The 255,335-nt window shown below is 39.9% G+C and overlaps 3 protein-coding genes and 1 long non-coding RNA gene across 13 annotated transcripts; 2 read left to right on the top strand and 2 right to left on the bottom strand.

Annotated features, from left to right (window-relative positions):
* Positions 1-4,879: 4,879 nt before the first annotated feature.
* On the bottom strand, positions 4,880-11,176 carry HINT1 (histidine triad nucleotide binding protein 1). The gene is made up of 3 exons (XM_004042447.4): positions 10,732-11,176; positions 8,202-8,306; positions 4,880-5,203 (listed from the first exon to the last, which is right to left on the bottom strand). The coding sequence occupies exons 1-3, from the start codon at positions 10,840-10,842 to the stop codon at positions 5,039-5,041; spliced, it is 381 nt and encodes a 126-aa protein (XP_004042495.1). The 5' UTR covers positions 10,843-11,176; the 3' UTR covers positions 4,880-5,038.
* A 5,441-nt stretch (positions 11,177-16,617) lies between these two features.
* Positions 16,618-51,139, top strand: LYRM7 (LYR motif containing 7). 3 transcript variants are annotated; one of them, XR_008679687.2, is made up of 6 exons: positions 16,645-16,884; positions 25,962-26,034; positions 27,911-27,981; positions 32,709-32,790; positions 45,223-45,544; positions 49,791-51,139. XR_008679687.2 is itself a non-coding variant. In XM_019028023.3 (5 exons), the coding sequence occupies exons 1-5, from the start codon at positions 16,867-16,869 to the stop codon at positions 45,291-45,293; spliced, it is 315 nt and encodes a 104-aa protein (XP_018883568.1). In that variant the 5' UTR covers positions 16,618-16,866; the 3' UTR covers positions 45,294-51,139. The 3 variants fall into 3 exon arrangements, 1 of the variants encoding a protein (XP_018883568.1); XR_008679686.2 differs by having other exon boundaries at positions 45,223-45,445; XM_019028023.3 differs by having other exon boundaries at positions 16,618-16,884; positions 45,223-51,139.
* A 57,880-nt stretch (positions 51,140-109,019) lies between these two features.
* Positions 109,020-233,104, top strand: CDC42SE2 (CDC42 small effector 2). 7 transcript variants are annotated; one of them, XM_063706750.1, is made up of 6 exons: positions 109,212-109,414; positions 154,429-154,597; positions 197,609-197,947; positions 224,018-224,119; positions 229,457-229,572; positions 230,295-233,104. In XM_063706750.1, the coding sequence occupies exons 3-5, from the start codon at positions 197,894-197,896 to the stop codon at positions 229,553-229,555; spliced, it is 255 nt and encodes an 84-aa protein (XP_063562820.1). In that variant the 5' UTR covers positions 109,212-109,414; positions 154,429-154,597; positions 197,609-197,893; the 3' UTR covers positions 229,556-229,572; positions 230,295-233,104. The 7 variants fall into 7 exon arrangements, with proteins under 7 accessions (XP_063562818.1, XP_063562819.1, XP_063562820.1 ...); XM_004042452.4 differs by lacking the exon at positions 109,212-109,414 and adding an exon at positions 109,528-109,680 and having other exon boundaries at positions 230,384-233,104; XM_004042451.4 differs by lacking the exon at positions 109,212-109,414 and adding an exon at positions 109,531-109,680.
* LOC134758585 (uncharacterized) lies at positions 231,233-237,082 on the bottom strand. 2 transcript variants are annotated; one of them, XR_010133938.1, is made up of 3 exons: positions 235,386-237,082; positions 234,895-234,948; positions 231,233-234,786 (listed from the first exon to the last, which is right to left on the bottom strand). It is a non-coding gene; the product is annotated as an uncharacterized lncRNA (long non-coding RNA). The 2 variants fall into 2 exon arrangements; XR_010133937.1 differs by having other exon boundaries at positions 231,233-234,948.
* Between the last annotated feature and the right edge of the window lie 18,253 nt (positions 237,083-255,335).

Consider the following 255,335-nt stretch of genomic DNA (forward strand, 5'->3'; position numbering starts at 1 on the left):
AAATAAGCCTTATTATCCCATCTAAATCTGTTTTTTGTTTTTGTTTTTGTTATTATGTAGGCTAATTCTAACCTACATAAATGAAAAATACGCTTTTTTTTTTTTTTTTTTTTTTTTTTGGTAGACAGGGTCTCGCTCTACCATGCAGGTTGGAGTGCAGTGGCATGATCTTGGCTCAGCGCAACCTCTGCCTCCCAGGCTAAAGCAATCCTCCCACCTCCGTCTCCCAGCACCTCAGCCTCCCAAGCAGCTGGAACTACAGGTGCACGCCACCATACCAGCTAATTTTTTTTTCTATTTTTTGTAGAGACGAGGTTTAGTCATGTTGCCCAGGCTGGTCTTGAACTCCTGGGCTCAAGTGATCCTCCCACCTTGGTCTCCCAAACTGTTGAGGTTACAGGCGTGAGCCCACACCTGGCAAGAATACACATATTTTAAAATAAAGATTAAAGATCACTCTGATTTTCTCAGTGGCTTACTCAAGGAAATTATTTCAATGATAAACTAAGTTCCTCAAATGACCTGAACTTATCACTTCAGTTCTAAAATATAACATTTAATATTAAAGATGAGTCAATTCTCACATAGCCTCCTCAGATCAGTTCAATCAAGCTGTGGTATTGGCTGGGTGCATGGCCCACACCTGTAATCCCAGCACTTTGGGAGGCCGAGGTGAGCAGATCACCTGAGGTCAGGAGTTTGAGACTAGCCTGGCCAACATGGTGAAACCCTGTCTCTACTAAAAATGAAAAAAAAAAAAAAATTAGCTGGGAGTGGTGGTGCATGCCTGTAACCTCAGCTACTTGGGAAGCTGAGCCACAAGAATCACCTGAACCTGGGAGGCAGAGGTTGCAGTGAGCCAAAATCACATCACTGCACTCCAGCCTGGGCAGCAGAGTGAGACTCTGGCTCAAAAAAAAAAAAAAAAAAAAAAGTGGTGCTATGGTCTCCACAGGAACTGGCTTACACTCTACTTAAAAGCCCAATTGTTATCTCCAAGTTCTAACCCTTCTTTACCCAGGCAATGTCAACCTCTGAGCTATTTCTAAGAGCGGAACAATCAAATAGGCTGCTATGATTGTTAAAATCCCAAGCCACCTCATATAAAAAAGTTTCATCACTCCTGAATCATAGGTCTTGTATTAATTACAATAAATACTCCTAAGTATTATTACCCAAACCCTGAAATCTCAGTGGCTTAACAAATAAAATTCAATGTGGGTCAGGAGTGTGGCAAATACTCCCCCATGCAGTCATTTGGAGACTCAAGCTCATTCCATCAAACATCTCAATCTCCTCTGTTGAATCCTTTCTGCATCTTGTCAACTAAAGAAAAGAAAAAGCAAAGAGTGCATGGGAGATATTTCAGGGTCTTGGAAATGACATACATCAGTTCCTCACACATTTCATTAACCAGACAATAGGTATATGGCCCCACACAGCTGAAAGGATGCAGGGAAATGCAGTCTAGCTGTATGCTAAAACAGAAAGAAAAAAATTAAGACAACAGGGTATTTTGGTTAGCATTGCTGTTACAAATTAACCCCAAAACTTGGTGACTTTATTATCACTCCATTTCTGTGGATAAGGAATTTCGGAGATTCGACAGGTGTTTGTACTGTGGGGTCTTTCTCATGAGGTTGCAGTCAGATGCTAATCAGGACTGCAGTCATCTTGAAGGCTCAACTGGGGCTGGGGAGGGTCTGCTTCCAAGATGGTTTATTTGCATAACTGACATATTGCTGGCTGTTGGCAGGCCTGAGTTCCTCTCAACAAAACGCCTTTCCGGTGGGCTGCTTGAGGGTCCCTGGCCATAGCAGCTGGCTTTCCCAAGTAACTTAGTCTGTTCTGGCTGCTGGAAAAGAATACCATAGCAGCCTGGGCAACATGGTGAAAACCCATCTCTACAAAAAACACAAAAATTACCCAGTGTGATGGTATGAACCTGTAGTTCCAGGTACTCAGGAAGAGAGGTGGGAGGATCACCTGAGCCCAGGGAGGTCGAGGCTGCAGGGAGCCATGATCGTGGCACTGCACTCCAGCCTGGGTGACAGAGTAACAAAAACCCTGTTTCGGGGAGAAAAAAAAGAATACTATAGACTTGGGTGGCTCATAAACAACAGCAATTTATTTCTCACAGTTCTAGAGGATGGGAAGTCTAAGATCAAGGCACTGGCAGATTCAGTATCTGGTGAGCCCACTTCCTGGTTTGTAAGGACTTTATTCTCATTGGGTTCCCACATGGTGAAAGGGGCAGGAGCTCTCCAAAGTCTCTTTCATAAGGGCACTCATCCCACTTATAAAAGCTCTGGCCTCATCATTTAATCACCTAACAAAGACCCCACCTCCTAATACCATCACATTGGAGGTTAGAATTTCAACATACGAATTTTGGGAAACATATTCAGTCAATAGCAGTGAGCAATCCAAGAGACTACAGTGTAAGTCATAATGCCTTTTGTGATGCAGCCTCAGAAATCACACTATCATTTGTACCATACTGTTTATTACGGACCAGTTCAGATTCGATGAGAAACACAAGGGTGCAAATACCAGAAGTGAAGATCCTTGTTGGGGGCTATCCTGGAGACTGGCTACCACATGAGGTTTGGTGAATATATGCCACAAGACAGTTTTGGGCAGAGAGGTCACAGACAGAACCAGCAAGACAACTTGGTGGTTGTCTATCTGATTTATTAACACCAGCTTAACTAAATCAGTGGGAAAGACAATATGCGTGATAAAAGCCCAGCCAACCCTCTTATACACAATACAAATGCATCTTATTATTTCATTCTTTACTGTGGCACAAATCCCTCCAAAACTCCTCCCTAAACCTTCCCTCAACATAAAATAAAAAGTCATAAAAGTACTAGGAAAGGCCGGGCGCAGTGGCTCACGCCTGTAATCCCAACATTTTGGAAGGCCGAAGCGGGTGGATCACCTGAGGTCAGGAATTCGAAACCAGCCTGACGAACAAGGAGAAACCCCATCTCTACTAAAAACACAAAATGGTGGCACATGCCTGTAATCCCAGCTACTCAGGAGGCTGAGGCAGGAGAACTGCTTGAACCTGGGAGGCAGAGGTCACAGTGAGTTGAGACTGCACCATTGCACTCCAGCCTGGGCAACAAGAGCGAGACTCAGTCTCAAAAAAAAAGTACTAGGAAAAAAAAGAATAATATTTTAAAATCCTCTTAGGGTGGGAAAGGCTTACGAAATAAATTTAAGATGGATGTATTAACCATATAAACATTTTAAACACCATAAACAAAGTAAGGAGACAAATGACAAATTGGGAAAAAATTACGTGTTGCACATAAAGAGCCAATTTCCCTCCTCTCCCCACCTCCAAAAAAAAAAAAAAAACTATTTTAAAAAATCACTAACAGGAAATAAAATTTTAAGAAAAACAACTCAATTAAATGTGTCAAAACCCTACAACAATCTTTTTAGAGATTAAAAATGGAAGGATGGGCACAGTGGCTCACACCTGTAATCACACCTGTAATCCCAGAACTTTGGGAGGCCAAGGTGGGTGATCACCTGAGGTCAGGAGTTCGAGACCAGCCTGGCCAACATGGTGAAACCCCATCTCTACTAAAAATACAAAAATTAGCTAGGCATGGTGGTGTGCGCCTGTAGTCCCAGCTACTTGGGAGGCCGAGGCAGGAGAATTGCTTGAACCTGGGAGGCAGAAATTGCAGTGAGCCAAGATCGTGCCACTGTACTCCAGCTTGGATGACAGGATGACTGTCTCACAAAAAAAGAAGGAAAAAACCTGTAAGTATGAAGAGAATGAGAGAAGAAACAAAAAAAAATTATTAAATTTTGGAAGCTGGAAAGTGCCTACACAAAGGAAAGCAAAGAAGCAAAGCTATTAACCTTGTATTAAATAGAACCTTAGAGGCCGGGAGTGGTGGCTCACACCTGTTAATCTCAGCACTTTGGGAGGCCAAGGCAGGCGGATCACCTGAGCTCAGGAGTTCGAGACCAGCCTAGCCAACATAGTGAAACCCCATCTCTACCCAAAATACAAAAATTAGCCGGGCACGGTGGCACACGCCAGTAATCCCAGCTACTCGGGAGGCTGAGTGAGGCAGAATCACTTGAACCCGGGAGGTGGAGGTTGCATTGAGCTGATATCGCACCACTGCACTGCAGCCTGGGCAAAACAGCGAGACACTGTCTCAAAAAAAAAAAATTTAAAAAAACAGAACCTTAGAAAGGCCAGGGTACATGGTGAGACTAAAAATAAAAGGTTGGTTGTCGGTCTACATGAAAACCCAGACCCTGACAAGTTCCCTTTCCTACTCTATATGACGTAGCCAGATTCGTGCACAACTTAAATACGTTTATTAATGTGTGCATACACATTTAGAACAGTGGGGTTTCAATTGGAAAAATGAATTCTAGGTAAAATGTTTTCAAGTCTTTATAATATTCAGATGGAGTTTAAACAGCAAGGAAATACCAATGTATGGCTTCACATGGTCATCAAAGATTGTGTGACAAACCTACTTTCATCCCTTCCAAATTACGCCCAGAGTCCAGGGGCAATGTGGGCTGAACATAAAGCACTGTTTCTAAACCCATAATGGTCAATTTCCTATGTTCTTAGAAAATGTGAGAATTAGCTTAAAAATCTAAGTTGGACCTATTTTAGCCTGGAAAGATATTTCGAAGTTAAAGCTAAATTTATAAACTCTCATTATTTGTCTTCAAAGACTAGTAACACCATTAAAACAATGCAATGTTCATATGTTGAGTCCTCCTTGGGAAGAAAAAGCAAGAAACATCCAAAATTATAAACCCACCTTCACATATTCCAACAAATATATTTTTAAAATAACAAATCAAATGCAACACTCAGAGAGACTATAAGCCACGCAACAATGTCTTTTATTATGTATGCGGTTTTAAAATTATTTCTTGAATCTCTCCATACACAGGCAAAAATAAGTGTGTTACTTAACATACTGGAAATTGCCTAACTTAATCATTGCCTAAAGAAGAGAAAATTATCCCCAAAACATGCTTAACCAGGAGGCCAATGCATTTGCCGACCTCCAAGAACATGGAGATGAACGTGATAGACAGACTGTCCACCATCTGAACCTTCATTCACCACCATTCGATAACCCTTATTCAGGCCCAGATCAGCAGCACATTTCTTGCCAACAATCATTAAGTGTCCAAGAAGCTGGAAAAGGAAAAAAAGTTTCTTAGGCACAGGCAATTTATTACTTCTTGCCATTAAATAACAAACTGTCAAGCTGAAATATCAAATCTTAAAACTCTCATTGAAACACACCCCTTTGAGCAAATATTTGGAAACTCTTAATCCCAACAGAGCATAATCTACAACTGGAGACTCATTAAGATTAGGTATTTATCGTTACTAATTTCAAGAAACAAATTAGAAATAAAATCTGCTGTTCAATGAAACTTTTTTTTTTTAAGAGATGGGGTCTTGCTCTGTCACTCAGGCTGGAGTGCAGTGGCACGATCTCAGCTCACTGCAGCCTCGACCTCCCAGGTTGAAGTGATCCTCCTGCCTCACCCACCCAAGGAGCTGGGACTACAGGCACATGCCACCACACCCAGCTAATTTTTGTATTTTTTTGTTGAGATGGGGCTTCTCCAATGTTGCCCAGGCTGGTCTCAAATTCCTGCGCTCGGGCAATCCGCCCACCTTAACTTCCAAAGTGCTGGGATTACAGGCACAAGGCACTATGCCCAACCAAAAAAAAATTTAATTATATTCCAAGTGGTGTTTAAGTTTTCTTAATAAAGCAAGGCATCTTGCTTTCTTTATGACTTCCTTATGACCATTATGGATTTTCCTTTGAACACTACCAGATCTATTGCATTGTCTGGGGACTTGCAGGATCCTGTGGCAAATACCTAGTCTCGCTCTGTGTCATCCTGTTTGTTTTTTGGTTCTATCTACAGTCAATTTGTCTCTATTTACACGTGGAGTCTATTTGTATGTTGCCAGCTTTCTTCCCTAATAAAAGTTAAAGGGGAGAAGGTTGGCAAGAGAAAAGAACTTTAACTCCCATTTCACTGCTTATGCTTTCCCATTATGAGAGAAAAAAGTTGGGAGGGTTAACTTCAACATTCTAAAAAGCCCTCAGGAAAGGGAACTCCTTTAATTCCTTTGGCAAGAAAAGAGGGAAGGGAGAGAGTCTTACATTTCTATTCCCACTACCTTAGTAAGCCCCAGGACAGTGGACTCTGCTTACCTTATTCATGCAGTAAGGTCCATTGTACAGATGGACAATGGACAAAAATTGTAAGTTGGGGAAATTATGATTTTTCAACTTTACAATGGTGTGGAAGCGATATGCATTCAGGAGAAACCATACTTCGAATTCTGATCCTTTTCCAGACTGGTGATATGCAGTAAAATACTCTTACATGAGATATTCAACACTCTGTTACAGAATAGGCTCTGTATTAGATGATTTTGCCCAACTGTAGGTTAATGTTAAGTGTTCCGAGCAGGCTTAAGTTAGACTAGGCTAGGCTATAATGTTCAGTAAGTTAGGTGTACTACACGCATTTTCAACAGACATACAATATTTTCAACTTATGATGGGTTTATCAGCATGTAACCCCATCTTAAGTTGATGAGCATCTATATAAAATTTTGTACAGCAGATACCTATATTGGTCACAACATTTAATTATGAATTAGCACGGTTTTAAAGCTGGTTCAGTAAACGTTTCCTGGCAAACAACTGTCTTCTAAGTAAAAGAGATGACCTTAAAACACTAATTTAGAATGTTAACTGAGTAAAAATTAACATTTTATTGTCCTTACAGAAAAGAGCTGCATTTGAGTAAGAAGGTCTGACCTTAAAATGCCATGACTGTCTAATTATAGTAAATGTCAAAAATTTGTATTCTGGGGCTGGGCGTGGTGGCTGACACCTGTAATCCCAGGACTTTGGAAGGCTGAGGCGGGCAGATCACCTGAGGTTGGGAGTTCGAGACTAACCTGACCAACATGGAGAAACCCCATCTCTACTAAAAATACAAATAAGCCAGGCGTGATGGCATGCCTGTAATCCCAGCTACTCAAGAGGAAGGGGAATCGCTTGGATTCCCCAGCTACTCAGGAGGGCAGGGGAATCGCTTGTACCCGGGAGGCAGAGGTTGCGGTGAGCCGAGATCGTGCCATTGCACTCCAGCCTGGGCAACAAGAACGAAACTCCGTCTCAAAAAAAAAAAAAAAAGAAAAAAACATATTCTGAGGGTTTAATGTTATTGCATATAAGACGGTATTTTACCATTAAGTACTCGCTCTAATCTTTGAACTCTGTGATTTGTACAAATATACTGAATTAAAAATTAATGCCCTGAAGTTTCTAAGTTTCAGAAATAATGTCTCACTTTAAAAAGGTATCCCCAAGTAAATACAACTGACCCTTGCACAACATGGGTTTGACCCGTGCAGGTCTACTCATATGCAAATTTTCTTCTGCCTCTGCCACCCCTGAGACAGCTACAGCTAGACCAACCCCTCGTCTTCCTCAGCGTACTCAACATGAAGATGACAGGGATGAAGACCTTTATGATTCACTCTACTTAATGAATAGTAAATATATTTTCTCTTCCTTATGATTTTCTTAATAACCTTTTCTCTAGCTTACTTTAAGAACATAATAGGCCAGGAACGGTGGCTCACGCCTGTAATCCCAGCACTTTGGGAGGCCGAGGAGGGCAGATCACGAGGTCAGGAGATCGAGACCATCCTGACTAACACGGTGAAAGCCGTCTCTACTAAAAATACAAAAAATTAGCCAGCCATGGTGGCGGGCGCCTGTAGTCCCAGCTACTCGGGAGGCTGAGGCAGGAGAATGGTGTGAACCAGAGAGGTGGAGCTTGCAGTGAGCCGAGTACCACTGCACTGCAGCCTGGGCAACAGAGCAAGACTCTTGTCTCAAAAAAAAAAACGTAATAGCAAGTGTTGATAAGGATACGGAGAAGCTGGAACGCTCATTCATTGCTGGTGGGATACAAAATGATGCAGTAACTTTGGAAAACAGCTGGGCAATTGAAGTCCTAATGGTTTTTCTGGTTTTTCCTTAGTAATGACCTTAGGAAGATGAAAATGTGACAGCACTTTAAGGACAAAATTAATCTCACAATTTAAAAAGCAAGAAAATAAATAATGTTAGAAATGTACTTACACTTTCATCATCATCTTCTGCCACAGAAATCTGGGATATATGTTTCTTGGGTATCACCAGAAAATGTGTTGGTGCTTGAGGGGAAATGTCATGGAAAGCAAGGCACTAGGGAAAAGAGAAATAAATAAATCAATCAAACTTTTAGTACATTGGTAGGATAAAACTTATTTCAACAAGTATTTACTGAGCAGTAACTACATGGAGGGCACTAGATGCTAAGAAAACAGAAGTGTACACATTACGAATGGTGCCGTGGTCCTTTCCATGGAAGTCTTTTTTTTTTTTCGAGATGGAATCTCACTCTGTCACCCAGGCTGCAGTGCAATGGCACGATCTCAGCTCACTGCAACCTCCGCCTCCTGGGTTCAAGTGATTCTCTTGCCTCAGCCTCCCAAGTAGCTGGGATTACAGGCACGTGCCATCATGCCCAGCTAATTTTTGTGTTTTTGTAGAGACGGGGTTTCACCATGTTGTCCAGGCTGGTCTCGAACTCCTGACCTCAGGTGATCCACCTGCCTTGGCCTCCCAAAGTGCTGGGATTACAGGCGTGAGCTACTGCACCTGGACTCCATGGAAGTCTTATGGGAAGACCAACTTTAAAAGTATAATCACCAAAGGTCATACATGTTACAAAGGAAAAATATGAATGATCATTACAGGAAAAGCCTGATTTAGATTAAGTGTTAAGGACAACAACTCTGAGGCAGTGACATTTAAACTGGGAGCCAATGAATGCATAAAAATTGGCCATGCTAATCCTTGTCTGCCTCTCCAGATCTCCTGCAGGTCTTCACATGGAACTGGCCTTCTGAGCTCTCTGCCCTCAGAGCTTTTTCAATGATCCTCTCCCCCTCCAAACCCCAACTTCCGTCTAATTTAAACTGCTAGTCATTCCGCCATTCCATTCCCAGCACATACATGATTTCTGGGAGAAAAAAGAAAAAACAGAAAAAAACCTCTGATTGCCCTCCCCGTCCCATTACTCCCAGGTCAGAGTCCTAGTTGTGCAATTTCCTGTTTTTTTTTTTTTCTTTATGATAGCAATCAGTTTTGTAACTACATATTTGTCTGATATTTGATTAATATCTATTCTCACTTTACTCAACTATTTAAGAAATATACCTATCCTTTTGTGTAAAGTTGAAGAGGATATATATGATATTCTTTAGCATTTAGACTAATTATTTAAAACAGTGTCTGTAAATACACATATGACATGAATATTTTCGAATCTCTTGCTCACTGCTGAAGTGAAAGCTGTTTTAATAAAACCCATCCACACTTATTTGTCTCAGGAGTAATTCTACTGGGTACTCCCTACAAAATGCTGATTCATTTAGAATGCTTCCTGCTGTTCTACAGTTGGACTTCGGTGGTTCAAATGTAAATTTTTCAAGAACCCTTTCTCAAAGGCAACTGCAAACTTTAAAAAGAAATATTTTTTCTAAAACCAAAGAATTTCCCCTGAGTAGAGACAAAGTATTTTTTTTTAAATTCACCTAGAGGAACCTAATTAAATTTTTGATAACGTTTTGAATCTAACGAAACGACATTAGTAGAATAAATGTTTTTCTTAGATTTTATATTTCCTAAATTTAACAAAACTGTTTACAAAATTTGTTCTATCTAAATCAGCCAATCTGCCCACCTTTATCTGAGATCCAATCCCAAAAATACAACTGGCCACTAAATAATTTACACAAGATATCTCAAAGTCACATCAACTGGGATTTCACCTACAAGAAGTCAACAAAAACTACAGTCTTAGTCTCTTGGCATAAAATTACTTCCTGTTGAGTACAAAAAGAATCATTCAGCTGTTTGTAAGTCCAAAATGTTCAGCGGGAGAGGTCAACGGAAAGCAAATCCCAGACGCGGGCCCACTTCTTATCTCAGGAGATCGCCTCGCTAGCCCAGGGTAGGCCTTGGGGTGGAGATAGGGATAGGGGTAGGGTTGAGGGTGGCAAGCCGCACCCCGCGGAGGAAGCCGGCAGGCCCAGACGGCCCGCGCACCTCCCAGCGCCCCTGGGGCCCTCGAGCACAATGCCTTGCTGAGCAACGCCCAGGAACGCCGGGCCCTGGCAGGCCGGCTGTGCGCGGGAGATCGCGGAGATTGGGCCTGAGTCAGGGCGCGATCGGGTTTCTCTCTGTCAGGCAGAGCGCTGGCGAGATTTCGAGATTCCTGATACAGGCAAGGTCCGAGGCAGCCGGGGAGCCGGCGGGCTTCCACGCGGGGGCCCCAGTGCGCCCCGACACGCGCCCAGGCCCCGCGGTGCAGCACTCAGGGCGCCCGGCGGCCTGGCCCGCGCCCGGGGCAGATAACGAGTAACCGGAGCGCCGGCACGCGCCGGCAGGCCGCCTCGGAGTGCCCGGGCCCTGTCCGCTGGCTGGGGGCCCGCTGGACCAGGGCGGCCAGGTCCCCTCCCGTCGCCGCTACACTCGCGACCCCTCCTCTGCCTCCGCGAGAAACCCGAGGATCCGCGGACGATACGCCCCTCAGCAGGCGAGAGAGGTGGTTCCCAGTACCTACCCGGTCATCCTCAAAAATGATTTTGGCTGGTATTTCCTTGCGGATGATCTTCCCGAAGATCGTGTCGCCACCAGGCCGAGCGACCTGAGCCTTGGCAATCTCATCTGCCATCTCGTCCTCTCTCCCGCGCGGCGGCCAGAGAAGCTCGGAAGAAGGGAGGAACCCGCAGAGCGTGCGGCGCGAGAGGGCGCAGCCAAGCCTGCGCAGGTGCCCCGGCTCTGGCGCCCCACCTAATCTTGCGCGTGCGCACTGGCGACCTGGGCTGCGAGTGCGACCAGCGCGCCAGAGCGCCGCAGGGACCTCCGGCTTGGGGAAGTTCCTGGTCTTGAGCTCCAAGGAGATTCCTAAGTCGTTTTTCTATCCTCCTTTCTTGTCTCCTGGGGAATGCAGTTACTGGTATAAACCCTTCGTCTGCCTATGGATGCTTGTAGGGAAAGTTGGATACTGTAACTGACAAGATTTGATAATTTAAGTGGTGCTGGCTGCAACTTAGCACTTAGATTATTTAAGGTCTTGCTGCTGCAGCAGATTTTAAGTCCTCTTCAACAGAGTTTTTTTCTCTCTCTACCAGTGGTTCTCAATCTTGACTACACATTAAGATCACTTGGGGAGCTTTTAAAAATCCCCGTGAACCTGGCTGCACCCCAGATCCATTAAATAAGAATCTTTGGAGATGAGCTCCAGGCATCAGTAGTTTGTAAACCTCCCTAGACTGCTCTGCAAAGAATTTTTCCCAGCGGCAATCAACATAATGTATTAATAAAATGACCCACTTTAAAAAAAAAAACCTTCCTTAATCCCACATCCCCCTCCGTATCTTTGCTCGTTTTATAAAGAAGTTTTCTACATACCATGTCTGCTTTCTTATCTTTCATTTTTGAGTCCATTTCCCTCTTGTCAAGGTCACTAAGGACATCCATTTATAAAATCCTATAGACAATTACAGTTATCATACTAGACCTCTAAGTGTACGTATTAAGAAAAAGTATACCTCCTCAATGCCTTTTTTCTTTAGATAGATTCTTGCTCTGTCGCCCAGGCTCGACTGCAGTGGCACAATCTCGGCTCATTGCAACCTCTGCCTCCCGAGTTCAAGCGATTCTCATGCCTCAGCCTCCCAAGTAGCTAGGACTACAGGCGCGCACCACCACACCTGGCTAATTTTTGTATTTTTAGTAGAGACAGGGTTTCCCCATGCTGGCCAGGCTGTTCTCAAACTTCTGACCTCAGGTGTTCCACCCGCCTCAGCCTCCCAAAGTGCTGGGATTACAGATGTGAGCTCAGCTGCCTTTTATGATTACATTACTACTCTTGTCTTGGCAAAATTATTGAATGTGGTTGCCTTTAATCTCAAAAGTGTCCATTTGGTACTTTTGCTATCAAAGACATTACTGGGACAATTCGTAAAATCTAAATAATGCCTATAAATTAGATAATAGTTTTGAAGTCATGTTAATTTCCTTTCATAACCACAGAAAAATTGTCAAAATCAGTTGATCTGGGGTGGGGCCCTACAAGTTAGGTTTCTAATTTTCCAGGTTGATACAGTTGCTGCTGGCCCGGGAACCATACTTTAAGAACTACTGACACAAGGGAATGTCTTTGTAGGAAAAACCCACTGAAGTATTTAAGGCTATGGGTATCATGTCTACAACTTACTCTCAAATAGTTCAGAGAAAAAGTGTCTGTCTATAGGTAAGTAGAGAAATAGAACAGGATAAAGCAATTACAATAAAATGTTAACATTTGGAGAATCTGACTGAAAGGCATATGCAAATTCTATGTATTATTCTTGCAACTTTTATGTGTCTGAAATTGTCAAAATAAAAAAATGTGTGCTGGTTTGGATAATAAAGAACATGGTCAGCTTTCATTCCATCTGAAGGCTTTACCATCTATAGAGTAGTGACTCTCAAGTATTTGTCTCTTGACCTACCTCTTCCCTTAATTCCAGACTGGTCTGTGATATACATTACAGCCTATTGACCACCTCCGCTTAGATGGCTACCAGGCACTGCAATTTTATTTTGACTCCCTCCACAACAAACAAACCAAAACCTCCTTTTGCAGGATTCTGTATCTGCTGTACCACCATTCACCCAGTCACTCCAGCCAAAAAGCCTTGAAATCATCCTTAAACCTTCTCTCTGTACTTTCAACACACATCACCAAGGATCTAATCACTTATCTCCTCTATCTCCACTACTCTAATCCAAGCTACTAACATCTCTTTCCTGGAGTACTTTGAAAGGCTCCTAGTTGGATAACCTATCTGCTTCCATTGTAGTTAATTTGCCACACAGCACCCAAAATGATCTTTATAAAATATAAATCATAATGTCACTCTCCTGCTGGTAATATGCTAGTGTATAACATCACAGAATAAAATCCAACATCCTTACCTTGGCTTATAGAGCCCTGTGTGATCAGGCCCATTGCTGCTGCTTCTACCTCATTTCTTTCCATTTCAACCTTATTGACTGGCATCACGCAAACTCAGTGTGCTAGGCAGAAGATGCCCATGTCCTAATCCCTGGAGCCTGTGACTATGTTACTTTACATGGTAAGTGGGATTTTGTAGATGTGATTAAGTTAAGGATCTTGGAATAGGGAGGTTCCTGCATTATCTAGGTGGGCCCAAAGTAATCACAACAGCCCTTGTAATTGAAAGAGAGACACAGAAGAGTGAGAGTAAGAGAAGGAGATGTGACCACAGAGGCAGAGGTGAGAGTCTGAGATTTGAAAATGCTCGGCCGGGTGTGGTGACTCACGACTGTAATCCCAGCACTTTGGGAGGCCGAGGTGGGCGATCATGAGGTCAGGCGTTTGAGACCAGCCTGGCCAACATGGTGAAACCCTGTCTCTACTAAAAATACCAAAAATAGCTGGGCATGGTGGCAGGCGCCTGTAATCCCAGCTACTGGGGAGGCTGAGGCAGGAGAATCGTTTGAACCTGTGAGGCGGAGGTTGCAGTGAGCCGAGATCGTGCCATTGCAGCCTTGGCAACAGGGTAAGACTCTGTCTCGAAAAAAAAAAAAAAAAAGCTCCATTATTGGCTTTGAAAATGGAAGGAGTTGGGCCAGGTGTGGTGGCTCACGCCTGTAATCCCAGCACTTTGGGAGGCCAAGGCAGGCGGATCACGAGGTCAGGAGATTGAGACCATCCTGGCTAACATGGTCAAACCCCGTCTTTACTAAAAATATAAAAAATTCGCTGGGCGTGGTGGCAGGCGCCCGTAGTCCCAGATAATCAGGAGGCTGAGGCAGGAGAACGGCGTGAACACGGGAGGCGGAGCTTGCAGTGAGCTGAGATCAGGGAGGCGGAGCTTGCAGTGAGCTGAGATCAGGGAGGCGGAGCTTGCAGTGAGCTGAGATCATGCCACTGCACTCCAGCCTGGGCGACAGTAGGAGACTCCTTCTCAAAAAAAAAAAAAAAGGAAAAGAAAATGGAAGGAGCCAAAAACAGGTAGCATTTTTTAAGTCAGAAGTCCAAATTGAGTTTCACTGAGCTAAAATCAAGTGTTGGCAAGGGTGCATTCCTTCTGGATGTTCTAGGGAAGAAATCATTTCCTCACCGTTTCCAATTTCTAAAGGAGGCTTGCTTGGTTTGTGGCCCCTTCCTCCATCTTCCTCCATCTTCAAAGCCAGCAGCAGAACATCTTCAAACTTCTCCCTGACTCTGCTTCCTTCTTTCACTTATAAGGATCCTTGTGATTACACTGAGTCCAGCACACAATCCAGGATAATCTTCCCATCTCAAAATACTTAATTTAATGACATCTTCAAAGCATCTTGTCATATATAACATAGTCAAAGGTTCGGGAATCTGAACACAGCCATCTTCTGGAGGCCATTATTCTGCCTACTACATAGCTCTGTGAACTTGCATTGTGCTTTCTGAATGCTGAACATTATTTGGAAAATGTTGTAATTCTGTTCGGCATCTCCATTTTGTCTTATATAAACCATCTTCAATTTTCCTTACGCTGGAAGCACTGATCAGCATTCTTTGGTGTCTACATGTTCCCATATGACTGCCCTCACACTTTACAGTTGAATAAACCTTTTTAACTGGATCCTTAGCCTTTTGATGAACATGCTGGAATTTCCTGTTCAGTTCTGCAACTTATACTTTGAGATGCAAACTTTAAAAAGACAATGAAATTTCAGAACCTTCCAAATTTATTAAGCCAAGGGGGCAAAGTTAAGCCTTGAAAACTGAGTCATGTAATACAGCTGTTTTTCTTCTCTGGTGCATGACTATTGTTGCTTCCCGACCTTTGTGTTGAGATGTTATACATTAATCAGACTCCCTATTCTTCGTTTCAAACCTGGACTACATAATATTAGAGCTGTAGACCCTTGTGATTGTTACTTTTTTACGATAGAATATTAAGCAACCACCTTAGAGTGTAATCAATACTAGCCAATCAGATCTTAAATCTGGATGTTATCCATTATTTGGAAAATGTTGTAATTCTGTTCGGCATCTCCATTTTGTCTTATATAAACCATCTTCAATTTTCCTTACGCTGGAAGCACTGATCAGCATTCTTTGGTGTCTACATGTTCCCATATGACTGCCCTCACACTTTACAGTTGAATAAACCTTTTTAACTGGATCCTTAGTCTTTTGATTATTTCGGGGTGACAAGACAAACCAGGCCATGTTCCCAGAACAACTAGAGTAGTGAAGAGCCCACCTCATATGTGGAACAGTTAAAGGAGACATGCAGATTTATTTAAGAAAAGAGGAGCCACAGAACTGAACAGATTCTGTCATTATAGAACTGTTTTAAAATATCAGCAGATGAGGGACTTTGGTTAACTGAATGCAGGACAGTAGCTAGCAAGAAATCATCACAATAAGTTATGAATTTTCAGGAAGCTGCACTATGAGTCTACACTGAAAATGGGGGAGCGGGGACGGGGTATCTTTTAAATCACTGTCAGCATTCAGAAAGCACAATGCAAGGTCCAAGATCATCTAGTTTATTGTTTCTCAGATAAAAGACAATATCCAGTATACTTGGTTTAATCGCTTCATTACGTTAAATGTTCTGCAAATGGAATGCATCTTAATTTAAAAAAATCGATTATCTTGTTATTCTCAGAATGCCTTGCAATAATTCCTTAGAATAACATAGATCACAGAGAAAGAAAAGGGCCTTGGAAATCCATTGGTCCAGATCTTTCATTTTTAATAAGAAGTCAATTTTACCTAAAAGTTAACCTGAAAGGCTATACGGGTAGGGAAGAACAATTATGCAATAGGAACAATAGGAAAAGGTCGTGGCGCGTTAGTAACGTGACTACAGAGTTTTTTCCTGATGCTTGCAAGGTCATAAGTTGAAACGCACTTAAATACTTATGATTGTTTCTAATTATGATGCTGCTGATTAATTACCCATTTCTGACCTCTTTATCGCAAAACCAAGGAGTAGAGAGAGCTGAATAGGCAAAATGTAAAGGGTAAAACTAGGCTTTACGGTCAGGCATAGCGGATTTGCATCCCAGATCTCCATTTACTAAATGTGCGAACTTCAGCGAGTAATTTAACCTCACCTTCTGAGGAAATAAGAGAATATACGCATAAAATTTTTAGGAGTCAGTGTTCCAATCAATGCCCGCGGCGGTTGTTAGGACTTGGCTTTTATTTATGCACATTTCCAAAGAGATAGTCGCAACTGGGAAATGTTAAAATAAAGGTTCTTTTACAGACGATCCTATACCCTAAACAAGAGGTAACAAAACGTGGATGCCGACGCCATCCACTAAATACAAACCTAGTCCGCCTAGCAGAGGATCCCTGCGCCGGAAGTGACTGTGCCCCTAACTAACATGGCGTCCAGGTAATTTCCGTTCTCTTCTGGCCAGTAATTGGGCTCTGCGGCTCCTCGCGATTTTACCAGTTCCCATCCGTTTAGCAAACGCCTTTAGCAAACGCCCGTTTAGCAAACGCCTCCTCCGTCATTTGGAGGAGGGCGGGGCTAAAAGGGAGATGCTGCCTAGTGATTCGTTGTGGCGCATTAGTAACGCGACTACAGGGAGCTGGAAACAGTTCAGTCTTTGATTGGTTGCTGAGAGGCGGGGCTACTCGACTGCTCTGGAGGTAGCGGCCGCGGTGAGGAGAGCCATGGGACGGGCAGTCAAGGTGACAGGGCCCGGGAAGGGGTGGGTACAATGCCTTCGGGGAGGGTATGTTCACGTCCTTGAGAAAACTGTCTGGAGTCTCTGGAGGCTGGGGCTCCTGACCCTTTATGGAGGATGTGGCTGTTTCCCCAGAGAAGCCAGATGACCAACTCCGAGGGGCAGTTGAGAGTTTGTGCAGGTGCGGAGGAGAGCGGGAGGCACCAGTGTGGTTCCTACTTCTTGGTACTAACTTGGTACTCAGTGTTTATCCATGATACAAATCTGCGACTTGAGTTCTGCCCTCGTTTCATCTTCAGACCGAGTATTTGTCTGAGGGACCCATTTCATATCCCTGGGAAGTATAGGAGACGCCAAAGGCTGACCTGAGCAACAGCAGTTCAATGAGGTGAAAGTTTATTCACATAAACAGAAGGTGCACAGAAGTCTAGCAGCCAAGGAAACCGAACCCCAGCAAAGTTACTTGTCAAAAGTAACATAGCAAGACAGAGCAGGGACTGGTGAGACCTGAGCTCACTGAATGAGCTTGGGATGTGATGGCTGTGCTCGGATCATCTCTCTGAGTACCTACCTGGTCTCAGATTCATTTCTCACGCCCAAGCATGATGCACGTTCCTGCCCGGCGCACAATTCTCATTGGCAGCCATCCTTTAACATTTAACATCAGCATGGCCAATTGGGATCTGTAGTTGTCACTGGCTGAAACATAAACATGGGGAAATGGCCTGCTATAATATGGTGAAGAAAAGCAGTGTTTATGTCTAGTCAATAATAGGGAACCACCAAGCAGCCTTCATGTACTTTTGTACATAATGTCACAACACCAATAGAAACAGAATTGCTCAGGGTTATTCATTCAAAAATTTCTTTGAATGTCCATAATAGCTATTATTATAGCCAACAACCAACATTTAGCCTATATTGTCTAAGCATAGTGGATGCAACAATAAGCTGAACATCCTTGCCTTCATAAAGAAATCTAGCAGGTGGGGAGACCTTAAACAGTTATTTAATTACAGTTGTAATAAATGCTTCGATTTGAAACTGCAGTGTTTTGTGAGCATATAACTAGGATTTCACATACGATCTCTCAAGGGGCTGGGTGCAGAGGCTTACACCTGTAATCCCAGCACTTTGGGAGACCGAGGCGAGAGGATCACATGAGGTCGAGAGTTCGAGACCAGCCTGGGCAACATGGTGAAACCCTATCTCTACTAAAGATACAAAAATTAGCTGGGCATAGGGGCGGGTGCCTGTAATCCCGCTACTCGGGAGGCTGAGGCACAAGAGTTTCTCGAACCTGGGAGGTGGAGGTTGCAGTGAGCCGAGACTGCGCCACTACACTCTAGCCTGGGTGACAGAGCAAGACTTCATCTCAAAAAATAAGTACATAAATAAATAATCTCTCAAGGAAGTTCAGACCTGACGTTTGATTAGAAATAAGCTAAAGAAGAGAAAAAAGCATTCTAGAAAAGGCAACTAGCACATGGAAAGTCCTTGAAGTGGGGATTTGGTTGGAAAACTTGGATACAAATGGAATTAAGTGGGATTCATTCCAAAAACACTTTTGGTAGAGCCTACAATGTATAGAAGGCACTTATGCTACATGTGGGAAGATACAAAGGTGACCAGTCCAACAAGGGTGACAACAAGATCCTACGTCCAAAAAAAAATAGGAAAGTGAAATCTAGCACAGAAATTATAAACCTTAAAATTAATCCATTATTCAAGAAAATTGAGGCAAAAAGGCTGTTACTTGTCCAAGCTTACATTAAGTGACAATCTCAGATTCAAACTCATCTGACTATAAAGAATCCACTTTTCATCTACACTGCCTGAATTGTCCAATCAGTATAAGTAAATGAGGAAGAGAATACAGTCTGTGACCTGGCTTTCTGCATTTTAATAAAAGTTTATCTGCTCCAAGGTAATGTTAACTCCAATAGTGCTATGGCAATAATGATAACATTTTCTTACACTAGTCCTCTTAAATTAGGGATGCTAATTTGTTGTACTAATGTTGTACTTTAAATAGCATGTAAAACCATTATGTTTACTTACTTCTCATTTTTTTAATCCCATGCAACATGTCTTCTCTGCTCTTGCAATATTAAAATCCCTGGGATTCTACGATGCTTGCAAAGCCCGTATTTTTACCAAGGCAATCCAGGCTTTTACTATCAAGCACCTCAGAATTATTCCAGCCTCTACACATTACTCAATTCCAAAGCCACTTCCACATTTTTAGAGACAGGTATACCTAGGTGATGCTGCAGGTTTGGTTCAAGCCCACGGCGACAAAGTGTATATTGCAGTAAAGCGAGTAATACAAGTTTTTTGGTCCCAGTGCATATAAAAGTTATGTTTACACTATAATGTAGTCTATTAAGTGTGCAGTAGCATTATGTCTTTAGAAAGTACATACGTTGGCTGAGAAAGGTGGCTCACGCCTGTAATCCCAGCACTTTGGGAGGCCCAGGTGGGCGGATCACAAGGTCAAGAGTTCGAGACCCATCTGGCCAACGCGGTGAAACCCCGTCTCTACTAAAAATACAAAAATTAGCTAGGCGTGGTGGCACGTGTCTGTAATCCCAGCGACGCTACTCAGGAGGCTGAGGCAGCAGAATCCCTTGAACCCAGGAGGCAGAGGCTGCAGTGAGCCGAGATCGCACCATTGCACTCCAGCCTGGGCAACAAGAGCAAAACTCCATCTCAAAAAATAAAAAATAAGGAAGTACATACCTTAAATAAAAAAATACTTTTTTGCTATAAAATGCTAACAATTATTTGAGCTTTCAGAAAGTTGTAATCTTTTTGCTGATGAAAGATCTTGCCTCGATGTTGATGGCTGCTAATTGATCAGATTGGTGGTTGCTAAAGGTTAAGATGACTGTGACAATTTCTTAAAATAGGACTACAGTAAAGTTGACCACATTGATTGACTCTTTCACACACAAAAGATTTATCTGTAGCATGCGATGCTGTTTGATAGCATTTTACCCACAGTAGAGCGTCTTTCAAATTGGATTCAATCCTCTCAACCCCAGCCACTACTTTATCAACTGAGTTCATATAATATTCTAAATCCTTTGTTGTTATTTCAACAGTGTTTACAGCATCTTCACCAGGAGTGAAGTGATGTGAGTGATGATCTTCATAAACTCAAGAATCCACTTTCTTTGCTCATCCATAAGAAGCAACTCCTCATGCATTTAAGTTTTATCGAGATTGCAGCAATTCAGTCACATCTTAAGGCTCCATTTCTTATCCTAGTTTCACTTGCACTTTCCACGCATCTGCAGTTAATTCCTCCACTGAAGTCTTGAACCCCTCAAAGTCATCCATGAGTGTTCAAATAAGTTTCTTCCAAATGCCTGTTATTGTTGCTATTTTGATCTCCTCTCTTGAATTATCTGAATGGCATCTGGAATGGTGAATCCTTCCCAGGAGGTTTTCAGTTTACTTTGCCTAAATTCATCAGAGGAATCACTGTCTATGGCAGCTATAGCCTTATGAGTCTTTAAAATAAGACTTAGAAGTCTGGCTCACACCTCTAATCCCAGCACTATGGGAGGCTGAGATGGGCAGATTGCTTGAGTCAGGAGTTAAAGACCAGCCTGGGCAACATGGCAAAACCTGTCTCTACAAAAAGTACAAAAATTAGCTCAATGTGTGGCATGCACCTGTGCTCCCAGCAACTTTGGAGGCTGAGGTGGGAGGATCGCTTGAGCCCAGAGGATCGAGACTTCAGTAAGCCATGATCGTACCACTGCACTTGAGCCTGGGTGACAGAACAAGGCCCTGTCTCAAAAAAAAAAGGACTTAAAAACCAAAATTACTACTTGACCTTGACCTGTGGGGCTGCAAAATGGATGTTGTATTGGCAGTCATGAAAACAATATTAATTTCCTTTTACATCTCCATCAGAGCTCTTGGGTGATGAGGTGTGTTGTCAGTGAGCAGTAATATTTTGAAAGGAATCTTTTTTTTCTGAGCAGATCTCAACAGTGGGCTTAAAATATCCGCGAACCATGCTTTAAACAGATGCACTTTGTTGATTTGTAGAGCACAGGTAGAGTAGACTTAGCATAATTCTTAAGGGTCCTAGGATTTTGGAATGACAAATTATCATTGGCTTCAACTCAAAGTCACCAGCTTCAATCTCTTTTTTTTTTTTTTTTTTTTGGTGATGGAGTTTCTCTGTTGTTGGCCAGGGCAGAGTGCAGTGGCGCAATCTCGGCTCACCACAACCCCCGCCTCCCAGGTTCAAGCGATTCCCCTGCCTCAGCCTCCCGAGTAGCTGGGATTGCAGGCATGCGCCACCATGCCCGGCTAATTTTGTATTTTTAGTAGAGATGGGGTTTCTCCATGTTGGTCAGGCTGGTCTCAAACTCCCGACCTCAGGTGATCTGCCTGCCTTGACCTCCCAAAGTGCTAGGATTACAGGCATGAGCAACATGAGCAACCACGCTCGGCCTTTTTTGGGTGTGTTTGTTTGTTTTGTTTTGTTTTGTTTTGTTTTGAGACAGGGTCTCACTCTGTCACCCAGCCTGCAGTGCAGTGGTGTCATCTTGGCTCGCCGCAACCTCTGCCTCCCAAGCTCAAGAGATCCTCCCACCTCAGCCTCCCGAGTAGCTAGGACTACAGGCACCCTCCACCATGCCTGGCTAATTTTTTTATTTTTTGTAGATACAGGGTTTGGCCATGTTGCCCAGGCTGGTTTTGTTTTGTTTTGTTTTGTTTTGTTTTGTTTTGTTTTGTTTGAGATGGAATCTCGCTGTCACCCAGGCTGGAGTGCAGTGGCACCATCTTGGCTCACTGCAACCTCCACCTCCCAGGTTCAAGCAATTCTCCTGCCTCAACCTCCCAAGTAGCTGGGATTACAGGTGCCCACCACCACACCAGCTAATTTTTTGTATTTTTTAGCAGAGACAGGGTTTCACCATGTTGGCCAGGCTGGTCTTGAACTCCTGTGCTCAAGCGATCCACCCACCTCAGCTTCCCAAAGGGCTGAGATTACAGGCGTGAGCCACTGCATCAGCCTGCGTTAGCTTATTAAGAGCTAATTAAGCTCTTATTAATAAGGATATTTCACATTTTACTTCCCCGTTCATGAGTTCATGGACATTTAGGTTATTTCTACTTTTTTACTATTATGAATAATATTACCATGAACATTAGCATACATGTTTTTGTGTGAACATGTTTTCATTTGTCTTGAGTATATACCTAGTAGTAGAATTTCTGGGTCATAAGATAACTGTTAGGTTTAACTTTTTTTAGCAACTGCCAAACTGTTTCCCAAAGCAACTGTACCATTTTAAATGCCAAACAATGTATAAGAGTTCCTATTTTTCCATGTCCTTGTCAACTCTTTTTATTGACTGTCTTTTTTACAGTAGCCATTCTACTGGGATGAAATGGTATCTCATTGAGGTTTAGATTTGTGTTTCCAGATGGCACATGACATTGAACATCTTTTTATGGCTTATTGGCCATTTATGGGTTTTTTTTTTTGGAAGAAATATCTATTCAAATCCTTTGACTTTTTATTTTTCTTAATTTTATTTTAGATTCAGAGAGTACATATGCAGGTTTATTACATGGGTAAATTACATAATGATGAGGTTTGGGCTTCTAGCCCATCACCCAAATAATGAATATTGTACCCAATAGGTAATTTTTCCACCCTCAACCCCTTCCTATCCTCCTCCCTTTTGGCGTCTCCCTTTTGGCGTTCTATCCACAAAGGCGTACCCTTTGCTTAGCACCTACTTGTAAGTCAGAATATGCAGTATTTGATTTTCTGTTTCTGAGTTATTTCATTTAGGATAATGGTCTCCAGCAGCTGCTGCAAAGGACATGATTTCATTCTTTTTTAGTATTCTGTGATGTATATATACACCACATTTTCTCATTTGTGTCCTATAAAGCAAACAGCTGCCCTCACAGTTCTACTAGCACCTAGTACTTTAACATCTTTAATGTTATTATTGCTATAAAAATTACCCACGGCTGAGCCCTTTAAGTACATTATATGATTGTCTTTTTTCCCATTTCTTCAACTTTAAATTAATAACTGCCTTTTAAAAATTATTACTTTTTAAAAATATCCTTTAATAGATATCCTAGATATCTATTCCCAAATTCTAGGCAAAACCAGTCTACCAGTTTCATTTTTCCTAGCAATACCTTTCCTGGAGCAATTCAGTCTTTTGCTATAGTCCTGCCTAGTTGCTTTCTAGTCTGGCTGCACAAATGTTGACTAGCATTTGTCCTTCCCCATGGTCTTTGCCTCTCCCATGTTAGACTACCTGTCTCCTGGGTTCCCATGTTAGACTACCTGTCTCCTGGGTTCCCATGTCTTTTCCTTTTGTGGTTCATTTCCTTATTTTGGTGGAGCATATTCTTCTGTAGCTTTCCAATAAAGTGTGTATGACAGATAAGAGACTTTGCATTTCTGAAAATATGTATTTGCCCTTGTCTTTGAGTGATAGTTTGAGTATCTATGGTGTTCTAAAGTAGATATTTTTTCAAAACTTGAATATGTTATTCCATTGTCTTCTTACAGTGGTGCTATTTAGAAATCAGGTACCATTCTGATTTTTTCCATCCTTTACATGTGAAATGTTGATTCTCTGAGATTGTTCTCATTATCAGCATTGCACTGAACTTACATCATGCTGTGCTGTGTTATGAGTTTTATGTTGAGCACTTGGTGGAACCCTTTCTATCTTGTAATTCGTGTGCCTTACTTGGTGAAATTTTTTTTCTTCCCTTTTACCCAAATATTAAGTGAAAATTTTAAAATTTCTTCCGTCCCTTTTCTCTTTTCTCTCTTGTTGGCCCTTCTGCTAATCTAGCTGTTGGGCCTTCTCCCTTAATTTTCTTATCTTTCCTCCCCTCAATTTCTGTTTCTGAACTTTTATTCTACATTCTGGGCAATTTTTCTCAACTTAATCCTTACTTTCACCTGTTTGATAGCCAAGAGCTTTTGGGAGTTTTTGGAATGTTCCTTTTTAAATTTACTGTAGCTTTTCATTGATGTTATTCCATCTCTGTGATAACATGTTTCTGAGGAAGTTTTTTATGGCAGCTTGGTTTTTATTTTTAAGTTTTTTTGCTCTGTTTCTTATTTCTGTTTTCATGTCTGCCTTTGATGTTATAGGTTTTCTAATATATGTAAAACACTTAAAATGGTGTCTAGCACACAGTATGCTTAGTAAATGTTAGACATTATTTGTAGAACAGACTGGAGGACAGGAGGGTGTGGTGGCAAAGTGACAAACCTTTGTAAGTAGTGTAAGAGATGGGGAGTGCCTGAACATAAGTGATTTTGTTGAGAGAGGATAAAAGAAAGATTACAGAGACATTTCTAAAGTTTCCACAACAAGAGTAAGGTAGAATAAAAGGATGACCTACAGATTTCTGGCTTCAGAAACTTGGTAGCCTCCAATAAGTAAAATAGAGAAGAGTGGAGGAAGAGCAATATTGAGAGAACAATATTGAGTACCTTTTTGGACTTGAGAAGTGTGAAGTGACCTCAGCGTATCACTAAAGCCTCTTCACAATCTGTCTTTTACCAAAATGCCAGGCTCTTTTCTCTCTTTTTATTTTTTTCAATACAGACTCAGAATATTCATAAGTCTCAACATTTCACTTATCTTTTATGAAATAGCAATTAAAAGGGCCAGACGTAGTGGCTCACACCTGTAATCCCAGCACTTTGGGAGGCCAAGTCAGCGGACCACGAGGTCAGGAGTTCAAAACCAGCCCAGCCAACATGGTGGAACCCCATGTCTACTAAAGATAACAAAAAATTAGCTGGGCGTGGTGGCACAAGCCTGTAATCTCAGCTACTTGGGAGGCTGAGGCAGGAGAATCGCTGGAACTCGGGAGGTGGAGGTTGCAGTGAGCCAAGATTGTGTCATTGCACTCCAGCCTGGGTGACAAGGTGAGACTCCGTCTCAAAAAAAAAAAGGGGGGGAATAGCAATTAAATTTGTCTAAATTGTTTAAAACATCTTCCTTCTGTGGCCTCTTTTAAGATGCAATAAATTCATAATTTTGTATATGTGTGTGTATGATATTGAGCAGATTAAAACTTCAATAGGTTAAGAAAAATGAGAACAGATACATACCAGACTGGTAAAGTAGCAGACTGGTTTTTAGCATGAGGATTATTAACTTTTTAACCATCCTTATATTGTTTTATTTATTTCAAAGAACTTTGTATTATTTTTGTAAATAAAGCTAAAAATGTTTTTAATGTAGAGACAAATAATCAAAGGAAAGTTATTTTGGCAAGTCCTGGTTTTCACCAACTATTTTTAAAAATAGTCTATGAAACAAACAGAAAAGGAATACTGTTTAATCCTTGTAATATGATTTGTGTGAAATGTGAAATGTTTTCCTTTTGAGGTCTGAATTCTGATTTTCTTTTTCTTTTTCTTTTTTTTTTTTCATTTTTTTTTTGAGACAGGGTCTTGCTCTGTCACCCAGGCTGGAGTGTAGTAGTGCAGTCAGAGCTCATTGTAGCCTCAACTTCCTGGAGTCAAGCAATCCTCCCACTTCAGCCGCCCAAGTAGCTAGGACCACAGGTGCACACCACCATGGCCTGACTAATTTTAAAAAAATATTTTGGCCGGGTGCGGTGGCTCACTCATGTAATCCTAGCACTTTGGGAGGCCAAGGCGGGTGGATCACCTGAGGTCAGGAGCTCAAGACCAGCCTGGACAACATGGTGAAATCTTGTCTCTACTAAAAATACAAAAATTAGCCAGGCTTGGTGGCAGGTGCCTGTAATCCCAGCTACTCGGGAGGCTGAGGCAGGAGAATTGCTTGAACCCAGGAGGCGGAGGTTGTGGTGAGCCAAGATCACGCCACTGCACTCCAGCCTGGGCGACAGAGTGAGACTGCATGTCAAAAAAAATTTTTTTTTTCTAGAGATGGGGATCTCACCATATCGCCCAGGGTCTCGAACTCCTGGGCTAAAGCGATCCTGCTACCTCAACTTCCCAAAGTGCTGGGATTACAGGCATGAGCCACTGTGCCCAACCTTGAATTCTGATTTTCTTAACAGGTTTTACAGCTCTTTAAAACACTGCACAGGACCAGACAACAAGTTTTTAAAAATGATGCCAGAGCATTAGAAGGTAAGTATGTTCTTTATCCCTTTGGAGCCAGTCTACTTTTTAGATGACTACTAGTCTGTCTGAGAAACCCTGTGTGGTCAAGACCCATTTTAGGGAATGACCTTCACTACCTCTCTCTGATATCTTTTATAAAGATTAGCTTATATTACACTTATTTGAGAAATATCTACTTAAAGAAAAATTTTTAAAGATCAAGTCTTCATAAAGAGTTGGTCAAAAAAAAAAGGCGAGGGACCAGAATTTCAGTGTTTATCATTGCTTGCCTTATATTCAAGCCATTGAACTTTCTGTTACATAATCAAATTTTCACACTCTCTAGGACCAGATATTACCATGTTGTTAATGTCTTATGTCAGTCTAAAAGAGCAGCTGTGAAAGAGAATCCATCCCAAATGATTCCAAATTCAGTATCTCCCTGTTTTAAGTAGTTTCTATCTTATCTGGAAGTCACAGGCTCTGAAATTTAGGTTCTGTGTTATTCATGTTCAGTTCCACTCCTCATACATTTCTGAACCTCCTTAAGAGTGCACCTAGGTAAAGTGTCCCCACTGTTTCCAGGGATTTAAGTTTTTGTAACTCATCAAAAATAATTTCTGAACAAATAAGATATATGTATTGTATTATATGTACTTTACATGAATTTCTGATTTAATTCTTGTAACATTTCTGTAAGATAGTTGCTATTATAATTCCTATTTTTACAAATGAGAAAATTGACAAAATGTGAAAATATCTGTCTCACATCATACTGAGTAAAAGGTGGACCTGGGATTTAGTCTAAGCAGTGTGATTCAAAAGTCCAAACTCTAAACCACCTTACGTATTGAAATATATGCAACATAGGCTGGGCTCAGTGGCTCAGAGGTCAGGAGTTAGAGACCAGCCTGGCCAACATGGTGAAACCCCACCTCTACTAAAAATACAAAAATTAGCCGGGCATGGTGGCACACACCTGTAATCCCTTGAGGCAGGAGAATTGCTTGAACCCAGAGGCGGAGGTTGCAGTGAGCCGAGATCACGCCACTGCACTCCAGCCTGGGCGACAAAGCAAGACTCCATCTGAAAAAAAAAAAGTATATATATATATACATATATATATATATATATATAAAACATATATATATAAAACATATATGTATATATACACACACACAACATAGAAGGAAGTTTTTATGGTAATTATCAACATGGAATATTTTTGTTGCTTTAAATTTTTTAAGTGGAATAGTTATAAGAACAGCTAACAATTTGTTGCATATTTGCTAAGCACTTTATACGGATTGTTCCATTAAACGCTCACAGCAGCACAATGAGACCAGTGAGATTCTACCAAAGTATGCTGCTATAATGATATCAAATTCTTAGTGGTATATGTAAACAAAAGTTTTATTTGTCACTCACTTTATGTGTCAGCCAAGACACTTAAAATTTTACATATATGTACACATATATCCTGTTTGCTGCCAATCTCTGTGTATGTGTGTATGTAGTTTAACATACTTGTATGTATTGAATTTTACCATCTTAAAAAAGCATTTTAATAGAAATCCTTAGATTTGTAAAAATAAAACATTAAATTAGATTTATTATAATTCAGTAGCTATAGGTATACAAATGAATTTGAGAGTAAAAATCAGTGGAAGAAAAAATATTAGAGTGCCAAAGGTTTATAGTAGGTTTACCTACAAACTTGTCACCCTGTCAAAAGCTCTCCAAGAGACTTCATTAATAAATTTCTTATTCTTATGCTTTGTTTTTCATGAGGGCAATTTCTGTAGTAGAGAAGTAGCCATTCATAGTGAATAACGTGTCAATTATTGAGATAGGAATTATAGATTACAAAAGCGAATAACTATATGTATTTTTCTCTTTGTAGCAGCCAGAATAAAGATAAATGAAGAATTCAAAAATAATAAAAGTGAAACTTCTTCTAAGAAAATAGAAGAGGTACAGTAATTTTTTCAATTATAGTAAAACTTATACAATTATCTTGTCAAAGAGGAAATGATGAAGATAGAGGGGTTATGTAAGATAAAAACCATTACTTGATAGTTAAGGCCATCACAACTGTAGATAACCTTCACTTATTTGGTATGGCTCACCTCCTCAGGCTCATCTGCCAACACCAAAATACAGCAAGGTACCCCATCAACAGAACATGGAAATAGCCATGATCAAAGCCAGAACAGCTGAACAAACCCAGAAACCTACAGAAATCCTATCTTCACTTAAAGCAAGTGACTGGAACTAAAGAGAATGAGTGTTGTAGTAACTCAGAACTACAGAGGAAACTTCTACTAACTGAACTAAGCGGTTAGATATTTATTTTTAATCCCATCTTGGCAATGACAAACAGCCGCAGTATGAACTATTCTTGCTTTGCTTTCTGTATTTGCATTTTGGTCACTTGCTGTAGTTGAAGACACTATACAGACACTACTTTCTCAGCTCCCTAATACTCCTAGTAGAAGTTTATTGAAAAAAATGCACAATTTTTCTTTTCCTATATATTATGTGTTCTGGCATATACATATTATCTCTGTCCTCAGCTTCCTATGTCTAACTATATAAAGGTAAGGAAAGGACTCTTAGGAAGAAAACAAAACAAAAAAATGGAAAATAATTTGCAAGATAGTTATGGTTCCAAGAATTGATTTGGTTCCAAGAATTGATATGGTTCCAAGAATTGATTCCTTTAAAAAGAATCCTTTTTAAAGGAAGGTACAAACTAGAGAAATTCTTCTATGTTCATAGAATTTCCAGATGTTTAAAAAAAAACTGATAAAAAATGCATTTATATTTAGTGGAGAAAATGCTATTTTTGAAATAGTAAATACCTGTAATAATGGAGCTCATGAGACAAAATGAGATAGCCTAAGTATTCCCTCTCTATAAAATAAACAAAAAGGGAAAGATTTTGCTGAAACATGATAGGGCAAATAGGGAATATGTAATTTTTATTCATGGCAGAAATTAAAATGACAGTATAATCAACTCATGACTTGAAGGGAAGTTAAACGGTATATGAGGAAGTTTGTACTGTTTGCTATTCAGTAGACTAATTCATAAAAATATGATAATTTTTTAATTTTGAAATTATGATTAAACACTTTTAAATTGAGGTCTGTTTATATCAAGTAAACTGGGAAAATGAACTACAATCTCCCAAATTCATTTTACTTACAGAGCATTAATTTAACATTAAGCAATCTAGAAATTCCATATTTGTTATATACAAATGTATATTTTGTACTTTCTGCAACTGAAAAATATTAAGATTTTAGTAATTTTTAAATAATTGCTTTGTTATTAGAGGGTTGATAGAGTCTTGGCACTAAAAGGAATCTCAGGCATCCTCTCTAGACCAGCAGTTCTCAAACGTGGTCATCTCAAAGAACCTTTACACTCTTACAAATTGAGGACCCCAAAAAGCTTTGTTTATATCATTATTTACCATATTAGAAATGTAAACTGAGAATTTTTAAAAATATATATTGATTAATTCATTTTAAAATAACAATTTTATTATATGTTAAAAAGTAACATGATATTTATGAAAAATAACTATTTTAAAAAATTTAGTGAGAAGAGTGGTATTGGTTTTTTTGTTTTTGTTTTGTTTTTGTTTTTGTTTTGAGATGGAGTTTCGCTCTTGTTGCCCAGGCTGGAGTGCAGTGGCATGATCCCAGGTCACTGCAACCTCCACCTCTGGGTTCAAGCAATTCTCATGCCTCATCCTCCTGAGTAGCTGGGATTACAGGTGCATGCTACCACACCCAGCTAATTTTTGTATTTTTAGTAGACGGGTTTCACCATGTTGGCCAGGCTAGTCTTAAACTCCTGACCTCAGGTGATCCACCCACCTCAGCCTCCCAAAGTGCTGGGATTACAGGCGTGAGCCACTGTGCCCAGCCCACTGCAATATGTTTTTTAGGTTGAAGTATACGAAGAAAATTCAGCCTCACACAGATTTGTAGTTGGAAAAGAGTAGAACAATTAGATAATTGTGATTTTTTCTTTTCTTTATTTTTCTGGGTAGAGAGGAGGTCTTGCTTTGTTGCCCAGGCTGGTTTCAAACTCCTGGCTTCAAGCGACCCTCCTGCCTTAGCCTCCCAAAGTTCTGGGATTACAGGCATAAGCCACATAATTGTGAATATTTTTTAATACTACGCCTTGACATGAGGTAATTTCTTTTTTTTTTTGAGACGGAGTCTCACTCTGTCACCCAGTTAAAGGTTAGTTCCAATGTGCAACTCTGTTATCTGTCAGACAAATGGAATTTTTTTTTGGTGGGGGGAGGTTCCAGGATTCATGCAGACCACCTCCTCCTCATCTCCTCTGGACCCGCCTAATCCCTTATTCCTCAACTAGCCTTGTTTCCAGCCTTATATCTAGGACTTGACTCAGTTTATGTACCTCCAATGGCTGAGGAGACCCATTATTTTCTCCTTCTCTGCCCTGCTAAGCCCCTTCCCAGGTGTCAGGAGATGAGGCTTTGCTCTCCCACAGATCTCTCCATGGCAGTTAATTCCAGCTCCCTCCTTTTGATGCTCAGACCAAAAACCTTGGTGCTTTCTTGACTGCTATTCTTCTCTCACACTTATATCCAATCTGATAGCAAATCCTGTTGACTTAAATCTCAAAATATTAATATATACAGAACTCAACTACTTCTTATCCTCCCTGTCATTATCTCCGAGTCCAAGCCACCATCATCTCTCTTGTTATAACAGCCTCTTAATGGGCCTCCTGCTTCCAGCCACACTCCCTACAGCCTATTCTCAGTACTTTCAAAAACAGAATAAACCTTTAAAAAAGGAAAAAAAAAGGCATATCTCAGCACTCTACTACTCACAACCCCATGACTCTTCATCTCATTCAAGAAAAATCTAAAGTGCCTAACATGACCTACAAGACTGTCATCTGACCTTTGTTACCTTGCCATCTCAACTTGAACCACATCCCCCTCACTCTTCCAATCTCAGCCCCTTCTTTGAGGGTCCTTGAATTTACCAAAAAGTTTCCTCACTTAGGGTTTTTATGCTGTTGCCTCTTCTTGGGATATTCTCTCCCATGCCCTCAAAGCTTCGTTTAGGTAGACCAGTGAACTTTAATTGATATTTCCCTGTGAATGGATTTTTTACCCATGCATGATTTTGTAACATCATGCAGTGATGATTTAGAAAATGCAGGTTCATTAAATACTACAGATCTTCCAGATATTGACATAGTTCATTACATATTTTAAAGTTATATCTATCAATACTAATATCCATCTCATCAGAAAAATCTTTAAGGCTGGGCATGGTGGCTCACACCTGTAATCCCAACACTTTTGGAGGCTGAAGTGGGAGGGTCACTTGAGCCCAGGAGTTCAAGGCTGCAGTGAGTTATGATTACACCACTGCACTCCAGCCTGGGTGACAAAGCAAGACCTTGTCTCAAAAACAAAGCAAGAAAAAAATATTTAAGTATTGTGAAGCTATCAAGCTTACCCTGGCAGATACAAGTTCTCCAGAATTCTGATATTTGCTTGAAAGCTTCAGTTTTGTCATTGTCAGCAAATACTGTCAGTTGTTTTCTTTGAAGTGACACACTCTACTTTTCTAAGAAAATAAGAAAATATCTGCCAAATAGCTAAGTCTAAATAATCTTAATTTGTCAGTGGTTCTGTAAAGGTAAAAAATGGTATTTTGATGGAGAAAGCTCTACTGCTGACAACTCAAACCATGCAGAAGGCTGTAGTGTTTTGAAAGCAATTTTGACCTCACAGATCCCTGAAAGGGTCTCAGGGTCTCTCAAGTACATATTATTTGATGAGGTCTGAAACTCGGAGTAGGTGATTAACCCAAGGCCATACACTTAATGACACAGCCAAAGTTGGAGTTCAAGTGTTCTGAACATCTAACTCTATAAAAGAAAGACTCAACTGCCCTCCCAAAAATGTGCATTTTAAACACACTTAAAAATACACATTGTAACAAAAAATACTCTAAATCTGTTTTGGAAGAAAATATAGAATTGATAGATAAAAGTTAAAACTATATGCATATCTGAGCTTTCTATACTAGTTGGAATGGTTATAAAAAGTTAAAAGCAGTACCGTAGTCCCCCTTTATCATTGGGGAATACATTTTAAGATCCTCAGTGGATGCCTCAAATGTCTGATAGTACCAAATCCTATATACTATGTTTTTATTATGTATACTTTCCTATGATAAAGTTTAATTTATAAATTAGACACAGTACTCTTATGCTTTGGAGCCATTATTAAGTAAAATAAGAGTTACTTGAATATAAGCACTGCAGTGTGGCAACAGTCAATCTTGATAACCGAGATGGCTACTAAGTGACCACAGGTGGACAGTGTACACAATATGGATATGCTGGACAAATAAATGATTCACATCCCAGACAGGCTGGAGCAGATGGCATGAGATTTCATCATGCTACTCAGAGTGACATGTGATTAAAAACTTATACATTATTTATTTTGGGAATTTTCTATTTAATATTTTCAGACCACAGTTGACCACGGGTAACTGAAACTGCAGATAAGGAGAAACTACTGTATTACTTGAAAAGAAATTATAGTAAAACTATCGTTTTCAAAAACAGTACATTCATATGAAACACCTAAAGGACTTACTCTATTTGTCTGGTTTTCTTAACAGCTAATGAAAATAGGTTCTGATGTTGAATTATTACTCAGAACATCTGTTATACAAGGTATTCACACAGACCACAATACACTGAGTAAGTAAAATTAAAGAAAAATGGTTTCTAACTGCAATGTGTTTTAAAATATTGAATAATTATAGCACATGTAATGCTGAGTGATAAAACAGCTTGATTTTGCCAGACAATGTGGTATATAGCATATATATTTTACAAGGTTATAGTCTATAAGACTGAATTATGAAACTTTGTTTTGCCACATTTGTTTCCTTTTAATTTTTATTTTTTATTTTTATATTCTTATATTTCAACACTCTAATTACGAAGACAGTACAACTATATATTTTTATCATATTTATTTACAGTTCTTAATTTTTCTGGCATCATTTATCACTTACCTAGACTATTTCTTTACCTTTTACTCTATAATGAGTTTTGTTTTTTGTTTTTTTTTGTTTTGTTTTTTTTTTTGGGTTTTTTGAGATGGAGTCTCACTCTGTTGCCCAGGCTGGAGTGCAGTAGTGCGATCTTGGCTCGCTGCAACCTCTACCTCCTGGGTTCAAGCATTTCTCATGCCTCAACCTCCCAACTAGCTAGGACTACAGGCACACACCACCCATGCCCAGCTAATTTTTGTATTTTTAGTAGAAACAGGGTTTTACTTTGTTGGCCAGGCTGGTCTCAAACTCCTGACCTCAGGTGATCCACCTGCTTCAGCCCCCCAAAGTGCTGGTATTACATGCATGAGCCATTGCACCTAGCCTATAATTAGTTATTTTAATTCAGAAGATTTAGGATTATAGGAAATGGAAATATAGTTGAGGATCCTCCATCATATCTCGAGACTCCAGATGGTGCTTCAGCAAAATCTCATTTCACATAATATTTTGTTTTTATTCTCTAAAGTATCTTTGGGGACAGTAACAACAAAAAGATGACATTCAAAATTGTTGGCCAGGTGCAGTGGCTTATTCCTGTAATCCCAGCACTTTGGGAGGCCAAGGCAGGAGTCTAGATTGAGCCCAGGAGTTCAAGACCAGCCTGGGCAACATGACAAAACCCCGCCTCTACAAAAAATACAAAAGTTATCAGGATGCGGTGGTGCACACCTGTAATTCCAGCTAGTAGGGAGGCTGAGGTGGGAGGATCACTTCAGCCCAGGAGGTTGAGGCCTTAATGAGCTGTGAGTATGCCACTGTACTCCAGCCTGGGCGACAGAGTAAGACCCTGCCTCAAAAAATATATATATTGAAAGGCTTTGTTTTTTAAGCAGACTATGGAAGTATAACATACAAACAAAAAAGTACTCAATTTGTAATTGTATAGCTCAGTGAATTTTCATAAAATGAAGTACCCATGTAACCAACATGTAAAACAAGCCACATGTAAAAAAAAAAAAAAAAATTGGCCTTTCTGATGGATATGTGGTGGTATCACATTGTGATTTTAATTTATATTTCTCTGGTAACTAATGAACTATGAGGACCTTTTCAGTTGTTTAGTGGACATTTGGATATTCTTTTTTATGAAGTGCCTTTTTGAGTCTTTTGTCCATTTTTCTAAGGGGTTGTCTGCCTTTTTATTGTTGATTTAAAGGATTTCTTTGTATGTTCTGAATATAGAAATTTGGTGGGTATATGTATTACAAGAATCTTCTACTTTGTGGCTTTCCTTTTCACTTTGGTAATGTTATCTTTCTGTGAGAAGTTCTTAATGTAGTCATATTTATGGATTTTTTAACAATTAGTGCTTTTTAATTCTATTAAAGAAATCTTTGCCTAGCTCAAGCAAGATCGTGAAGAGATTCTCCCGTGCTTTCTTCCAAAAGCTTTATTGTAGGCTGGGTGCAGTGTCTCACACCTGTAATCCCTGCACCACTTTGGGAGGCTGAGGCGGATGGATCACTTGAGGTCAGGAGTTCAAGACGAGCCTGGGCAACATGGTGAAACCCCATTTTCACTAAAAATACAAAAACTAGCCAGGCATGGTGGCGCATGCCTGTAATTCCAGCTACTCAGGAAGCTAAGGGAGGAGAATCACTTGAACGTGGGAGGCGGAGGCTGCAGTGAGCGAAGATCATGCCACCACACTCCAGCCTGGGCAACAGAGTGAGACTCCATCTCAAAAACAAAAAAAAAGGCCAGGCGTGGTGGCTCAACGCCTGTAATCCCAGCACTTTGGGCGGCTGAGGCGGGCGGATCACGAGGTCAGGAGATCGAGACCATCCTGGCTAACACAGTGAAACCCCATCTCTACTAAAAATACAAAAAATTAGCCAGGCGTGGTGGTGGGCACCTATGGTCCCAGCTATTCTGGAGGCTGAGGCAGGAGAATGGCATGAACCCGGGAGGCGGAGCCTGCAGTGAGTCAAGATCGAGCCACTGCCCTGCAGCCTGGGCAACAGAGCAAGACTCCGTCTCAAAAAAAAAAAAAAAAAAAGCTATATTGTTTGATCTTTTCCATTTGGTTGTTTATATCAACTAGAGTTGGTTTGTATATGGTATGAGATGGGGGAGTCAAGATTTATTTTTTTACATGTGACTATCCAGTTGATCCAGCAACACTTATTGAAAAGACCACTCTTCCCCCTACTACTCTACAGGATCACCTTTGTCATAAAATCTAAGAACTATATATGTGTGCATCTGTTTCTGGACTTTATAATCTCTTCAATCTGTTTTTCTGTCCTGCATCATATACCTTCATGTCTTGATTATTACAGCCTTATTATAGATCTTCCTACCTGGTAGTATAAGTCCAAAGGGCTTTTAAAGTTACTTTTAATTAATGGGGACTTATCAGAAATTATTAGATCTTGGGCTGGGCCCTGTGGTTCACACCTGTAATCCCAGCACTTTGGGAGGCTGAGGTGGGTAAATCACCTGAGCTCAGGAATTTGAGACTAGCCAGGGCAACATAGTAAAACCCTGTCTCTACCAGAAATACGAAAAATTCACCAGGCATGGTAATGTGCACCCATGGCCCCAGCTACTAGGGAGGCTGAGGTGGGAGGATCACTTGAGCCTGAGAGGCGGGTATTGCAATGACCCGAGATCGCACCACTGCACTTCAGCCTGGGTGACAGAGCCAGACCCTGTCTCACAAAAAAAAAAAGAAAAGAAAAAAAAAGAAATTATTAGATCTGAGTTATGGTTTTTTCGTTTTGTTTTGTTTTGTTTAGATGGAGTCTTGCTCTGTCTCCTACGCTGGAGTGCAGTGGTGTGATCTCGTCTCACTGCAACCTCTGCCTCCCGGGTTTAAGCAATTCTCCTGCCTCAGCTTCCTGAGTAGCTTGATATTACAAGCGTGTACCACCACACCCGGCTAATTTTTGTATTTTTAGTAGAGACGGAGTTTCACCATGTTGGTCAGGCTGGTTTCAAACTCTTGACCTCGTGATCCGCCTGCCTTGGCCTCCCAAAGTGCTGGGATTACAGGCGTGAGCCACCGTGCCCATTTTTTTTTTTTTCTTTGAAACGGATTTTCGCTCTTGTCACCCAGGCTGGTGTACAGTGGCATGATTTCCGCTCACTGCAACCTCCACCTCCCAGGTTCAAGTGATTCTCCTGCCTCAGCCCCTCAAGTAGCTGGGATTACAGGAGCTTGCCACCACACCCAGCTAATTTTTGTATTTTTAGTAGAGACAAGGTTTCACCATGTTGGCCAGGCTGGTCTGGAACTCCTGACCTCAGGTGATCCACCTGCCTCGGCCTCCCAAAATGCTGGGTTTACAGGTGTGAGCCACTGCACCTGGCTGATCTAAGTTATGTTTATAAGGGCAGAAAACATAGTTAATCCTAAATTTAAGATGTGTAGTTATCAGCTTTTATCTTAATAATGATCTTTAGAGTTTCTGTGTAGTATAGCCAACATTTTATACAGGTAATCACAGATATATATTATTTTTATCATATGAATAAAGTTTTAGGTTATTTTAAATAACTAAATTTAGTATCTATATTTCAAATGCCTTGTTTTAGATATAACAGTATTGAATATTATTTAGATTTCTTTTTATCCTTTGGTTTTATGTATACTTTAATTTTCCCACAGAATTAAATATTTTGACTCTTTTATGAGTATTAATACATATTGCCTTAATAATAGCCTCATTCTTTCTGTGTGTGTGTATATATGTATACACACATATACATATATATGTATATACACATATATATACATATATATGTATAGGTCCAAAATGTAAGAAATTTGATTCCTTAATCTCTCTTTCTAAAAGTTACTTTAAACAAAATTCGTTCAAATATTTTAGCAGTGTCTATACTGTCACGTAGAAATGACAAGAATAAAAATTCTGCTTCTTGTTTAGAAAATGGAAAGTTGTGATTATGTGTTTCTAAAAAATATCATATAATGTCTCAAAATGAAAAATAATAGAAATTGAAAGTAATAAAATGAAACTTCATTTGGAAGAGTAATCACCTTGTATGCGTGAAGAGTAATCACCTTGTATGCGTGAATTCTAAATCCATCTCTCTTTTTCTTCCATTCAAATAATATCTACAGTGGAAATTAAGTTTTGAATCCCAGCAGGAACTCTTTATCTTAAATAATTTCTCATTTTAAATTTTTTTAAAAAATCACTTCCAGACATCTCTCAAAAGGAGACGCACAAATGGCCAACAAGTATATGAAAAATTACGCAACATCACTTATCAGGGAAATGAAAATTAAAACCACAATGAAATATCATCTCACCCCAGATAGAATGACTATTGTCAAAAGGACAAAAAATAACAAATGCTGACAAGGATGTGGAGAAAGGAGAACTCTTATACACTGTTGGTGGGAACGTAAATTAGGATAGCCATTATAGAAAACAGTATAGAGGTTCCTCAAAAACTAAACATAGAACTATTGCATGATCTAGTAATTCCTCTACTGGGTATGTATCCAAAGGAAAGGAAATCACTGTATCCAAGAAATAGCTGCATTCTCATGTTTATCTTGGCACTATTCACAATAACCAAGATACGGAATCAACCTAAGAATCCATCGACAGTTGATTAAAAAAAATGTGGTATATATATACACACACACACATACACACACACAATACAATATTATTCAGCCATAAAAACAAGGAAATCTTGTCATTTGTGACAACATACATGAACCTGGAAGACATTATGTTAAGTGAAATAAGCCAGGCACAGAACAACAAATATTGCATGTTCTCACTCATGTGGAACCTAAAAAAGTTCAACTTATAGAAACAGAGTGCAGATAGTGGTTATTAGAGGCCAGGAAGGGTCAGAGGGGGATAGCTAGAGGTTGGTTAATGGGTCCAAAATTACAGTTAGCTAGGAGGAATAAGTTCTAGTGTTCTATAGCACTGTAGGGTAACTATAATTAACAATTTATTGTATGTTTTCAAATAGCTAGAAGAGCAAATTTTGAATATTCCTAACACAAAGAAATGATCAATAAGGTCATAGATATGCTAATTACCCTGATTTGATCATCACACATACACATGCATTGAACTATCACTGTACCCCTTAAATATGCATATTTAGTACGTATCAATTAAAAATAATAAAAGGAAAACATTTACTTCCTTTATCCTTGCTGGTGAATTCAAGGTTCTTTATTACAAGCATAATTTTATCATTTGAAATAATTCCTTATTTTTAAAATCTTTAAAAAATATTTTGGAAACTATTTTTCTTTCCAAATATTTTCTACTCTATTTTTTGTATTATCTCAGGTGCCTGAATTTGTACAAATCATAATTTTTTATTCATATCATTCATCATTGGTCTAGCATAGCCTTTATGAGTTAGAAAAATACTCAGGTTATTCATTATTCTATACTTGCTTTCTGTTTGATTATTAACATTTGTCAAAACCCTCTTTCTAATGTGGATATTAGTCGCCTGGTTTCAGTGTTGGCCTTTGACAAACATATATATTTTCATTCGTATAAATTTATGATAAAGATGGTCCCAAGAAAACCCAGGACTTCGGGTCATTATTTTTTATGGTACTTAGTTTTTTAATAGGATCCGTATTTTTTAACTTCCTCTCTGGCATATATGTAAGAAAAAATAGGGATGTACTTCTAAACGAATGATACAGTTAAAAAAACAAAAAGCTCCAAGAAGCTGTTCTTTAGATGTATTTTAAACTTCTGCCTTTTGGTTTATTTAGATTTGTCGTTGTCTAAAACTATGTTGTGGTTTGTGTTCTAAGACATGTTAATGTGACTCAACAAACATTGAATCGCTGTTATGCTAGACGCCAGGGATAGAACAATGGGCAAGACAGATCTGGTTCCTATCCAGTGGAACTTAGAGTGCTGTGTAAAAGACAGGCAATTAAATGTACAGCTACAGTTCTTGGAATGCCAGGATAGGAGGCAGAGATTGCTGAGGCACATAAGCAGAGCTACAGATCCAAACTTGATGAGTTAGGGACAGGTTCTGGGAAGAAAACACTTCTGTGTTACAGTTTCCCTAATTTGAAGTCATCATTTATATAATATACATAATGTGCTTGAAATATTTAGAAGTATTTCTGGAACTTCAGTGTGAAATATTTTGATGTCCTTTAAATTATTTGGATTCCAAATATCTCTGTGATTGTCACACTATTATAAACTATGCTATCCATAATAATTTATTTTAAAATCTTTACCTAAATTTGTACTTTGGTCCAAAATTGAGATAAAGACTTTATTTCAAGGAATTGCTTTTTGGCCGGGTGAGGTGGGTCACGCCTATAATCCCAGCACTTGGTGGGAGGCTGAGGCAGGTGGATCAACTGAGGTCAGAAGTTCAAGACCAGCCTGATCAACATGGAGAAACCTCATCTCTACTAAAAATACAAAATTAGCCGGGCATGGTGGCACATGCCTGTAGTCCCAGCTACTCAGGAGGCTGAGGCAGGAGAATCGCTTGAACCCGGGAGGCGGAGGTTGCAGTGAGCCGAGATTGCGCCATTGCACTCCAGCCTGGGCAACAAGAGCAAAACTCCATCTCAAAAAAAAAAGAAATTGCTTTTTATTGATATATCTAATATGACCAGAGTAGATAAGGCGTTTCAGGGGCCTGAAGTACAGGAAATAAACCATGATCTCAATGCAGTTCCTTTTTAAAGATCTGGCAACATCAACAAACTAAGGCTGTTATAGTACTCAGTATCTAATGTGGAAAGCAAAGTCAGGGATTTTATAATCTATAAGACAAAATTATAATAAAAACAGTATATAGCATATAAATATACTTGGGGTGCATTTGACCTAATTAAAGTGTTAACAGTTAATGAATACAGAAGAATTCAGTTGTAAAATATCTTTTGATGCCAAAGATTATCCAATAAGGTGAATTGGGTAAAGAAGTAGAATAGTGGATATTTGACAGGTTTTCTGGTAATTTACTACTCTTCAAATAACCCTGCTTTGTTTCAAGACTTTCCATCTGCCTGAATTCTAAATCCCTAAGACAGAACCTAGAAAATTTAAGTTCCTCAGTTTCCTTTGTAGCTCAGGCACAGGCGTTTGATTAGGTGAAGCACACTCACTTGTATTCAGCACAGAATCTGTTTTGCTGGCAGGAGTAGCATCAGTGGTTTCAGGATCAAGTTCCTCATGGAGAAGAGAAGTAGCATTGGTATGGTGGCAAGAGCAGACATAGTAAGGTTGAGTTTCTGGCAACATCCGAAATGTAGCATCTTGTGTTCCATGAGGGTAAAAATGGCAGCATTTTTTTCTGGCACCCCACGAGAGAGCAGCAGTTTTTATCATTAGCCTATTTCTGTGGTATGGCTTTGGTCATTGTTTCTGGAAGCTTAGTCTCAAGCCTGCCTGGTTCTGGACAATTTGAAACAACCTGTTTAATGCCTTTCCAGCTTCTAAGCAGCCAGAGGCTGCTTCTGTGACTGGTAACAAAGACCAACAGTTAAAGCTTTTATAGTCCACTTCCTGGTGATATGAGTTAGGCAAAATAAAATTGGCCGGGAGCGGTGGCTCACACCTGTTATCCCAGCACTTTGGGAGGCTGAGGTGGGCAGATCACCTGAGGTCAGGAGTTTGAGACCAGCCCCCTGGCCAACATGGTGAAACCCCATCTCTACTGAAAAATATAAAAATTAGCCGGGCATGGTGGTGGGCGCCTGTAATCCCAGCTACTCAGGAGGCTGAGGCAGGAGAATCGCTTGAACACGGGAGGCGGAGGTTGCAGTGAGCCGAGATCACAGCCACTGCACTGCAGCCTGGGCGACAGACAGAGCAAGGTTCTGTCTCAAAAAAAAAAAATAATAATAAATAAAATTGAAAAAGAGGTTGAATGCAGATTAAGCTAGCCCACAAAGCAGAGATAGAAAAAAGTATTACTTTGCTAAAAGGCACAATTCTGTCTACAGCCTAGAGTCTAATTGATTAAGAGTCCCATAATTTAGAGCCTTGGAGAGTTAAAAATGCTAATTGTTCCTATCCACTAAAACTAAAGCCAATACAAGCAGGGAAATTCTGAGCTGTAACATGAAATAAGATCGATGCGTCAAGACTTTCTCATTCTTCCAGACAAAGATTAGATATATGATTCATTTACTGACTGGAACTTACTATTCTTCATTGCTTTAAGAAGTGGCCCCTAAGGTAAGGGTTAGGGAGATGGGCAGAACGTAGAGGCTGCTACCAAAGGATGACAGTCTTCATCCTTATTTTTCTGTGGCTACTTGTGCATGGAAATGACTGGAAACCAATTTGAAGCTTATAAAGTTTTTGAGTGAATTGTATTGCCAAGAAACTCCAGGCCTGGCTAGCTCTTTTCACCTCTTAAGGCCACCCCTGGGCCCCTAAACTCCTATCACCAGGAAGTGGACTATGAAAGCTTTTAAAGCCCCAAAGAAAGGCGTCTTCCCCAGTATCTCCACCTTAGAACAATGAGGCTCAGCAGGACCTAATGGAAGCACTAGCACTGTAACCAAACATCCTTGATTTCAGTCTGGATGAGACCTGAGGGGACAGGTAGTGAGTGGATGTATGCTACAGATGGAAAGAAGGATGTATATGCATTTTGCATAGCCAAAGGGGTGGTGCTTGTTGCCTCTCCAGTATCTATTCTCCTGTTCTTTTTTTTTTTTTTTTTTTGGAGATAGAGTGTCCTTCTGTCACTCAGGCTGGAGTGCAGTGGCACGATCTTGGCTCACTGCAACCTCAGCCTCCCGGGTTCAAGCGATTCTCATGCCTCACACCTCCTGAATAGCTGGGACTACCGCTCGGGCAATCCAACCGCCTCGGCCTCCTTAAGTACTAGGAGTATAGGTGTGAACCACCGTGCTTGGCTTCTCCTGTTCTTTTTTACTAACTGAAAAATTGTATTCAGGGTGCAATGTACCAAGCAAAAAAAAAGTTATTTTCCAGACCATGTGACACCTTTCTGGTCTATATAAACTGTGTCTATTCGGTGTTACTTCCAAGAAAGTCGTTGTTTTCCTGTTTAAAAGGAACAGGCTGAGCCGGCATTCTCCTTTTGCCCTTTTCTCTCTTCTTCCCATCTGGAGTGCAGATGTGATATGACAGCAGCAGTGAAGACAAAACCACTCATGGAAGGTAGCAGAACAGGAAGAGAGAAAGAGCCTGGGTCCTTAGTGTCACTAAGGACAAGCACTAGCCCAGAACTGCCTTAATCTGTATTTCTTTTTTTTTTTTCCCGAGACGGAGTCTAGCTCTGTCGCCCAGGCTGAAGTACAGTGGCACGATCTCGGCTCACTGCAACCTCTGCCTTTGGGTTCAAGTGATTCTCCTGCCTCAGCCTCCCTAGTAGCTGGTGCCTGCCACCACGCCCAGCTAATTTTTGTATTTTTAGTAGAGACGGGGTTTCACTGTGTTGGCCAGGCTGGTCTCGAACTCCTGACTTTGTGATCTGCCCACCTCGGCCTCCCAAAGTGCTGTGATTACAAGCATGAGCCACCATGCCTGTCCTTTAATCTGTATTTCTTGATAATGTGAGAAAAATTAAATCTCTTACTTATTTAAACCAGCTTTTGGACTTTGGTTATTCAGAACTGAACATACTCTAAAGTGATATGGGTATATTTAACCATTTATTTTTCCATTCTCCCTTAAAAGTCTTGTTCCACTTTTGTAACACATGACACTATACTATAATTTGTTGTTTGTCTAGCTATCTTTTCCATTAGATTGTGAGTTTCTGGAAGCTGAAAAGACTATATATGTGAATATATATTCACCTTCATATCTTAATTTCTTGATGTAATGTCTAGCATGAAATAGGTACATATAGGTTTGATAAGTGAAACAAATTATTGCCATTGTTAACAAGTTAAAACGCACACTACAAGTTATTCTCTGATGAAATCTCCATGGGTTTGGTAAAAGCAAGTGAGATATAAACAATGGTTAAATAATACTTATTTAACTGGTTTTCATTTCAGTAAGCCAAATTTATCATCTGGCTAATAAGAGCACTATTTTTAGTCAGACCAGTTCTTTCTTAATTAAGTGAAATATTCAGTTTGCCTTTTGGGTTGAATTTGTTTTAGTGTTGTCTTCTGTCTTTTTTTTTTTTTTTTTTTTTTTTTGAGAGAGAGTCTGTCTCCCAGGCTGGAGTGCAGTAGCATAATTATTGCTCACTGTAACCTCAAACTCCTGGGCTCAAGCAATCCTCCTGCCTCAGCCTCTTGAGTAGCTAGGAATACAGGTGTGCACCACCATGCCTAGCTAATTTTTAAACAATTTTTTGTAGAGACAGAGTCTCGCTGTGTTTCCCAAGCTGGTCTCAAACTCCTGGCCTCAAGCAATCTTCCCACCTCAGCTTCCCAAAGTGCCAGAATTACAGGCATGAGCCGCTGCACCTGGCCACTGTGTGTGTGTGTGTGTGTGTGTGTAAATATATATATTTTTAAAACCTTTTTATTTTGAAATAATTCAGATTTACAAAAAAAGTGCAAAAGTTGAAGGGTATGAGAATTTCCTTTACCCAGATTCTACAAATGCTAACATTTTACCATATTTGCCTTATTGTGTCTCCCTCATTTTTTTTTCCTGAACTTTCTGAGAGTAAGTTGCAGACATAATGCCTATTTACCCCAAATGAACATTTTTAGAATTATGACAGCCCATTTGGGTCTAGATCTTCTGGAGAAATACCTTAGAGTATAATTTTTTAAGATACTTCAGTGTGTATTTCCTAAATATACAAGGACATTCTCTAATGTAACTGCAATATAATGACCAAAACCAGGGTATTAATATTGATGCAATGCTATCATTTAAATCTTTCCATTTGTCCTAATAATGTATTTTATGGCAAAAGGAAAAAAAAATCCCTGTGGACCAGTATCCTATTGGGGATCACACATTGCATGTAGTCATCATGTCTCTTTAGGTATCCTTAATCTAGAGCAGTCCTTCAGTCTTTCTTCGTCTTTCATGTCCATGATGTTTTGAAAAGTATAGGCAGGTTATTTTATAGAAGGTCGTGCAAGTATTTTTTGATTGATAGCTCATCTAGGTTCAGCTCTTCTGGAGAAAAGAAGAAATCAATGTATCTCCTCAAAAATTTGGGACTTTTTTTTTTTTGAGGTGGACTGTCACTGTGTCCCCCAGGCTGGAGTGCAGTGGCACCATCTCGGCTCACTCACTGCAACCTCCGCCTCCCATGTTCAAGCGATTCTTGTGCCTCATTCTCCTGAGTAGCTGGGATTACAGGCATGCACCACCACACCCAGCTGATTTTTTTTTTTTTTTTCAGTAGAGATGGGGTTTCACCATGTTAGTCAGGCTAGTTTCCAACTCCAGACCTCAAATGATCATCCCTCCTTAGCCTCCCAAAGTTCTAGGATTACAGCCGTGAGTCACCACGCCTGGCCAAAAATCTTAAGAGCTTTATCTTAACTCCAGTAAGATGTCTTACCTAGGACTCAACAGGTTTTTGTTGTTGTTTTATGATATTTCTCAATGTGGGCACTCTTGGCATTTTTGACAGGACAGTTCTTCACTATGCCAGACTGTCCCACACATTACAGAAGGTTTAGCATCCCTGGCTCCTGCCCACTTAATTCCAGTAGCATTCTCCAGTTGATATGACCACACAAAACACCCTCTTTTAAGAACGATTGTTATTTAAAATTTAGAATCTTTAGATTAGGAGACCAGTCTTGCTTTTCATATAGTAGATAGTATAAGCAAAATTTCCAGTTGTTTTCATTATCAGTAATTGGTAATTAAATGACCAATAATAGAAGTTTTAGCTGAATTCTCTTCAGTTATTTGATTTGCTATATTTAATGATAAAGGGTTAAGTGGATCATATGTTTTTATATAATCTGAAATGAGAATGATATTAATTCTAATTAGAGTCAAGGTTGCCACCTTAGATATCAACTGAAATAAAATATCCCTGGAAGATTTATCTTAAAACTAGATATTTTACTATTTTAAATTTTAGGGGGAAATGAGTGTCCTTGCATTTAATTCTAATTTTAGTGATGTTAATTATTCTCTTTTTTTTTTTCTTTCAGAACTGGTCCCTAGGAAAGACCTTCTTGTAGAAAATGTGCCATATTGTGATGCACCAACTCAGAAGCAATGAGTTTTCTAGAATACAACAAGTCTTTGTACTTTTTAACTTTAAAATCTACAACTCTGGCAAAAGTCCTGGAAATGCAGACATTTTCCCTGAACTGGCATATTGAAAATGAATGAATTACAGAATAGCTTCGTATTTAAATTTCATGTTAAAAGGTCATTACTGAGAACTAAAGAACATAATTAAGTATTTCTAAAGGAAATTAGATAAGAAAACATTTCATTTTCATTGAAAATCAAATTTCATAAAGCAAAGTAAGTGCTTAGGGAGATATATTCAATCTTTGACCTTGATGAGTATTTGATCTTACCATAGCTATTTGAGAATGTGGTGCTTTTACAAATTGGTGAGTTTTCCTGCCATGTGAAATGCAATTATTACATTTAAATTGTTAGATTAAAATGATATTTAGTCCTGAAAAATTTTAAATTGGTCAAAAAAATCACAGTGTATGCCAGCTCTCTACAGAAAGTGGCCTTTGTTTTCTAAAGCACTGGGATTATTTCTGTAGCTAATATATAATTGTACAGTTTCTTTTTAGAGATAGAGAGTATCTCTGTGTTCTTATGAAGACATTTTTTATCAGTTTTCTGAAAATAGATGAATAAAATATTATAGTCACCTAGGGTCACTATGGAATAAAGAAATCCTAGTTTAAAGAGGAAATAGTGGCCCTTGATCAAACTATTTAATATGGCCTTAGTAGAATTAGCTGTATTTAGACAAAGTTAGACTTTAGTGTAAAATGTAATAGGTGGCTACATTCTCTTCGTTTTAATTAATGAAATTTAAATGGCTTCTCTTCTTCCACATGTCCTGTCCTTGACAAGATGGGCAGTATCACAAAAGGTCCTGGCATTCTACCATCTAACACTAGGAACTGTAAAATCCTGTTTAATATTCTTCTTGTTTCTCTTTTATCTGTGTATCTTTGCCATTCTATTTTCTCAGTGAATAGTATGTTTTCTCCCATTCACTGATAAAATTCTCTCATTTGATGATGATACAGGGTTTTTAATTTTTGCAAGATTCTCAATGCAAGCATTGTTATGTATCTAGAAATTATACCTAGAGAAAAATGAAAGTCGTTTCAAATTTGAAATTTGCCCTTTTAAGAGAATGCTGAATGTCATCACAGTATATAATCACTATATAAATGTGCTGACTTACAGTTATTTTAGTGTCTATATGACATATTTTGAGGAAAGTTGGCTGACGTTATTTAAATATATATTCTATATTTTAGTGTTATTGAATATTTTATCACTGAGCTTTTTTCTTTAACCTGAATTCCCTGTTCCATTTTTCATTCATGTTAATTTAAATAACTCCAGATTTCTTTCTTATAGTCATTATTAGTAGCAGATGAGATTAATAATTCACATGTTTATTAAAGATAGTAGCTTAGAAATTTTAAGATATATTGATATAGGCCCGGGCGCTGTGGCTCACACCTGTAATCCTGCACTTTGGGAGGCTGAGGCGGGCAGATCACAAGGTCAGGAGTTCGAGACCAGCCTGGCCAATGTGGCGAAACCCCATCTCTACTAAAACCACAAAAAATTAGCCAGGTATGGTGGCGGGCGCCTGTAGTCCCAGCTACTCGGGAGGCTGAGGCAGGAAAATCGCTTGAACCCGGAAGGTGGAGGTTGCAGTGAACCGAGATTGTGCCACTGCACTCCAGCCTGGGGGACAGAGTGAGACTCTGTCTCAAAAAAAAAAAGGAAAAAGGAAAAAAAAAGATATATTGATATAGATAGGTAGATATGATATTGTACTTTCATGCCATAAGACTACACAATAAAGTTCCTGAAAGTTCCTGGCTGGGCGCAGTGGCTCACGCCTGTAATCCCAGCACTTTGGGAGGCCGAGACAGGCAGATCACCTGAGGTCAGGAGTTCTAGACCAGCCTGACCAACATGGGGAAACCCCGTCTCTACTAAAAAAAATACAGAATTAGCCAGGTGTGGTGGCACATGCCTGTAATCCCAGCTACTCGGGAAACTGAGGCAGGAGAATTGCTTGAACCCAGGAGACGGAGGTTGCAGTGAGCCGAGATCGCACCATTGCACTCCAGCCTAGGCAACAAGAGTGAAACTCCGTCTCAAAAATAAATAAATAAATAAAGTTCCTGTGAAGTATATAAACATGTCAACGACAGGCTTGACTGTCACAAAATTCTGAAAGATGTGGCACTCTATTCTTATATAGCATATGCTAATTTATTTATTTATTTTTTGAGATTGAGTTTTGCTGTGTCACCCAGGTTGGAGTGCAGTGGCGTGGTCGTGGTCCACTAAAGCCTTGACCCCTGGGGCTCAGCAGTTCTCCCAACTAAGCCTCCCAAATAGCTGAGACTAGAGATATGTGCCACCACACCTAGCTATTTTTTTTATTTTTAGTAAGGACGAGGTCTCATTATGTTGGCCAGGCTGGTCTCAAATTCCTGAGCTCAGTTGATCCTCCCACCTCAGCCTCCCAAAGTGCTGGGATTACAGGTGTAAGCCACCACACCCTGCCTATTCTTATAATCATATATTTATATTTCAAATGGATTTTAACTGGTTATTTAATAGTTTAATTAGATAAAGTAATTCATGGCTGGGTGTGGTGGCTCACGCCTGTAATCCCAGCACTTTGGCAGGCTGAGGCAGATGGATCACCTGAGGTCGGAAGTTCGAGACCAGCCCAACCAACGTGGAGAAACCCCATCTCTATTAAAAATGCAAAATTAGCAGGACATGGTGGCACACATCTGTAATCCCAGCTAGTCAGGAGGCTGAGGCAGGAGAATTACTTGAGCCAGGGAAGCAGAGGTTGTGGTGAGCTAAGATTGCGCCACTGCACTCCAGGCTGAGAGAACAAGACTCCATCTCAAAAAAAGAAAAAGAAAACTTTTTTACACATGGGTATCTCACCATGTTGCCCAGGCTGGAGTGCAGTGGCTATTCATAGGCACAGTCATAGCACACTGCAGCCTAGAATTTCTGACCTCAAGCAATCATCCTGCCTCTGCCTCCTAAGTAGCTAGGACTACAGGTGCATACCACCATAACCAGCTTTAATTAAATGTTTTTTATTTGGTTATTTTTTTTAAGTTTTCTGTATTCACACAAGGGGTTGCTCAAATATAATTTTGCTTTGACTATTGAGATCTAGTGAAAGTGGGGTATATGAATTCTAATTGCAAATATCCAGGCTCAGAGGCCCAGCAGGACTTTCTAACACAATCTTTTAGTGGAAGTTAAAAATGGTATATAGCAGGAGAGTCAGATTTGAGAAGCATATGTAGATTCGAAGCTGGGGGAAAATGGCAGGTAGTTTGTACAACATCTAATTCAGAACATTAAAATTAAGATTTTAGTCAAACTGTGTTTAAGTTAGTTCTTATTTTCCTGTAGATGCATCTCACAGCATCAGTACAATACCAAAAAAGCACACTAGAATAAGAATATGTGGAATTTCTATACCTATTGACAAAGCACATAATTTAACCATAAACACAAAGCCATAGGTCAACAAAGAAATGAAAATTCCACTTCTGAAGGTGAGTTTTCTGAAGCCAAAGTGGATACATGCAAAATTAATATAGTTTTACTGTATATCAGTTGTCACCAATCAGAAATGGAAAACATCCTATTTATAATTGCAAACAAAACTGTAAAATAGACTTTTTAAAGTCTGGGAATAGACTTTTAAAATAAGCTATAACACTTAAAAAGGAGAGATATACTATGTTCCTAGATAGGACAATTGAAAATTCTGGAGATGACAGTTTTTCAAAAATCTGTTGAGGCCAGGTGCAGTGGCCCATGCCTGTAATTCCAGTACTTTGGGAGGCCGAGGTGGGTGGATCACCTGAGGTTGGGAGTTCGAGACCAGCCTGACCAACATGGGGAAACCCCGACTCTACTAAAAATACAAAATTAGCCAGGCGTGGTGGTGCATGCCTATAATCCCAGCTACTCGGGAGGCTGAGGCGTGAGAATCGCTTGAACCCGGTAGGCGGAGGTTGCAGTGAGCCGAGATCGCACCATTGCACTCCAGCCTGGGCAACAAGAGCAAAACTCCGTCTCAAAAAAAGAAAAAACATTTATCGAAATCCCAACAAGTTGACAAATATATCCACATAAAAATATAAAACTTCTGTATTCTGTGAAAGCTACTATAAATAAAGTTTAGAGAAAGTTATTTGCCACCTATGTCATGATTGAAATAGTTAATTGATCCTGTGAATCAGTTAGCAAAACATAACTCAATGGAAAGATGGGCAAATGATACAAATAAGAAATTCACAAAAGAAGAAATACTAAGTCTCTCTAGTGATGAGAGAAATGTAAATTAAAATGAAACATGTTTGTTCATCAAGTTGTCACAAGTTAGACAATCATATCCAATATTTTTAAAGGTTGTAAGACTGTAAGGAAATAGCCACTGTCATATCATTTTTAAAGGAATATAAATTATAGGGCCTTTTGTTTCTTTGGTTTTTTTTTTTAGAGACAAGATCTCTCCGTGTTGTCTAGGCTGGACTCAAACTTCTGGACTCGAGCAATCCTCGCAACATCATTAATAGCTGAGAGTACAGACTTGAGCCACCACACCTGACTATAGGGCCTTTTTGAAAGGAAAATTGACATCTTCAAAATTTTAAATATATTCAGTCTATTTCTCAAAAACTCAAAGAATACTAATAAATGTGTACTCAGATATATGTACAGAAATTGCTGTAACATTATAATTTTAAACAATTTAAAACAGACTGAGTTTCCAAAGTTAGGGTACAATGAAAGAAAAGGTGGCTTATTTATACTCTGGAATATTTTCCAAGAGTTGAAAAGGATGAGGATACACAGACACACAGACAGACACACACACACACACACACACACACACAGTTTGGCGCACACACACACACACACACACACACACAGTTTGGGTATCCCTAATCCAGAAATTCAAATGCTCCAAAGTCCAAAACTTTCTGACCCACCAACATGACTGATGCTCAAAGGAAATGGCCACTGGAAGATTTCAGATTTTCAGATTTGGAATGCTCAACCAGTAAGTACATAATGCAAATAATCCAAAATACAAAAAAAAAAAAAATGAAATCTGAAACGCTTCTAATCCCAAGCATTTCAGAAAACGGATATTCATTGTGTGTGTGTGTGTGTGTGTGTGTAAGCAGGTGTTGCTGGAAATTCACTTATATACAAGAAAACTATTTTTTGTGTACATATTTGCATATATATGTACAAATGGGTAGAAACGATACGTGATAAATCTTAACCGGGAAGGAAAAGAGATTTAGGGAAGGAAGCAGTAAGTGAGAACTTTTATTCTATTTACTCCTGCACGTTTAAATATTGTTTACAGTGAGTATATCAACAAGTAAGTGTTAAAAGACAATAAGCTACTAGTGATTTTTAATATAAAATTAACTATAAAATATTTTAAATATTAGCAAATAATATAGCACACTCATGAACCTAATTCCCACGTTTGATAGTTGTTACATTTTGCCATATTTGTTTAAAGGTCTAAGTCATAAAATCTTATAAAGCTAAACCCCACCCTTCTCTTTCTCCTCTCTCTCCAGGATAATTACTGTTTTATAGTTTGTGGATATCATTCCCATACTTGTGTTTATACTTTTACCAAGTGTGTATGTATTCAAAAAACAGTTGTTTTGTGATTTTAAAATGTAAATGAATGGCGTTATGCTCCATGTATTCTGCAACTTTTCATCATACATTAGGTTTTGGCGGTTTAGTCATAATTTGGCATGAATTCAGGTCTTTTATGTTTTATTCCATTGTAAGAATAAACAAGTTTGTTTATTCATGTCTCCGTTGATGAGTGATAGTATTGTCTCCAGTTTTTTTATGTTGCAAACCAATTTGCAAAAAACTCTGGCACATAGATTTTTACACCCATGAAAAAGTTTACCTGGACATACACCAAGGAGCAGAACTGTTGAGTCCTAGCGTACGTGCATATTCAGCTTTTCCAGAAATTTCTAAATTGTCCTTTAAAATAGTTGTACGAGTTTACATTCCAATCAACAGTGTGTGAAAGGTCCCATTTCCCCACATCCTCACTGTTATGTATGATTTTTCTCGTTGTCAAACTAATGGATATAAAATGGTATATTGTTTTAATTCGCATTTCTTAATTACTGGGGAGGCAGATCATCTTGTCATATGTTTATTGGCCATTATGGTTTCCCATTATGAATGTGTGTCTCTATCTTTTGTCCTCTTTTCTCTGTTGGGTTGTCTGGCTTTTTCTAACCAATCCTTTATATATTCTGGATACTAGTCCTTTGTTAATTATCTTTTTCCAATATGTGGCTTGTCTTTTAGTTTATGATAAACTTGACTGGGCTAAGGGATGCCCATATAGCTGGTAAATATTATTTCTGTGGTGTCTGTGAGGGTGTTTCTAGAAGAGATTAGCATTTCACTTGGTAGTCTCAGTAAAGAATGTCACTCTCACCAATGTGGGTGGGCATCATCCAAGTTTTTGAAGTCCAGACTAGAATCAAACGTATGAGGAAGGTCAAATTTGCTCTCTCTGCTTGAACTAAGACATCTATCTACTGATATCACTGCCCCTGGTTCTCAGGCTTTCAGGCTAAGACCAGGACTTACACTGTCAGCTCCCAGTTCTCAGGCCTTTGGACTCGAGCTAAATTACGCCACCAGTTTTCCTGGTTCTTCAACTTGCACGTGGAAGACTGTTAAACTTCTTAGCCTCTGTAACTGTGTGAGCCAATAGCTTTAATGGATTTCCTCCATCAGTCAATACATAGGTATAAATATACATATATCCTATTGATTCTCTTTCTCTGGAGACCTTGACTAATAACTATGTTGAAAACAGAGTAGGTTTGTTAAGACAGAGGAGTTCTGGACATGTCTTGATTGAGATGTTTATTAGATATCGAAGTGGAGATGTTAAAAGGACATTGGATATAACATCTGGAGTTCAGTACGTGATCTGAGCTGGAGATATAAATTTCAGATTTATTAGAAATTAGGTCCTGGGGTGCTCTGATGTTAACAGATTAAGGGAACAAGGAGCAACAAACACGAGACAGAAAAGGTAAGGTAAGGATGAATGAAAGATAGGATTAAAACGAGGAGAATATAGAGCAAAAGTTGGCAAACTATAGCTCACAGAGACCAAATCTGACTTGCTGCCTTTTATTTGTTTACATATTGTCTATGGCTGTTTTCCCACTGTAGTCAGTACAGACAGAATTGAGTAATTGCAGAAGAGATTATAAGGTCCTCAAAGTTTAGAGTTGCTATCTGGCCCTTTACAGAAAAAGTTGGCTAATCTCTGGTATAGAGTCCTGGAAACCAAGTTTCATTGAAGAGGAAATGATACCCTTTGCCAAATGCTACTGAGAGGCCAAGTAAGATTTAGATTAAAACTTGCCTGTTGGATTTAGCAACATGGAGGTAACTGATGACTTTGGCAAGACAGTTTCAGTGAAACAACTGGAGAGACTCTGAAGACTCATGTTGATTTTCCCCCAAATTAATCTCTACATTGACTGTAATTGCAATTAAAATTCCAGTAAGATTTAAGGAACTAGTAAAACTCAAAAATGTGTGAGGAATAATAAAGGTCCATAAATAGCTAAATCAGTCATAACAAAGATTAAAATTAGGTCTCCATATCCAAAAAAACTTTGATCCATACCTCATACCATACCCAAAAATTAAATAAAAATCAATATTTAGAACTAAATGTAAAACCTATGTGAACTCCCAAAATTTGAGACAGGTCTCAGTTAATTTAAAAAGTTTATTTTGCCAAGGTTGAGGATGCATGCTCATGACACAGCCTCAGGAAGTCCTGATGCTATGTGCCCAAGGTAGTCAGGACAAAACTTGGTTTTATACATTTTAGGGAGACATGAGACATAAATCCATGAGAGACAAAGGCAGCATTCTTTTGAGTTTCTGATTAGCCTTTCCAAAAGAGGCAATCAGATATGCATTTATCTGAGTGAGCAGAGGGATGACTTTGAATAGGATGGGAGGCAGGTTTGCCCTAAGCAGTTCCCAGCTTGAATTTTCGCTTTAGCTTAGTGATTTTGGGGGCCTAAGATATTTTCCTTTCACACCTAAAACTACAAAACTGCTTGAAGTAAACAAGAAAAATCTTTGTGACCTTTTTTAGGAAAAGATCTTTCAGATACAATGCTAAAAGCATAATATATTTTTAAAAAACTGAACTTCATAAAAATCTTTTGCTCTGTAAAAGTAACTATTAAGAGAATGAAAACACAAGCCACAGACTTTGAGAAAATATTTATAAATTGTGTATCTGATAACTTTTACCCACAATATATAAAGAACTTTCAATAATAAGAAAACAACCCAATTTTAAAAATAGATAAATATTTGAACAGACACTTCCTCCAAAAAGATACTTAAGTGGAAAATAAGCATATGAAAAGTTGTTCAACATCATTAGTCACTGGAAATTAAAAATTACAGTGAAATACTACTATATACCTATTAGAATGGCCAATATTAGAATGGCTGACCATACCAAATGTTGGCAAGTCTTATGCCTCAGCCTCCTTAGTAGCTGGGATTACAGGCATATGTCACCACACCTGGCTAATTTTTGTATTTTTAGTAGAGATGGGTTTCACCATATTGTCCAGACTCATCTCAAACTCCTGACCTCAAGTGATCCATCTGCCTCGGCCTCCCAAAGTGCTCAGATTACACGCATGAGCCACCGCACCCGGCCTGGAATTTTCATAAATTGGTGATGGGAATGTAAAATAGCAGAACAACTTTGGAAAACTGTTCACTTTCTTTCCTTTTTTTTTTTTTTTCTTCTGAGACAGAGTCTTGCTTTGTCACCCAGGCTGCAGTGCAGTGGCACAATCTCAGGTCACTGCAACCTCCACCTCCCGGGTTTAAGCAATTCTCCTGCCTCAACCTCTTGAGTAGCTGGGATTACAGGTGCATGCCACCACACCAGGCTAATTTTTGTTTTTATTTTTATTTTTTGTATTTTTAGTAGAGACAGAGTTTCGCCATGTTGGCCAGGCTGGTCTCGAACTCCTGACCTTATGATCTGCCCACCTTGGCCTCCTAAAGTGCTGGGATTACAGGCGTAAGTCACCATGCCCGGCTGTTCAGTTTCTTAAAAAGTTAAACACATACCTCACATATAATCCAAATTTTCTTCTCCTAGTATTTACCTAAGAAAAATGAAATAATTTTCTATACAAAGATTTATTTATAGTAGCTTTATTTGAAATGGCCAGAAACTGGAAACAACCCAAATATCATCAACAGATGAAGGGATAAATTGTGATATATCCATACAAATCCAAACCATGGAATACTTCTGAGGAATAAAAAGAAACGGCAGTAGCTACATGCAATGTCATGGATGAATCTCAAGATATTTATCCTGAGTGAAAGAAACCAGACCAAAAAAAAAAGGTGTATGTATATTGTATGACTCCCATTTATATGAAATTTTAGAAACTACAAACTAATTCATAGTGTTACTGGCAGGTGCCCTGGATTCTTGCAATCCCCCAGTATAGAAATCAAGAGAGATCACCAAACATAGCAGCAAAGGAAACTTTATTCAGCTTGTGCACAAGGAGCCAGCACCATGAAAGCAAAAGGAATGGGCTGCCTCCTGAGGGTAGCGTGTGGATTAGTTTTAATGAGTCTCTCTCTAGGGAAGGGTTGGGTCAGGGCATGTATGGGAGGGTTTTTTTCTAGCACTTGCACAGTGGCTCTACATGCTTCTTCATACATCCTATGTAGCATTAGCATTTTAAATCTTCATGCCCTGGGTGTGATTGTTAGCACTGAAATGAGGAAGGGGTAACTGTAGGTTGGAGATGAGGTCTAACTGCACATGCAGAGCCCTGGGGAAGTCCCTAGCTCCCTGACGGAGGAAGTTGTTTTTAATAGTTTCTTAGGCGTTTTGTTACTAATTGGCTGAGAGGTAAGCTAGCACTTAAGCAAGGGGCTTTTGTTCTTTTCCTCCAGACCACATTAAAACGGAACCAACCCGCCTACCTGTCTCAACAGTGACAGAAAGCAGAACAGTGGTTTCCAAGAGATGAGGGCAGGGGGACAGGTGGGTGAGAGGAATTAAAAATGAGCATGAGGAAATTTGGAGAGGATGATATAGTTTGGATATTTGCTACCCTCAAATCTCATGTTGAAATGTAATCCCATTGTTGGAGGTGGGGACTGGTAGGAGTTGTTTGGATCACAGGCATGGATCCCTCATGCATGGCTTAGCACCATCACTTTGGTGATGAGTGTGTTCTCGCTCTGGTAGTTCATGAGAGACCTAGTTGTTTAAAACAGCTTGGCACGTCTCCCCATCTCTGTTGCTCCTGCTCTTGCCCTGTGATAAGCCGGCTCCCTCTTCATCTTCTTTCATGAGGCCTCATCAGAAGTGGAGCAGATGCTGGTGTCATGCTTGTACAGCCTGCAGAATGGTGAGCCAATTAAACCTCTTTTCTTTATGAATTACCCAGCCTCAGGTATTCCCTTATAGTAACGCAAACAGACTGATACAGAGGTGCTGGAGGCAATTTATTTTAACATATTTGTCAATCTCCTTAAATTTAGTTCCACTTTGCTTTTAACCACTTCCTTCTATTAGTCGTTAACTTTTCACTTTACACTAAATGCTTACTAAAATATAATTACACATTCAACATTTTCTTTGTTCACCACTGCTTCTTGAATCCTTCTTCCTTTTTGAATTCAATTTCCTCCTTCTTGAAGTACATTCTTAATAGTTCTTTCAGTGAAACTGTCCCTAAAAATATTTATCTTCACCCTTACTCCTGAATAATAGTTTGGTATAGAATTCCACATAGGCTTTATTTTCGTTTAACACTTCACAGATAATATTGCATTATATTTACCCTCTCATTTTGCTGCTGAAAAGTCTATTATCTCTTTGCAAATCTTTTTGGCTAATCCACCTTTTCTTTATGATTGCTTGTAAGATTTTTGTCTTTTCTTTGGTATTCTAGGTAGAGGTTTTATTTTTATTTATCCCACTCAACACTTGGTCTACTTCATCTTACTGAGGATTTATGTTGTGCATCAATTCTAGAAATTTCTCATCCATTTTCAAATACTACCTCACAAAAACTCTCAAGTCTTTTTTTTTTTTTTTTTTTTTTTTTTTGAGATGGATTCTCACTCTGTTGCCCAGGCTGGAGTGCAGAGGCGGGATCTCAGCTCACTGCAACCTCTGCCTCCCAGTTCAAGTGATTCTCCTGCCTCAGCCTCCTGAGTAGCTGGGACTACAGGTGTGCACCATCACGCCCAGCTAATTTGTGTATTTTTAGTAGAGATGAGGTTTTGCCATGTAGGCTAGGCCATCTTGAATTCCTGATCTCAAGTGATCCGCCCTCCTCGGCCTCCCAAAGTGCTGGGATTACAGGTGTGAGCCACCGTGCCCCACCATCTCTATTCTTTCATACAAGAATTCTTGTTAGGCACCTCTCATTGTGCTTCATTCTGGTTAATTTACTTAATTTCACAAATGTGGTACCTGCTGTAATTCACTACTCTCCTCAGTTGTGTCTAATCAGCTGTTTATCCACCCCATGTATTTCTCATTTAATTTCATAAATCTCATTTAATTTTATGTTTTAATTGCTACATTATTAGAAATAAGTTGTTAGGAAAATTCATTGTTCCTTTTTCACAGTGATTTGTTTAATTTTGGTTCCTCATTTATTTCACCATTTAAAGATTCTAATTTTATACTTTCTTTCAGAATGTCCTAACCTATCAAGTACTACATGGTCAATACTCCTCTTTGTTCACCTCACATTCTTTCCTCATGTGTCTTGTCATTTTTTATTGTGGGTACATCTTGAATGGCAATTGTTAATTCTATGAAGATACATTGAGTTGTGGATTGTGGGAACGTCCCTCCAAATAGATTTTGTGCATGCCTTTGCTAGGCACCCTGAGGGTATCTTGGAGATTTCCATACCACACAAATCATTTAAAATTAAATTGCCTGGTGCATTGGCTCATGCCTGTAATCCCAGAACTTTTGGAGGACGAGGCAGGAGGATTGCTTGAGCCCAGGATTTCAAGACCAGCCTGGGCAACATGGCAAAACCCCATGTCTACAAAAAAAATTTAAAAATGAGCCGGGCTCGGTGGCACGTGACTGTAATCTCCGCTACTGGGGGGCTGAGGTGGGAGGATCATTTGAGCCCAGGGAGGTGGAGGCTGCAGTGAGCCATGATGGCACCACTGGACTTCAGCCTGGGTGACAGAGTGAGACCCTATCTCAAAAAAATAAATAAAAAGTAAAGTAAAATAAATTTATTTAATTAAATTTAAATAATTTAAATCACCACATGTGTGGCAGGGTTTTTTTTTTGTTTTTTTTGTTTTGAGACGGAGTGTCACTCTGTCACCCAGGCTGGAGTGCGGTGGCGCGATCTTGGCTCACTGCAACCTCTGCCGCTTGGGTTCAAGCGATTCTCCTGTCTCAGCCTCCTGAGTAGCTGGGACTACAGGAGCCTGCCACCACGCCAAGCTAATTTTTGTATTTTTAGCAGAGATGGGGTTTTACTGTATTGGTCAGGCTGGTCTCGAACTCCTGACCTCAGGTGATCCACCCGCCTTGGCCTCCCAAAGTGCTGGGATTACAGGCGTGAGCTACTGTGCCCGCCATGGTGTGGCAATTTTTATCTCTCACCAGTGATTTTTTTCCCCTACGCAAAGTCCCTGGAACCTTGCTGTCCTTAGGCTTATGGGTAGAGTTTCTCATTCCCCTTTCATGGCACTTACAGGTCCTAGCTTTACACCAAGCCAAAAACTTAGTTCTACTCTCTGCTACACTCACCACTTACGGATATGTGTAGCTGTTAGGGTTTATTTCTAAGTTCCCTAATTACCTCCAGGACTACATCAGTGTCAGTGTACAGTTACACACCACTTTGGCTTTCAGATCTCTTTTCTTTCTGGCATATGGGGATTTCCTTTCTTGTGAGTTCAGCTATGTAGTATGTGCCAGAATACAAAGAAATAACAAAAGATTAGTGGGGTCATGTTAAAAGGACACGGAGGTCAGATTGAAGGAAGACTTGCTGATCAAACATGGGACAATTTATGCATCAAAAATAATAATGACCATGATAGACCAGCACATTGTATAAAAAAAAATAATAATCCGGCTGGGCGTGGTGGCTCACACCTATAATCCTAGCACTTTGGGAGGCCAAGGTGGGTGGATCACCTGAGGTCAGGAGTTCAAGACCAGCCTGACCAATATGGTGAAACCCTGTCTCTACTAAAAATACAAAATTAGCCAGGCATGGTGGTACATGCCTGTAATCCCAGCTACTACTCGGGAGGCTGAGGCAGGAGAATCACTTGAACCCAGGAGGCAGAGGTTGCAGTGAGCCAAGATCGTGCCATTGCACTCCAGCCTGGGCAACGAGCGAAACTCCCATCTCAAAAAAATATATACATAATAATAATAATCCATTAGTTCATAAAGATACTCAAAGAAAGAGAGAGAGGGAAAAGGGGGGGAAAGCTCTTTTTTGTTCTCCAACTTTTAACTTTACTCTAGCTTTGAAGTTTTTCAAAATAAAATATTGGAGGAAATTAAAATTAAATCTCATACATAATTTTGTTGTGGGTAGGGTTCTATTAACTTAGTCTACATGTTGCAAAACTCAGAATTCCAGATACCAATTATTTTTTTCTTTTTATTTTCTTTATTATTGTTATTATTATTTTGAGACAGGGCATTGCTCTGTCACTCAGGGTGGAGTGCAGTGGCACAGTCGTGGCTCACTGCGGCCTCAACCTCCTGGGCTCAAGTGATCCTCCTGCCTCAGCCTCCCAAGTAGCTGGGACTACAGGTGCACACCACCACACCTGGGTAATTTTTCTTTTAGTTTTGTAGAGACAGGGTCTCACTATGTTGCCTAGTCTGGTCTTGAACTCCTGACCTCAAGTGATTCTCCCACTTCAGCCTCCTAAAGTTCTGGGATTACAGGCATGAACCACTGCACCCAGCCTGGATACTGATTCTTTTTGAAGAAAGCAAGTTTCTAATATGTCTTTCTGGCAATTCATTGTTAATATCTCTAGTCTTCTGAGGATAAGAAATCTTACTCAATGAAACGTGATTTGGGCCTTTAGGGCTTCTTTTTCTGCTATAATCTTTTCCCCAATTTTGACTGAATGCAATCTCTCCATTTATTCAACCAAGATTAACTGAATACTTGCCCAGGGTCAGTCTCAAGGATAGGTGCTAGTGATTCAAAGACAAGACAGTCTAGGGTGGAAGACCAGCAAGGAAGTAGGCAATTGCAATGAAACTAGTGCTAATTAGCAACTAAATACAGTGTTTTAAAAATATAAAAATAATGTATTAGAACAAGCTTTGTAAAATATAATAAAAACACAGTATGATGTATTTTTAGTGTCTTAAAGAAATAACCTGGTATGAAATAAGTCACACCTAACACCATTTTTAAAAATGTCAATTGGAGATGAGTGTGGTGACATGTACCTGTAGTCCTAGCTACTCAGGAGGCTGATTCCTTGAGCCCAGGGAGTTCAAGTCCACAGTGAGCTGTGATCACATCTGAGAATAGTCACTGCATTCCAGCCTGGGCAACACAGTGAGACCATATCTTCAGAAGAAAAAAAATTAAAAATATATAAATTGGAAAGAGAAACACAGGATTTTGTTTGTGAGGGAGGAGTACTTTGAGGGATGTTAGGCTTCCTGCCACAAACTGCTCTATGTAGCCTTTTTTTTTTCCCTCTTATCTTTTACTCTGGCAATGGAACAGTAAAAAATCTACTGTTTTAGATAGGATTCCCAGAGAAACAGACTGATGTAGAGATTTATACACAGGAGCTTTAAATTAGGGAGTCCTCTCAGGAAGGGAGGGAAGCAAGATTGGAGGGAGTAGCTGAATTTCAATGCAGCTGCAGAGGGGGCCTGGAGCTGAAATAGCCTTCAGAATTGTTCTGAATTGAGGCAAGGGGACCAGGCTTTTGTTCCCTGGCATTGAGGGCAGGCCTGCCCCAGGGAAGAGACGTAACCTTGGTGAGGCCATTCCCATCAGTGGGGCGACTCTTAGAAAGAGCCATAGCTGTCAGCTTCTGCAGCCAACACTCTCAGGAGCTATGGAAATAAATGCCTGTTTCTGAAGGGGACATCTGGATAGTGCACAGAATTCACTATACCAAATAAGGCTTTTCCATAATTAGCTCAAATTGCTGAAGCAGGAGAAGCAAAACTGTAAAGCTGAGTGTTTCTCTTCTGGTCAGTAAGGACCTCAGGGACAGTCTGTTACCTACTCAAACCAAAAGAAAAATGACAAATCCATTCAAAAAGAACTAATTCCAAGCTGAGATTCAAGGTGAGTTCATTAAATAAATGTCAGTCTAGCATCACCCGGAGAAAAGTCCACCAAAGAGGGAGAAGGAGACTGAATTCTAGTCACAGCTGTGTCGCTGAAAATAGGTCTCTGAACAAAGCATTGATCATTCCTGGGCTTCTGTTTCTTTTCCTGTAAAATGAGAAGTCTGGACTAGATGATGCATTAGTTAGAATTATTTTAATTGCAAGTAACAGATACTCGTTTTAGCTAGCCTTAAAAAGAAAAGAGAGAGAGAAAAGAATGGAGGAATTGGTTTAAAGAATAAATCTGTGTCTTGTAGACCTATGTGTTGGAGCTGGGCTGACAGAACCATCTGGAATGCTATGAGCAGTCCAGGGATGCCCTTCACCCCCTAACTCTGCTCTTTTGTCATTCTTCACTATTGCTGCAGTCCACCTTAGTCTGTTTTTTAGTTTACATGATGAAAACAGCTACTGACAGTCGCTCCTGAGTTTTCAACTCCTCTGCTCAGTAGAGCAGCCACACTCAAGCTAAAATCTCTTTATCTGAATTCTGTGTTGTCTGAGAACAGAGTTCATTGGCCTTGTTTAAATCAAGAGAACGACCTCTCATTCAAAAACCTGTATCTAGAAAAGGAACTCAGTGGAGAAGTTTCCAGAAAAGATTTAGAGGAATGTTTGGCAACCAAGATGTTCACTGTGTTATCTATACAATCCTCTATTTTATTAAAGAATTAACTACTTAAGTAATAAGATTTAATTACTTTCTCACTGCTCTTGAAGTGATGCTTTAAACTGTCTTTTAAAAATTATGATGGTTAATTAAGATATATAAATTGCTATTGGAAATGTGACAATAAATGAAGGAAGCTGAAGTAGAAAACTCAGCAAAATTCATTTATAAATTTGCTTTTCTGTTTAGACCCGTAACAAAACTGATAGTGTTCACCTGGTAATAACAGATCAAGAAGTACACAAAGAACATTTTCAGAGGAGGAAAATGCTCAGTGTTTAAACCACTTGGTAGTTTTTCCTGACTCCTTATTGGTTTATGGCTTAGGCCAATTTCTGACATTCCCTTAAAATAAAAGTCATAGTCTAGGCCCAGCACAGTAGCTCACGCCTGTAATCCCAGCACTTTGGGAGGCCGAGGTGAGTGGACCACTTGAGCTCAGGAGTTTGAGACCAGCCTGGGCAGTATAGAGAGACCTGTCTCTACAAAACAAAATACAAAAAATATTAGCCGGGCATGGTGGTGTGTGCCTATAGTCCCAGATACTTGGGAGGCTGAGATGGAAGGATTGCCTGAGCCCAGGAGGTCCAGGCTGCAATGAGCTGTGGTCACACCACTGAACTCTAGCCTGGACAACAGAATGAGAACCCGTCTCAAAAAAAAAAAAAAAAAATTATTGTCTATAACTAAAAGTGTAGCTGTCATAAGGGTTTGTGAAAAGATTGACAGAAAGAGGCCATTGACACAGGGTGAGGATACAGGGATACAGTCTCCTTTAATTTAGCTAGAGGACACAGCTCATCTACACACAGAGCAATGGGTGTCACAGTTTTTCCAATCCTGGGTGCAAACATCCCTAACCTTCAGGTCCCCACAAAGACGTCAAGCTGCCAATAAAATGACCTGGGTGTGGGGGATTGTCCAGTCAACTCCTTCAAGAAATCTATTCCCTTCCATCCATAAAGGGAAGTTTATACTACATTAATCCTTCCAAACCATCCTGAAGACTCTCACCACACGACTACCTGAGGAAGGCTTCACTGGAGAAGTTGATATTGATTCACTCAGTCTTACCATAGATACTTAAAAAAGGCCAAGGTAGCTTAGACTGGGTGAATCAATATCAATTCCATTGAATAATCATCAAGCAGGATCAGGCCAGGGAGCTGCCTGAGATCTATTCTTGTACCAGATTTTCACTGATGCAAGGAAATAGACAAATGCATAATTATTTGATAATTTTGGTGGCAGACTACAGCAGGACTTTGACCAAATCTAGTCTTCCACCTGTTTTTGTAAATAAAGTTTGATTGGAATATAAGTATGCCCATTATTTTCAAATTGTCTATGGCTACTTTCTTTGGCTACTTTCTTGCTACAGCAACACAGTTGAGTAGTTGTGACAGAGACTATATGGCCCACAAAGCCTAAATTATTTACTATCTATCTCTTTACATAAAAAGTCTGCTGATCCCTGGTCTAGAAACAAAGAAATTAATTTTCCTATGCTATCTGTATTGGCAATTTAGAGCATTCCAAATTTGGCACATAATTATACATAATTCTGCTTTTAAAGGCTTATGTTTTCTGAAAGTGCCTCTCATATAGGCTTGTCTCAAAAGCATGATTTATAAAAGATGTCTTTTCAACAAACAGTACTGAGTGAATAGGACATCAACATGGGAAAAAATATTGGACCATGTCTCACAAAAATCCATTTTGAATGGTATGTAGATCTAAACATAAAAGAGAAAACAATAAAACTTTTAAAGGAAAACATGGGAAAATATCTTCATGACTTTGGGGTAGGCAAAGAGTTCCCATCTATGACACAAAAAAGCATTAACTATAAGGGAAAAAATTGATCAGTTGAACTACATTAAACTTAATAACCTCTGTTTGCCAAAGACACCAATAAGAAAATGAATAGGCAAGCTCTAGAATGGAAAAAGATATTTGTGATACATATATCTGATTTGTGTCCAGAATATATAAATACTTCCAACAAATAACATACAAAGACATACATTAGAAAAATGAGGCTGGGCACAGTGGCTTACACCTGTAATCTCAGCACTTTGAGAGGCCGAGGCGGGTGGATTGCTTAAGCTGAGGAGTTGGAGACCAGCCTGGGCAACATGGCGAAACCCTGTCCCTACAAAAATTGCAAAAATTAGCCAAGGCAGGGTGGTGCATGCCTGTAGTCCCAGCTACTTGGGAGGCTGAGGTAGGAGGATCACTTGAGTCGGGGAGGTCAAGGCTGCAATGAGACATGAATCATGCCACTGCACTCCAGGCTGGGCGAAAGGAAGACCCTGTCTCAAAAAAAAAAAAAAAAAAGAGGAAGAAGAAGGAAAGAAAAAGAAAAATGAGCATAAGACTTGAGTAGACACCTCACAGAAGGGGATATCTAATTGGCCAATAAACCCATGAGAAGGTGTTCAATCATATTAATCATCATGAGAATGGAAAATAAAACTACAATGCAATATCATTACATGCCCCCCAAAATGACTAAAATAACAAATAATACCAAGGGTTAGCAAGGATATGGAGCACTTGGAATTTTCACATGCTGCTGATAGGAATACAAATTGGTACAACTTTGGAACTATACTTGGTAGTATATACTAAAGCTGGACATATACATATTCTACGACTCAGCGCTTGCACTCTGAGGTATGGAATGATGTCCACTGAAAGACATGCACAAAAACGTTCACAACGTTACTATTTGTATTAGCCCAAACGAAACAACTCACATGACTAATACAGTAGAAAGAGTAAATGATATATTCATACCATGAGATACTATACAGCAATGAGAATGAAAGTTTGAAAACAGGTAAAATTGATATATAATGTTATAAATCAAGATAGCGGTTATCCTTGTTGTGGGGGAGGAAATCACCTGATGGGGACAGGAGGGGGATCCCCTTCTGGGATGCTGATAATGTTCTGGTTTTTCATCTGGGTGCTGGTTAGATATAGATGTTCAGTTTATGAAAATTTGTTGGTTGTGTGCTTATGATTTGTGTGCTTTTTGTATATTTGTTACACTTTAATTAAAATGATTATATTTTTAAAAGGCTAAAGCCAATCTATGTCTTAGAAGCCAAGATAGTGGATAACTTTTGAAAAAAGACAGATAACGATTACGAAAAAGAACAAGGAATTACTAGGGTGCTAGCAATAGTCTATATTTTGATCTAAGTGGAGGTTATGCAATTGTGAGCATTCACTGAGCTCATACACTTGTGATTTGTCTGCTTTTATTTGTTATAAGAAAATGTTGTACTAAAAATGTTATGCTATGAGAAAAATTTTTATTTTAAAATAAAATGTAATTTATGTTAGGTTGTTATACCTTGTGATCTTGACATAGTGACTTCAACATATTACATAGTTGGGGAAAAGCATTTTTGTTATTGATAATGGTATAGATTGCACAAGTAAGTGATAAGCCTACAATCCTGTAATATTTAAAGATTTAAAAATCATCAATAACCATTTAAGTCATGGCAGCTTATATATAAGCCCACATTTGTGGCTTATTCTCAATGTACCTCAATATCCTTTTCAGAATAATAAAATTCTGACCCTTTAAACTCAAAATAAAGTCTGGCCATTTTTTCTAGGAACTGTAAGGCTTTAATACTTCCCTCTATGATAGTGAACAAGTAATATTGAAAAACACAATTCAATGAGATGAGTCATTATTGTACTCAGAACTTGGGCTGCTATAACATCACTTACAAAAACATCATGTTGTGGCTTTGATACACAATGCAGAAAAAGAGGCGAGGCATGGTGGCCCATTCCTATAATCCCAGCGCTTTGGGAGGAAGAGGCAGCCAAATCACTTGAGCTCAGGAGTTCAAGACCAGCCTGAGAAACATGGCAAAACCCCATCTTTACTACAAATTTAAAAATTAGCTGGGTGTGGTGGAATGTGCCTGTAGTCCTGGCTAGTTAGGAGGCTAAGATGGGAGAATCACTTGAGCCCAGGGGGCAGAGGTTGCAGTGAGCCATGATTACACCACTGCACTCCAGCCTGGGCAACAGAGCAAGAACCTGTCTCAAACAAACAAACAAAAAAAGTTGTGGCTTGCCACAGCAACTGTAATATAGATATCTTTTGGAATAAGATTTTTATTACTTCTGCTTGTAATCACTCTAATTCCTCTATATTTCATGCCAATATGTTTGATCAGGGATTACTGAGAAACACTGAATTTTTATACATGTAAGTTGTCAGCGCGTAATGCTGTGGTCATATGCTTACATTTAATTATGCCATTGTTTTAAGAATAACCCTGTTTTAAAAATACTTTTGACCTTTATCTCAGATTTTTGTTTGTTTGTTTGTTTTTGAGATGGAGGCTCTGTCACCCAGGCTAGAGTGCCGTGGCGCCATCTTGGCTCACTGCAACCTCCGTCTCCCGGTTCAAGCGATTCTCCTGCCTCAGCCTCCCGAGTAGCTGGGACTACAGGCGTCTGCCACCAGGCCCGGCTAATTTTTTGTGTTTTTAGTAGAGAAGGGGTTTCACCGTGTTAGCCAGGATGGTCTCGATCTCCTGACCTCGTGATCCGCCCACCTCAGCTTCCCAAAGTGCTAGGATTACAGGCATGAGCCACCGCGCCTGGCCAGAAAATATTTCTAAGCAAGCAGCATATAACACTTATTTTCATCTTCAGCATCATAGTTAGCTAAGTGACTAGGGTACCTTGATAGAATATTCCATTATAGATGTAGAAAACAAGCTAGAATGACAGAAGATAGTACATTATTTGCGATCACAAAATAAATCAAGGCAGAACTGTTACTGGAATTGTACTCAGGATGAGCCATTCACCAGGTATTGTTTTCCTGACAAGTATGCTATGATGCTATGGCCTGATTACTAGAGCACAGTTCAGTAGAATGTGCGTGTGTCTATGCACATTTGACCACATTTCCAAGTCCTACATACTCATCTGTGTGTCTGCCAAACCAAAATGTCTATAGGAGTACCTCACCAGAAACATTTTTTTTTTTTTTTTTGAGATGGAGTTTCACCCTGCCGCCTAGGCTAAAGTGCGGTGGCGCGATCTTGGCTCACTGCAGCCTCCACCTCCTGGGTTCAAGCGATTATCCTGCCTCAGCCTCTCAAGTAGCTGGGACTACAGGCACCCACCACCACACTCGGCTAATATTTTGTATTATTAATAGAGATGGGGTTTCACCATGTTGACCAGGCTGGTCTCAAACTCCTGACCTCATGTGAGCCACCTGCCTTGGCCTTCCAGAGTGCTAAGATTACAGACGCCCAGCCTCACCAGAGACTTTAAATCAAACTTGTCCAACCCGCAGCCCACGGCCACATGCAGCACAGGATGACTTTGAATACCGCCCAACACAAATTCGTAAACTTTCATAAAACATTATGATATTTTTTTGTGATTTTTTTTTTTTTTTTAGCTCATCAGCTATCATTAGTGTTAGCGTATTTTACATGTGGCTCAAGATAATTCTTATTCTTCCAATGTGGCCCGGGGAAGCCAAAAGATTGGACACCCCTGCTTTAAATGTTCTGCTCATCTATTCTGTCTCCCAGTCAAATCAAAATTCATCAACACCCTCCTGTATGCAAAGCAGCACAGCATTAGCTACTATACAAAATACCAAAAAAAAAGTGAGAAATGTGACCCCACCCTCAGAATTCACAATGTAATATTCTCTTGTGTGAGCACATTATCAGTGGAAAAAAAACAAAACAAAATAAGTGGCTCTAGAATACCCATTCTTTTTTTTCCAAAAAGTTAAGCTTTCTCACACTACTTCTATTTCAGGATGGAGAAGCTTCATGCCTAGCAGAGTATCTGACTTATTTGTTTCATTTTTTTCTCCTCAACAAACGATTTCTAACACTTACTTACAAAATTGAATTCTTCTTTCTCATTTTTTCACCTTCGTTTACATACAGCAGTTTTTCCTCTCCCTTTTCCCACTTCCCATTAGCTCTTTTCCATAGGTGAATTGCACAAATTTAATATTTTGTTAATTGAGAAGAATATAGCAAGTTACTATTGATTCATACGTATACCTGAAGTCAGAAATCATTTAAATAATATATGAATAATATTTAGTCAATATAATTTTAGCATAATTAAACAATTAGCAATGTGAATAAGAAATCACTCCCAAACCTTTCAGACAGCTCTGACTCATCATTACATAATGCTCACATGGGTGAGTGTTTCAGAAATTGTTTGAATTCATAAGAAAGAGTAGCTAAGTGTTTCTACTTTAATATATCTGTGATGACAAGAAATTTTCACTCAAATTTTACTAATTTGGGATGGAATCTCATAATGCAAAGATGAAATGGATTTTTCACAAGCACACAGGAAGTCAGTAAGAAGTTCTTGGCCATCCAGAAGTCTCTAAGTCCTGAGATAGATTTTTATATACTGGTTAAAAGCATAGGCTTTTGCTACAAGACTGCCTGGGCTGACCCCCAGCTTCCTCTGTCCCTCAGTTTCCTCATCTATAAAGGGAGAATGAATAATAGTCCCTACCTGAAATTAATTAATATATTTGAACTACTTAGAACAGTACCTGGCACATTATAAGCACTGAACATGTTAGCTATTCTTTGCATTATTTGATAATGACATTGAACCAAAGAAACTAAGACTTTACTAAATGAAATTTTAAACAAACATAAAATGAATGGAGGTGGAGACTCTCCCATGTTGCTGCACTTGCTTTTGTATTTCTACTGCCTGTATGTTGTCAGCTGAGTTCCCTGCAATCTTGTTTTGGCCTCAGATGGCACACTATCTGCTCCTTATCCAGTTGTTTTATCTCAGCGTCTTCTTTAACAGTGAGATATGCATTGGTGTGGACACAGAAGAGGATGTGAGTGGAGGGCATGGCACCCTTCGCTTCTCAATACCATTCCCAGTGATTCCCATAGAAAGACAGATACAATGACAATATCATTTGCTACCTTAATCCTGCCACTTACTCCAGCCTTTGCTTCTGACTCTGCTCCTGCTGCCAAGCTTTCAGCTTTGTCCTAGATTCAAGTCTCCAGCCCTCTCACCCTGAAATGTATAATAAATGCTGACTGGCTTCTTAGCTAATGTAATTAAATCATTGGCACCCCATCCATTTTCTTAAAATAGCAGATTACTTTCTCCCCTACTTCCAAGCACTGTTTCTTAGCTAATTTGACTCATCATCATCCTATCCATTTACTTAAAAATAGAAAATTGTTTTCTGCCCTTTTTTCACTTCCTTTCCAATCCTATATGGAACTCAAGTGACTATAAAACATAATTGTTTCTTTCTTTCCTCTAGTCCCACCAGACATTTTAATCTAATATGGAGCATCTTCAGACCATCAGGAATGCCCCTTCTCTGGCTTTCCCCTAAAAATACCTGGAGCATGTTTTCAGTCGTCTGGCCCTTGACCTTCGCTTTTGGGATAAGGCATGTTTCTGCAGGATGAGTACTGGGAAGATGTCTGGGGGGGCAGAGCTGCCAAGTTTGAAGCTGTCTTATCATTGATTCGACAAACACTGTTGCTTTCTTGTGATCAATATCACAACTCAGATCAAGAAATGCGATTTTCTACATAAAATAAAAACTCCACCCAAATTGCTTGTTACCATATATGAACTATTTCTGTTCTGTTTTAAAGCCTATTTCAGTTCTGTTTATTTACTAGATCCTAATTCCTCTCACCCAGTAAAGGACATTGCTCCAATAGTTACTGCTCCCTAGCCCAATTTTTCACCCTTCACTAAATCATTTCCATCAGCCTACTACAATGCCATTATTTGTAGCATCTTTAATAAAATGAACAAAAAACCCTTTTTGACTACTTTCCCCTCTGTCTACTGCCCAATTTTTTAATAGCTAAACTTCTTAATAGCCATCTGTAAATTCTGTCCTCAACTTTTCCTTTACCACTCTGTCTTGAACTGGCCCCAATAAGGCTTTTGCCCACATGACTCCACCAAAACTATTATCAAAGCCAACAAGTGTCCTCCATGTTGATCATTCCAAGGGTCAATCCTGAGTCCTCATCTTACCTGACCAGCAGCATTTTATGACACTGATCATTCCCTCCTCCTGGTTTCACCCTCTACACTTGGTTGCCAGGACAGCATACCCTCTTGGTTTTCATCTGTTTCTTCTCAGTATCTGGCTGATTTGGCCTTTACTGTCTAACCTCTCAGTGTTGGAATGCCCAGGCTCTGTCCTGAGCCTGTTTTTCTTCTCTCTCCACACTCACTTTCTTAAAAATCTCATCTGTTTCCTGGGCCATAAATGCCACCTCTAATCTGACAACTCATAAATGTATTTCTCCAACTCAAGCCTCTCTCTTGAACTCCTGACTCACATATCTAACTATCTAGTCAACATCTCCACTCGAATATCTACTGGGTATCTCAAACTGAATAGATCTCATAGACAATTCCAGATCTTACTTTTCTAACCTACCTCATCTGCAGCCTTCATGGTAACTGCATCCTTTCATCTGCTCAGGTCAAAAGTCTTAGAGTTAGCTATGAATCTTCTCTCTCTGCCACATCTCACATCCAGTCTGTCAAGAGTTCCTGTTGGGTTCTCCCTTCAAATATATGCAGTATCTGACCACCCACCACTTCCTTGGTTACTGCCCTGTTCTGAACCGCCATCCTTTCTCACCTGGCCTAACCCAATAACCTCCTCCCTATCTCTCTTCCTCTAACTTAAACTCCATAGTCCATTCTCAAAACAGCAGCCAGAGTGAACTTTATAAATGTAAGACAGCTGCTATCATTCATCTGTTCAAAGTCCTGCAATAACTTCCCATTTTACTCAGAACGAAAGTCAAAATTCTTACAAGAGGCTCAACATTGCCTCTTTTAAGAGTGAAGCGTGCTGAATGGCCACAGAGAAAAGGGTGACCGCAGCAGATGCAGGAGCCAAAGCAGAAGGTCAGGCAAGGGAGTAGGACAAGGCAGCAGGACAAGCAGAAGCAGCATCTGGGTAGAGTGAAGGCATCAGGCCAGCAGCAGCCCATGTGGGGGTGCCCAGCAGGGGACCTAGAGGCAGAAGCAGCAGACTGGAGGACAGGAAATGGGGGGTCCACATGAAGCAGCTATGGTGGGCATGGCAGGCAGAGAGGGTAAGCAGTGGCCGCCATGTGAACAGTGGCTTAGGTGGAGCCCTGAGCCAAGCTCAGAGGAGAGCAGCAGCCTGGTTGAAATCGAAGTGGTGGCCCAGAGCCAGGGGAAGCCCAGAGCAAAGCAAAGGAACATTACACACAGTGGCTTCTCTTGATTCATGACACTATGTAACAACCTCTAAAAACCCTGGAGAGGTGTCCATAGGAGAGAACCTTGAAAGAAGTCTAGAGTTGTACAGTTATTTGTGTGAGAGCTTTCAAACTAACAGGATTTCAGGCCTAAATATTAAGGTGATTTTATGCGTACCTACAAGCCAGGGAGTTATAGGGACATTCAGAACTACATACTTGTTTATGACTGTCCTAAAAGAAACTGTCTCATACAGTAGCAAGGTCAAGATTTCTGAAAAACAAACACAGAGGCTAATCCTGTGGGTGATTGAATTACAAGGCAATTTGAATTTACAACCCCACAGGATCACTTTTGTTCAAGTACAACATTGATTCGGAAGAAGTGGGACTTTGGAAATTGGTATGAGGAGTCTATAGAAAGATTTGAATGAAGCTTGGTCATTGACCTCTATGTTCCGCCAAGGCTCCTTTGCTTGCCCTACTTCCCTGCCTGAGAAAGTCAGTCTCCCCTTGCATGAAGAACCTGGAAGAGTGACTTTGTAAGAGACAAATCCTCCTCAGGACCTATCCCTACCATCTCTCATTGTTTCTAGACCTACAACCAGATTTAAATCACAGCAGGCCTCAGGAGGTCAGTTACCAAGTGTGACCTATGAGAAGGAACTAAACACACCAAAAAAAAGGTAAGATCTTACCAATTGTGATTGATAAAAATGTGTGGAGCATGTTTGGCATCCCAAGAGTGTTGGATCAGGGTGGAAGGAATTTAAAATAGGATCAGGCCAAATTTATTGATATGGGTACATGAAGCAGAGATTCTTGATTTGATGTGTTAGCTCAAGAAACTGTGTGGCTTTAACCATTTCCATGGCTGTTCACTGAAACCTGGAACCGAAGGATAATTGGTCCTGGGGTAGCAAGGATCAACTGGCCCTGTTTAATTGCCAAAGACAGGATGGGTATGGTTGACACAATTGGTGGCGAAGTGAAGTAGTAACCAGAAACGATTGTCTTGCAGAGATCTTTGGTGTTAGCTAATTGCTCATGGTTGTCTCAAGTCTGAATTAGGTGGACAGTCTACTGAAGTCTCACTTTAGTATAGCAATTTAGTATCATTTGTATGTAGTATGATTTGAATAAGCAGGAAAGCTCTAGGTTTGATAAGCAGAAGTCTGCCTTTAATTACACAATAGTCTTGGCCCCTTAACAAATTCCTACACTTGAACCAATTCACAAATTTAAAGACCCTTGAATAAAGAGGAGGCCAAGTTCCTGAAGGAATAATCCTGATACATAGCCAAAAGTTTATGTCATAAATCTCCCTCCTCACCTTCCCTAAAGGGGCCTGCAGTCATTCATTTACCAGGGTGATATGCATTGGGGAAGGTGGAATAGCCAAACTTTGTAGAGATTACAGAACACTGGCTTTAAACTGGCACTAATTCCTAGAGGACCAAAGCACCGCTATGGTCCACCAGCCAGAGTAGAGGCTTATGAATGAAGATCAGGTGATTATTGAAGTTTTGGCTGTGATCGGCTTCACAGCAAGTTCAGTAGGTTGTTGAACTCACCCTGTGGTTATTTATCCAATTCTGGCATGTTTAGTTGGAATAGACTTACTCAGCAGCTACCAGTAAGTACCCCTGCATTGGTTTCCTTACTCTTGGAGTGAAGGTTATTATAGTAGAAAGGCCAAATGAAAGCTACCACAACTGCCTCTACTTACCAAATAAATGCTCTCACTGGTTTGCTTCCCTGATCAGACCCTAACTCATACAATTACTAAGTAAGACTATTTTAGAGCTTATCTGAGTTACTAATATGATTCTAGCTACATATAGTTAGGCATAAATATAAAATAAGGAAGACCAATGACCTGGTCAGTTCAGCAGCTGGCCAGTCCAGAGGGAACACCATCACATCATTAATATTCATGACATTTTAAAAGAAATTACAAGGCTGGGTGATGACTCACGCCTGTAATCTTAGCACTTTGGGAGGCCAAAGTGGGAGGATCGCTTGAACCCAGGAGTTCAAGTTTACAGTGAGCTATGATTATGCCAATGTACTTCAGCAGCCTGGGAGACAGAGTAAAACCCTGTCTCTAAAATAATAATATAATAATTACAAGATGCAGTCTTATAAGGAAGAAAGACTTTACATCTGTTAAATTTAAATTATGTATTTGGTTGGCGAGGTACAGTGGCTCATGCCTGTAATCTCAGCACTTTGGGAGACTGAGGCAGGTGGATCACTTGAGGTCAGGAGTTCTAGATCACCCTGGCCAACATGGTGAAACCCCGTCTCTACTAAAATACAAACTAATAAATAAATAAATTCTGTGTTTGGTAGATCATGATTCAATGTCAGATTGAGTGGATTTGTTTTATAAAACTAAAATTGAACATTAATTTATAGAATTTTATTTTATTTTTGACACATTTAATCATCCTTTGGCAACATTTCTTACCAAGTATAAAAATGAAAAGTTCTGTTTATTTGCATTATTGAAATCCAGTGGCTTTCAAATATGGGATAGTTCAATAACTTCCAGAATTCTAGAATTGGAGGTGATAAAAAGAAGTTTGAAAAAGGAAATTTGGCCGGCTGCAGTGGCTCACGCCTGTAATCCGAGCACTTTGGGAGGCCAAGGTGGGCAGATCTCTTGAGTGCAGGAGTTCGAGACCTGTCTGGGCAACATGGCAAAATCCTGTCTCTACAAAAAAATACAAAAATCATCCGGAGGCTGGGCGTAGTGGCTCATGCCTGTAATCCCAGCACTTTGGGAGGCCAAGGCAGGCAGATCACTTGAGATTAGGAGTTAGAGACCAGCGTGGCCCTGTCCACGGTTAGTAGAGACCTTGGCGAAACTCCATCTCTACTAAAAATACAAAAAATAGCCAGGCATGGTGGTGTGCACCTGTAATCCCAGCTACTTGGGAGGCTGAGACATGAGAATCGCTTGAACCTGGGAGGTGGAGGTTGCAGTGAGCTGAGATTGCACCACTGCACTCCAGCCTGGGAGACAGAGCAAGACCCTGTTTAAAAAAAAAAATTATCCAGGTGTGGTGGTAGGTACCTGTAGTCCCAGCTACTCAGGAGGCTGTGGTAGGAGAATAGCTTGAGCCCAGGAAGTTGAGGCTACAATGAGCTGTGATTGTGCCACTGCACTCCAGCCTGAACAACAGAGCAAGACCTTGTCTCAAGAAAGAAAGAGAGACAGAGAGAGAGAGAAAATGAAGAGTAAACACAGAGCAACTCTGGTCCTGATGGCTTTCAATTTCCCATGAAGTCCATTGGAATTCTGGCTTCAGTCTTTGACTTCTGTGAGATTTGTATCCTTTATATGAGTTACTCAAGGCTCTGTTCCCTGCAATAAAAGACACATGACTCTAAAAGTAATTAAAATTACATTATTTTTTCCTATAGTGCAAATACCAGCAGCTTTAGCTCCTTACTGTCTTTTAGGGTGTATATCCTCATCATGGACAGAATGTTTGTGTCCCCCTCAAATTCACATGTTGAGGCTCTAATTCCCAGTGTGGCTCTATTTGGTAAGGGGCCGCTGAGGAAGTGATTGAGGTTATGTGACCATAAGGATGGGTTTATAAGAAGAAACAACAGAGAGTTTGCTAACTTGCTCCCTTGAGCACATGCACCAAGGAAGGCCATGTGAGGACACAGCAAGAAGGCAGCTGTCTGCAAGCCAGGAAGACAGCTCTCACCAGAAACTAAATTGGCTAGAATCTTGATCTTGGACTTCTAGCTTCTAGAACTCTGAGAAAATTAATTTCTGCTGTTTAAGCCATCCAGTGTGTGGTATTTTGTTGTGGCAGCTGGAGCAGACTAATACAATCCTGAGGTTCTTTCAGAAGTATATCCTGAAGTTTCTGAAGTCCCAGAATGCTACTATGTGGAGCAAAATCAACTCATTCTCATGGAGAGAACCAGGCTCTCATTCGTAGAAATTTAAAAAACTACATAGACTTATAATTACCTTATGGGGGGGGTGTGTGTGTGTGTGTGTGTGTGTGTGTGTGTGTGTGTGTGTGTGTGTATGTGTGTTTTTAGAGACCGGGTTCTTGCTATGTTGTCCAGACTGATCTCAAACTCATGGACTTAAGTGATCCTCCCATCCCGGCCTCCCAAAGTTCTAGGATTACAGGCATGAGCCGCTGCACCCAGCCTATTTTTCTTTTATTTAATATAAACTGAACATTAATTAACCCTATACAATTTCTTCCTATAGCCTGTAATTTAATTTACTATGTAATTTTATTTTTGTTGTTATTATTATTATTATTATTTTAATTGAGAAGGGAGTCTCACTGTGTTGCCTGAGATGGTCTTGAGCTCTTGGGCTCAAGCATTTCTCCTGCCTCAGCCTCCCAAGTAGCTGAGACTATGGGCAGGTGCCACTGCACCTGGCTAATTTACTCTGTAATTGTTTTTTTAGCAATTTAAGAAAACTTGGAGCTCTGACCTAAAGTAGGTTGTTTGTTTGTTTGTTTTTAAATAAAGAAGAGAGAAAGGCCGGGCATAGTGGTTCATGCCTATAATCCCAGCACTTTGGGAGGCCAAGGTGGGTGGATCTCCTGAGCCCAGGAGTTTGAGACCAGCCTAGGCAACATGGGGAAACCCCATCTCTATTAAGAATACAAAAATTAGCCAGGCATGGTGGCACGAGCCTGTAGTCCCAGCTACTCAGGGAGCTCAGGTGGGAAGATCACTTGAGCCTGGCAGATAGAGGTTGCAGTGAGTCAAGATTACACCACTGCACTCCAGCCTGGGTGAGAGAGCAAGACCTTGTCTCAAAAAAAGAAGAAAGAAAACTGTAACAGGTATCTATCTATGTACACAGAGCCAAGATTTAACACTATCATTTTACCATGTTTTCTTTGAATATCCTTTCTTTTCATTTAAGAAATAAAACCTTTCCAATATCATTTATAAGCATGGTGTTGATTTTATTTAATGATCTAGTACCCAGAAGCACTAGAAGGTTGCTGAGCATCCTACTTGTTCTAATGACAATTCTGTCGCCTCCTTTTAATTTCGCGTAATTTCCTTTGGGCTTATCCTATTGCTGAATCTAAGGCTTCCAGTACAATGTTCACTGGAAAGCATTAAGGGCAGGCATCTTAGTCCTGTACTTGTCTTCAAAGGAAATTTTTCTACTGTTTCACCACTCATAATGATGTTTGTTGCAGTTTACTGGATACCTATTTCAATTATTCACCAATTTTTGAAAATGTAAGCCACTTAAGTATTTCAAACAGGAAAGTTAGCTCGGGGAATTAATTACAAAATTATTGAAAAGGCGAAGGGGCAAAAAAGTGAAAAATGGTGTCACTCCAAGCCCAGGAAGTCTGTGCTTCTAAGCAGCTGCAGCACAGCTATTTCTGCTGCTAGAGGCTGCTGCAGAAGAAAACAAATGGATTCTCTCCCTTTGCCACCTTTTAAATCCCTACCATTGTCTCCTACTGACAGAATTGAACCAAACCACAGCAAGGGAACATGGGAGATGTAGTTGTCAGCCTTCCAGCCCTCCAGTGATAGAGAAGAGAAAATGCAAATGCAGGAAAGAAACCGAAAACTAAAAGTCAAATAAATTTCACAGTATTCTCCTTCACATTAGGGAGTTTCTGTCTATTCGTAGTCTTCCAAGGGGTTTATCGTTTACGTTTTCTGCACCTATTGAGACGTTAATATAGCTTTGCTTTTTAAATCTCTTAACGAGAATAATGAATTATATTACAGATTTTCTCATTGTTAAACCTGTTTTGCATTTCTGCTATAAAGCCCACTTGATCATGATACATCTATAAACATATATACACACACACGTATGTATATGTTTTCTATATGTGTATTTACATGCTTGATTTTATTTCCTAACATTTTGTTTAGGGATTTTACGTAAATGTTTATCAGCAGTATTGACCTTTAGTTTTTCTTTCTCCTTGCTGTCTTTGTGTAATTTTGTATCAAAGTTATACCAGTTATACCAGTTTGTGTCTTCTCCCTCCTTCTTAATTCTCTGGAAGATTAATTGTTATTTGAAGTTTGGCTTTTTAAAAATCTCCTATAAAACATGAAACCTAGTACTTTAAATGAGGACTTGTTTTAGATTAATGATTGTATTTTCATTCATATTTTTCTTTTTGAATCTGTTTCTGGAATTAATATTTTTCTAGAACATTATCTTTTTTTAAGATTTTCAAATTTAGTGGCATAAAACTATTAAAAGTATTTTAAAATAAATTTTAATATCCCAACTCTATCAGATCATTTTTGTTGCATAACAAATCATGCAAAAGCGACCAAAAAAACATGTATTGTTTGTTATGATTCTGTGAGTTGGCTGAATGGTTTCTTTCGGTCTGGGCCAGTTTGGTTGGGACTGAATGGTCTAATCTAACACGACCTTTCTCATATCTCTGGTGTTTGGCTGGCTGGTTAATCTAAAGAGGCCTATTTGAAATTATCTTGTCTTTTACTTGTGAGTTTAATCAGTTCACATTAATTGTAATTTCTGATGTATTTTAATTTATTACTACCAGTCTTACCTTTGCTTTTTGTTTCTTCCTTTTTGCCTTCTGTTGAAATCATTAACTTTTCTTTACCCTTTCTCTATTTTAGAATTGTTATACTTTTTCTTTCCTTTTTTTTTTTTTTTGGAAATGGAGTCTCACTCTGTCGCCCAGGCTGGAGTGTGGTGGCACGATCTCCACTCACTGCAACCTCCACCTCCCAGGTTCAAGCGATTCTCCTGCCTCAGCCTCCCAAGCAGCTGGGATTACAGGTGCGCACCATGACCCCTGGCTAACTTGTATTTTTAGTAGAGACAGGGTTTCACCACGTTGGCCAGGCTGGTCTCAAACTCCTGACTTCAAGTGATCCACCCACCTTGGCCTCCCAAAGTGCTGGGATTGCAGACGTGAGCCACCACGCCCACCCTAGAATTACTATACATTTGTTACCTATTTTTTTTTCTTTTGAGACAGGGTCTTACTCCAGTAGCCCAGGCTGGAGGGCAGTGGCTTGATCTCGGCTTACTGCAGCCTTGACTTCCCGAACTCAGGTGATCCTCCCACCTCAGCCTCCCTAGCAGCTGGGACTACAGGCGTTCACCACTGTGTCCTGCTAATTTTTGTGTTTTTTGTGGAGACGGGGTTTCTCCATGTTGCTCATGCTGGTCTTGCACTCCTGAGCTCAAGTGATCTGCCCATGTCGGCCTCCCCAAAGTGCTAGGATTACAGGTTTGAACCACCACACCCTGCCTATACCTATTCTTTTAGTGGTTACCTTAAAATGTTATCCTGGGCGCAGTGGCTCACGCCTGTAATCCTAGCACTTTGGGAGGCTGAGGCGGGTGGATTACCTAAGATCAGGGGTTTGAGACCAGCCTGACCAACATGATGAAACACCGTCTCTACTAAAAATACCAAACATTAGCCAGGTGTGTTGACGGGCGCCTGTAATCCCAGGTACTTGGGAGGCTGAGGCAGGAGAATTGCTTAAACACAGGAGGCAGAGGTTGCAGTGAGCCGAGATCATGCCACTGCACTCCAGCCTGGGAAACAAAAGCAAGACTCGGTCTCAAAAAAAAAAAAAAAAAAAAGAAATATTATCCTGTCTTTAAAATAGCTCAAGTTTAAAATGTGTTTACCCTCTTTTTGACTAATCCTCATCATGCTTTTTCTGCCTAATTCCCATCATCTTCCATATTATTGTTCTCTGATATTTTAATTTATTTTTAATTATTTTATGTTTTGACTAGGCTGCACACAGTATTAAAAAAAAGGAAAAAATTTTTTTGAAGGCTACAAAAAGGTGTACAGTGGAAAGGCTTCTTCCCATCTCTGTCCCTTGCTTCCAAGATCACCTTCTCAGAGGCAACCATTAGTACCAGCTCCTTGAATATCCCACCAAAGGTAATATGTGCATATACAAACACATACGGGTCTGTATATATTTTTTCCTTTCTCGTGTAAGGGATAGCATAAGACCCACACTGTTCTACATGTTGTTTTTCCATCTAAAAATATTTCTTGGAGATTATTTCCTATCAGTACATATATAACTATAATTCTTTATAATTTATATATTTATGATAATACAATAGTTTTTAAATTCTTAAAATGGCCATTGTATGCATGTAGCATAATATATTTAATCAATCACCTACTACGGATATTTATGTTGTTTAATGTCTTTGCCACTAAAAACAATTTTTTTTGTTGTCGTTTTGGGACAGAGTCTCACTGTCACCCAGGCAGGAGTGCAGTGATGCGATCTTGGCTCACCGCAACCTCCGCCTCCTGGGTTCAAGTGATTCTCCTGCCTCAGTCTCCCAAGTAGCTGGGATTATAGGCATGTGCCACCACACCCAGCTAATTTTTGTATTTTTAGTAGAGACGGGGTTTCACCATGTTGGCCAAGCTGGTCTCGAACTGACCTCAGGTGATCCTCCCTGCCCCTGGCCTCCCAAAGTGCTGGGATTACAGGTGTAAGCTGCCATGCCGGCCTAAAAGCAATATTTGAGTGAATATATTTGTATAGACCTCATTCTGCACACTATATGTATATTTGTAGTATAAATTCCTTAAAGGGCCTGCATCAAAGAGCATGTATGTTTTAATTTCAATCAATTCTCCAAATTTCTTTCATTATCGTCTTATAGTCTGCCTCATTAAAACTTCCCATGTACCCCTCTCCATACTTTTTCTGCTTTTATTGGTGGATGTTGATACTCAGGGCAACCTTGAAAGCCACATGTTGAAGAGGACAAAGTCACCATCAACCTATAGGTCCCTAAATGACTTCATGGATCAGACCTCCATCCCTACCTTTTCCTCTTTCCTTACCTGCTCTTACCACTAGGAAATCCGGCACTAGATTACTATATGTGCAAGAAAAAAAAATTCTGTTGTATTAAGTAAATGAAATGATAAAGTTTATTTGACGCAGCAACTAGCATTTCCCTATCTAGTCACCTTACAAACTCACTGAATAAATTTTTACAAGTAATTGTTTTAAAAAAGATTTCTCTATATCCTTGCCAATGATTAGAAACATTTGTTGTTTGCAAATCAGATAGGTAAAGAATTCATCTTATTGAAGTTTTAAGTTGCATTTCTCTTATGTTATTAGGGTTTTCTGGATAAACAGAATCAATAGGAGATAGATAGATAGATAGATAGATAGATAGATAGATAGATAGATAGATAGATAGATAGATAGGCCGGGCGCGGTGGCTCACTCCTGTAATCCCAGCACTTTGGGAGGCCCAGGCAGGTGGATCACAAGGTCAGGAGTTCAAGATCAGCCTGGCCAAGATGGTGAAACCCTGTCTGTATTAAAAATACAAAAATTAGCTGGGTGCAGTGGCGGGCGCCTGTAATCCCAGCTACTCGGGAGGCTGAGGCAGGAGAATTGCTTGAACCTGGGCGGCAGAGGTTGCAGTGTGCCAAGATCGTGCCACTGCACTCCAGCCTGGGTGACAGAGTGAGACTCTGTCTCAAAAAAAAAAAAAAAAAAGAAAAATAGATAAATAGATAAAGAGAAGATTTGTTATGGGAATTGGCTCATGCAATAATTATGGAGGCCAAAAAGTTCTTGCCATCTGGAAGCTAAAGAACCAGAAAAGCTGGTGATCCAATGTCCAAGGGCAGCAGAAGATGGATATTGTAGTTTAGAAGAAATAATTTGTCTTTTCTCTACCTTTTCGTTCCAATGGGCCCCTCAGCAGATTGCATGCTTGGTGAGGGCAAATTTTTTTTTTTTTTTTTGAGACAGTCTCACTCTGTCGCCCGGCTATAGTGCAGTGGCGCGACCTGGACTCACTGCAACCTCTGCCACCCAGGTTCAAGTGATTCTCCTGCCTCAGCCTCCTGAGCAGCTGGGATTACAGGCACCCGCCACCACACCTGGCTAAATTTTTTGTAGTTTTAGTAGAGAAGCGGTTTCACCTTGTTGGCCATGCTGTTCTCAAACTCCTGACCTTGTGATCTGCCCGCCTCAGCCTCCCAAAGTGCTGGGATTACAGGCATGAGCCACCGCGCCTGGCCAGTGAGGGCAAATAGTCTTTACTCAGTTTACTGATTCAAATGCTCAGTTTACTGATTCAAATGCTAATCTCTTCCAGAAATACTCTCACAGACACATCCAGACATTTTTTTTTTTTTTTTTGAGATAGAGTCTCACTCTTTTGCCAGGCTGGAGTGCAGTGGCATGATCTCGGCTTACTGCAACCTCTGCCTCCTGGGTTCAAGTGATTCTCCTTCCTCAGCCTCCCGAGTAGCTGAGACTACAGGTGTACACCACCACACCCAGCTAATTTTTGTATTTTTAGTAGAGACGGGGTTTCACCATGTTGGCCAGGATGGTCTCGATCTCTTGACCTCGTGATCCGCCCACCTCAGCCTCCAAAAGTGCTGGGATTACAGGTGTGAGCCACTGTGCCTGGCCTATTTTTGTTTGTTTGTTTTTGTTTTTTTTAGACAGAGTCTCACTGTGTCACTCAGGTGGAGTGCAATGGCATGGTCTCGGCTCACTGCAATCTCCACCTCCTGAGTTCAAGCAATTCTCCTGCCTCAACCTGCCGAGTAGCTGGGACTACAGGCGCGTGCCACCACACCCGGCTAATTTTTGTATATTCAGTAGAAATGGGGTTTCACTATGTTGGCCGGGCTGCTCTCGAACTCCTGACCTGGTGGATCCGCCTGCCTCAGCGTCCCAAAGTGCTGGGATTACAGGTGTGAGCCACCGCACCCGGCCCCATCCAGAAATAATTTTACCAGCTATCTGGTGTCCCTTAGGCCAGTCATGTTAACACATATAACTAACCATCACACTTATTATGACTTAAGTTAAAAACCATTTTTCATATGTGTTCATATATTAAGAACCATTGTTATTTCCTTCTTTGTGAACTGTCACTTCACATCATATGTCCTTTCCTTTATAGAATTGTTAGCTTTTTTTCTTGTGTTTATCATATTAATTGCAAGTATTTTTTCTCAGATTGTCATTTGTCTTTTAACTTTGTTTATGGGTCTGTTTGGCTTTTTTCCCTGCAGGAATTTTTGCATAATTTGATGTGCAATAAGTTTAGCAATAGCTTCTTTTATAGTTTCTGCATTTTTTGTCAGATTTAGAAGGGCCTTCATCACTTCACGATTTTTAATCAATATTCTTCCATATTTTCTTGAAGTATTTTCATAGTTTAATTTTTTACATTTAAATCTTCAATCCACTTAGGTTTTATTTTAGTGTGGGGTTTGAGGTAGATAGAGGTTAAGTTTACTTTTTTTTTTTTTTTTTTTTTTTTGAGACGGAGTCTCGCTCTGTCGCCCAGGCTGGAGTGCAGAGGCATGATCTTGGCTCACTGCCGTCTCCGCTTCCTAGGTTGAAGTTGATTCTCATGCCTCAGCCTCCCGAGTAGCTGGGACTACAGGAGTGCACCACCAAGGCCAGCTAAGTTTGTATTTTTAGTAGAGATGGGGTTTCACCATGTTGCCCAGGCTGGTCTTGAACTCCTGACTTCAAGTGATCTGCCCACCTCAGCCTCTCAAAGTGCTGAGATTACAGGCGTGAACCATCACACTCAGCCGATTAAATTTACTTCTTTCCCTAATAGCTACCAGTTGTTCTAATGTACTAATTGCTTAATCTGTCTTTTCCACAAGACTTAAGTCTGACCTTTATTATAAACTAAATTTCAATATATATTACAACAATTTCTGTACTTTCTATTATTTCACTTATTTGTCTGTTTTTCTACCTGCCCAAACCACATTACCCTAATTATCTTTATAAAATGTTTTAATAGCTTATAGACAGAGTTCCCATTCATTACTCCTCTATTTCATATTTTTTCCCAACTATTCTGGCTTATTTTTCCACATAAACTTTAAAATAAGCTCATCTAGTTCTCAAAAAATAAAATTGTTTGTGGGAGACAGCAGGGATCACCTTATTTTAAACCAAATTTAGTCATTTTATTGTTGTTTAATTAAGTCAATATTTAAAAATCCTTTGATCATCATTGTTTTTTGCATCCCACTCTTCCTTAATTCATTTCTCTTTCTATTAAGAAAGTTCTTTCTGAAAAAGTCTAAGACGCAGACTGCCTCAATCAGCTTGTCTGAAATCTTTTTACTTCTCTTTCACTCTTGAATGATAGATTCACTTGATACAGAATTCTATGCTGATGTTTGTTTTCCCCCTTCGGCAACTTGAAATAATTATTCTTTGTTTTCTGATTTCTGTAGTTGCTACTGATGTATCTGTTGTCAATGAAATTGTTCTTCTGGGTTGCCTTTCTGATTTTTCTTTATATCTGAGGTATTTTGCAACGTCCATATTTTCTCAAGGTTTCCTTAAGAGTTTCTTTCTTTTTTAGGAATTTTGTAGTATCACTGTGATGTGTTTGGACATACATACATCACATTTTTTTTGCTTTCATTTTATTTTTATTTATTTTTGAGACAGGGTTTCACACTGTCACCAGGCTGGAGTGCAGTGGCACGAGCATAGCTTACTGCAGCCTCAAATTCCTGGGCTCAGGCAATCCTCCTGCTCAGCCTCTTGAATAGCTAGGACTATGTAGGATTGTAGGCGCTCACCACCACGGCCCAGCTAATATTTTTCTTTTTTGTAGACACAGAATCTCGCTATATTGCCCAGGCTTCGTCCAAACTCCTAGCCTCAAGCGATGATCCTCCTGCCTTGGCCCCCCAAAGCACTGGAATTACAGGTGTGAGCCATTGCACATTGCCTTATTTTATTTGCATTTATTCTTTTCTATTCTCAGCGTGTTCCTCTATTTGGGAATTTACTTCTTTCATAATCTTTGGAAAATTATCAGCCGTTATGTTTTATATATAGGCTGTCTTGCATTCTTACTATTCTTTGTGAACCCACTATCAGACATATATTGGGCCTATCAGTTTATTCTTCATGTTTCAGAACCTCTCAATAGTATTTTTCATCCTTTTCCCACTGCATGATGCATTCTAAATAATTTTCTCGGGGGTGAGGGCAAGGGGAGGGAGAGCATTAGGACGAATACCTAATGCATGTGGGGCTTAAAACCTAGATGACGGGGGCGGGGCACCGTGGCTCATGCCTGTAATCCCAGCACTTTGGGAGACCGAGGCGGATGGATCGCGAGGTCAGGAGATCGAGACCATCCCAGCTAACACGGTGAAAACCCGCCTCTACTAAAACTACAAAAACAAAAAATTAGCCGGGCGTGGTGGCGGGCGCCTGTAGTACCAGCTACTCAGGAGGCTGAGGCAGGAGAATGGTGTGAACCCGGGAGGCGGAGCTTACAGCGAGCCAAGATCGTGCCACTGCACTCCAGCCTGAGCGACAAAGCCAGACTCGTCTAAAAAACAAACAAAAAAAAAGTGATGGGTTGTTGAGTGCAGCAAAGCCCATGGCACATATATACCTATATGACAAACCTGCATAATCTGCACATGTATCCCGGAACTTAAAGTAAAAACATAATAATAAAAAAGAAAAGAAAAGAAAACCTTAAAAAATAATTTTTTTCTCTAGCTTCCGTTTTACTATTTTTTTCTTCAGGTGTGTATAATCTGTACTCTAATAAGTAGCTCATTGAATTTTTCAATTCAAATAACAGTTTTTAATTTCTAGACATTTTATGTTTTTCAAAATCAAAATTGTCTGTTGTCTTTCATACGCATTATCCTATAATTTTGATTCTTGTCTTTTCTTTAATCTTTTTATCTTTAAAAATTATTATTACACTGGGCACGGCTGTAATCCCAGCACTTTGGGAGGCCGAGGCGGGTGGATCACGAGGTCAGGAGTTTGAGACCAGCCTGACCAACATGGTGAAACCCCGTCTCTACTTAAAATACAAAAATTAGCTGGGCATGGTGGCGCTCGCCTGTAATCCCAGCTACTCAGGAGGCTGAGGCAGGAGAACCGCTTCGACCCAGGAGACGGAGGTTGAAGTGAGCCGAGATTGCACCACTGCACTCCAGTCTGGGCGACAGAGACAGACTCTGTCTCAAAAAAAAAATAAAATAAAAATAAGAAAGAAAGAAAGAAATATATATATATATAATTATTTTTTCAACATTTTTAAAATCTTTTTAATAACTTGAAAGATAATTATTTTTCAGAAACATTTTCTGACTGGGCGTGGCAGCTTATGCATGTAATTCCAACTACTCAGGAGGCTAAGATGGGAGTATCACTTGAGCCCAGGATGTCGAGGCTGCAGGGAGCCATGATCACACCACTGCACTCCAGCCTGGGCAACAGAGCGAGACCTTGTATCAAAAAAGAAAAAAAGAAATATTTTTCTATAACTCAAGGCCTTAAGGTTGCTTATCCTCCTGTTTATTGTGTTTGGAGGGACTGTAATCTAATTTTATATGTTTTGTTGTTTTTTTATTGTGTATTTTGAGTGACTTTGCCATTTTTTATTGTGAACCTAGCTTCAGTGTAAAATTCATGGACCATTGTTGAAAGAACAACCTTATAGAGCAGTTTTGTGTTTGCTTCCGCCAGGCACCCTAGGTATTTTTCACCGGGGTCCTGCATCAGTTTTAATATTAATGTCTCAGCTTGGACTTCCCTCACCATACGGGTAGAATAAATTCAGATTCCTCATCTGAAAGAAGCTTAACTTTAAGTCTGGTTTCTCATTTGGGGAAGGGGATCTCTGTCCCAAACAGAGTCCAGCTTAGAGCAAGCTTCCTTGACTCTGATTTGACAGTTTTTCTATTCCTCTTTCCTAGAGGGGAACTCCTTCATTAGATCACTGCTTTCTTAAGGAAGTATCAGTTTTATATCCCCGCTTTAGAAGGGTCAAGACTATATTTTATGTTCTCCTTTGATTGTTAAACCCCACCCTCTGGCTATTGGGGTGAACATTTGTATCCAGTAATCTATCTTAGTATCAGTTAATACACTTTCCACTCTAGAAATCAGTTATCAGCAATTTCCGGCACCAGGGAATTTTCTGTCTTTCTTATAGGCTCAGTTACAGACTTTAACTATTTCTCCATGTTTTATGCAACAGTTTTCTAAATTTAAAAATTCATGAATTTTTGTTATGTTTAAGAATCTAAACTACATTTCCATTCTAGTCATTCATTCATAAATATAGCAGTATTGGGTTTCTCTCCTAACATTTCTCTGTATGTTTATTTTTGTTTGGTTACCTGTCAAACTACATCTAATATCTACTGTTCATTTGTTTTAGAACCTCATAAAAGATATCAGAAAAGTGCATTTATAATATTAAGGTGAAACCAAACATAACTCTTAGCCTTCTGCTTTGAGCTTCAGGCAGATTTTATTCAGAACTTAAGCAAGTTTCTTTGTTAAACAAACAAACAAAACACAAACGCGTCGGGGTATATTAAGCAAGTTTCTCCAAGAGTAAACATCCTTGTATTGTGAGATCATCACAGAATAAGTGACCTACACCTTTGTTCACCATGATTTGATGTTGCAGCCTCTGGTTTATAAAGTTTTGAGTAGCAATTCCCCAGTTTTAATAAAATCATGGTAAAAATATCTGTTATATTCCCAATTGCTTTTAAACATAAAAGGGCTTATGGTGAATTTGTCCCAAAGCTTAGTTCTGGAAAACAGTGTGCTCATATCAGTGATTTTGGAAACACTCTTTTGTCAGAAAATGAAAAATATATGCCATAATCTAATTCATTTTTGGTTTCATTGCTGGGGACCAGTGTTTATCGATGATACATTTTTGGTGTATGGTGGATAACTTTAGTTTCCTGAATTTCCTTCAGATGGTTTTATGGGTTTTGTTTTTGTTTTTGTTTTTTGAGACGGAGTCTTGCTCTGTCGCCCAGGCTGGAGTGCAGTGGCGCGATCTCGGCTCACTGCAAGCTCCACCTCCTGGGTTCACGCCATTCTCCTGCCTCAGCCTCCTGAGTAGCTGGGACTGCAGGCGTCCACCACCATGCCCGGCTAGTTTTTTGTATTTTTAGTAGAGACGAGGTTTCACCGTGTTAGTCAGGATGGTCTCGATCGCCTGACCTCGGCCTCCCAAAGTGTTGGGATTACAGGCGTGAGCCACCGCGCCCGGCGGTTTTATGTTTTTTTCATGGTTATAAAGTCATGGCCTTATTTTGCTTGGTGCTTTCTTTATAAGCTGTCATAATAATTTATTAAACACTGAACCTATCCGGGCATTATTCTAAAGTAAGCTTGTTTTTCCTTATGCTATACCTCAGGCCTCAAAGTTATATATTTTTACCTTTCTTTTTTCTATTAATTATCATCACTATTTCTTTAGACTTCATCACATCCCACAGGATTTAAGGTTGCTAATATGACCTTAACTTTGTATAAAAGTCAACAAGTTACAATTGCCCTTTTACTCTTAATTCATGTTTAGGTCATTTTCTCTGATCTCAGAAAGTGAATTGTCTTTCCCCTTTATTGAGCACACCCCCTTTGCCTACACCGCTTGATTCACCCCCTTCTCACCTCCCAGACTTTCTTCCATTATTGATTTCTTCTCTTTTATCTTCAATCTCTTCATATTCACAAACACTCAAAGTCTCATAATTCCTGCATCTTCTTCAAGTGTTTCTTCAAATGTCATCTTCTCAGTGAAGTCTACCTTGACCACCACGTTATTTAAAATTTTAACCCCTCTCCACTTCCTAGTCCTTTTGCCTGCCTTTTTCCTCTTTCTATTAATCTCTGGTACTATATATATTATGCAATCTTCTATATAATAGATTATATATATGCAAGATTGTATGTATAAAATCTTTTATTTTTCACTATCTTGCCACTTGACAAATGGTAAAAATTCAATAAGCATTTGTTGAATGAATGAATAATAGTATTGCTATTCATTTGCCCCACCTAATGAAAGCCTGGTATCTTATCAGATATCTGAATTTTAATTTGGCTTGATACTCTTCCAGGCATACATCACACAACTATTATTTACTTGCCGGTATGCATTTGTTTCATCTAAGTTATTATTTCCACAGCGAAATCTAAAGGACGGGTAGTAGTTGTCCTTTACCAAACCAAAACATGAGAAAATGTTCAGAAAACAGAACTGAATTCTGGATTCTCTTTTCCTTCTGCTTCAGTACTACCTTCTTACAAGTGGTGACGTTTGTAGTAAATTGAACAAAAGCGAGTCCTTTAATCTCTGACATTCTGCTTGCTTATTATAATCAGAATAAGTGGCCTTCTGAAGTCAACAGCTGAGAATCATAAGAAGTCATTTGTTTACATATTCTCTCTAGAAAAAGTTTTCGTGTTTGCAAGAAGGTTATCCATTTCTTCTTAAAATTTTATGACTCCTTTTTTCATGCAATCTTTTTATTCATCAAATGGGTCTGGTGTCATTTTAGCTGAATTAAATAGTTCAAAATTATATAATTAAAAAATTCATTTCTATCACATCTGTCCATGAGTTCGGCAGCCACCACCTATACGACAGGAGCTACTTAATATGTATGCTCTTGTTTGATCATTTTTTAACGTAACCAAAAATTTCAGGCAGCCAGGATTCAAAGGTTAGTTGGCTATGTTGGTCTAAGAACCTCTTACTGGATGCTGGCCAACACTCCAAGATTCTTTGTAGTTGCAGTAGTCTTCATTTTTCTAGGGTAAGTAATGGTGCCTGAACTATACACTGAGAAAAGCCTCCCAGAAGGTTCAAGGGAGGTGGTGTATCAGTCATACTGATCATGTCAACATTGTGAACAAAGGGCACAGGGCACTGATTTTTGGTTAGGAAATTATCTAAGCCTAGTTCTTACAATCATGCAAATTACTAGTAAAGGATCCCAGAACTGTTGAGAACTTCCTGGAGCAATAAGCACTTACGCATCCTTAGTCCTTTTAGGGACAGTGGACCTCTAAAATGAAATCTTTGAGTAATCTTACGACTCATTTTTTGTATTTTTCTTTCCTTTTGAATTTCACTGCAGTCCTAATGGAACAAATAAGTCCATTTGTGCAGATGAGTTCAGCAAGCATAGTCCCTCTCACACAGGCAGCCTCATGGGTATGCAATATGTGCAGTTGCACAGGGCTCCGTGATCAGAAGGACCCTGCACTAGGCTTAATGTTTTGCTATTGCCAAGTTGATATTCTTAATAATTTTTGGCCGGGTGCGGTGGCTCACGCCTGTAATCCCAGCACTTTGGGAGGCCAAGGTGGGTGGATCACGAGGTCAGGAGATCGAGACCATCCTGGCTAACACTGTGAAACCCCATCTCTACTAAAAATACAAAAAAATTAGCCGGGCATGGTGGCGGGTGCCTGTAGTCCCAGCTACTCGGGAGGCTAAGGCAGGAGAAAGGCATGAACCCGGGAGGTGGAGGTTGCTGTGAGCCGAGATCGCACCACTGCACTCCAGCCTGGGTGACAGAGCGAGACTCCGTCTCAAAAAAAATAAAATAAAGTCAAATAATTTTTAAACAAGCAGCCCTGCATTTTTCATTTTGCACAGGGCCCTACAAATTATGTAGCCAATCCTGGTCTCAGAATTTGGTCATTCCTAAAACAATGATTATTGGTGAAAATAGAGAAGTTCTGTTTTCAATACAAATTTATAGTTGCTTGTAAATTAACTTCTGATTTAGCCCAGCAGACTCATAATCTCAGTCTGTGAGAAAGCGGATGAATTGTCTGAGCTGAAATTCCTGCTGCCCGGGCTCATATCTGCAGTTTATACCTTTAAGGGAGCCATAGTTAGATCCCAACAACAGCAATGGAACCAAGAAGACAATAGAATGGCTGTCAAATTAGAATTCAGTAAACTCTCACTTTTTTCAGTGAAGATCTTGAAGTTGAAAGCAAAAGAATGGAAAAACTTTGACCATGCAAATACTAATCATAAGAAAGCTGATGTAGCTTTAATAATTTCAGGCTTTAAAACAAAAAGTAGTACTAGAGATAGAAAACCATTCCACAGTGATAAAATACCCAGGTCCAATTCACCAGAAAGACAGAATAATTCTAAATTTGTATGGACTTCATAAAGTGGCCCCAACATCTAAAAAGCTAAAATTAATGTAACTACAAATACGATTAGACAAAATTGTAATCATAGTGGGTGATATGAATCTACTTTTTTCAATACTGATAGAATAAGAAGACCCAAAATACCAGAAAAGATAAAGAAGATTTGAACAATATGGTTAGCAAACTTGACTTAATGGACATATGGGGAACACTGTAACTTCAACTGCAGAAAACATGTTCAATTTTAAGCACACAAAAAACATCTTCAGGCCAGGCACAGTGGCTCACACCTGTAATCCCAGCGCTTTGGGAAGCCAAGGTAGGTGGATCACTTGAGGCCAGGAGTTCGAGACCAGCCTAGCCAACAGGGTGAAACCCTGTCTCTATGAAAAACAGAAAAATTAGCTGGGTGTGGTGGTACATGCCTGTACTCCCAGCTACTCAGGAGGTTGAGGCAAGAGAATCGCTTGAACCCGGGAGGCAGAAGTTGCAGTGAGCTGAGATCATGCCACAGTACTGCAGCCTGGGCAACAGAGTGAGACCCTATCTCAAAATAAAAAAAGAGGGGCTGCTGAGTAATATGCTCCAAGACCTGTTGGGTTAGGTCACAGCAACAAGGCCCACCAGTCCTCAAAAATTAAAAATACGCAGATCACTCTGAAGGGGGGTGGATTCACTGCAAAAACAAACAAACATGAAAATGTGTATTTTTTATGGCTGAAGTTGGGGGACTCACAATTACTGGGGGGAATCATGATAAGGGACAGCAGGAGCTGTTCCTGAAGTATACAAAGAAAATGTAATGGCAAAGCTAAGATAGTGGTTACCAGTGGCTGCTCAGAATTGCAGCTAGCCTTATGGGAGCAAATCCACAAACCAACCAATAGACTGGTGGGAAAACCCAGAATGGAATCAGAAAATAATTATGAAAACAGGAAAGAAAAGACAAAGATAATGTCTGGGAGCTGGTCCCCAACTTCTCCCAAGGAGGAGGCAGCAAACATTCTTGAATTTTCTAGATACCAGCTCTTACAAGTGGTTATTTTCGGGTTTTGGTGTGTGTGCTTTCTAATTTATTTATTTTTAGTCTGTGCTGTGCCTACTGTTCTTTTGTCAGTCACCATAATTGATACTGTTCTGGGTACTGACATACTGATTGGGTTTATTCAATGTTACCCTTGTTGGTGATTGCTATAACAATTGACCAGATTCATATTCAAGAACAGCCTGTTCTTACCAAGATTGTATATTGAAACAATGTGTCATACCAAGAAGAAGAAAAAAAAATACTTAGTCTTCTCACATAATGTTTAACATACCAGTTGTTACACACTGCTGTCCCCTGGTCTAGTTAAAGGGTTCTGAAGGCTGATAGAAGTTAACAGTGTTTGGTGGCTTACCATGGTTCACTGGGACTTAAACAAGTGAGTAATTAATGTTATTCTCATAATGTAATGGTGCCTAAATTCTCCTGCATATTAGAATCACCTGAAGAGCTTCTTTAAAAATCTCAGTGTCAGATGAATTTTCTTAATCATATTACTTGAAGTTACTGGAGCCTTTACCTTCTGTTTTCTTCCTGTTTCTACTTTTATTAAAAGTAACATTCCTTGAACATCAGAATTTATGACATTTATGTTTTATCTTTAACCATAAACTTGACTTTTATTTTAGTCTATTGTTTTAGTCTATATAGTCTATTTTACAGTCTATGACAGCTAAATGAATTCAATACTTCACATTTTGTCCTTTTGCTGCAGTTTCTCCATCTCTCACTTGGCTGAAAGTAAATCCTCAAGTAGTTTGTTCGAGAAGAACTCACAGGGGTTATATTGCCTGAATTCTTTCATATTGAGAATTGTACTTCTATTACTTTTATACCTGAAAAACAATTTAACTGGACATAAAATTGTTGAGTCATGCTTTCTTTCCCTGAGGACTTTGGGTTCCTTGAGGATATTATTTTATTGACTTCTAGTCAGGGCTATACAAAAATCAGGCCGGGTGTGGTGGCTCACACCTGCAATCCCAGCGCTTTGGGAGGCTGCAGCAGGCAGATTACCTGAGGTCAGGAGTTCAAGACCAGCCTGGCCAACATGGTGAAACCCCTTCTCTACTAAAAATATAAAAATTAGCTGGGAGTGGTGGTGGGCACCTGTAATCCCAGCTACTCAGAAGGCTGAGGCAAGAGAATTGCTTGAATCCAGAAGGCAGAGGTTGCAGTGAGCCAAGATCACCATTGCACTCCAGCCTGGGTGACAAGAGTGAAACTCTGTCCCAAAAAAATAAAATAAAATAAAAAGAAGAAATCAGAGACACAATTTTTGTGACTTAAATTTTTGCCAGGTTTTTTTGGTTTCTGACATTCAATAACTTTTTTGCTAGGATATGTTTCATGTACGTTGGTCCATAATAGAGTTAGGTTACCTTTTATCTGGATAAATAATTTTTCTTGATTGACGTCTTTAAATACGTGATGGTTCTTTTTCAGGGTGGATGAGGGTCCATGTTTGTGAGGACACCAATTATGCATATGTTGGATCTCTTTTCTTATCTTCCATACCTATATTTTTCACTCAAATCCTTTTTTTTTTTTTTTTTTTGAGACAGAGTTTGGAGTGCAATGGCGTGATCTCAGCTCACCACAACCTCTGCCTCCGGGGTTCAAGAGATTCTCCTACCTCAGCCTCCTGAGTAGCTGGGACTACAGGCATGTGCCACCATGCCTGGCTAATTTTTGTATTTTTAGTAGAGATAGGGTTTCTCCATGTTGGCCAGGCTGGTCTCAAACTCCCAACCTCAGGTGGTCTGCCTGCCTCAGTCTCCCAAAGTGCTGGGATTACAAGCGTGCGCCCCTGTGCCCAGTGCGCCAATCCTCTTAAATACTTGCTTTAATTCCATTTCATTCTGTAGATTTTCCTCAATCTTTTGTTCTATGTCTCTGGCCAGGTTTTTAGTAGTACCTTTTATTGAGACAAATAGTATTTAGTATTTTTGCAAAAACACTAAACAAAATATTAGCAAATCAAATCCAACAATGTATTTTAAAAAGGTAATATCCTACAACCAATAGTTTAATATTAGAAAATCTATGTATATAATTTGTCACATCAACAGATTAAAATAGAAATGCTGTATGATCATATTAAAAATGTAAAACAACCAGGCGAGGTGGCTCATGCCTGTAATCTTAGCACTTTGGGAGGCCGAGGTGAGTGGATCACGAGGTCAGGAGTTCAAGACCAGTTTGGCCATCATGGGGAAACCCTGTCTCTAGTAAAAATACAAAAAACTTAGCTGGGCATGGTGGTGGACGCCTGAGATCCCAGCTACTTGGGAGGCTGAGGCAAGAGAATCACTTGAACCCGGGAGGTGGAAGTTGCAGTGAGCTGAGAATGCACCACCGCACTCCACCCTTGACGACACAGCAAGACTCCATCTCAGAAAAAAAAAAAAAGTAAAACAATTATTTATTTATTTATTTGTATAGATAGAGTTTCACTCTCACTCAGGCTGGAGTGCAGTGGCGGGATCATAACTCATTGTAACCTGGAACTCCTAGGCTCAAGTGATACTCTCGCCTCAGCCTCATAAGTAGCTGGGATTATAAGCACACCAAGCCCAGCTAATTTTTAATTTTCTTTTTGTAGAGACAGGTCCTTTCTTTGTTTTCCCAGCCTGGTCTTGAAATCCAGGCTCCAAGTGATCTTCCTGCCTTGGCCTCCCAAAGTCTGGGGATTACAGCCATGAGCCACCATGCCCAGCCATAAAACAAGTATTTTACAAAATTTGATAGCTATTCATAATTTTAAAAATTATTTACAATTTTTTAAATAATTAAAAAATTTTAGTACATTAGTAATAGATGGAAACTTCCTTAACTTGATTAAGAGTATCTATACTAGAAAATCTAAAGAAACATCATTCTAAATGGGAAAATATTAAAAGCATTCCTTTTTTTTATTTTTCTATTATTATTTTTTGAGATGGAGTCTCACTCTGTTGCCCAGGTTGGAATACAGTGGCGCGATCCCAGCTGACTACAACCTCTGCCTCCCAGGTTCAAGCGATTCTCCTGCCTCAGCCTCCTGAGTAGCTGGGACTGCAGGCGCATGCCACCATGCTTGGCTAATTTTTGTATTTTTAGTAGAGATGGGGTTTCACCGTGTTGGTCAGGCTGGTCTCGGACTCCTGACCTTGTGATCCACCCATCTGGCCTCCCAAAGTGCTGGGATTATAGGCATGAGCCACCATGCCCGGCAGAAGCATTCCCTTTTAAAACAGGAATGAGATGAAGATTCCCCTGTCATTTTTTCTATTTAATCTTCATTGGTGGTCCTAACAAGAGCAGAGGCATAAGGATTGGCAAGGAGGAAATAAAACTGTATTTGTGGTTGATATGATTCTTTACCTAGAAAACCCCAAATAATCTTCAAATTAACAAGATATATGATGTGAAACAAAAGTCAATTGCATTACTACATATTAGCAACAAACAACTAGAAAACATAAAGAGAATAAACTGTTTACAGTAATATCAGAGAATATCAACTATCTAGGAATAAATCTAACAGAAGTTAGCCAAGACCTCTTTAGGGAAAATTATTATAAAACGTTGTTAAGAAACACGAAAAAGTTCTGAATAAATGGAGAGCTGTACCTGTGTTAATGTGTAGGAAGAGACTTATTATTATGAATGTATCAATTGTCCCCAAATTTATCAAAGTATCCAATGTAATTCCAATTAAAATTCCTACAAGAGCTTTAATGGAACTTGATAAGATTACTCTAAAATATATATTGAAGATTAATAAGTGTCCATGAATAGCCAGGTTACGTCTTTTTTTTTTTTTTTTTTTTGATACAGACTCTTGCTCTGTTGCCCAGGCTGGAGTGCAGTGGTGCAATCTCGGCTCACTGCAACCTCTGCCTCCTGGGTTCAAGTGATTCTCCTGCCTCAGCCTCCCGAGTAGCTGGGACTACAGGCATACACCACCACGCCTGGCTATTTTTTGTATTTTTAGTAGAGATTGGGTTTCACCATGTTAGCCAGGCTGATCACGAACTCCTGACCTCAGGCAATCTGCCCACCTCAGCCTTCCAAAGCGCTGGGATTACAGGCGTGAGCCACACGACCGGCCAGGTTATTTCTAAAGAAGTATCAGGGAGAGAGGATTTGTCCCAGTAACTATTAATATTTATTATGAAACTAAAATTCATAAGATGGTGTGGGATTGGTGCAGCAAAAAATAAATTAACCAATGAAACAGAATGGATATCTTAGAAACTGACCCACACATAAATATTTGATATATGACAAAGATGCCATGTCAGAAAAGTGAGGAAAGGAGGATCTGTTTAATAAATATAGCAGGAAGAAACTGGATTCCTACCTGGCACTATATACAAAATCTCCTCCATTTGATTTGATGACTTTACTGTCAAAAACAAAAGTTAAAAACTGTTTGTAATTAACATCTCCTAGACAATATTAAAATTGAGAACTTTTGTTCAACAGATTTATTGATCAGAAAAATGCAAATAAGGACTGCAGAGATTAGCTGGGTGTGGTGGTGCATGCCTGTAGTCCTAGGTACTCAGGAGGCTGAGGCGGGAGGATCACTTGCATCCAGGAGTTCGAGGTTGCAGTGAGCTATGATTGTACCACTGCACTCCAGTCTGGGCAACAGAGTGAGATGCTGTCTCTAAAAAAAAGAGCATAGGGAGATATCATTTTACGTTTATTCAAAAGGCAACAACTTAAGGAGTCTGTGCTAAGTGTTGGGAAGGCTGTGGATCCATTGCTTATGAAAATGAAAGTTGGTTCTGGGGCATAATGGGTACTAAACAACAACAAAAACAGAAAATGCAAATTGGCAAATTGTGTCATTATCACTCCAAATTGAATATTCATATACCCTATGAGTCAACAATTCTACTGTTAGGTATACATCAAGAGAAACTCTTGCACATATACAACAGGCACCAGGTAAAAGGACAATCATAGCTTCACTTTTTACAAAAGCAAAAACTTGGAAACAACCCAGATGCATGCCCATCTACAGGAGAGTGGATAAATAATCTGTGGTACATTTCAACAGAAAATATTATACAACAATCAAAATAAGTAATTTACAGTGACAGCAACAATGTGAACTTATATTGACACATGTTAGTTGAAAAGAATAGGTTCTACACTACTACATAGAGGAAACAACAATTTCAAAATGAGCTATCAAGCCACAGAAATACATGGAGGAAACTTAAATACATATTGCTAAGTGAAATAAGTAAATCTGAAAATCATATTGTTATTCCAAATATATGACATTCTGGAAAAGGCAAAACTATGGAGAGAGTAAAAAGATCAATGGTTGCCAGGGACTGTGGAGCCAGGGTAGGGGGAGGTGGGAAGGTGAAAAAGAAATGAATAGGTGGAGCATAGGAGATTTTTAGGACTGTGAAACCATTCTGGATGATACTATGTCATTATACATTGTCAAAACCCACAAAACATATAATAAAAAGAGTGAACCCTCATGTAAAAACTATGAACTTTAGTTAACAAAACTATAGTTTGGGCCAGGTGTGGTGGCTCTATCTGTAATCTCAGCACTTTGGGAGGTTGAGGTAGGAGGATTGCTTGAGCTCAGGAGTTAGAGACCAGCCTGGTAAAAAGAGCAAGATCCCACGGTCTCTTAAAAAATACTATGGTAATATTGGCTCAGCAATTACAACAAATATACCACATGAATCCAGCATGTCAACAAAAGGGGGAACTGGAGGGAGGGACAGAGAGGGAAGTAGGGTTATATGAGAACTCTCTGTACTTTCCACTCTGTCAACCTAAAACTGCTTTTAAAAATTTCATTAATTTTAAATTTTTTAAATGTATTTTAAAAGAATATATAGATACAATAAAACTATATAAAAACAAAGCTAAGAAATGATTAGCAATAACGAATAAATGACTTAATATTTTGTGTATCTGTTTTATTCAATTACAATTTATCTGTTAACAGCATATGAAAGTAGAACTGAAATGCTTTTGTAGTGTGCAAAAGAATATGTTGGGCAGGTCTTGACTGGAGTAGAAGGCCATAATAATCCTCTTTGAGTTCTTTCTCTTCTACACCAAGAAATCACTGTGGAGATCATTCTTTTTACTAAAGGTAATCATTTTCAAGAAAACGTTCATCTTTTCCCCATTTAGAAAATTCCCTGATATCAGCTTGTCAAACAGCCAAAATGTTAACATCAAGTAAGTTAATTTCCTTTCTCTTTTAAGTCATCAGCCTCTTCTAACAGGTTCTTATATTTTTATCTTTGCATTTAACATGCTTTTTAGTAAGATAGAATATGCAATTTTATATTGTGAGAGAAAGCAAAACTAAAAAAAGAAAAAAAATTGTCTGGGAGACAGTACATGAATAGCAGACTGCCACATGGAAATAACATTGCCCAGGTTGAATCCCATATGTGTGCAATTACTCTTCTAAGGAGATAACTCCAGCTAGTATAAAACTGTTCCAATTAATAAAAAATAAACCAGGGGCTGGGTATGGTGGCTTGTGCCTGTAATTGTGGCATTTTGGGATTCCGAAGAGGGTGGATCACTTGAGCCCAGGAATTCGGGACCAGCCTAGACACATAGTGAGACCTTGTCTCTACAAAAAAATAAAAATTAACTGAGCATGGTGGCACACGCCTCTGATCCTAGCTACTTGGGAGGCTGAGTTGGCAGGAGGATCGCTTGAGCCTAGGAGGTCAAGGCTGAAGTGAGCCATGATTGTGCCACTGCACTACAGCCTGGGCAACAGAGCAAGACCCTGTCTCAAAAAAGTAAGAAGAAAAAAGAGAGAAAGAGAGAAAAAGAGAATGAGTGGAAGGAAGGAAGGAAGGAAGGAATCATGTAGGTACTATAATTTCAAGTTCTCACATACTATCCTTTATGAATGAAGGTTACAAGGAGCTTATCAAGGATAATTAATTAAAGTAATTAAAGCAAGACTATTTTAAAGTTCAAAGGTTTTGTATGATACATTAAGCATATGTTCATATATTTGAACTTTACTCTTAAAGCAACATCATTAGTACATTTTGTCCTCCTGCCTGGCTCATTATCATATTCTAAATAAAGTCAAACTCCTTATCGGCCAGTTGCGGTGGCTCACGCCTGTAATCCCAGCACTTTGGGAGGCCGAGGCAGGTGGATTGCCTGAGGTCAGGAGTTCAAGACCAGGCTGGCCGACATGGTGAAACCCCGTCTCTACTAAAAATACAAAAAAAATTAGCCAGGCGTGGTGGCGTGTGCCTATAATCCCAGCTACTCGGGAGGCTGAGGCAGGGGAATTGCTTGAATCAGGGAGGTGGAGGTTGCAGTGAGCTGAGATCACGTCACTGCACTCCAGCCTGGGTGACAGAGCGAGACTTCGTCTCAAAAACAACAACAACAGCAAAAAACTCCTTATCATGATCTAGTGCCTCTTTCTGCAGGTCCAGCATCATCTGGGCCCACATGCACCCTTCCTCTAGCCCTGAACTCATTCTCTAGTTCCCTAAAGGCATCAGCCTCTCATATCTTCCTGATTTTATACATGTTATTCTTCCACGCACAGAGAATTTCAACTTTCCCTCCATTCTTGGGTAATTCCTCTCAAGCATCTGCTCTTTTAGGAATCCTTTCTGGACCCACACAGGTTAAGTCAAATTTCCTCCACTAGATCTATCTCTATCATAATACTTCTAAACTGCCCAACTTCCTCTTCGCACAAGGGTAATGCTGGAGCCGGAAGCTGTGGTGGCAGTTTCTTGATTCAGCAGCTTCCTGACTAGAGATAGAGCCAGAGCAGAAGATGGGCAGAGTCTGCATGTGGCTGCAGGACCTCTGTCAGAAAATGAAACACTCATCTCATGGTAAGGCTGGTCTGAGAGCAAGGTCAAGATAAAGAGCCATATCCTTAAAAAAAGAGAAGCAGCAAAAAGCTGTTTGGGTGTACGGGAGATGAGCTTGGGAATACCTCAGTGGCGAAGGGATGTCAGAGGTAGTATGAGGTGAAAAGAGCTGTTGGAATACATAACAGTGCTGAATTGCTGGATTGTCTTCCACCATTCTTCATCACCATCCCAACAGCTTAAGGATAGAGATTTCTATCACGAAATCCCTACTACCTACTATAGCCACTCAATAGGTGGACAGCAAAAATCTGTTGCATTGAATTGATCCTATTAACTCTCCCTTAAAGACCATTCTTTAGAACTTCTTACAGGCCTGGCACAGTGACTCATGCCTGTAATCCCAGCACTTTGGGAGGCCGAGGCGGGTTGATCACCTGAGGTCAGGAGTTTGAGACCAGCCTGACCAACTTGGCGAAACCCCATCTCTATTAAAAATACAAAAATTAGCTGGGCATGGTGGCACATGCCTGTAATCCCAGCTACTCAAGAGGCTGAGGCAGGAGAATCACTTGAACCCAGGAGGCGGAGGTTGTAGTGAGCTGAGATTGCACCATTGCACTCCAGCCTGGGCAACAAGAGCGAAACTCTGTCTAAAAATTAAAAAAAAAAAAAAAAAAAGAACTTCTTACAAAGGATACTTTTCTAGGAAACTTTTCTTCCTCACTATGAAGGATTGTCTTTTGACAAATACTTGCGTTAGGTTTTTTTGGGAATCTCTCATAGTCACTTTCAGTGTTCCACCTTGCATTATGCATGTTCGGATGTGTCCTATATTTTCTGAGTCCACTTTAGGAGAAACACCACTGTCTGAATCATCTCTGAAGATTGCACAGGGCTTTCTGTCCAGTGGAAACACCACAGATTTTTTTTCTTTTTATTATACTTTAAGTTCTAGGGTACATGTGCACAACGTGCGGGTTTGTTACATAGGTATACATGTGCCACGTTGGTTTGCTGCACCCACCAACTCGTCATTTACATTAGGTATTTCTCCTAATGCTATCCCTTCCCCAGCCCCGCACCCCCCAGCAGGCCCTGGGGCACACCACAGATTTTTTCACATGTGTATAGAAATAACAAGTCTTGGTTGGGCACGGTGGCTCACTCTTGTAATCCCAGCACTTTGGGAGCCCGACGCGGGTGGATCACTTGAGGTCAGGAGTTCGAGACCAGCCTGGCCAACATGGCGAAACTCCATCTCTACTAAAAATAAAAAAATTAGCTGGCCCTGGTAGCCGGCGCCTGTAATCCCAGCCACTCGGGAGGCTGAGGCAGGAGAACTGCTTGACCCCAGGAGGCGGAGGTTGCAGTGAGCTGAGATGGCACCACTGCACTCCAGCCTAGGCAACAGAGTGAGACTCCATCTCGAAAAAAAAAAAAGAGAGACAGAAAAAAAAAGAAAGAAAGAAAAGAAAAGAAAAGAAATAGTAAGTCTTTAGGTGGCTGCTGTGCATTGCTCCTATTACCCACCATTTCTGATTTGCTTTAGTCTTCATTCTTGCATAATGGGTAGGTCAACTTAGAAAGAAAAAACAAGCTTATGTAGAACCAAAAGTCTAGTCCAATGTTTTTAAAGGAAAAGAAAATGACATGAATATATAATCATCTACTGAAGTTACTTTAAAAAGCAATGAAGCCAACATGCTTTCTACAGTGCAAGATAGATTTTTGTTTTAACCTAGTTATCATGGTTGCCAAGTATTACTTTAACTGTGTAGCTTCGATTTGTCATATGTTTTGGAAATGAAATTAGAAATCTGTGTACCACTTACACCCTGATCCTCTGATTGAAGTGTGACTCATTATAACTAAGAACTGATGGGTAAAAAAAAAAATCTTCTAAGTTTGCTGTGTGCCAGAATGGGAAATATGTGTATGTGTGTGCTCATATATTTATAATTATCACTTATCATTTATTTATGTTTATTTTAGAATTGACAAAGAGTAAAGGAGAATTTGCTGAAATACTTATTTAAAGTCTAGTACTAAGCTGTCGGGTACCATAGTCACTAGCTACACATTGCTACTGAGCACCTGAAACATGGCTATTCTGAATTGAGATGTGCTGTAAGTATAAAAAATTCTGAATTTGAAGTCTTAGTTTAAAAATGTAAAATATATCATTAATACATTTTATATTAATTGCATGTTGAAATGACAATATTTTAAATAAATTATATTATTAAAATTACATTTTTTAATGTAGTGACTTGAAAATTTAAAATTACATATGTGGCTTGAGTTATATTTCTGTAGGACAGCATTGGTCTATTGTACGCCATAATTTAGTTACTTTTACTATAAAAAGATTGCGAGAGAGCCGGGCGCAGTGGCTCATGCCTGTAATCCCAGCACTTTGGGAGGCCCAGGCCAGATCACGAGGTTAAGAGTTCAAGAGCAGCCTGGCCAACATGATGAAACCCCATCTCTACTAAGAATACAAAAATTAGCAGGGCGTGGTGGCATGTGCCTGTAATCCCAGCTACTTGGGAGGCTGAGGCAAGAGAATTGCTTGAACCCAGGAGGCAGAGGCTGCAGTGAGCCGAGATCATGCCACTGCACTCCAGCCTGGGTGACAGAGCAAGACTCCGTCTCAGAAAAAAAAGATTGCAAGGAAGTTGTGAAAAAAATTCCATTATAATAATGGAGGCAACTTATTGATAGTCTACTATGCTGCAGGCATTGAGATTTTATATGAATTATTAAATTTAATTCTTGCCAAATCTTATTAGGTAATTATGCAGGCATTATTATATTTTATGATGAGTAGACTGGGACTCAAAGATGTTAAGAAAATTGCCCAAAAGCCCAAGATCAGATAATCTGCAAAACAAACCTATATCCGCCTGACACTAGAGACCATTCTCTTTTTACTAAGGGACTTTGTCTTTCCACTGTCTTTCGTCTTCAGAGAATGGCACCATATGCTACCAGAAATTCTATTACCACCCACAAATGAGAGAACTACCAGCTTGTTACTTCAAAATAATGTCACATTTGCTTTTTTGCCCAAGTGGAAATAACACAGTAAGTCCCCATTTGCCAAATTATCAGGAATTCTAGTCTTTCCCCATGGTTTCCCTCCCCTGTATAATCATAAACAAAAATCCCAGGCTTGTTTGCTAATGCCTGAGAATTGATGCCTTTGTCTTTATGGCTTGACAATGGAGTGGAAACTCAGATACACTCTTGAGGCTAGAGGGTCACCTCAAAGCTAGTCTAGAGAAGAGTTGGGTCTGTGACAGTGGCTGTGTTTTCTATTGCTGTGTGACAAATTAATATAAACTTAGTGGGCTGAAACAACATCCGTTTATTAGTTCATACTCTCTGTTGGTCAGAAGTTCAGCACAGCATGGCCAGGTTCTCTGCTCACGGTATCAGGCTGAAATCAAGGTGTTTGCAAGTCTGAGTTCTCATCTGGAGGCCTGGGGGAGAATCTGCTCCCAAGCTCTTTCTGTTGTTGGTAGAATTCAGTTCCTTGAGGGTATAGGACTGAGGTTCTGTTTCCTTACTAGCTGTCAGCCAAGGGCCACTTTCTGCTCCTAGAGCCTACTTGCATTCTTTGCCATGTGGCCCCACCCCTATCTTCAAGTCAGCAACAAGCATCACGTTCTTTTCATTCTTTGAATCTTTCTGACTTCTCTTTCTGCCATCAGCCAGAGAAAACTCTTCACTTTCAAAGGCTCATGTAATTAGACCAGGCCCACTCAGATAATCTCCTTATGTTAAGGTCAACTATGACACACAACCTAACATAATCATAGGAATGCTATCTCATCCTATTCATAGGTTCTGGAGATTAGGACCCAGAGTACTGGGGTAAAGGGGTGGTGCATTTTTAGCAATCTGTCCATCACAGTCCTGGTAATTATGTAGGGCATGTACACCAACACAGTGACAGTGGCAGGGAACATAGCATCAGAACACTCCCAGCTACCCAGCCCAGCTAGTGGTGGGGTCAAAAGCAAGAGCTGAATCACTGTGAGGCAGTAACACTTGCTGGGGGAGGAGTGTAGATGGGTGTGAAGAATCCTGGTTTGCCATCGTCCGACTTTACTTCCAATTTTTACTCACCATGAACTTTCTTTTTTAAAAAAATTATTATTATTTTAGTAGAGAAGTGTTTTCACCATGTTGGCCAGGCCGGTCTCAAACTCCTGATCTCAAGTGATCCGCCTGCCTCGGCCTCCCAAAGTGCTGGGATTAGAGGTATGAGCCACCGTGCCCGGCCTCATGATGAACTTTCTTTATGAAAGCAACATGTATATCTCTGTGGTAGGAGGAAGTGGCAAGATTTCTGTTCCACTTGCTAATTTTTTTTTTTTTTTTTTGAGACAGAGTCTTGCTCTGTCACCCAGGCTGGAGTGCAGTGGCACGATCTTGGCTCACTGCAACCTCTGCCTCCCAGGTTCAAGCGATTCTCCTGCCTCAGCTTCCCAAGTAGCCGGGACTACAGGTGCGCACCACCATGCCTGGCTAATTTTTTGTATTTTAGTAGAGATGAGGTTTCACCATGTTGTCCAGGCTGGTCTCCAAGTCCTGAGCTCAGGCAATCCACCTGCCTTGGTCTCCCAGTGTTCTAGGATTACAGGGGTGAGCCACCGCACCCGGCCCCACCTGCTAAATTTAAGGGCACCAAATCTCCTGGTGCTTTGAGACCATCTAACAAGATATTCCGTTTCTCCTCTTCCTGGATTCCTGGTGAACCAAAGAGATGGGAGACCCCCTGGTCCTTGCTGAATGGCTTCCTAACACACACTGGTGCTAGTTCTGCTGGTTCTTCTGGGCTAAGGAGCTTCCTCAAGATACGGGGAGAAGTATCCTCTCCTCTGCAGCCCTGGTGCTGAGTCTTAATTGCCAGCAGACTCCACTCCCTCTTGTTATCTGCCTTTTGGACTTCATCTTTCCCCACTCTTGTATGCCAGCCTGCCAATACTCAACTCAAGATCCATTGTGGTTCTTGCTTTCCCTGGGAACACACCTTTAAGATGTCAGTTTCTGAACTTTTGCTCACTAAGCTTTGTGCTTCCTAAATTAGTGCCACATCCCCTTTCTCTTTATTGTTTTTTTTTCTGTGTGAAAGCTACCACAAGCTTTATCACCATTATTGTTTACTTGTTAAGTCTCTTTTAGCTGACTCATATTTTTAACTTTAACATATAAAGGAAACTTGTATTGCTACCATATATGTAAAATTAGTATTACTTGCCATATATAGATGTTAGCTGTTTAAAAAAAAGAAAAAGGAGTTCTTAGTTACTTAGTCTGTAACTTGACATAGAGTGACCTCAAAAGGCTCCCTTCCTCTTCTCTTGTTGTCCCCAGAGGCATTTTGTTACAATTCCTAACTTTTTTTTTGAGGTGAGGGGCTGCAATGCAATTGGATCACAGGCTATGTATTGAAGCTAGACAAGCTGCATGTACCTTAATTTACCTCTCTCCATCCTTCCACTTCCCATCCCCAGTGAAGTGTATCACCTAAAATCATCTCCCACACCACCAGAGGTGAGCAATACATAGTTTGGGAAACACCGATCTGACTACCTTCTTCACAGAGACGCGCCTCGAATTCCTTTCCCTTTGAAAAAACTTTTCTAACTAATTCAGACCTCAGTGATCCCCTCAACCACATTCATAAAGCTACTGTGTCTATTTATTCAAATGTTGATGTGTGACATTTCATTAAAGACAAAGACCATGCTTTATACTGAATTTTTCCACAGCACTCGGTATGCTACCAGCAAAGAGCAGGTATTCAATGAATATTTGTGGTTTGATGAGCAGCAAGGGTCAGCCACAGGTAAGAGTGTAAAGCAAAGTTTGCTTGCCTTCCTATCTTTGGCTGCTTCGGTCACAGAAAGGGCCACTGTCCATGGTTATTCTGACAGTTGGTTATTTTCTCCTTTCTCAATAAATTCCACGATTCCTGATTTTTCTCAATCTTCCCAAATCACAGTTCATGTGCCATATGTCTCATTACCTTATTGACTAATTAGCTAAGATATCTGGGGTTTGCCATTAGATTTTATGATGCTTGCCTGTGCCTTATAATTTTTTTGGTGTCTTCTATCACACTAAAAACACACCATGTATACATAATATACACTCAATAGATATACTGTATGTTGTATATATAAACAAATACATGTTGAATAATTTGTTTCTTGGAGTATGCCTGTTATATCTTTAGGAAAAAATACTAAATTCCAAAAGTAATTTATATAACATTGGTCAAGTGGATTTACTAAGTTTGCTATTAGTTAATGTTCACAGCACAAGTATAGAAAGCTTTGTAGTTCTGACTCAGAAAAATAACAATTAAATCTTCCCTCTGCCTTTCCTCTTTCTTTTGATTCACTTGACTCATTCAGATGTTCCTATAAAGAAGCAATTTAAGTCTCTATAGCTTTACACAGAACTGGTGGTTTCTTCTCTTGTATCCCAAGCAGTTAGTACGTACATCTAGTTAGGAATGATCATCTAATTTATCAGCAGACCTAGACACAACTGAGAATGAAAGAAGACACAAATAACTATTAAGCCAGGACAAGAGATTCCTGATAAATCAGGAAATATGGTCATACTACTTTGAATGTAGTTATCTATTAAATGTATGTCTCTTGTCATTCAACTGTAAAGCTGTGTTAAGTTTGAGCCTTATTTCTCTTAGCTTCCTTTGTTGCCTGGAATTGTGTCTGGCACATTGTGGTGGCAGAAGAAATGTTAGTGCCCCTTTAAAAATGTTCATTTATTTAAACATTATACTATATTGATGTAGAACTCATACCAGCCCATTTGGGGCCTTTTATGAGCCATTTTCTCAGTATTACAAATGTAGAACAATGAGCTTAATTATATGCTTGTGTAATGATAATAACTAGCTTTTACCAGCACAGCCTGTGCCAGGCCTAAGGCTAACGATTTTACTTGAGTTCTCTTATATATTTCTCACAACAGACCTCACAGGTAGGTAATATTATTGGTCTTATTAAACTAGAAGAAAAGATAGGTTTAGAAAGAACTTTGTTCAGAGTCACCTAACTAATTATGCAGCAGAATTTGTATTTGAACTCCAGACTCTGACTCCGTACACCATGTCTCCTAAATGTTAGAAAGAACTGCTATAAAATTTTGGAAAAGAGGATTTAAAAAACATTAATAGTGGCCGGGCACGGTGGCTCCCGCCTGTAATCCCAGCGCTTTGGGAGGCTGGGGCAGGCAGATCACCTGAGGTCAGGAGTTCAAGACCAGCCTGGCCGACATGGTGAAACCCTGTCTCTACTAAAAATACAAAAATTAGCCAGGCGTGGTGGTGGGCGCCTGTAATCCCAGCTACTCAGGAGGCTGAAGGAGGAGAATCACTTGAACTCAGGAGAGGAAGATTGCAGTGAGCCAAGATTGCACCACTGCACTCCAGCCTGTGTGACAGAGCGAGACGCTCTCTCAAAAAAAAAAAAAAAATTAATAGGCCGAGTGCAGTGGCTCACACCTGTAATCTCAGTACTTTGGGAGGCTGAGGCAGGCGGATCCCCTGAGGTCAGGAGTTCGAGACCAGCCAAACCCTGTGTCAACTAAAAATAGAAAAATTAGCCGGGCGTGGTGGCAGGTGCCTGTAATCCCAGCTACTTGGGAAGCTGAGGCAGGAGAATCATTTGAACCCGGGAGGCGGAGGTTGCAGTGAGCCAAGATAGTGCTATTGCACTCCAGCCTGGAAAACAAGAGCAAGACTCCATCTCAAAAACAAAAATTAATAGTATACTTTTAGGGAAAATCCATTTGCTTTAAAAATTTTAAGCAAAATTTATTTAAGTAAAAGATTGCAGAATCAGGCCAATGTGGCTGTTATATGAGCTCAAGGCTATTTAGCAGTTGGTTAGAACAACGTGTTCCTTCCTGTTGTTTTTGGTGCAATGTTTCCACTTGTTATGGACTAATAGGAATGCAAAACAGTTTCTTCTGGACTATAATAGTTGCATTTACTTTTATCGGTTATTTTCACTGTATATTATGTGAACAAATTATGAACAGTGTCTATTTTTTACCCTTGTCCTTCTTTTGGAATAAGATTTTACTTGGTAACAATTTTAAGGACAGTGCACAGATACATCATAATGACTCTAGAAAAATTTTATTTGGTATTATTGTAATTACAAACTACAGATTAACATTGATGAAACACATTGTCAATTTTTTTATAAACAAAAGTCTATTTAATTTTATAAAAAAATCAAATTGTAACATGTAATCTCTAGCTTTAAATTGTTTTAAATCATAAAGGATAAATTAAATGTGTAAAGAGACTGCTATGAATATAACATTGAGCAAATAATTATGCACACATACTCTACAAAAAGTATCATCCAGACCAGACGCCATGGCTCACACCTGTAATCCCAGCACTTTGTGAGGTGAGGAGGGCGGATTGTGTGAGCCTGGGAGTTTCAGACCAGCCTGGGCAACATAGTGAGACCCTGTCTACCAAAAACACAAAAATTAGCCAGGTGTAGTAGTGTGCGTTTGTAGTCCTAGCTCCTTGGGAGGCTGAGGTGGGAGGATCACTTGAGCCCGGAAGACAGAGGTTGCAGAGAGCCGAGATAGCACAGATTAGGCCACTGCACTCCAGCCTGGGTGACAAAGTGAGACCCTGTCTCAAAAAAAAAAAAGTGTCATTCAACTGAATGGCATTGTGTCCTTAATTGACTTTTTTTTTTTTTTTTAACTGATGAGAAGGGTGCATGAATAGCTATAGCAACTGAAATTAGATCATGGTATTCAATCACGTAATGTTTTGTTACAAAATATGAAAAATCTGAAAATAAATGTTTACATAATGAATACTATAAATGATAGAAAATTTACTACTTAAGGCATTCACACAAGGTTACTACATTTGTAATTCAAAGGGAGGCTTACAAGCACATATATCAAGTTCGGGAATTTTCTGGTTTTTTTTTTGTTCTAGGAAATTTTTAGAATTAATAGTCTTTATGTAACCTTCCTCTACTCTATCATGTTATTCTCATTCAGTGAAATAGGATTGTAGCGTTATCATTGGTCAAAAAACTGCATTAAATGTCAAGTGAATGGTCATCACTGTACTCAGAGTAACTGGAAAATCAAAATGCTTATGGTATGATGTAGATAAAGATCTTATGGTTAACTGAAACAGAAACCAAGAGAAAATTTAAAATAAAAAAAATTGGTCATTTTTTGTTGCTTTAGTTTTTTTTAATCTCAGGGAATTTTTAAATTTTTCATTTATTCTAGGCACTTGGGATACATCAGTTGAACAAAACAGACAAAAATCCCAGCTTCTACTAGGGAAGGCAGACACTAAAAGCTAAACATATCAGATAAATACAGGCATACCTCAGTATCCGAGGGGGATTGGCTCTAGGACCCCGACCAGTACCAAAATCCTCTCAGGTCTCTAATATAAAATGATACAGTATTTGCACATAACCCACATATATCCTCCTGTAAACTTTAAATTATCTCTAGATTACTTATAATACAATGTAAGTGCTATGTAAATAGCTGTTATATTGTATGGGTTTTTATTTGTATTTTTAAATTGTTGTGTTTTTTTCCCAAATATTTTCCATCTGTGGTTGGTTGAATCCAGAAACGCAGAACCCATGGATGCGGAGGGCTGACTCTGAATTATAAAGATTGTTACAAGGTGGGAAGTGTCATGGGAAGAAAGGAAAAATAGTAAGGTAGGAAAGATTGAGAATTTTTTTTTTTTTTTTGGAACACGTGTCACTCTGTCCAGCCCAAGCTGGAGTGCAGTGGCCTGATGATGGCTCACTGTAATGTAACTCCTGGCCTCAGCCTCCAGAGTACCTGGAACTATAGGTACACGCCACCACACCAGGGTAATTTTTTTTTTTTTTTTTGTAGAGACAGGGTCTCGCTATGTTGCCCACTCTGTTCTATTTTGAAGGTACAACCAACAAGCTTTCTTGACAGACTGAAAGTGAAAATGAGAGTATGAGAGGAGTTATGGATGATATAAAGTTTTTGGCCTGAGTAACTAGAAATCCTCGCCATCAACCTAGAATGGGGAAGACCATACGTTACTTACAGGTTTGAGAGCTTACTTCAGTGGCATTACACTATCCTTTTGAACTTACGATAAAGTTTTGTAGGCATTTTGGTGGACTGCTGGCTGCTAGATAGGGCACTCATGTTTCTGATTTCTGAGATATGTAAAATACACACCCAAAGGAATCACAGAAGTCTAGTACATGTGTAATTTTCACGCATTTCAAACCAGGTGGTTTAACCAGCCTTAAACCAGTTAATGACTGATTGAACGATTCTGACTTTTACATGAAAAAGCAGTGGTCAGAGGATGGGCTCTCAACCGCTACTGAGAGACCCCTCATCCCACAACCGCTCAGCACCCACCCACCGACCCTCGCCTGTGCGCGTCCACCGCCCCACAACGTGCGCAGACGTCGCTCCTCCGCACGGATGTCCGGGGCCCGGGCCGGGGTGGGAAGGGGCTCCCCCACGCTCCTGCCCAGGTTTGGTCGCCATCTTTCGGAGCGTCCTTTCCCGCGAGTGCTGCAGTCCCGGATCTCAGGCGTCCGTTAGCTACAGAGGCCAATTCCTAACCCGCGCGGCTCGAATCCCGGGGGTCCCATCGCCTGCCGGCCGATTCGCCCATGCCGGAGGTACGGCGGGGGCGGGGCCCGGCGGGGGGCGGGGCCGGCACTGCGGTCGCTGCAGCTGCGCAGCGGCTCCCGCCCCTCCAGCCGCTCTAGGGGCGCGCGCCGCCTCTCGCTCCGCCCAACCCGCGCGCGAGCCTGGGCGGGGAGGGGGAGCCAGGAAGCTGCGAGCGCGCTGGGGAGCGCAGCTGCAGGCGTTGGGGCGGCAGGAGCCGCGGAGCCGGCGCTGAGAGGGGCTGCGGCCGGAGCGGGCGGCCGAGACAAAGGCGACGGTGAGTGCAATGCCAGCCCCAGTCGCGCGTCGGCCGCCACGCCTCGCCCTCTCGGTCCCTTGGGCGGGGTCCCGAAGCCCCGAACCCTCGTCCCTGAGGGCTCTGGGGTGAGCGCGGCCCGGCCTTGCCAGCCGCGCGCTGCGGGCTGTGGGCTGAGCCTGTGTCTTCCATTTCAGGTTTGGGCGAGGTCCTCATGCCCTAGGACCCTGCCTTTGGTTTTTCTTCTATTTCCTCTGAGGAATGGTTACACGCTCAGTTCAGAATTCACGGCAGGCGGACGGCTGAGGCAGCCAACTGACCGCCTGATGTAAAATGGAAAGGCAGACCTCCCCTCCCCCCAACTTTTCAGGTCTGGAAGTCGGGAGGGTGGTGCGAGGGGCGGGCGGGGAGGGCCCGGGGTCTCTAGGTGAGGGTTTCGGGGAGCAAAGACACCTGGCTCCGGAGCCCCGACTCTTCGCCTGAGGCGCCCGACGCGTTCAGTCCGCGGGTCCTGCCGCGGTTCGCCCCGGGCCCCGGGCTTGAAAGCCCTTGGCTACCTCGTCGCGGGAGCTGAGCTACTCTTACAGGTTGTTTTACCCAGTGCTTGCAGCTTTAAGTTGCGATTTTAGGCAACGGGTGTGGTAGGTAGCGGCTCCTTGATGCCGCATTAACAGCTGAAAAAGCGCCCCGATCCGCTGACTTCACTATGTGTAAGAAACAACATTGGGGATTCCTCTTTAGCTTGCGATTATTTTAAATGATAAGCTTTTTTAGGGGAATTTTGGGGGGTGATGTACAGTTTACAAAATTTAAATGTTTCGTTGAAGGGCCTGGCTTATAGTACGTGCTCAGTAAAGTATTTGTTGAATGAATGAATCTTGAAATATCAGACAAAGCTTATCTCACATCTAGTAAAATTTAGGCACATACTCCTTGATTATGATTAAGGAAAGAATGTCGGCAAACAATATGTATTTTTGATATACGTTTTTTAGTTTTTGTCCCACATAACATACTGTTGATGAACAGTCCGTTCTTACTCTCAATATTATGAACATAGAAAATATATATGAAATTTGAATTTTCTCTTTTGGTTTGAGAGAAGTTGGTATACATTTTCTGTTTCTTAAAAACAGGCCTTATTTCTAATCTTTAAAAATAATGGAGAAGATAAAGAGGGAGTGGGATTGTATTTTGAAACCCAGCTTTCTGTTTCGTTATGAATAAAGGAGTTTATGTGTTTTTGAGAAGGGACTGTGGTATGGTCTTGCTGCTTTTTGAGCAAGGGAGAACTCTAAATTTAGGGGAGAAAAAGCTAATGTTGCACTAATATAATAAAATGTCACCATTTACTCAACAGATATTCATTAAGCACCTGTTTATGGGCTGAGACCTGTGTTGCATACTGTTTCTCGGCACAAGCAAAATCCGCAATTATCCTTTTCTTAAACTTGAATGCAAAGTTATTTCCTTATTATTGATGTCGCAAGTGGTGACTGTCTTAAACCCCTAGTGGCTATTTCAGTTGGGAAAGATGGCAGGTGAACTGCAGGAAGTGTAAATTCATAACAGCCTTTAAAGGTTAATAAGTAACTTTGTACAGCTAAAATTATTGGGTTAAGGTTTTATATTGTCAGTTTAATAGAATCTGTCTACATTTTAAAATGAAGGGAGGAAGACATTTAATAAGCTAGTGTTTTTATTATCTCCCTGGTCCCTATTAGGAGACTTTGGTACAGTGTATTTATTGAAGGGTAATGTACTTCTGGTCCAGTTTTCTGTAAATAATCTTTGTAATAACATTTTCTATTTTTAAAAATCCCCAAAGATAAACAGTGGATTCCTTTTCTATAAGAAATGTTTTAAAATAAAGCTTCATTTCAGGAATTTTATTTTGTCCTTGTGTTCACCACTTACAAATAAATGCATATAAACTTGATAGTGCTAAAAAGGGAAGGATTATTAGTAATAATTTGTGGTTCCATATGTGGACTTATCTTTTAGTATTGCAACTGTGATAAAACTACTAATTTAAAAGGATGAGATTTGTAGTTTTGCATTTATTCTGAACATAAGGTTGCGTTGCCTATTTTAATCTATTTATATATGTTTAAAAAGCAGTAATATTTTATTTATTTCAGGAATCCAGACTAATGTGATCCAAAGTCTGTCTTGATTATTGTGAAATAATGTAGATATTAATTTTTTTATAGTTAGCTTTTGTATTTAAGTGGGCTGTTTTGACTGTTAATGCTTTAATAATACATTGTTAAAGATAATGTTTACATTCAAATAGAAGTTTCAGATTTTGGACTTACCAGCTATTAGCTTTTTTTTTCTTTTTTTTTTTTTTTGTGAGACAAAGTCTCGCGCTGTCACCCAGGCTAGAGTGCAGCGGTGTGATCTCGGCTGACTGCAACCTCCGCCTTTGGGGCTTGAGCTGTTCTCATGCCTCAGCCTCCCATGTAGCTGGGATTACAGACATGCACCACTATGCCCTATTTTTTTGTATTTTCGAAAAGAGACGGGGTTTCTCTGTGTTGGCCAGGCTGGTCTCGAACTCCTGGTCTCAAGTGATCTGCCCGCCTCGGCCTCCCAAAGTGTGCTGTTAGCTTTTTATTGTTGTTTCTAGAAAAAATAAGGAAAGTAATTCTTCAAATTTTAGTGATAGAGAATTGTGATACTTTTTCTTTAAATGTGTATCTCTCGGAAGAAGAGTTACCTGACAATGTACCACTGATAGTCTAGTGTTGATGACAAACCTACTTGTAAATGGTAATAGTGATGATAAAGAACAAGTAAATAAGGTGTGATGTATTAAGTAAAAGTGTTTGGCTTTTTTTTTTTTTTTTCAGATAAGCACATCATCAGAATTCTTGACAATCAGCAGCTGCGTTAAAATATATTTTTCCAAGAAATCAGAACTCATAATTTTTTTTTTTTTTTTTGAAACGGAGTCTTGGTCTGTTGCCAGGCTGGAGTGCAGTGGCGCGATCTCGGCTCACTGCAACCTCCACCTCCCTGGTTCAAGCAATTCTCCTGCCTCAGCCTCCCAGGTAGCTGGGACTACAGGTGTGTGCCACCACACCCGGCTAATTTTTGTATTTTTAGTAGAGACAGGGTTTCACCATGTTGGCCGTCCATGATGGTCTCGGTCTCTTGACCTCGTGATCTGCCCTCCTTGGCCTCCCAAAGTGCTGGGATTACAGGCGTGAGCCACCACGCCCGGCCATAATTTTTTTTTTGTACCTTAAAAATACTAGTGTTTTCAAAGTATTGTTCCTTCCTTGGAGTAGTTCATTATGTTTTGAGGCTAAATAAATTTCAGAATTATCTTGCGTTATAATTGCTGGAATATTTGAAATGTTGGTGTTTTCTTCATCAGGGTATGTGTGTCTGTTGGGGAGAGGGTAGTTCATTTTTTTGTAAGACCTTTTAGAATGATTTAGAAAGCATTTCTTTTTCCTCAGATGTGATTAATAAAGTGATTAATAATGATACTAACATGGCATATTGCAGCTGTGCTCATATTTGCCTGTGTAGATCATGAGAGTTTTAATTTAAAAAAGTTTATTTAAATACTTCATAACTAATTTCTCACATTATTTTCTGGGATAGGTTGGTGTTACGTTTTAAAGTCCCAGTTGTCTTTTTTAAAATTATGAAAGGGTTTATTTAGGTTCCTCATCTGCTTTAAAATGAGTCTGGGATAGTTTGTTAAGGTTTTATAAGATTTTTGTCAAAATTAAAAATGCGTGTTGGTTTTGATCTGCTGTATTGTTCTTATTCTCAATTTTCATGAAAAATATTTTAACATTTTATTGAATATTTAATGTTAGTAATGTTTTAGTCAGTCTCAGAGGGGGACATCATAGTTTTCCTGTGTCTTCTTGAGAGGAACTTGAGAGAAGTACATGTACATGCTTATTCTTTTTTTTTTTTTTTTTTTTTTTGAGACGGAGTCTTGCTCTGTCCCCCAGGCTGGAGTGCAATGGCGCAATCTCGGCTCACTGCAACCTCTGTCTCCTGGGTTCAAGTGATTCTCCTGCCTCAGCCTCCCGAGTAGCTGGGATTACAGGTGTCTGCCACCATGCCTGACTAATTTCCATATTTTTGGTAAAGACAGGGTTTCTCCATGGTCATCAGGCTGATCTCAAACTCTTGACCTCAGGTGATCCACCTACCTTGGCCTTCCAAAGTGCTAGGATTACAGGCGTGAGCCACCGTGCCCGGTCACACTTATTCTTAATATTTACTTGCTAGTTAGGTGAGGGCATTTTTTTCTGATTTTTTTCATACTACCTGGAAAAACTTGGAATTTCACTTTTCTTTTTTTTTTCTGAGACAGAGTTTCACTCTTGTTGCCCAGGGTGGAGTGAAATAGTACAATCTCGGCTCACTGCAACCTCCACCTCCCCGGTTCAAACGATTCTCCTGCCTCAGCCTCCCGAGTAGCTGGGATTACAGGCATGTGCCACCATGCTCGGCTAATTTTGTATTTTTAGTAGAAACGGGGTTTCTCCATGTTGGTGAGGCTGGTCTCGAACTCCCGACTTCAGGTGATCTGCCTGCCTTAGCCTCCCAAAGTGCTGAGATTAGAAGCATGAGCCACCACACCCGGATTGCTTTTTTTTTTTTTTTTTTTTTTTTTTGAGACAGAGTCTGTCGCCAGGCTGGAGTGCAGTGGTGCCATCTCGGCTTACTGCAACCTCTGTCTCCTGGGTTCAAGCAGCTGTCCTCCCTCAGCCTCTCGAGTAGCAGGGACTACAGGCGTGTGCCACCATGCCTGGCTAATTTTTGTATTTTTAGTAGAGCCGGGGTTTCACCTTGTTGGCCAGGATGGTGTCGATCGCTTGACCTCGTGATCCGCCCACCTTGGCCTTCCAAAGTGCTGGTATTACAAGCGTGAGCCACCGTGCCAGGCTAGGAATTTAGCTTTTAAATTATTAGTTTTATGCATCCTGCTACCTTGGTTCAAAGCTTAAGTATACTTGAATCTTTCTATAATACTAACAAATAATGAGTAGTGCAGGATTTAGCTGAGACTGCTTTGGGCCCTCATCCAAAGGGAGTTCCTGAATTGAAATGCCAAGAAGACTTGGTAATAAGTTGTCTTAATCCTGACACTGTAAAATACCTGTTAATGTATTTTAGTCAAATAGATTATGGTAAAACATACTCCCTCTTTTTCCTAGAAAGTATTAGGTTAAGTTCATATTAAATCTAGGTACCTTTGAAATAACTAAATTGTGAGCCCTGATATATCTGTTTTCTTACTTACCCACTTAGAAACTCATGCTGTGATTTAATATTTAATCTGTATGATCGAATTTTTTTATCTTGTACTAAAACATAAAATTATCGGCCGGGCGTGGTGGCTCACTCCTGTAATCCCAGCACTTTGGGCGGCTGAGGTGGGCAGATCACCTAAGGTCAGGAGTTTGAGACCAGCCTGGCCTATGAAACCTTGTCTTTACTAAAAATACAAAAATTAGCCAAGCATGGTGGCACATGCCTGTATTCCCAGCTACTTGGGAGGCTGAGGCAGGAGAATCATGTGAACCCGGGAGACAGAGGCTGCAGTGAGCCGAGATCGCGCCACTGCACTCCTGCCTGGGCAACAGAGCGAGACTCCATCTCAAAAAAAAACAAAACAGGCAGGGTGCCCTGGCTCACGCCTGTAATCCTAGCACTTTGGGAGGCCGAGGTGGGTGGATCATCTGAGTTCGGGAATTTGAGACCAACCTGGCCAACGTGGTGAAACCCCATCTCTACTAAAAATACAAGAGTTAGCCGGGCGCGGTGGCTCAGGCCTGTAATCCCAGCCACTCGGGAGTCTGAGGCAGGAGAATTGCTTGAACCCAGGAGGCAGAGGTTGCAGTGAGCTGGGATGGCACCACTGCACTCCAGCCTGGGCGATGGAGCAAGAGTATCTCAAAAAAAAAAAAAAAAACAACTGGCCAGGCGTGGTGGCTCATGCCTGTAATCCCAGCACTTTGGGAGGCTGAGGCGGGCAGATCATGAGGTCAGGAGATCGAGACCATCCTGGCTAACACGGTGAAACCCCATCTCTACTAAAAAATACAAAAAATTATCCGGGCGTGGTGGCAGGCACCTGTAGTCCCAGATACTAGGGAGGCTGAGGCAGGAGAATGGCATGAACTCGGGAGGCAGAGCTTGCAGTGAGCTGAGATCATGCCATTGCACTCCAGCCTGGGCGAAAGAGTGAGACTCCGTCTCAAAGAAAAAAATAAAAATAAAAAAATAAAAACAACAACATAAAATTATTTTTGTTTCATTTGACTTAATAAAACTTTCACTTTTTGTTTAGTAAAGCAAAAATGAATTTTGAGTACATTCAACATTGAGTATGTTTTATACCGTATATATAGAGGGAATTTATGGGTATTTGTGGAACTGAAAGGTTTAATGGGTGGAACTTGGTAAGGTTTAAGCAAAATACAACTTTCACTGTGCCTTCAAAACTCTCCCTGTAGACTAAGTCTTTCTCTGCTTCTAGATGAACTTTTAGCGTGATCAGATAGCTTTTTAAGTCACTTTTAGGTAACAAAAAGTCTTCTGGTCACTTGTCAATGATAGTTTTATTTTAGTCATTAGAAGGTACAGTATAGTAGTGTTCAAACTCTTGTAGATTTCAGAACTTTTCTTTGGCTCAAAACTGCTTTGAACCTAGAAGCTTGTTTTGGAGGAAGAGTCGTACTTAGTTGGCTTCTCTTTTTACTTTGCCAGGTCTTCTTCAGTATGGTATTCCTACCACTTCAGGATGCAGTTTAGGATTACAGAGAAAGGATATAGGGGGGAAGGTGGGGGAAGGTATAGTTTTATTGTGGCTCATCTGATTGTGATCTGGCATTTTTGTCTTCTGAGTTGGCCAGGTTGTGCAAAGCTGACTCTTTCTTCAGGAGTGCTGGAAGTGGTTGAGGATTCTATGTCTAGGAAGCTCCAGCTATAATTCCTGTGATACAGTTCTCCAGCTCCAATTTAGCCTGCCAGTTTCCTTTATCTTGCAAGTTCACTTTGCCCAGGGTGAGATTTTTCTTTAGTCTTTAAGGTAGTTCTATAACATTTTAACCAGAACTGCCCATGCTTTATTGAGGATATTTCATAGACACAATTTCATTAATTCCACTGGGGTCTCAGCATCCTGTCTTTCCAACTCCTTCCATAAAATGCAGTAGACCCTCCGAATCATCAGATTTCACATCTGAGGATTTAGCCAGCCAAGGATAAAAAGTATTTAAAAAGAAAAAACAGAACAAAAAGGGTAAAAAGCTACAGTATAACAATTATACATGGCATTTATATTTTATTAGGTATGCATAGTCTAGAGATGATTTAAAGTATACAGGTGGATGTGCCTAGGTTATGTGCAAATACTGTGCCATTTTATGTATGTAAGGGACTTCAGCATCCGGGGATTTGGGCCAGGGTGGGGCAGGGTTCCTGGAACCAATCACCCTTGGATACCGAGGGATGGCTGTAAACGTTTCTTCAGCAGTACTTCTGTATGTCTGCGATCTGTAATCCATTGCTGCTATCACCTCTTTGCTGTCCCAAGACCACCTCCTTCCATGTCCTCACTGGAGTATTTACCCTGCCTTAAATTTGTGGTCCACTATTATAATTTTTCCTTTTGCATACACATTCAACTCCCTTGCGGCATTCTTCTGTTGTAATTCACCTGGCCAAACCCTTACCCCCACACCCTTTGTGTCCAGTTCTCCATCTGTTCCAGCATACATCTGGGAAGTTGAGCATGCTTTGAGGAAAACACACCCAAGCTGACCCGGCTCTCCCTTTAAATTCATGACCACTGACCTAAGGAGGGCCCTTTGTGCTGCTGGTTGTTTTTGTTTTGTTTTGTTTTGTTTTCGTTTTTTGAGATGGAGTCTCACTGTGTCACTCAGGCTAGAGTGCAATGGCGCGATCTTGGCTCACTGCAACTTCTGCCTCCCAGGTTCAAGTGATTCTCCTGCCTCAGCCTCCCGAGTAGCTGGAATTACAGGCGCCCATCACCATGCCCAGCTGATTTTTGTATTTTTTTTTAGTAGAGACAGGGTTTCACCACGTTGGACAGGCTGGTCTCGAACTCTCACTCCTGACCTCAAGTGATCCACCTGCCTTAGCCTCCCAAAATACTGAGATTACAAGCGTGAGCCACTGCACCTGGCCTAATCCTTCTGTAATCCTAGTACGTTTCCTGATTTAATCACCACAGATTACTTTTAACACCTCTCGTCAAACCTCTAGCATCCCTTTTTTCCTCTTCATTTTCAGCTCATGACCTTGTTTCCTGTATGTTAAAAATGAAAGCAATCAGAAGAAAACTTTTATACGTCTCCTTGTATCTTTACCCATACTTTGCCTTTTCTACTATTCTGTCATCATGGTCTCCACTCGTGCTCCTTTCTCCTCTTAAGGACATTGCATTGCTTCAGTATTCATCTCATTCTCCTGCATTCTAATGAGCTGCATCATTTCCCCATTTCTACTGGATTATCCCTATCAGCATATAGATGTATTGAAATATCTCCCATCTTTAAAAAACACCTTTCCAAATGCCACATCTTCCTTTAGTTACTCCTCTCCAGAAAGGTAAATATTTGTTGTCATCAGCGCTCCCTGTCTTGTTTGGATCCACTACAATCTGCTTTTTTTCCCTTTCATTCTACCATAACAGCTCTTTTTGAGATTATTGAGTGACTTTGTTGGTGGTAAATTCCCTAGTTCTCAAGCCTAATCTCAGTGGATGTAGAAGCAATAGCAGCATTTGATGTGGTTGATAACATCATGTTTGAAATCTTCCCTTTGTTTCTGGCATATTACTGCCTGTTTTCAGTTTCTTTTGTTGGTTCCTTTTCATTGCCCCAACTTCTAAAAAATGAGGCAGTGTTTCAGGGACATATGTTTAGACCTCTTCTATATTTATATTTAGTTTTAGTCACCTGTGATCTCATTCTGTCTAGCTAGAATTATATACATATATATATATTTTACATTTTTTTATCATTTTTTTTTTTTTTTTGAGACAGAGTCTTGCTCTGTTGCCCAGGCTGGAGCGCGTGATCTTGGCTCACTGCAACCTCCGCCTCCTGGGTTCAAGTGATTCTCCTGTCTCAGCCTCCCGAGTACCTGGGACTACAGGCGCCCATCACCACGCCCGGCTTATTTTTGTATTTTTAGTAGAGATTGGGTTTCACCGTGATGGCCAGGCTGGTGTCAAACTCTTGACTTCAAGTGATCTGCCCAGCTTGGCCTCCCAAAGTGCTGGGATTATAGGTGTGAGCCACTGCGCCCAGCCTTACTTTTTTTTTTTTAATTAAAAAACTTTTTCTTGGCCAGGCGCGGTGGCTCATGCCTGTAATCCCAGCACTTTGGGAGGCTGAGGCAGGCAGATCACGAGGTCAGGAGATCAAGACCATCCTGGCTAACATGGTGAAACCCCATGTCTACTAAAAATACAAAAAAAAATTAGCCAGGCGTGGCGGCGGGTGCTTGTAGTCCCAGCTACTAGGGAGGCTGAGGCAGGAGAATGGTGTGAACCCAGGAGGCAGAGCTTGCAGTGAGCCGAGATCGCACCACTGCACTCCAGCCTGGCGACAGAGACTCTGTCTCAAAAAAAAAAAAAAAAAAAAAATTTTTTTTTTCTTGAGGCAGGGCCTTGCTCATCCTCCAGGCTGGAGTACAGTGGCGTGATCTTAGCTCACTGCGGCCTTGACCTCCCGGGCCCAGGTGATCCTCCTGCCTTAGCCTTCCAAGTAGCTGGGACCACAGGTATGTGCCACCACATCCGGCTAGTTTTTTGTATTTTTATAGAGATGGGTTTTCATCATGTTGCCCAGGCTGGTCTTGGGCTCGAGTGATCTGCCTGCCTGGGCCCCCCAAAGTGCTGGGACTACAGGCGTGAGCTACTGCGCCCAGCCTAGAATTATATATTTCATACTAAAAATGTTATCTTTAGTCTGGATCTCTTTCCTACCTCCAGACTTCTGTATCCATTTGCGTACTCAGCATTTTTAAGTAGATTTCTAATAGGCATCCCAGATTTAACGTCACAACTGAACTCCTTGTCCTCCCTCTTCTCCATCACCCCTCCACCCCAGTAATTGTCCCCATTCCAGTCTTCCTCACCCTATTAAATGTCAACTCCATCTTTCAGTTTCTTTGGCCAAAAACCTAGTAGACATTCTTGACTTCTTTCTCATACTCCCACATGTGATTCAAATAATTAGCATGAAAACATGTCCCTTATCTATCTTAAAAACTGCCATAAGAATAAATGTAACCACAATTTGCTCTCTTCATCTGCTGCCACCTCTGTAAGCAACCATCGTCTCTTGCATGTATTATTTTAGTAGTCTCTACCTGCTGCTTCTGCTGTTTTCTGTTCTCAAACCAGCAACAAGGGCGATCTTTTGAAAATGAAAGTCTGATTATTTTACTCCTGTGTTCAAACCCTTAGTGGCTTTCCATATCATTTATAAAAACCAGAATACTTAATGCCTAAGTATTCAAGAAGTCTTGACCCTTCATCGTCTGTACGTCCTGCTTGTCTGATTTCATGTCTTACCAGTTTCTCCTTGGCTTCTTCCACTCTGGCCACATATAGACCTCCCTGAGGTCTTGAACTTGCCAAGCATAGTGTTGCTTTAATGCTCGTAGGAATAGAGCTTTGTTTTATTCACTGCAGAATCCCCAGTATTCAGAACAGTGGAGAGCACATAATGGGGACTCAACATTTCCTGAATGAATGACTGTTAATCTTGTCACTCATGTCTTTGGTTACAGCTTATATGAATGTTTCTATAACTAAAAGTATTTGAATTTCATCTAAAACCATGTAGTCCTGTAAGAATTAAGTAGAAACAAATTTAGATGCAAGAGTATGAAGTAAGTTTCTAATCAATTTTTGTGTATGTAAAGTGAAAATATACAGTAAAATGGCAAGGGACAGAGGAGGTAGGAAAGGAAAGAAGAGATAAACCGATGGAATAAAGAAAAGGAAAACCTGATTTGGTAGTAGGGTGACAGCACCTTAAAAAAACCTATTTTGGGCTTGCCCTATTTTTTTTTAAAGTGATGTTTCTTCAATTCTGAGTGTTGGTGATTTACGTGGACTTAGACCCTTCAATTTGAACTATATTGTAATCTTTTTTTTTTTTTTGAGACTGAGTCTCGCTCTTTAGCCCAGGCTAGAGTGCGGTGGTGTGATCTCGGCTCACTGCAAACTCCGTCTCCCGGATTCAAGCAATTCTTGTGCCTCAGCCTCCCAAGTAGCTGGGATTACAGGAGTCCACCACCAGGCCAGGCTAATTTTGTTTTTAGTAGGGACGAGGTTTCACCATATTGGCCAGGCTGGTCTCAAAACTCCTGACCTCAAGTGATCCACCCACCTGGGCCTCCCAAAGTGCTGGGATTACAGGTGTGAGCCACTGCGCCTGGCCTTATAACTTTCTTTTTATCAGGGATGTAGGCTCAAATGAGATTGGGTGCCAAAACTTCATTATTTTTCTTTTCTTTTTTTTTTTTTCTTGCTAGTTTTTGCTAAACTTCTTTTGTTAAAGAAAGGCAGTTACTGTTACTGAGATAGCTCGATGGTATCCTGTGCATTTTTTTTTGAAAGCTCAAATAGAAGTCTCACAGTTTTAGGGAGGGATTTTTTTTTTTTTTTTTTTTGAGACGGAGTCTTGCTTTGTCGCCCAGGCTGGAGTGCAGTGGCGCGATCTCGGCTCACTGCAAGCTCCACCTCCCGGGTTCACGCCATTCTCCTGCCTCAGCCTCCCGAGTAGCTGGGACTACAGGCGCCCACTACCACGCCCGGCTAATTTTTTGTATTTTTAGTAGAGACGGGGTTTCACCGTGTTAGCCAGGATGGTCTCGATCTCCTGACCTCGTGATCCGCCTGCCTCGGCCTCCCAAAGTGCTGGGATTACAGGCGTGAGCCACCGCGCCCGGCAAAGGGAGGGATTTTTTTTAGTCTACAAAAATTTATTAGTATGCCTGTCCTCTTAGTACTGTACTGCCTAGTTACTCTCCTTTCAAAAAAAAAAAAGCGTATATTTATTATATTTCCATGGTAAACTAACAGCTACAATAATGTACACAACTCTATTGAGTAGTATTTATTAAATGCATATACATATTTGTGTTCCTAAAAATGCTTGTACATACTAAAACTGCAATTTTACTGATAGTTGGGAAATGAAAGTGCAGAAGAAATTAATGACTTGTGAAGTTCTGGTATTTCATTATGTCAAGACAAGATTTTTTTTTTCTTTCCTGAGCTGTAGATCTCATTTCCTGTTGGTTGATTAAAAAAAAAATCTTGGCCAGGTGTGATAGGCTAAGTCTGTAGTCCCAGCACTTTGGGAGGCTGAGGTGAGTGGATTGCTTGAGCTCAGGAGTTCGAGACCAGTCTGGGCAACGAGGCAAAACCCCGTCTACAAAAAAAAAAAAAAAAAATAGAAAAATTAGCCAGGCCTGTACACCCATAGTCCCTGCTACTCAGGAGGCTGAGGTGGGCGGACTGCTTGAGCCTAGAAGGTTGAGACTGCAGTGAGCCGAGATCTCACCACTGCAGTCTACCCTGGGTGACAGAATGAGACCCTGTTTCAAAAAAAAAAAAAAATCTTTTAGATAAGTTGTTAAAATAGGTGGCTTAGAAGTTGGTGAATTAAAGAGATAATGTTTGTGTGCAAGTATAAATTATTCTCTATAAACCAGTGTAAACATTTTCCCATTTTTGTATAATATATAATAATTTATGTCTTTATTGACTTGTATTGTGGGACTTTTATGTCGCCACAGTGTGTGTGTGGGTGTGTATATATATCTTTACAGTTTTTGTAATATGCAGATACAATTTAGACTGTCATATAAACATGACCATTATAATTTTTTTTTTTTTTTTTTTTGAGATGGAGACTTGCTCTGTCACCCAGGCTGGAATGTAGTGGTGCAATTTTGGTTCACTGCAACCTCTGCCTCCTGGCTTCAAGCAATTCTCCTGCTTCAGCCTCCCTAATAGCTGGGATTACAGGCGTGCACCATCATGCCCAGCTAATTTTTTTATTTTTTTTGTATTTTTAGTAGAGGTGGGGTTTCATCATGTTGGCCAGGCTGGTCTTGAACTCCTGACCTCAGATGATCCGCCCACCTCGGCCTCCCAAACTGCCTGGATTACAGGCGTGAGCCACCGCACTTGGAGACCATTATAATTTTTAAAAAGCCTGTTTACATACCAAATAAAATCATCATGTTGGATGACACACTAGAAATGTTTCTTTACAATTTTGAAATAATCTATTTTATAGACTAGGTAGTTTTCATTAGAATTTGACATTGACCTAGTTGAATTCATATGTTAGCATTTCACACATAACCGTCTTGGATTAATGAGATTCTTATCTCTGAGCTGGTGTGTAGTCCTACCACTCAATTTATTTCAGCTGTATTCACAGTTTGATGCCTGCCATCCTACTTTAACTTCATAATGTTCTGTATAGATTATTAAGTAATCAAAGTGGTCATATTGAGAAAACTGAATACAATTAATAGGTGTGACCCCAGTCTCATAAGGGGTCATTAAAATAATGCATGACATTATGCCTTCATTTATTCCATTCAGTACATTTGTCAAACTACTATGTGAAGTTGTTTCTCAACCCATTCAGAATAAGATATAAACTGTACTCACCCAGAAAATACAAACTCAACAGTCTGTACATAATTTGGCCCTAACAGCCTATTATCTCACCTTTGCTCACTACACTCTGGCCAAGTTAGTCTGTTCAGTTTCTCAAACATGCCATTCTTGGCCTTGGCTTAGAGCTTTTACACTGGTTGTTTCCTTTGTTTGAAATGGTGTTTTCCCAGATGTTTTTTAGCCTGGCCCTTTACCTTTCCAATCTCAGCGTAAATATCACCTCCTGCTTCCTCACCACTCAGTTAAAAATAGCTCCTCCCCATCACTGTTTTAATTTCTTCATGCCATTTGTGAGTCCTTGAAATTATGTGTTTTTTAAAATTAATTTTTATGACAGTAGGGACTTCCTTTGTCTTATTCCTTGCTGTCTACAATGCCCGAAACAATACTGGCACCAAAAGGTGTTCAGTAAAAAAAAGTGTTGAGAGGATAAAGCCAGGTACCAATTTCATCTATTCCCCCCACTTTTTTTTTTGAAATGGAGTCTTGCTCTGTCTCCTGGGCTGGAGTTCAGTGGCACGATCCCGACTCACTGCAGCCTTTGCTTCCCGGGTCCTATCAATTCTTGTGCCTCAGCCACCCAAGTAGCTGGGATTCCAGGCGTGTGCCACCAGGCTAGCCAATTTTTTATTTTTAGTAGAGATGGGGTTTCTCCTTGTTGGCTAGGCTAGTTGAGAATGTGATCCGCATTTGGGAGATCCCGCCTGGGCCTCCCAAAGTGCTGGGATTACAGATGTGTGCCACTGCGCCCGGCCTATTCTTTCTTGTGAGTGATTTTAGTGTATTAATAATTTAAAATGTCAAAAGCATATTTCTCCTAACCTAGAAAAGAAACTGGATTATTCCAATAAAAGCCTGTTTTAGAAAAGGATGAGAAAATTTAGGAACCATTGTGATGATCCTTAGATCAGAGTAGTTAAGTGGAGCCAGTGTTGTGCTGGAACTGGTTAGCTGATTGTGCCTCTCTCTCCAGCTCCATGTTCAGTGACATCATGTTAGTAGCTTGAAACTGGCCATGGTGGGACATTTACAGCATGGCAGACTGCAGAAGCTACAAATCAGGGGCCCTTTTCTCAAAGAGGTGGTCAAATATTTATCAGCAGACCACTGGGAGTGGGTCCATATGAAATTGTTGTTTTTATAGACAAAAAAATGCTTGAATATTGGCAGTTCCTTTCCTTTCCTCTCCCCTCCCCTCCCCTCTCCCCTCTCCCCTCCCCTCCCCCCTCTCCCCTCCCCTCCCCTCTCCCCTCTCCCCTCCCCTCTCCCCTCCCCTCTCCCCTCCCCTCTCCCCTCCACTCCCCTCTCCCCTCCCCTCTCCCCTCCCCTCCCCTCCCCTCCCCTCCCCTCCCCTCCCCTCCCCTCTCCTCCCCTCCCCTCTCCCCTTTCCCCTCCCCTCCCCTCCCCTCTCCCCTCCCCTTTCCTCTCCCCTCCCCTTTCCTCTCCCCTCCCCTCCCCTCCCCTCTCCCCTCCCCTCCACCCCCTTGCCTCCCCTCCCCTTCCCTCCCCTCCCCTCTCCCCTCCCCTCTCCCCTCCCCTCTCCTCTCCCTTCTTTTTTTTTTTTTTTTTTTTTAAAGACAGAGTCTCTCTTTGTTGCCCAGCCTGGAGTGCAGTGGCTTGGTCTTGGCTCACCTCCTGAGTAGGTGTGCACCACCACGCCCGACTAATTTTTGTATTTTTAGTAGAAACAGGGTTTCATCATGTTGGCCAGACTGGTCTTGAACTCCCAACCTCAAGTGATCCACATGCCTCGATCTCCCAAAGCTCTGGGATTACAGGCGTAAGCCACCACCCCTGGTGAATATTGGCAATTTCTTATGGTTTAGTCTAGTAGAATTACTAATTGTGGTTTAAAGAAATTTCTTTATGGCGGTCAGTGGAGTTATATCAGTGCTTTTACCTTCTTTTTCAAAGTTATGTTCTCTTTACATCTGATGATTACTTCTAGATTCATTTATTGCATAAAATGTGCTATTTATATGTTTGTATATTGTTTAACTGTGTATCTAATAGTTCATTCCAAAGCAGGCACAAAAGATCTTCAGATCCTCTGACAGAGTGTTCTTGGTTTTGCTGCTTATGCTAAATAAGCTTATTGAAAGGCGTTACTTTTCTGGTCAAGAAAGCAGAACTGATTCAGTGTGTTATATAGCATTTTCTCAGCCCTCCCCCCCCCTTTCAGAATAATTTACATAAATACTCCTGAGTTCAATTTTTTTAACTTTTTTTCTGCTTTTACTTATTACCCTTTAAGTGCTTGCTTACTTTCTCTGATAATTTACTTTCTTCTACTCTATGATTTCTTTTACAAATCAATGAAATGGTGTTGTCTTGTTTTCTCAAGTTTTTTCCTGTTACCTTTGCTGTGGTCACCTGGCCATTCCAGTCCATTTTCCACACTCTCCCTCTACCTTCTCCCCCAGTTCTTTAAAGAGACACAAAGTTACAGGCAGCATTTTCTGATTGGAGAATAATTATTGTTTAAAAATTGAACTCTGAGACTGGGCGCAGTGGTTGGCTCACGCTTGTAATCCCGGTACTTTGGGAGGCTGAGGTGGGCGATTGCTTTAGTACAGGAGTTCGAGATCAGCCCAGGCAACATGGTGAAACCCTATCTCTATAAAAAATACAAAAATTAGCTGGGCATGAGTGTGTTTATGACCCCAGCTCCTTAGGGGCTGAGGTGGGAGGTTGCTTGAGCCTGGGATGTCAAGGCTTCAGTGAGCTGAGCTCACACCACTGCACTCCAGCCTGGATGACAGAGCAAGACCCTGTCTCAAAGAAAAATTGAACTTAGTTGGCTCGGGAGTTTATTGGCATTTTTTGGGCAACAGTTGCTTTGTTAATTCTGAATAACTGGATTTGAACTGGTGCTACTGAATTAAAATATGGGGTCTACATTTCTTACCCTTCAACTGAAATTATTCTCTTTTATGCACACACACAAACTGTATTTAATGTAGAACATCAGAAAGTATATACAAGCTAAGGAAAAAGTTTTAATCCTACCACCCTAAAATATAATAACTAGTCAGTGGTCATGTTTTGATGAACATCCTTCCAGATACCTCAATATGAATATATGTTTTTTCACAAAATCTTACACAGACTCTAACATTTCACTTTAACGAATATTATAAAATTATTACTTTTTATTACTTCAGTTTGAAAGGGTCATATTGGAAAGTGAAAATTCTGTTTGACGAGGATACAGCTGTAAGTAAAGTTGTGATTAAAAACAATGGTGTTTATAGAGAGTAGAATGTGGTAAGTCAACTGGAGAAAAGAATTACTTTCAGCAGTAATTTTTTTCTTAAGAGCCCTCTTACCATTGCACAATAGCCTGATTGTTTTATACTAGCTGATGAAAACCATTCAGGATTCTATGTACAGCAGAATTATTTTAATAATAGCCGTAGGTTAAAATATGAGCCTGTAGATAAGTTTATATTTTTTAGTCTGTCCAAGTCCAACTGATCCTTTAATAGTAAAATAATTTTGGAAGAAAACTGTGTTTTATTGAAGGCCTTCATCTATCTGTAGTATGACAATTTTATTAGATATTGCTACCCTTTTTATGTGTCAGAATGAGGAGTGAAATAGTTCTTGGAAAAATTTTAGCATGTAAGAATTCTTATGTTAATGTTTCCTTTGATTTTTGTTTTATGAATGTGAAAAATCCTTGTGGAAGAATTGCTCATATATATTGTTATATTGCATTCTTTGGAAATCACCAGTTCCAAACTTGTCAAGTGGTTGTTTGGGTCGTTAAATAGCAATTGTAAAAGCAAATCAAAGATCCTTTAAGGATTTTTCCTTGATCACAGTGATATCCATTACCTGGGGTAGAGTAGACTGCTGATGTCTTGCCTTCATTTTTATTGTTCTTAACCTCGTCCTTTCTGTGTTGTATCACTGCTTGCTCACAAGCTCCTCCAGTCTTTTTTTCTTCAGTAGCTTTTTCTCTTACCCCCTTGTGCTACTTCCTGAATGGTGTATATGTTGCTGAAAACATTTCTCATGTGGTAAAGAAGAGTAAAGAGCAATGTAGTTGATGTGGCCTTTTCTACTAAGAAATGATGCATTTGTGGTCTACAGAAGAGACTTGACAGCCCCTAAAGAAGTGTTTTTTATCTACATTACATGTTTGTGAGTGGATATGCAAGTGCCTCTGTTGGAAGGTAAAGTGAATCTTGAAACAAATTCTAGAAATGTGTTTAGAATTATTCCATACATTTTGCTGTTGAAAAAACAGTATTTAAAGAAAGTTTCATCTCACAGTGAATTTTTAGCCTCCCCTTTTAAGATTTATTTTGTGAACAGTGACCTTGTTTTTGTAAACTCTACTCTGAAGAAGTTTAGAAATTAGTCACACAGTAAGTGGCAGAACAAGTATTCAAAGTCTTGCCTGATTTTCCATAGTCATTTAGCTTGGAAAGCATTGTAAAGTGGCAGAAAGAATATGGACTTTGAAATTTAGACACACCTCGATTTGATCTCTAACTTTGCTGCATATTTGCTGCGTGGCAAGTTCTTACCGTTGGTGATTTTCATTTTCCTTTTCAGTTAAGTGAGAGTAATACATTTGTTAGGATTAAATGAAGTAATGCACATAAAGCATTTGGCTTGTAGAATAAGATGTTAATAAATGTTTAATTTCCTTTCAACAATACCATATCGTTTTAAAATGTCTTGGGAGCCACTTGGACATTTCACTTGAAAGTTAAGTGCCATCAGGAAACTAGAAACGTGTAACCCAGGTAGTGATCTTTCAGGGAAATTTTAATTTCCCTGTCTAAGGAGGAGAGTAGTTCTTTGGACTGTTTTAAAAATATGTGACTTCAAGGAAAGTTTTAATGTTAAAAGCTGAAATAGAACTGAATTAGGATGAGTTAATTATTGCTGACCAAAATTTTAAGAAAGTCCATTTCTACATTTCCTGAGAAATCGAAACATTTGTGTTATATACATAGAGAAGTCACTTTTAAAGGCTAAGAACTGACCATTTGAAAAGTTTATGATTAAGATATGGGGAGAAAGTGTTCATTTTTAAAGTAATAAACAATAGCAAGTTTCTCTTATCAGATTTAAGGTTTAAGGAATGGTGCTTGTTCAGGCCTGAGTACAGTGATGACATAGGTACTAAATATGTTGTTGGAGGTAGCATAAATCTGGAACCTGTTTCAAAAGCGCTTTGGCATATTTGTGTGTATTTCCACTTCTGAGAGGTTATTCTAAGGAAGTAACCTTTTTTTTTTCTTTTTTGGGGGGAGAGGAGGTTATTTTCTTTCGTTAATGACACCCTAATTGAGATAATTCACATAAAAAAATCACCTTTTTAAAATTATTATTATTGAGATGGAATCTTGCTCTGTCACCTAGGCTGGAGTGCAGTGGCGCGATCTCGGCTCACTGCAAGCTCCCCCTCCCGGGTTCATGCCCTTCTCCTGCCTCAGCCTCCCGAGTAGCTGGGACTACAGGTGCCTGCCACCATGCCTGGCTAATGTTTTTGTATTTTTAGTAGAGACGGGGTTTCACCATGTTAGACAGGATGGTCTTGATCTCCTGACCTCGTGATGCGCCTGCCTTGGCCTCCCAAAGTCCTGGGATTACAAGTGTGAGCCACTGCACCTGGCCCATTTTTTTTTTTTTTTTAAGATGGAGGTTCACTCTTGTTGCCCAGGCTGGAGTGCAGTGGTGCAGTCTCGGCTCACCGCAACCTCCACCTCCCGGGTTCAAGCGATTCTCCTGCCTCAGCCTCCCGAGTAGATGGGATTACAGGCTTGCGCCACCATGCCTGGCTAATTTTGTATTTTTAGTAGAGATGGGGTTTCTCCATGTTGTTCAGGCTGGTCTCGAACTCCTGACCTCAGGTGATCTGCCCGCCTTGGCCTCCCAAAGTGCTGGGATTACAGGCATGAGCCACTGCGCCTGGCCAAAATCACCTTTTTTTTACATAAGTCAGTGTTGTACAACCGTTGCTACTAATTTTATATTTTCATCACCCCAAAACAAAATGAGTAGTCATTTCTGTTCTTCCCTCCCCACATCCTCTGATAGCCGTTTACATATTTTCTCTTTCTAGATTTGCCTCTTTGGACATTTAATGTAAGTGGAATCATGTGATATGTGACCTTTTGTGTGGCTTTTTTCATTTAGCATAATATTTTAAGATTTATTCATATAGCATGTATCAGTACATCATTCTCTTTTTTTTTTTGAGATGGAGTTTTGCTCTTGTTACCCAGGCTGGAGTGCAGTGGTGTGATCTTGGCTCACTGCAACCTCTGCCTCCTGGGTTCAAGTGATTCTCCTGCCTCAGCCTCCCAAGTAACTGGGATTGCATTCCTGTGCCACCATGCCTGGCTAATTTTGTATTTTTAATGGAGACGGGGTTTCTCCATGTTGTTCAGGCTGGTCTTGAACTCCCGACCTCAGGTGATCCGCCCATCTCGGCCTGCCAAAGTGCTGGGATTACAGGTGTGAGCCACTGCGCCAGGCCCATCATTCTCTTTTATGGCTGAATATTATTCTATTGAATGCTTATACAGTATTTTATTTGTCCATTTATCAGTGAATGGACGTTGGGTTGTTTCCACATTTCAGTTATGAATAATGCTGCTATAAATATGAACATTCATGTACAAGTTTTTGCATGGATTTGTTTTAATTTATCTTGGGTATATACACCTAGGAGTAGAGTTGCTGGGTTGTATGGTAACTCTGTGTTTAATATTTTGCAGAATTTTTCTAGTCTGTTTTCTAAAGTGGCTGCACAGTTTTACATTTCTATCAGCCGTGTAGGAAATATGTGGCCTTTTGTAATTGGCTTCTTTCACTTAGCATAATATGTTCAAGGTTTATCCATGTTGTGGTATGTATCAGTACTTCATTCCTTTTAATGGCTGAATAATGTCCCATTGCATGGATATAACACATTTATCCTTCAGAAAGCTTTTTATTCAAAAGTATTCAGTGAGGCATTAGTTATAATTTAAAAAAATTGAAAATTACCTTAATTTTTAACAAAAAAGAGTCGTTAAATTAGGTACATCTGCATATATCTTTTATTAGTAATTCATTATAAAGGATTTCAAAGGAAAACAATTGTTAGAGTGCTAAAGTAGGATACAAAATTGTATGTGTACAACTGTTCAGTGTACCTGGTTTTGGGGGATGGTTATTAATTTCTTTATTTTTAATTTTCTTAGTCTCGTCTGTTGCCCAGGATGGAGTGCAGTAGTGTGATCATACTTGGTGTAACCTCGAACTCCAGGGCTCAAGTAAGCCTCGCACCTCAGCCTCCTGAGTAGTTAGGACTACAGGCACATGTCATCATGCCCAGCTAATTAAAAAATTTTTTTTGGTAGAGATAGGGTCTTGCTCTGTTGCCCAGGTTGGTTGTGAACTCCTGGGCTCAAGCAATCCTGTGCCTTAGCCTCCTAAAGCACTGTGATTACAGATGTGAGCTACTGGGCCCAGCCCCCAATTTAAAAATGTGTCTATATTTTCCACACTTTTTACAATGATCATTTATTTCTTTTATAATCAAAGTAAAAGAATAGTTTTTTTAAATGATAATAGAGGTTGCCTGTGGTGGTGTGTGCTTTAGTCCCAGCTACATGGGAGGCTGAGGTGAGAGGATTGCTTGAGCCAAAGGACTTGAGTCTAGCCTGGACAACATAATGAGACCCTATCTCTAAAAAAACAAAACCCAGACCAGGCACAGTGGCTCATGCCTGTAATCCCAGCACTTTGGGAGGACAAGGTGGGAGGATTGCTTGAGCCTTGGAGTTTGAGACCAGTTTGGACAACATAAAAAAACCCTGTCTCTGAAAAAAAAAAAAAAATTTCCTGGTGAGGTGGTATACACCTTTGTCCCAGCAACTCAGGAGGCTGAGACAGGAAGATCTCTGGAGCCTGGAAGGTTGAGGCTGTAGTGAGCTCGGGTTGTGCTCCAGCCTGGGCGACAGAGTGAGACCCTGTTGCTCCCCCCGCCCCAAAATAAAACCCAAAACCGTAAAACCAACAGTAGCTGTATCTTTGTATGTTACTGATATAAATGTATTCAGCCAAGAAAAGCAGGATCATTCAGTGTAAGGAGTGTTAATATTCTATATTGATTCATGATTAGCATATATTATAAATAAAATAATTTCTGGCTATGGCTAAGAGAACTTTTAATTTTTCACATGGACCTAAACATTTCAATTTATAATAGCAGTGTAGAATAATTCTTGTGTATTTGACTTCTGAAATGAGGGAGAGGAAAAATACAGGCAATGCATATTTTAAGCATAATGAACAGTATTGTATCTTTCAGAGCTCCTTGCAAGAAACAAACTCTATTCTAGGATTTTTAGGCAGAAAGATATTTTATGGTAGGCAATTTGGTACTTACAAAATCATTGCATGGTCTGGAAGAGCTGGAATCAGAGGGTTATCACTAGATTAATACATTCAAGAACATAAGCCCATAGCTGTGGCTGAGAGGTCAGGAAACAAACTGGTAAGTAGTCATAGGAACACTGAATCTGGTACCACAGCTTCTTCTAGTTGCCTTTATATCTGGTGAGTAGAGTTTGGCTATCACAATTGTTTCTAAACCTTCTTTGTGTCATTGCTCACCACTTAAATCAGCAACAGAAAGATAGCTTCCATTATCACTTCTGCTTTACAAATCTCATAAGAGGCTTTCTAACTAGCAGAACCTTGTTTGCATTTCCAATACTAAGTGTAAAGGAAAGTCCGGGAAATGTAGCTTTTTTTTTTTTTTTTTGGTTGGGGGGACAGGGTCTCACTGTGTCACCCATGCTGGAGTGCAGTGACATGATTTTGGCTCACTGCAGCCTCAACCTCCTGGGCTCAAGCAATCCTCCTGGGCCCAAGCAGTCCTCCCCGGCTCAAGAGGTCCTCCTGAGTAGCTGGGACTATAGGTGCTCATCACCACACCCAGCTAATTAAAAAGATTGTTTTTTTGTGGAGATGGGATCTCACTGTATTGCCCAGTCTGGTCTTGAACTCCTGGGCTTAAGTGATCCTACTGCCTTGGCCTCTCAAAATACTGGGATTATAGGCATGAGCAAAGGCACCTGGCCAGTTTTTTTTTTTTTTTTTTAAATAAAGCATTCCTGCCCCTGAGGTACAAGAAGGCATGTATAGGGAGTGGTGAGAGGGAATGAATGCCAACTATTTCATGAGTAGCCTTCAGAAGCCTCTGTTTACCAGGTAATAAGGCTTTATACTCAGCGTACAGTTGACCCTTGAACAACATGGGTTTGAACCGTGCAATTCCACTTACATGTAGGCTTTCTTTAGCCTCTGCCACCCCTGAGACAGCGAGACCAACCCCTCCTTTTCCTCCTTCTCTTCAGTCTACTCAACTTGAAGATGATAAGGATGAAGACTTTTATGATGATCTACTCCACTTAATGAATAGTAATTATATTTTCTCTTCTTTATGATTTTCTTAACATTTTCTTTTCTCTAGCTTACTTTATTGTAATAATACAATATATAATACATATACTAGATACATGTTAATGGACTGTTTCTGTTAATGTAAGGCTCCTGGTCAACAGTAGGCTATTAACTTTTGGGAGTCAAAAGTTACGTGCAGATTTTTGATGGAGTGAGGGGCTGACAGGTTGCCGGGACCATAATCCCTGTGTAGTTCATGGGTCAACTGTATTTTATTTACTATTTTATTCTATTTTATTTTTTTAGATGGAGTTTTACTCTGTCGCCCAGGCTGGAGTGCAGTGGCGCAATCTTGGCTGACTGCAACCTCCGCGTCCTTGGTTCAAGCGATTCTCGTGCCTCAGTCTCCCAAGTAGCTGGGATTATATGGGCCCAACACCACGCCCAGCTAATTTTTGTATTTTTAGTAGAGACTGGGTTTCACCATATTGGCCAGAACTCCGTCTCTACTAAAAATAGAAAAATTAGGCTGGGCGCAGTGGTTCACGCCTGTAGTCCCAGCACTTTGGGAGGCCGAGGTGGGCGGGTCATGAGGTCAGGAGATCAAGACCATCCTGGCTAACATGGTGAAACCCTGTCTATACTAGAAATACAAAAAATTAGCCAGGCGTGGTGGCATGCACCTGTAGTCCCAGCTACTCGGGAGGCTGAAGCAGGAGAATCGCTTGAACCTGGGAGGCGGAGGTTGCAGTGAGCCGAGATCATGCCACTGCACTCCATTCTGGGTGGCAGAGTGAGACTAAGTCTCAAAAAAAAAAAAAATAGGCATGGAGGTGGGCACCTGTAATCCTAGCTACTTGGGAGACTGAGGCATGAGAATCGCTTGAACCCAGGAGGTGGAGGTTGCAGTAAGCTGAGTTGATGCCATTGCACTCCAGCCTGGGCGACAGATTGAGACTTTGAAAAAAAAAAAAAAACCAAAACAAAACAAAAAACCAAAACAACAAAAAAAGATAGCTATTACAGCATCATCGTGATAAAGATAAGTATTGGCAGTGACCTTAATGTCTATCTGTAGAGGATTGGTTAAATATATTATGGTGCATCCATATAATGGAATATTGTACTGCAAATGAAAAACAAATTCTACATATACAGAATGGTCTCCAAGACACATGTGAAGTGGTTAACAAAAGGTTCAGAATGTGTAGAGTATCCTACCATTTAAATGCGTCACATTCATAAGTATATATAGTATTTTAATAAATGCATGGAATCTTACTGGAAAAACATAGAATAAACTAGTAATAATGTTTCTCTCTGGAGCGGGGAACAGGATGATTTGTGGACAGAAGAGTGAGGGTGAAACACTTTTTTTTTTTTTTTTGAGACAGAGTCTCTCTCTGTCGCCCAGGCTGGAGTGCAGTGGCACGATCTCGGCTCACTGCAAGCTCCACCTCCCGGGTTCACGCCATTCTCCTGCCTCAGCCTCCCGAGTAGCTGGGACTACAGGCGCCCGCCACCGTGCCCGGCTAAGTTTTTGTATTTTGTTTAGTAGAGACGGGGTTTCACCGTGTTAGCCAGGGTGGTCTCGACCTCCTGACCTCATGATCTGCCCTCCTCAGCCTCCCAAAGTGCTGGGATTACAGGCGTGAGCCACCGCACCCGGCCAACACATTTCTTTTTATCCAGTTTTACTATGGGTATGTACTATCTGGTCAAAATATGTACAATATAAAATACGAACACGACTGTCCTGTAGCACATGGGAAAACAGACACACTTTTATTAAACTTGGTGGCCTAGATAACTGTCTAGCCTAGATACTGAATAAATGGGATATTTAATAGAAACATGGATTCCGTTTTGATGAGCTGGAGACCATGTAGACAGTGACCACACTGAAGCAAGGCCAAAATCCTGTTTTGATTGGGTAATGGATTATAGTGAACATGATTATAACACTTAGATTTGTGTGACTTTTTTTGCTCTCCTCGTCAAATGGAGGCTGTATTCATTTCCTGTGTTTGCCACAACAAGGTATCACAAACTAGGTGGCTTAAGACAACAGAAATGTGTTGTCTCACAGTTCTGAAGGTTAGAAATCCAAAATCAGGGTGTCAACAGCGCTGTGTTCCCCATGAAACCTGGAGGGGAAACCTTTCTTGCTTTACCTTAGCTTCAGATGGTTTGCTGGCAGTCGTTGGCTTGCAGCTGCTTAACTCCAGTCTCTTGCCTTTGTCATCACATGGCCTTCTCCCTGTGTCTCTGTTTTCATACTGTTGGCTTCTTAAAAGGACAACAATCATATTGGATTAGGGGCCCACTCTACGCCGGTATGATCTCATTTTAACTAGTAACATCTGCAACATAAGGTCACATTCAGAGGTACTGGGGGGGTTAGGATTTCAACATATCTTTTTGGGAGAGGAGCGGGCAAATTCAACCCATAACAGAGGCTTTCCAGTTTGATTATGTTGCTTCTCTATAGTAGTCTTTCATATATGAAAATGTGTTTTGTAAAGTTGTATGGAAACATAATGTTTTGCAAGTTCTTTTTCTTTCTTTCTTTTTTTTTTTTAAGATTATTGTAAAAGATTTCCTTGTGGGGAGAAAAGACCACTCCACCTCTCTTAATAAATCCAACCTAAGATTGCAGCATATTTATTAAAACTAAAATTTTGATGAAAGTAGAATGTTTTCTCTAAGTTGTAAAATAAAAGTATGGAGATATAAATAGTAGTGAGTTAAAGATGACAGTAACTAATTTACACATTTTTTGTGCTTTTTATAAAAGTCGTAGGAAAAGGATGACTTCAGATTAAATACTTTATATTCTTTTTTTTTTGCATTTTTGTTCTCGTGCAAAAATGGCTTCTTTCCAGATCACTTTGACCTGAAGATACAATAAAATATGACAGCAGAGAGAATGAGGCTGTTATTTAGTTCCATTCTTCTCCATCGTTTTTCTTGTACCCATAACTGTTATAATTACATAAGGCGTTAAGAAACCTTTAACTCTTTCTCATCTTTCCCTCTTTCTCATGTATACATGAGAAAACAAATATTTGTTAGTGTACAGAGTCTTTTTAAAAGTTACTGCATCCTGGCCGGGTGCGGTGGCTCACCCCTGTAATCCCAGCACTTTGGGAGGCCGAGGCGGGTGGATCACGAGGTCAGGAGATCGAGACCATCCTGGCTAACACGGTGAAACCTCGTCTCTACTAAAAATACAAAAAAACTAGCTGGGCGTGGTGGCAGGTGCCTGTAGTCCCAGCTACTTGGGAGGCTGAGGCAGGAGAATGGCGTGAACCCGGGAGGCGGAGCTTGCAGTGAGTCAAGACTGTTCCACTGCACTCCAGCCTGGGTGACAGAGCAAGACTCCATCTCAAAAATAAATAAATAAGTAAATAAATAAATAAAAATAAAAAATTATAAAAATTATAAAAGTTACCACATCCTAAAAAAGCCTTTTTGATGTCATTTTACCCTTCGAGAAATAATAGATCGACAAATCAGCATCTTGGTTTCTTTTGGTTTTTCACACAGGGTCAAATAAAAGCTAGGAGACTCTCCCTGTTTCCAATCTTAATGACAGTTTTTCATTTTTTTCTTTAAAAAGTTTATTAATACACGAAAATGTAATGTATTTAGCTATTTTTATGAGTAGTTTCACTGAGTTATTTGTAGAATAGGCAGTTAAATCTAATTTTTTAGGAAGTTATGCTTCCTGTTAGAGTGGGTTAGAGTAATGTGCTTTCATTCAGCTGCTGTCTAGTCATCTTTAAATTTTTTTTTTTTTTTTGAGTTTTACTCTTATTGCCCAGGCTGGAGTGCAATGGAACAATCTCGGCTCAGCGCAACCTCTGCCTCCTGGGTTCAAGCGGTTCTCCTGCCTCAGCCTCCTGAGTAGTTGGGATTACAGGCAGGCACCACCATGCCTGGCTAATTTTTTTTTTTTTAAGTAGAGATGGGGTTTCTCCATGTTGGTGAGGCTGGTCTTGAACTCCCGAACTCAGGTGATCCGATCTCAGGTGATCCACCCGCCTTGGCCTCCCAAAGTACTCGGATTACAGGCATGAGCCACCGCGCCCGGCATCTTTAAAATATTTTATGAATTTAGGTATCATAGAATCTTAGAATTGATTTGAACTGTGGATATTATTTAGTATGACGTCACAAATACAGGAATTCTTTTAGTGTCCCTGATACTTAACCTCTAGTGACCATGAATTCACCACTTTCTAGGCATCCCAGTATCTTTTTGGGGGCAGTTAGACTTGTAGATAGTTCTTTCTTTTTTTAAACCAAAAATTGCCTTCCTGAAACTTCTGCATAGTGGCTTTGTTACCACCATCTTTGGTACCCCGTAACAAGTTGGCTTCCTCTTTCCCATGCTATGCTAAGACCTACAAATCTTTGAAGGCTGTCATATCTTCCCCTTGTGCTTTTTGCTAAGCTAAATCTCACACCCAGAATTAAATGCCATTTTGCCACATTTCTGAATCTGAAATTCTGGGACTAAGTTTCTCCCATTATTTGGAGGTGCAGCCAGGATTAATAACCTCTGTAATATAAATGCCCTGAAAGGAAGGTACAAGGTATGTTGGAAGAGGGCCTGAATAGACTTGGGGGATTGGGGAATGATTCCAGAAGGAAATGATAGCCATATCAAGTTCTGAAGAGTATGCCAGACAGAAAGAAGTGAACAGTAAGTGTGATGTCCTGTAGGCAACAGAAATAATTTGAGAATGGTTGGATGGCACAGTCATGGGCTATCAAATGGAAGAGGTAGTAAATGAGGTTGAAGAGAAATGTGGGGACCAAATAGTAAAGGCCCTGAGAAGTCATACGAAGAGACTTTCCTGAGGATAATAGTCATTAAAGGGGGTTTTACATCAGGAATAACATGATCAGACATTCATTTTAGAAGTATCATTCTAGCCAAAATGGGGAACAAATTGGAGGGACTAAGAGTGGTTACCAGGGGTCAGTTAGCAGCTATTATGGTATTCGTTGAGAGATGATGGTGGTGCCTAGAACTCTACTGGTGACTTAGTGCTGGGGAGAAACAGATTGGACAAATAGAACATGGTCGTTTGGCTGTGGGGGATGAGATGGAAAGGCAAAAGTTAAGGATAACACGCTTGTTTCTGGCTTCGTAAACTGGGTAGATGAGAGGGAATTTAATGAAAATAAATTGAATAGGATTGGGGTGGGTAATCGTAAGAAAGAAGCAGAGTTGAGTTAAGAAGCAGGGTTCAGTAAAGTTTGAAGCAGAGGTAGCACATCCTGTGGAGCTGCACTACATGCAGCTGGGTGTGAGGCTAAATTAAAAGACACTTAGGCTGGAGAGCTTTGGGCTGGAGACAGCTGTGGGCTGGAAATGTAGATTTGGCGATCAGCATTGATGCTAATTGAACTCAGGGGAGTGATTGAAATAACCTAGGGGAGCATTTGTAGAGTGAAAGATGAGGGCATAGGACAAAACCCTTAAGAACTGTTAATGTAATGTTAGTTTTTGAGCCTTTGGTATTTTGACTGGATTATCTGAGAACCAGCAAAAAGGAGGGAATCAGGGCTGTTCTGATATAGGTATTTAGTAGAAACCCACCTAAATTATTTGATTCGAAGAGTAAAGTTCTCAAATGATCTATCCTACCCAGCCTGTCACAGTATCTGACATTTATGCTGTTAGTTTCTCTATTTCAGCTTAAGGTGTTGTCTCTCTTGGAGTTTCCTGTTAAAGTGTTGTTATCCTTAGAGAACTAGAATATTAATCCCATTGTTGGTGATCGTGGTAGTGTTTTTAGGGTCACTATCTTTTATTCTGGAATTCAGTGAAAGGATGGATGGGAATTTGAGAAAAATAAGATTTGAAAAACATGCCATTACTGAGGAGTTTAGGACCACAGAACCTGGACTTGCAGCATTGAGGTTGCCAAGCACCTGGATAAGGGGAGTGAGAACAAGTGAGAGCAAGAGAGAGGTTGGAAAAGGGGGATAGTGCGTTGGATAAGAAAGAGAAAATGTCACTAAAAAGGGAATAAGAGAACAAAGAACTAAGTAAAGGAAAAATCTTGACAGTATTTTAGTTATAAATTAGGGTGACCATATAATTTATCCTCGAAACTGGAACATAATATCAAGATAGAGAATGGCCATTAATAATTATGTTGTAGGCCTGGCGCGGTGGCTCACGCCTGTAATCCCAGCACTTTGGGAGGCCGAGGCGGGCGGATCATGAGGTCAGGAGATTGAGACCATCCTGGCTAACACAGTGAAACCTGTCTCTACTAAAAATACAAAAAATTAGCCAGGCGTGGTGGCGGGCGCCTGTAGTCCCAGCTGCTCGGGAGGCTGAGGCAGGAGAATGGCGTGAACCTGGGAGGTGGAGCTTGCTGTGAGCCGAGATCGCACCACTGCACTCCAGCCTGGGCGACAGAGCGAGACTCTGTCTCAAAAAAAAAAAAAAAAATTATGTTTAAAAATTGGCATAAATTGTGACTATCACAAGCAAAGAAGGATGAATGGTCATTCTAGTTATAATGTACATATTGCATAATAAAATAGTTTCCGTTTTTTAGCTATGATATGTCAAGCATTGTAATAAGTAAACACTTTATACATCTTACTACATTCTTACAATAATTCTCTGAGGTGGCATTGTCTCCGTTTTATAGTTAGTGAAACCAAATCTCAGGGAGGTAACCTCCCAACAATTCTCTGTGGCAGTCAGAATTGGAAACTATATTTATTTGACCATACACAAAATACACATAAACTCTTAAATACTGTATTGTACACTACCGTTGCTGTGGGTGTGTATATGTGTTTTAAAATGTCCTCTGAGACTGGCAAGGGTAGGGGGAAGAAGGAGAGAGGAGAGATGGGGTTAAAGGACACAAAATTACAACTAGATAGGAGGAATACTTTCTAGTGTTCTATGGCCCGGGAGGATGACTATAGTTAATAACATATAGCTTCAAATAGCTAAGAGGAGAATTATTGAATGTTCCCAACACAAAGAAATGATAAATGTTTGAAATGGTGGGTATGCCAATTACCCTGACCACTATACATTTTATTTACTGAAACATCACTATGTACCCCATAAATATGTAGAATTATATTTCAATTAAAAAATTTTAAAAGGGCTGGGTGCGGTGGCTCATGTCTGTAATCCCAGCACTTTGGGAGGCCGAGGCAGGCAGATCACGAGGTCAGGTGTTCGAGACCAGCCTGATCAACATGGTGATACCCTGTCTCTACTAAAAATGTAAAAATTAGCCGGGCGTGGTGGCACGTGCCTGTAATTCCAGCTACTCGGGAGGCTGAGGCAGGAGAATCACTTGAACCTGGGAGGTGGAGGTTGCAGTGAGCCAAGATCACGCCACTGCACTCTAGTTTGGGAGACAGAGCAGGACTCCGTCTCAAAAAAAAAAAAAAAAAAAAATTAAAAAAGTTAAAAGTCCTCTGACTAAAAAACAACTCTGACTTGCTAATTGCTAGCATAATGTATCATCATAATATTAAGCCCCCTTCCCTTTCTGATACCCCTATTTTTTGAGGCATGGAGAGAGGGGAATAACCTGTCTGAAATCAGTACACTTAGTAAGTGGCAGAGCCAGATTTCAAACCCTGAAGACAGTTTGATAGCAGCACCTCCTTTTCCTTTTTTTTTATCTTATTTCATTTTATTTTGTTTTTGAGACAGAGTCTTACTCTCTTGCCCAGACTGCAATGCAGTGGCGAGATCTTGGCTCACTGCAACCTCTGCCTCCCCAGCTCAAGCGATTCTCCTGCCTCAGCCTCCTGAGTAGCTGGGATTACAGGCACGCGCCACTACTGCCTGGCTAATTTTTGGTTGTTTTTTTTTTTTGAGACGGAGTTTTGCTTTTGTTGCCCATGCTGGAGTGCAATGGTGCGATGTCAGCTCACTGCAACCTCCGCCTCCCGGGTTCAAGAGATTCTCCTGCCTCAGCCTCCCCAGTAGCTGGGATTATAGGCATGCACCACCACGCCTGGCTATTTTTGTATTTTTAGTAGAAACAGGGTTTCTCCATGTTGGTGAGGCTGGTCATGAACTCCCGACCTCGGGTGATCCGCCTGCCTCGGCCTCCCAAAGTGCCAGGATTACAGGTGTGAGCCACCGTGCCCAGCCTAATTTTTGTGTTTTTAATAGAGACGGGGGTTTCACCACGTTGGCCGGGCTGGTCTTGAACTCCTGACCTCAAGTGATCCACCCACCTCAGCCTCCCGAAGTTCTGGGATTACAGGCCTGAGCCACCGTGTCCAACCAGCACCTCTTTTCTTAACTGCTATTCTATATTGCCTCCTTCAGCCATATTCTTTGTCTGGACATGTTTTCATTTCTCTTAGGAGTGGGTTTGTTGGGGAGCATGGTAAATGTATATATACCTTTATAAGAAAGTTGTGAAATTATTTACAAAGTTGTTGTATCATTATGACTTACCAGGAGTAGTCCGTTTTTGTTGCCTCATGACTCTTTTTTTTTTCTTAAGACAAGCAGATTCTGAAATTCCAGCAATTAGAAATAGCTTCTTTCCCCTTTAACATTTTTGCCTCATTTACAGCTACCCTCACCTGTACCCACTTCTGTAACTCAACTACATCTTACACTTTTAGGGTCTTGGAATGTTAACAGCACCAGCAAATAATAGCAAGAATCAAACAAAAATGTGTTGAGTCTTAGTGTCGCCACTGGCTACATTATTGCCCAGATGACTTTTCACTTAAACTGTTTAAGTGAATGATTATATGCATTTCTTTACAGTGTATTCACAGAGGAAATAAATGACAGTGATTTATTGCAGTGCTAATAGGCATTGTACTAATTAAGTGATTTTAAGTCAAGTTTCTTTACCTTTCTGGGCCTGTAAAGTGAGGAAATTGAACTAGATTTCTTACAGGTCTATATTTGTCCCTGACAGATCTGTATTTCTTTGAGAAGAAGAAAGGAATTGGTATTTGACATTAAATGATCATGCATAAAAATGGGACATATATTTAAGTACTTATTTTTCATTCAATGTCAGAGTGATTTAATAGGGTCAAGGCCTGATAATTTAAGCTACTGTTTCTTGAGGAAAAGTGGAAAGTACTCAAAATGTTACTGGAAGACCTATGCCTTTGCCTTCTTGTAGTTTATCAGCTGAAATTTAAGACTTTTGAATTGTAGTGGATTGGGCACTTAAAAATCGATTTTATTTTTAACTTATAAGAAGATCTGAGGTTTGGAAGGAATCTTAAATAAAGTTTGTCTAAATCATCTATCAGTAGGACTTTTGAATCATGATCCTAACATCCTGACCTCTGATAAAAGATACCCTAAGGCAGGACATTCCACTTTTAGGCGGCAGTGACAACAGAAAGATGTACTAATAGGTAGAACATACAGCCTGTACTCATTCAATGGAGTTGTGCCATTTGGGATGATGCAAAACTAGCATAATTTTTCTTTGTGACTGCCCTAAAAGTATTTAGACACAGCATGGATAACTTAGTTTCTTTAAAAATGCATTCTTGTCTTCATAGCAATATGATGGAACTGAGACTGATTATCTTGGAGACTAGAAATCTCTGCATAGAGATGGAGTGTACACTTTGGCTTCTGTCTAAAATAATTTTCTTTTTTTTTTGGGACAGTCGTGCTCTGTTGCCCAGGCTGGAGTGCAGTGGCATGATCACAGCTCACTGCAACCTTGACCTTCCCGGCCCAAGCAATCCTTGCACCTCAGCCTCCCAAGTAGCTGGGACCACAGGCATGCACCACCATGCCAGGCTAATTTATTATTATTTTTAATTTTTAAATTTTGTAATTTTTGTAGAGATGGGGTCTCTCTACATTGCCCAGGCTTGTCTTGAACTCCTGGGCCCAAACAATCCTCCCGCCTTGGCCTCCCAAAGTGCTGGCATTACAGGCATGAGACACTGCACCCGGCCTAAAATAAAACTTAATGGTTAAATTCAGCTAAGGAAATAGTTCATTTTTCTCCGTCTCTTCAGTATAAATGACAGGTAGATAGGGAGAGAGGTGGCATTTAATATGATACAAAAAGCACCAAGGCATACCAGTGCTTAGCAGTTAGATTGGATCTGTTTTCATGACTTTTTCATGAATTCTAAGCAGAATATGAAGTCCATTTTAGTAATGGTATCCACATGACACTCATTGAATGATTATAGTAAAATGTCTTTTTGGTCAACAATGAAATGACAGTATTTTAAATCTAATTTCTACCAACTTTAATGGAGGACTGAGGTACTCTGGACTATAATTGAATTAACAATGTTGAAATCCACCACATTTCCTTTTTCCCATGCCAAATTATATTATACTAGGTTGGTTAGAGTACTGTTTTTGGCATATTCTTTCTTTGTGATTAGTAATCGTGTTTCTGATCCTTAGCATTGAGATATTATACTTTTAGAAGAGCTATTTTCTGAAGAGAAAGATTGTGGCCATAATTTTCAAATTTAATGCATTAAAAGGATCTTGCTTTTCATTTTAACCAGGCTTGCTACCAGTTATTAATATTTAAACATTAAATGCATATATTTCACGTGTTCAGCTTGATAAATTTTGGCATGTGTCTATTCCTGTGAAATCATAACCACACTGAAGATACTGGAAATATACCCCAAAAGTTTCTTCTCAGCCCTTTGTAGGCCCTCCTTTTGCCCACCCACCCACACTCCTAGGAGATTAGCTGATCTGCTTTTCCACCACTAGAGATTAGTTTCTATTTTCTAGAATTTTGTATAAATTATACAGTATATACTCTTTGTGTGGCTTCTTTGACTCAGCATAATTATTTTGAGATTAATCCATGTTGATGGGTGTATAAAATCATTCTTTTTTTATTGAGAGTAGTGTATACCACAGGTTTATCCATTCTCCAGTTGATGAATTGTTTCCAGTTTTTGTCTCTATGTTAAAAGAAAAACTTTAGACAATGTAAATGTGGCAGAATTTATTTGAGCAAAGAATGGTACATGAATTGGGCAGCACTCAGAACCAGAAAAGGTTCAGAGAGCTCTGCTGTGCAACCTGGGCAGTAAGTACAGACAGAAAAGAGAAGCAAGTACGTATATAGATTGATTAGTTAACAGTTCCTCCTTTGCCTTATTTGAACATGGTCTGATCAGTTGGCAGCTTGTGATTGGCTGAAGCTTGGCTGCTTGTGATTTGCTGAGATTCATCTGTTTATTGTCTTCTTTTGAGAAATGTCTGTTGGGTCCTTTGCCCGTTTTTTGATTAAGTTGTTTTCTTGCTATTCAGTTTGAGTTCCTTATATATTTTGGATATTAGCCCTTTATCAGATAAATGGTTTTTAAATATTTTCTCTCAATCTGTGGATTGTCTCTTCAATCCATTAATTGTTTCCTTTGCTGTGCAGAAGCTTTTTAGTTGATGCAGTCCTGTTTTATTTTTGCCTTTGTTGCCTGTATATTTGGGGTTATATCTAAAAAAACTAAAAATTGCTCAGACCAATGTCATGTAACTATTTTCCTATGTTTTCTTCTAGTAGTTTGACAGTTTCAGGTCTTACATTTAAGTTTTTAATCCATTCTGAGTTGATTTTTATATATGGTGTGAGATAATGGTCCAATTTTATTCTTTTCCTTGTGGATATCCAGTTTTCCCAGCACCATTTACAGTAGTTTCACCCTATCTGTGGTTTTGCATTCTGCAGTTTGAGTTAACCTTGGTCAACCATGATCTGAAAATAGTGTATGGAAAATTCCAGAAAATAAACAATTCTTACGTTTTAAATTATGTGTCATCCTGAGTAGTGTGATGAAATCTTGTGCCGTCCTGCCTTCTCCTGCCTGGGAAATCATCCTTTGTCCAGCATATCCATGCTGTATATGCTACCTGCTCATTAGTCACTTAATAGCTGTCTACTTTATCAGATTGAATAAACATAGTATATCTAGGGTTCCTATACGCAGGGGGTCTTGGAACGTATCCCTCACAGATAAGGGAAGACTGCTGTATTGAAGAGACTGTCCTTTCTCTGTTTTGTGTTCTTGGTAACTTTGTTGAAAGCCAGTTGACCATAATTTGTAGGTTTATTTCTGGGCTTTCTATCCTGTTCTGTTGGTCAGTGTTTCTGTTTTTATGCCAGTACGTTCTGTATTGATTACTATAGTTTGTAGTAGATTTTGAAGCTAGGTAGTGTGATGCCTCTAGCTTTGTTTTGCTCAAGATTGCTTTGTCTGTTTGACGTCTTTTGTGGTTTTATATGAATTTTAGGATTATTTTTTCTATTTCTGTGAAAAACAGCATTGGAATTTTGATAGAATTGCATTGAATCTGTAAATTGCTTTGGGTATTGTAGGCATTTTAACAACATTAAAGATTCCAATCCCTGAACATGGGATACCATTATATTTATTTGTATTGTCTGCAGTTTCTTTCATCAGTGTTTTATAGTTTTCAGCATACAGATCTTTCACCTCCTTGGTTAAATTTAATCCTAAATATATATACTTTTTGGAGGCTATTGTGAATAGAATTGATTTCTTAATTTTTTTTCCAGATTATTAGTTGTTAGTGTAAAGAAATGCTACTGATTTTTGTCTGTTGATTTTGTACCCTGCAACTTTACTTCGTTTATCAGTTCTAACAGTTTTTGGTGGAGGCTTTAGGATTTTCTACATATAAGATCATGTCATCAGCAAACAGATACAATTTCTCTTCTTCCTTTTTTTTTTTAATTTTTTTTTTTATTATTATACTTTACGTTTTAGGGTGCATGTGCACATTGTGCAGGTTAGTTACATATGTATACATGTGCCATCCTGGTGCGCTGCACCCACTAACTCGTCATCTAGCATTAGGTATATCTTCCAGTGCTATCCCTCCCCCCCCCCACCCCACAACAGTCCCCAGAGTGTGATGTTCCCCTTCCTGTGTCCATGTGATCTCATTGTTCAATTCCCACCTATGAGTGAGAATATGCGGTGTTTGGTTTTTTGTTCTTGCGATAGTTTACTGAGAATGATGATTTCCAATTTCATCCATGTCCCTACAAAGGACATGAACTCATCATTTTTTATGGCTGCATAGTATTCCATGGTGTATATGTGCCACATTTTCTTAATCCAGTCTATCATTGTTGGACATTTGGGTTGGTTCCAAGTCTTTGCTATTGTGAATAATGCCGCAGTAAACATACGTGTGCATGTGTCTTTATAGCAGCATGATTTATAGTCCTTTGGGTATATACCCAGTCATGGGACGGCTGGGTCAAATGGTATTTCTAGTTCTAGATTCCTGAGGAATCACCACACTGACTTCCACAATGGTTGAACTAGTTTACAGTCCCACCTACAGTGTAAAAGTGTTCCTATTTCTCCACATCCTCTCCAGCACCTGTTGTTTCTTGACTTTTTAATGATCACCATTCTAACTGGTGTGAGATGGTATCTCATTGTGGTTTTGATTTGCATTTCTCTGATGGCCAGTGATGATGAGCATTTTTTCATGTGTTTTTTGGCTGCATAAATGTCTTCTTTTGAGAAGTGTCTGTTCATATCCTTTGCCCACTTTTTGATGGAGTTGTTTGTTTTTTTCTTGTAAATTTGTTTGAGTTCATTGTAGATTCTGGATATTAGCCCTTTGTCAGATGAGTAGGTTGTGAAAATTTTCTCCCATTTTGTAGGTTGCCTGTTCACTCTGATGGTGGTTTCTTTTGCTGTGCAGAAGCTCTTTAGTTTAATTAGAGGTCAAATGTTTAAGTCTTTAATCCATCTTGAATTGATTTTTGTATAAGGTGTAAGGAAGGGATCCAGTTTCAGCTTTCTACATATGGCTAGCCAGTTTTCCCAGCACCATTTATTAAATAGGGAATCCTTTCCCCATTGCTTGTTTTTCTCAGGTTTGTCAAAGATCAGATAGTTGTAGATATGTAGTGTTATTTCTGAGGGCTCTGTTGTGTTCCATTGATCTATATCTCTGTGTTGGTACCAGTACCATGCTGTTTTGGTTACTGTAGCCTTGTAGTATAGTTTGAAGTCAGGTAGCGTGATGCCTCCAGCTTTGTTCTTTTGGCTTAGGATTGACTTGGCAATGCAGGCTCTTTTTTGGTTCCATATGAACTTTAAAGTGAAGAAAAGCATTGGTAGCTTGATGGGGATGGCATTGAATCTGTAAATTACCTTGGGCAGTATGGCCATTTTCACGATATTGATTCTTCCTACCCATGAGCATGGAATGTTCTTCCATTTGTTTGTATCCTCTTTTATTTCCTTGAGCAGTGGTTTGTAGTTCTCCTTGAAGAGGTCCTTCACATCCGTTGTAAGTTGGATTCCTAGGTATTTTATTCTCTTTGAAGCAATTGTGAATGGGAGTTCACTCATGATTTGGCTCTCTGTTTGTCTGTTGTTGGCGTATAAGAATGCTTGTGATTTTTGTACATTGATTTTGTATCCTGAGACTTTGCTGAAGTTGCTTATCAGCTTAAGGAGATTTTGGGCTGAGACAATGGGGTTTTCTAGATATACAATCATGTCGTCTGCAAACAGGGACAATTTGACTTCCTCTTTTCCTAATTGAATACCCTTTATTTCCTTCTCCTGCCTGATTGCCCTGGCCAGAACTTCCAACACTATGTTGAATAGGAGTGGTGAGGGAGGGCATCCCTGTCCTGTGCCCGTTTTCAAAGGGAATGCTTCCAGTTTTTGCCCATTCAGTATGATATTGGCTGTGGGTTTGTCATAGATAGTGCTTATTATTTTGAAATACATCCCATCAATACCTAATTTATTGAGAGTTTTTAGCATGAAGTGTTGTTGAATTTTGTCAAAGGCCTTTTCTGCATCTGTTGAGATAATCTTGTGGTTTTTGTATTTGGTTCTGTTTATATGCTGGATTGCATTTATTGATTTGCATATATTGAACCAGCCTTGCATCCCAGGCATGAAGCCCACTTGATCATGGTGGATAAGCTTTTTGATGTGCTGCTGGATTCGGTTTGCCAGTATTTTATTGAGGATTTTTGCATCAATGTTCATCAAGGATATTGGTCTAAAATTCTCTTTTTTCATTGTGTCTCTGCGTGGCTTTGGTATCAGAATGATGCTGGCCTCATAAAATGAGTTAGGGAGGATTCCGTCTTTTTCTATTGATTGGAATAGTTTCAGAAGGAATGGTACCAGTTCCTCCTTGTACCTCTGGTAGAACTCAGCTGTGAATCCATCTGGTCCTGGACTCTTTTTGGTTGGTAAGCTATTGATTATTGCCACAATTTCAGATCCTGTTATTGGTCTATTCAGAGATTCAACTTCTTCCTGGTTTAGTCTTGGGAGAGTGTATGTGTCGAGGAATTTATCCATTTCTTCTAGATTTTCTAGTTTATTTGCATAGAGGTGTTTGTAGTATTCTCTGATGGTAGTTTGTATTTCTGTGGGATCAGTGGTGATATCCCCTTTATCATTTTTTATTGCATCTATTTGATTCTTCTCTTTTTCTCTATTAGTCTTGCTAGCGGTCTATTAATTTTGTTGATCCTTTCAAAAAACCAGCTCCTGGATTCATTAATTTTTTGAAGGGTTTTTTGTGTCTCTATTTCCTTCAGTTCTGCTCTGATCTTAGTTATTTCTTGGTTTCTGCTAGCTTTTGAATGTGTTTGCTCTTGCTTTTCTAGTTCTTTTAATTGTGATGTTAGGGTGTCAATTTTGGATCTTTCCTGCTTTCTCTTGTGGGCATTTAGTGCTATAAATTTCCCTCTACACACTGCTTTGAATGCGTCCCAGAGATTCTGGTATGTTGTGTCTTTGTTCTCGTTGGTTTCAAAGAACATCTTTATTTCTGCCTTCATTTCGTTATGTACCCAGTAGTCATTCAGGAGCAGGTTGTTCAGTTTCCATGTAGTTGAGCAGTTTTGAGTGAGATTCTTAATCCTGAGTTCTAGTTTGATTGCACTATGGTCTGAGAGATAGTTTGTTATAATTTCTGTTCTTTTACATTTGCTGAGGAGAGCTTTACTTCCAAGTATGTGGTCAATTTTGGAATAGGTGTGGTGTGGTGCTGAAAAAAATGTATATTCTGTTGATTTGGGGTGGAGAGTTCTGTAGATGTCTATTAGGTCTGCTTCGTGCAGAGCTGAGTTCAATTCCTGGGTATCCTTGTTGACTTTCTGTCTCGTTGATCTGTCTAATGTTGACAGTGGGGTGTTAAAGTCTCCCATTATTAATGTGTGGGAGTCTAAGTCTCTTTGTAGGTCACTCAGGACTTGCTTTATGAATCTGGGTGCTCCTGTATTGGGTGCATATATATTTAGGATAGTTAGCTCTTCTTGTTGAATTGATCCCTTTACCATTATGTAATGGCCTTGTCTCTTTTGATTTTTGTTGGTTTAAAGTCTGTTTTATCAGAGACTAGGATTGCAACCCCTGCCTTTTTTTGTTTTCCATTTGCTTGGTAGATCTTCCTCCATCCTTTTATTTTGAGCCTATGTTTGTCTCTGCACGTGAGATGGGTTACCTGAATACAGCACAGTGATGGGTCTTGACTATATCCAATTTGCCAGTCTGTGTCTTTTAATTGGAGCATTTATTCCATTTACATTTAAAGTTAATATTGTTATGTGTGAATTTGATCCTGTCATTATGATGTTAGCTGGTTATTTTGCTCGTTAGTTGATGCAGTTTCTTCCTAGTCTCGATGGTCTTTACATTTTGGCATGATTTTGCAGCGGCTGGAACCGGTTGTTCCTTTCCATGTTTAGCGCTTCCTTCAGGAGCTCTTTTAGGGCAGGCCTAGTGGTGACAAAAATCTCTCAGCATTTGCTTGTCTGCGAAGGATTTTATTTCTCCTTCACTTGTGAAGCTTAGTTTGGCTGGATATGAAATTCTGGGTTGAAAATTCTTTTCTTTAAGAATGTTGAATATTGGCCCCCACTCTCTTCTGGCTTGTAGGGTTTCTGCCGAGAGATCCGCTGTTAGTCTGATGGGCTTCCCTTTGTGGGTAACCCGACCTTTCTCTCTGGCTGCCCTTAATATTTTTTCCTTCATTTCAACTTTGGTGAATCTGACAATTATGTGTCTTGGAGTTGCTCTTCTCGAGGAGTATCTTTGTGGTGTTCTCTGTATTTCCTGAATCTGAACATTGGCCTGCCTTGCTAGATTGGGGAAGTTCTCCTGGATAATATCCTGCAGAGTGTTTTCCAACTTGGTTCCATTCTCCCCATCACTTTCAGGTACACCAATCAGACGTAGATTTGGTCTTTTCACATAGTCCCATATTTCTTGGAGGCTTTGCTCATTTCTTTTTATTCTTTTTTCTCTAAACTTCCCTTCTCGCTTCATTTCATTCATCTCATCTTCCATCGCTGATACTCTTTCTTCCAGTTGATCGCATCGGCTCCTGAGGCTTCTGCATTCTTCACGTAGTTCTCGAGCCTTGGTTTTCAGCTCCATCAGCTCCTTTAAGCACTTCTCTGTATTGGTTATTCTAGTTATACATTCTTCTAAATTTTTTTCAAAGTTTTCAACTTCTTTGCCTTTGGTTTGAATGTCCTCCTGTAGCTCAGAGTAATTTGATCGTCTGAAGCCTTCTTCTCTCAGCTTGTCAAAGTCATTCCCCGTCCAGCTTTGTTCTGTTGCTGGTGAGGAGCTGCGTTCCTTTGGAGGAGGAGAGGTGCTCTGCTTTTTAGAGTTTCCAGTTTTTCTGTTCTGTTTTTTCCGCATCTTTGTGGTTTTATCTACTTTTGGTCTTCGATGATGGTGATGTACAGATGGGTTTTTGGTGTGGATGTCCTTTTTGTTTGTTAGTTTTCCTTCTAGCAGACAGGACCCTCAGCTGCCGGTCTGTTGGAGTACCTTGCTGTGTGAGGTGTCAGTGTGCCCCTGCTGGGGGGTGCCTCCCAGTTAGGCTTCTTGAGGGTCAGGGGTCAGGGACCCACTTGAGGAGGCAGTCTGCCGGTTCTCAGGTCTCCAGCTGCGTGCTGGGAGTACCAGTGCTCTCTTCAAAGCTGTCAGACAGGGACATTTAAGTCTGCAGAGGTTACTGCTTTTTGTTTATCTGTGCCCTGCCCCCAGAGGTGGAGCCTACAGAGGCAGGCAGGCCTCCTTGAGCTGTGGTGGGCTCCACCCAGTTTGAGCTTCCGGGCTGCTTTGTTTACCTAAGCAAGCCTGGGCAATGGTGGGTGCCCCTCCCCCAGCCTGGCTGCTGCCTTGCAGTTTGATCTCAGACTGCTATGCTAGCAATCAGCGAGATTCTGTGGGCGTAGGACCCTCCGAGCCAGGTGTGGGATATAATCTCGTGGTGCGCCGTTTTTTAAGCCCCTCGGAAAAGCGCAGTTTTCGGGTGGGAGTGACCCGATTTTCCAGGTGCCGTCCGTCACCCCTTTCTTTGACTAGGAAAGGGAACTCCCTGACCCCTTGCGCTTCCTGAGTGAGGCAATGCCTCGCCCTGCTTTGGCTCGCGCACGGTGCGCACACCCACTGACCTGCGCCCACGGTCTGGCACTCCCTAGGGAGATGAACCCGGTACCTCAGTTGGAAATGCAGAAATCACCCGTCTTCTGCTTTGCTCACGCTGGGATCTGTAGACGCGAGCTGTTCCTATTCGGCCATCTTGGCTCCTCCTCCCTTTTCTTTTTCTTTTCTTTTTTTTTTTTTTTTTGGACGGAGTCTTGCTCTGTCACCCAGGCTATAGTGCAGTGGCGTGATCTTGGCTCACTGAAAGCTCTGCCTCCCGGGTTCACACCATTCTGCTGCCTCAGCCTCCCTTGTAGCTGGGACTACAGGTGCCTGCCACCATGCCCAGCTGATTTTTTGTATTTTTAGTGGAGGCGGGGTTTTACCATGTTAGCCAGGATGGTCTCCATCTCCTGACCTCGTGATCTGCCTTCCCCGGCCTCCCAAAGTGCTGGGATTACAGGCATGAGCCATCGCGCCTGGCCCCTCTCTTCTTCCTTTTCTATTTGGATGCCTTTTATTTCTGAGGCTTATCTTTCATTCTGTTAACAGTGTCTTGCAAATAGCAGAAATTAGTATTTGAATGAAATTATTACTTTTTCTTTTTTAAGTGGATTGTGCTTTTGTGTTTTAGTTTACTAATCTTTGCCCAAGAGAAGGCCACAAAGATTTTATGGAAGTTTTATGGTTTTACCTTTAGGTCTGTGATTGATTTTGAGTTAATTTTGGCATGCGGTATGAATATTCAGTTGTTCCAGCTTCATTTGTTGAGGAAGCTATCCTTTCTCTGCTGGATTGCCTTTGTACTCTTATGGAAAATAAGTTGACCACATGTGTGTAGTTGTATTTCTGGACTCTCAGTTTTGTTTTATTGACCTGTTAAGTCTCTCTGCCTACTAGTACAATGTTTTTGTAGCTTTATAATAAACCTTGAATTCTGGTTGTATAAGGCTTCCAAAATTTTTGCCCTTTTTAAAAGCCGTTTTGATTGATCTAGCTCTTTGCCATTTCCATATGATTTTACTTAATTAATTTATTTTATTTATTTTGAGGCAGAGTCTCACTCTGTCACCCTGGCTGTAGTGCAGTGGCATGATTTTGGCTCACTGCAACCTCTGTCTCCTGGGTTCAAGCGATCCTCCTGCCTCGGCCTTCCGAGTAGCTGGGATTACAGGTGTGCACCACCATGCCCGACTAAACTGTAGGATTTTAGAATAAACATGCCAGTTTATTGTACAAAAAGGTCAGCTGGGATTCTTATTAGAATTGTGTTGACTATATTGATCAAATTGGGGAGAATTGACATGTTAACATCATTGACTTCATTGATCTATGAACATATTATTCTCTGTTTTTGCACATAATTTGATAATTTCTTAATAATTCATATTTTTACACTACAAATGAAATTATTTTTTAAATGATTGTCCTTTTTTTTTTTTTTTTTGGAGACAGGATCTGGCTCTGTTGCCGGGGTTGGAGTTCAGTGGCACAATCATAGCTCACTGTAACCTCTAACTCTTGGGCTCAAGTAATCCTCCCACCACAGCCTCCTGAGTAGCTAGGACTACAGGCATGCTCCACCATGCCTGGTTAACTTAAAACATTTTTTTGTTGTTGTTGAGACAGGGTCTCCCTATGTTTCCCAGGCTGGTCTTAAAATCCTGGCCTCAAGCAATCATCCCACCCTGGCCTCCCAAAGTGCTGGGATTATACATATGAGCCACCGTGCCTGGCTTCTGATTATTCTTTGTACAAGTGTTCTATAGAAATAGAATTGATTTTTGAGTATTAATCTTGATTTTTGAGTATTGATCCTGCAACCTTCCTAAACTTATTTATTCTATTAATAGTAGTCTTGGTTTTCCTAATTTCGTTATCAGAGTTAGCATAGCCTCTTAGTTCACTGTCAGTTTAGAGTTGAAGAAATGTGTAAGTTTATAAAATGTAATATCAATAGCTTGCCAGGAGTGAGATGCAGCAACCCCAATGGTTTTCATTTTTCCTTTAATGAAATTCATTTTTCCTTTAATGAAGTACCAGTATTCTTCATAATATGGAACCTTGACACTTCAAGCTACCATTATTTAAGGTGTTAAATTTATAGGCAATTTCAGCAAAATAATTGATTATAAAGGATGAATTGCTGTTTGTTTTTATGACTGGAATTCTAAGAATCTGTTCAAGTTATGTGTTTTGGAGGGAGAGCCAGTTGCCTTGGTGATGGCTTTGGGAGACAGGGAAGAGTATGTGGGACTTTATGTTTGTGGCTTGAGCGGAATATATGGATTATGGTGTGATTTGTTAAGATGACGAAGACTGAGGAAGCAGTGGATTTAATATTGTCAATTCAGGTTGGACACGTTAGATTTTAGGCGTGTTTTGTCTACTGTGTTAAGGCTTATAGGTTTATTTGGACGCTTTTAGATGAACTATATGTTAGGTTAAAAACAGACCTGAGGTCACACAGCTAGTCATTTGCAGAATTTGAACTTCAGCTTCTGACTCTTAAGTCCATGTTTGTTATCCCCTTATGCTATATTATATCCTCAAGGCAGAGAAACATGCTTGGCTGTGACAATACTAAAATGTTCCCTGGGAGCTATTAGAAATACGTAGCAGAGTTTGCAAGCTCAGATGTCTGCAGGGTACAGACAAGTAATTGTGAGCCAGGTTGTAACATAAAGGAGAGTGGCGACTTCTGTGGAGAACTGCAAAGTCCCATCCACAGGGTTAGTTAGCTGCTATTCAGCTCCAGAAGATTGTTTCCATATGGGAATGTGGGGCCAGTATTGCCAGATATTCTGATTTTTCAAGAGAGGTCCAAAATCTGGATTTTCATGTAAAGTCGTGATTTATAAATGTAGGCAGTTATGCTTTAACCATGCAGACCAACCTAGTGTGGGTCCACCAAAGGTGTCTGCTGGATTCTGCCCGGTGGGTAGATATACTGTGGAAGCAACAATAAATTTATATGGTGGGAAAAGTGTGGTAACTGTGTATAATAAGCACGTTATGGTGTTGAAATGCAGGTTGCTTAGGTTAAACATGGTGCTTAGTGAGCCTAGTGTTTGAGTTCAGTCTTTATATGGATCAGTTAATTATAGATGGGGGAGGGGGAATTGCTCTCTGTAGCTTTTTGCCTCCTAATTGCATGCTTTCATTTGCAGATAGGGCCAGATTTGAGTGTGTGAATTTTTGAGTGAAACCTGGAACCCAAATGAGAAGAAATCTGCAAAGAATAACTACTGACAGTGAATCTGCGGTCATCTGTATGCATAATATGGAATGTTCTTAACCCAGAAGTAGCTGAATGTGTTACTCCATTGCTGAGGAGTGGTAAGTCTGATAATCTCCACTGATAATTAAATAACCTAAACCCTTTCCATAAAAAGAGGATGACTACTTCTACATTCTTAGCATTTGCTGACATTAATTTTTATATTACAGAGGAGGACAGCAGTGCAGTTTAAGGGAATTCTTTATCCCTAACATCATGTTTAATGTCTGATTTCAGAGTTTGGCTTGCTTCTTCCAGTTAGGCACATCCTTTCCTTTGCCTAGGCATTTTTCTCTATTATTTCTTCTTCAGTCCGAGGCCTGAAATACTGTATTTGAAATATTCAGCCAGCGCTGAAATGATGGTCATGATAGTTAGCAGCATCCATTCTAATCTTAGTTGTGGTAGGTCTCATTCTCTTTGGGAGTGATTGTTTTAGGAATGGACATGAGAAACAGTTTTGTCCAATGAGAGACAAAAGGGACATCTGCAAGAGGCTTTTGGGGAAATCTTTCTTGCTTTTGTGAAAAGGAAGAAAATAGATGGTCCCTCTTCTCCGCAGAGCTGATATTACATAGATGTGATGTGTGGAAGTGCTGGAGCCATCTTTTTAGTAGCCTGAAGGTGATGCCTTATGTGAAGGAGGGAGAACCAAGGGAACTGGAGAAAAGTAGAACTAGAGTTCCATTTACCATGCCTATAGCCACTCTACCTGAATTTTCTTATTGTTTAAGCAGTTTTGCCTTGAGATTTCCTGTTATTTGCTATAGAAATTATCTAGATTTATTTGGTTTCTTCCTTTTTTGATTACTCAAAGCCATGTTTTTTAGTGTCGCACACATTTCTACTTGATCATGTTCTTTGTAGCCCCTTACAAGCTTTATGAAGTCAAGGGGTATGTTTATATTCCTATTGTATCTGACTCTAATACTTCTTAATGATGTCATCAATACATGTTTGCTTAACTGAATTACTTGATAAGTATTTGAAAAACCAATCCGTAGAATCTAATAATTACAGAGTTTTTTTTTTTTTTAATTCACATCCTTTTCTTTAACCACACTGCTTCCCTCTAGGATTATGAGTGAAGTTTGTTTTTTCTTTAAGACTTCCAGTATGTAACACATGTTCAAGTGGTTAGTTCTACTCCAGACAATGTTGCCTTTTGTTTTTGTCCAACTTTACCATCAGAACCAGGTTCTCTCCTTTATGTTTGAGTATTGGCTTTCAATCTAATAAATGGAATTTCACTTTCTTCTTCATTATAAAAACAGAATAGTTTGCCTTCTATTTTCTGTGATAATTATAGGAATGAGGGACGTCAGTAGTAAGAAGCATAATTCAGGAATAATTTGTATTTGGCTTTGGAATGCACATTCACAGAAAGATTCCCTAAAGTGTGCATCCCCACTCTGTTCTTAGGACTGTGTGTTTTGGGGGAGGTGGAGGGAAGTTTGGCGGTGATGTAGTAAGAGGGATCTTGGGCCATAGGATGGATGATCTAGTTGCTTATGTTTTAAAGCTCTGTGAAACAAATCATTTTTTTTTTGACCTGGCTCTAGATATAAATGTTTCTTTCTATCTTTTCTTTTAAATCTTGTTAATATAATCTTGAAAAAGTATGGAATGAGAACCTCTTTTTCTTCTTGAAAATCTGTGGTGTTACTTTCAGTTATGGTAAAAGGAAAAAGATAAAACCTGTGTTATGATTTTACCAGGTAATCTGGTAGTATATTTTGAATCCTTCAAAAAGAGATTTACATTCAGGGAAGAATTCACTTTTTTTTTTTTCTTGATGGATTCTGATGAAAATCTGGGAGAATACCTTTTTTTCCTACTTCTTTCTTTGAGACAGGGTCTCACTGTGTTGCCCAGGCTGGAGTGTGATCTTGGCTCTTTGCCTATGACTATGTGTTTGAGCCCAAGATGCCAGGAACCTCTGCCTCCTGGGCTCAAGTGATCCTCCTGTCTCAGCCTCCCAAGTAGCTGGGACTATAGGTGTGCACCACCATGCCCAGCCAATTTATATTTTTTGTAGAGACAGGGTTTCACCATGTTGTCCAGGCTGGTCTTGAACTCCTGGGCTCAAGAGGTCTACCTGTGTTGGCCTCCCAAAATGCGGGAACTGAAGGTGTGAGCCACCATGCCCAACCAGGAGAATAACTTTTTAAGAAGATAGAGAAAGTTGTATGATGCACTTTATCCATAAATTTAAATGCAGTAGTACCATTATTTAGTAATACAGGAAATTTAAATCATTAAGGTCAACTTTAATGTGCTGTATTTCATATATATTTTGTAGGAATGGAACATGTTTCCTACCTAAGACAGTCATGGCAGGCATGCACCTTAAGCTAGATCAAGCAGAGTGAATCTTAGGATATTTGCTAGGAATGCCGAGATGAAGGCACTTATTTTTATGAATTTCAACCTGAAAAGATAGTTATTGAATTCCTGGCAGCTATCTTTTGACCATGAAAGGAAATTTAGTTGATTAAGAAGCCAACACTGAGTGAGTAGAGCAGAGAAAAGCCATGCCCTAGTTACTCCATTTGAGCTGCTGGATCAACCCTTCCCTGAAGCTGCTGTACCTCTAGACTTACAGTTGCATGAGCCACTAAATTTCATGTTTAATCCAATTGGCTTTGGATTTTCTCTTACATTTTTGTGAAAACTTTCTAGCTGATACATCCTTCTCAACCCTCAATTATACACCTGCATAATGAGAACTCAAGGGACTTAATAAAACTTGAATTGTGAGTTAGGTAAGGATGCCTCTGACACAGATGTGCAGGTTGGCAGATAATGCATTCTTTTTTTTTTTTTTTTTTTTTGAGACAGAGTCTCACTCTGTTGCCCAGGCTGGAGTGCAGTGGCACAATCTCGGCTCATTGCAACCTCCACCTCCAGGGTTCAAGCGATTCTCCTGCTTCAGCCTCCTGAGTAGCTGGGATTACAGGTGCCCGCCACCACTCCTGGCCAAGTTTTTTTGTATTTTTAGTAGAGACGGGGTTTCACCATGTTGACCAGGCTGGTTTCGAACTCCAGACCTCAAATGATCCACCTGCTTTAGCCTCCCAAAGTGCTGGGATGAGTTGGGGGTGTAAGGTAGGAGAAAGGTCGATATGACTTTTCCCCCCACCCTCAGTGCCTCACTTCATTCTGGTTTTCCAAGCCTGTAGTTCACCACTAATTTTGAGTTCTTGTATGGAATGGAATTCTAAACCACTTACTTCAGCTGCAGTTGTTTTCTTACCCTAGGGCCATAGAAAGCAGTTTGGAGTGTAGTTTCTGCCTCTGTGAAGAAATTTTCTTGGTCTTCTCAACAAGGATAAATTTATATTGATATCTAATATAGTTAGGCTGTTGTACCCCCGTAGACAGAGCTTGCACTCTGTATACTGGCTTCCTTTGCCCCTTAGCAAGCACCACTACTCTTTCCTTTGACATGCAGTATTGTTTCTCAAAAAGTAGATCTCTTATAGCAGAATCACCCAGGACCCAAAAGAATACTTAGAAACTCACCATCGTAATTCAGTGTCTGAAAAATATTGTTCTCTTCCAGTCTGTAACATCCCGATAAAATTTTTAAAAGGATTTTTAAAGATTAGTTGAATCTAAAATTTATAAGGAAAAAAATAAGGAAGATTATCCAGAAAAATTCTTTAAAAGAATGAACATTTAGGCCAGGCGCGGTGGCTCACGCCTGTAATCCCAGCACTTTGGGAGGCCGAGGCAGGTGGATCACGAGGTCAGGAGATTGAGACCATCCTGGCTAAAGCAGTGAAAACCCCGTCTCTACTAAAAATACAAAAAATTAGCTGGGCGTGGTGGCGGGTGCCTGTAGTTCCAGCTACTCGGGAGGCCAAGGCAGGAGAATGGCGTGAACCCGGGAGGCAGAAGTTGCAGTGAGCCGAGATCGCGCCACTGCACTCTAGCCTGGGCGACAGAGCGAGACTCCGTCTTAAAAAAAAAAAAAGAACATTTAAAAAAAGGAACTAGGCTGGGCGTGGTGGCTAACACCCTGTAACCCGAACACTTTGGGAGGCCAAGGCGGGTGGATCACTTGAGGTTAGGGGTTTGAGACCAGCCTGGCCAACATAATGAAACCCTGTCTCTACTAAAAATAGAAAAAAAAATTAAGTCAGGCGTGGTGGCGCATGCCTGTAATCCCAGCTACTCAGGAGGCTGAGGCAGGAGAATAGCTTGAATCTGGGAGGTGGAGGTTGCATTGAGCTGAGATTGTGCCACTGTACTCCAGCCTGGGTGACAGAGCGAGACTGTGTCTCAAAAAATAAGTAAATAAGATTAAAAAAAAAAAAAAGAACTAGTTCTTGTAGATATTAAAAATGTATTCTGGCCGGGTGGCAGTGGCTTATGCCTGTAATCCCAGCACTTTGGGAGGCCGAGGAGGGTGGATCATTCGAGGTCAGGAGTTTGAGACCAGCCTGGTCAACATGGTGAAACCCCATATCTGCTAAAAATACAAAAATTAGCCAGGCATGGTGGCGCATGCTTGTAATCTCAGCTACTTGGGAGGCTGAGGCAGGAGAATCACTTGAACCCGGAGGCGGAGGATGCAGTGAGCTGAGATTGCGCCACTGCATTCCAGCCTGGGCGACAGAGCGAGACTCTGTCTCAAAAAAAAAAATGTATTCTAAAATTACAGTAATTAATACATTATAATTCTGGTAGATAGATCAGTGGTACAGAATAAAAAGAGTCCCAAATTCATATGGAAATTTAGAATATGATGAAAGCACGTATCGGATCAGTGGAGAAAATTATTTTTTTTCTTTCTGGCAATATTATAGCTGGGTAGCCATCAGAAAAAATCAGATCCTTATCTTCAGAGGAAGAAAATGAATTTTTCCTCTTTATATTCTTGGAATTAGGGAAGCCTTCTTAGAAAACGTGTTTTGAAAGAAGTGTAGGTATTCTAATGCCTTATTAGAGGGAGTATAAGTTGGCATATTCCTTTAGGAGATTGGAAAACATCTGCCAAATTTAAAATGCCTACTGAACATTTAAATGTACATGCTCTTAATACATCAGTTTCACTTCTTGGAATTTATCTTATGGTTAAATTCTGTAGCTTTTGGGTTTAGTTCATCATATTCTCACTTGTGTGAATATACAGGGTTAGTTTTTGCAGTACTGTAATAGTAAAGTATTAGAAACAACTCAACTTCCGTCTGTGAAAGATGACCTATATCAGTATGATACAAATGCAGCCTTTAAAACTTAAAAGAGGCAGTTTTTTAAAAGTTACTGATATTAACTGGGTGTAGTGGCACATGCTGATAGTCCTAGTTATTTGGGAGGCTGATAGGGAAGGATTGTTTGAACTCAGGAGTTCAAATCCAGCCTGGGTAACATAGATCTCATCTCTTTAAAATGTTACTGATATTGCCTGATTTCTAAGATAAAGTGTTAAGTGAAAAAGGTGCCCGTGATGTATAATGCTACATAAAAATATTTTAAAAAAGAATATACATATATGCTGGTATATTCATAAAGTATCTGTGAAAGGCTACACTAGAAGCTAATATTAGGGGCTGTATTGAGGGAAGACAACTGGGTGGGTAGGATAATGGTGGGAAACTTAATTCTATCTTCCCCCCCCCAATATCATCAAGCGTCGTACTGGGTAAAAGGAAAAAAGGGATTCACCTAATTTTCATCTTTTTCAATTTGTTAGAATCTCCAAGGGTGAGGTCACCCCCAATCTACATTAGAAATGTTTTTTTTGTTTTGTTTTTTGTTTTGAGACGGAGTCTTGCTGTGTCGCCCAGGCTGAAGTGCGGTGACGCGATGTCGGCTCACTGCAAGCTCTGCCTCCCGGGTTCATGCCATTCTCCTGCCTCAGCCCCCCAAGTAGCTGGGACTACAGGCACCCGCCACCACGCCTGGCTAATTTTTTGTATTTTTAGTAGAGACGGGGTTTCACCGTGTTAGCCAGGATGGTCTCGATCTCCTGACCTCGTGATTCACCTGCCTCGGGCTCCCAAAGTGCTGGGATTACAGGCATGAGCCACCGCGCCTGGCAGAAAAAAATTTTTTTTTATAGTAGTGGTAAAAGACACATAAAATTTATCATCCTATCCATTTCTGAGTGTACAGTTTAGTAGTGTTAAGTATGTTCACATTGCTGTGCAGCCAATCTCTAGAACTTTTTCACTTTGCAAAACTGAAACTCTGTACCCATTAGATAACAAATTTTCATTTCTCCTTATTGTCATCCCCCAGTACCCACATACTTTATGATTCTATGAATTTGACTACTTTAGATTCCTCATGTAAGTGGAATCATACAGTATTTATGTTTTTGTGACTGGATTATTTCACTTAGTATAGTGTTCGTAAGGCTCATCCATTTTATAGCATGACAGGATTTCGTTCCTTTTTATTTTTATTTTTTATTTTTGAAAAAGATGAGATCTTGCTTTATATCCCAGGCTGGCCTTGAAGTCGTGGGCTCAAGTAGTACTCTGGCATCAGTCTTGTAAGTAGCTGGAAGTACAGGCATGTGCCACTGCCCTTCCGTTTTAAGGCTCAATAATATTCCATTGTATGTTTGTTTATCTGTTCTTCTGTTGGTGGACATTTGGGTTGCTTCTACCTCTTGGCTATTGTGCTACCTCTTGGCTAGTATGAATGTGGGTGGGCAAATATGTCTTCAGGGCTCTGCCTTCAATTTTTCCAAATATATCCGTGAAGTAGATAGTATTTCTATTTTTAATATTTTGGGGACCTGTCATAATGTGTTTTCTATAGCAGTTGCACCATTTTACGGTATCGCCAACAGTGCACAAAGATTTCAATTTCTTCACATCCTTGTCAGCATTTATTTTCTGTGTGTGGTTTTTGTTTTGTTTTGTTTTCTTTCATAGTAGCCATCCTAAGGGGTGTGAGGTGATCCCAAATATTTTTTTTTCTTCTTTCTTTTGAGACAGGCTTTCACTCTGTTGCCCAGGCTCGAGTATAATGAACAATCATGACTCACTGCACCCTCAACCTTCTGGGCTGAAGCAGTCCTTCCACATTAGCCCTTCAGGTAGCTGGGACCACAGGCATGTGCCACCACACCTGGCTTTTTTTTTTTTTTTTTTTTTTTTTTTTAAATAGAGACAGTGTCTCTCTATGTTGCCCAGTGTCATCTCAAACTCCTGGGCTCGAGCAATCCTTCCACCTTGGCATTCAAGTGTTGGGATTACAGGCATGAGCCACTGTGCCCGACCCCCAATCTATATTTTTAACGAGTATTTTAATTATATATTTCTTCTATATTTAAAAAGCTTATGAAGTTATGAAGTACATTTAAGTTAATGATTTCAGTTTTATTACTAAAAAATACAACTAGTAGCCACTTTTTAGAATTGTATCTGAATGTGCTTTGTTTCTGTAACTTGAAGTGCATGTTTTATAATAAGATCCTCAAGGGATTGTACCTCTCTCTCTGTTTTTTTTTTTTGTATTTAAATGTGAGTCACCTAGGGAACAGACTAGGATATGTGTACTTAACCCTAGGTAATTTTGCTAACCTTAATTCTTTTCTCTAACACAGTTAAAATTCTAAGGTTCTGCATGTTAGAATTCCAGTAGTGTACCAACATTTAAAATAATGTGTTTTAATGAAAAACTCTGTGTCATTTTACTTTACATGAGAGGATTTGATCTGTTTGTTTACTTTTAATTGAAAATAGTTTTATCTTTATGGTCTTGACAGTTGTGTGTTAACTTTTCTCACAAGATGAATTTAATCATAAATTGTTCAAGAGCAAGATCAGTTGTTAAGAATTTTATCCAGGACAAAAAGTACATGAGATTCTAGTAAAAAATGGAAAGGAATGTAAATTGTCTTTAAATTTTTTCCTGCTTTTTCAAGAAAATTTTAGGGGTGTGAGTGTTCTACAACAAAATTAATAGCTTATAAAGTATTTTACATTTTGAATAAATTACTTGCAGTTCTTGTTTTTCTGACTTGAAGTTTCTGAAATTATTCTGAAATTGTTATTGCAGAGTACCTATTTTTTCTTGCAAGTATTTATTCTTTAGAAGTATTATTTCTAAAATCACATCACTGTACGAATATCCAGCTGTAGCCTGTGACTACATCATGAGTATTAGAAGTCATTTTTTAATAACTTTTGCCAGACCTGAAGGTTCATTACTGTGCAGCTCTCTCCTTCATGGCTGTTTTTATTTGGATATTTAAGGCTGAGCTGCTGTCTTCATTATATTTGGTGTGTGACTTGGTAGAGAAGGGCACAAGTAGTGGTATGGCTTGGGAAGGGTGGGAGTTTAATCCTCATTGTGAGTTTTGAGAAAAGATAATGAAATCCTTTATATCCCTTTCCATAGACCTGCATTTCAAAGACTTACATTTTAATAAGAATTAGTTGTGCAGCTGCAACCCTGGCAACAAGGCCTAGGAGAAAAGAATTGGGGCAGCATTCCAGAAATCAGGGCAGGCACTGGTCTCATGTGGGGCTGAGCTAATGAAACAGATAAAAATATAAAGCATGTAGTAAAAATAAGACCAATACTTTCTTTGGCATGGTAGATACTGAAATTTTTCCACACATATTTTTTAAAAAGTCCAAAAGCTCATAAGCTGCACATTCAATAAGAGTAGCTATATTATCTTCTCCTTTAGTATAAAAAAATACCCCAGATACTCTTGGAAGTTAGTATTTCTGTGAATTATATCCAAAATGTAATTGTTCTTGGCCCATTCTTGGTGAAGTCCAGACGTTTTCAAAACATGGGGTACGAAATTTGTCAGATAAAGTTTAGAAACAAGGTTTTAGGTTTTAAACTTTAAAAATCAAATGCTCATATCAGTTTTAATGTAAATTTCTCATAGTTACTGGACTCTTTAGATGCCCTTAAATAATAAAATTTGTTAAATATATTCTCTGAATACTGTGACAATGGCTACATAATCTATTATCTAACCATAATTTAATTATTACCTGGTTGTTACATGTTTAGGTTGTGTTGGAGTTTTCCCTCTTATAATAAGAAATATTGCAAGAAAACATTTTTGTGTGTATAGGTATTTTGCTTTCTTTTGGGCTAGTCAGGATTACTTCTGGATTTCCAGAAGTGATAATGATGCATTAAATGTGAAAATTTTGAATACTTTCTAAAAGCACTACCAATCTACACAGCTACTATAGTGTGTATGCAGTTGCTAGTTTCTCTGCTTCTTTATCAACATTGAATATTTGAATAGATATGAAATGGTAGTTGAATTTTTTAATTTTTCACTTTTTAAATTAGAAACTTGGAATATTTGGAATATTTTAAAAGCAGCTTACCAGCTTCCCCTTTGTGGATTTTAAAATTTGCGTCCTTTTCCCATTTATATATTGGAGATCCATTAAGTGGTTTTTTTTTTTTTTTTTTTGAAGTAGTAGTCCTAAGAATCTCTCAAAATTGAGTGTGGTAAACTTCCTATTCATTCTGTACACTCATAGCAAATGGTATAATATGTGCCAGGCTCTATTTTAGCCTGAACAAAACAGCTGATGTAGTTGCAAACTCCTAGAGCTAAAGGGACTCTTAAATATCATGTTCATTTTTTACCCAAGGAAACTGAGATCCCATCTCATATTATGTGATCAGTAATTAACCTTAGAGAATGGTGGCTGAACTGGAATTAAAGTTCTGTCAGCATTGTTGCCTCCCTACTATTCCATATATCTCTTCTTTCCTCTTCCTAATATGATAATCAGATTTCCCTCTCACTACCCACTGCTTCTTCTATTGTATTTGTAGATTCCCATTGGCTTAAGCAAATCAGCCTAATCCTAGTCTTGGTTCAAGGAACCTGTTGGCTCATGCCATTACTTTGGTCACAATAATTGGTTCAGGAGTGACCAAGTCAGCAAAATTGATCCAGTTAGAGGGTAGTCTTGAATTTTCATTACTGTTAACGTCTGAGTATTTTAAAATTTTCTTAATGTTTTTACGTTTTAATCTGAGTTAGTAATATATTTAGTTTACAAACGAGATTTTTTTTTTTTTTTTGAAACGGAGTCTCGCTCTGTCCCCCAGGCTGGAGTGCAGTGGCGCAATCTCGGCTCACTGCAAGCTCTGCCTCCCGGGTTCACGCCATTCTCCTGCCTCAGCCTCCCGAGCAGCTGGGACTAAGGGCACCTGCCACCGCGCCCGCTAATTTTTTGTATTTTTAATAGAGATGGGGTTTCACTGTGTTAGCCAGGATGGTCTCGATCTCCTGACCTCGTGACCAAATGAGATTTTTAAAACCATCTTTTTGTCATTAATTTCTAGTTTTATCCCATTATTGTAAGATAATGCAATGTGTATGGTTATTGATCTTGTGTTTTGGGCCGTGCTTTTTGGGCTATTATATGACCTATCTGTGTATATGCTATGTGCTTATGCAACTAATATGTATTCTCTGATTTTATTGCTTGGATCTTCAATATATCTGCTTATACTGTTTTTGATCAGTTGAGTGTTAATATTTCCAACTGCAATTGATTTTAGCTTTTTCTCCCTCCATTTTCTACAGTTGTTTCTGACATATATTGAGACTTTGTTTGATATGGATGTGTTCATGATGATTATGTGGTTTTGTTCTACTATTTTTATAAATATGTAATATCTCACTTTGTCCTTCTTGATATTTTTTACCTTAAATTTTGTTAAATTTATTTTTTATTTATTATGTTTATTTTTTTAGGGAGACAGAATCTGCCTATGTTGGCTAGGCTGGTCTTGAACTCCTGGACTCAATCATTCTGCCTTGGCCTCCCAAAGTGCTGGAATACAGGCATGAGACCATGGTTGGCCTGCCTTAAATTTTATTAAGATTGCTATGTTAGCTTTGTTGTGGTTCATATTTGTTTGGTTTATCCTTTCTTAAATATTACTTATATTGCTCTGTCATTTTTTAACCTGGCATAAAAAATGTTTTATACTAATTTGTCTTTAAATTGGCAAGTTCAACTCATTTACATTATTGTAATTACTGTTCTAATTGGGTTTAATTTTCATCCCTTTCCCTTTTGACTAACTCCATTCCTGCTTTTCATTGGGTAAGTTGAAATTTTTTCTATTTTTGTTCTTATGATGATTACCCTTTAGACCCATTCCTCAGTTTACTTCTGTATAGTTCTTACTTTTAAAATGGCTTTTTCTTCCCCTAAATGTGACAGATACTCTAGCATTCTCATACGTTCTTTTAATGTGTCTCCTGACTCCCCATCCCCAGTGAGTATATTGCTGGTATTTTAGATCACTTTTTATGGCTACTAAGGCATTTGACTACTTTTACTTTCTTTATCTCTTGGAGTACTTTCTTTATCTCTTGGAGTACCTCCTATATTTCTTTTTCTTTTGAGTATTCTTCCAAATGTGCAGTTAGTGGGCTTTATGTGACTCTCTGAGGCTTTGTATGTTGAAAATATTTTTGTCTTAACATCATATTGGAATGATGTTTTGGATGTAAAATTCTAAGTTTAAAGTTACTTTAATTCAAAACTTTTAAAATACAGGTCAAGAGTCCCTTTCCTGGTATTCTAAAACCAAATAATCAAAGGGTTTTTCATAATTTATTTGACTACAACACACAAACCAAACTGGTATGAGGCTACTTACGGATTTTATTCATCTCATTTAGTGTTAATGTTTATAGATTTTCCTTCAAGATATTAATGAGTTAAATTATGGGTTAGTGCCTTAGATGCTGTTGTGGATGTTACATAATATGTGATATACATACACACACCATATTACTTTTATATACTCTGAAAAATCATTGTTTTGTTCTGTTTTGTGCTGCTATAACAAGATACCACAGACTGGGTAATTTATAATGAACCAGAAATATATTGGCTCATGGTTTGGGAGGCTGGGAAGTCCAAGATCAATGGGCCAACATGTTGCTGTGGCAGAAGGCAGGAGAGAGAGAGAGCATGAGTGAGAAGATAGAACTCCCCTTTTTATAATGAACCCATTGAAATGGGGCACATAGTCTTAAATATGATGACAGCATTAATCTTTTGGGGATTTGGTTTCCAATGCATGTTTTTTTTGGGGGATACATTCAAACCATAGCAATTCTGAATTCTGAAAAAACCCCTGCTGCAAGGATTATGGATAAAGGATTGTGGATTTACACTACCCCATCCTGTGTCCAGTGTCACTTTTTGTGATATCTAATATTAATCTTATTCTTTTACTTTTGGCATTACTGTGTTCTTTTTTTTCCAGCCTTTGAGATTTTTTTCTTTGATAATCTTAAGTTTTCTAGGAATGGGCTCTTCTGTTTGGCTGTTTGAGGCTTTACACTCTTCACTTCTTTTATCTTTAATTCTGGGAAGTTATTATTTCTTGAAATGTTTATATTTCTCTAGAAATGTTTCATTTCCCTCCCTCTTTCTGCAACTCTGTTATCTGGATATTGTCTGTTTTACATATTCAGTATTTCTACTTGATTCTTTTTCATGGTTTCCTGTTTTGGCTTCATATACTTATATCTTCCATTGACTTTTTAGGGACACATTCTTGGATCATTCATTCCAGTAATACTGCTTCAGATGGCATAAGTTGTTTAGTGAGTCATCCTTCTTTCACAATAGTTTATGTTATAGATGTGTCTATTTGTCTGTGTCCCTTGCGGGGTATTAGTCACTTAGTCTAATAATATCTGTTAGGGAATTTATGTCCAGGTGAGTTTAAGGAGAGGAAGGACTTGGGACCCAGGTCAAATAGCCACCTCGCACCATTGAAGTGCTGTCAAGTTCTGTTGGCTGCTACTGCATCAGGCAAATTCTGATTGGGATTTGTTTTTAAACTCATATGAATAAATAATACTGGATACTGGAAACAGGTTATTTCCTTAGATTATAACTCACTACCAGCCCTGTAGCTCCCCTGCCCCTTGTACAAGGTGGGGGCACAGAGAGGGGCGGGAAGAGTGAATGCCAAGAGGATGGCTTATTAGTCTGTGTCTGTTTTCCTGAGCTTTCCTCTCTAAGGCTTCTGTGCCACCCTGATTTTAAACTGCTGACAAAGACATCTAGGCTGTTGCTGCCAATTTCTGTGGCTAAGGGGCAATCAAGGGGGAGGGAAAGGCAAAATCTTAAAGAGCTTTTAGCATATCTCTCTTTTAAGTCCTACCTCTGCTTCCCTTTGCTTCTGGCTCCAGGTTACCGGTTTCCTTTCAGAAAAGTTAAGTACAGCTTTTGGTATCACCAGCAGTTTTTGTTCCCTTTTGTTGTTGCTGCCATTATTGTTCTTGGAATCCAGATTTACTTCTGATTTTTCTTCCCTACGGTTGATTTTGTTGGAAGGGACCAGAAGCCCATGACAGTTGTTCATCTTGGTAAGAATTGGATGACTTCATTTGATCCAAGAAAGATAGTTAAACAAGATTTCCTTGAAGCACATAAAAATCTTTAATTGAAGAGTATAGGCATACAAAATATACACAAGCTATATGAAAATAATCATAAGAATTAAGAGTTCCAGGCTGGGCGCGGTAGCTCACACCTGTAATCCTAGCACTATGGGAGGCCTAGGTGGGCGGATCCCCTAAGGTCAGGAGTTCAAGACCAACCTGGCCAACATGGTGAAACCCCGTCTCTACTAAAAATACAAAAATTAGCTGGGCATGGTGGTGGGCCCCTGTAATCCCAGCTACTTGGGAGGCTGAGGCAGGAGAATTGCTTGAACTCGGGAGGCAGAGGTTGTAGTGAGCTGAGATTGTGCCATTGCCCTCCAGCCTGGGCAACAAGAGTGAAACTCCATCTCAAAAAAAAAAAAAAAAAAAGAAGAGCTCCAGTTATCTATCACTGTATAACAAACTACCTCAAAATTCAGTGGCTTAACCAACAATTACTCTATTACATCTCTCAATCTTGAAGGTCAGGAATTTGGGCAAGTCTTGGCAATTCTTCTCTTAAATGTAGCATCATCAGCTAATGGTATTCAGCTAATAGGTGGGCAGGACTGGAGGATTCTAAGCAGCTTTATTTACACGTCCGGTGATTTGGCTAGGAAGGCTGGAAGGCTAAGCTCAGTTGGGGGCGTATGTCTGCGCATGGTCTTTCCAGCATGACGGTTTTAGGGTAGTTGGAATCTGAGCAGAAGCTATAAAGCTTTTTATGACGTTCTAAGATCCAAGCCTTGTTCTGTAGTCAAACAAGTCTTACTAAGGTCACCTGAATTTAATGTAGAGGAATTTGGAGGAATAACCAAGAATAACTAATACCACACAAGGTTATTAGAGTTTTTTTTTTTTTTTTGTTCCTGATTGTTGCTTTTAGGAGAATGTCATTAGTTCTTGGCTTCTTAGGGAATCTTTTCCTTATCCCTCCCATCTGAAGGGGATTCCCTGTAGTAGAGGGATATCATGTACTTCTTTTTCAGTTCACTTTTATAATAATATTTTTCCCCATGACAGTGGTTCCCAACTGGGGGAATCACTCTCCAGGGGCATTTGGCAGTGTCTGGAGACATTTTTGGTTGTCACAACAGGTGGAAAGGGGTACTGTTCGTGTCTAGTGGATAGAGGCCAAGGATGCTGCTAAATATCCCACAATGCACAGGACAGTGCCTGCAAGAAAGTACTATCTGGGCTAGGTGCAGTGGCTCATTCCTGTAATTCCAGTAATCCCAGCACTTTGGGAAGCCAAAGCGAGAGGAGCACTTGAGTCCAGGAGTTCGCGACTAGCCTGGGAAACATATAGACCCTACCTCTACAAAAAAAAAATTTAAGTAGCTGGGCGTGGTGGTGCATGCCTGTAGTCATAGCTACTCTAGAGGCTGAGGCGAGAGAATTGTTTGAGCCCAGGAGGTTGAGGCTGCAGGGAGCCGTGATTGCACCATTGCCCTGCAGCCTGGGTGACACAGCGAGACCCTCTCTCAAAAAAAATAAAATTATCTAAATGAAAATGTCAGTAGCACTGAGGTTGAGAAATCCTGCTTTAGAGCAATCCTGGAAAGTTGGTATAATTCTCATAAATGAAAACTTTGATTCAGAGAGGCTATTGAATGTCACTTATGTAATCAGTTGTGAAATCTATTTTGAACACAGGTTTTGCCAATGTCAAATTCACGGAAATTCTACGTACTATATATTTTTTATGTTGGAATTAATGTATTAAGTATTTATTTGTAAATACTGAGACAAGTTACCAAGTCAAATGCAACAGAGAACGTTAATTCACATTCTACCTCAATAATGCTTATAAGAATCAACATAATTATAATTTAAAATAACATTGAAATAGATTAAACTAACATTTCCCTATATTCTTAAAAAAGAATAGAGAGAAAATGCTCTGTCTTAAATTACTGTGAGCTATGGGTTCATCATTTCCAAAGTAAGGATAATACCGCTTAGGATTATAAAAATTAAATGAGATTATATTTGTCAAAGTATATAGTGAAATATATGATTAACATTCAATTTTTTTTCCACATCATGGCTTTATAATCTAGTTGGACTTTTCTTTATAATCCAGGGAAATTTTCTATCTGTGATTTTTTAAAATGTAGAACATACAAAAAGAACAGAGAATCCAAGAATACTGAATCTCTTATTTGACCCACTGTGATTTGTGTAGGTTTATGGACCAGAAAGAAGAAATAGTTCATGTTCTTTGACAACTGGTTAGTATTTTCTGTTTATGAAATCTTCCACATCATAGCATCATTATCAAAGCTTTCTATTATTACAGGCTGTTTTTTGAGTATGAAAATAAAGATCATTTCAAATACCACATTTAAAAACATTTTTCTCCAATATTGTTCATGATTCTGACTGTACAGGGTTATACAAAAAACCTTGAACATTTATTTATTTATTTTTTATTGTTATACTTTAAGTTTTAGGGTACATGTGCACAACGTGCAGGTTTGTTACATATGTATACATGTGCTGTGTTGGTGTGCTGCACCCATTAACTCATAATTTAGCATTAGGTATATCTCCTAATGCTATCCCTCCCCACTCCCTCCACTCCACAACAGTCCCCGGTGTGTGATGTTCCCCTTCCTGTGTCCATGTGTTCTCATTGTTCAATTCCCACCTATGAGTGAGAACATGCGGTGTTTGGTTTTTTGTCCTTGTGATAGTTTGCTGAGAATGATGCTTTCCAGCTTCATCCATGTCCGTACAAAGGACATGAACTCCTCCTTTTTTATGGCTGCATAGTATTCCATGGTGTATAGGTGCCACATTTTCTTAATCCAGTCTATCATTGTTGGACATTTGGCTTGGTTCCAAGTCTTTGCTATTGTGAATAGTGCCACAATAAACATACGAGTGCATGTGCCTTTATAGCAGCATGATTTATAATCCTTTGGGTATATACCCAGTTATGGGATGGCTGGGTCAAATGGTATTTCTAGTTCTAGATCCCTGAGGAATTGCCACACCAACTTCCACAATGGTTGAACTAGTTTACAGTCCCACCAACAGTGTAAAAGTGTTCCTATTTCTCCACATCCTCTCCAGCACCTGTTGTTTCCTGACTTTTTAATGATCACCATTCTAACTGGTGTGAGATGGTATCTCATTGTGGTTTTGATTTGCATTTCTCTGATGGCCAGTGATGATGAGCATTTTTTCATGTGTTTTTTGGCTGCATAAATGTCTTCTTTTGAGAAGTGTCTGTTCGTATCCTTTGCCCACTTTTTGATGGGGTTGTTTGTTTTTTTCTTGTAAATTTGTTTGAGTTCATTGTAGATTCTGGATATTAGCCCTGTGTCAGATGAGTAGGTTGCAAAAATTTTCTCCCATTCTGTAGGTTGCCTGTTCACTCTGATGGTGGTTTCTTTTGCTGTGCAGAAGCTCTTTAGTTTAATTAGATCCCATTTATCAATTTTGTCTTTTGTTGCCATTGCTTTTGGTGTTTTAGACATGAAGTCCTTGGCCATGCCTATGTCCTGAATGGTATTGCCTAGGTTTTCTTCTGTGGTTTTTATGGTTTTAGGTCTAACATGTAAGTCTTTAATCCATCTTGAATAAATTTTTGTATAAGGTGTAGGGAAGGGATTCAGTTTCAGCTTTCTACATATGGGTAGCCAGTTTTGCCAGCACCATTTATTAAATAGGGAATCCTTTCCCCATTTCTTCTTTTTGTCAGGTTTGTCAAAGATCAGATAGTTGTAGATGTGCAGCATTATTTCTGAGGGCTCTGCTTTGTTCCATTGGTCTATATCTCTGTTTTGGCACCAGTACCATGCTGTTTTGGTTACTGTAGCCTTGTAGTATAGTTTGAAGTCAGGTAGCATGATGCCTCCAGCTTTGTTCTTTTGGCTTAGAATTGACTTGGCGATGCGGGCTCTTTTTTGGTTCCATATGAACTTTAAAGTAGTTTTTTCCAATTCTGTGAAGAAAGTCATTGGTAGATTGATGGGGATGGCATTGAATCTATATATTACCTTGGGCAGTATGGCCATTTTCATGATACTGATTTTTCCTACCCATGAGCATGGAACGTTCTTCCATTTGTTTGTATCCTCTTTTATTTCATTGAGCAATGGTTTGTAGTTCTCCTTGAAGAGGTCCTTCACATCCCTTGTAAATTGGATTCCTAGGTATTTTATTCTCTTTGAAGCAATTGTGAATGGGAGTTCACTCATGATTTGGCTCTCTGTTTGTCTATTATTGATGTATAAGAATGCTTGTGATTTTTGCACATTGATTTTGTATCGTGAGACTTTGCTGAAGTTGCTTATCAGCTTAAGGAGATTTTGGGCTGAGATGGTGGGGTTTTCTAGATATACAATCATGTCATCTGCAAACAGGGACAATTTGACTTCCTCTTTTCCTAATTGAATGCCCTTTATTTCCTTCTCCTGCCTGATTGCCCTTGCCAGAACTTCCAACACTATGTTGAATAGGAGTGTTGAGAGAGGGCATCCCTGTCTTGTGCCAGTTTTCAAAGGGAGTGCTTCCAGTTTTTGCCCATTCAGTATGATATTGGCTGTGGGTTTGTCACAGATAGCTCTTATTATTTTGAGATATGTCCCGTCAACACCTAATTTATTGAGAGTTTTTAGCGTGAAGGGTTGTTGAATTTTGTCAAAGGCCTTTTCTGTATCTATTGAGATAATCATGTGGTTTTTGTCTTTGGTTCTTTTTGTATGCTGGATTACGTTTATTGATTTGCATATGTTGAACCAGTCTTGTATCCCAGGGATGAAGCCCACTTGATCATGGTGGATAAGCTTTTTGATGTGTTGCTGGATTTGGTTTGCCAGTATTTTATTGAGGATTTTTGCATCAATGTTCATCAAGGATATTGGTCTAAAATTCTCTTTTTTTGTTGTGTCTCTGCCAGGCTTTGGTATCAGGATGATGCTGGCCTCCCTAAAATGAGTTAGGGAGGATTCCCTCTTTTTCTATTGATTGGAATAGTTTCAGAAGAAATGGTAACAGTTCCTCCTTGTACCTCTGGTAGAATTCGGCTGTGAATCTATATGGTCCTGGACTTTTTTTGGTTGGTAGGCTATTAATTGTTGCCTCAATTTCAGATCCTGTTATTGGTCTATTCAGAGTTTCAACTTCTTCCTGGTTTAGTCTTGGGAGAGTGTATGTGTCAAGGAATTTATCCATTTCTTCTAGATTTTCTAGTTTATTTGCGTAGAGGTGTTTATAGTTTCTCTGATGGTAGTTTGTATTTCTGTGGGATGGGTGGTGATATCCCCTTTATCATTTTTTATTGTGTCTATTTGATTCTTCTCTCTTTTCTTCTTTATTAGTCTTGCTAGTGGTCTATCAATTTTGTTGATCTTTTCAAAAACACCAGCTCCTGGATTCATTGATTTTTTGAAGGCTTTTTTGTGTCTTTGTTTCCTTCAGTTCTGCTCTGATCTTAGTTATTTCTTGCCTTCTGCTAGCTTTTGAATGTGTTTGCTCTTGCTTCTCTAGTTCTTTTAATTGTGATGTTAGGGTGTCAATTTTGGATCTTTCCTGCTTTCTCTTGTGGGCATTTAGTGCTATAAATTTCCCTCTACACACTGCTTTGAATGTGTCCCAGAGATACTGGTATGTTGTGTCTTTGTTCTCGTTGGTTTCAAAGAACACCTTTATTTCTGCCTTCATTTCATTATGTACCCAGTAGTTATTCAGGAACAGGTTGTTCAGTTTCCATGTAGTTGAGTGATTTTGAGTGAGTTTCTTAATCCTGAGTTCTAGTTTGATTGCACTGTAGTCTGAGAGACAGTTTGTTATAATTTCTGTTCTTTTACATTTGCTGAGGAGTGCTTTACTTCCAAGTATGTGGTCAATTTTGGAGTAGGTGTGGTGTGGTGCTGAGAAGAATGTATATTCTGTTGATTTGGGGTGGAGAGTTCTGTAGATGTCTATTAGGTCCACTTGGTGCAGAGCTGAGTTCAATTCCTGGATATCCTTGTTAACCTTCTGTCTCATTGATCTGTCTAATGTTGACAGTAGGGTGTTAAAGTCTCCCGTTATTATTGTGTGGGAATCTAAGTCTCTTTGTAGGTCACTTAAGGACTTGCTTTATGAATCTGGGTGCTCCTGTATTGGGTGCACATGTATTTAGGATAATTAGCTCTTCTTGTTGAATTGATCCCTTTACCATTATGTAATGACCTTCTTTGTCTCTTTTGATCTTTGCTGGTTTAAAGTCTGTTTTATCAGAGACGAGGATTGCAACCCCTGCCTTTTTTTGTTTTCCATTTGCTTGGTAGATCTTCCTCCATCCCTTTATTTTGAGCCTATGTGTGTCTCTGCACATGAGATGGGTCTCCTGAATACAGCACACTGACGGGTCTTGACTCATTATCCAATTTGCCAGTCTCTGCCTTTTAATTGGAGCATTTAGCCCATTTACATTTAAGGTTAGTATTGTTATGTGTGAATTTGATCCTGTCATTATGATGTTAGCTGGTTATTTTGCTCGTTAGTTGATGCAGTTTCTTCCTAGCCTTGATGATCTTTACAATTTGGCATGTTTTTGCAGTGGCTGGTACCGGTTGTTCCTTTCCATGTTTCATGCCTCCTTCAGGAGCTCTTTTAGGGCAGGCCTGGTGGTGACAAAATCTCTCAGCATTTGCTTGTCTGTAAAGGATTTTATTTCTCCTTCACTTGTGAAGCTTAGTTTGGCTGGATATGAAATTCTGGGTTGAAAATTCTTTTCTTTAAGAATGTTGAATATTGGCCCCCACTCTCTTCTGGCTTATAGAGTTTCTGCCGAGAGATCCGCTGTTAGTCTGATGGGCTTCCCTTTGTGGGTAACCCGACCTTTCTCTCTGGCTGCCCTTAACATTTTTTCCTTCATTTCAACTTTGGTGAATCTGACAATTATGTGTCTTGGAGTTGCTCTTCTCGAGGAGTATCTTTGTGGCATTCTCTGTATTTCCTGAATTTGAATGTTGGCTTGCCTTGCTAGACTGGGGAAGTTCTCCTGGATAATATCCTGCAGAGTGTTTTCCAGCTTGGTTCCATTCTCCCCGTCACTTTCAGGTACACCATTGAGATGTAGATTTGGTCTTTTCACATAGTCCCATATTTCTTGGAGGCTTTGTTTGTTTCTTTTTATTCTTTTTTCTCTAAACTTCTCCTCAAGCTTCATTTCATTCATTTCATCTTCCATCACTGATACCCTTTCTTCCAGTTGATCGCATCGGTTACTGAGGCTTGTGCATTAGTCACGTAGTCCTTGTGCTGTGGTTTTCAGCTCCATCAGGTCCTTTAAGGACTTCTCTGAGTTGATTATTGTAGTTATCCATTCGTCTAATTTTTTTCAAAGTTTTTAACTTCCTTGCTATTCGTTCGAACTTCCTCCGTTAGCTCGGAGTAGTTTGATCTTCTGAAGCCTTCCTCTCTCAGCTCGTCAGTCATTCCCCGTCCAGCTTTGTTCCGTTGCTGGTGAGGAGCTGCGTTCCTTTGGAGGAGGAGAGGTGGTCTGATTTTTAGAGTTTCCGGTTTTTCTGCTCTGTTTTTTCCACATCTTTGTGGTTTTATCTACTTTTGGTCTTTGATGATGGTGACGTACAGATGGGTTTTTGGTGTGGATGTCCTTTCTGTTTGTTAGTTTTCCTTCTAATAGTCAGGACCCTCAGCTGCAGGTCTGTTGGAGTTTACTGGAGGTCCACTCCAGACCCTGTTTGCCTGGGTATCACCAGTGGTGGCTGCAGAGCAGCGGATATTATTGAACCGCAAATGCTGCTGCCTGATCGTTCGTCTGGAAGTTTTGTCTCAGAGGAGGACCCGGCCATGTGAGGTGTCAAGTCTGCCCCTACTGGGGGGTGCCTCCCAGTTAGGCTACTCGTGGGTCAGGGACCTACTTGAGGAGGCAGTCTGCCCATTCTCAGATCTCAAGCTGCATGCTGGGAGAACCACTACTCTCTTCAAAGCTGTCAGACAGAGACACTTAAGTCTGCAGAGGTTATTGCTGTCTTTTGTTTGTCTGTGCCCTGCCCCCAGAGGTGGAGTCTACAGAGGCAGGCAGGCCTTCTTGAGCTGTGGTGGGCTCCACCCTGTTTGAGCTTCCAGGCTGCTTTGTTTACCTACTCAAGCCTGAGCCATGGCGGGCACCCCTCCCCCAGCCTCGCTGCCGCTTTGCAGTTCAATCTCAGATTGCTGTACTAGCAATGAGCGATGCTCTGTGAGGGTAGGATCCTCTGAGCCAGGTGTGGGATATAATCTCCTGGTGTGCCGTTTGTGAAGCCCGTTGGAAAATAGGGTGGGAGTTACCCGATTTTCCAGGTGCTGTCTGTCACCCCTTTCTTTGACTAGGAAAGGGAATTCCCTGACCCCTTGCGCTTCCTGGGTGAGGCAATGCCTTGCCCTGCTTCCGCTCACGCACGGTGCGCTGCACCCACTGTCCGGCACTCCCCAGTGAGATGAACCCGGTATCTCAGTTGGAAATGCAGAAATCACCGATCTTCTGCGTCGCTCACGCTGGGAGCTGCAGACTGGAGCTGTTCCTATTTGGCCATCTTGGCTCCACCCCCTTCATGAACATTTTTTAAAAAGTTATTATTTAGTAACTGTGTTATATATGAACAAGTAATCACCACCAGTTTGTAAAAGACAACCACAGTTATTTTTGTAGTGGCCAGTAGGCACCTCTTGTTAACACCAGCACATGGCAATCCTGTGGTCTGATTCATCCCAAACCCTTCGTAGCATGTCATCAGTGATAGCTGGAGTGATAGCCATGATGAATGCCATCAGTTCCTCAAGTCTACATGGCGGTCCCAAGTCTTGTTTTGTATTGTTTTGTTTATATAGCCTGACTAGAAATATAATGGCCTGATAGATGGGAATCTAGGTGGCTAGTGTTTCGTAGGCAGTTCAGAGTTTTGAGCAGAATGCCTGTCTACTACCATGATAGGTATTCATTAAAGAATCTCTGCAACTGTGATAGAAATGAGGTAGAGCCCCATCCTGTTGGCAAATGAAGTTGTAGAGTTGTTGAGACTTCATTTTCTAAGCAATATAAGTTTACTCATTTAATCCTCACATAAATCTTTGAGAAAATACTACTATAAGCTCCATTTTATAGAGTAGCAAACTGGAACAGACAAAGATTAAGTAACTTGCCCAAGATCCTAGAGATACTGAGTGGAGGGATCCAGAATTCAAACTTAGGCTGTGTAGTTTCAGAGTCTTAAGTTCTAAACCAGTACACCGTACTGCCGTTCCAAATATGTACCTACATACCAGTGTGCAATATGAACATATAATATCCATGTGGTACAGGAATCTCAAGCCAAGGAATTAAATTAAAATGTACACTGCAACTTGTGAGCCTGACCTTGTGAATTTCTAAGCAGTAGCAAATGTGATCTGCTCTTTAAGAATGCTTGTTCAGGCCGGGCGTGGTGGCTCACACCTGTAAACCCAGCACTTTGGGAGACCGAGGCAGGTGGATCATGAGGTCAGAAGATCGAGACCATACTGGCCAACATGGTGAAACCCCATCTCTACTAAAAATAGAAATAAATTAGCTGGGCGTAGTGGTGCACGTCTGTGGTCTCAGCTACTCGGGAGACTGAGGCAGGAGAATTGCCTGAACCCAGGAGGTGGAGGTTGCAGTGAGCTGAGATCGCACCACTGCACTCCAGCCTGGTGACAGAGTGAGACTGTCTGAAAAAAAAAAAAAAAAAAAAAAAAAAAAAGAATGCTTTTTCAAACAGAGAGACCTGGACTTGCACAGGAAAAACAGTTTCTATGGTAAAATAATGATAAGGAAACAGTCCAACATGAGAGAGTCAGACAAAAAGGGTAATTAGAAGATTATGAATTGACTTAACAGAATAATCAGAAAAACATATCTATTTAAAATGTCTAAATAAAAGACTAAGACACTATAGTAGGTCAATTTGTAAAAGAGCCAAATAGAACTTATTAAAATGAAAATTATCATTTGGCCAAGCGCGGTTGCTCATACCTGTAATCCCAGGACTTTGGGAGGCTAAGGTGGGAAGATCATCTCAGGTCAGGTGTTTGAGACCAGCCTGGCCAACAGGGTGGAACCCCATCTCTACTAAAAATACAAAAATTAGCTGGGCGTGGTGGTGGGCGCCTGTTGTAGTCCCAGCTACTTGTGAGGCTGAGGCAGGAGAATTGCTTGAACCCAGGAGGCGGAGGTTGCAGTGAGCCAAGATTGTACCACTGCACTCCAGCCTGAATGACAGAGCAAGACCCCATCTCAAAAAAAAAAAAAAAAAAAAAAAAGAGAGAGAAAATTATGATCATTGAACTAAAAGAGTCGTGGAGAAAATTAATAGGTGGGTTAAATAGCAGAATAGAAACAGGTAAAAGTCCTAAATATATAAAAATGAATCTGAAACTAGAGATTCTGTGAAATCAGAGCCAAGTACGAAGACAATCTTCAAAATACCTATCACAAAAAAAGAATTTTGTATTCAAATGACCAAGAATTAGATTGATAGTCTACTTTTCATCAGCAACAATAGAGGTCTTCTGCAAAGAACTGAAGGAAAAGCACTGTCAACCAAGAATTCTATACTTAGCTAAACTGTCGTGCAAGAATAAAGGAAAAAATACAGTAGTCCCTTCTTATTCGTGGTTTTGCTTTCTTTGGTTTCAGTTTTTGGTCAACTGTGGTCCAAAAATATTACATGGAAATTTTCAGAAATAATTCATAACTCTTAAATTGCGGCCGTTTTGGGTAGCATGATGAAATTTTGAACCGTCATGCTCTGTCTCATCTGGAACATGTATCATCCCTTTGTGCAGTGTATCTACTCTATATGCTACCCGTCTGTTAATGTGTAGGCAGAAACATAATTTATGTAGAGTTTGGTAATATTTATGGTTTCAGGCATACACTGAGGGCCTTGGAGCATTATCTCTCATGGTTAAGAGGGAACTACTGTATAGATATTCTTTTAACAGCTTATCTGGGTGAAGGATACATGGGAGATTTCTGTTCTGTATTAGTAACTCGGCTGTAAGTTTGAAATTATTCCAAAATTACAATTAAAAACTGCAGTCTTAGACAAACAACTGAGAAGCTTACCACCTTCTCAGTTAACCATTAAAGAGCACATATTACTGAAAAATTGTTTGAGTATCTTTTTTTTTTTTTCCAAGACAGAGTGTCACTCTGTCATCCAGGCTGGAGTGCAGTGGCATGATCTTAGCCCATTGCAGCCTCCAGGTTCAAGCAATTCTTGTGCCTCAGCCTCCCAAATAGTTGGAATTACAGGCATGTACCACCATGTCTGGTTAATTTTTGTCTTTTTAGTAGAGTCGGGTTTGACCATGTTGGCCAGGCTGGTCTCAAACTCTTGATCTCAAGTGATCTGCCTGCCTCAGCCTCCCGAAGTGCTGGGATTACAAGCATGAACCACCATGCCTGGCCTGAGTATGTACTTTCTGAAGAAGGAAGTTGAACTTCAAAGGAAGGATTGAGAGGCAAGAAGCAGTAATCAAATCAATTGGCAAATTTGGAAAAATATTAATCATCAGCATCATTGTGTACTTACTGTATACTAAATGTTTTGTTTAATTTTCACAATAGTCCCATGGTATAGGTACTATTATTTTCCTGGACAATATTTTCCAGTTTGAAAGAGCTCATTCAGACCCCAGTACAATGATGAAAAAGGACCAAACCAAGTCACATCTCTGTGGCATTTGAGAATTCCAAGAGTTAAGGAAAAAAATGTTTAACTCTTCTAGAAGGGAAATACATCACACACAAAGGAAGGAAAATTGGAATGTCCTCAGACTTCTCACAACCCTGGAAGTTAGCAGATACTGAAATAGTGTCTTTAAAATCCTGAGGGAAAGATTTTTGTCTTGGTATTCTATATTCAACTAAACAATCAATCAAATATCAAATGTAAGGAATTAAAACATTTTCATTCTGTGTACCACTTCTTAGGAAGCCAGGGGAGTATGTGTATGATTTTACAACATAAGTGAGAAGGATGAGAAGAGGAAGACATGATTCACAGAAACAGAACATACCAACTTAGAGCAGTTAGGATTGAAGCAAGAGGCTAGGAAGAAACCAAAAGAATATTTGAATCAGTACATCTATTAATATGTTCAGGTATTTGGAAATTACAGGTGTTTTACAGATCTGATATAGGTACATAAAAAAACTAAGCAATTAAAAAAAGCTTAGCAGTTATTCAGAGAAAACAAAATATTATTTAAGAAAAGATAGGAAGGCTGAGGTAGGAGAATCGCTTGAACCCAGGAGGTGGAGGTTGCAGTGAGCTGAGATTGTTCCACTGAACTCCAGCCTGGGCAACAGAGCAAGACTCTTGTCTCAAAAAAAAAAAAAAAGATAGCTAATTATACCAAGTAGTCTAAAAATTGATAATTTGAGAAGTAGCAATGGGCATCTTACTTACAATTATAAAAGTTAATACCACGCTGGGCACGGTGGCTCATGCCTGTAATCCCAGCCCTTTGGGAGGCTGAGGTGGGCAGATCAGGAGGTCAGGAGATTGAGACTATCCTGGCCAACATGGTGATACCCCATCTCTACTAAAAATACAAAAATTAGCTGGGTGTCGTGGTGCATGCCTGTAATCCCAGCTACTCGGGAGGCTGAGGCAGGAGAATCACTTGAACTGGGGGGGTGGAGGTTGCAGTGAGTTGAGATTGTGCCACTGCACTCCAGCCTGGTGACAGAGTAAGACTTCTTCTCAAAAAAAAAAGGTAAATACCAGAAGAAGCAGCTTGGTAAGTTAAAAACAGTTCCCACTAAGAGATGGAGAGGCACAGGTCAGAGATTTGCCATTCTTAATAGTCTTTTTTTTTTTTTTTTTAAGATAGGGTCTCACTTTGTCACTGGGCTGGAGTGCAGTAGCGCCGATCTCAGCCCACTGCAACCTCCGCCTCCCAGGTTCAAGTGATTCTCCTGCCTCTGCCTCCTGAGTAGCTGGGATACAGGCGCCCGCCACTATGCCCAGCTAACTTTTTGTATTTTTAGTACAGATGGGATTTCACCATATTGGCCAGGTTGGTCTTGAACTCCTGACCTTGTGATTTGCCCGCTTCAGCCTCCCAAAGTGCTGGGATTGCAGGTGTGAGCCACTGCACCTGGTTAATAGTCTTTTATTATGCATTGATTCTTTTTTATTTTTTTTGAGATAGATTCTCGCTCTATTACTCAGGTTGGAGTGCAGTGGCACAATCTTGGCTCACTGCAACCTCCGCCTCCCGGGTTCAAGTGATTCTTGTGCCTCAGCTTCCCAAGTAGCTGGGACTACAGGCATGCGCCGCCACACCTGGCGAATGTTTGTATTTTTAGTAGGAACGGGGTTTCACTGTGTTGGCCAGGCTGGTCTTAAACTCCTGACCTCAGGTGATCCACCCACTTCAGCTTTCCAATGTGTATATTCACTGATTTTTAAAAAAGTCTATGTGCTCATATTATTTTGAATAACAGTAAAGATTTGCTTAAATGTAAGAAGGCATTTTACAGGATGGTTTTATTCAGAAAACTGTACGTAGTAGGACAGAATTTTAGTATGCATTGCTTGATAAACAGTGTATAATGATCCCACCCACCGAGAAGAGTAACATAGAAATAGATGGGAGGAAAAAGACAGTATATACAAGTTTGCTTATATTGGTTTGAGGTGCCAGGAGACTGCAAGAGATGCTTATTAGCAGGTGGATATAAATGTCTAGTAGACTCAAGAGAGAAGTCAGAATGAAAATACACATTTCAGTCCATCATCTATAATACACTGAAAACCTGCTGTGTTTGTGTCACAGCATCATTATTTCTAACTCTAGGGAGCTAAGGAAGAGTTTAGGGAATATGGATAAAGAGATGGAAAAGGCCCAGGCACGGTGGCTCATGCCTGTAATTCCAGCACTGTGGGAGGCCAGGGCAGGCGGATCTCCTGAGGTCAGGAGTTCAAGACCAGCCTGACCAACATGGAGAAACCCCATCTCTACTAAAAATACAAAATTAGCCAGGTGTGGTGGTGCATGCCTATAATCCCAGCTACTCAGGAAGGCTGAGGCAGAAGAATCGCTGGAACCCGGGAGGCGGAGGTTGTGGTGAGCTGAGATCGCACCATTGCATTCCAGCCTGGGCAACAAGAGCTAAACTCTGTCTCAAAAAAAAAAAAAAAAAAAAAAAAGAGAGATGGAAGAGGCAGAGAGAGAAATAAACAAGAAGAGTGGGAGGAAAAAGAAGAAGATTATTAAAGAGAGGGAAAGATGAACATGGCAGTTACTCTCACACAAGTGGGAGAAGAAATGTGGGTATTAAAGAATGGAAGAGTAGTTTTGAACGTATTTTACTTTCCTCTTTATATTGCACACTCTTTCATGTTTGAGCCAATATAATATTCTCTCTTATGTCCCCTACCATAATAATGGATACATTTTTGATGTTAAATACTTCAGATTTAAGTGGGAAAAGGAAGATGTTAGAAAAAGCCTGAGTAGGTTGATGTCAAGATGGCTGAGTAGGAACAGCTCCAGTCTGCAGCTCCCAGCGTGAGCGACGCAGAAGAAGGGTGATTTCTGCATTTCCAACTGAGGTACCGGGTTCATCTCACTGGGGCTTGTCAGACAGTGGGTGCAGCCCACGGAGCAGGGCGGGGCATCGCCTCACCTGGGAAGTGCAGGGGGTCAGGGAATTCCCTTTGCTAGCAAAGGGAAGCCGTGACAGATGGTACCTGGAAAATTGGGACACTCCCACCCTAATACTGCGCTTTCCAACAGCCTTAGCAAAAGGCACACTAGGAGATTATATCCTGCGCCTGGCTAAGAGGGTCCCATGCCCACGGAGCCTCGCTCACTGCTAGAGCAGCAGTCTGAGATCGAACTGCAAGGTGGCAGCGAGGCTAGGGGAGTGGCATCCACCATTGTTGAGGCTTGAGTAGGTAAACAAAGCGGCCAGGAAGCTCAAACTGGGTGGAGCCTACCGCAGCTCAAGGAGGCCTGCCAGCCTCTGTAGACTCCACCTCTGGGGGCAGGGCATAGCTGAACAAAAGGCGGCAGAAACTTTTGCACACTTAAACGTCCCTGTCTGACAGCTCTGAAGAGAGTAGTGGTTCTCCCAGCACGGAGTTTGAGATCTGAGAATGGACAGAATGCCTCCTCAAGTGGGTCCCTGACCCCCGAGTAGCCTAACTGGGAGACACATCCCAGTAGGGGCTGACTGACACCTCATACAGCCAGGTGCCCCTCTGAGACAAAGCTTCCAGAAGAAGGATCAGACAGCAACATTTGCCATTCTGCAATATTTGCTGTTCTGCAGCCTCTGCTGGTGATAACCAGGTGAACGGTCTGGAGTGGACCTCCAGCAAACTCCAACAGATCTGCAGCTGAGGGTCCTGACTGTTAGAAGGAAAACTAACAAACAGAAAGGACATCCACACCAAAACCCTATCTGTACGTCACCATATCAAAGACCAAAGGTAGATAAAACCACAAATATGGGGAGAAACTAGAGCAGAAAAGCTGAAAATTCTAAAAATCAGAGCACCTCTTCTCTTCCAAAGGAATGCAGCTCCTTGCCAGCAACGGAACAGAGCTGGACGGAGAATGACTTTGGCAAGTTGAGAGAAGAAGGCTTCAGATGATCGGTAATAACAAACTTCTCTGAGCTAAAGGAGAATGTTCGAACCTATTGCAAAGAAGCTAAAAACCTTGAAAAAAGATTAGACGAATGGCTAACTAGAATAAACAGTGTAGAGAAGTCCTTACATGACCTGATGGAGCTGAAAACCATGGCACGAGAACTACGTGACTCATGCACAAGCTTCAGTAGCTGATTTGATCAAGTAGAAGAAAGGGTATCAGTGATTGAAGATCAAATGAATGAAATGAAGTGAGAAGTTTAGAGAAAAAAGGGTAAAAACAAATGAACAAAGCCTCCAAGAAATATGGGACTATGTGAAAAGACCAAATCTACATCTGATTGGTGTACCTGAAAGTGACGGGGAGAATGGAACCAAGCTGGAAAACACTCTGCAGGGTATTATTCAGGAGAACTTCCCCAACCTAGCAAGGCAGGCCAACATTCAAATTCAGGAAATACAGAGAATGCCACAAAGATACTCCTCGAGAAGAGCAACTCCAAGACACATAATTGTCAGATTCACCAAAGTTGAAATGAAGGAAAAAATGTTAAGGGCAGCCAGAGAGAAAGGTCGGGTTACCCACAAAGGGAAGCCCATCAGACTAACAGCAGATCTCTCGGCAGAAACTCTATAAGCCAGAAGAGAGTGGGGGCCAATATTCAACATTCTTAAAGTAAAGAATTTTCAACCCAGAATTTCATATCCAGCCAAACTAAGCTTCACAAGTGAAGGAGAAATAAAATCCTTTACAGACAAGCAAATGCTGAGAGATTTTATCACCACCAGGCCTCCCTTACAAGAGCTCCTGAAGGAAGCACTCAACATGGAAAGGAGCAACTGGTACCACCAGCCACTGCAAAAACATGCCAAATTATAAAGACTGTCAATGCTAGGAAGAAACTGCATCAACTAACGAGCAAAATAACCAGCTAACATCATAATGACAGGATCAAATTCACACATAAAAATGTTAACCTTAAATGTAAATGGGCTAAATGTTCCAATTCAAAGACACAGACTGGCAAATTGGATAGAGTCAAGAGCCGTCAGTGTGCTGTATTCAGGAGACCCATCTCAAGTGCAGAGACACACATAGGCTCAAAATAAAGGGATGGAGGAAGATCTACCAAGCAAATGGAAAACAAAAAAAGGCAGGGGTTGCAATCCTAGTCTCTGATAAAACAGACTTTAAACCAACAAAGATCAAAAGAGACAAAGAAGGTCATTGCGTAATAGTAAAGGGAACAATTCAACAGAAAGAGCTAACTGTCCTAAATATATGTGCATCTAATACAGGAGTACCCAGATTCATAAAGCAAGTCCTTAGAGACCTACAAAGAGACTTAGATTCCCACACAATAATAATGGTAGACTTTAACACCCTACTGTCAACATTAGACAGATCAACAAGACAGAAAGTTGACAAGGATATCCAGGAATTGAACTCAGCTCTGCATCAAGTGGACCTAATAGACATCTACAGAACTCTCCACCCCAAATCAACAGAATATACATTCTTCTCAGCACCACATCACACTTACTCCAAAATTGACCACATAGTTGGAAGTAAAGCACTCCTCAGCAAATGTAAAAGAACAGAAATTATAACAAACTGTCTCTCAGACTACAGTGCAATCAAACTAGAACTCAGGATTAAGAAACTCACTCAAAATCACTCAACTACATGGAAACTGAACAACCTGTTCCTGAATGACTACTGGGTACATAATGAAATGAAGGCAGAAATAAAGATGTTCTTTGAAACCAGCGAGGACAAAGACACAACAAATCTCTGGGACACATTCAAAGCAGTGTGTAGAGGGAAATTTATAGCACTAAATGCCCACAAGAGAAAGCAGGAAAGATCGAAAATTGACACCCTAACATCACAATTAAAAGAACTAGAGAAGCAAGAGCAAACACATTCAAAAGCTAGCAGAAGGCAAGAAATAACTAAGATCAGAGCAGAACTGAAGGAAACAAAGACACAAAAAAGCCTTCAAAAAATCAATGAATCCAGGAGTTGGTGTTTTTGAAAAGATCAACAAAATTGATAGGCCGCTAGCAAGACTAATAAAGAAGAAAAGAGAGAAGAATCTAATAGATGCAATAAAAAATGATAAAGGGGATCTCACCACCGATCCCACAGAAATACAGACTACCATCAGAAAATACTATAAACACCTCTACGCAAATAAACTAGAAAATCTAGAAGAAATGGATAAATTACTCGACACATACACTCTCCCAAGACTAAACCAGGAAGAAGTTGAATCCCTGAATAGACCAATAACAGGCTCTGAAATTGAGGCAATAATTAATAGCCTACCAACCAAAAAAAGTCCAGGACCACATAGATTCACAGCCGAATTCTACCAGAGGTACAAAGAGGAGCTGGTACCATTCCTTCTGAAACTATTCCAATCAATAGAAAAAGAGGGGTCTTCCCCAATTGATTTTATGAGGTCAACATCATCCTGATACCAAAGTCTGGCAGAGACACAACAAAAAAAGAGAATTTTAGACCAATATCCCTGATGAACATCAACGCAAAAATCCTTAATAAAATACTGGCAAACCAAATCCAGCAGCACCTCAAAAAGCTTATATACCACGATCAAGTGGGCTTCATCCCTGGGATACAAGACTGGTTCAACATATGCAAATCAATAAACGTAATCCATCATATAAACAGAACCAAAGACAAAAACATGATTATCTCAATAGATGCAGAAAAGGCCTTTGACAAAATTCAACAACCCTTCATGCTAAAAACTTAACAAACTAGGTACTGATGGGACGTATCTCAAAATAATAAGAGTTATCTCTGACACACCCACCGCCAGTATCATACTGAATGGGCAAAAACTGGAAGCACTCCCTTTGAAAACTGGCACAAGACAGGGATGTCCTCTCTCAACACTCCTATTCAACATAGTGTTGGAAGTTCTGGCAAGGGCAAGCAGGCAGGAGAAGGGAATAAAGGGCATTCAATTAGGAAAAGAGGAAGTCAAATTGTCCGTGTTTGCAGGTGACATGATTGTATATCTAGAAAACCCCATTGTCTCAGGCCAAAATCTCCTTAAGCTGATAAGCAACTTCAGCAAAGTCTCACGATACCAAATTAATGTGCAAAAATCACAAGCATTCTTATACACCAATAACAGACACAGAGCCAAATCATGAGTGAACTCCCATTCACAATTGCTTCAAAGAGAATAAAATACCTAGGAATCCAACTTACAACGGATGTGAAGGACCTCTTCAAGGAGAACTACAAACCATTGCTCAATGAAATAAAAGAGGATACAAAGAAATGGAAGAACATTCCATGCTCATGGATGGGAAGAATCAATATCATGAAAATGGCCATACTGCCCAAGGTAATGTATAGATTCAATGCCATCCCCATCAATCTACCAATGACTTTCTTCACAGAATTGGAAAAAACTACTTTAAAGTTCATATGGAACCAAAAAAGAGCCCGCATTGCCTAGTCAATCCTAAGCCAAAAGAACAAAGCTGGAGGCATCACACTACCTGACTTCAAACTATACTACAAGGCTACAGTAACCAAAACAGCATGGTACTGGTACCAAAACAGAAATATAGACCAATGGAATAGAAGCGCCCCCGGAAATAATACCACACATCTACACCCATCTGGTCTTTGACAAACCTGACAAAAACAAGAAATGGGGAAAGGATTCCCTGTTTAATAAATGGTGCTGGGAAAACTGGCTAGCCACATGTAGAAAGCTGAAACTGGATCCCTTCCCTACAGCCTATACGAAAATTAATTCAAGATGGATTAAAGACTTACATGTTAGACCTAAAACCATAAAAACCCTAGAAGAAAACCTAGGTATGCCATTCAGGACATAGGCATGGGCAAGGACTTCATGACTAAAACACCAAAAGCAGTGGCAACAAAAGCCAAAATTGACAAATGGGATCTAATCTAACTTTGCAGCCATAAAAAAGGGTGAGTTCATATCCTTTGTAGCGACATGGATGAAGCTGGAAACCATCGCTCTGAACAAACTGTCGCAAGGACAGAAAACCAGACACTACATGTTCTCACTCATAGGTGGGAATTGAACAATGAGAACACTTGGACACAGGGGAACATCACACAATGGGGCCTGTTGTGGGGTTGGGGGAGGGAGAAGGGATAGCATTAGGAGATATACCTAATGTAAATGACGAGTTAACGAGTGCAACACACCAACATGACAATATATACATATGTAACAAACCTGCACGTTGTGCTCATGTACCCTAGTACTTAAAGTATAATAATAATAATAAAAATTTCCAGTCAACAGCATGCTGTTAGTACTTAAACTTTTCGAGAATCAACAGTTATATATTGGTTTTCGACTGTGCAGGGAATTGGTGCCCCTAACTGCCATGTTGTTCAAGGGTCAACTGTATATGAGTATGTGTTTTGAGCATGATGCAAAGTAGGCAAAATCCATTGGAAACAACCCATTGTAATGAAGTCACATGATGGAAATTTTATGCAGGTATTAAAATAATGAATATGAAGATTAAGGGAAAAATGTACGTAGTGTTAAATAGAAAGAGCAGGAGATAAAATTAGGAATAATTCAAATGCATATGCAGTTATTTTTAAGGTATGTGCACAAAAGGACAAATAAAAATTTAATATACTATTATTAATTCTAGGAAGGTAGGGTTAATGGGTGATTTTCTTAATCTTTTTGCGTTTTTCTAAATGTTTAATGAAATTTGTATAATAAATAGAATTTGTGAAAACAAAAAACTTGATTTAGAACTAATCAAGAATAAGGAGAACATAAATTATTTGTAGAATATCCTGATTAATGTCAACATCATAGATTACAGAGTAATTGAGTTTAAAGTAGATATATTTAAAAAAATCAAATATATTTGTTTAATGTGTACAAGGGCCTTGTGGTAAATCAACTTGACCTAAGATACATTTCCTTCTATGTAGCAAATGAGCAATAATTTGGTAATTTTAAACATTTCAACAAGAAACATATAATTTAGACATTTTTAAAAAAAGATTAAAATAGCCTTCCTACTCGCTCATGTATACAATTAAATTACTTGGCAGTTTCTGTGGTATAATTCATAATGATTTTCACATATTATTAAATTTATAAAAATACAAAAAAAGAAAAAGCCTGAGTAAACTGTGAAATATTACCTAACCACATCCTACAAAATATTAATGTCGAAATTGAATTACAGAAGTAAAACTTAACAGAACTATAATGGGATGATTGATTCATAATCCTGAGATAAAGAAATGTTTCTTAAGTAAGATAAAACCACTAATCTATTATGAAAATTGACATTTGACTACATAAGGCTTTAACGCCCTGATATGAACGGTATAAACAAAGTTAAAAGTGATACAACAAAATTTATTGTGTGTGTGTGTGTGTGTGTGTGTATATATATATATAATTTGACTTATGTATAAATATATAATTCTTAGAATAAATGCAGTCAGAATCACAGGAGGCTTTTTTTTGGGTAGAAATTAACAAGCTGATTCTAAAATATGTATGAAAATGCAAAGGACCTAGAAAACTAAAAGCAATTTTGAAAAAGTATAATTGGAAGACAAATGACTACCTTGCTTCTAAGTCTTATTATAATGGTACTGGCATTGGATTGACAAATAGACAAGTGCAATACAATAATCAGCTTAGAAGTAGACTGAATGTTACTCAGTGATTTTATTTTATTTTATTTTATTTTTAGAGAGGGTCTCACTCTGTCGCTCAGGCTGGAGTACAGTGTTACAATCATGGCTCACTGCAGCCTCAACCTCCCAGGCTCAAGTGATCCTCCTGCCTCAGCCCCTCCAAGTAACTGGAACTACAGGTGTGTGCAACCATGCCCAGCTAATTTTTGTAGTTTTTGTAGAGACGGGACTTTGCTGCCCAGTTGCCCAGGCTGGTCTTGAACTCCTGAGCTCCAGCAATCCACCCTCCTTGGTCTCCCAGAGTGCTGAGATTATAGGCGTGAACCACCAAGCTCAGCCCTGATTTTCTTTTTTTTTTTTTTCTGAGACAGAGTCTCGCTCTGTCGCCCAGGCTGGAGTGCAGTGGCATGATCTCGGCTCACTGCAAGCTCTGCCTCCCGGGTTCACGCCATTCTCTTGCCTCAGCCTCTGGAGTAGCTGGGACTACAGGCGCCCACCACCACGCCCGGCAAATTTTTTGTATTTTTAGCAGAGACGGGGTTTCACCATGTTAGCCAGGATGGTCTCGATCTCCTGACCTTGTGATCCGCCCGCCTTGGCCTCCCAAAGTGTTGGGATTACAGGCATGAGCCACCGTGCCCGGCCTCAGCCCTGATTTTCAATAAAGGTGCTAAATTAATCTGATAAGAAAAGGATATCTTCAGCAAATGAGCTAGAACAACTGGATATCCATACTTTTTTAAAAAAATGGCCTTTATACTGTCAAAAAATAAAATTTAATTAAAAACAGATTATAGGTATAAAAATAAAAGCTAAAAGGTCTAGAAAAAGAAACAGATTATCTTTGCAACTTTGGGATATGTGAAAAAATTTTTAGAACCCAAAAAGCACAAATCATAAGAGATAAAACTTACGCATAAGACGTTATCAAAGTTAAAAACTTTAACTCTTCGAAAGATGTTGTTCGGTAGACAAAGACCAGGACAAAATATTCGCTATGCATATGTTGGAGAAAGGATTGACCTAGAATATATGAAGAACATAGTAAGATGACTGAATTTAAAAATGGGCAAAAGGTTGGAACATATTTACCCAAAGAAAATACATGAATGGCCAAGAAGCACATGAAAAGACTTAATATCACCAGTTATCAGAAAAGTGCAAATTTAAACCACAGCAAGATACTACTGTACACCCACTAGGATGACTAGAATTAAAAAGATTGATAGTACAAAGAATTGTTAGGATAAGGAATAACTGGAACTCTCAATGCAAAGTGGTAAAACTGATTTAGAAAACTGGTGGGTAGTTTCTTAATAAAGTTAAAATCATACTTAGTATATAACAACTTTATTTTTAATAGCCAAAAAGCTGGAAAAACATTAATATCCATCAAAAGATGGGTGGGTAAACAGATTGTATAATATCCATATAATGGAAATCTACTTAGCAATAAAAAATAATTTACTAATAGAGACAACATAGATAAATCTTAAAAACATGCTGAATGAAAGAAGCCAGATGTGAAAAAGAGTGCATGCTGTATAATTATATTTACATGAAACTACAGGAAAGTCTAATCTATAATCAGTCATTTTAAATATAAGGAAAAAACCCTCATATTTTGATAATTATATGTGCATCCCTACCTCAGTCTTTTATAACTGAGTTCAGGGAACAATGGTTTGGACTTCGATTAACCACAGAGAAGTAGCTGTGTGATAAATACATAGTTTGAAAGATCATCTTAAAATAAGTTAATTTTTTTCAAAAGGGTCTTGTACCACACGTGAGTATCAACTGTTTCAGCTAGTTTGAGACGGATTTAGTGCTGCTACAGCTATGAATAAGGTTTATTGATAATTTATATTTGGTCATTGATTAATGTTTGCATTTCTGACAGAAACCTCTTTGGCATCTGATGGAACTTCAGACCCCCTTCCCCAGTAATTTTACCAGTTCTTCCAAAGTCTCTAGCAAGGGTGTTCACTTGTACTTGATTCTGTGTTTTGCATTTCCACTTCTGATCTTCCTCAATTCATTATTATCAACTGCTCATTGTTAGTTTTTTTTTGAGACAGGGTCTCACTCTGGTGCCCAGGCTTTACTGCAGTGGCGCGTCTTGGTGTACTGCAGCCTCGACTTCCTGGGCTCTAGTGATCCTCCAAACTCAGCCTTCCAAGTAGCTGATACCACAAGTGCTTGCCACCACACCCAGCTAATTTTTAAAATGTTTTTGTAGTTACGGAATTCTGTCATGTTGTCTAGGTTGGTCTCGAACTCCTGGTCTCAAGCAATCCTTGTGCCTCAGCATCCCAGAATGCTGGGATTACAGGCGTGAATCACCAAGCCTGGCCCAGTATTTATTAATAATTTTTTTTTTTTTTGGAGACACAGTCTTGTTCTGTTGCCCAGGCTGGAGTGCAGTGGCATGATCCCAGCTCACTGCAACCTCCACCTCCTTAGGTCAAGCAAGTCTTGTGCCTCAGCCACCTGAGTAGCTGGGATTACAGGTGCATGCCACCATGCCCAGCTAATTTTTGTATTTTTGGTAGGGACGGGGTTTTGCTGCATTGGCCATGCTGGTCTTGAACTCCTGGCCTCATGTAATCCTCCCACTTTAGCCTCCCAAAGTGCTAGGATTACAGGTCTGAGCCATCATGCCCGGCCTACTTTTTAAATTGACATTTCATTTAAATTTTTGTCATTTAAGGCTGGGCATGGTGGCTCATGCCCGTAATCCCAGCATTTAGGGAGGCCGAGGCCAGCGGATCACTTGAGGTCAGGCATTTGAGACCAGCCTAGCCAACATGGTGAAACCCCATCTCTACTAAAAAAAATACAAAAATTAGCTGGGCGTGGTGGTGGGCGCCTGTAGTCACAGCATGTACTCAGGAGGCTGAGGCACGAGAATGGTTTGAACCTGGGAGGCTGAAGTTGCAGTGAGCTGAGATTGCGCCACTGCACTCTGGCCTCGGTGATAGAGCAAAACTCTGTCTAAAAAAAAAAAAAAAAATTATCATTTAAAAATACATACAAATTGCATAGTGGCCAGGCATTGTGGCTCATGCCTCTAATCCCAGCATTTTGGGAGAAGGAGGCAGGCAGATTGCTTGAGCCCAGGAGTTTGAGACCAGCCTGGGCAACATAGTGAGACCTTGTCTCTACAAAAAATTTAAAAATTAGCTGGACATGATGGCACATACCCGTAGTCCCAGCTACTTGGAAGATTAAGGGTAGGATGGTTTGAGTCTGGGAGGCAGAGGTTGCGGTGAGCTGAGATTGTGACACTGCACTCTAGCCTGGGCAGCAAAGCAAGACCCTGTCTCAAAAAAAATAAAATAAAATAAAATTGCATAGTGGATACATGTATTATTTAACAAATAATTATAAAGCAAATACCTGTGTAGCTACCACCCAGGTCAAGAAGTGGAACACTGTCAGCATTCCAGGAGCCCATAAGCACCTCTTCCTATTTGTAATCCTTGCTCTCAGGCCTAGAGGTAACCATTCTCCTGACTTTAATTATAAGTTTCCTTGCTTTAATTTTATACATATGTATGCATCTCTAAACAAAATAGTTTAAATTGTTTTTGAAATTCACAGAAATCATTGCATGTATATTGTGTCATGTTTCTTATCTCGCCATGTGAGAATCATCTGTGTTGCCTGAAGCTGTCATTCATTTTGTTTTGTATAAAACCATAATTCACCTTTTTTCATTTTCTTCATTTTTTTTCTAGATAGATTTTAGGCTGTTTCTTCAAAGTTTGCAGCAAATTACCTGTTTTTGCTATAGCAGAATAATGCTATTTTGCCATTTTAATTCTCGTAACAAAAAAGCATCTTATATCAATACAAGGTGAGCATCCAAATCCAAAAATCTGAAATCTGAAATGCTCCAAAGTCCAAAACGTAAAAAAAAATTTAAAATTTAAATTAAATTAAATTGTTTTGTAGAGATGAGGTCTTGCTATGTTGCCTAGGCTAGTCTTGAACTCTTGGCTTCACACAATCCTCATGCTTCAGCTGCGCCAAATGTTGGGACTACAGGTGTGAGCCACTGTGCCCAGCCAGAATTTTTTGAATGCTGACATGGTCCAAGGAAATGTTCACTGGAGCATTTTGGATTTCAAATTTTTCAGATTTAGGGTGTTCAGTAGGATAAATATAAAGCAAGTATTTCAAACTACAAGAAAATCTGAAATCTACATTACTTCTGGTCCCAAGCATTTAGGAAAAGGGATATTCAACCTGTATGCTCTTTATAATATATACTGTACCTTCATATATATTAGCTAATTTAATCCTCATTTCAGACCTGTGAAATGGCAATGCAGTATTTCATTTTATAACCAAGAAAACTGAGGGTAAGCCTGGGCAACATAGTGAGACCCTGTCTCTATAAAAAGTTCAAAAGTTAGCCAAATGTGGTGGCATGTACCTGTAGTCCCAGCTACTTCGGAGGCTGAGGTGGGAGGATCATTTGAACCCGAGAGGTCAAGGCTGCAGTGAGCGAGGATTGCTCCACTGCACTGCAGCCTGGGCAACAGAGCTGAAACTCTGTCTCAAAAAAAAGAAAGAGAGAGAGAAAGAGAAGAGAGAGAAGAGAGGGAGAGAGGGAGGGAGGGAACAGAGTGATAGAGCTTGTCACTTGCCTGAACTAACATTTCTGAAAAATTAGTGCTATAACTGTCACAGATCTTTTATTTCAAAGTCCAAATTCTGAATTTTTTATTCAGTTTCACACAAACTGAGCATACTTAATACCTGAACTGAGTTAAAATATTTTAGATTAAAAAAAAAACCTAGTTACCTGACATGCCCCACTGTCTAGTTTTTCACATCAAAACATTATTATTTTTCTTTGGAAGTTGACCTAAAAAGCATTTGTATTAAATTGCGGGTAGGATGTTGGAATTTAACTTCATTAAGTTGTCAGCAGCAAAACTTCATGCAGGTAGGAGGCTGGTATCTGTAGCATTTGATTTAGGTGGCAAAAAGGAGGAGGAGGGGAACTGATAGTGGATAATATTTTGAGTACAGAATACTATTGCACTTTTCTACTCATGTCAGTCTCATTTGTAAGCAAATTTAAGGAAGCTCACTAGCTAAGTGGCCTTGGATAAGCTATTTAATGACCAAGTTCCATGATGTTCTCTTTAAAAGTCCCTTCCCTTTCTAAAATCTTATGTCTTATGAATCTATGAGGTTGTTAAAATACTCTCTTGTGCTGTAGACCAGTCTGACCCCTTAGTTATGTGTGGAATTTGCTGAGCTGTATTTAAAGCCAAGTTTATATGTTGATGTTATTGTAAAATGACTCTCCTTCTGTTATCTAAAGATTTCAAAAAGTATAGGTTTTAAAAATGGTCATGTTTTAAGCAGCTTTCAGCTCAAGAAGTGAAAGTAACTATTAGTATAGTTATTAGTGGCAGTGTTGAAGTTTTTTGTGAAGAATTCAATACTTCCTTGAAGGTGTTTATGTGTAAATATGTTTTACATATATATACTTTAGAAAACCGTTCTAAAAAAAGGAAATTTGTTTAGAAAAGCAAGAAGATAGAAGATGTATTGATATCACATTCCAAAGCATGTCTGAAACATTTTAAGATCCATATATTTACTTAAATAAAAATCCATGGAATTGCAAACATCTTCTTGGTTTGAAAATATGTTTTAGCAGATCCATTATCTAAATGGAAATATGTAGCAATAGAAGTTATTGTACTTTAGGCCAGGTGCGGTGGCTCATGTCTATAATCCCAGCACTTTGGGAGGCTGAAGTGTGAGCTCAGCAGTTTGAGCTCAGCCTGGGCAAAACAGTGAGACCCTGTCTCTACACAAAATAAAAAATTAGCAAAGTGTGGCAGTACACATCTGTAGTCCCAGCTACTTGGGAGGCTAAGGCAGGAGGATCACCTGAGCTCAGAAAGTCAAGGCTGCAGTGAGCTGTGATCATGCCACTGCATTCCAGCCTGGGCAACACAGTGAGACCCTATCTGAAAAAAATTTTTTTTTTTAATTTCACAAAGGCTTCTTAATGGGCAAGATTTTTGATCCGGGGTGAAATTAAACTTGTTAAATAGCAGTACTGAAATAATGTTCATGAGACTGTATATTTAAGCCTTTTCTCTTATATTCCTGCTAAGAGGATTGGATGGAGGAAATAAGTGATACCATTCTTTGAGCTTATAAAACTTCACAGTATTTACCCAATTCATTGGCCAAAGACTGCCACTTCCTTGGTTTAGAGTTTGGGTAAGATAAGGAATGTTCATCTCTGCTTAAATAAACATTCCAGGTTCTGAATTTTAATTAATGGCAAAAATGTAAACTTTTCTTTCTTTTGATATTCCTTGGACGTATGCTTAAATCTTAACATGTCATTTTCCTGTATGTTAGAGGACTTGTCCTCTGGACTGTAGAATCAGGGTCCTGAATTCATGCCTTGTTATACTACCCAGATTTGTGACACTGAGGATGTGTGCCTTAACTTCACATTACATCTTCATCTGTACAGCTACAAAAATTACCGTCACTTCTGTCTTTCCAGGTTTAGAGTTGTGGCTTCGGAAAAAGCAAAAGGGAGGAATTTAATTTCACTTAATGTTCAGGACTCTGTGATCCTGTAATGTGGTTGTTACTGATCTATAGTTGGCAAAGCTTATAAATGTGTGAGGTCTCTTTCCAGAATTTACAAATAAGTGATTTATATTTCGCCATTTGGGACAAAAATGTTAACATCTCTTTGAACACAGTCAAATTGATACATCTTTAGTCTTTGATCTTTTCATTTCAAGGAAGGCTCATTTTCTTCATTCTACCACTCTACTTTTTAAACTTTATATCCATTTTTCTTGCAAACATTGTCTACACTTGTTGACTCTGCTGCTTTCCTTTCACTCACTTAACCTCCTGTAATCTGATTTCTACCCACACTACTTTACTGAAACTGCTGTTGCCAGCGTCACACTGTGTTTGCTGCACAGTCTAAGGAATAGTCCTCAGTCTTTCCTATCTCAGTGGCAGTTAATACTGCCACCCACTTTCTCCTTGAAACAGGCTCCAGTGACACCACATTTAACGGATTTTCCTCTTCTAATTCTGGTAACACCCAAACCTCCTTAGTAGACTTCTCTTTTTCTACCTATGATTTAAATGCTGTTCTTACTCAGAGGACTGTTGAGCACACTTTGCTTGTCATGATACTGTTTTGCCTAGAGATCATTCATTGCTTTAGTCATAATCTGATGATTCCAAAACTTCTCCTTGGCTTCAGATCTATATATCAAACGGTCTATTGGACATCTTAACTTGACTATTGTAGTAGTCTGCAAGTGATATAAACCCACTTCATCATAACTTCAGGCTAAAGAGGGAGATATGTTGCCTTACAAAACCAAACATCTGGTGCACAGGTGAAACTGATCTTAGGGATGCCTAGAATCAGAGATTCATGTCATCTTGACTTCCCACTTCTCTTTTGCCGCTGCTTGTCAGCATTATTACCTCAAAACCATCTTCCACATGAGGTATAGGATATTATTGACTAAGGACATCCTTAAAGTCAACAGCTTGGCAATCAGAAAGAAAAAATAGGTTTAACTCTTTGTCCAACTGCAGATAGAAAATTGCCTGACAAGGATTCTGATAGACTCAGCTTGGTTTGCCACGGTGGGATGTAAAGTATTTTGACTAACATGCATTCTAGTAATGATGGTAGGAGTGGTGGGAGTGGTAGGGATCTAATAGCTCGATTCACAGAAGAAAGCCAACTTAACCTCTACCCATTTTTCATGTACAGCTCTAATTCCAGTGGATAAGGTAATAAGTTTGTTTATGGTTTTTGATGAACTGCACCTGCTTGATTATCTCCTTAGAATTCATTGCTGTGTCAATTACTGTCTGAGTTGTCTGTGAGAATAAAGGACTCAACTGAAGAAACCTATATGAAAATGGTGATCATTATTTCTTCTTGGAATTAGAAACTTGTATGTGGCAGTCATAATGTTCTAATTAGTGATTTTTAAAAATTAACTCATTAAAATAATCCATACTTTTATAATCATAAAATAGGATGCCCCACGAAGGCAAAATTTCTGTCTACTTTTACTACTACACCTAGAACTTGACACTTAAAAAGTTGCTCAAAAAATAATTTGTTGAATCAATATCAGTTTGTTAAAATCTTGATTTTTTTCAGTGTTTACTTTTTTCGGTAATATTTATTTTAAGAAATAAAAGCTTTCAAGGATAAGTAAAGTTTAACTTTTTTTTACTTTTTCTTTTTTTTTCCTAGACTATCTGTTATAGTCCCTGGGTCAAGACAACAATTTTTACACCTTCGTCGTGGTTCAGAAAGGAGTCTCTGTAGAACCAGAAGCAAAGAAAGGAAGCAATCCAAATTTTTCTTTATTAAATTGACTGTGTAAGATACTTGACTTCCAGGAACAAAAACACGGTGAAATAATAAAATCTCATCTTGGCATCAGTGGACATCATCGTATTGAGGAGCATATTTTTGGAACTTCCCGAGTTGAGATTTGGAACCTTCATTGGTGCTCATTTACTGTGGACTGTAAGCATGAGTGAATTCTGGTTGTGTTTCAACTGCTGTATTGCAGAACAGCCTCAGCCTGTAAGTATGAAGTATGTGGACACATCAGGTGGGGTGCTTATTAAACTTTCCACTGGTTCTCAAACTGAGGATTGGGATCCTAGCAGTAATTGCAAAGCAGTTCTAGAGAATACCACAGAGAATAGTTCAGTGGAACTCTGAACATATGTTTAAAAAGAAATAATGTTTTTAAAGTAAATACTATATGTCAAGAACTCTCCTAGACCATTCATCGTACATGACTGAGAGGAGGTGTTCTTCTGTCAAATAGCTTCTGGAGGAATAGTGAGAGAAAAAGGAGATAGTAACCTGAGGTAAAACAGATAAATCAGCCTTGGAAGTCAGTGGGTGGAAGATGTGACAGCCATATTGCCATCATATTCCTCTCAGTTTACCATCTCATTTTCCTCAGAGCAACCCTCTGAGGAAGATATCATTGTCTTTATTTTTCAGTTGAAACAGGTTCAGTTTTTTGCCCAAAGTCATATAGCTTGTCAGTGGTCTTGACTGACTTCTTGGTATATTCCTTGTTTTTGTGCCCTCTAATATATGCACATATTGTTACCTCTACCAAAATCCTGCCCTCCAGCTTCCAAATTCTGTTTTTTATTAAGACGGAGTTTCACTCTTACTGCCCAGGCTGGAGTGCAATGGCGTGATCTCGGCTCACTGCAACTTCCGCCTCCCGGGTTCAAGTGATTCTCCTGCCTCAGCCTCTTGAGTAGCTGGGATTACAGGCATGTGCCATCACGCCTGGCTAATTTTGTACTTTTAGTACAGACAGGGTTTCACCATGTTGGTCAGGCTGGTCTCGAACTCCTGACCTCAGGTGATCCACCCGCCTCTGCCTCCCAAAGTGCTGGGATTACAGGCGTGAGCCACTGCACCTGGCCTTCTTTTCATTTTTTAAGGTGCCTAAATAAAATGTTACTTACATAAAAATTTCCCCAGCTTTCCCCTGAATGAGATAATACTCATCTGTATTCCCACAGCTCTTTAGTTAATTTTTCTATTATAGCATGGAACCTTTTGCATAGTAAATAACTATTCTACAGTCTCTCCCACAACATTTTGAATAATTTATGGGTCTTCACCACGTTAACTTTGTATCTTCAGGATCAAATATAATATCTTGGAGAGTGTAGGTATACATGATTGATTGTTGGCTGGCTGAACAAATGAATTGATATTTTGTTTTATTTATATTTGTAACAACGTAAGAGGAAAAATAAGGATTAAATTTTAAAAATATAATTGTACACATAACTCCCAATCTCAAGTGATTCACCTGCCTCGGCCTCCCAAAGTGCTGGGATTACAAGCATGAGCCACTGTGCCCTACCATATTATTTTAATTGCTCTACTTACTTAGTATGTTTTGCTGTGTCATAGGGGAAATTTTTTCTTAGCTCTTCTTTTCTAACTCTGTTGGTGATGTCTTTTTTAAAAGCTGGATTGTGGTTACATGTTTTCTTATTATATTTTTCTTTATTTTTTTTCTTGTTTGAGATATTTCATAATACATATGTAAATCTTAGAGTTTGTTTTTTTTTTTTTTTTTGGATTGCATTGAATTTATTTTTATTTTATTTATTTATTTATTTTTTTGAGATGGAGTCTCATTCTGTTGCCCAGGCTGGAGTGCAGTGACGTGATATATAATAAAGGGTATATAATAAAGTGAATTCTCTTCAATATATGATAAATGTATACTCACCAATAGCTAAAATAGGAAGACACAGATTAGGTATTTAAATGGCAGGAGCATAAGCCTCTGGAGTTATGAGACATCAGAAATACATTTTCTGCTACACAGAGGATTTGCAACTTGAGTTTCTCTCATACTGAAACTGGAAAAGTTCCCTTGTCCCCCTAGAAGCCATGCGATGGGGGTGTGGCTCGCTTCTTCAGTGCCCTGCTGCTCAAACCTCTAGGGGAGCATACAGACGGGGAGCTGTGGGGTTCTGACCCCACGACAATGTCTAGGGATGAATCTTTATAGCTGAAGTGCCAGAAGGCGTGTGTTACAGGGTGCTTTTTTAGTTTGCCTTGTGTTAACCAGCTCAGTTAGACCCTCTACCTTGTTACAGGGACAGAAGACTTTCTGTATCCTGGGTTCTTGCTTTGGTGTACTAGAAGAATTGGATCACACGTGGGCTTGGAGAAGGAGTGCAAAGTTTTATTGAGTGGAAGTAGCTCTCTGTCGATGAGGGAGCCAGAAAGGAGATGGTTTTGCCCTGGAGTTGGGCTGCTAGGTGGCCCCAGCTCTCCTTTAACTGCCCCGGACAAACTCCGCCTCGTCCAGCCAGTTGATGGCCTGCTGGCATGCTGGTGTCTGTTGGTGTGCTCTTGTGCAGGCGTGTTCCCTCGACCTCTTTTTACCGTCTAACCGCTTGTGTCTTCTTCCGCTGATGTGCTCCTCTCGACGTTTGGCTGCCTATGTGTCTGCCTGCTAGGGTCTTGGGTTTTTATAGGCCCAGGATGGGGGCACGGTGGGCCAGGGTGGTCTTGGAAAATGCAACATTTGGGCCCGAAAGCAGGAGTGCCTGTCCTCACCTATGTTTGTCCGTGGGGGTGGAGCCCTAGCCAGGGACCTGCCTTTCTCTACCCAGCACTTCCCTGTTCCCACTCCCATATCATTTAAAGGGACCACACTCTTCCCTTCCCAGCACTCCCGTATCAGTACAACATTTAATATGTTAGTTGTTTGTTATTGTTTAATGAATACATATTTATGTGAAGTATTCCATAAAAATTCCATGGACATCTGATTTCTTACCTTTTTGATTCCTGAGAAAAATTACATAAAACTTAATGGGGCTTTGTGGTCACCATAATGGAGGAATAGCTTGCTTGTTGGCATCAGGAAACAGATGTAAAGAATCACTAATTTTTGTTTCTTTACATTATACAAAGACATATCCTTGGTATTCTAAACAATATCAAGACTGCCTTATCTTAAAGCTGCTTGGTCATCTGCTAAAGTTTTCTAAAATATTTACTGAAATAAAGTGCTGCATGCCAACTCTCCCACTTGTTCCCTATCACCCCCTGCTTTTGCACATTCCATGTATGAAAAAGGAACAACCCAATATTGGGAAGAAAATAGAATGTATTTTTCTGAGTATAGTAGAATAATCATTTTTCTCCTCCTACTCCTTCATTTTAATATAGTACAATGCAGGGTATAATAGAGCCCCAATGTTTTGAACCGTGGTATTCCAAAACTTAGTAACTTAGTAATGCTGTAGTTGCTGTTGCTGTAGTTGCTGTTGCTAGATATAGCTAAGGTTGTAGATTTTTAATTGGATGGTTGCTGCCCTGCAATTTAATTTTTTAAAAAGAGTTGTTAGGGCTGGGCGCAGTGGCTAACACCTGTAATCCTAGCACTTTGAGAGGCCAAGGCAGGTGGATTGCCTGAGCTCAGGAGTTCGAGACCAGCCTGAGCAACATGGTGAAACCCTGTCTCTACTAAAAAAAAAAAAAAAAAAAAAAAAATTAGCCGATGTGATGTTATGTGCCTGAAGTCCTAGCTACTCCAGAGGCTGAGGCAGGAGAATTGCTTGAACCCTCAAGGTGGAGGTTGCAGTGAGCTGAGATTGCGCAGCTGTGCTCCAGCCTGGCGACAGGGCAAGACTCTATCTAAAAAAAAAAAAAAAAAAAAAAAAAAAAAAAAGATTTGTTAGCTGTTGACAGAACTATAGTGAATTCTTCACCAACTTATTGAGCATCAGAATACTGGTCAGCTTCTAAGGTAGCTTTAAAAAACAAGGAACCCTGATTTACAGAAAAAAAAAAAAAGCCACTTTTCTATTCATATTATTTGCCTTCCCATCTAATGGTTTCCCACATAGCACTGATTTTTTGTAATGCTGCTTGTATCTGGAATGTGTTAATTTGTTTTTGTTTTTGTTTGTTTTGAGACGGAGTTTTGCTCTTGTCGCCTAGGCTGGAGTGCAATGGTGCGATCTTGGCTCACTGCAACCTCTGCCTCCTGGGTTTAAGCAATTCTCCTGCCTCAGCGTCCTGAGTAGCTGGAATTACAGGCACCCTCCACCATGCCCAGCTAATTTTTGTAGTTTTAGTAGAGATGGGGTTTCTCCATGTTAGCCAGGCTGGTCTCGAACTCCTGACCTCAAGTGATCCACCCGCCTCGACCTCCCAAAGTGCTGGGATTATAGCTGTGAGCCACCGCGCCCAGCCTTTTTTTTTTCTCTTACTCTTTTTTTTTTTTTTTTTTGAGAAGGAGTCTCGCTGTGTCTCCCAAGCTGGAGTGCAGTGGTGCGATCTTGGCTCACTGCAACCTCCGCCTCCTAGGTTCAGACAATTCTCCTGCCTCAGCCTCCCGAGTAGCTGGGACTACAGGCATGCGCCACCACACCCGGTTAATTTTTATATTTTAGTAGAGATGGAGTTTCACCTTGTTGGCCAGGCAGATGTTGAACTCCTGACCTCAAATGATCCTCCTGCCTCAGCCTTCCAAAGTGCTGGGAATTGCAGGCATGAGCCACCACACCTGGCCTTGGAATGTGTTATTTTGGACATGTACGCACTTACAGTACATTTGTAACAATAACACTCTGGTATTTCTACAATGAGCCAGGTAGTGGTGAGATAACAGTGAATACAACAGATGTCATCTCTACCATCATCTTGTCTCACTTTAGTGGAGGACATATTTACTGTACAAATAAGTATGTATGGTATCAGGTGGTGATAAGTGCACCGTGGAAAAAGAAAGCAAGAAAAAAGAGGATGACGTTGGGGAAATGGGGATATTAATTTAAATAGTGTGTTCAGGGAAGGCCTCTCAGATTAAGTGCTGTATAGGCACAAGTTTAAGGGAGTAAAGTACACAAATACTTGGGGCAAAGCACTTAGAGTGAGTAGTAAGTGCAAGGTTGGGTGTGTGAGTGGAACATCAGAGAAGGCAGAGTGGCTGTGAGGCATGGGGCCAGTGGTGGGAATGAGGTCTAAGAGGTAACCAAGGGCCAGTTCATGTTTGGTCTTCCAGGTCATGAAAAGACTGGTTTTTATTCTTTGTGAAATAGGAAATCATTGAATGGTTTAGAGCAAAAAGCCAAAGTATGTGGAAGAACATACCTATTTTTTCTAGTGGTTTGACTTACTGTATGCTCAGACAGAGAGCACTGACAAACCATACTGTACACTGTAGCCCAGTGAGCCACTTCACTCCTTCATGCACATTTAGCCTCCTCAGCTGTCTGGAGTTGAGTATGGAATATGCTCTGCAATAAGGTTGCTTATTCCCTTTGTGGCTTTTCTTTCTGCCATTTGTTGTTCTGATGTATAGTTTTAACCTATAATAGTCAGGGTGGGGGCATGAGGATATGTGCAAGTGATGGTGCTGGAGTTGCCACAGTGAAACAGAGGAAGTGCAGTGTGCTCAGTGTTTAGATGGTTCAAGGTTACTTCAAGGGAAGTGGTTGAGGAAACGGAGTGGGGATAGATCAGTTAGACAGCTAAGGATTGCTTTTAGAAAACATCAAAGTTAGGCCAGGTGCAGTGGCTCATGCCTGTAATCCCAGCACTTTGGGAGGCCGAGGCGGGCTGATTACCTGAGGTCAGGAGTTCGAGACCAGCCTGGCCAACATGGTGAAACCCTGTCTCTACTAAAAATACAAAAAATAGCTGGGCGTGGTGTCACATGCCTGTAATCCCAGCTACTCGGGAGGCTGAGGCAGGAGAATTGTTTGAGACTGGGAGGCGAGGGTTGCAGTGAGCCGAGATCATGCCACTGCACTCCAGCCTGGACTGGGCCACAGAGTGAGACTCTGTCTCAAAAAAAAAAAAAAGAAAAAAAAGAAAACATCAAAGTTACTACTGCAGCCTCAGAGGATGAACCAACAATTCCATGAAAGGTGGCTAGAGGAAACTCTAGCTGAGGGCACTCCATGAGGGGATTTATGTAAAACAGAAAAGTGATTGGTCAAATATGATGGATCTCAATAGCTACTATGCAATAATAACCGCATATGGCACAGATTTGTATAGAACTTCCATTTTCAGGAACCACATTTTATACCCTAAATTAGGTATGAGTATAGTAAAAGTGTCAATTTTTTTCCTTTTTCTGAAAACACAAATGTGCATGTTCCTGATTTAATTTCACACATCACATTATAAAACCATAGTCATCTCAAAATGCTTAAACTAAATGAATTTACTTAATAAAAGAAGAAAATTAGCCTTATCAGGGCCTGGCGTGGTGGCTCACACCTGTATCCCGAGCACTTTGGGAGGCCAAGGCAGGCGGATCACGAGGTCAGAAGATCGAGACCATCCTGGCTAATGTGGTGAAACCCAGTCTCTACTAAAAATACAAAAAATTAGCCGGGTGTGGTGGCGGGTGCCTGCAGTCCCAGCTACTCGGGAGGCTGAGGCAGGAGAATGGTGTGAACCCGGGAAGCGGAGCTTGCAGTGAGCGGAGATTGCGCCACTGCACTCCAGCCTGGAGACAGAGCGAGATTCTGTCTAAACAATAAAGAGAAGAAAATTAGCCTTATCAGTTGAGAAATGAAAACCCTACTTTTTAGAAAAACATCATGGAAGACTGATTCAAATGTTTTAACTGTACTACTAAACCTAGAAATTCTAAAGACTAGTATACTGGAACTACCTCCCCTGCCTTAGGACTATTGCTATTTTCTTGTAGATAGTCACTTTGTAATGTAGTGGATGGTATTCACTGTATATTGTACCTCTTCAGCTCCTTTAATATAACTGTGGAGATAGTTTGAATTTGTCTATATGTACTTGAAAACAAACTAGAAAGGCTCTTTTCAAAACTGTGGAATAGACAGGTTCTGGTGTTCCAGTACTGTTGTCTGTGCCCTTAACCAATTAGGAACTGTTGGTAAGCTAGTGTCCATAGCATTCGGCGTGAGTTCAAGATGGGGAAAAGGGATAAGAAGGCAGTAGAAAGCTATTTATGTTTTGAAAGTATAATGCTTTTATAAGTTTATAAATGTCAGAGAAGAAATTTTGCTTTAATGTTTTTCGGTTCAGAATGGAGTTGATCTTTATTCAGTTCAGATTGGAGGGTTTTTTTTGTTTGTTTTTTTGACTACATACCTCAAGACGAAGCAAGCCATTTCTTTGTAAACCATGTGGTTGTTGCAATTTTTAGTTACTTAAAATGTGACATCAGCAAAAGTAATAATCTTTAAAAGAAAAATTAAATCTTCTTTCAAACTGTAATATATTTGGTACAAAAATTATAAAACAGGCCAGGTGCAGTGACTTGCACGTATAATCCCAACACTTTGGGAGGCTGAGGCGGGAGCATTGCTAGAGCCTAGGAGTTCGAGACCAGCCTGGGGTGTAACATAGTAGGACCTTGTCTCTACAAAAAATTTTAAAAATTAGCTGTGTGTGGTAGTGTGTGCCTGTAGTCCCAGCTACTCGGGAGGCTGAGGTAGGAGGATTGCTTGAGCTGGGAGGTTGAAGCTGTAGTGAGCCAGGATCGCATCCCTGCACTCCAGCCTGGGCAACAGAGTGAAACCCTGTTTCAAAAAACAAATTTTATATATATATATATATATATATAATTTTATATGCTTATATATATAACAGGTCAAAATATACAAATATATGTGTGTGTGTGTATATCATATACATATGTCTGTATATATATATCATGTAATGATATATATATGTGTGTGTATATATATCATGTAATGATGCACAACAACAAACAGATATAAGCTCCTACCCAATACAGATGATCTGTTGGTGGACATTTGAGTAGTTTCTAGTTTTAAGTTTTTTTTCTGTTACAAACTGCTGTAAATTCTTGTACATATCTCAGTATATACATGACTTTGAGTATACTTGTTTCTGTAGCATATATATCTAAAAGTGGAAATACTGAATTGTGGGGTGTGGGCATGATCAGTTTCACAAGATAGTGCCAAATTATTTTGCAAAGGGATAACTGCTCCCACATTAATGTGGTATAGTTTCACTTTCACAACATCTTCATTAATGCTTGTTTTTTCACTTTTTAATTTTTGTCAGTCTGATGGGTAAGGTGGGATTTCATGGTATTGTTCTTTTCCAATTGCTAGTGAGGTTAAGGGAAGCACTTCTTCATGTGCTTGTTGCTCAGTATGGTTTCCTCCTGTGTGAAAGACATGCCTGTTCATGTCTTTTGTACATTTTTAAAATTTCTTATTTATTCATAGACTTCCCTCTTACGTTCTGAATACAGATTATTTGTTGGTTATGTGTGATTTAACAAAGTACCTTTTTTGGCTTATATTTTTGTGCTTAAGAATTTTTTCTTACCTCTCATTCATAAGGATAATTCACCCAAATTTCCCTATAAAAGTGGAATAATTTTGCCTTTTAGAAGCCTGGAGTTGATTTTGTGGATTTTCGAAGAAGGGATTTAATTATATTTATTTTCCATATGGGGAACCCTCTGTCCCACAGCGACTTCATAAGAAGTCTTTCCTGGACAGGCACAGTGGCTCACACCTGTAATCCCAGCACTTTGGGAGGGCAAGGAGGGTAGATCACGAGGTCAGGAGATCGAGACTGTCCTGGCTAACACGGTGAAACCCTGTCTCTACTAAAAATACAAAAAAATAGCTGGGCGTGGTGGCGGATGCCTGTGGTCCCAGCTACTCAGGAGGCTGAGGCAGGAGAATGGCGTGAACCTGGGAGGCGGAGCTTGCAATGAGCCGAGATCGCGCCACTGCACTCCAGCCTGGGCAACAGAGTGAGACTCCATCTCAAAAAAAAAAAAAAAATAGAAGTCTCTCCCCTCCCCACTGGTATGCAGTGTACATTATCAGGCTTCCCTACATGCATGAGTCAGACTCTAGATTCTGTTTGACCATTTGTTCATCCTGGTGCCAATACACGATGATACACAGTGTCTTCTAGAGTTTGCATTAATACTGTTTTGATATCTGCGAGGGCAGATCCCTTTGTCTTTGTTCACCTTTTGTCGTGTTTTGGCCAGTCTTAGCCCTTGACTATTACAGATCAGTTTTAAAATTAGTTTGTCAGGTTTTCCATAAGGCCTGTTGGGATTTGGATTAGACCTGTATTGAATATCTTTATAATTCCCATTTGTGAAACTGGTGTGTCTTTATTTTTAAGCTATTTCCATAAAGGCTTTTAAAAACTTATATTTTTAAACATATTCAGAAGTAGACAGTAGTATAATGAGCCCTGTGTACCCATCTCTCAGCTTCAACAACTTTAATTCTTGTCTAATCTTCACCTCATTCCATCCACTTTATCCTTTGCTCTGTTATTTTGAAGGCAAATCTGAGATATTATATCATTTTGTCCATAAATATTTCAGTATCCCTAAAAGATAAGGACTCTTATTTAACATAACCACAATACCATTATAATACCAAAAATTAATAATTTGAAAGGATTTATTTTACATATAAATGTACAGTATAAAAGTTATGAAACAAATATATTATGAAGTACATATTACTCGTTAAGAAATAGGACATTGCCAGCACCCCAGAAGCCTCCTTGTGTCCTTTCCAATTACACACATGCCTGTTCCAACACCTGGAGGAACTGCTGTCCTGATTTTTATGGTAATCACTTCCTTGTTGTGTTTTACGATTTTACCATCTATGTATGTATCCCTAAACAGTATAATTTAGTTTGCCTGTTTTAACGTTAAATGGAGTCATTCCTGGTTGTAATCTTTGGCGTTTTCTTCTTTCATCCAATGGTATATTTATAAGATTGATTCATATTGATGCAGATAGCTAAATTTTATGTTCATTTTTCTTTAATGTTTTCTTGTTTGGCTGTACCGTAATAGATTTTTCCATTACAGTTCTTTTGATAAACCTAGTACGCGACTATTATGCACAATGCTCTTTTGTGCATTTGTGTATGTGTAGCCTGGTAACATGTGCACAAGTTTTTCTAGGGTATATACCTAGGAGTGACATTACTGGGTCTAACAGCTGAGGAAGTTACCTTTACCAAGCAAAAGCAAATTCTTTTAGACTTGATGTTACCATCTTACATTCCCACCAGCTGTTTGAATGTTCCATTGTGCCATATCCTCTTCAACACATGGTATTTTCAGACTTCAAAATTTTTATCATTGGGGGAAGAATGTAGTAACAGTTTTTTGAAGGTTAGCCTTGTATTGTTTTGCATTTTAATATGAGAGTGAACAGTAACTCTGACTTATTAATAGGTTGTGAGCTTCAGGATTATGCACAAATTAGAGATTTATTGAAGTAGTAACCCCAGTTCCACACTTCCACACCCTTTGTCATCAGCATATTCCATTTCTATTACAGTGTAAGACTAATTATTTCAGAGTACAGAAAAAGACACATTTAGATAAACTGAAGCAGATTAAAGTGACTTTATAAGACAACATCTTTGTTTTTATGTTTAATTTCAAGTATGGTTAAGCACTAATTTAATTCAGTGCTTTCTGCTTATTTTGTTTCTAGTAACTCTTACAGAAACAAGTGTAGTCAGTAGCCAACATACATCCATGTCAGCCTATATATGACTTACTAGGAGGGCTTAATTTTTTAAAAGAGATGAAAAATAAAGAGAAGGTCTAGTATTTTCCTCCCACATTCCAACAGATCATTTTATGTGCCCCCTTTGGGTGAGCACATTCCATGTTGTAGACCATTGATTATAGTAGTCAGAGCATGGAGCTCTGGAGTTCAGAAAAAGTATTTTATTATCGTTGTTATGACAAAAATAATTACCATGTAAAGGAAAAGAAAAGAAACTCAGCGAAAAAATTTATGAACAAAAGAGAAAAGAAACTTATGGTTAAATAATTTTTAAAATACATATGGCAAATAAGCATCAATTATTTTTTTTTCTATATGCCCATTGGAAAAAATCATCTTGCCTCATCTAATAGGCAACGTTAAATGGAGTCACTATGTGTTCCTCTTAACTGGAAGATTTCTTTCATTCAGTGTGAATACTGAAACATTTATTTTACCTTTTTTTTTTTTCTCCCCAGCAGAGACAGGGTCTTGTTTTGTTGCCCAGGCTGGTCTCAGGCTTCTGGCCACAAGTGATCTTCCTGCCTCAGCCTCCCAAAGTGCTGGGATTACAGGCATGAGCGACTTAGCCTGGTCAAACATTTCTTTAGTTGTTTGAAAGTCATCTGACTATATCTGTGAAATTATGTTTATTTAGAAAACATAGCCTTTAATTACAAATTCTGTTATTGTGTAAATGATGTGCAAATCTCCATCTTTTCATGAGGTGGCTAATTATTAAAATGGCTAAAGAGTTGCTTCTAAAACACCAATAGCATGAATTTTTTTTTTTAAACTGACTTTTGGGGTTTATAAGCCTAGACACAACAAGAATGAAGAGGATTAAGCCTTTGTCTGTCTAGAGTTAGTGAGGATTGGGTTCTGATTCTCACGTGGCCTTGATGTATACAAATAGGAAAGAAAGGAATACTGGTAAGGAACTCAAAATTGCGTTATTTTTCAAATCAGTAGTAGGTTGAAACTAGGTAGTGCATTGTTGTAGAAAAATAAAATGTTTTTGCTGATATGTATCCGTGACTAAAGGGAAGTTAGAACTTAAGTAATTATCTGGGATTTAATAATATAATGGTATTTTAATAACTATCTGGGGCTGGTATTTATGATGTTTATAATATATTGAACAGTTTTAGAAGCACTTTTTAAGAATCTGTTCATCTGTGATGTAAACAGATGGTATAAACCATTCAGTTTTTCATCCTCTCAGACTTGTTCATATTGAGTAGGAAATATTACAGATACATTTTATTAGCAGTTCTCATGCAAGACAAATTCTAGGTCAGTTCTCAGTTCTCGGGGTACCCTAAAGTTTGGTCTGATCTCTTATCACCTTTGCACATAGTAAAAATTCTTCTGGTTCTTAGATATTTCTGGTATTTATGTTCCATCTACTTTTGTCTATTGAACTTTCTTATAGTTTCTTGAAAAGGTGTTATGCTTACATTCTTGTTTTAGCAGATGGGATATTGTTTGTTTTATATGTGATTTTGTTTTCTTTTGTGAAATGAAAATAATTTTCATCCAATCTTAAAATTTTAGATCTTAGAGACATCATAGGCAAACGTAGTCAAATGCATGTGGGCATGCGTGCATGCGGATTTGGAAACTATAATAAGAAGTTAATTAGTAAACTAAGTTAAGATCAGCGAATTAGTGGCAGAGCCTTTTGCATTTTAAGACCAGTTTTCTTTCTAGTATATTTCAGTAAATTTTATCCAAATAGAAATGAACACCCATGTTGGATATAAAGTTGAATTGTGAGACTATGCAGATACAGCACTAGGTGGTAAGTTACAGTGAAACAAGCAGTGATTCAGTATTTCAGAAAGCGTTTCTTGCTACCAAGTGTTAATTATTATCTGCCATTTTTGCAGACTTAGTTCAAATGCTTTCATATATATTAACTTAATGAGAAACATGTCTATCATTTTAATTTCTTCGTTTCCCCCCCCTTATCCCCTATCACTGTTTGTTTTGTTTTGGTTTTATTTGTTCTTGCAGTGTCTACCTGGGTAACAGTTGGGTGATGTCTTCATTGGGATCTTAACATGAACAAATACTTATGCATGTACCTGTTATGTACTTGTGCATATATTCAAAAGTCGTTAAGATACTGGAGATAGTGTTAGCTGTCTGTGGGTCATTTGGGATAAGTAAACAGAATCTCCTCTACATTAAGCAAAAAAAGATATTACTCAATGCCATTTTTTTGGCCTACCTTATGACAGATAAAATTTGTAAGAAACCTAAGGCAAATGTGCTTTCAGGAGTACTTAGCTATAGGAAGTGATCATATTTTTAAGAACCCCAAGGTTCTTAAAAACCAAACAGGTTTTTCCCCTTTTCATGTGAGGGCTGGTTCTCTATTAGAGTTGGTCAGAAAGGCTGGGCGCGGTGGTGGCTCACGCCTGTAATCCCAGCACTTTGGGAGGCTGAGGTGGGTGGATCACAACGTCAGGAGATAAAGACCATCCTGGCTAACACAGTGAAACCCCGTCTCCACTAAAAATAAAAAAAAATTAGCTGGGTGTGGTGGCACGCACCTGTAGTCCCAGCTACTCGGGAGGCGCTGAGGCAGAATTGCTTGAACCTGGGAGGCGGAGGTTGCAGTGAGCCGAGATCGCGCCACTGCTCTCCTGCCTGGGCGGCAGAGTGAGACTCCGTCTCAAAAAAAAAAAAAAAAAAATGTCAGACAGATCTGGATTTGAATTCCAGAGCTGGTACTTATTTATTTACTGTTTGACCTTGGGCAGATTAATTGAATTTCTGCAAATGAGAATAATGACACCTATCTCATAGGATTCAAGATAGGTAGTGAATTAAAATATATTAAGATAATTTATCTAAAGTGCTTAGCAGAGTGCATGGCATAAGTGAATGCTCTTATTATGGATGTTGAGTTGATAAATTGCAATTTGCTCTCATTTTAAGTAACGGGCTTTTAAAATTTTGCTTTTATCCCCATTGGTTATTTTCAAGTACATTTCTATTTGAAATGAACATGACCATCAAATCTTAAAGAGCTGGTCTCTTACCAGCAATATTTTGTTCTCGTTTGATTTGACGTTAGTTACCACAAAGAGAGATATAGTTATCTCAACATAAGAGAGGATGTTGGACTGGGTTTATATGTATATTTTCTTCTTTCCTGAAACCCTACTTCACAAGACATTAAAGGAGTTTAAATAACAAAAAGATAAAACCTACAAAGAAAAAGAGAGTGAAGAGGAGAGAGAACCATGGATCAGATATAATAAAAAAATAGTTGGGATGGTAGAGTGGGAACCTATTTAGCTGAGTGAGCCACTGCCTAACTGCGTACAGAGGGGGATACTGATAAGCAAGCCAGCCAGCCAGCATTCTTTACCTGCCTTCATCTTAGAATGCCTGCAACTAGATTTGAACTCTTCTGTCTGGACTTCAGCAGGTCCTTTTCTAGAGAGCCTACTGCCATCACAGAAGGGACCTGCTGATAACCTGCAATTGTGGTTTCCCCAAGCAAAAAGTGAGCTCACCATCTGATCACTGTTCATTGAATTTACAGTTGAACATGACCCATGCACACTAAGCCTCGTTTGGATGGCCTGTGTTCATTAGACAACAGAAAAGCTAAAAGGAATGAACTGAATAAAAGAACTCAGAATAGATGATACAGGCAATAGGAAAAAACTAAAAAACAAAACAAAAAACATGAATAGGTCTCAGATGATGAGACACTGGATTCACTAAACAAGAACAACATGCCTACAAAGGAAGCGAGAGAGAGAAGGAACAAATCGATAACAAGAAACGATGCTTGGAAATAATATGATAGCTGAAATAAAGTAGTCCATGAGAAGGCTGGAAGATGTAGTTCATTCTTCCAGCAAGCAAAACAAAAATATAAAGAAATGTAAAGTAGAAGGGAAAATTAAGAAAGTTAGATGATCAACCCAGGAAGTACAAAATCTGCCTAAAGTTACAAAAAAGAGGACAAAAGGCATTGGAGGATAATAAATTATCAAAGTAATACTACAGGAAAATTTCCCTAGTAAATTATCAAAGTAATACTATGGGAAAATTTCCCTGAACTACAAAACAAAACAAAACAAAAAACAGTAGTCTCTTGGTTGAATGAAAAAGAACCCATACTACTGAGTGAAATTTCAGACTATCTGGACAAGTCACTTAGCTATTTAATCGGTTATACCACGAGATACTTATGGAGGGTATTAGAACAATTAATGATAGTTTCATTAAGAGGTAAGCAAACAACTTTGGGAGGCCAAGGCAGGTGGATCACGAGGTGAGTTCAAGACCAGCCTGGCCAAGACGGTGAAACCCCATCTCTACTAAAATTAGCTGGGTGCGGTCGCAGGTGCCTGTAATCCCAGCTACTTGGGAGGCTGAGGCAGGAGAATCACCTGAACCCGGGTGGCAGAGGTTGCAGTGAGGCGAGATCGTGCCACTGCACTCCAGCCTGGGCAACAGAGTGAGACTGTCTCAAAAAAAAAAAAAAAAAAAAAGTTAAGCAGACATTGTGTGTAAAATTTGTGACAGAATTTTTTTTTTTAAAGCTAAGCAAGCCAGAAGCAATTCCAGTGCAAAGTGTGGTGTAAGAAAAATTAATTATAGTACAGTACTTGGCTCAATTGTAAACACTCTTCACATAGAGTTAATATAAACACTTGATTTTTGTATTTCAATTTTATATAGTAAATGTTTGGGGGGAATTATATGAGTTGCTTTGAAACACAGTTGTTCACACAGTGATGTGAAGGAAACAACAGTGGACAAGGAAGACTCCCAGATCTGATTTTAGTTAGCTGTGGGACTTTGGCAAGTAATATCTTCCTAGGTACGTTGTACACCGTATATATACAGTGTATAGAAACAATCCCAGATGGACCCATAGTGACAGAAATTTCTAGTGAAAAGTTTTTAACACCAATGATATTAACAATATCATTAATACTTGAAAGCTAGTTCAGATTAGTTTCTCCCCTCCTTTTTTTTTTTTTTTTTAACCTATTTTGTGCTTCAGTTTTCATACTTGGAATATGTGACTTAAACCAGATACTAATTTTAAATAGAAGGAGAAAAAAACTGTTTTCACTTCAGGTTTCTCACTGAGAGATGAGAACAACTAGTTCCTTCAATTTTGCTTTTAGCAATTTGGCCCTTGAAAAGGTCACTATAGATTTGCTTAGAGATTCCTTTTAAAAACAAATTTGGGGGTCTCCTGCAAACTTCTCATCTGTCAAAAGCTGCAAAATACATACTAAGTAGGAAAAGGTTAGTTACCTACTAAACCCTAAAGGACAGATACCGACAGCACCACACTTAAGATTGAATTGTAAATGCATTACCAGCAACTCACCTATTTATTTATGAATATTTCCAACACAAAATATGTTTCCTTTCTGTACTTTGACTTAGATAATTCTCTGCTTATAATACTAGCTGGTTTTGGTTTCTCTGTGGTGATCTATGGTGTGACTCTCATCTCCTCTAGAGAGAGCTCCTTATATAAGCTCTGTCACCTGAGGGCCACTGCTGGCATTCCAGTGAGTGAGCTAAGCTCTAGAAGCCAGACAAGTAGAATTATTTTTCCCACCGTAGAAGATACAGTACAAGTTCATGTATAGAAGAAGTTTATTATTTTCTCAAGTTTTGACCTAAGTATGAGAATTTGGAATCCAAAGTAGGCTATTCAGTTATTGAAGAGCAGATATTTTTCCAGTCTCTGCAGTATCTAAAACCTTGTTTCTCTTTCATTTGTCCCTTAACATATTAGAGATTTTTTTTGTTATATTCTTAGAAACCAGACTTCCACAGGCAGTATTATCAACTCAGATTACCACCCATGGGAAGGCTGAATTCAGCTTCTTGAACATGAATATCCAGGACCTGGACACTGTTAAGACTCCCATCTTGGCCAGGCATGGTGGCTCATGCCTGTAATCTCAGCACTTTAGGAGGCCAAGGTGGATGGATTAGTTGAGGTCAGGAGTTCGAGACCTGCCTGACCAACATGGTGAAACCCATCTTTACTAAAAATACAAAAAATTAGATGGGCGTGGTGGTGCATGCCTGTAATTCCAGCTACTCGGGAGGCTGAGACAAGAGAATCGCTTGAACCCAGGAGGCGGAGGTTGCAGTGAGCTGAGATTGCACCACCGCACTCCAACCTGGGTAACGAATGAGACTCTTGTCTCCAAAAAAAAAAAACAAAAAAAAAAAACAAAAAAAAACACCTTTATTCAATAGAGAGTACAAAGGTGAACAAATGAGGACTTCTGAGCAGTGGCTGAGACAAGAAGTGAGAGTTTGCCAGAGGATCCCAGATTTGAAGGGAAGGTAAAATGTCATATACTGCTATAGAAGGTACTAGCAAATGAGTTCATGGCTTTAAAGTTCTTGGAACTGTGCCTGGTATCTTATAAGTACTCTTTATTACCCATTTTTACTTTTTAAATATTCAGCTGTTAATCTTTTTTAATTTACCTTTGAGGTTCAGGGGGTACATGTGTAGGTTTATTATATAGGTAAACTGAGTCACAGATTACCTGCTGTACAGATAATTTCATCACCCAGGTAATAGGCATAGTAACCATTAGGTCGTTTTTTGATCCTCTCCCTCCTCCCACCCTCTACTCTGAGATGGGTCCTGGTATCTGTTGTTGCCTTCTTTGTGTCCATGTGTACTCAATGTTTAGCTCCCACTTATAAGTGAGAACATGTGGTATTATGTTCCTGTGTTAGTCTGCTTAGGATGATGGCCTCCAGCTCCATCCATGTTGCTCCAAAGGACATGGTCTAGTTCTTTTTTATGGCTGTGTGGTATTCCATGGTGTATATGTACCACGTTTTCTTTATCGAGTCTACCACTGATGGGCATTCAGGTTGATGCCATGACTTTGCGATTGTGAATAGTGGTGTGATGAACATATGTGTACATGTGTCTTTATGGTAGAATGATTTATATTCCTTTGGGTATATACTCAGTAAGGGGGTCCTGGGTCAAATGATACTTCTGTTTTTCAGTTCTTTGAGAAATTGCCATACTGCTTTCCACAATGGCTAAACTAATTTACATTCCCACCAGCAGTATATACGTGTTCCCTTTTCTCTGCAGCCTCACCAGCATCTATTATTATTTGACTATCTGTAATTTTTTTTTTTTTTTTGAGACAGAGCCTCTCTCTGTTGCCCAGGCTGGAGTTGTGTGATCTTGACTCACTGCAATGTCTGCCTCCCGGGTTCAAACGATTATTGTGTCTCAGCCTTTCGAGTAGTTGGGACTACAGGGGTGTGCCACCACACCTGGCTAATTTTTTGTATTTTTGTAGAGATGGTGTTTCGCCATGTTGCCCAGGCTGGTCTCGAACTCCTGAGCTCAGGCAGTCCGCCCGCCTCAGCCTCCCAAAGTGCTAGGCTTACAGGCGTGAGCCACCACGCCTGGCCTGACTTTTTAATAATAGTCATTCAGCTGTTAATCTTTAGAGCCAGTGTTTTCTAAACCATTAAGCCATCAATATCACTTGGAATCTTGTTAGATATGCAAATTGAAGCTCCACTCCAGACTTGCTCAATCTGAAAATCTTCTGTGACTAGAGCTCAGAAACCTGTATTTTAACAAACCTTCCAGGGATTCTGATGTACACTGTAGCTTGAGAACCACTGCTTTACAGGTTCTACCCAATATAAAAACTAAAACAGTGTTACCAGTTAAAACCTCTCTAGAGCACACAGCACTTCTATGAAACAGAGAAAATTAAATCAGCAGATAAGTATTTTTTATGCAGAAATGTAAACTTCATTAGAATTGGCATTACATTGTTTACATCTTCCAAATATAATAGGTTCTTGAGAAATATTTGGCGATAATATTAGATAAGACAAACAATTTTTAGAGAACTGAGCTGACATTGTTTCTTTAAAAAAGCCTTTTATTCATTCAACAGTCATTTATTGTCTACTGTGTGTCAGGCACAGCTACTGTTACAGAACTCTTAGTAGTGTAGGAAAATCAAACTGTAAGCAAGTAAGTTACAATACAATGTTTTAAGTACTATAATTGAATATGAGCCATGTGCTGTGAATGTTCAGAACAGGAAATATCCAACAGCCTCAACTCGGAATGTTTATGTTTGAGCTGGGTCTCAAAGAATGAGTAGGGAGAGACTTGGGGCAAGGGTGTTTCATATAGTTTGTTGACATTACTACCATAAAAGGTATTTTCATTTTTTGTGTCAATGAATATCCACTAGAAAGATCATTTTCATCAAAAAATGTCAAATCCATTTTTTATATTATTACAACTTTTGTTAGCCTTTTTTTCCGTACTGTGAACTAGATTGATTAACTTGGAAGCAGCTCACGCACCCAGGGAATCACTGTCACTGGCATCATAGAAAAAAATACCCACTTGTTTTAGAAATGCCTGGTTCCTAATTACACTGTCAATATTTCAAAAAACTAATGTAGCTTATTTCAGAGGTTCCCAAACTTCTCTTAACGGTTCTGTAATTTTTTTCATGGTGCCTTTAGGCCAAGAGAAATACCGTACAGACTTGTTTATTAACTAATTTGGTACAAACAACTTAGTAAAGATTTATGTCCCAACAACTTATTTGCCTTTAAAAAATAAGATATAAATTGAAAAATATTTTTATTTAATTCTTAAATAACCAGTTACATACTTATGGTGTGTTTGTGCCTGTTGGGATTATACAACTTCTCAAACTGTGGAATCAGACTGAACACCACCACCTTCTTTTCTAGTTCCATACTGACTTTTGCATAGTGCTTGGGTTTTTTCCACAGTAACCACTGAAAACTCAGCTTCACAAACATATGCTGTTAAAAAGAATGTATGTTCTAATGTTGAAGTTACAAATTATCTGAAGCTGGTAGTTCACTCAGTGTCAAACACACATTGAGCCTCACTGTGTTTCCCTCAAATAGAAAACCCTGGCACCCCTGGGTTTTGCTGGGATGCCCCAAGACACAATTTGGAAATAGTGGGCTTGTTAGATTTAATTCATATATTTAGGAATTTAGTTACACAACTCAACTGACTTTCTCTAGGTCATAAAGTTGAGTCAGCATAGCTTTCAACCTTTTATTTACTTTGGCCACATTTGCATAAATGATTGCTATTTTATACCCTGAAAGTTCCAGCTTTTTTCACTGTCCCAGAAGGCAAGTATTTTCATTTTCTTTATTCACTCTGTATCTGCTTCTAGAACTACCTCAGGCTGTACCATCTTTTACCCTTACTGTAGGCCTTCTGCTAACCTGATGGGACCTGGCCTTCATTTGCTTCTCAGTGACATGTGTTTGCACACTAAGCTGCCCAGAGAATAGTCTTTGGGGAAGTTTTAACTTTTAAGTGATTATGTAATTACTGTTTTCTAGAAGCTACAGTTGATCCATATGCCAGAAATGTGAGGGAGGTAGATATAGTATGGTTATATACATACTTGTTTAGATAAGGATGCAAATAAGGTTCTCACAGTAGCAAATCCTTTGAAATTAACCTGCTTCTCACCTCCCTGGATATACTCCAGATTGTTTAGTTCATTATCTTTAATAATTATGATGTAATTATGTAAAAAGTTATGGGAAGAGACATTTTGCCTAATGTCCCCTCCACACTAACATAGCAATTCATTTGGGTCTCTAGTCCTTCACCTTATGCAGAATAAAAGTTAATATTTTAAGGATGCAAGGATTATTCAGATAGTTGACGGTCTTAACAAAGTTTCCTATAAAGAATTTGTTTCCAGGAAACACGGTGACTCTGCTAACGACAACTGTTAATACGTATCAGAGCAGAGTGCACCATTTCCTGTTTTTCTTTGCGGAGGTCTGACTCTGGAATTCCCCTTGTTTGCCCATGACTATTCTTTTTTTTCTTTTGAAACAGAGTCTCAGTCTGGCACCCAGGCTGGAGTGCAGTGGTGTGATCTCGGCTCACTGCAACCTCTCTCCCCCAACCCCCCACCCCAGGTTCAAGTGATTCTTCTGCCTCAGCCTCTCGAGTAGCTGGGATTACAGGTGCCTGCCACCATGCCCAGCTAATTTTTTTTTCTTGAAGAAAATATTTAATTTTCCATAGTTATTGGGGCTACAGGTGGTGTTTGGTTACGTGAGTAAGTTCTTTAGTGGTGATTTGTGGATTTTGGTGTACTCATCACCCGAGCAGTGTACACTGCACCATGTTTGTAGTCTTTTATAAAACCCTTGCCCCCCTCCCACTCTTCCAGAGCCCCAAGTCCCCAAAGTCCATTTGATCATTCTTATGGCCTGGCTAATTTTTGTATTTTTAGTGGAGACAGGGTTTCGCCATGTTGGCCAGGCTGGTCTTGAACTCCTGACCTCAAGTGATCCACCTGCCTCAGTCTCCCGAAGTGCTGGGATTATAGGCATGAGTCACCATGCCCAGACACCCGTGACTATTATACAGTACCCCAAACAAGTGTGCCATTCTTTAAATGTCCACATTGTGCCTTAAAATATTGCATTTTTATAGTTTAGAATATTTATTTATATTTAAATCCAGGTTTTTGATAGAGTGTTGTAGGAAAGAGTGTAAAGAACACTTCCACCTGTGTCTGGATCCACCTTTCCTGCCTTCTCAGGAACCTTGTAAGGTTGACAATCCATTTTCTTTTTCCTTCTTTTTCTTTACCTCTTTTACTGGATCTTTCCCATTAGAAATTGAGCATAATGAATTCTCTGCCATCTTACAGGGGAAAAATTCAATCTGTTCTCATCTCCTTTTCTCCTTTCAGCCACTGACCTGTCTTCTTCCTGTCCAGAAGGCCAGACTTTTCTCCAGAGTTGTCTCTGTTCTCTTTCTCCATTTTCCACTTCTTAGACCCACCTCAGTCCCCTGCAGCGTGTCTTCTCCTCCTATTACTCCACTGACATAGCACTCACTAAGGTGCCCATCGACTTGATATTGCTGAATCCAGTGCACGTATTTGTCTTTAATTGACCTCTCACCACCTTTCAGCTCTGCTCCCTCTTGACACTTGTACACACTGCTGATTTTCCTACTGACTTTCAGGCTGTTTCTTTTTGGCCTTCTTTGATGGCTTCTTCTCTGCCCAACCACAGAAATTTAGTTTGTGTAGGAAATCTCATTAACTTGGCTTTGTTAATGCTGGTGATTCTCAGTCTCTTATCTCCAGTTTGGATTCTTTCAGAACCCAGTGAATTGCACACACTCTGCTGAAATCTGAAGTCTGTGCATATTTCTTAACTCCTCCCTCTCACTCAGTTACCAAATCCAGCCTGCAACCAAGTGCTGGTTTTTTGTTTTGTTTTGTTTTTGTTTTTTTGAGAGAAGTCTCGCTCTTGTCCCCCAGGCTTGAGTGCAATGGCTCGATCTCGGCTCACTGCAACCTCCGCCTCCTGGGTTCAAACGATTCTCCTGTCTCTGCCTCCCAAGTAGCTGGGACTAAGGCACCCGGTACCACGCCTGGCTAATTTTTGTATTTTTGGTAGAGACGGGGTTTCACCGTGTTGGCCAGGCTGGTCTCGAACTCTTGACCTCAGGTGATCCACCCGCCTCGGCCTCCCAAAGTGCTGGGATTACAGGCGTGAGCCACCGCATCCGGCCCAAATGCTGTTGATTTTATCCACTGACTACTTCTTGAATCTATCCACTTCTATCTGTGTTATTAGTTGAATCCACATAATCCCTTTTCACCAACATTAATAACTTATTTTGACCTCTTCTGACGTGTTTTCCACCTACAGCTATTGTGGAATAGTCTTCTCAAGCTATTTAATCATGTTATTCCTCTGCTTTAAAACACTTTCAATTATTTCCCATTGTTCTTGGGAGGATCACACACTTCAGTCCTTTACAAAGCCTATGTGATCTGGTTCTTGCTTATCTTACTATTTTCATCTTAGGTGTTTACCTTTACTATGCTTGCACAACACAGTTGCTCCTTTCAGTTTCTGGACAGCTGAGTTCCCTCAGCCTTGGGGAGCGAAGGACTGAAAGATTCTTTCATATCTCACAAACTGTTAGATTAGATGCCATGAAGAAACCTTCCAATACTAAGGTGTAACTCCCAGGGGCTCAGTATAGTTCAAGCTGAAAAATACTATTTTCACATTCATATATATTAGTTATCTAATAACACAGTATGATAGAAGTAAGCTGAAGTCTTCCCATCCTTTGCTTTTCAGTGTCAGAGTAGCTTCTTGGGAACTAGTTTTGTTATCAGCTTTTGAATATTCTCAGTAATCATGATGTTTGCTGAATTATTGTTTGTGAGTATGTGTTAATACCCTTCTTTCACAAGCATATCTATTCATTCTTTTTGGGTGAGATGGGTGGTGGCCTGAGCACACTATGGTTTCTGTTCTCCCCCACCACAGTCCTGCAGTAACTCAACAGAATAAATCACTTAATATGTAGGTATAGACCAAGTGGAGCCTTTTGGCAAGCTCTAAACACACCCTTCTAGAGGAAATGATGCAGAATGAGAACTGTTTGTTAGGAGTTGCTTCTGCAGGTTCACAGGACAAGGGTTGATCAAGACTCCTCCTAGTGGTCTGGAAGTAGGTCAGGAAGTATTCTCTGGTACCACCTCCTCCCCTGCTTGAGAGAGCCAAGTGGCTCTCTCTGCATATCAGAAGCAGTTATCTTGACATGTTTACTGCAAACGCCTGGGGAAGAGTCTGGTGTCCTGCAGATGCCACTGTCCTGTGGAACTGTGACAAGAACCTAGAAGCTTCCCTCTCTACCTGTCAGTTAAGTGGCTCACTGGGGAAGAAATCCCAATCATTTGTCCTGCCCACATGCTGAGAAAATTCGTATCCTGTGATGGTAAAGATTACATTTCTGGACCTGCCCAGACAAATAGCTTCCTAATAAGGAAATTTAGTGGAAATGTAATAATATATTATTAAGAAGAGAAAAAGGCACAAAACGGTTAACATCTTTTTTCCCTACTTTATTCCTAAAAAAGATAAGTTAGCATTGTTTAAGGCTAATTTATAGAATTATGCTTTATCATTCCAAACAAAAATAGTATGAAGAGAAGTATGTTGAATGGGGTGGTTGGAAATAGACAAACTGAGTCTGTGAAAAAGATGGGGAACAGAGGAAAAGACCAGTGCATTGCTGGCATGCAGCACTCCAGATCAAAGGATGGTTGTGGGTGTCAAGTCTGCCTTTAGGGGCAGGGAGTCTTTGTATGAGGCACCTCTAAGATCATCGGAGGGAGCAGTATGCGAGAAAAAGATAGCAGGAAACCAGTGCATTGTGCTAGGAAATAGAAAAATTAAAACACATAGACAAAAGCCTCTTTTGACTTTATGATACCATTTTAACCTGCAAGTTTTATGATTCTGTGGAACAGGGCCCCAAAAGACAGTTTCTTACCAACTTTCAAAAAAAGGCTTGAAGTAAAACTAAAGTTGTTCAAATAAAGAAATGAGAGTACTTTGTTCCCTAGTGTTACAGACTTATAATTTATATAGTTAAGTGTTTTTAGGGAAAAGAGTGAAAAACTATAATACAACTTTTTCAGAGATTAAAAAATGTTGCAATGACATGTCATAACAGCCTCTGAAAAATAACCATAATGGAAAAAATGAAATTATGTGGCTACTACTGAAAAAATCTAGAGCTGGGGTCAGCAGACTACTACTTTTACAGGCTAAATCTAGCCTGTCACCTGTTTTTGTAAATAAATTTTTACCATAACACAGCTACACTCATTTAATTTCATGTGCTCTGCAGCTGCTTTCATGCTACAATAGCAGAGTTAGTTGAGTCAAAGCTACAGTGGAGATTGTATTTGGCCTGCAAGGTTATAATATTTACTATCTAGCGTGGACCTCTGAAGAGGATAAAGTAGAGTTACTTTTCAATGCAGTGAAATTATAAAGAGAAATAAAGGATGAAAATATAAGAAACTTGGAAGATTATAGACACACACATGTTCAAATGTCCACATAGGCAGGAACTCCAGAAATAGCAAAATGAACACGTGGAACAATTCTCAAGGAACTAATAGAGTAAAACTTTTCTAAGATACAGAAAACCTGTGTTCAGATAACCGTGTGCCACGCAGAATTACTGGAAGGAAAACCCAACAGACTTGGAGATGGTCTAATGTCATTGCTGAATTCTAAGGATGAATAACATAAATATTTCAAAGGAAAAGCGTCAGGGTTTTTTGTGGTTGTTGTTTCTATCTATGACAATATAAACGAGAGGACAGTAAAACAATGTATATGGACTTCTAAAATATATGCATGGGCTCGCCACTTTTGTGGTTTTGTAGAAAGTCATGTTTTCACCCTGAGGAGCTGTCATATGGGACTCTCTTGATAAAATTTTAGGGTTTATCAGGATCATGCCAGCATTTCAGTAGATAAGGACATAAAAGTGTTATGTTCAAAGGCAGCTAATCCAACAAGTTTATAACTCTGCTTGGTTTTGAGGGAAGCTGCAATTTCAGGAGAAGTATACTATTGACAGTAAACTGGGATAAGCAGAGCCCCATAGTAGGACACTAACCCAACGTGGCCAGTGGTCTCTCCCAATAACATTATCATATCTAAGGGGTCATGGAAAACAGGACAGATCTAAGATAATCTTCATATCTGGAAAACTCTTAGATAATCAGTGAAACACAGCAGTACAGTAAGGAAATATCTCTAAGGGGTAGATGAGCATATTGGTCAGAACAGGGACACCAGCTGGTGGCTAAAGTTACTGGAAAATGGGGCTCAGCACCCCATGAGAAGTGCTTTTCAAAAATTAGGAAGAGACAGCCAGGCGTAGTGGTGCGTGCCTGTAATCCCAGCTACTTGGGAGCTGAGGTGCGAGGATTGCTTGAGCCCAGTTAAAGACCAGCCTGGGTAACATAGCAAGACTCCATCTCAAAAAAAAAAAAAAAAAAAAAAATTAAGAAGAGTCAGTAAGACCCAGCCTAGTTAGTCAACAGGTTTAGTTCCCAGCTAGAACAGACCAGAGAAGACTGAATGGACTAGGACCAAATCTGTCACCCTCTCACCCTCCCACCTCCACCCCCTCCAGCTGAAATGACAGATTCATTTTAGCATAGAAAGGTAATTGGGTATAATCTGAATAATAACCATCAAAATATAATACATCTGTTAATGATGAAAGCCAGAAAGTAATGTTTAAAATCAGACAGTGTATTCAAACCACTGTGTTCTTTGCCAACAATAATAGTGACGAGGGTAATTTTACATTTGTCTCGTTTTTTAAAAAGAATAAAACTTAAGCAGTTATTATACAAATATGTGGATGACCAAAGCTAGACCAAATAATCTATTAAGCTCTAAATAATAACCTGTTATTTTGCTTTACTAATCATTTTTGTGCATATATTTCTCTTGGGGATTTCATCATAAGAAGTAATTGTGGCAGTCTAAGAGCTAGGCATTTTTGTGTTCTTGGCAAATTTATTAAACAGTCATAGTATAAAAATCCATCAGAATAAGTTGCTCATAAGATCACTTTCTCAACACATTGTTCCCTATATTTTAGAAAAGGCGACGGCGGATTGACAGAAGTATGATTGGAGAGCCCACAAACTTTGTGCATACAGCTCATGTTGGATCAGGAGACCTGTTCAGTGGAATGAATTCAGTAAGTATGTTGGTGGGACATGCAGGTAGGGCATTGGGGCATAGTCATATGAAACCTGTGTGATAGGCACAAACATTTTTAATAGCATTATGCTAAATGAATTTGTATACAGTGAATGTAAATACATAATATGAGCATAGAAGAGAGAAGCAAACTACTGATGAAAAATTAATCTCTTTGAATTTCCTGGATTATGTATTTGTTTCTGTTTCTTGTACGCAACTCTTCATAGCTGCCTTTGTCCCGAATAAATACTTCGAAACTTGAAAGGATTTGAGTTCAGAATGGAGGTTAATATCCTATTGATTCTCTTGCTCCCACCAAAGAGACTTGGATATCAGCCTTTTTAATAATAATCTCTTTTTGTTCTTTTAAGTTCAGTTAGTTGCCTTTTGCACACATTTTTACTGCTTTACTTTATAAACCAGTGGTCTCCAACCTTTTTGGCACCAGGGACCAGTTTCGTGCAAGACAGTTTTTCCATGGGGGAAATGGTTTTGGGATGAAACTGTTCTACTTCAGTTCATCAGGCATTAGATTCTCATAAGGAGTCCACCACCAAATCCTTGCATGTGCAGTTCACAATAGGGTTTGTGCTCCTATGAGAATCCCATGCCATCACTGATGTGACAGGAGGCAGAGCTCAGGCGGTGATGCTCACTTGCAGCTGCTCACCTCCTGTTGTGCAGCCCAGTTCCTAACAGGCCACTTCTGGTTTTGGGACCCCTGTTATAAACTATTCATCTTTACCTGGTAATATTAGAATGTTGGTGATTTACTCTAAGTTCTCATGCACTAAGCATAGGATTAGAATTTTCACATATCCCTTTAGGGCAAGGCAGTAAAAATTTGTCACATTTGCCAGTAGGATGTGAAGAACCAGAAATAAGATTTATTCGCTGTCTTTTAATAGAGGTTTCAGTGAGTTTCAGAATAGGCTTTAGATCTTCTCAGCTGACCTTTTAGTCCTTAATTTTTGTTGAAGAGAAAACCAGAATGCATTATAATAGAAGCAGCACCAAATGCGGGTTCTTATCAGAGTTGTTCCTCACATTTGCCTTAAAGCAGGCCACTGAGTTTCAACAGACTGACTCTTTTCCCCATGCCTAAACAAGTATAAATGATCCCTAAAGTGTTCAAAACCAGAAAGGATTTTATAAACATAAAATTATGATCCACTGTATACCAACTTACTAGACAGCATTAACAAAAGACTTAACAGGGACTTTAAAAATAGGTAGATGGGTATCCTGGATACAGCAACGACGTTTGTCACTGCAGTTACTAGGTAAGCAAAGGAATGACATTTGAACCTTCCCAGAAAGGAAACAGCTTGTTTGTTTTAAATCCGTAGGAAAAGTACTTTGTTTCACTTGACTGCTTTGTGGAAATGCAAGAGGTATCATGTTGCTGTCAAAATAGTCAGTAGCTTTGTTTCCTGCATCAACACAGAGTGAAAAGACTAAATGAGGCCCTATTACTTTTATTAATATGGTTACTATAATAAAGAGAATGGGTAGTTTCAAATTTGTTATATATGATGAATTTTAATTTCTCTCTCATCAACAGATGTTGTCTCTGCCACCTCAGATGTTTAAAAAATCCAACTATAAGGCCAGGCACGGTGGCTCACGCCTGTAATCCCAGTACTTTGGGAGGCTGAGGCAGGTGGATCATCTGAGATCAGGAGTTCAAGACCAGCCTGTAGTGAAACCCTGTCTCTACCAAAAATACAAAAAAATTAGCTGAGTGAAGTAATGTGCACCTGTGGTTCCAGCTGTTTGGGAGGCTGAGCGGGGAGGACTGCTTGAACCTGGGAGGGGGGAGGTTGCAGTGAGCTGAGATCATGCCTCTGAACTCCAGCCTGGGTGACAGAGTGAAACCCCGTCTCAAAAAAATAAATCCAACCGTATAGGAGGAATTAAATTTTAGTTCGTGGCATTTAAAGTCTTATGTACATTTCGGAATTTCCTTTAAGATTCCTCCCTGAATGAAAAACCTATCATTGGCATACTATTTTTTTGCTTCTCATAGTTTAGGGAGAACTTCAGGACTGTACTTTGCAGGGCTTGCACACCTGCCTCTTAATCTTAGATGCAGGATCGAGATGGGACTTTAGCTGTGGTAGAGTTTCTACCTTGCTGTCTCCAGGCAGCCTTCTCTGCTACTGAAGTGGACTTTTTATGAAGTATTTCAGCCCTTTAGAGCTAAATGTGCTTCCCAAATGTGTTCTATAGTTATTTCGTATTTGAGCTTGCTATCTCTAAAGCAATATTCAGCATCCATCCCACCGTCACAGAGCACTGTGTTCTTGCTGCTAGGAACGGTGTTGTTCAATTAGTAACTTTTTTTTTGAGACAGAGTCTTGCTCTGTCACCCAGGCTGGAGTGCAGTGGTGCGATCTCAGCTCACTGCAACGTCTGCCTCCTAGGTTCAAGCAATCCTGTCTCAGCCTCCTGAGTAACTGGGATTACAGGCATGCACCACCATGCCTGGCTAATTTTTTGTATTTTTAGTAGAGCGGGGTTTCACCATGTTGGCCAGGCTGGTCTCAAACTCCGGACCTCCGGTGATCCACCCACCTCGGCCTCCCAAAGTGTTGGGATTACAGCCATGAGCCACCACGCCTGGCTGAGTAACTTTTCTTGAAAGTATCATTGATAGTACTGATTTGATGAGCCTGACTCTGTGAGAAAAATTATGTTCTCCTATGCAATGCAATAATAAATAAGAAAAAACCATAAATAGACATGCTGTTTATTCAAATAAAAGAACTGAGCAGCTAGTATTAGGAATGTGGCTTGACGCATATGAAACAGGCTTGCCTAAACTATATTATTGAATGGTTAGATGACTTGTCATTTCTTTTTTCTTCTAAATATATTATTATTCTACCTTTACTTAGTGTAAAAGACTTTCTTTTCTACTACCCTCTTTCCAGAAAAGATTTCTGTTACCCGTTCAGTAATACAACCTTGCGTTAAAATATTGTATATTCACAGCCACAATAATACATTGTCTCAACACTGAAAGATTACTTATTAAAGTTACTTAATAAAGGTTACTTAAGATAAACCAAATCTTTTACATTGAAGAATTGACTTTTGGAGAAAAAATACTTTTTTTTTCTTAGAATCTGCATGGCATTATTGAATGCACAGTGTAAAAACAAATATTTTTTGTTTGGTTGGTTTTGGGCTTTTTTGATGCAGAGTCTCATTCTGTTGCCCAGGCTGGAGTGCTCACTGCAGCCTTGACTGCCTAGGCTCAATCGATCATCCTGCCTCAGCCTCCCCCAGTAGCTGGGACTACAGGCCTGCACCACCATGCCCAGCTAGTTTTTGTATTTTTTTTGTAGAGATGGGGTTTCGCTATGTTTTCCAGGCTGGTCTCAAACTCCTGGGCTCAAGTTATCTGCCTACTTCGAACTCCCATAGTGTTGGGATTACAGCTGTGAGCCACTGTACCTGGTCATAAAGATGTTTTTTAAGACAGGCCGAAAATATCTATAAAAGCTAACATGCCATGTTAAGTGGAAAATTACTTGGTATCAGGTTTGTGCCACATAACTTAATGTTAGTTACCATAAAGGGGCAGATGACGAATTTGAACTGGTATCATATGACAGGCCCTAGCCTCTTCACACTGCGTTAACTGAGCAAGTTTATGTTTAAATAACAAACAAAAATATAGATTTCTTCTTACACTCTTACCTGAAGGTAGTCATTTTATTAATCTGACTATTATAGCAATACCTTATAATGTGATGTCATACGAATAAGATGTTCCATGTAAGTAAATTTCCAGGTTAGTAAAAATGTCCCCATTTAAGAGCAAAACAAATTTTCTCATTTAGACTCTCTTGATCTAAATAAGCTATGCATTTTCTGTTTTGCCATTATGTTCTATTACAGTATATATTGAAAACTGACTTACTCAAAAAATGAGTTAGACAAGTCTTACTTTAAATATATTGACTCAGAATCACCAGTGGAAAGCACCTCACCCTTCATGCCTTATGTTACAGTAGGTGCTCAGTAAGTATTTGATAAGCAGGTGACTGATAAATAGATGATGCCCCGGTTCCCTCCAAATTGTGGAAGTGTGCAGGGCCCTTTGAGCTGATTCCATGAAATACTCGACCACATTGCTAGTGCTCTCTCTCCACTAGTTAGGCCATCACCTCCAAAATCATATTGCTTGTGTTCCTTCTTCTAGCAGTCTAGCCTGACTCTCCAATTCTCTGCTTCCAGACTGCTTCTAATTTATATGAACTAAGACTGGAATAATAATGATATGCTAAAAGTACTTCACAGTTTGCAAATGACTTTATGTGCCTTTGTTTCAGCAAAAAGAATATATCCCAACTTTCATATATCTTGCACTCTATCAGGAAACAGCCCTGCAATGTGGTCGGGAGAGATTACCATCTTAACCCTTTTACAGATAAGAAGCCTGATACTCAGAGAGGATAAATAGTTTACCCAGTTACAATATTAATAAATAAACTGGGACTATATCTGTCTTTGGATTCTTTGATTCTTTTTTACTTTATCAGGCTATATTAACATGGTACATTTTATGACACAGACTTTTAAGATTTATCTTTGGTTGGTCCAATTTTATTCATGCTTATTTTCTTGGTTTTGATTCTTTACTAAGTAATTGAGGTGATTATATATGTGAGATATCTGTAAATTAAGATACTTGAGGTTGAGAAACAAAGTGGAGTTGATCGGCCGGGTGCGGTGGCTCATGCCTGTAATCGCAGCACTTTGGGAGGCCGAGGCAGTCGGATCACTTGAGGTCAGGAGTTCAAGACCAGCCTGGCCAACATGGTGAAACCTAAAAATAGAAAAACTAGCTGAGCGTGGTGATGTGTGCCTGTAATCCCAGCTACTAGGGAGGCTGAGGGAGGCTGAGGCAGGAGAATCATTTGAACCTGGGAGGTGGAGGTTGCAGTGAGCTGAGATGACGCCACTGCACTCCAGCCTGGGCAACAGAGCAAGACTGTCTTAAAAAAAAAGAAAGTGGAGTTGATCTATATATTTTTGACCATTTTTCAAATGTTACCAAGTGCCTTGTGAATTACAAAACTGACTTTTGTAATTTGGAAATAGAGAAAATAGGGGTTTTTGCAAAAAATGTTTCAGTTGCTAGCCTCCCTGTTTGTCCTTATAACTAGAAAATTGTTTGTCTATAAAAAATTTTTTGTCTATAAAAGTACCCTTCTGAAAAAAGCAGCCCAAATAAAATTCTGGGAAAAGAATTAATTAGTTGAACCGGACCTACTTCCTGACTTCCATTTTGTTTTGTTGTATTTTTGTCTTGTTTTAGGTTAGCTCCATTCAGAACCAAATGCAGTCCAAGGGAGGTTATGGAGGTGGAATGCCTGCCAATGTCCAGATGCAGCTCGTGGATACGAAGGCGGGATAGCCCTGGTCCTTTCTCTAGTGAGTACTCAGAGCTGGGGTCTGGACCTGAAGGCCAGACATGGCCAGGCCAATAATAGTAAATATATGTATATATATATATAATTTTTTAATGGTGAACTTATTGGGAAAGGCAAAATTACTCAGCTAAGTGTAGTTTCTGCACTTGGAATGTAAGTTTTAGGTTCTTTTCCTTATTAAGAACTTTAAATACTTTAAAACATCTGGTTGGAGAGGATTCTGATGACAAGATGCTTCTTATGTGTCCTTTAAACAAGAGTGAAATCATTATTTTGAGTATTGAGGCCGAGCATGGTGGCTCACACCTGTAATCCCAGCACTTTGGAAGGCCTAGGTGGGCTGATCACCTGAGGCCAGGAATTGGAGACTAGCCTGGCCAACATGGTGAAACCCCATCTCTACTAAAAATACAAAAATTAGCTGGGCATGGTGGCGCATGCCTGTAATCGCAGCTACTCAGGAGGCTGAGGCACGAGAATTGCTTGAACCTGGGAGGCAGGGGTTGCAGTCAGCTGAGAATGCGCCACTGCGCTCCAGCCTGGGTGACAGAGCAAGACCCTGTCTCAAAAAAGTACTGATACTAAAGATAATCTCTTGGGTAGTAATTTTACAGTTAAGACTTCATTGTTTATAAACTTTTCAAATTAATTAAAAAGACTACTTTGAAAAAGGATAAACCCTGAAAATGTAGAAATAATTTCAAGTTTTTTTTTGTTTTATAGGGTTATTGTGAATTTCTATATTTTCTCTGTCCACTATTCTGTAATTTTTTTTTGTCCTGTGATTGCTTTTATTTTGAATTACAAAAAAGAAGTGTGATGGCACCTTGTCCACCCTGTCGTGATTATTCCAGTGAGATGTTACTGTTCTGCTCTGAAGAAGATACTGTCAGACGAATCCTGCATTTCCTTCAGCTGGCATGCATGCCTTTGGACTCATGGACAGAGTTCTTTGGATTGTCACTGAATTTTCAATGTTTAATCAGTATGGATCTGATCTTCGCATGATCTTTTTTGTGAATGCTAACGCCATTTTGCAGTTTTTTTTTCTATTTTAAACATTTTTCTTTTCACTGCCGACCCCCTGCCTTACGATTTTATTGGAAAGCAAGGACCTGCTATTATTTGTTAATTTGCCATCATTTATGTATATTTTGGAAGGTATGAGACCCACAAGCACAATGATCATTTTTATTTGTTTGTTTGAAACTTCAGCAGAATAGATATCTGCATGCTTTATGAAGTTGTTGCTTCGGTAAGAGCCCATGGGATGCCAGAAATTAACATTTCTTTGCTGCCATGGGCTGATGATGCTGCTATTAAAGTTTAGCTGTGGCACCAAGTCACATCATTTTCATAGAAAAAGATTACTTGTAGCTTATTTTAGAAGTATGACCTTTTGGTCTGTTTGATTGATTAGAATTGCAATAAAAGAAAAGCTTGCATTCATAAGGCATTCATTCTGTTGTAAATGTTCAATATATTTATTTTGAGAGCAAGGACCTGTGGTTGTAAACAGGTGTGGTTACAGGTGTGGTTATGTATCTGAGTGTTGTGGTCATACTCTCCTCCAGTCCGATCCTGAGCATCTTCATCTTATTAGCTGTTCGTTTCTTTGTGCACTCATTCTTTTATTTTTACTTCTTTTTAATGTTATGGTATTTTTAATGTTATGGTATCCAGTTGTTTCCAGTAGCAGTTTCTTGAACTTCTGGCCTGTACTACTAACTGCAGACCTCCAGAGTCACTGGCCTTTCTGTGCTCTACATATTTTAGGGGCCACATCAGTTGCCAAGAGCAACATACATACCGACCTGGCTGAATTATTGCCAGTGAAAACAACCTGTACGAAGCCTTTGCTCAGGTTCTAAAATATGTTTGTCCTTGCACGAATTTTGTATATTTCAAATATTTCTGTAAAGGTTTCTTCTTTTCTGTTAGAGTGTGGTGTTAAGCCAGAGTCAGTGGTTTGTGTTCTCATTAAAATGTTTAAATCCTATGTCCAATTCAAGCCTATCTAACTACATTTGGTAGGATTAACATTTCACGTAACAAATGGGGCTTAATTAAAAACTTTAAATAACTTTGAATAAAGGAACAGAGATCACTTTATCTTCTGCCTTCATTTACCTTAGTCCAAGATTCTTGCAAAACAGGCAGCTGAACAAACATTAGGTTTATGTAGGTAAAATGTGAAAGCATTTCTCCTCCACTTTTTAAAATTTAATTTACCCAGTACAGCGGGGCACCAGATTACTTGATCTTTGTATTTTGCAGTTTTGAGCCTTTGTGTCAATCCCAAGCACAGAGAGGATCTGCCAAGGAAAAACATTTGCATCTTTGGAGTAGACATTTTGCAGTTTGTTTAATAACTTCTAAAGTTGAATTCATCCATTGTCACTGATTCACCAAGTGGATGTTGCATTGTGGAATTTGCCTGAGTACTGTTGTCATTCTGCTCAGCCAGGCACGGTCAGTTTCTTGGCCAGGGACATTGCTGTGTGCAAGCTCTTTAGAAGAGAGATTGGATTTTCTTGGCATTATCAGCACTCATGCTATTTAGTCTACTTCTATTTTGACTGACTCTTTAAATTAGTACAATTTTTCTACTTGTCATATAACTCCTGGAACAACAATATGGGAAGCCGTGATCCTTTTCCCTTACTCATGATTTTATTCTTTTTCCAAATCGCTTTTTTTTTTTTGCTGCTCCAACGACCAGCATGTATTGGAGCAGATCTCCATGGTAAGCCAAAAGTGGACTTGTCAGTCAGCCTATAACTACTCTGCAGCTGCCACTAACTCTACAGGCACAGTAACTACACTTTATACAGGAGCACATGCCAAAGTGCCTGGGAGGTGCCAATAAAATCAAGAAATAAGAAAACTACAAAAAAAGATACGGTATTAACCTTGGACATAATTTTTTTTAGGGAGGCAGCTTTCCCACATTTATAAAGGGGGTTGTAAATCTCAAGAGGTCATTTGTTCCCCATAGCAGCATATCTCATTTTTAAATTGAAGCTAATTAAATAGGATTTTACTACTCAACATTCATTATACTGTTAATCTTTGCTGAAATATATGCTAACAAATGTTAAGCAAGGGAAACTGAAGACTTAGTCACGTGGATTGTTAGCAGTGATCTGCATTCTGTAAAAGAGGTACTTTCCCATGATGTAGGCATGAAGTGGTGCCAGTAAGCGTAGAGCGGAAATGTTGACTTTAGTTAACATTGGGTTTAGCATTTCCAGTGCAGCATTATCAGTGGGCCTTTAAAAATACTTCGTGAGTACATTAGCTTTCACTTTGTTGTTAAATTATAGCAGACTCATTATAGAGAACAAGTTTGCCTTGATTTTGTTTAAAATGACTTCTGCTAAGCACCCAGAAGATAAAATTGACATATTTTTATAATATAAGCATACTTTTTTTGTACATTGTGTTCCTTCTTGAATAAAATGAGTTCTGTGTTGGCTTGTAGATATTAAAAAGAAAGTATTGATTTTGATTCAATAAATGTTTTCTTTCAATCCTGGTTGGCCTTTCCTTTAAATTTGTTTATTTTTCTTTTCTTTCAAGGAAGGAATTATTTACCAGAATTCAGTTAGAGCACCTTTTTTGCATTCTTATATTTTCAGTCATGATTCCTATCATGCAAAAAACAACTTAAAACTTTTTGATTTAAAAGAGAATTTAAATTTCTATCATTGTAATCTTTAACTTCACAGTTCACCTTTTAATTTAACAAATACCTAGTCAGAATGAAGATTAAATGGATAGAAATAGGACTAATAAAACATTTATGCCTGGTGCAGTGACTCACACCTGTAATCCCAGCTCTTTTGGAGGTGGAGGTGGGTGGATAGTTTGAGACCAGCTTGGACAACATGGTGAAACCCTTTCTGTAAGTTTTTATTGCCTATCAATCAACCACATGATTTTTAACAGAGGTATCAGATATCTACACAGCTTTCCATGATGAAGCATCTTGTCCTTATAGTATATGTAGGACTTAATTAAAATGAAATTAAATTAAGAATTCTCATACTTAGCCACATTTCAGGTGCTTAGCAGTGTCATGTAGTGATCAGCTGCTGTATTGGGAAGTTATAGACTATTTCCACCCTCACAGTTTGGGGGAGTTAGTTTATAGTTTGCCTCTAAAATGGTTTATGACACTGGTTCCCATAGGGAGTGATTTTGCTCCCCATGGAAACATTAGAGCAATGTCAGGAGACAGTTTTGGTTATCACAGCTTGAGGAAGGGGTGGTACAGGATCTGGGGAGTGGAAAGTAGGGATGCTGCTAAATATCCTGTGATGTACAGGACAGCCCCCACAACAAAGATTGATTTGGTCCAAAATGTCAGTGCCACAGCTAAAACCTGTTTTAAGACAAAGAAGATCTCTATGTCTGCATACTCACCAGATGTAACCTGTTAGGGACTCTTTGTTGCATTAGATGATGTGCACAGGTAAGTGAGGTGTTTTGCTGGTCGAATACTGAGAATAGGTGAGTTAGGTTTCGTTTTATGAGAATTGCCACAAAACATTCTAAAAGCAGAAAAGACAAATATTAGGAAAGACTATTTCAAAACTTCTGGTAACTTTTGTCCTTATCCCATATCCAAAGATTCTAAAAAGAAATTGGCTTAAAATGAAGTTCTTTGCAAAATAAAATTCTGACAGTCCCAACTATGAAAAAGTATCTGAAGAAACTGATGTTGGTAGACCAAGAGCAATTACATTGTGAGCTTATGTTTTTAAAGGATATGCATAAAATGTTGAAGGAGGGGGGCACATAACCACAAAAAGACAAATCTATAAAATAGAGTATCAGAGTCTAGAAATTGCTAATATTTATGAAGACGCAAACATCTACAAAACTGATAAAAGACGAAGGAAATTCTGTGCCCTCTGCTTAAAGTACACTATACGCAAACTTAAGTCATTGAAACTTTTTACCTTCTACTTATTGTCTCCATCTAGAATGGTCCAATAAGAATGAAACCATTAAATTACTCATCTTCATCTGACTTTTTATGTTGTAGCACCTTAACTTGTGGTTTTCATAATGTTTCTCAGACTATGAGGGTTTGCCTTTGATACCTTGTCCCAGGATTCCTTGAGCCCAGGAGTTCAAGGTTACAGTGAGCTTGAGTTACGATGGTGCCTCTGCACTTCAGCCTGGGTGACAGAGCAAGACCCTGAATCTTTGAAAAAATAAAAGTGTTTTTCAATGAGCTGCTCCATCTATGCAGGAAGGAAAAAAAAACTTTATTGTAGATATATGCAACCTCTAGGCTCATTTTGACCCCTACCTCATCTTTTTAATGCCCATCATCTTAATGTTGTATCTGGTTTGCCTTTGATGCCTAGAAGAAAAAAAAAATCTTTGTATTTACTAAAGAAAACAGTTACTCCCTGAGTAAGATCAAGTGTTTGATCTGGGACCTTATAAGGAAGTTCTCAAAGAATGGTGATCTTGGTATTGAAGAAAGCTGATTTTCATCTCATTAGAAGGTAATCTTAGCAGAAAAGTAAAGCCGGTGCTTCATTCTAACCCCCAGATTTTCTATTTTGTAAATCCAAGCTATGGAGTTCATTAGAGCTTTTACAACTCACTAGAACTCATGAGTTCAGTAGCTTTAGACAGTTAAATGCAGCTGAGAACCTGCCTTGGGGGCCCAGAAAGAATTCCTAGGCTTATGGGTATGTTTTTTGTTGTGTTTTTCTCCCTTAAAGGAGCAGCAAGCAAGTAACACACTTCTTTCAAAATCTTCAGAGCCTCACCTAGTTACCTATTTCTTACCATTGCTTTAAGTTATATAAACATATTCATCCTTTTTGTCTGTGTCTTTCAAATAAATATGTAAGCTGGCAGAGTCCTTTGCCTTAGACACCGCGCCTTCCCCCAGAGCCTCCGCTGCTGCTGTGCTCTCTCCCGCAGGGCTTCATCTGCTGGGTGCTGCTTCCTTAGGGAGTATGTAAAACATTTCAGCTGCTGTTTCCGGGTTTCTGCAAAAAACTTTTTACTTTTCAGAAATACTGCAAAGGAGGTAAAAACCACTCTGCTTCTGTCTTTTGGCAAAACCACCCAGATTCCAAATGGGGTAATTTTAAGTTCAATCTCTTTCCAATGTCCATAATGTCCATTGTGTCCTATTATCATTTTTCACAAGTGTATGTAGGTTTTGCTCACCTGATTTTCTCTGGATAGGTACAGCGTAAGTGTACCTAATAAGGGACTCGACTGTCCCTCTCTAAATGCAGCCACATCCAATCTGTGCACAATGGAATTAAGGCCACAGACCATCTAAGCCAATAGCATAAAAGGATCTGTTACTCCTAAAACCAGAAACAGAAACAAGCAGTCCTTTGTCCCTTCTTCCCTCTTTTCAATCTGATATTCCTATAGGAAACTAGTATGATCAGATAGACATTTTAGAAAAGTATCAGCTGGGCATGGTGACGCATGTCTGTAGTCCCAGCTACTTTGGAGGGTGAGGCAGATGGATCACTTGAGCCCAGGACTTGGGTCCATCCTGGGCAACATAGCAAGACCCTATCTCTTTTAAAAAAAGAATCTAAGGGTCGGACACAGTGGTTCACGCCTGTCATCCCAGCACTTTGGGAGGCCGAGGTGGGCGAATCACAAGGTCAGGAGTTCGAGACCAGCCTGGCCAACATGGTGAAACCCCATCTCTACTAAAAATACAAAAATTAGCCAGGCGTGGTGGTGCACATCTGTAATCCCAGGTACTCAGGAGGCTGAGGCAGGAGAATCGCTTCAACTCAGGAGGCGGAGGTTGCAGTGAGCCAAGATCGTGCCACTACACTCCAGCCTGGGCGACACGATGACACTCCGTCTCAACAACAACAACAAAAGAAACTAGGAAATATTCATTCTACTGTGAAGGACACAGTAGAGGGTCAGGCAGTCCAATCTGTGATTAATGGGAGTTTTACAAAAAGAAAGCAAGGAAAATGCTCTTCAGAGGAAAAAGATTAAAAAAAAAGTCTCTTGAAATTTCAAAAAATTTGTTTTTACATTTATACTTTCTCACTTCACAGCCCTCAAGGACGTTTTGTTCTGAAGACTCTCATATTCAGCTCTGGGAAATATTATTTCTCTGATTATCCCTTCAACTTTTGAAGATTACCAGATTTCTCAACAGCAATACTGTGGTCTGGAATAAAAGGGGGCACTTCCCTCAGACTTTGGAGAAGACATTATTTTGAACTAGAATTCTGTCTACAGCCATACTCTCAATGAAGTAAGATGGCAGAATAAAGATGATTACACTAGCAATGAATGGCTTTACTTTCCACACACCCATCCTGAAAACACTCTGCAAGAATAGAGAACAAATCCAGTAATAAAATTAAATCTCAGGATTTCTAGGTCTGAAGCCAACCTAGAAGGCATTCTATCCAAATTAGAACAAACAATGAGAGATTTTTAGAACAACTGTTTACAAGAAGCATGAGTAAATGGATACCATTCAATAGCAGGAAGATAACATGCATTCAAAACATTTTTTATCGAGCATTATGTGCCCAGGTACTGTTTAGACACTGAGGATACAGCAGTGAACAAATTTCTTAAGCCTCCAAGAGTTTTTGTTCTAGTGGGGGGATGCAGAAAGACATTAAGCCAAATAAATAAGTGAATTATGTAACAGATTAGAAAATGGTAAGTGCTCTGGATAAATAACTGGGGATGTAGGAGAGGAATTGTAGTTTAAAATATCACCGTGCTGAGACAGTGACATTGAAGCTGAGATGTTAGTAATATAGTTAACACATTGTGTTAGGCCTTCTTGCGTTGCTATAAAGAAATACCCAAGGCTGGGTGATTTATAAAGAAAAGAGGTTTAATTGCCTCACGCTTCTGCAGGCTTTATAGGAAGCATGGTGCTAGCACCTGCTCAGCTTCTGGGGCATCACATGGCCAGAGCATGAGCGAGAGAGAGAGTTGTGGGGGAGGTGCCACACACTTTTGTTTTTTTTTGAGATGGAGTCTTGCTCTGCTGCCCAGGCTGGAGTGCAGTGGTGCGATCTCAGCTCACTGCAACCTCCGCTTCTTGAGTTCAAACGATTCTCCTGCCTCAGCACCTGAATAGCTGGAACTATAGGCACGTGCCACCACACCTGGCTAACTTTTGTATTTTTAGTAGAGACGGGGTTTCACCATGTTGGCCAGGCTGGTCTCCAACTCCTGACCTCAGGTGATCCACCTGCCTCGGCCTCCCAAAGTGCAGGGATTACAGGCATGACCACCGCACCTGGTCGGGTGCCACACACTTTTAAATGACCAGATCTCACAAGAACTCATTATTGCAAAGACAGCACCAAGCCATGAGGGATCTGCCCCCATGACCCAAACACCTCCCATCAAGCCCCACCTCCATCCTTGGGAATTACAATTCAACATGAGATTTGGGTGGGGACGAATATCCAAACTGTGTCATACATTTTACCATCAACAAACAAAAAGGAAAGACAATTCTAGATATGTTTGTCTAAACCAAAAACAGGTCCAAAGATATAACATGATTTTGACCAATTAATGAGTGTACTCCAAGTGCCTAGAACAGGATGGGCCATGCAGAAGGCACTCAGTAAATATGTTCTGTAAAATTTAAGAAAGGAAATGTCATCTGAGAGGGATGACTTTAGAGACAAATATTGCATTTCATTTAGCGCTCATCACATATCTTGTTGTACAGTGCATTATAAATATATTTAAACACCTTTTAAGTGAAAGCATAAAATACTATAGCCACAGAACAAAATGTAAATTTTAGAAAACAAAATTCAGAAGATGGTGTAGGGTTAAAGGAATGGAGGGGAATATAACTGTCAATCTCCTTTATATACATATTCAGAACTCATGAACTCTCTATACATGTTATGTTTAAAATTATCATTTGAAGTTGTAACAGATGAGATATTTAGATGTAAAAATATAACAAAAACTGGAAGGAGGACAAGGATTCTGTTACAAGCCCCATCTTTTGGTGCATAAAATCATTTGCACAATTCAAAGTTGATGAATCAAGAAATGAAGGTATACTTACGTTATTTAAAGGAAGTAACCCTCAGAAGACTTCAAAAGACAAATGGCTACAAGTGGTTATCCTTAGGAAGTGGGAATGGGGTTTGGGAAGTGGATAAGGAGACTTTTAATTTCATGCCATACTATACTATTTGGATTTCACTCCCTTTATCCTACTAATTTTATTCAGTAATATAAAACAAAATAACAATATGTTTTAAACAAGAAAGATTAGGGGGGTGACGTTCAGCAAGATGGCAGATTAGGAAGCTCCAGGCTCGTTTCCCCATGGAAGCACTGTATAGACAATATTCAGACCAAAATACCTTGTAAAAACTCTAGAAACCAGCTAAGAAGCTGCGGCAACCAAGTGAATGTCTAAACAACAAGTCAGGCCGGGCGCGGTGGCTCACGCCTGTAATCCCAGCACTTTGGGAGGCCGAGGCGGGCGGATCACGAGGTCAGGAGATCGACACCATCCTGGCTAACACGGTGAAACCCCGTCTCTACTAAAAATACAAAAAATTAGCCAGGCGTGGTAGTGGGCGCCTGTAGTCCCAGCTACTCGGGAGGCTGAGGCAGGAGAATGGCGTGAACCTGGGAGGTGGAGCTTGCAGTGAGCCGAGATCGCGCCACTGCACTCCAGCCTGGGCGACAAAGCAAGACTCTGTCTCAAAAAAAAAAAAAAAAAACAAAAAACAAAAAAAAAAACAAGTCATACTCAAACTTATAGGAAATTTCATGAAATTTTGGTCACTTTTATTCCACCACTTCCCTGGTGCAGCATGGTATTGTCAAAGGAAACTGCCTCAGTCCCAGTTTCTCCCTTGGGACTAAAGGAAAAAGGTGGAGCTTGCTTGTAACTTTCTAGCTTGTCTGAGGGCTGCTTAAGGGACTAGTTTCTGTCTTTCCTGACTCAGAGTACTGATAGGAACAGTGACATACTTTGGACACATGGTTAGAGGCTGCAAAGCCGAGGGGGAGTGCTCTGGAGAACTAGAATAGCAGGCAGCTCCCAGATCCATGGATGCTTTGGGGCAATAGGTGACAGGAAGAGGAATGCAAGTGACACCTAAGTACAATACAAGTAAACACAAGTAATACAAAAATAACACACACACATGGTCCCAGGGAAGACACAGCCCCAGAATAGACTTGAGAAGACTTGAGCCTTTAAGCTACGCTGATTAGTGAAGGTATTCCCCTGCACAAAGCCAGCTGGTAAAGACTGGGAGAGGTGGATGTTTCTTCAAATAACCACATCTCAAAAAGAGATCACAAGGTGTACACAGAAACAATGAAACACAGTCTATTCAAAGGTACAAAATAAATCTCCAGAAATCAGTCCTAAAGAACACAGATCTCTGACTTACTTGACAAAGTATGTAAACAACGGTCGGGCTGGGTGTGGTGGCTCACACCTGTAATCCCAGCACTTCGGGAGGCCGAGGCTGGTGTATCACTTGAGGCCAGGAGTTCAAGGCCAGCCTGGCCAATGTGGTAAAACCCTCTCTCTACTAAAAAATACAAAAATTAGTTGGGCATGGTGGCACGTGACTGTAGTCTCACCTACTCAGGAGGCTGAGGCACAAGAATTGCTTGAACCTGGGAGGCAGAGGTTGCAGTAAGCCAAGATTGCGCCACTGCACTCCGGCCTGGGTGACAGAATGAGACTCTGTCTCAAAATAAAACAAAAACACCACAAGTATCTTAAATATGTGCTCAGTAAGCTAAAATAGAACACAACTTAATAAAATTAGGAAAACAATTTATGAACAAAATGAGAATATCAACAGATAATTTTTTTTTTTTTTGAGACAGAGTTTCTGTCACCCAGGCTGGAGTGCACTGGTGTGATCTCAGCTCACTGCAACCTCCGCCTCCTGGGTTCAAGCAATTCTCCTGCCTCAGCCTCCCGAGTAGCTGGGACTACAGGCATGTGCCACCGTGCCCAGCTAATTTTTTTTTTGTATTTTTAGTAGAGATGGGGTTTTACCATGTTGGCCAGGATGGTCTCGATCTCTTGACCTCGTGATCCCCACCTCGGCCTCCCAAAGTGCTGGGATTACAGGCGTGAGCCACCATGCCTGGCTGAGAAATTTTTTTAAAAGCCAGATTCTGGAGCTGAAGAATGCAATTGTTGAACTGAAAAATTCTCTGGAAGACTCGAAGCAGAAGGAATCAGCAAACTTGAAGACATGACATTTGAAGGTGCTGAATCAGGTACAAAAAGAATGAAGAAAAGTGAAGAGTTTCTAAGGGACTTAAGGGACACTATCAAGCCAACCAATATATACATTAAAAGGGTCTCAAACAGAAGAAAGAGAGAAAGGGGAAAAGACCTTATGTGAAAAATATAATGTCTGTAAATTTCCCAGCTTTGAGGAATGAAATGGAAATATAAATATGAGAGGCTCAATTAACAAGTAGGAGACCTACACTGAGAAACATTATAATCAAAAAGCAAAGACAAAGAAGAAATCTTGAAAGCAGCAAGTAAAATGCAATGCAAAATCCTGAACAAAATGCTAGTAAATAGATTTCAACAGCACATTAGAAGGATTATACACCATGACCAAGTGGGATTTATTCCTGGAATACAAGAATGGTTCAATATAGGAAAATCATTCAATATAAAGATACCACCATTTGCAGAATGAAAGAAAAACCCACATAATCATTTCACGTGATGCAAAAAAAAAAATCTGACAAAGTTCAACACCCTTTCACAATAAAAACATTCAAAGAACTAGGAGAAGAAAATTACCTCAATGTAATAAATGCCATATATGAAAAGCCCACAGCAGACATCATACTCAATGGTGAAAGACTGTGAGCTTTTCCTCTATGATCAGGAACAAGACATGGTTGTCTACTTTCATGAGTTCTACTGAACAAAACACTGGAAGTCTTAGCCAGAGCAATTAGGCAAGAAAAAGAAATAAAAGGCATCCAGACTAGAAAAGAAGTTGTAAAATGATCTCTCTTCACAGGCAACATAATCTTATATGTAGAAAAATCCTAATTATTCCATTAGTCCTGACAACACCAAAAGCCTGTTAGAACTAATAAACAAATTCAGCAAAGTTGTAAGGTATAAAAATCAACAGGCAAAAAATTAGTTGTGTCATAACAATAAAAAACCTGAAAAGGAAATTAAGAAAACAATTGTTTGCATTAGCATCAGAAATTAAAAAAAAAATACCTAGGAGTACATTTAACCAAGGAGGCAAAAGACATGTATACTGAAAACTAACAGAATGTTACTGAAAGAAACTAAAGATGACATCAGTACATGAAAAGACATACTGTGTTCTTGGATCGGAAGACTTACTGTTGTTAAACTGTTGATACTACACAAAGCAATCTACAGACTTAATGCAATTGGTATCAAAATCCTAATGGTGGCTGGGTGTGGCAGCTCATGCCTGTAATCTCAGAATTTGGGGAGGCCAAGGTGGGAGTATCACATGAGGCCAGCTGTTTGAGACCAGCCTCAGCAACAAAGCGAGATCCCATCTCTAAAAACAAAAATAAAAAAATATTTTAAAAATCTTCATGGCATTTTTTGCAGGAAAAAACCAACCCATCCTAAAATGCATATGGAATCTCAAGGGACCCTCAAGAGTGAAAATAATCTTGATAAAGAAGAATGTTGGAAGAAAAAAGATTGTAAGTTTCATCCTTTGTAATTTTAAAACATTATAAATCTACAGTAATCAAAACAGTGTGGTACTGGCATAAAGACAAACATATAAACTAATACACAGAATAGAGAGTCCAGATATAAATCCTCCCATGTGTGGTCAAATGATGTTTCTCAAGGGTGCAAGGACCACTCCATGGAGAAAGGACAGTTTTGTTTCTTTACCCCAACAAATGGTGCTGGGATTAGATATCCACATGCAAAAGAATGAAGTCTAATTTTTACCTTATACCGTATGTAAAAATTAAAATGGATTAAAGACCTAAACATTAGATTGAAAACTATAGAACTCCTAGAAGACAACATAGAGGGAACAATTTCTTGACACTGGATTTAGCAATGATTTCTTGGATATGATACTGAAAACACTGGAAACCAAAGTAAAAATACACAAGTTGGACTACCTCAAAATTTAAAACTTATGTGCATCAAAGAACACAATTAATAGAGTGAAAAGGCAACCTATGGAATGTGAAAATATATTTGCAAATCATATGTCTGATGAGTTAATATCCAGAATACATAAAGAATTCCTACAAGTCAACAACAAAAAACAATCTGATTTAAAAATGGGCAAAGGACTTGAATAGACATTTCTTTGAAGATATATAGTTGGCAAATAAGCACATGAAAAGAGGCTCAACATCATTAATCATTAGGAAAATGCAAATCAAAATCATGAGATACCACCTTACACCCATGAGGATAGTTACTATGCAAACAAAACAAAATTACAAGTGGTGTTGAGGTGTGGAGAAATTGGAACCCTTGTGCACTATTGGTGGGAATCCAAAATAATGCAACTGCTATTGAAAACAATAAGGAGTTTCCTCAAAGAATTAAAAATAGTACTAACCATATGATTCAGCAATCTCACTTCTGGGTATATAACCAAAATAATTGAGCACAGGGTCTCAAAGAGATATCTGTACACCCATGTTCACAGCAGCATTATTCTCAATAACTAAGAAGTGGAAGCAACCCAAGTGTCCTTGACAGATGAATGAACAAAATGTGGTTCATACATACAATAAAATATTCAGCCTTAAAAAGAAAGGAAATTTTGACACATGCTACAACATGGATAAACCTTGAGGACAGTATTTCCAGTGAAATAAGCCACAAAGAGACAAGTATGATTCCACTTATATGAGGTATTCAGAGTAGTCATATTCACAGACACAGAAAGTAGAATGATGGTTGCCAAGGGAGAGGGGCAGTGGAGATTGTGGAGTTGTTTAATGGGTATAGAGTTTCAGTTTTGCAAGGTAAAAATGTTTTGGAGATTGGCTGCAAAACGTGAATGTCCTTAATGCTACTGAACTGTATACTTAAAAATGGTTAAGACAAGTACATTTTGTTATGTGCATTTTACCACATTTTAATGCCAAAAAAACTCCCAAGCCCAAAAAACAAACCAAGAAAGACTAACACATGTACTGTTGTGGTGGGTTGTAGCCAGAGAGGGAGGTGAAAACCAGTGGGCAGTGATGGAGGGTTGCAACTCCCATGAGAGAAACATGTTTGAGGCATTTATACACATTGAATAAACCCAAATGCCAAATGATCTCTCACGTATATGTAATCCATAAAATCTCCTAGGACACTAAAGTTGCTAGTCAGCACTGAGATTGTACAAGTGCAAAATGTAAGGAGAAACTTGACCTTGTGCTTGAACTCCTGCTTGTCAAGTTCTTCATTTCTCTGAAACCCTAGAGCTATAACATGCTAAAGCGCTAACAAGCTTTAAAAGTAGTTATTTTTCTATCATTACCAAAAATAGACAATTTGCATTTAAATTCTATTTGAGCTCATGGCTTCCTTGAGGATCAAAGAAATAGACCAGATGAGGCCAAAGAGCTCTTTCTGTTCCAGGAAGCACAGGACGGGGAAGGTAGAGTTGTGGTCTTGCCTGGGCCTGAGTAGACTCACTTACTACTTGGAGCAGACACTGAATGTGCTTTCTGGCCTTGGACCTCCCCAAAGCCCACAAGGTGTCTGCTGTGGCCTGGACCTTGGGGTAGGTACTGCTGCTAGATTGTTACTGGCATTTGGTAACTGCCTATTTTTAGTACTTATTTTCAAATTAAAAAATGTTTGAAGCCTTTCATTCTGAACCCTGTCCAGCCTACACTATTTGGTTTAAATAATACAACATCCTCCTAAGTTTCCAGGGCACAGAACACAGTGTTGGGTCTGGGCTCCTGATGAGCAAAAGATTTGAGGCTGCAGGCATTTTCCCCTCCAGCCAGGTGACAGCCAGGAAGACGGTCCCTGTAAGTCTAGCAGAGTAGCTTAGACTCCTCTTTTCTGCATCTGCCTCTCTGAGACCTACGTAAATGGCTGTCCCCTTTGAGACAACAGAGATAAGCACTGGCAGCAAGTAACTTACCAGACTTAACCCCAGTTCGTCATTCTGTCATATGAGAGTTCCTGTGTTTCCTTGTCTTATAACAATTCCCCAAATCCATTTCTTTGGGCAACTATTGCTTCCCCAATCTGTGGGGTTCTGGTGGGCCTGCAAGTCACAGTAACCAGTTCTCTCCTCCCCACAGGTGTGTACATGAGGGCAGGCTAGGGTGAGGCCTTCCCTGGAATTTCCAGCTTGTAGAGCGGGGTCAGTTCCTGTATGACCCCAGACACTCCACATAACTATAGCCCAGCACGTGAAGAAAACCTGTTGGTAATGGGGAAGGATAAGGCCGACAGACAGCTGAAATGACAAGTGGAGAGCAGGAAGGAGAGAGCTCAAGTGCCCTGGAGGTGTTGCATCCTGACCCTTGGGTGTTCCAGGGAATACCAGTTATTAGCTCTTTGGCTTTGAGCAAGATATGTATCATCTCCAACCATCTGTTTCATAATCTATGAAACTGGGAGAGTAAAAGCTCTTTTCTAGGATGGTTGTGAGAATTAGATCACATAAGCAAAGCCCATGCCCACCACAGGACTTGTGTTTACTCAGCTCCTCCTGTGACGGAACTTGCTGAGCTCCCCTCTCTCCTCCCTTGTTAGGCTGGGGCTGTAAAAATAGAAATATGGAACTAATAAAAGTCTAATGGCCAGGTGTGGTGGCTCACACCTGTAATCCCAGCACTTTGGGAGGCTGAGGCGGGTGGATCACGAGGTCAGGAGATCAAGACCATCCTGGCCAACATGGTGAAACCTCGTCTCTACTAAAAATACAAAAATTAGCTGGGCATGGTGGCGGGTGCCTGTAGTCCCAGCTGGTCAGGCGGCTGAGGCGGGAGAATCGCTTGAACCCGGGAGGCAGTTTGCAGTGAGCAAAGATTGTACCACTGCACTCCAGCCTGGGTGACAGTGCGAGACTCCGTCTCAAAAAAAAAAAAAAAAAAAAAGTCTACTGAATAAACCGATAATTGAACCTATTCTGGAAGTTCTACTTTGTGTTTTTTTCTTAAGAAGGAAAATGGAGATGGTAATTATGTGAGCATTTTTACCACCTGTTTCATCAGAAGCCTATGTTGCTGATTTTCTCTTTCACTAGTCTTTACAAATCCCCCATTTTATGAAACACCAAGGGCCTGAGGAACTTTCACAAGAGCAGCCTTCAGCTAGACTGAAGTGCCTGCCTGCCTTCAGATTATTCATTATATCTGAGAGCTGCAAGAGGTGACTGGGAGACAAGAGAGAAAACTCTCTACTCAGTTCACAAACTGCCAAGCAGAAAGACGAGTGTGCCAATGTAAGGCAGGACAAAGAACTGCCCTGAATTCTGGATTCTGAGTCAAGGAGATCACTAAGAGGTTTGTTTAATCCTAGACCACGCTGTGTTTGCCTCTCATTGACTTCCTGGCTTGGCTGCAATGGGTTGTCCCCTTCCTTAGCGCCTGGCAGGCTAGGAAAGTCCAATGTCTATGTCACAGGGTTTGGCACGTGGTGTTTTCCACATGCGATGCTACATCAAGATTTGTGTCTGAGGTTTCGGTTGAAATTATCAAATGGCTTTTCTCAAGCCATTCATGATCTGCTCATCCACTATTAAGTCCCTGCTATATGCGATGCACAGCAAGTATGCTCTGTATAAAACACCAGGCATCATCTTAGTGCCCTCAAGCAAACAAGGACCCCGTGTGTTATGGTTTATAGAGCCATGCAGAATTCCTGCTGCCTGAGGAACAAAAACAGCCCAGTCTTGAGGTCTTGAGTAGTTGCTGAAAAATCTGAGCTTTTAACATGGTCTCTTTTAGGGTCTCCAATTCTTATTATGGTCAGGCTCTCACACACCTGCTTTTTAACAAGATCTCACTAAAGTCAACAATTTTTGCTGGCACAGCGTGTTGGGCAGAGGTGGTCTCAATTATTGTTTATCCCAAGTACGCATGTAAATGTGAAAAGAGAAAAGTACGTCGGGCAATTGAGTCTGACTTTCATTTTTCAGCTGTGTGTCCAAGTCTACTGTAAGGCAATTCTTAATGTACACTTGATTTCCATAATGTTTCCCTTCTATTTTCCCACCTGCTGTTGGCTTTGAACAACCTTACCTGAGCTGAGAATGGCTGCTTCTCTGGCAAGAAGTTTCTAGAATGTGTTTGCTGGGCCAAAGCTTGGACACCTGATCTCTTCAGAGATCTTGTGGATAGACTGATAAAGAAAGAAAATAACTCATGCAGCAATGTATAAAACAGAAGAAGAGGTGTTACAATGATCAAAAGGGATAAAGTAAAAAATACAGAAGTCTAACTGATTCTGCATCATTGTGAATCAAATTACATACTAACATGAATTTTACAGAGATCCAAAGCCTTTTTGAGCTAAAGCCAAAGCACCAGGAGATCTTTATTTTTTTAACTGCAGTAAAATATACACAACATAAAATTTACCATGTTAACCATTGTTTTTCCTTTTTGAGACTCTGTTTCCCTGGCTGACATGCAGTGGTGGGATTATAGCTTACTGCAGCCTCTAACTCCAGGGCTCATGCGATTCTCCCACTTCAGCCACCCAAGTAGCTGGGACTACAGGTGCCCGTCACCATGCTCAGTTAATTTTTAAAAGTTTTTATTTGTATAGACAGGAGTCTTGTTCTGTTGCCAGGCGGGTCTTCAACTCCTGGGCTCAAGCAATTCTCTTGCCTCAGCCTCCCAAAGTGCTGGGATTATAGGCATAAGCCATCATGCCTGGTCTGTCTTTTTTTTTTTTTTTTTTTTTGAGACCGATTCTCCCTCTGTCTTCCAGGCTAGAGCACAGTAGCGTGATCTCGGCTCACTGCAACCTCTGCCTCCCACGTTCAACTAATCCTCATACCTCAGCCTCCTGAGTAGCTGGGACTACAGGCGCACACCACCATGCCTAGCCAAGTTTTGTATTTTCAGTAGAGACAGGATTTCACCATGTTGCCCAGGCTGGTCTTGAACTCTCGGCCTCAAGTGATTCACTCACCTTGGCCTTCCAAAGCACCAGGATTACAAGTGTGAGCCATCAAGCCCAGAAGTCTTAACCATTTTTAAGAGTACGATATCAGCAGTGTTAAGTACTTTCACATGTTGTACAACCACATTCGCATTGCTGTTGAACATTTTCATCTTGCAAAACTATACTAATTAAATAACTCCCCATTTCCCCCTACCCCTGGCAACCACCATTCTACTTTATCTATGAATTTGACTACTCTAAGTACCTCATAAATTCATATATATGTTCTCATGTATCCATATATATGTGGAATCATACAATATTTGTCTTTCAGTGACTGGCTTATTTTACTTGGCATGTTTGTTCTCAAGGTTCATCTATTTTGTCTTTATTAAAATACCAATGACATTCTTCACAGAAATAGAAAAAAAAAATCCTAAAATTTATATGGAACCACAAAAGACTCAGCACAGCCAAAGCTATCCTAAGCAAAAAGAACAAAACAGAAGGAATCACATTACCTGACTTCAAATTATACTATGGAGGTATAGTAACCAAAAGAACATGGTACTGGCATAAAAACAGACAAAGACCAATGGAACAGAACAGAGAACACAGAAAGAAGTCCATGCACCTAGAGTGAATTCATTTTCAACAAAGGTGCCAAGAACATACACTGAAGACAGTCTCTTCAATAAATGGTGCTGGGAAAACTGGATTTCCATATTCAGAAGAATGAAATTAGACACCTCTCACCATATAAAAAAATCAAATCAAAATGGATTAAGGATTTAAAACTAAGTAAGACCTCAAACTATGAAACGACTACAAGAAAACATTGAGGAAAGTCTCCAGGACATTGGTCTAGGCAAAAATTTCATGAGCAACACCCTACAAGCACAGGCAACCAAAGCAAAAATGGACAAATGGGGCCGGGTGTGGTGGCTCACACCTGTAATCCCAACACTTTGGGAGGCTGAGGTGGGTGGATCACAAGGTCAAGAGATCAAAACCATCCTAGCCAACATGGTGAAACCTTGTCTCTAATAAAAATACAAAAATTAGCTGGGCATGGTGGCACACACCTGTAGTTCCAGCTACTCTGGAGGCTGAGGCAGGAGAATCACTTGAACCCAGGAGGTGGAGCTTGCAGTGAGCCGAGATCGCGCCACTGCACTCCAGCCTGGCAACCGAGCGAGATTCTGTCTCAATAAAATAAAATAAAATAAAATGGACAAATGGAATCACATCAAGGTAAAAGTCTTCTGGGCCAGGCACGGTGGCTCACGCCTGTAATCCCAGCACTTTGGGAGGCCGAGGCAGGTGGATCACGAGGTCAGGAGATTGAGACCATCCTGGCTAACACGGCGAAACCCTGTCTCTACTAAAAAATACAAAAAATTATCCGGGCGTGGTGGCGGGCGCCTGTAGCCCCAGCTACTTGGGAGGCTGACGCAGGAGAATGGCTGGCGTGAACCTGGGAGGTGGAGCTTGCAGTGAGCCGAGATCGCGCCACTGCACTCCAGCCTGGGCAACAGAGCGAGACTCCATCTCAAAAAAAAAAAAAAAAAATCTTCTGCACTGCAAAGGAAACAATCAGGAAACAATCAACAAAGTGAAGACGCAACCCACAAAATGGGAGAAAATATTTGCAAACTACCCATCTGACAAGGGATTAATAACCAGAATATATAAGAAGCTCAAACAACTCCATAGGAAAAAATATAATAATACAATAAAAAAAAATGGGCAAATGGTTTGAATAGAAATTTCTCAAAAGAAGACATACAAATGGCAACAAATCAAAACTACAATGAGAAATCATCTCACCCTCAGTTAAAATGGCTTATATCCAAAAGACAGGCAATAACAAATGCCGAAAATGTGGAGGAAAGGCAACCCTTGTACAATGTTGGTGGGAATGTAAATTAGTGCAACCACTATGGAGAACTATTGGAAGTTCCTCAAAAAACTAAAAATAGAGCTACCATCCAACAGTAGGATCCAACAATCCTACTGCTGGGTATATATACCCAAAACAAAGGAAAGATATCTGCACTCCCATGTTTGTTGCAGCACTGCTCATAAAAGCTAAGATTTGGAAGCAACCTAAGTGTCCATCAACAGATGAATGGATAAAGAAAACGTAGTACAGGCCAGGCGCGGTGGCTCACGCCTGTAATCCCAGCACTTCGGGAGGCTGAGGCAGGCAGATAGCTTGAGCTCAGGAGTTTGAGACTAGCCTGGGCAACATGACAAAAACCCTGTCTCTACTAAAAATACAAAAATTAGCTGGGCGTAGTGGCACATGCCTGTGGTCCCAGCTACTCGGGGGACTGAGGTGGGAGGATCACTTGAGCCCAGGAGGTGGAGGTTGCAGTGAGCCAAGACCACGCCACTGCATTCCATCCTGGGTGACAGAGACCCTGCCTCAAAAAAAAAAAAAAAAAAAATTGAGTGGTACATATACACAATGGAATACTACTGTCAACATGGTTGGAACTGGAGATCATTACGTTAAGTGAAATAAGCCAGGCACAGAAAGACAAACATCACACGTTCTCACGTGTGTGATCTAAAAATCAAAACAATTGAATTCATGGACATAGAGAGTAGAAGGGTGGTTACCAGAGGTACAAAAACATAGTTAGAATGAGTAAGACTTACTATTTGACAGCACAATAGGGTAACTACAGTCAGTAATATACGTTTTTAAATAAAAGTGTGTAATTGGATTGCTTGTAATATAAAAGATAAACGTTTGAGGGAATGGATGCCCCATTCTCCCTCTGATTATTTCATGTTGCATGCCTGTATCAAAACATCTCATGTATCCCATAAATATATATACCTATGTACCCACAAAAGTTAAAAATTAAAAAAATTGGCTGGGTGCAGTGGCTCACACCTGTAATCCCAGCACTTTGGGAGGCCCAGGTGGGCAGATCACCTGAGGTCAGGAGCTCGAGACCAGCCTGGCCAACATGGTGAAACCCCGTCTCTACTAAAAATACAAAAATTAGCCGGGCATGGTGGCACATGCCTGTAATTCCAGCTACTCAGGGAGGCTGAGGCAGAAGAATCAGTTGAATGTGGGAGGCGGAGGTTGCAATGAGCTGAGATCGTGCCACCGCACTCCAGCCTGGGTGACAGAACGAGATTCCATCTCAAAAAAAAAAAATTAAAAATGAAAACAATTGGCTGGGCATGGTGGCTCACGCCTGTAATCCCAGCACTTTCGGAGGCCGAGGTGGGCGGATCACCTGAGGTTGGGAGTTCAAGACCAGCCTGGCCAACACGGAGAAACCCTGTCTCTACTAAAAATACAAAAATCAGCCGAGCATGGTGGTGCATGCCTGTAATCCCAGCTACTCGGGAGGCTCAGGAGAATCACTTGAAACCAGGAGGCGGAGGTTGCAGTGAGCCAAGATCACACCACTGCACTCCAGCCTGGGCAACAAGAGCGAAACTCCGTCTCAAAAAAAAAAAAAAAAGAAAAGAAATTAAAACAATTGTAAAAAGGTTCATCCATGTTGCAGCATGTCAGAATTTCTTTCCTTTTCAAGGTTAATGATGTTTCATTCATTGTATGCATCCAGCATTTTATCCATTCATCCACTGATGGGCACTTGGGTTGCTTCCACCTTAGCCATTGCTGATAAAATTGCTATGAACAAGGGTGTACAAATATCTCTTTGAGACCCTACTCTCAATTCTTTTGTACATACATACATATATATATACACATATATGTATACACACACACACACACATATATATATACATATATGTATATACACACACACACATATATATATGTACCCAGAAGTGGAACTGATGGATCATATGGTAATTCCATGTTTAATATTTTGAGGAACTTACATATTATTTTCCAAAGCAGTTGCATTACTTACATTCCCATCAAGAGTGTACATGACTTCTAATATCTCCACATGCTCTCCAACAATTGTTATTTTCAATTTTTTTGACAGTAACCATCCTCATGGGTGTGAGGTGGTATTTTGTTGTGATTTTGACTTGTGGATTAGTGACACTGAACCGCTTTTCATGTGCTTGTTGGCCAACTGTATCTTCTTTGGAGAAATATCCATTCAAATCTTTTACCTTTTTTTTTTTTAAAGACAGGGTATCATTCTGTCACCCAGGCTGGAGTGCAGTGGCAAAATCAGGGCTCACTGCAGCCTCATCCTCTTGGGCTGAAGCGATCCTCCCACCTCAGCCTCCTGAGTAGCTGGGATTACAGGTATCTGCCACCACGCCTGGCTAATCTTTAAATTTTTTGTGGAGACAGGGTCTCACTCACCATGTTGCCCAGGCTGGTCGTGAACTCCTAGGCTCAAGTAATCTTCCTGCCTTAGCCTACCAAAGTGCTGGGATTCTAGTGTGAGCCACAGTGCCCAGCCATTTTTGCTGCCTCCAACCCCTTTTTGGCAGAGTTTCCCTCTGTCGCCCAGGCTGAAGTGCAGTGGTGTGATTACGGCTCACTGCAGCCTCAACCTCCCAGGATCAAGTGACGCTCCTGAATGGCCTCCAAAGTAGCTGAGACTGCAGGCACGCGCCTCCATGCCCGGCTAATTTTTAAAATGTTTGTAGAGATGGGGTCTCTCTATGTTGCCCAGGCTAGTCTCAAACTCCTGAACTCAAGATATCCTCCTGCCTTGGCCTCCCAAAGTATTGGGATTACAGGCATTGCCCGACCTTCTGCCCATTTTAAATTGGGTTTTCTGTTGTTGACAGAGAGATTTTATTTGATAATAATTTAAATAATATTACTTTTAATATTAATAATTTTAAAGAAATATTTTTGAAATATGTATTTTAAATGTTATATAAAATGCATTTCAAGTATTCCAGTATAAAATATACACTGTGCTCTCCCAATCAGAATGGAATGGACTTTATTTGAACCCCTACAGATAACAATATTGTCATTAAAAATTAGGAAACTGAAATTTAGAAAGGATGAGCACCTTATCCAACAGGACACTGAATTTTTCAGTACTACCTTCAGAGATCACTGAACTGTAGCCTGTTTTTGTCTAGGCTTAACTAGGGAAGAAGCCACTTTCGATCTCACGCAAATGGTTAACAGAATCTATTTCCTGTGGCTGGGGAGCTGAGGGCTCCGGCTTCTTGCTGACTATTGGCTGCAGTCCTCCCTTAGCTCCTAGAGGCCTCCTGCAGTTCATGTCCCCATGTGTCTCCTCAACATGTGCACTTCATTAAGCCAAGGAGAGCCTAGAGCTAGTTTGCTAGCAAGATGGAGTCTTACACAGTGTAACATAATCGTGCAGCTACATTCCACCACCTTTGCCATTTTCTATTGCTGTGAAGCAACTCACAGGTCTCAATCATAACCAAGGGGATGATACAGTAGAAAATGGCAAAGGGCATGACTACTAGGACACCAGGGTGGCAGACTGTATTTTTCAAAAACAGCCACAGCAATATTCTCTGACATGCTCTTCTAGAACCTTGTTACTTTTTATCAACAATTTCCTCTGCTTCCCTGTCACTGAACCTGGGTGACACACTGTGATACAGCTTGCCTGGCTCTCTTTTGCGATACTTGCCCTTGAAACTCAACCTCCATGATCTGAGGCAGGCCAAAACAGCCCATATGGAGAGATCACATGGAGAGGTTCACGTGGTCAGGAATAGAGGCCTCAAACAACAGCCAGCATTAACTCTCAGCTATGAGCTTTCAAATAATTCCTGTCCTGAGCCTGAATCTTTCAGCTAAGGCCTTAATCACTGTGGAGCACAGAAAAGCCAGCTTTTCTAAACCCTGTGCAAATTCCTGACCAATAAACAAGCATAATAAATGGTTGTTTCATGCCACTAAATTTTGGGTTGATTTGTTACACAGCCATAGTAATTGGGACAACATGTTAATAGAATAAAGGAGCAAGAACCCACAATTATCTCAATACATGCAGAAAAAGCACTTGATAGAGTCTGACATTTATTAATAATTAAAAAGTTCCAGCAAATTATAAATCGAAGGGAACTTTCTTAATCTGACAAAGAATACATAAAACTTACTGCACACAGTGTATTTATTGTTGACAGTTTTTCTCTATCATCACTTCTATTCATTATATTGAAAGTTCTGGGTAACTGAAAAAATAAAAGGCATAAGAATTAGAAACGAAGAAATAGAACTGCCTTTAGCTGCAGATTACATGTCTGTATAGAAAATCTGAGATGATTATTATTATTAGGATTCAGTGAGTTTGGTAAGACTGTTGGACACTGGAACAACATTAAAAAATCAATTTTATTTCTATTTGACAAAAAATAATCAAAGTCTGGGCACAGTGGCTCGTAAGTGTAATCCCAACACTTTGGAAAGCCAAGGCAGGAGAATCACTTGAGCCTAGGAGTTCAAGACCAGCTTGGGCAAAATAGTAGACCCCGTCTCTACAAAAACATTAAAAAATTAGCTGGGTCCATGTGGTGTGCACTTGTAGTCCCTTCTACCTTGGAGGAGGTCGAGGCTATAGTCAGCTGTGATTGCACCACTGCACTCCAGCCTGGGCAACAGAGCAAGAAACCATCTCTTAAAAGAGAGAATAATTAACAACTGAAAATTTAGAAGCTACTATTTATAATAGCATCAAACATACTGCTTAAAAATAAATCTTACATAAAAAGTATGAAACTCTTAAACCAAAACAATAAAACAGAGCAATAGAAAATCTAAGTGGAGAAATATACTACATTCATAGATCAGAAGACTAAATTTCAAGATGTTACTCTCCTTCAAAATGATATATAGATTCAAGAAAATCACAATGAAAACTGCAATTGTATGCATATGTGTAAGTGTACTTGTGTGTAAGTTGGTAAGCTGGTTCTAAAATTTTTTGGAAATGCAATGATACAAGACATCAAAAAAGGAGAACAGGGTTAGAGAACTTTCTCATTAAGATATTGATATGTATAATACTAGAGTAATTAAGAGTGTGGTATTGGAAAATGGAGAAACAAACAGGCTAATGAAACAGAATACAGACCCCAGAAATAAACTCAAGTATATTGGACACTCAAGTATATATGGACACTTGATTTACAGCAAAGATGGCAGTGAAGTGCACTAGACAAAATGTCTTTTCAATAAATGGTGCAGGAACAATCTGTAGGTAGAGGAATGAAACCTGACTCCTACCTCATACTACACATAAACATCTATTCCAGATCTGTTTTAGAGCTAAATTTAAAAGGCAAAACATTTAAAATGTAACACAGAATATAATCATGAACTTAGAGTAAGGACTTCTTAAACAGAACACAAAGGCTGGGTGCAGTGGCTCATGCCTGTAATTCCAACACTTTGGGAGGCTGAGGTGGGTGGATTACTTGAGGTCAGGAGTTTGAGACTAGCCTGGCCAACATGGTGAAACCCTGTCTCTACTAAAAATACAAAAATTAGACGGGAGTGGTGGTGGACATCTATAAATCCAGCTACTCGGGAAGCTGAGGCAGGAGAATCACTTGAACCCAGGAAGCAGAGGCTGCAGTGAGCTGAGATCACGCCACTGCACTCTAGCCTAGGCTACAGAGCAAGGCTCCATTTCAAAAAAAAAAAAAAGTCAGTA

Source organism: Gorilla gorilla, chromosome 4, assembly GCF_029281585.2.
Source record: "Gorilla gorilla gorilla isolate KB3781 chromosome 4, NHGRI_mGorGor1-v2.1_pri, whole genome shotgun sequence".
In the NCBI taxonomy this organism is placed as follows: domain Eukaryota; kingdom Metazoa; phylum Chordata; class Mammalia; order Primates; family Hominidae; genus Gorilla; species Gorilla gorilla.

Bases quoted from the DNA above. Each gene is read 5' to 3' on its own strand.
- CDC42SE2 (XM_063706748.1), top strand. From the start codon at position 109,090: ATGGGCTCTCAACCGCTACTGAGAGACCCCTCATCCCACAACCGCTCA.
- LYRM7 (XM_019028023.3), top strand. The intron at 26,035-27,910 runs GTAAGTATGTTC...TTCTCTTTGTAG, and splicing joins TGATGCCAGAGCATTAGAAG to CAGCCAGAATAAAGATAAAT. The intron at 27,982-32,708 runs GTACAGTAATTT...TTTTCTTAACAG, and splicing joins CTTCTAAGAAAATAGAAGAG to CTAATGAAAATAGGTTCTGA.
- HINT1 (XM_004042447.4), bottom strand. From the start codon at position 10,842: ATGGCAGATGAGATTGCCAAGGCTCAGGTCGCTCGGCCTGGTGGCGAC. The intron at 8,307-10,731 runs GTAGGTACTGGG...TCTTTTCCCTAG, and splicing joins TCATTTTTGAGGATGACCGG to TGCCTTGCTTTCCATGACAT. The intron at 5,204-8,201 runs GTAAGTACATTT...TTCCTTTTCCAG, and splicing joins CAGAAGATGATGATGAAAGT to CTTCTTGGACACTTAATGAT.